Source organism: Pimephales promelas, chromosome 6 (assembly GCF_988280905.1).
Source record: "Pimephales promelas chromosome 6, fPimPro1.hap1.1, whole genome shotgun sequence".
Lineage (NCBI taxonomy): Eukaryota > Metazoa > Chordata > Actinopteri > Cypriniformes > Leuciscidae > Pimephales > Pimephales promelas.
Window position 1 is genome coordinate 31,413,778 of NC_142774.1, and position 288,358 is coordinate 31,702,135.

At 37.8% G+C, this 288,358-nt stretch overlaps 2 protein-coding genes and 1 long non-coding RNA gene across 3 annotated transcripts; all 3 read right to left on the reverse strand.

The window, feature by feature from the left end:
• Positions 1 to 161,923: 161,923 nt before the first annotated feature.
• Positions 161,924 to 164,515, reverse strand: LOC148978751 (uncharacterized). Its single transcript, XM_089132827.1, has 4 exons — positions 164,034 to 164,515; positions 163,184 to 164,000; positions 162,561 to 162,760; positions 161,924 to 162,023 (listed from the first exon to the last, which is right to left on the reverse strand). Exons 1-4 carry the CDS (start codon positions 164,513 to 164,515, stop codon positions 161,924 to 161,926), a joined length of 1,599 nt encoding a protein of 532 aa, XP_088988953.1.
• Positions 164,516 to 164,573: 58 nt separating this feature from the next.
• LOC120488778 (uncharacterized) lies at positions 164,574 to 167,894 on the reverse strand. Its single transcript, XM_089132828.1, has one exon. The coding sequence runs from the start codon at positions 167,892 to 167,894 to the stop codon at positions 164,574 to 164,576; it is 3,321 nt and encodes a 1,106-aa protein (XP_088988954.1).
• Positions 167,895 to 256,221: 88,327 nt separating this feature from the next.
• LOC120488204 (uncharacterized) lies at positions 256,222 to 258,483 on the reverse strand. Its single transcript, XR_005624570.2, has 3 exons — positions 258,309 to 258,483; positions 257,453 to 257,502; positions 256,222 to 256,374 (listed from the first exon to the last, which is right to left on the reverse strand). It is a non-coding gene; the product is annotated as an uncharacterized LOC120488204 (long non-coding RNA).
• Between the last annotated feature and the right edge of the window lie 29,875 nt (positions 258,484 to 288,358).

Sequence of the window (288,358 nt, forward strand, 5' to 3'; positions counted from 1 at the left end):
CAGTTTGAGACCCACATTGCAGATAAAATTTGAAATATCATCTGTTAATTATCACATACGCAGGTGTGACAGAAACATTTGTCAGAGGGAGGTGTCCTTCAATCTGCTCTGAAGTGAACAGCAGCTGTGTGAATATAAAATCCTCTTTGTTGCTTAAGTTCTTTCTTTGTCACTTTCATCTTATTCCTTTTCCTCTCTGTCACTCTCTCTGAATAAATAATTTATTTTATTTAAGTTCTTTTCTTTTAGTTTTAGTTTTAAGTTTCTGGAGTCTTTGCGAATAGGGAAGATTTTATATACAGTATGTGGGCTATTTGGCTATTTATTAAACAGTATGAGTGACAGTAAATAATAGGGGTGAAATGTTACTTTCTTACTAAAGTAAACAGACAAAATTAAATATACTTATATTTTTGATATATGAAGGTTTATGTACATAAGTCAGACATTTTATTCTAAAAAAAGTTTAAAATATCAAACACATCACATAACTGAGATGTGCGGGTTAGTTCTAAAATGACAGTATACTATACATATCAACTGTTATAACTAATGGAGTGTGAAAAAGGTTTTTGGGAAAGGTTTTATGTTCTATCACTGGACAAATCAATTGGATAAAATTTTAGTTTTTACACTGTATTTGCATTGAAAAGATTAAAAAAGTTAAGTTTTGAGAAACAAGTTTGACTCAGAAAAACCCATGGAAAATAAATAGATAATTAAATGACTAAATAACAAAAGATTTTACTGCATTTTTTTTTCTGTTGAACTGGCCCTAAGGTGAAAAGTATATAGAATTTAGACTATGCAAATTGTATATCATATCCCCGACCCATCACAAAACTTTCTGCATTTTTCCATTTTCAAAAAAAAAAAAAAAAAAAAAAAAACCTTTCAGCTACCTAACGTAACCTCAGTTCTCTCTAGAAGAGGAAACGACTATTGCTTAAGTTAGCTTAAGCTACGGGATAGATTCATCTTTTTGAGAAATATTGAAGAAAAAAAATTTTTGTATTCAAGCAGCATACCACTGAGCCCGTTGTGACACCACGTCCAATGAAGGGCGCTCGTGCCTTCACAGTTTCGAAGCCCGCCAGAATGGGTGTGGCTTAGCATATATCGAGACGTTCGAGACGTTTTGGCTTCACTTTTGAGGGCTTGTGTGGCACGCTTGGGCAAGCGCGTCGCGGTGTCCACAGGCTCCAGCGGCCTTTGAGAATGCTGCTTCTTTTGCGCGGTCCTGCAAAGGGCGGAGTTGAGGGTTGAACACTTCAAGCCGAGCCCGCAGGTTCGACATCGGAACTGTGTCACAGCGCTCACAACCCCTTGAAAGGGCAAGAGCTGCATGTTCCTGGCTCAGGCAGAGAGTGCAGATCACATGGCGGTCTCCTTCGCTGAGCAGGGCTCTGAACGAGCTGCAGGAAGTGCAAGGCATCTTGAAAAAGACTGCTCTTTTAGACAGTAAGTTTTGCAAGATAGGATACGTCGTTAGATTGTATAGCTCGCACGGATGGCTGAAGGTGGCGAAGGCGGCCGGCTTCTTCAGGTGCTGTCCTAAGCTGGCTTGTCGCTTTCTCGACTTCTCTCTAGATCCAGTGATGCATCCAGATTCGCTGAAGAGATGAAAATCAGAGAAACAGCCTCCGAACCCTCCTTATATATGCTAAGCCACGCCCATATTGGCGGGCTATGACGCTGTGAAGGAGCGAGCACCCTTCATTGGACGTGATGTCACGTCGGGCTCAGTGGTAGGCTGTTGCAGTTCCCTGCTCTAGGTCTGCTAGCTGCTGCACTGCGTTGACAATGAATACAAAATTAAGGATCATTTTTTGGCTTCAATATCTCGAAAATAGGAGTCTTTCCCGTAGCGTAAGCACACTTACACTATACGAGAGACCCTCTCGTAAGAGAACATCACTTAGTATTATTTATAAGCTGTTTTCCTCATGGAGACCAAGAAAATGTCCCCACAAGGACTTCTGATATTGTCATTTTTGTGTATTTGTAAACAGTATTAGGAACATTTAATACTCCATCAATCAATAAAAAAGCACACGCACTTAATGACATTTGAGACCAAAAGGTAGAACTATTTATGGTTAATAGGTTGTTATCTAACACTTTTCATGAGCTATACAACAATAATTTTGTTAATTGCAGTAAAAATTAAGAACTCTCTACAGTATTTGTAAAATGCATATTAACATATTAACAATAAAGACTAAACTATGAATTAACTATTGTTACAGTACTAAGACTAAGAGAGAACAAACAGAAGTATTGTTAACAGTGTTTTATTAACAGCAATAGTGAAGAGTGGCAATGGATCAGGAATAACTGAGTCTTTGTTGTTTGCAGGAGATGAGAGAAGATCGTGATAAGGTTCCATGAATAATGGACAGTGTTGGGGAGTAAATAGTGACATGTAACGGCATTGTACAAAAATAATAATTATTAAAAATAATAACTATATGCATTGAGAAAAAGTTCAATTAAATTACAGTGAAAATGTGAACTATTACAAAGGGGGTACATCTATTTTTTTTGTAAAGAGGATGCTGAATAAATAATAATGTGTTGCTTCACCTGTTTTTTATGTACTCGATGCCTCCTGCCATTTAAACGCCATTACTAAAGCGATGCCATTTGGATGCTTTTGACTCTCTTGTCTGAAACAGAAGCACACCACGGCTGCCAATCACATCCATCCACATTGCCGCTGAAAGCTTTAGGCAACAACCTGTCTGAGAGTTGCCATCATGGTGAGTGATAAAAATCTGTGCTAGTGTTGGAAATTTTTACATGTAAAAACCATTTCATCCAGCAATCAGAAAAGGGCAAAGTATGTTTGTCAACTAAAATGCTGTCGACATTGAAGGTTTCAATCCCATGTCTAACTTCAGAATGATCTCAAAGTAAAAAGGGGTGCTAACATCTGATTTTGTGATTGCTGTGCTTTAAAATTAAATTGTTATTATAATCTTTATTGAAGTGATGAAGGATTTTGAAAGACATCAGTGTTGAGTACAACTGTAAGATTGACCCTAAAAATTCTTAATTACTTAATATTGCTAAATCAGCCTAAAATTAATTTATAAAATACATTTGTATGGGTTAAGGAGTAAAAAAAAAGTAACAGTTGGAGGTTACTACTTTTTACAGTATTAATTATTAAAAGTATTAATTAATAAGTTTGAGCGCACACTAATCTTTTTTTGTTCGGTTTTGTCACGTTTTTCTCTTTCGAGGAAAAAATCTTGTTTTCACTGTCTGCATTGAATGTCTTTGATCAGCCAGACTGGTCTCATTGTTAATATTAATATGGTATTTTCAAAGATAGAAAACTTAACTTTTTATACATTTGGATAGAGGCTAACGTATAATGGGCATATCTGCAACATTTATACATAACATTTTACGATTTTACAGCTACAAAACATTAACTACTTACGTATAGCCTATTCCCTATTCCATAAAGACATCTGTATAATTTCCCTTTTACCATTTTACAGATAAATAGATCCCTTAACTCTATTCAGAATACCATACCCAGTTTAAACAGAATATAAAAAGGATAAACTATAATGGACCGAGATGTGTAGGGTAGGGAAATGGCAGTTTTATTAACAATATAGCATTAAATATATATTTTGAGCCCTCCAACTTTAAACCTACCCATAACCATTCCATAACTACGTAGACTACAATTATGAAGAAAAACATAACAGTCAGACAAGTATAATCTCAATAATTTGTTTATTGCGAAAAATGTCAAAAAGTCAAAACCGGTACCTAAAGTCGTTCACGTGATGATGTGTTGCAGGCTTCGGTTCACTTTGTGAGTGTGCGCGCTTCTCCGTTTCAAATGTGCACACCGTCACCGAAACACGGCATGTCACAATCTGCGACGAAGCAGGGAAGAGCCAATGAGCGTTTGATATCACTGCCGTAAAACATGACGTAATACTTCTTGAAATGAAGTGAATGAATCCACAGCGCAACGGAATTGATCCACAACACATCGTAAAATGTACAACACAACGAAATAAAGCCGCAACACAACGGAAAATGTACAACACAACGAAATATAGCCGCAACCAAACGGAAATGCTACCGACCACTAGAGGGCTCTCGGAGCGCTTTAAAGTTAGTTTTCCTTGCCGTCTAAAAAAAATAGGCTATCAACAACACGATTAGTTTTTGTACATCAACATTAATAATTCAAAATCACTTACGTGCATTATAGCTTTGACGCGCTTCCACATCGCATGATCCCTAAAGGGAATGTCTGCCAAATCCTTCTAGTTGTTAAAACGTGTAATATGTTTTAATTAAAATCACTTTTAACGTTAAAAAACAGACATGTTCAAAATCCAAAGCTTGATTGTATTGGTAGTAGACTGACTTACTACAGCTGATTTTTTTCTTTTTTCTTTATCAAATTATATTATAATAAGTTATACGTTTTAACCACTTGGTGGAATTGACAGACGTTCCCTTAGGCATCGCCCTGTGGTAGCGCATCAAATCATTCTCGAGTATAAATAGGCAGCCATAATAATGTAGGTTACCACGCTCCGAGAGCCCTCCAGGGACTATTTCCGTTGTGTTGCGGCTTTATTTCGTTGTGTTGTAGATTTTCCGTTGTGTTGTGGCTCATTTCCATTGTGCTGCGGCTTTATTTCGTTGTGTTGTAGATTTTCCGTTGTTTTGTACATTTCCCTTTGTGTTGTTGTGGCTCATTTCCGTTGTGTTATGAATTTGTGTTTGCTTTTTAAATTTCGGTGTGGCACTACTGGGCCACCGTAAAAAAAATGCCTTTTGTGTCTCACTGTAAATAAACTATTAATGGTTAACAAACACTCAGGAGATCATGGATAAAAACAACGCACGTAACACAAACGAGAATGGACAAAGAACTAAGGAGAACAGTAAGACCAATCAAGGAGACTGAGAACTCAGGCAGGCAGGGAACTGAATGTTTTGCCTTCCCGCTCTTCTTTTTTTTTCTCCTTCTGTCTTTAAAAGGAAAGAACAGTCTTTCAGAAATTATGGTCCATGAAGCCAACATCCTTCTTCGGTAAAACAAAAGTCTTAATTCAGCCTAATAGAGTATACTTTGACTTCTCCGAATAAACAGAAAATTAGTCAGTCAATCTATGTGCACCTCCTTATTTGAGATTTGCTTCAGATCATCCTTAATCCAATGAAGCAGAATTCATTTTAGACTTCTCAGCTCACCAATTCACCATCCAACAGTATCAAGAGTTGTAAACAACAGCTTTCATTCTCACTAGCCTCCTCGGGTTTAGCCTCCTTCTCCTACATTCAACCCTTAATCGTTTTAAGCGTATCAGCAAAGTGGAACAACTTAACCCTGCTGAGCACCAGGGTGGCCTGTTCAGGTCAGGGTCAAACAGCAAGGCTTTGGGATGTAATCAGGGCTGATCTGGGATAGACGGCTGATCCATCTGTTTATTGTCTTTAGCACCTACTTCCCCTGGTGATCTCGATACAGGCACAGATGCATATGTTTTTTTTAGTAGTAGAAAAAGGTGAAAAGGTTACCTAATCTACATCCTAATCATTACAATGTATGTCAATATTATGTAAATGCTACAGCCAGTTTATATAAATAGGTTACTCAAATTATCTTTTTTTCATTACATAAATGAGAATGATGGCACAATTTTGAGAAGAGCACTGCTAAAAAAGAAGAAAAGAAAAACTTTACTGACTGGAATGATATTGCTTGCTGTCAGTTATTGAACTACAGTATGTGAGGATAGACCGTTCTATTGGCGTTTAACTACATCAAGACTTTGCAACTTGACCCAGTCTTTGAATATTTTGAATAATCACACTGAATGTACATTTATCATTTAGGCTCACAGAATATTGATAGTAGGGGTGTTAAATCGATTATTTGAGATTAATTGCATCTAACATAAAAGTCTGTGTTTACACAATGTGTGTGTGTTATAACTTTGACTGATATAACTCGTTACAACCAAGGTTTGCAAAGCATTTCTGAAGCCACAACACAAATAGGAAAAAGATACTTCAATTTGTAAGAGATCACCAAAACTGGACAGTTGAAGAATGGGAAAATGTTACCTGGTCTGATGAGTCTCGATTTCTGTTGAGACTTTCAGAAGTAGATTCAGAATTTGGCATAAACAGAATGAGAACATGGATCCATCATGCCTTGTTACCACTGTGCAAGGTGGTGGTGGTGGTGGTGGTGGTGTAATGGTGTGGGGGATGTTTTCTTGGCACACTTCAAGCCCCTTGAATGGCACAGCCTACCTGAGCATTGTTTCTGAACATGTCCATCCCTTTAATACCACCATGTGCCCATCCTCTGATGGCCACATCCAGTGCACCATGTCACAAAGCTCGAATCATTTCAAATTGGCTTCTTGAACATGACAATGAGTTCACTGTACTAAAATGGCCCCCACAGTCACCGGATCTCAACCCAATAGAGCATCTTTGGGATGTGGTGGGACGGGAGCTTTGTGCCCTGGATGTGCACCCCACAAATCTCCATTTCTAAAGAATGGCCAAGATTTCTAAAGAATGCTTTCAGCACCCTGTTGAATCAATGCCACGTACAATTAAGGCAGTTCTGAAGACGGGGGTCAAACACAGTATTAGTATGGTGTTCCTAATAATCCTTTAGGTGAGCGTAAATATATATATATATATTTTTTTTTTCACTCAATTTCTACACACACACATTTACTTAATTTGACGTTATAATTGTTTTCTGAGATTGTAATACATGTTCTAGCTGAAGTTATTATAGTACGTTTATCTGCTTTTTTGATATCTTTGAGAATTTGTGTTTTGAGGTTTAGGAAAGAGCTGTATTTAACTAGATAATAGTACAATGGAAATATCTGAATTCCAAGCATGTTTTTTTATATTTCAAGGGAGGCTCATCTGCAACTAAATTGCTTCATTTATCCTCCCCCACTTTCAATGCTCAATGTCAGATCTGATCTGATTACAGCATTTTGATAGTCATAAACTTTAATAAAACAACAAATATGATTAGCAATGTAGAATTATTGCACAGTAGTATGCATCGGCAGAGTGTGCTTGATACCATCATGTACAATTAACAACCGAGAGTTAATCCTAAAGGCTAATCCGGTGGTTTCCACTAATCCAACATCAGATCAAAGAGCAACAAGGAGGCTTTAATGAGATGGTTTCAAACTTCTTTTAGTGGGTACTTCCTTTTTTACTGACCTTTAGCAGGGCTCACATAGCCTGATCCTTCATCCATGTAAGATAATCATCAGAACTGATCAGATGAAGCGCTAATGTTTAACTGTTCATTCCCTGCTCAAGTGATTGCTTGAATAATAAAAGATCCTTTCTGGGGATCAGAATTACTTTAGACATCGAGCATGTCTGCCCTCTATATAATCATCTATTAAAATGTGTTTGGATGGATGAGAGAGTGGATGTTTGTGCATAAAGAGCCATTTTATTTGGTATACCTTGCTATTACTCCAGATTGGGTCCTTTTTTTGCTTTTAGAGCTGTCTTAACTCTGTGTCGCATACATTCAACAATATACTGGAAACACTCCTCAGAGATTTTGGTCCATATAGAATTAGTCAAAGTGTTATATATTTTATTCATAAAGCACTTTTTAAAAACACAAGTATTAATCAAAGACACATCACATAACAATTATAAACAATCAACAGAACAGAAGAAAACAATATGATACTATAAAAAACAACAACTCTAACATAGTGTCAAATGCCAGAGTATATATAAAATTTTTTTTTAGGCTAGATAAAAAAGCAAGTGTTTGAGCCTGTCTAATCTAGAGGGGCAAACTATTCCAGACCTTTCGGGGCTGCCACAGCAAATACTCGGTCACCCCTGCTCTTCAACTTTATCCATGGGACAACTAAAAGCAAATGGTCAGCAGACCTTAGTACTCTCAGTGGAGCATACAGCTTGATCAGGTCAGAAAAATATTTAGGTACTAAACCATTAAGAGATGTAAAAGCAAACACCAAAATCTTAAAATAAATCCTGAAATGGACAGGTTACCAGTAAAGAGAGGCGAGAATATGGCTAATGTGTTCCCGCTTTTGTGTTCCCTTCAAAAGGCAAGCTGCCACATTCTGGTCCATCTGCAGTCTGGAGAGAGAGGCCTGACTGATAACTATTGTATATAGAAGCCACTGCAATAATCCAGACGAACTGAAAAAAAAAATATGAACAAGTCTTTGAAAGTCTTTAAAGGACAGGAAAGATCACACAGTTACTCATTACACAGTTGCTGCAGATTTGTCAGCTGCACATCGATGATGTGAATTTTCTGTTCCACCACATCCCAAAGGTGCTCTATTGGATTGAGATCTGGTGACTGTGGGGGCTATTTGAGTTTAGTGAACTCATCGTCATGTTCAAGAAACGTCTCAGGTTACAACTGTAACCTATGTTCCCTGAGAACAAGGAACGAGACAATACGTCATTGACGCAATGGGGAACACCTCAGGCATGACGGGTGTCTGAAATAAAGAATGATCATCAGTGCATCATCAGCTCGAATGATGAGCATGCGACCTGGATGTATGGAAAGGGCGCCTTGAAACCATGACAACATCATATCGTCTGAAGGGACAGCTGCAGGCTGGCCCCGAGGTATGACAGGGAGACGTATTGTCTCATTCCCTGTTCTCAGGGAACATAGGTTACAGTTGTAACCTGAGACAGGCCTGGTGATCTATACTAAGAAGCACAGTCTGGCCATTGCCTGTCTGTCCTAGACAGAGCCTCCAGAAATTTCCTTGAAAAAGGCATCCAAAACCGAAGGCCTGCAAAGCTGGCAGAAACCATTCAGTTCTGGATCACAGAGACGGGATCCCCTGGAGAGAGTGTCTCAACCTCAAGAAATGATGGAAGTCGTCCACTCAATCCACAGGGCTCAATCCTACTCAGTGCTCATTCTGAACATTGAGGAAGTAAGAGAGAGATCAAAACCAGGAAGGTCTGCTTAGGCTTAAAACCTGATGACCCCCTACGTGGGGAGCTCTAGTACATGACGGCTCATATCAGGAAGGCCTTAAACCTGATGACCACAACATATGGGAAGTCATATCAGGAAGGCCGGTGAGGCCTGTAACCTGGTGACCACAGTAGGTATGAGCTCATATCAGGAAGGCCGGACAAGGCCTGTAACCTGATAGCCACAGTATGTGCGAGCTTCTTAACCAGAAAGGCCGGTAAGGCCTGTAACCCGGCGACCACAGCATGTGGAAGGAATAAGCAGGAAGGCCAGATGGGGCCTGTCCAAGGGGGTAATCCATCAGCCGGAAGTTGAAGCTGCCTCCGGGGGCCGCCATTGTAGCGGCTATCACCTGCTGTTAGCATCCCGTTGACTCCCATTCATTTTGGCGTCACTTTGACAGCAAATAACTTTACATCTGAGGTGTCCAAAGACTCCATTTATCCATTATTTATTTCTTAAGAAAAACGACAATGTATAAAAGGCTCCATTATTTTGGATGTTACATTATGGCCACGTAGAAGCCGTTCTTGTAAAAATAGGCTAAAAATTCCATCATAACCACTCGACTGTCCGTCGCACAGTAGAGAAGTTACCGTATTGACAGGAGGAGAAGCTCGCACAGCCTCGGAGGCAATCTTTTACTGTCTGAAGTCAGCCCATGGCATAGACCAGGGGTTCCCAAACTTTTCCATGACAAGGCCCCCCAAATACCACTAGGTTCTGGCCAAGGCCCCCCTTTTCCATGATGTGTTATTGAACCCATCGACAATACTATGGCAAATGTAGAAATAAATAAATAAAACATCTAGGACTAGGTGAACATCCATTAACCTTTATTGGTGTTGAAATAATAACATTTGTATGTCAAATATTCACATATCTTCATATCTTGTACAGTAATTTCAACATTCAATGTTGTATCTGTGTGTCAGTGAATGGAAAAAGATCTTAACAAGATGGTGTGTTTGTGTGTGAGAGAGAGAGAGAGTGTGTGTGTGTGTGAGAGAGAGAGAGTGTGTGTGTGTGTGTGTGTGAGAGAGAGAGAGAGAGAGAGAGAAGAAGAAGAAGAAGAAGAAAAGAGAACATATGGGAAGGCTGGGCCTGGTGGCAACATTCAACAACATTGTGTGTGTGTGTGTGTGTGTGTGAGAGAGAGAGCATATTAATGGGATGGGTGGGCCTGGTGGCTCCTACACAGTTTGTAAAGCCTGGGCTTTATGTCCGTCAGTGCAACACGCATGTCACTCTCCACATTATTTAGACGTGCTCTGTGTTTTGTTTTAAGTACTTTTAAAGTTGAAAATCCCGACTCACACAAATAAGTGGTTGCAAAAGGAAGAAGGCATTTCAGAGCACTCTCAGCTAGGATGGGAAAGTCATTTCTTACATAAATCCAGTAGTTAGAGAGGGAAAGAGACTCAAATTTAGTTTTTAAATCCCATGAGGTAGTCAATGTGCGCGCGCAATGTGAAGTACTCGCGCAATGTGAAAGGAACTCGCGCAATGTGAAAGGAAGCCAAAAACGATGCCCTCAATGCTCTCTCAGGGACAGTAGCTTGCTGCACGAATGTTGCTGCCTGCCTGGTCAAAATGTTCTTCCTTTCTTTTAAAAAAGTCGATTGGTTTTTCGGCCTCTGCTGGGTGCTTCAGGTTCAGGTGACGTTAAAGTTTCGATGGTTTTAAGCATTCGTTGGAGAGGATCTCGAGGCAGAGAACGCATTTGGGGCACTCGTGTCCATTTTTCTGCGTGAAGCAGGTAAATCCATACTTCATGCGTCATACCTACGAGTCTTACTCGGCCAGGAGTTCGTTTTCTGATTTTTTTTATCTGAGGTTTCGATAGCTGGCTCGTCAGGTTTTTTTCCTTTTGAAAAATCTATCCATTTTGATAGAGCTAGCCAGCTAAATAGCTGAACAGCTGAGCACTGGCGGTTGTTACCAAGGCTACACTGACAGATAACGTGATGGCGTACCAGCCAATCAAAAAGATTAGCATTAAAAGTTTAATGGACAGATATGCGACAAATTATTATAATGCTATTTCATTATAATATTATAATATATAATATATATTTTGTATTTTTTTTTAAATGTTTATAAAATATATAATTTTTTTTGCTTACATTTTTTTCTTCCAACTGGCTGCGGCCCCCCTAGCGCCCCCTGGCGGCCCCCCAGGGGGCCGCGGCCCCCACTTTGAAAACCACTGGCATAGACAGAAGCAAAATGACAAAATAATTAATCAGAATACTTACCAAAAGTTGCTCCAGGTCGCGCTTCGCAGTCTCTCTGCACGATTAAACTTTGTCTTGGCACAGCTACTCAAAGATTTACAACTGTCAGTCAGTTTGCTCACGTGACATCTACGTCGTCAAGCTTAGTTTGAGCCTGTGCAGAACGCTTGGCTATCAGGAAGTGAGTGCCCATGTTGAGCTTCAACTCTCTGCGTTGAAATCAACGAGTCGCTGTGTCCATTTCTTTTACTGTCCATGGACCTGTCACCTGGCGACCACAGAGTGTGGAAGCTCATAGCCCGGAAGGCCTGGTGAGGCCTGTAACCTGGCTACCACAATATGGGGGAGCTCAGCTCACATTACAATACATCACCTAACATGTCCCCGGTTATGTACAGGAAAACGCTCCTATCAACCAAGCTCAAACCGGCCATCAAATAATTGTTGAAATAATCATGGGCCCCGGCCCAGGCCTGATGTAGGAGGAGCCTGGGAGAGATGGTGGTTAGGAGACAAGATCCAGGGATGTGATGCTTAAGGTTCAGTCTGAGAATGTTTCCTCTGGATCACCTTCCTGAGATCCTGCCTTCCGCAGTAGTTACGCCTCCTGCACGTCCTGCTAGAAGGAGGGGGTGCACGGGAAGCAACACTGGCCTTCTGAGTCTGTCTGTGACCCTCAGACCATGACGGACCAGGCCCTCCTGTCTGCCTGGGCTGGGCAGAGGATCTCCGTGGTATGCAGCTTTTAAACGCCACAGAGCACGCCCTCGCCTTCCTGAACTTATCGACCACCGTCTCAACGGAAGGTCTGAAATGCTCAGAAGGCGAAACCGGTCAGAATTGAGGAGAAAGGTTTTTTCTTTCTGTCTGATGTCAGACTGGTTTAGCCACAGATGCCTCTCCGTGTCCACCATAGCCGCCATCGTACAACTGAATGAAACAGTGGACTGTTTGGTGGCCCGGAGAGCCAAATCAATGGTGCGGCCCCCTGATCGAGGTCCCGCAGCAGGTCGGACTGGTTGGCCTGAAGGACCTCGAGGGTGTGCACAACCGCACCTGCCTGACCTGCTGCCGACTACGCTCTGCCATTCAAGCTTGATGTATTCTTATGCGGCTTGGATGGCAGGTTCGGAGCTCCCAGTGACGAAGACTGACCAGAAGCGAGATAGTTGGCCAACGTCTAGTCCATTTGCGGCATCAACACATACCTATGCTCCACGGCCCCATCCACAGCAGCAAAACTAGCCCGCTGATGTAGATGAAGATGCGAGGAGAACAGGTTCTTCCATGCCTTCTCGATCTCAGAGTAGAGATTCGGAAGGAATGGAAGGCTAGTCTGAGCTAGTCGCCGGATATGGCGGCCACGGAGAGGCATCTGTGGCTAAACCTTTCTAGTGGCTTACAGGTAGGGAGGAACCGATCACACATGAACATGGTCTGCAACAATACTCAGGTAGGCTGTGGTGTTTGAACAATGCTCAATTCATACAAAGGGGCCCAAAGCGTGCCAAGAAAATATCATCCACAGAATTACACCGTGTCCTAAGCAGATGTGCCACAATACACAATAAAAGGTATTCTTTCCATGTTAAATAGAGTTTTTGTCCTAAACAACTGCGACAGCAACACTTGTTGTTTCTATTTTAGAAATGGTTTAATTTTTCTGAAACATTGCTGCTAGAACAACAACACAACATATGGCAATTATAATCTCAGGTAATGTTTATGTGCTTTATTTAATGTTAAAAGCGTGTAATGTAACTTTGAAAATCATTTGATCTAATCAAAATCGTTTTGTAGATGTACTAAAAGCAACAATAGATAATTCACCTCAGATCTTGAAATGAAACAAATGGAAACAAGAACGTTCAACCTGTGAACAAACAAATGTATTCTATGACAAAAAAAGTAGTAACTCTGTATGCATTTTTTAATAATGTTTAAATTCTGTAATTATTATGTAAACTTGATTATCCTTTTCCTATCGTGATTTCATCACGACCAGATGAAAACACTAACTCATCTAAAATGACAGAGTGTCTCAAATATATAAAATGCTGGATGACGCGTAATTTCCTGCTATTAAATTCAGATAAAACGGAGGTATTACTTATTGGTCCAAAAAACTACTCACAAAACCTCTCACAATACAACTTTAATATAGACGGATGTCCTGTTACTTTATCCACTACAGTAAAAGACCTGGGTGTTATGCTAGACCGCAACTTGTCGTTCGAAAATCATATTTCATATGTTACAAGAACAGCCTTTTTCCACCTTAGAAACATTGCTAAGCTACGTAACATGCTATCTATTTCTGATGCAGAAAAATTAGTTCACGCATTCATGACCTCGAGACTAGATTACTGTAATGCTTTATTAGCCGGTTGTCCTGCATCCTCAATAAACAAGCTACAGTTAGTACAAAATGCAGCTGCTAGAGTTCTTACTAGGTCAAGAAAATATGATCATATAACACCGATTTTATCATCTCTACACTGGTTACCTATTAAGTTCCGCATCAACTACAAAATACTACTACTGACCTATAAAGCCCTAAATGGTTTAGCACCTATGTACTTAACGGACCTTCTTTCGCCCTACAATCCACCGCGTTCCTTAAGATCACTAAATTCAAGGCTTCTGGTCATTCCTAGGATATCGAAGTCCAGTAAAGGAGGGAGGGCGTTCTCGCATTTAGCTCCAAAACTCTGGAATGGCCTTCCCGATACGGTCCGAGCCTCTGACTCGCTGACACAGTTCAAAACTAGATTAAAGACGCATCTCTTTAGTCAAGCATTCACATAATGCTTACCTTCTAGTCCTCTGTTATGCCATACGGAACCGTTTGCCACTGAAACTGCTTAACGCACCAGTGGGGCTCGACAGCCTTTTAGACAAACGGGTCGGCGCGTATGGTTGGGTTGCGGAGAGTTCGGGTTACGGAGAGTTTGTGAGTTATAATGGAAATTATTATGAACATCAGCTATGCTAATTATTTCCCATCTGCCTTTCTGCTGTTATCTCGGGACGCTTGTCCCGAGAAAAATGGCGTTCGTCAGGTCCAGTTTTGTGTCCAGCCTCTCACGGGGATTTCGGATGCCCCAACGCCTGTGATGAGACGACTCAACGCCTGTGATGAGACGACTCAACGCCTGCGATATGTTATGGCGCCGTTTGATTCATAAACAATATTTATATTTAATATTTATATTTAAACAATATGAATGTAAGCCAGAGGAGAACTGGCCCCCGACTGAGCCTGGGTTCTCCCAAGGTTTTTTCTCCATCCAATCTGATGGAGTTTGGTTCCTTGCCACTGTCGCCTTGCTTTTGGCTTGCTTTGAGCTTGCTCAGTTGGGGTTATTTATTTAGTGTTTAGCAATGTTGTTGATCTGTGTTGTGCTACTTACATGTTATCACTGTGAAGCTGCTTTGATACAATCTGTATTGTGAAAAGCGCTATATAAATAAATGTGACTTGACTTGACTTGACTTCCTTGCGAGTACCATTAAGATTAATCTTTGGTGCCATGCACTTGCTGCGAGAGCCCACCCAGATGCTGTTCGGGGGTGCGTTTCCCGAAAGCATCGTTAGCCAACTATGGTCGCAAGTTCCATCGTTATCAGCATAGTTCAATGGTCGGTGTTTCCCGAAACAGTCGTTCCAACGAACATTTGCAAACAACATCGCAAAGTTGGGTGGTTTGAACGACAGCTCTCGACCTGTGGTTAGAGACATCGTTTCTATATTGCATGACATTTGGAGGTAATAAATCCTTATCTTGAGCAAAATAAACAAGCTGACATTCAGTACAACCGATGCCTTTTATTCAGAATACATACAAATGGAATTTACGCCTTTTAGTTTTTTAAAAGATTTGAAGTAACGTGTTTGAAGAGTGTGCATGTGCGAACGTGCTCTACCATGGAAGAACGAGCCAAATATTGAGTCTGGTAATAAAGCAGAACAACTGAGAACAATTAGAAATAGTCCTCAGATGACATGTCTGTAATTTATATAAAACAAATCTAGCATTCTTTGGTTTCATTAAAAGTAGTTAAAACTCCACCACGTGCGAAACCAACGTGGTTGAACGATACTTTGCGACAGTTGGTTTCAGGAAACAGTCATGACTAGCTAGTTGATTTCTCCAACGATGCATCGCACTATGGTAGTGAACTATGTCGTTGCACAGGAAACGCACCCCCGATAGGCTGTAATTTTAGATTGATTTTGTTGCTGGTGAGGGCCGAATGGATCTATCCTTTCACGTTGTGATTGTTGCAGCCAGTGTACGTTCAACAATGTTAATATATATACTTTATATATATATATATATATATATATATATAACATATATAATATATGTATAAACACAAAACAAAAGAAAAAGCGGCAGCTCCTCATGGATGACTGCCGCACACAAATAACCAAAACATAAAATAAATAGTCCAGGCTTGGTCCACTCTCCTCCTTCACTGTCATCGCTTCTGTTATGCTTTTGAAGCTCTTCCGTTAGAGATGTGAGACCGGTGCATCCCTCATCATCAATCACACCACCGGCCTCTCGCCATTGTCTCACTGCTCTTTGCCCCTGGCCTGCTTGCCACATAAAGTAACTTGGTGTATAATTACCTTCCCCTTTGTTTTCATAGGGCCAATCCCAATTCTACCCCTTACCCCTTGCCTTTCCCCTAGCCCTAGCCCTTCGCCTTGCCCTTGACCCTTGAAACAGAGTGGCAATGCGTAGGGGTGAAAATATTCCCCTAAGAAATGGGACACCACTACGCCTCCGTTAAACGTCATTATAAGTCGTCGCTAGCGCCTACGTCACAGGAGATGCGCCGATGTTTATCACAACTTCCAAGATGCCGTCGACAGCTGCAGTTATCTCAGTCGCGTGGGTTACAGCTATTTTCTTGCATCTTGTGAAGTTTGCAGGAAACAACGGAGACGACGAAAATATGTTGCGGGACTATCGTTAGCAAACTACAGTAATTTTAGCGATTTTTTTTTTACAAACGTTTCTGTGAAGAAACTGACCGTAAATATGAACACAATATTGAATGTAACATAAAGCAAATCATTATTTGTCGTTATAATACTTATTAAAGCTACAAATACTTAAATTTATGGGTCTCCTTTGTCGCTTGGGCAGCCAGCCTGGGTTAGCAGTGACACTTCTCATACCCCTTCGTTTGAAGTGTGCTCCCAAAAAATCTTCCTTTGAAGGGCTATCTGGCCCTTCCCCCTAGCCCTCCCCCTCCAACCAAAAGAGAATTGGGACAGCCCTACCCCTTCACGTGGACGCGCAAAACGGAGGGGAAGGGGAAAGTGAAGGGGTAAGGGGTAGAATTGGGATTGGCCCTTAATGTTTAAACCATGTGGGTAAACAGGAAGACAGGAAAAGTTAGGGTTGTTCCATACAATGTTAACGGCTTTAAACAATCCATGACTAGTTGGAAAATGTTTAAAGGGGTCATATAATGGTACATTCACTTTTTCATGTTTGAAATGTGTGTTGGCAGTGCATGTATACAACCGTATGAATCCATATATACCATATAATGATAAAAATCCATCCACTGTTTTTGTTTTACATTCCTTATATGTTTTCCCCAGCCTCAAATTGAGCCGTTCGATTTTGGGACGTCACTAAAACGGACGCTCCTCCCACGACTGTTGATTGACAGCAGTGTTTCAGGTCATCCCCGTCCTGAGTGAGCTGTCATCATAGTCCGCCATTGTTGACATGCTGGAGCAGAATGCTGGCCGTAGCTTCTTTGTTATCTTTGCAATTTGGTCAGGAATATTGCATTGTTGAAAAATAACATCTGATCATTCCACTTTATATAACTTTGCACTTGTGGGAAGCAAGCCATTCTGAAATATTCTCCTGTACTTAAAAGCATGAAATTACTTTTCACAGTGAATAGCTCACCAATACCAGCAGCTAAAAATGCTTCCACAATGACACCTCTTCCCCCATGCTTCACAGTGGTGGAGATAGTATTATATTTCTCAGCAGATTTTCGAAGACACCACTCTGGAGTATATCACCATGCAACTCACGTTTCAGTGAAATTCATCAGTCCACACACATACTCCACACACTTCCCATATTCTGTCAAAATCTTTTGTCTTTGATGTTTTTTTTTTTCTAAAACTGCAATGGCTTTTAAGTAGTCCATTTGCTTAATTTTAAGTAATTAAATAATTAACTTAATTTCTTAACCAATAATTTGTGTTTAAAGGGATAGTTCCCCCCAAAATGAAAATTCTATCATAGTTTACTTACCCTCAATCTGTTCCAAACCTCTATGTGTTTAATTGTTCTGCTGTACACAAAGGAAGATATTTGGAAGAAAGTTTTAATCAAACAGGTCTCAGGTCCCTAGTATGGAAGTAAATGGGGATTGAGATCTGTTTGATGAAAACATTCTTCCAAATATTTTCCTTTGTGTTCATCTGAACAAATAAACACATAGAGGTTTGGAACAACTTGAGGGTGACTAAATGATGAAAGAATTTTCATTTTTGGATGAACTATCCCTTTAAGACAATTGAAAGTTGAGTGTTTAGCGATTTTGGGATTGCCCATTTATTAGCCCAGGAGGAGTGTAACTAATAGATCTAAATTATATCTAAATTAAACAATCAGTTCGTTGCTGTTTTGATTTTTGATAATATAGTGTATACTTGGTAACCAAGGAAACAACATTGTGAGTGAAGAGCACATTTGATTGAGTGAACAAAAAACAAACTTGTGAATAGAACATTTTTATTATGTAATTTCCCACACAGTAAAATTAAAACTTGTGTAAATGTCACTAGAAACCGAGGATGAAAGGCAAGTTGTGCTATAAGAGGAGGTAGTTGTGCTTCATTTCAAAGATAAAAATTTGTCTTAATCAATATAATCTTACTGATTGTGATAAAATGACCAGAAGATGACCTTAGTAAAAGGGAATGCGAATCCTGTTCACATTCACTGTAAAAATGGAGTGCCAATGATTATTTACGTGATGGAGTACAAGCAGACATGTTTCCTTTCCTTTGGTTAATCAAACCGAAAAACCTAAAAGTGTGTTGTGTGGCTTATTGATTAAAGTGATCCAGACTGGTAACCAGGAGGGTAATCCTGTCATTCTTAAGAAACATAGCAAGATCCTAAACAGTCATGCTTCCCTTTGTTGGATCCAGCATGCGATTAAAAAAAAAAAAAAAAAGTTTTGTTCCCCTTTAATCTTGGTATCTGTAAAAAAAAAATCAAACCAAAAGACCTAAAGATGCTCAATAGTGTTTGTAGAGGTCCAGGTCAATCATCAACTATAACAAGCTGACACAACATCAATCTTGGGTGGTTCTTTTTTGCTGACCATATACAGTAAAAAGCTTTCAGTGCTGTGGAGGAGGACAGGAGAGAAAAAGATGAGGGAAAAAAGCATTTTGAACTTTTCCATCGATCTGTGTAGGCCTGTAAGAGAACAGAGGTGCCACTGAAGCCCACACATCTGGAATGAAGGACTGTGCTTAGATTCTGACGGAGCATCACAGCCGTATGTGTGTGTACGTGTATGCATTCATGCGTGACTCACAATGGTTTGTTCATGGCTCAAGTGGTGGGATTACACAAATGACACCTATTCAGAGATTTTTCAGAGACAGGAACATGAAAGATGAACAGAGGGGGCTTTTTAGCTCTGTATAGACAATGTCTTACCATTTACAGAGCCCAACATTTTTTTTTTCTTTTTTTTTTTTTTTTTGCAGGGATCCATTATTTCAAGTTCATCCATAAAATTTCTCTTTGGTGCATTTTTAAAATATCAATGAAGTTTTTCAAATGCATTGATATTAACAAGGAGACAATATACGAGTGTATTCGTTTATACCCAGCTTTGCATGTCCATTTAAAAGATCTAAGGGAATTTGCATACATTTGCACAGCTTTATTTCTGGTAGCCCTATATCAGCTAACTGTCATCAGCTAAATGAACAAGCCCTGATCTGAAACCCCTGTCCTTGCCCTCTGTGTATAACAGGATTATGCCATTTGTTTCTCCAATGGTATTCTTAAGCCTGAAGGGAATGTTTCTCCTGCCATCTGCCATCCAATCAAAAAGAGAGCAGCTGGATCATAGAGGAACTGCCCATCAGCTTAAAAGACCCCTTAATGCCCCTCAAAATGTTCCATGTGTGGCGTTCTAAACCAGGACAGACTAAACACCGACTACGCCACCCTGGGAATTTCACCTAGAGAATGATTTTACTACCCAAGCTAAGGACAAACACAGGTACGTATACAATAGAGCCAAAGACAATTTTCAATTTTGAAGGGACACCATTTTTTTTTTTAAATAATTTAACAATTTAAATCAGTCATCTCGTGGGGAAGAGAACACAAAACAAAAGAAAACGTATAATTGCCGAGGCTTACCGATGGAGGAAAAGGACACCCAGAAACATCAGATTTATAGGTTTAATTTAGAACATGGATGTGAAAATGAAATAATTTTAGAATTATTAGAATTAATTAATAACACAGTATACTGTGGAGTGCAATAAATGAGGAGAGAAGAGACGGATATGCGTCGAGTCAGCTTTACTCTCCACTTGAATGTATCAGAACTGAACAGCACTGAGATAGACACAACACAACGTTAACCGGAACTGGTATATTATCTTCCCTTAAATGTATAGTTCCTTAGGGAATTTCTTTTATTTGTGGGTCACCACAATACTATTATTAATTATTTTAATGTAGATAACACCATAGTTCGTGGGAAAATTTGCTCAATGGATTTATATACATATAATGTTTTACAGATCTGCGAGTAGTTAGTTCTGAACGTAGATTAACCCAAAATATTTAATGAGCACAAAATACCTGACAATATGTATACAACATAACAGGAAACACATGTTTAATCCACTGTAGCTACAATACGCATCACTGAACAGGACCTATTATATACTGGTCTATTATTATTTACATGTCAAGGACTGTACCCTCTAGCAGACAGATGATGTTGTTGTAACCATACTTAGGGTTGTATTATTTTGTGAAAATGGTCTTGCCTGAAGGGTTTTATGTGAAATAATAGCCTTTAGCTGTGGCTATATCCACAGTAGCAACTATTAACATATTTGCCTCGCATCTTCATCCGTAATTCAATTGAGAGAGAGAGAGAGACTGAGAGAGAGAGAGAGAGAGAGAGAGAGAGAGAGAGAGAGAGAGAGAGAGAGAGAGGGTTCAATCACATTTTGAAATGTTAATAACCCATATTTGGCTATCATGAAGCATGGATTACCAGCACAACACCAGCGCTCCAAACACTGGGATGGATTAACAGTGTCTGAAACTGAAGCTATTTGTAAAATCAGTCTGTCATTCATTGACTATGAAAACAAACATTAGGGCTGAAAATAATTTACAGTGTCAGTAAATTTCCCTCTCCCACATTTGAAAGCAGATTTTGTTTTTTTGTTTTTTTTTTGTGTTTGTGTGTGTGTGAAATAAACCTGGAGACTTATGCCTCGCAGGCATTCACTGAAATGGCTTGGATCATAGCTCACTAGCTTACAAGAGTATAGGACAAAATGTAAATTACATCATCAAATGCAAGTTTTAAGAATGTGGCCAACCCTTCAGTGGAACGTTTATATTGGACAGCAGTAATGATGGCTTGGCCTGAGGTTTGACTCCATTGACTATTGATTAGTGCTGGCTCTGTGGCAGTTTTACTTGGCAGTCACACAATAAAAGGGATCTTTAACTTGTAATTTTAACCTTGAAGGCCTTCATGCCAATACTAACTAGCCTATCACTAATTACATTTACTGACGGTGATGTAACTACCCAATTTCTGCAAAATGGTAAATGGTAAATGGACTGCATTTATATAGCGCTTTCATAGACCCAATGGCCACCAAAGCGCTTTACATATTGCCTCACATTCACCCATTCACTCACACACCGACGGCGGTGTCAGCCATGCAAGGCTGCAATTATTATGCAATTTCTGGAAAATAACAGTCTGTGCTGCATCTTTTTCAGAGCCTAGTCCAGGTTTTTTTTTTCTTTTTCTTTTTTTTCTCAGAATTGATATTAAGATCTGTTTCGGGTGATTTAACAAAATGCAACCCAGGCTCATTGAATAAACACACCTGTAGCGACATTTCTGCTAAATAGTATTACATTGCACCCGCCACTTGGAAATGTCCAGTGGCAGACGTAAAAAGAAAGTTTTATCAGAAACAATTGAACATGAATCTGGCATGGTTCAATTATGTTGGTTGTTTTGTATCTGCAAACTTCGGAAATGAAATGCCCGGTGACCGGTGCTAAAAATATTACCTTCACATTTTGAAAACAACATACCTACCATAAACCCTACCCTAAACTTGACAGATAGTGTTAACAAAAGCAAACTTGAAATAACATTGCATTTTCTGAAGCATTCATACCTCTTTTATATTGACTATCATTTCACAACATCAGTGCTATTTACTATGTCAGAAAAGCCATACATATGAAGATGATTATGTGATGCAAACATCAAATTGTATTAGCTTACAAACCATTCACTATGATAAATAGTGGGTAACAGAGGGTAACACTTTATTTTACGACCCGCAAACAACTGTTTCTGTAATTATAGTGTACTTCCGTGTAGGTATAAGGGAACAATATGTTAAGTTTGGGGTAATAAAGGGGTAACATATATTCATATATATATATATATATATATATATATATATATATATATATATATATATATATGAATATATGATATATATATGAATATATGATTGTGATCACACACACACACACACACAGAGAGAGAGAGAGAGAGAGAGAGAGAGAGAGAGAGAGAGAGAGAGAGAGAGAGAGAGAGAGAGAGAGAGAGAGAGAGAGAGAGAGAGAGAGAGAGAGAGATTGGATACAGAGTGTAATGGATACAATCTACTTTCAAATAGTATTTGCATAATGCTAAACTTTTTTTTACATTGAGATTGTATTTAGGTCACATTCCACAGAGATCCACAGAGACATCTAGTCATCAGAAAGTAGGATTAGTGGCTGAAAGAATCAGTGAGCCAAAAGAGACATATCATGCACACACTTACCACAGAAAAATCCCAGATTTCATTTAATAATATTAATTGCATTTGTCACAAAGGAAAGAAAAACTAATATAAAAATAGTAATAATAATAATAATAATATTTCATTTCACTTTTACACAAGCTCTTTCTGTAAAGGGTTGCAGAAATAAGTTACAAAGACAGTGTTGAATAATACTTTTTTCCCCCCATGAATAACACAAGTGAGTAAAATTGGTATTTAATACTCTGTCTATGTAAGATATTAATCTGAAATGCAGGGAATAACGAACTAAACCTATACATTGTTTGTATACTGTATTTTTTCAAGCATAAAGTGGTGATGTGTTACTGTTGTGGATGTTTATGTGGATATGAAGAGCTCTTTTCCAAAACGCTATAAATCCATTTCAATAGTTTTCAGGAAAACTACATTTTTTACCTAGACCCACACATTTTGTGAATATTCAAATTATCCTGTTTAAATGTTTTATTGGTTCAGTCTGAACATTTTGAACAATAATTATTAAATCAAACAACAATATTGTTAATGATAATTTAAAAGTTAATTTTATTTTTTTCCAAAACGCTATAAATCGAAATAAACCTCAAACAAATAGTACCAATTTCAACATATGCATGAAAAAAAACAAATTATTAATACCAATTTCAACATATGCATGAAAAAACTAATTACTAAAAATGATCAATATATGATAACGATATTCAAAAAAGGGATGGGCACCCCTCCAGCACATGCACACACACACACAGGCTACATAACATGTGAGCAAAGCGGAGCAGCATGACGCTTAAATATAAGTTAAAAAAAAAAAAACAACAAAAAAAAATAAACATTTCACATTTGTTTTTAATAATATTACATTACTTATTTTTATTATTTCATCTATGTTGAGTAGGCTATGAATAGGGAACCGCATGAGATGAGTAAGATAGGATCAAAATTCAAAAGCTGCCCAATATCGGAAAATATTTGGAGTGCGTCAGACATGATTTTGACCACTTATTAAGTTTTGTTTTGTAGAAAGCTTGTAAATTTCGTTTCATATAAATTGTATCTTTCATATTGTATTGTATTCATCGACAAATTGACTGGATTAATACATTAGAAGTAAATATCAGACAATATAATCAGGACACAGAGGCGCGCAGGTGAACCGGAGCGCGTCTCATAATATGAACCGAAACACCGCGATGCTTGCCTCACACAGGCCTGAGAACTAAGCTACAGAAAGCTTTAAATATCTACTTTTAAACAAAACAATTAAAAACTAAAATAAATTGGCAACTCTCTGCGTATGTATAGGCTAATTCGAAGTATGCGTTTCTCTATGCGCGTTCACTGCGAAGATGGCGAGTAAGCATCATCAACTTTATCTTTGTTGCTGACAGAAAACACTAGTTTATTAATAAACAATTCAAATGTTTCATGCATAATCATTACTTTTGCCGGTTCTTTGTGGCAAGCTTTATGCATACGTTGAGATGCGGAATATGCAATTAAAAACGCTCATATGGTTTCTCTCCCATTTAATTAAATCAATATATGTGATTACTGATAATACAAATGGCTTAAATGATCTACTACTAGTCGACTAGAAAACTAGGACTCATTTTGAGGAATGAATGAACATAATAAACCTCTGTTCAGAGTGCCGCCGTGCTGGATTGTGTAGAGCGCTCATTGAATTTGAGGATTTATCGTGTTTAGGCTAAAAACAGGGCTGGTGCTTATCGCGGCTTGGGAAGAAACTGTATCTTGCAGTACATTTTAAACAAGGAAATATAGCGATTCGGCATGAAACGTTGATAGAGCAGTGAAAGGGTTCTGTCCGCAGCAGAATGACACGACAAACTCATTTTTTTTAAAAATGTCGTTTAACGCGTTTTGGAAAAGAGCTCTTCATATATTTATTTAATAATTTTGAAGTGCTGTTCAGTCAGATTATAATAAAAATGATATGCCACTTGTTATTGTTGTTGAGTGTGATGAAAAAACTTTCAGTTATAATAGACCGTTTTTCCTCTCATGGTGATTGCACTTTGAGGAGCATGATTGTACAGGATGACTGTAAACACTTTAATTTATGCATTTGCCGTTTTATTTAGGTTACAAGTAGCATATTTACATGCTGAATGTGAAAGAATATTTGCACTGATTGCAGCCACACTGTCAATAAATACAATTGCAAAAATGTTGCCTCCAACTTGTTAATGGAGAAGTACCCTCAAAGGTACATCTTGGTTCCTTATCTGCCTCTGAAAGTTGCATACTAGTATTAGAAACAAGCTGTTTCTGCCTATTTGCCCATTTTATTCCTCTAAAACTTTGTCCAAAAAGTGTTATGCATTAGGTTAGTGTAGCGCACCAAGTAACTGATATGCTACACCTAGCAACAATATTCTACTGTATATAGGCCAATGTGATCAGAAGTATGCAGCTAGAGGGAGAAAATGACGAATGCAGGTGAGTGAATAGTTGAAGATTTTGCTCTCTTCGTATTTTTTTCAATTAGGATCAATCACATACGCATATCAATCAATGACATTAAGTAAATAAAGAAAAACACTGACATTACTCTTGTATTATTTCCTTCTAGATTGAAAGATTCAACATTCAAAAGCTTCAATTCCATAGAGCATTCACTTTTCATTCAATGTGTAAATACTGTAAAATAAATTCAAAACCCTTTAGTAGTAGTAAAAATCTTTATTTGTCCCTTTACAGGGCAATTTAAGTAGCTTCAACCTCAAAAAAACAGCAAAACATCAGACATTACACACACCAGAAAAAAAAAAAAAAAAACACAAAACCCCGGGCATTTATTAAAATTATTATTATAACTATTATTATAATAATTATAAGTATTTACAGTCATCACTGCGTTTGAAACAAAAGACCTAGAGGCTTTAGTGGTCCTCCACTTGGGCACTCTATATCGCTTTCCTGAGTGAAGCAACTCAAATTCTAAAAACAAAATGTGGGATGTATCCTCTAGGATAGTTAAAGACTTCCTAAGAACACTTCTCTCACACAAAGCAGACAAACTCAACTGCACAGATCCTGTAATCTTTGACCCTAAATTAATAATGTGCTGCACCTGGGATCTACTTTTAACATTTAATCCATAAAACCAGCAGATCATAGCAAATGTTAAAACACTTTCAATAAAAGATCTATAAAACATTATCAATATGGATTTATCTACTTCAAAGGACTTAAGCTTCCTCAGTAAATATAACCTTTTTTGTGCTTTCGATACAATAAAATTTGTATGTTCCACCCACCTAAGTTTATCATCGATAAATGTACCCAAATACTTATATGAACTGACCTTCTCAACCTCTTTACCAGCAATAACTACTTTCGATTGAGTTCCGACAGAATTATAGAATTCTATAGTCATATCCTTAGTTTTGGATACATTAATTTGTAAATGAGAACTCTCACACCAATCTAAAAAATATTTCAAAATGGGCCCATGCTCTGTGTCACCTTGATTTAACAGACTCAACACCACTGTATCGTCAGCATATTTAATAATATGTCTGTCTGGATATTGGCTTCTACACCTATCTGTGAACAAAATAAATAATAAAGGTGAAAGAATACAACCCTGAGGGCAGCCCACTGAAGAATGCAGCTCCCTGGAATATTCTCCATTTACCCGTACTATCTGAGATCTTCTGGTCAGAAAATCTAAAATCCAGGCCACCAGACATTTAGGAACATTAAATTCAGAAAGCAAACGTTCAGCTAGAAGATTTGGTCGAATAGTATTAAACGCTGAAGAAAAATCTATAAATAATAAACGAGCATGACGCTTACCGATGTCCACATGTTTATATATGTAATTTAAGAGTGTGAGAGTGGCATCCTCCACACTCCTATTTCTCCTATAGGCAAATTGGAGCGGATCAATCAGTTGACTAGTATGCTCAACGAGCCAAGATTTAACAATTCTCTCAAAACACTTCATTAATAATGATGTTAAGGAAATTGGTCTAAAATCATCAATTTGTTTGGCATTGGTCTTTTTAGGAATTGGTACAATAATTGATTTTTTCCACACTGAGGGTACTCTGTGTAATTTCAGTGAGGTCTGAAAAATAAAATGACTAATATCACAGAGCTGAAAAGCACAACTCTTCAAGACTCTCCCACTAACTTTATCTGGCCCAGGGCTTTTATTTTGTTGGGTGGTCTGTAAAACCCTCAACACAGAAGCTTTATCAATTTGTAAATATTCCTCCGTTTTCAAACCAGAATAAAAATCCTCACTAATTTCACTAAAATCATGTATATCGAATCGTCTAAAAAAATCATTAAATTCATCTGCTATCTCTCCATTTCCTATCTTAGACTCAGTCAAAATAGTTCCAGTTGATTCTTTATTTTTTACCCCAGCCATTACTTTTATTTCTTTCCATGCTGACTGAATATTTCCCTTAATAAATTTCTCCTCCATTGATTCCCTATATTTCAATTTTGCCCTCCTAATTTCTCGCTTTACTTCCTTATTAACCTGCCTCTTTTCCAAAACTGTTCCTTGGTAAAAAACCCGTTTCTTCTCATTTAACACATATTTCAGTGATTTTGTCACCCAAGGCTTATTATTTGAGTAAATTTTTACATTTTGCCTAGGTATCACAGACTCTTCACAAAAGTGGATATACGCACTCACAACATCAGCTAGGTTATCATTGTCTTCACAGGAAGTTTTAAAAATATCCCATTCAGTCCTATCAAAACAGTCTTGTAACTGCAAGGTATTATCATCAGTCCATCTTTGAAAAGACGCAGTGACTGGCCTTGTTCTCTTCAACACTGGTTTATAACATGGTTGCAAAAACACTGCATTATGGTCTGCACAACCAATTGGGGGTCTGGCAAAAGATCTATAAGCGTTCGGGATTGACCCATAACATAAATCAAGTCTTTTTCACTCTTTGACCAAAACAAATTACAATAACAAAACAAAATGTAACATTCAGACACCCAAATGTATAGAAATTAAATGCAAATATATTCAATTCGATTCAACACAGATTACGATTCAGAATCTCTTTCAACAATTCACCAAAAACAAACAGTATATTCAACTATATGAATAGGAATCACTGAATCCAACAGATTTGACTCAGTTGAAAAGAGTTCAGGAATCAAATGTTTCAGTTCAAAGAGTCTTATGACACATATCCATCAGTTCGAGTTTCAGAACAAGGTATCTCCTTTCCAAAGGCAAAAACCGAATAACTCTAAAAAGTATTCCCTTTCAAGGGAAACGCTCTGCGTAATTACGTTGTGAAACACATGTAAAATCAGTCCAATGGAAGCCCGAAACGTCATAGGTGACGTCATAGACCAGGAAACTATAAAGCACCCCTGAATTCAGACCGCGACAGCTTCTGCACCTTTAGAAAGCACTCTCTGTCGATCTGTCCTTGTCTATTTATTGTTGTCTGTCAAGCCCAATATACAGTATATATATATATATATATATATATATATATCATCTATCTCTCATTATGGCGAGCAGGCAAGATTATAGACGTTGTGTTGTTCCCTGCCCTTGGTATATCACGGGTGGGGACACACATCAGCTTTGTGTTGCTTGTTTGGGAGTGGAGCATGCCCAGTCAGTTCTTGAGGGGGCTGACTGTTATGTTATTTATTTCAGAAACTACCAAGTACTGTATGGTCATTTTTGTGCATTAAAACTCTCTCTGATGACTCCGACTCCTTGACCAGAGTTCTGCAGCGGTCAATAACATAGTCCACCTGTTTTCATGGGGGCAATCCCCAATACATAGATTCAAGCAAAAGCACAGCCAAGGCCGTCAGACTTCTGATGGTGGTCCCCTCCTGGGAGGAACCGTCCCTCCTTGGTGTCCTCTGGGGGGCGATTCTCAGAGGACAGTCGCACTGCGGTTGTTCGTTTCAGGGCACCGAGGTGTCAGTGTCCCTGTGCAATCCTCTGAGGAGGGTTGTAGAACGGTCAGTTCGGTTGTTCCCTGCCGGTTTGTTCAATCAAATCCAGAGGCCAGTCTCGAGAGACTGGTTCACTTATCGGAATTTCTGGCAGCGTGGAAACTTCTGCCAAATATTTCTATATGGGTCCTGCACATAATAGAAAAGTTACAGAATTATAGAATTTGACAGAATTCAGTTCGGTTAACGTCCGCCCAGATTTCAGGGGCTCCTTCCAACAGTAGTGGACTCACAGCAAGCTCTGGTTATGGAGCAGGAAGTATCGACACTTCTTCAAAAAGAAGGTATAGAGAGGGTTTCTCCTCCCAGCACAGAGTCAGGGTTTTACAGCCGTTACTTCATTGTTCCAAAGAAGGATGGAGGTTTGCGTCCTATTCTAGATCTGCACCATTTCAACAGCAGAGTTCAGAAACTCAAGTTCAGAATGCTTACACTCAAAAAGATTGTATCACAGATTCAGTCCGAGGACTGGTTTGTCACCATAGACTTGAAGGACATGTACCATATATCTATCCATACTCATCACAGGAAGTTCCTGAGGTTCGCTTTTGGGGGCAAAGCAAACCAGTATCGGGTTCTTCCATTTGGCTTAGGTTTATCACCCCGCACCTTTACAAAATGCGTGGATGCAGCTCTGGTCCTTTGAGACTCCAGGGAATTCGCGTATTAAATTACATCGACGATTGGTTTATTTTAGCTCAGCCAGAGCAGTTGGCAGTTCAGCATTGAGATGTCGTTCTGTCCCACATAAAGAGTTTGGTGTTGCGGCTCAACAGACGGGTGGTGTCTTTTTCGGCCTTTCGACCGCTGAACGAAGTCCTAGGGCCACCAAACTTTTCTACCCGCACCAGGGGGCCGTGGCGAGACGGAAAACGGTGCCCCCTAGTCAATCGGCCATTGCGAAGCGTTGTCCACGAAACCACTATGGCAAATAAATTCATTTAATAGGCGAGTGGGATTTTGACAGAAAGGTCCCAGGGGCCCCAAATTCAGCATGCTGACCCTTGGCCCCTACCCAAGCGATATACTGACAGCACTGAGCTCTAGAGCAAAGGCAACACCTTTTCACCCATTAACCCTTATCTCGGGCCTACAGGCTCTTTGTACCCTAAGAGCCTTTTGAGTGAAAGTTGGTTAAAAGTGGCACACTTGCTAAAGAAAGGTTCTAGGTTTTCACCCTTCAGGACCATTTTTCAAATTCACACCTTCACACCATGCCAAAAAAAAAAAAAAGGATTTTGTGTTGTTAGACAAAACCGCTTTCATATACCACTTGAACAAAGTTGAGTCATGATGCCAAAATGACTCTGAGGCTGTATCTTTGCAATACTTTGGCCAATTGTCACTGCTCTTTGACCACACCATACAAATTTCATGACAGTGCCTCTAATTGGTTGAAAGTGATAAATCATTATATCCTTCTATTGGAGACTAAATTTATGATTTTTCCTAAAATCATCTGAATATGCTTTAAATTGCTCATTGTTGCAGTTGGTCTGATGCTCCCAGCCATGCTGTCATGGCTTATCATGCCTTCTTTGTGCTTGGCCCATTTAATTTCTGCTTGCAGAGCTATTTTTATTAGTGTAAATATATTTACTAAATTATGTTAACTTAACTGACTGCTTAATCCCTCTTTACTTGTATGTACTGTATGTACTGTATGTATTTATTTATTTATTTATCATACTAATTTAATGTATCAAATTGACCTAGGTTTAAACAGTAAATGTAATACAAAATCACAAAAAGACAGGTGTAGTTCTCTTCCATTCATATTTTTATCACTATATATGTATTTAGCTAACAAAATGCTGTGATTTAAAATGAAAAATATGCTCATTTTCCCAGCTTTAATTCCCATCGTCCATTTCAAAGCATCTGTTTGGCTCAAAGCGTATTGCCAAACTGGATTTTCTCCAACACACACAGACACAGAAACCATTGGATTTGGTTTGAGTCTGGCTAAAACTCTGATGGAATAGTCTGTGTCTCTCTGTGTGTGTGTGTGTGTGTGTGTGTGTGTGTCACTCTAAAGATAACTGAGATATAACTGTAACACCATCACAGCGGCCTGAATCTAATGGGTTGTCAGGGAGACACCAAAAGAGCCATTCTGTGGAACTAATGGCAGTTGGTGAAGTTTCATAATATCTGATATTGTGTTTTTGGACTCTGTTCATGTCTCTATGAAATATAATAGCTCTACAGGGCATCTTAAAATAAGACAAAATTGAAACCGCTAGGCTGTGTGTCTCTTATGCAGTTTGTGTCATCACTCAATTCAAATCCAAGTGTGCCTTGAACAAAAAAGCAGAATCAAAGGACAGCTTAAAAAATGGCAGAGTTTTCAAATGCCTGGATTCCCATTAATGAGTGACAAATCGGATGAGACAGCATGCATACGTTATGACGATATATTCTGTATGTTCCAATGGTTCACCCACTCTTATCCCCTCTGGGTGTTTTCTTGGGCCCTGGAAGTGTTCTGACATTTGTGCTTATATCTGTTACTTAACTTTTTCAGAGATAAAGTCTCACTGTCACTGTATTCAGCACACATTTTGCTACAATAATATGTCAGCAGCATGTACAGTATGTAGAAGTTTGTAGTTTTAAAGGGATTAGTTCACTTTGAAATTAATTTTTGATATGTTTTAGCTTACCTCAAGGGCATCCAAGATGTAGGTGTCTTTGTTTCCACAGTATTTTCAATTTCCATATTTTTCGGTCCGTTGTTGTCTATCAGTCATATAATGCAAGTATAGGGGGTTCACCTCGAAGAGCATGCACAGAGAAGTCAAAATTAAACATGATTTAATGACTCGTAAATGTAAGTACACGTTGATGGCCTAAGACACGAAACGAGTGGTTTGTGTGAGAAAACGAACAGTATTTATATCGTTTTTACCTTGTGTAACCATAACCATGTCCAACTTATCTGAAGGCACGGGCTCTACAAGACAGCAACTCTGCACGGCACCTCAATAACGCTCTGCACAGGAGATTCTACTCACAAATTTACCTTTAGCCTGTTGCTAAGCCAACAGTATGAAACTCTAATCCTCTCGTATATTTTCAACACAGTCTCATGAAAGTGCGTATCTATACCACAAATTTCTCGTGGCATTTTTACGCCAAAAATGGTTTTTGCGTGCATATACTAAACACTGAAAACCCCTTGGGTAGGTTTAGGAGGGGAGTGGGGATTTTGTGTGTATTATACGCCATAAAGTGCGTATCATCAACGCGAAAAACATGTACCACACGCAAAAAAAAAAAAAATTGGTGTATAAATGGCACGAGAAATGACATTTGTGCTATAGATACAAACTTTCATGAGATCGGGCTCATATTTTCATATAAAAATAGCAGTTTCCACATTTTGTTGAATTGGAATGTGTTTATTTATATTATAAGCAATTCTCTTGCTTGGGTTCAGGGGATGTGTGTTCCCTTCTGAAACCATACAGTAATTGTGTGTGATCAATTTAAGCTGGTTTTGTGATCTAGATCATTCAATTTATTGGGTAACACTACCATACGGGTGCACTAATTTGCATTTACAGTGTAGACAGCTGAAATGGTCTCGTCCAGTTTAAACACGGTGTGACAGCGTCAGTATTTCAGATTCTGGTGTGCTGATATTTGTGTGCGGCCCAACTTCATCCTTCAAACACTCTCTGACATTACACTCACTGCTTGTGCAACTGCCCCACAGACTTTCAGTGGGGATGACAAAACCCATAACCATAATGACATATTACTTAACAATCAGTTAATAGTCATGTGCCTCAACAAGTAAAGTCAGAACATAATGATACCTTTGCAAATCATTTGCTAGTGATTAATTAAAGCAGACAACGGGAAGTTGAAGTGCATAGCATTGACTAATTGTGGAAATTAAGACATTCATTTATACTATTTGTTAATAAAATATGTTTTTAAGGAATTAATACATGGTGACACATTTAATTAATAGCAATTCATTTATAGATAATTTATAATTATAATTTATAATTTTTTCTTTTGTCAAATCAACTTAATTTGTGGTTCAGGGAACATAATATTTTGAGTTTCTGTATGATTGTCTCCTTCATTGTATTAACTATATTCTTTAATTTCAATGAACTTAAAATTGTAAGGCAACCAGGTTACTTACTTTTTAAAGTTAAACCAACAATATATATTTTACAGTGTAGAAAACTTCCATTTCATGTTGACTTGAAGATTTTTAGTGAATAATGAATTGCATATCTGTTACTTCCAGAAAGCGACCCCAGGCTTCAGAAGTCTTTGAAAACAGCCTGTGAGTCATGTGGATGACTTTTATGATACTTTTTATCGTGTTTTTTTTTTTTTTTTTTTTTTTTTTTCATGTTGGAGCTTGACAGCTTCTGTCCTCCTCCACTTTTGTTATATTAAAAAGAGTGGGCAGAATATTCTTCAAAAAAACTTTTTGTGTTCAACAGAGGAAGAAAAAAAGTCATATGGATTTGGAAAGATGTGAAATATAATGACAAAAAATTATTTTGGAGTGGAATATACCTTTAATGTTGTGCTCGTAGGCAGCTCAGTAGGTTTTGGAACAGACAAGTTGTGTAAGCCTTAGTCTGTTTTTCATGTGTTACATTTGGACCGAGTAGAGCAAGTCTAAATGATAAAATGAAAGCTACTTTTGTTAGGGCACGCTTTATCCAAACTAATTTTCAGTCACATGCCAGAAACATTTATAAAATTCAGATGGGATCTAGACCAGGAGCCTTCTCTGATGCAAGATCTTTTACAGCTTTTGTCACTTCTTGAAAAGTAATTGGCAAATCAATAACCTCATGCTGCCCAGGCATCAACTTCTTAAGATATGAAAATAATAATTCTTTACATTCAGGATCTGTGACATTGGCTGAGTATAATTCAGAATAAAAATCAACAGCAATTCTTCTCATTTAAAAAGAGTCATAGGTAACAACACGTTCATCATTTTATTTAAACCCACCATCACATTTCTTAGTCTTTCGTTCTAAATTAAAAAAAGAATTTTGTGGGTCCATCAATGCCTTTAGTTTGGATAAAGCGTGCCCTAACAAAAGTAGCTTTCATTTTATCATACAATAAAGAATTTAACTGAAGCTTTCTCTCTGAAAGAGCAGTTTCCAAATGCAGTCCACTCCTTGCCATCATTTTCTCTTCAATATCAGAGATCTCATTTTCCAAGTCATGTATCCTGGTATTTAAAGGGATAGTTCACATTAAAATTAATTTTTGATATGTTTTAGCTTACCTCAAGGGCATCCAAGATGTAGGTGTCTTTGTTTCCACAGTTTTTTTTCAATTTTGATATTTTTCGGTCAAACTATTGTCTGTCAGTCATATAATGCAGGTTTAGGGGGTCCTCCCTCGGTTCACCTCAAAGAGCATGCACAGAGAAGTCAAAATTAAACATGATTTAATGACTCATAAATGTAAGTACACATTGATGGCCTAAGACACAAAATGAGCAGTTTGTGTGAGAAAACGAACAGCAGTATTTATATCGTTTTTACCTCGTGTAACCACAGCCATGTCCAACTGATCTGATGGCATGGGCGCTTCGGTCTACGCATGCGCCAGAAGTGATCGCTTGCGCGTCTACCTCACTCATTGTTTGGCAGCCACAGCCATTGAAATCGCGATGGAAGACGATTTCGATATATCTAAATATGTTTTGTGAAAGGTAACACTTCCGAATTCTCTGTGTTACGCACGTGATAGTTCTCCATTACGGACATGACCGCTCTGAAAGCTACTTTAAATCTTTCACAGATGCTACAATGCTTTTCTCTGAAGGAAATTTCATTTTTTTATTAATTATATCTTAATTTCAATCAATGTTTCATTAAGCAATTGCCTGGTTTTAATTAATAAAAATAAAATATAGTAGAAAATAGATCTGAAACTGGACAAACTGGACTCTGGTCTCATAAATGAACCGAAACTCGATAATGTATAATGTTGCCTACTTGCCTCACAGGCCTGAGAAATATATAGACTATGCATCTTTGAAAGCAGAGGTAGGCAGGAGTAAAAAGGGCTAACCAGCCTAAACTGTGCTCTAGGTCTGGCACCTGCTGCACTGCGTTGACAATGGATACAAAATTAAGGATAATTTTTTGGCTTCAATATCTCAGAAAAGATTAATCTTTCCCATAGCGTAAGCTAGCTTATGCAATACTCGTTCCCTCTTCTAGAGAGAACCGAGGTTACGTTAGGTTACCGATACCTTTTACTGTTGGCGAACATCCTGTCTCTGTCCACACTACTGAGAGAAGTGTTTAAATGAATATGTTAACGTGCTGCACACATTACTTTCTGTAACTAAATATACACAACAAAAATTACAGCGATGAGAAAACGGTAGTTAAGATGTGGATGTGGATGTTTGGATGTGGATGTTTGCATGAGCTCTGTAATTTGCCACTCCAGGTGAGCCACATCACGTTCATTTATATACCACATTATCCCATATATATTTTATTTCACAGTATTACACATGAAAAACAATGTCAGTGTCTATTTCAATTAAAATTACAACTTTGTGTTCTATAAAATGGATCTCCACTGTGTCTTAATTTGCAGGGATCTGACCTCAAGGGATTGAACAGAACACGAGAACCAGAGAAGATTTCCACGTCAAAGAGGGCAGAGCCTCAAAGCTTGGGACTTCTTTTACCCCAAAGTATAAAACAAAAAATATCTTTGCTGTGAATAAATTGGGATCGATTCAAATAGCTGGCCACATCATGTTTGTCTCTCTCACCCCAAATTAGGAGGAAGGTCCAAGTAAATGAGCAATTTATTACAAAATCCTTTGGATTTTTTTGGCAAATGCTTGAATGCTCACGGCAGGAGATAACAGCCGCTCTGTTCCAAAACATAGTGAGCTGCCCATAATTAGGCAGTGCAATTATGCTTCTTTTAAAATACCTCGCTTTGCCAAAAATCAAAGGAAGTTTTGCATGTATTTTTCAAAGCAATCCCAGAATGTGTTGTGATGAGCTCCATGAAAAAAATCTGTGCAAGATACAGAGCCGAGAGAAAATTCAATCTCATTCTTCAAAGGAAATCAATACATATAACTTGTGTATTAATGTGTACTTACTGCACAGTATTTGAGATGTTAGTTTAGCCACATGCTAACTGTAGTATAAACTGCAAGTGTTATTCTAGTGTCTTGGATGGAGCTTGTTATTGGAGTTTCTGCTCATCAGGAAGCTGCCGAGATATTGTGGCGACCTGTTGAGTTTGTAATGGAGTTATTATGATGCAGTTCTTAGAGTATATATGCCATAGGGCTGGGTATTGAGACAAATTTCACAATTCGATTCGATTTCAATTCACAAGCTTTCAATTCGATTCGATTTTGATTACGATTCGATTCGATTCAATATCGATTATTTTGGATATTCAGTATCGATTATTCAGTTACAATATCGATTATTCAGTTACAATAAATGCCAATTTTTCTTAAGGGAATTAAATCTCTTAACCAATGCTGTAAACTATGGGAGACTAGTTGTAGCCTACTAGGCTTCATTAGCCAAATAGGAAGGTAATAATGAATGAATCGTTTAAATTACACTTTTATTTATTTTTATAATAAGAAGATTAAATGAAATATAAACATTTAAATGTCATAAAAACTTGCCAGATTTATTAAATATTGAAGAACTTTAAGATTATAATGCATATGTAATATAGTGTATATATTTAGCAAAATGCTCCTCTCTGGAGTTATTTTTTTTCTATCTGACTAACGAGTTGATGTGGGTCTTCTGAGGTAAATATGACAATACATGACAAGACATTGATTACAAGCTGTTTAACTGACGTCTTTCCACGGTTGAAACGCTGATTGAGCGAATGAATGTGACATGATACGGATTTCAATAAGTTGTACTCTATCTTTTAACACACTTTCAGATGCTCATTCATGTTTATTTCGCGCTGTAACTGGTATTATTAACCCGGAAGAGAGATCAGCGCTGCTGCTTCTCTAGAGCTGCGCCAGAGCGATCTCACGCCACAGCGCCAAAACTCTATTTATGTTTTTGAATTTCTAAAGGAAATGGACGTAATTTGGAAATTGAGACTTTGTTTCATATCAATAGTAACAAAGGACAAAGATTATTGCGATTTTTTGAATGCACGCAGCTGCGATACAATGTCCCATTGATTCAAATGAAACAGGATGACTAATCGATTCTTGAGACTTAAGAATCGATATCGGTTCGAAAAAATGAGAATCGATTAATATCGAGAAATCGATATTTATTACCCAGCCCTAATATGCCATATTATATTTTGCTTCATGTTGGTATACTTATATGTTAAGCTTTCATGAATCCATTAAATATTTGATTCCTTATTATAGTGAAGTTGACAAGTTCAATGACTAAAGTCAAAACCAGTGTTTTTCAATAGTCTAGAAATTCCATACTTTTTCTTTCTAAAATATTAAAATTTAGTGCGAGTTTCTATGCCCAATCTCTGGACATTTTTTAGATATGTACACATGCAAATACCAAGGTGTATTAATCTTGTAATCATTCAAGTTTTACCATGAATTCAAAGTACTATAGTATAGCCCTCTAATACGACTCGACGCCTGTGAAGAGACGACTCAACACAGTAATAATTAATTTATAATTAATTTATACATGGTTAACTAATAATAAATATAATTAATATAATTTATGCTACTTAATACCATCATTCTAGTACCACTTCTTTTGTTTACATATTTGTCTCCTAAAGTTTTAGAAGAAAAAAGTGAAAAACTTTAATTAACAAATAAAATATAAGGATGCAAAAATATTGGACTCCTTTCTCATGTCTCAGTTGTCTACTTTTTTTTTCCCCTAAGGCATTTAAGAAGAAACATCTGAGACAGTTGAGATTGACAAATATTTCTTAAGTATTAAAACCGTCTTCAGAGCTTAAAAACAGCAACCTTTTAAGCAATACATTATTGAGCAATACATTCCGAGCCTCAAAAGAGTCAGTTCCTTTTGTCCTCGTCTGCTGCATCCTGCACGTCTGACAACCTGCTTTTACTCCTTAAAGCTGAAAAGATAAACAGAAATGACCCAGCAGTAGGTGATCTGATACTTCTCAGGTTGTATTTGTCTTTTTATTTGAAATTTATAAGGAATTTCAGCAGAAACTTTTGAAACACAGTTTGATTTTTCTCATATATCTCCCATTTTACTATCAAAAAAGTGTTTCATACTAAAACCACTGCAGATTTTTTATTTTTTATTTTTTCCCCTCTGGGAGCCCATTCTTTTTTCAATGTTTTTCATCTCGGCTTCATGGGGTTTAAATCAAATGCCACTTTTCATGCTGGGATGATTTTCTTTTTTGAGCAGAACTTGGACAACCTAAAAGACTTATCATCCAACATAGGCCAAGACCTAGACTTATCTTCTCCATTTGACCCTAAACCCAATCGCATCGTGGCAGTTTAACGTCTCATTTGATGTGGGAAGCCCATGCTTCAGAAATTGTACAAAAGCGATCGATAACTCACTGACAGTCCTTCTCTGTAGGCCCAATTTAGATCTGAGACCCCCAACCCCCTCGACAGCTTCCCTGCTATGGCATACTGTATGACAAACGGTGACAAGCTAACAGCAGGAAACTGAGTGACAGTTTGCACTGTCTGCTCTCCAGCCCAAACTGAAGGCCATGAAATGAAGATTATTGTAGAATAAGAGTGGATGGATCTACATCAGAAATTTCACTAGCTAGCTTTTTATTACACAGCAAATAACTATTGCTAAAAGTATTAGAAAGCTTTAGTGCAGTGCTTACTTAATTACTTTCAAATCAAAGATATTGTGTCTCATTTTTGGTTCTCCATTCTGAAAATTGACTAATACCATTTATCGATTTGGCTTTCTTACAAGCACACAACCTCATTGCATGTAAAAAGTTATAGTTGGATTAGTGTTCATGCTCAGAAATGGAATGCAATGAAGGTTGCACCTTATTTTAAGGTGACGTTGTTTCAGTGTAATTACAAAAATGAGTACTTAATATTAATTAAAGGAATAGTTAACTTTACTCGCCATCAAGTTGTTTCAAACCTGTTTAAATTTCTGTCTTCTGCTGAACACAAAGGAATATATTTTGAAGAATGTCGGTAGCATGGTTGAAGTACTGTACCCCATTGTCAATATTCTATAACCATTGCAAAAGTATGTGGGTCAATCACTTACTATTTTAATAACAAATATAAATAAATCATTATTGTATTTTAATTATATCATTTCATCATTGTCACGGTCTGGTGCTGGCTGTGGAACCAGAGGACTCCAGAGTAACCATAAAGCTTTTAATATAATAAACAGGCAGGAAGACAGGAACACGGGTGCAACAAAGCTCACATTAGACAACGGCCGACAAAGACTGAATGAAACTGAGGGAACTAAATACACAGATGAATCAAACATAATTGAGTGAAAACAGGTGAAACAAAAACGAGGAACAGGTGGCTGATGAGGGAGTGAGTTCAGGAGAGGAGACAAAAGGATCCTGGGAAGTGTAGTGCAGATAACAAAGACAGACTGGTGCAGACGAAGGACTGTGACAATCATAGATTTACACAACTAATAATTATTTGGTTTGTTTTAAATCTATTTGAGCTCTGAAAATTATATATATATATATATATATATATATATATATATTTTGCATAATAATTTGCACATGTACTTGTCATAAACCCTGAACAAGAACTACATCATTTTAGTCAGTTTTACACTTGATGCCATTTTGTGTAGTTCAAAATGACTTGTTCTTTTTATCTTAAAAAGGAACAGCCTGAGAGCAACACGTTCATAACCCAATTACTGATCGCAGCAAGATACCAGGTGCCTTCCTTGACCTGAAATAAACTGTTAATGGTGTTGTTATTGTCTAAGATGTATGTTGATTTAGAGCACATGAGATACTAACTCAATTTACTCACACTGAGTGGATCTGCTTTTACATATTGAGCAAGGTTCTATCTCCCTAAAGGAAACTATCAACGGGATTTCTGAGAAGGCAGGTTTAGAAAAAACCCTTGAGTGACAGCAAAAGACTGCAGTAAGACTTGGTGACAACAGGCACTGAGGTTTCAGCTTGCATAGTAAAGTGTGTTCTAAACGCATGCTGAAACTCCAAGATGTACTCCACTTCTGACCCAAATGTACAAGAAAAGTTGGCTCCAATTTGCTCAAATTCATATAAACAAGCCACAGAAGTTTTGGGATTCTGTTTTGTGGAGTGATGAAACAAATCTGGAAGCTTTCGGCCCATGGTTCTGTGGTATGTCTGGAGGAAGAAGAATTAAGAATATTTGCTAAAAAGAACACTCTGGGCTCTATCTTGCACCCGGCGCAAATGCCTTTATACACAAACGAATGTCTCATTCCTATTTTACACCTGCTCAAAGCGGGCTTTTTCCCTCCACAGACGCACGTCGGTAAACTAGGAAATGAACTTGCGCTCCCTGGGCGGATTGGCTCAAAAAGGAGGCGTGTTTCGGTGAAAACATTCCCTAGTGCTATTTTACACTTCCAGAAAACAATTGCGCCACTGACCAGAAAAAAAATGGTCTAAAGTCGGTGGCGCGTTGCGCGTTTTTCATAACGCTATTTTAAGCGTGCATGCTTGGCTATAATGTTGCAGGTGCACAGTGCGCATACACTTTGATTCTCTCATCAACACAGATGCAGCAGTTTTCTGGCACTGGAAAACTGCAGTGTGTGGAAGGGAAGATGGATTCGTTGAAGTATCAGGAAATTCTAAGACAACACGTCTGTGAGTAAGCTGAAACATAAAGCGTCATTTTGCTCCTAAGGAATGGGTTAGGATTCCTCAGAAACGCTGGCAGAAGCTGGTGTCTGGTTATCCAAATAAGCAACACACTGAACATGTGTATCCCCACCATTAACAAAATCGAGGGCAGGAATGTACACACTTCCTGAACTGTTGTTTGTTTGCCATTATAATGTTTTTTTAAGGGTTAAAAAAAGCTTTTCTTCAGCTTTTCTGCATGAACAAATTTAATTGTGCCGTTTCTTTGTAATTGTTTGTGCAATTTGCGAGCAATTTTTGAATGAAAAGCATTTCTACACCAATGTTTTTCAGTGTACATTATAGACATGGTTGAGCTAGACACAAGAATTCTCTCTCAGGCAAACACACCCACAGAAAGTCCTTCACACCTAATCAAACCAAACCACCATGACTCTGAGGGTTTCTAAGGCCCCGTCCACACTACTGCGTTTTCGTTTAAAAACGGAGACCTTTTGCTACGTTTGCACCTCCCGTCCACACTAAAACGGGAAAAACGAAGACCTAAAACGGAGAAGTTTAGAAACGCTGCAGCTCCGTTTTGCGTTTTGAATCTCCGGAGGGCGTTTTAGTGTGGACGAGACAAAACGGAGGAGTTTACAAACGATGACGCAGAGGCTCACGCTCGGCTCTATGATTGGGTGTCATCAGTCATGACGTATCTTTCCCTGATTCGCCAACCACTGTTTACACCGGCGCGCGCATGCCCAGTGTTGGTGAATGGTCACGTGATCCACGTTTTTTTAGTCGTTTTAGTGTGGACGGAGATAAATTCTAATACGCAGGTAAAACGCTAGTGTGGACGGAGATCGTTTTCGTTTTAATTCTCCGTTTTTAAACGAAAACGCAGTAGTGTGGACGGGGCCTAAGGGTTACTCTGATTCCAGGTCAGGGATTAGAGGGATTTTCACTATGTGTGTGTGTGTGCATGCAAACTTCCAGGCCTTCCCTTCTGTCCAGAATCTATGCACTGGCTCCAGCAGTCTGTCTGCCTGCTCTCTAAATAAAGTTGACCTCAAAACACACACACAAGCGCACACAAACGCACACTCACACACAGAAGAATAGTTTAAGTGTGTGTGTGTTACATACAGAGAGTAGAACATATTCCCATTCTTTTTCTTGGTTCTGTTTTCTTATCCTCATCCAGGCCGTTCTCATCCTTTAGCGTCACATAGAACGCTATATGACAAAACAGCGCTATACTACGCACATGGCACCCTTTATTATTAATATTCACGCGAACCCAAGGCGTCATAAATCGCTTAGCGTAATTTGAGACTACCCTACCCTACCCCACACCTAAACCTACCCATCACAGCGCGTTATATTAACGATAACGGGTGCCATGTGCGTAGTATAGCGCCGTTTTGTCATATAGCGTTCTAGGATGAGAATGCGTTGCCTCATCCCATAAATTCCTGCAGACTGAGTTCATAGTGGGCCACACACATTACTGCATTCAACTTCCATAAGTTTCTGACAGATTTCTTTCCACATATATCTTCACATGCTTCACGGCATGTTAGTTCCACATTAAAGGGGTGATGAACTGAGAAATCAAATTTTCCTTGAGCTTTTGACGTCTAAGAGGTCATCATATTATAAGAATATCCTGTAAGTTCCAGAACTGAAAACGTCCTTGTTAGTCCAATAAAAGCTTTTATTGACACAAGCCTCAGCAAACGACTCGTTTTTCAAAGAGGGGAACTATGACGTCAAAGAGGATAAAACACCATCCCCGCAGAACAAGATCAACGCCTACTTCAACACAAGACTGGATTTGCAGACCGATTAAGACTAAAGAACGGTGCTGTGCCGTCTATACTGGATCTGATGGGAATTGTGCAACACGCGTACTCTGAGTCAAATCATTCCGGTTGCCATTTTACAACATTGGACGTTTTCAAAACAATTTCCCCCAAGTGCATTGACGAGGTGAGTTGAAACTCATTATAATATGCAAAACTGTTATCCACTCACAGCAGTGGGCGTTTACTTCCAAGTCTTCAGTGTGACACGCCCATAAAAACCGAGCGTTTTTCAGTTAGGCTCACAACTTGGGTACAAAATAGCCTATTACTTATTCATTTTGATGTTTTTGAATGCAAAAACCAAGCGAACGTCATAAGTTGACCTCAGACAACAATGTAATAAAATGTAAAAAGCCAGTTAATGACTCCTTTAACACTAGCATCGTACACTCATCCACTGATCTATAACAGTGCTGTCATCACACGTCATTTCATTTCTCATGATCTCTCCTCCCCGATAAAAAAAGTTTGGGTTTGTTTTGATTGCAATTATCTAGAGCAGGGATGTCATCCTGCTCCTGCTGATCGACTGTCCTGCAATTTATTTTTAATTTTTTTTTGCCATCATAGTGGTTTAATTATCTCTCTTGTAACTCTAGAATAAAAAAAAAATATGTGACAAAACAAATTTACAAAAGAGAAAGAGTAAAAATCAAAAGCTAATATATGCCTTGTCTTATTTTATAATCTTCTCTGTGTGCATTTTTAATGAAAGTATATATCTTGAGCCAAATCTGCAGTGCATCTCAGTATGACAGTAACATACTGCTATATATATATGTGTGTGTGTGTGTGTGTGTGTGTGTGTGTGTGTTTAGAAAGGTCAGGGCAAACATTTACAAATTCATGGCTTGGATAGATGAATAATCATGACGCGTCTCGATGGGCATGACCTGAGGACACTTTTTTACATCTAAATATTGCTTATACAATCAGAAAATTCCCCAACAGTAAGAACAAGCAGCCAAATCAAAGACCAAACTGTGATTGACCTTCGTGCGTCCAGACACAGCAGAGATGCTCGATATGAATTATGCAGATAACCACCTGTTTTAAGACAACAACCCACACACACACACACACACACACACACACACACACACAGAGTACACTTATAATATTGATGACCTCATACGCAAATACCTTCAATCTATAGCTCTGGAATGCAGTAGGGAAAGTTGAATTAGCTACCTTATTTTACTCATGACACGATTCCCAAAATATGCTAATACCCAGTTCTCTCTGTTTTAATGTCTCTCATTAAATCATTCTCTTCCCCACTCTCTTTTTCCATCTTTCTGTTTGTCATTCAGGATGGATGCTCTAACAGAGTGTGGTAATGCCGTTTCAGCACAAGCTCAGGACAAAGAGAGAGGAAGACAGAGGTGATAGCCGGGGGGCTAAAGGCTATGGGGTTGTTAAACAAAGGGCACAGGTTTGATCCCAGATGGGGACAGTTTTTGAATTGGAAATATACTGAAAGATCTCAGTCACCAGTGTGCCCTTGAGCAAGGTCAATACCTGGGGTAATATCTTGCGATATGGTGTGCTTTGAATATAAACTAAAATAATCAAATAAACAAGCAAAAACAACATGCAATACTAAAGAAATTAGCTACAATAGGCATTGCAATTATAATAAAGAATGTTTAACTGTAGACAAAGACAGTTATAGGACCGAAAGAAAGTGTCTATGCCCCCTTGCCCATTACCTTTGTTCGTTAGCTTTAATTCATTAACCATAACTCATATCACTGTAATGGTTCTTAAGTACTTTTTGTTTTATTACTACCCATAATCAGAATGAATAATTATTCAATAATACCTTCCATATAGCCTAGTCACACAATAAATAGACTAAATCAGGGATGTGCAAATAATATGTTTAGAAAGGAAATGGTGCATTTCACAGAGACCCTAAAGGCATATGGTGATAAGAAAAAATATTAGATGAGGGGGAAAAAAATAAAAAATAAATAAATGATAGTTAAATAGTTGGGCAATTATTTTAAATATAATTTGTGGGTATCAGGGAGCTTCTATCAAAATGTGGAATATTGCAATCACTTGTAAATGCGCACTCGCTTTTTACTCTTACTTTCATATTCGCGATCACACTTACTCTGCAGGGAGTGGCTTTTCTAATCATATATTTTACAAGATAAGATTTTTGTCTGAAGCTCAGGATCTGTTGCTCACCAAACTATCTGATATTGTCCTGTCAGTCATCTCTCCTTACCGTCTACCCGTGAGAAGTGAAATCTGATGTACTGTAATGTAACTGACTACCGCAGCAAGCCTAACGATGGCCCTTTAGGGGTTCTGTAGAATACGTTACTCATTTTCAATGTCTTTCTAATTTGGATTTAGGCTTTGGGCACATATAACCTATGTTTACAGGACCCAAGAAACTCAGCAGATTAATACACAGTTTTACGTCTGTGAATACAGCTCATCCAATCAGAATTCAATTTCAGTTACTGACACATCTTATGTATACATGAGAATGTAGACACCTAAAGTCATTAAACACTGATCATTTTCTGTAAGCATTTGTATGGTGAATGAATGTTAGTAAGTACTATAACTACAGAACATTAGCCCTGACAAATTATTACTCCAGCTAAAAAATTGGCAGCTGCCCAATCAAAACTTCTGAACACTTTTCTCACTCACTTGTTGGTGCATACGAGAACATAATTAAGCAGACAGGACCAATCAAAGACCATCAACCAGTTACTGAACACTCCAAAGCCTGCCTGTAATTTAGTGAGCCACCAAACTAAGCAGAGCCTTCCAAATTACACAGCCACTGAGTTTCTCTGCTAATTTCGGGTTTATAATGTGTCCATTCCTTCCTTTCAGTGCAGTACAGAGTCAGTGACGGCAGCTAATGGGAAGAGAAGCAGATTCAATTTGCAGCCACACATAGCGCAGATTAATTACACTCATCAGGTTTGGTAATGAAGTCATGAATAATGTGCTTATAGTGCATTACTGTAAACTGCAGGAAAAACTACTGCCCTGAGACAGAGCTTGATTTGTGAGAGGGAAAACACTGAACTCTTATTAGGGCTATAAGCTGGAAGAAATATAGAATAAATGCATGTGAGTAGTGTGTGTGACAAGAATGATCTTTAATACAAAACTGCACTCAATACATCATCACTATGATGTTGGGTGACAGAAAACAAAAATTTTCCAAACATAAGCATTATTATTATTATTTTAATACGTATTATTTATATAATCAGAAATATATTATTATCAGTAATAAGCAATTTTGTTTCATTCTGAAAGTAATTTTTATTCATAAAATTTGTGTTCTTTTGTTCATAAATGCGTACACCATGTCAAAATCAGATGTGGCATGATGAAGAGAAATCGTCTCAGGTTACGACTGTAACCTATGTTCCCTGAGAACAGGGAACGAGACAATATGTCAAATGAAGCTATGGGGAACGCCTCAGGCGTGACAGGTGTCTGAAATCAAATATCAACTCACAGCAATCATGTTGACCAGCGACAGCCCGTGCATCATCATCTCGAATGATGAGCACGCAACCTGGATGTATAAAAAGGGTACCTTGAAACCGTGACATCCTATCGTCTGAAGGGACTGTTGCAGGCAGGCCCCGAGGCATGGCAAAGAGACGTATTGTCTCGTTCCCTGTTCTCAGGGAACATAGGTTACAGTCGTAACCTAAGACGTTCCTTTTCGAGGGAACTCAACAATACGTCAACGATTGACACGCCTCCACTGCAACTGCAACCTGTCGGTGGCGCACCCCATGATATCCACCAGCTTAGCGTACACTGGGCAGGAGGGCTGAGATGGTTCGGTCTCAATCAAACTGACATCATCAGCAGCTGTCATGGACTATGTTCCATTCAGCTTAAACACTCCCAAGAAACTCCAGGACACAGATGATTAATTTCCAAGAAGTTTACTGGGAATCTTGTGAAACTGCAATACAGTATAATGAGATGACAATATTAATAATCAAACCAAAAATGCACAGTAACAATGTAAATAGCAGAGCTTAGCTAACATAGCAGTTTAGCCTATCTGATAAACACAACCAAGCTAGTAAAAACGATCAGCAGCAATAAACAAAGCTAACTTAGTCTTCTCAATAATTTTACAAAATTAAAATAAGCAGTAACTTACTATATAACAATGACAAATACTCATAGATGTTGCTTTAGCAAAGAGGGAAAAGAAAAAAGCGATGGATTCAGAAAACTGACGACTGATAGAGCTCACACATTTGTAGCTGATCACCGCATGGGAATTTTTTACTTCCTGTTTCCGCACATGCACGAGAACTGAGTTACTATGGTTACAAATATAAACAAACCACACGGAACTTCTGAGACAAAGTAGAAATGCAGATCGAGCGGCATGACAGCAGCCAACTCCTGCCTCAGCCCGAGCGGGACCGGAACTGCGGGGGTTCAGATGCCGCGCCCACTTCCCTCGAGAAGTGGGACAGACGAGAGCGGAGAGTTCTCACAAACTGAAGTGGGAAGTGGGACAGACGAGAGCGGAAAACTCTCACAGTTCACGCAGAAAGCTCCCTCGAGAGCTTCCCACGCGTTGATATTTGATTTCAGACACCTGTCACACCTGAGGCGTTCCCCATAGCGTCAATTGACGTTTTGTTGAGTTCCCTTTGAAATGGAACTTCCAGGAGCCATTTTGGTGGTTCAAAATCATGGTTCATGCGGATGTGTTGACTACGTGTTGATTGGTTCTGATTTTGTAGCATAATGTTGTCTATTTCAATGTTGAAAATAAATGACATGTTGGAAATTTGTTGTCATATTTGGTTATTGTTTTAATCAAAACTGAACAATCAATCAATCAAGCAAGCAAGCAAGCACACGATTCCTCAAATACAGCAAATACATAATAGTTTTGATGATGAATGTGAGTTCAAGACTATAAGTGAGTAGGTGGGTGTTTGGATGCAGGAACGTATGCTCTCAGCATTACCTCACAGATAATAAAACACAGACGAGAGGACTGTCAAGCAGCTAATTGCTTCCCAAAATGTAGTTGATTTTGTAAGGTTTTACGATAATGAATCAGAGGAGAAAGAATGTAAATAAAGAAAAGACACTTAAGCATAACATTTCAGTTTAATTGCATTAATATGTCTAATTGTAAGAACTAAGGTGTCATACTGGTCAAACTTTTTGCCCAAAAGTACGTTATAATAGGAGTGTCAAGGAGACATTTACCAACAAAATTATTTAACTAATTAGAAAACCAAAAGTAGACTATAAATATTTCTGCTTCAAACTGTATTTAATAATTGTGTAAATATTTATTTTTAATTTATTTAATTGCAACTTAATTGTAAGACAAGACTGTAAAAAAAAAAAAAAAAACTTTTATGTATAACTTATAAACAAAGCCTAAAGTACCATGGGACTCTAAAATATGAACAAGATAACATATAACAATATAAACTCAATAAAGTTAACATTGTTATAATTCAACAATATACCATTAGAAATCGTTCGGCAGTACATTCACATACTAATTAATTGCAAACAGCTCAGAAACTGCAAGAAACTACAGTGCCGTGTTTTGACTTTGACTTGATGTACTCGTTTTTATTTAAAGACATCATATAATTTTGAAATGTAATAATTACATTAAACTGTATCTGTTTTTCAATCCACAAATTTAATACATCTTAAAATGATCACCAACATGTTTGTTATACCATCTAGAACATGAGATTTTTATTACCTTAAATTTAATAAAACACGTTGTTTATAAGACTTATCAAGGACTGGTGGGACATTTCTTTGTTTACACATGGTCCTAAACACATTTTACGATTCACATTTAGTCACAAAAGTGAGTAAAACACTCCTTCGCAGTCACAAGCCCTGAATTTCTGCAATTTCTTTCCTGGGATCAAATCTGTGTCCTTTATATTATCGGCGAAGCCCCTTAACTATAAGGCTACCATCATCCACCAGGTCATTTACCACAAATCGCTGCCATTTGTCCTGAGTCTAGCAACACTGGAATGAACCACATAAAGTATTGCACCATCCCAGCAAACTGCCTTATCATTATCACATCATATCCCCAGCCAAAACCACAACATAGAAAAACACATATGGTTCAGTTTAGTACAACACCACAATCTCTCTTCATTCACACAACAAAAGCACGAATGACAGAAACATTTACTAAATGTATTATGAATATGAATTGCTACATAATATTATATACTCACAATGATGCAGAATATAATATTAATTGTTCCTGGTCTTTTGGAACACTGCATCGACTGCATTGATTCAGATATCGGCTTTACTTGAAAGGATAAAGATAAATTGTATTTATAGTCTGGAATTAGCATTTCAGTATAAAAAGATAGAATTCCCGACGAGGCCTACATAGCTGCTTTTTTAATTATGCGTGCATACAATAATGTGGCCAGTCATATGTTAATGTTATAAAAAATTCTCTTTTTTAAACAGAAAAGAAGCTTTGAGTTCTACAAGTTACAGCATGTTTTCATTTGTGCATTGCACTTTTTCTCTCAAAAGATCAAGGTTAAAGGGGAAGATTAAATGTGACTTTGGCCTTTTGTGTCTGTGCCTATCTTTTTTTAATAGATACTGCATAACTGCAGCAAAATAATTCACATTTTGTGTATTCACTATTTTCTCAGGATATACTTAAATTAAATCTTATAGCAATCTTTGTTGGATAATATTAGACTTTTATTCATTTTATTTTTTTACCATATGCCACATTATCTGAAAATAGCCTACATCCCTGTTAAGTATGAAGCAGACACAAAGAGTAAATGGTAAATGGACTGCATTTATATAGCGCTTTCATAGACCCAATGGCCACCAAAGCGCTTTACAATTTGCCTCACATTCACTCATTCATACACTCATTCACACACCAATAGCGGTGTCAGCCATACAAGGCGCCATCCAGCTCGTCGGGAGCAGCTGGGGTTAGGTGTCTTGCTCATGGACACCTTGACACTTGGTATGTCGAGAGTATGTGAGTATGTCGAAGCAATCAACCCGGTCTCATCCCAAATCGTCATATAACTGACGTTTTGGGACGTCTTTTGACCATACGTCAATATTCGCCTTTTTAGGGCCCCCTTAAACGTCGGTAGATGAGGTTATGGGATCCTAACTCTACCCCATACCTAAACCTAACCCTAAACCTAACCCGTCACCTAACTGACGTTAAAGGTAAAGCGTCAGTTGTATGACGGCCCGGGATCGCCATCTACCGACGTTTAAGGGGGCCCTAAAAAGGCGGATATTGACGTATGGTCAAAATACGTCCCAAAACGTCAGTTATATGACGATTTGGGATGAGACTGTGTTAAAGCAATAATTAAGCCTTGGCCGTATTCTTTACATAATTATAGCACCACTAAATAAATTATCCTTTCATCTTCCTAACAAGCTGACCATTATACCCGCATTCCTCTAAAACGCTCTGGAAAAGTGCTCAGAAGACTGAAAGGATATAAACATTCCCTGCTAAGATTTGCATAGAGAATGCATGCATAACTTTGTGTGTCTGGCGAGGGTGTTTACATCCCCTGGCTGTGCAGATCTTACAGAGACAATTTTGTTAAGGTAATTGTTCAGATTAATGTGAAATTATTTTTGAAATACTGCAAATGAGTTTCCAACAGCCTACACTCCAAAATTCAGAGGAGTTCTATAAAACTGATTTGTTTTGTTTACCCACAGTGCTCGCACAATTAATTCAATTCAATTCAATTCACATTTATTTGTATAGCGCTTTTCACAATACATTAATTCGTAATTAGTTAGCAGAGGTGACTGTCAAAGTAATTTTGCATATGTCCAAAATGTACATCATGCACAAATCATGCAGTTAGCTAACATCATTAATTTATTCCAAAAGCGACTTACAATTGCTATATATGTCAGAGGTTGCAGGCCTCTAGAGCAACTGGGTGTTAAGTGTCTTGCTCAGGGACACAATGGTGTTTCACAGTGGATTCGAACCCGGGTCTCTCACACCAAAGGCATGTGTCTTATCCACTGCGCAATCAACACAACCAAATAATGATATCATTAAAACAATTAGTACAAGGGTGATCAAAATGGTTATAATATAAATTTGATAGTGGTTTAGAGGAAAATGACAGGTTATCCAATATCTTATATCTTTAACACTCTCATCTTATGTAACACAGTCTCAGTTATATGACGTCTTGGGATGTCTTATACATTTATCACGACCAGACAACATCTATAAATTATCTAAGTGATCAGCACAACAGTGGGAACTAATTCTATGTTTTCATTCTATTTGAATCTCATTGGTTGTCACATGTCAAGCGAACAGGCTTGAGCCTCCGATTTCCACAACTTATGTGTCAGTTGATGAATGTTTATATGTGAATAAAAGCCTAAATTCAAGCTGTTTGTAATATAAAGCGATTGAGTCTCTAAACCGCTCAATTCATGTGGATTAGTTTTATGATTCCTTTATGAACTTTTTGAATCGTCAAAGTTGGTAGTTACATAGCTGTCTAATTTCATCAAAAAGATATTCATTTATGTTTTGAACTAAAGTCTTAAAGGTTTGGAATGACATAAGGGTGAGTAATTAATGACAGGATTTTCATTTTTGGGTGAATTAACAGTTTAATGGTTATTTATATTAAAAAATATATCATTAATGAAGTAAAATCGTGTGGAAATCATTTGACTTGTCATTGCAAAGACGGATTTTTTCACACATTTAATTTATGTATGAACTATCCTTTTAATGTTCTTTAACACAAGATGATGTAACCAGAAGTGAATTATGACTGACAGCTGTCAGATATCATTTATTTCCCGCCTATTGGCTTAACCAGTCAAAACAAGGAAACTGGTGTTATGGTTTGGCATCCTTTAGCAGAAGTCATTCTTGTGGAGAGGTAATGGCTCTGAATAGTCCCTTGGTTTTATGGGCAATCAGCTGTATAAATATGCTGAACGCATTCGACCATGACTGTCTCTACCTAATTTTCAGCATCTGAAAATATATCGATCATCCAGAGCACCGGTCAACAGAGGGTGAAGCTACCTTTTTGTCAACTGCATGTCAATACGCCATAACTGCAGAAGCTGCTCTCCATCAACTGAATGTATATGAGCTGTTGCAGATGGTCATTTCATTTTCTTAGTTGCTGCCTGAATTATTTGATAATTATATTGTTAATAGCTGCAATTCCATTTTAAGATGTCAGTAACAATTTCCAATAAGGTTTTATTTTTTAACATTAACTAAAATTAACAAATGCGAAAGAAAAGGAGATAACATGAACATTTTTATTAGGTAACATTAACAAAGGTAATAAATGCAATATTTCTCAATACTAGTTTATGTCAGTTAATGCATTATCTAATGTTAACAAATGAGACATTTATTGTAAAGTTTTATATATTTATACGTGTGTGTGTTTTGGAGATATCACATATATATTTGAATGATACTCTCAATCAATATGTTTTTTTTTTTTTCCTTTTTGTGTGTGTGTCGACAAGTAAAATAAACCATATAAGAGTAAAATCAGCTGCTGAGAGCAGTTAATGTTATAGGAAATTGGTGAGTTTCACACTGTGCGAAGTGTTGGTGTCAAGTCCTTCTCTAGCCACACTTAATTGTTTATGTTGGGTTGACAGACATGCTTTTGACAAATGTCACAGCAGCCAAAAGTGTTGATTGATCACTAACAAATTCTACATGGTGTGAATTTCCTTAAACCGCACCTGCATATTTGTCAGTGTCTATTGAAAGGTGTAGTGGAGTAGCAGATAGTATTGCAGGCTATAATAGTAAAGGTGTTTTTGTCAAATTTGACTTTGTACCTGAGAAGTGTGAAAAAATCTTGGCACCCTATTTCATCAGCCACAAATAAACATGGCTGATTGGAAACCATGCATACTTGAGGCCAAACCTGGGTTGTCTTTCGATTTGATAAGCATGATTTTATTTTTTGGTGCTATAAAAAAAATAATAATTTGCTGGCTTATTCTGGAAGGAAATACTTTTCAAGCTTTCAGGAGAATACATCCTGTAGATATCTCAATCTCAACAGAATAATTCTGATTTTGAGGGGTTTTAGGAGATGACAGTAGTTCCTCACAGTTATTATTTACTCACAGGAAATGTGAGAAAATCTCATAAAATGATGTAGAAATAGAATGTGCGATATTTTACTTAATTGCAACCCTCAAGAAAGGTGGAATCTATTTTTAACTTAATGGAGTTCTAATGGTTGGAATTCAGGGCTTCAGTATGTGATTCTGGAATTTGTAGAATTAAACAGACACATTTCATGTGACTAATGAGGTTCAGATTCACACATTTCTGCAAAATGCAGAAGTTACTGCTAAACTGCTAGTCTTTGCTTGTTGTTCTTGATTCTGTGACTGGCATATTTATGGTATGTTTACATATACGTTCATATAATCCCTGGGACAAATTCTCTAAATTCAGCTCCACTGAAGCCCCAGCAAGTGGTCTGCTCAAATGGTCGAAAAGCAAGTCTGTGCGTTTAACTCATACATTACTCCAATAATGATCCAATAGTAGGCAGTAATGAAGTAAATAGCTTGGAGCTGCAACACCAGCGACCCTGCTGGGTTTTAAATGCAGTCCCTGGTCAGTGGTTCTGGTGACTGATTCCGGAGAGAATCAATAAGCCTCCTCTGAATGAATAAACATATTGACTGATCGTCTCTTTCTTAGCCTGCATTTACTCATTCATTAATGCATACCTACTGTTGAAATCATATTTCATTTCTGTGTTTTTTTTTTTTTTTTTCAGGCTAGCAGAGCCAGAGGTTGTCCTCAACCTTGAGAAAAAAGACTCCCTGTCTGTCTGTTATCTATAAAAGCTAAAGTTAAATTAGTCTTAAGAGGAATTTAGTATTGATTGCAGTTCAGCACACCCCTTGAGTTGCCTTGCTTATCTATTCCCATTTTTTTTTTTTGATTGGCATTTAATTACTTTTTGCTTTCTTGTTGCATTCTCTCATTATCTCCCCTTCTTTCTCACTCTTTGTTTGTCTTTCTCAATAATTTCATCTAAATGCCCTTCAGTTGTTTATTTATTTTATATCTATTTATTTATTTATTGCATGTGAAGAAACATGCCCTGCATATACTTGATGGCAATGAAGTGAGAAATAAGCTAATTGAAATGAGAGAAAAGACAGAAACACAAATGCAAACAGGGAATTAATTGTGAATTATTTGATAAGTTGAATTATTAACAGTAAATTTTGAAAGTATAAGCATTTTTTTTTTACTCAGTACAGCAATTCATTGACTAATAACAAAGACAATTTATATAGAGACATGCCACTTCCTAAATCCTCAATACAACACCAAAGATGGCGGTTGTATGCACATGCCCCTCCCATCCTGCTGGAAAGCCAATCGTCTGCTTTTAACAGTCAAACAGGGAAACATTTTAGCCTATCGTCTGGTTCCACTGATGCATGCACACAGTTAATGTCTGCGATAGAGGAGCCGAGAACCCTTGCACATACGTAAGTATAACCTGTGGGGAAAAGGGTTTTAAACCTTATTTTGGGGCAAAGTCATCAAACTTTTTCAGCAATTTTTTTTTACATATTTTACTGCTGTTTCTATACATGCAGTTTTTATGTTCCGGTGACCAGTGAAAGTGCGGTACTGACTCTTTGCTCATTCATTTAGATAAGCCTGGTCTTGTTAGTCTGAAATAGCTGCCCGGAGGCGTTGCCAATTAAGATGGCGGCCGAGTGGCACGTCTTTCCTAAAAGGACTTTGCTAATAATAATGATTGTACATTATTTTGTTTCTGAAGCAGGATCCAAGTGCAGTGTAGTTTAATAAGCAAACTCAAAACTTCACAAATACAGGGAACAGAAACAAGGCTCAGGACAGAACAACCAAACACGCAATGATAACTGACCCAGAACAAGACTGAACACAGGATTCAAATACAGCTAAACAGATGAAGAAACAAGACACTGCTGACAAGACTAACGAGACACACCTGAACTGAACTAACAATGAAGTAACCATAGAAACAAACAGGCAGGGGGTGGAGGCAGACTAAACCGGGACAAATTAACAAATTACTGTAACTAAACAAAGACAAGAAGAGAACTCAAAACAAACTGCACTTTACAATAATAGTACATAAATAATAATGTACTAATACCTGAATTAATAATTACTTTACTATGAACTAATGATGATTTACTGTAAGACATGTACTAATGAGGAACTTACCTTAACTACGACATGAGTCATATGAATTCCTGCATCAATATATAGTACATGCTTGTTAATTAATGCATTAATTAACATTTTGTGGGAAACTCAAACTTTCTCTAGAAAATGGACACATTTTCATTGATTTTAATTTTGAAAATTGCATCTGTTAATGAATATCTTAGTGTAGGTATTTCACTCTAGATAGATAGATAGATAGATAGATAGATAGATAGATAGCACCAATCTTAATTTAAGACAGGAGGTGAGAAAAAAAGGAGAAATCAATCAAATTGTGTTCTCTGTTTTCCTCCCTTCTTTTTCTCCTAAGCGCTAGAGGTGGAAAATGTAGTAGTTAAATATGATAGATTTATGTTTTAGACAAAATGTAGCCTTTGGTGCATCTGAATTATCTATGATGTGCATTAATATAAAAGTGCCTTGAGCGGTTACTATATTTCTCTTTCTGTTTAATGTTCTGGCTAGTCATTTTTCTAGAACTCAAGATGTCATGCTTCCCTGCCAAAAAAAAAGAAAAAAAAAAAAAGAAAAAAAAAGAAAGAAAAAAAAAGTAAAAAAAAAAGTAATGAAAAATAATTATACCATGGTCTGTCTAAATATTAGATTCTGACTGGTTGCAAGGTGTGTAATAAAGCCATTTAATGCACAAGTAGTTCCAAGTCAGTTTAATTTCTGTTATACTATTAACATGCTGTTTTCATTGAAGCACCCAGATGCATATGTCACTCATGCTGTTTTTATTGAAGCACTCATAGATTGCACAGCGGTTTTCAATCTTTTACAATCTTGCCACAGGTTGTTTTCACGTTCACGGGTTGAAGCAGGATTACCCCCCACCCTGGAACACAATTGGGCTAGTTTTGGCTATAATTTGGAGGGTTTTTAATTGCAATTGGGCTGGTTTTGTTATGCAAACCTGGCAGCTCTGTGCTGAGAACACACACAGAAGAAGCACAGAAACTTGGGCTGTGTTCAAAATCTTAAAAATGCTGCCTTCGGAGGATAAATTCCAGTAAGGCATGTTCGAATCCCTAGCTTCACTTCATTTCTCCTGCCTTCATCTCACAGGTTTTTGAAGGATGCATGGATATATCCTTCACTGCCTTTGATATCCCACAGTCCTGTGCATTCCATTTTGAGACAGTTAAGCTAAAAAATAAAGATAGCATCTGAAAGTTGCGATTGGTGGTCAGTTTGTGTGTGAATGTATCTTTTTGACTAACGTTTATCTTTTTTTGATGTTGTTTATTCTGAGAAATTATTGTAGTAATAAATATGAAGAGTTCAGATGCAAAAGCCTCTAAATGCCATTTGAAATTTTCTTCTAAAATGACCATTTTTATCAAGCTTGTATATTTAAGTTCAGTAATTTCACTTAAATGACAATAAATAAGTAATCTTCATTGCCATTTAAGTGAAATTACTGAACTTAAATATACAAGCTTGATAAAAATGATCATTTTAGAAGAAAATTTCAAATGGCATTTAGAGGCTTTTGCATCTGAACTCTTCATATGCTCTTAGCTATCATCAAAGTTTTTTGGATGCGGCCTTCTTATCAACACTGCCCCAGGACTTTTATTAACACAATCGATTTTCTACTGAATTGCTACATCATATTTGTATTATATCTAACCGGCTATAGGTGTGCATTAAATGATTTGAATGCATTCTGCTTTGCGTCGGGTGGTTATTTGCCTCCACACCGTACATTAAAATAATTGAATTCACAGCTAGTCGTAGGTTATTCCTTACATAAATAACACTAATTGTGTTTATTGTTGTTTTAATAACTCAAAATCAAGCACGACCCACATCCATGTTTCTTTGCTTCTCTATCTTGTTTAAGCGGTTCTTGATGAAAACATTCTAGGATTTTTCTCCATATAATGGACTTCAATGGGAACCAAACGGTTCAAGGTCCAAAAGACAGTTTCAGTGCAAACTGTTCAAAGAGCTTTAAACGATTTCAGACGATGAATAAGGGTCTTATTAAGTGAAACATGATAATGCTCATTTAAAAAAAAAAAAAAAAAAAGTTTTATAAGCTCAAATGGTCGCCTTGCTTTGTCCTGTGATGCACGTTCATGACTCTCCTATTTGAACTCGTTCATCAATTCGTTCATTTTGATACACGAGTTCGAACAGGAGAGTCACGAACGCGCATCGCAGAACAGAGCAAGGCGACCATTAGAGCTTATAAAACTTAAACTTATTTTTTTAAATGAGCGATCGTTTCGCTTAATAAGACCCTTATTCAACATCTGAAATCATTTAAAGCCCTTTGAACAGTTTGCAGTTTGCACTGAAACTGTCTTTTGGACCTTGAACTGTTTGGTTCCCATTGAAGTCCATTATTTGGAGAAAAATCCTGGAATTTTTTTATCAAAAACCTTAATTTCTTTTCGACTGAAGAAAGAATGATTTGAATTTTTTTGATGACATGGGGGTAAGTAAATTGTGAGCAGAAGTTTTTTTTTTTTTTTTTTTAAAGCGAACTACTTCTTTAAAGGAGAACTCCGGCGAACAATGAACCTTTGGTCTAATAAAACATCGGTACCTAGTCAATCGTTCTCTGAGATTTGTTTTCATGATAATCGAATGTAAAGAGTTTAATCTCTAAAAAACTGTTTTGCGTATAATGCTAGTAATGAGGGCATTGACTAAGTAAAAAAAAAATGCTAGTTAATACCACTAACAAGGCTCAAAATAGCCCCATACTAACACAGTAACATAATGAGGCTCCATACATGCAAAACGAAGCATTGAGAACGATGTAAGTGTACAGACCGTTTCCCCCGGGAAAAAAAAAATATATATATTTTTCTGCAGAGGAGTCAATGAACATTTCTTGACATTGAGTCTCATTCCCAAGCACCTTAGATGGTGCAGAACAACATCTCGATGTTGAACTGCCATCAACTCCGACTCGAATCAGCCAGTAATAGATGTAGTTGACAATGCGAATGCCTTGAAGTCTGAGAGAAGCAAGAGCAGCATCCATACATTTGGTGAAGGTGCGAGGTGACACTGCTAGGCTGAATGGAAGAACTTTGTATTGGCCAGCCTTTCCCCCGAAAGCAAACCTTAGAAACTTCCTGTGCTGAGGATGGATCGAAATATGGAAGTAAGCATCCTTTAGATCTATGGTGACAAACCAGTCCTCAGACGATTTGACTCACGATAATAGGTATGGTCAAAGTTTTGAACCTGTATCTCCTCAGAGACCGGTTCAACAACTTGAGGACGCCCTCAGAGGCCTGAGCAACACATCAGGACCTCTTCGTCGAAGTCTTCCGTGCCTGGATGACAGTCCTCAGATCCATCTGGAAAGGCTTGAAAGGCTTCGGTGGAGAGTGTTGCCTCTGGGGAGCACGAGAAGCAACACTCTCTCTTTGCTATTGCATGTGTGAGGAGCTGGCGACAGCCTCATGGGACTGCCCCCTGGCATCAGACCCACAAGACTTGGGACAACGACAGGGGATTAGTTGTTTTAATGCGGCTGACTGTCATTTCGTCTCCTGAAACCTCTCGAACACAGAGGTGACTGTGTCGCAGAAGAGGCCGGAATACGAAATCGGGACGTCGAGGAGGAAGGCTCTGTACCTATCCCCAACACCTGACCAAGTCAGTCACAAATGTCTTTGCTACCAAGGCTGCCATAGAAGGGCCTATTGCATGGGCCGTCTCCTTGGTAGCACAGAGAGATAAGTCAACCGCTCGTCACATCTCCTGAATATCGTCGAGGGCGACCTCCCCACTGTCATCCACCTGTTTTAACAGGTCGGCCTGGTATGCCTGCAGGAGCCTCATTGTGTGCAGACATGCACCAGCCCGACTTGCCGCCATATACACTTTCCCAACCAAGGCCGATGGCTTGGAGGGAAGCACCGGATCCCTCAGGGTCGATGCGGCTTCAGGCAAGAGATGAGATATGAATGCCCGTGGCATGACAATCCCATAGTCCCATAGCCCATCTCTCTCAACCCAATTATAGATGAATAAACTTGTACATTGGGGCTGGAAAGTCGAGAGGAGAAGGGCTTATCCCACGATCTCGACACCTCAGTGTGGAGATCATGGAAAAATGGGAGGCTCCAGCGTGAAGGCTGTGACCGGGCTTGCAGCAAGCGCTCATCGAGTTTACTTTTTACTGTCGCTTCCTGCTTCTCTGGTGGCCAACTGATATTTAATTTGGCCACAGCCCTAGTCACAACCTCCAGCAGCTCCTCAGATGCAGGAGAATGGAGTGGCACATCCCCATATTCCCCTGCATCGATGCTCAAATTATCCACCTCCTCAGAGGCAGATAATTCGAGCATCTGGTCCTCATCACGGACTGGAGAAGCCGCAGGGCGGAATCCCGAACTGTGAGCGGGACCATGGGAACTGGTTGATGAATGTTGGGAAGGGGCCGAAGCCGTCTCAACATCCCCAACCAGATCCCTTTGCGATCCCCAAGAATACAGGCGCTGCGCTGCCTCGACAGACGGGGGACCTGATCCCTGGGGAGCGCGTGCCTGTCCTGATTTATTTACTGATTTATATATACAAACAACACTCACAACGTACAAACAACACCAAATAAGACACACAGTCGCATAGAATGCTTGCTGAACAAGAGAAGGCTGGTGCTGTTATGCTGCCGGTGTCCTTTTATAGCTTCCGGTTCACCGTCACATGTGACGTCATCACGCAACACCAATCAAGATTGGACTAGTTCCATGCAGGCTTCAGATGCGTCACGCCGAAAGTGTCGATTCTTGACGCAGCACGATTTCCCTCGAATGGGAATTGGAAACATCAATATGTCTTTTAAAATATTATGCAGTTTCCCTGACCTAAAGGCCAGTTAATGCATATTCATACAAAAAGTAATGTTATATACTGAATTAATTAATAATTTGTGATATTTGTAAAATATGTATTTTACATAATGTGTACAGTACATTACTTTTTCCTTTGAGACCCCAATGCATCAATTAATTGAAACTTTCTTCTCAAAACCATGTAAAACCAACACAAATAAAAAGAAGAACTTGGCACGTGTTTTAATCTGCATTTTAATCTTCTTTTTAAAAGAATTTTCCCTTTCTTTATTGTGGGCACTCTTCTAGTATACATACCATTGACCCAGATGCTTGTTTGTGAATTTATAAACTGAAAGACCTCTAATTTTTCAACATACTGTAATGTTAGATCTTGTTCTTTTTGTTTAGGGGACATGTGTTTGTAGTTAAGAGTACATCATTCAAATTCTCTCTCTGTATATGTATCTAAGGTAAAGTTCTACAGAATACACTTCTCGATCAATGTGTGTGCACGTCCTATCAACATCATAACGTCTCACCTCATTAACCAGGCTCAGGGGAGGACTACATCCCTGTTAATTAAACTCAATGAAATTGAAGTGTGATGAAGGGCAGAAAGACATGACAGCTGAAATTCCTCTAGTGTGTCCAGTGCCGAAGACAGAGGATGAGGCACACTAGTGCATGTCCCCACTGGACACCCTGTTCTGTTCGCAGTAGAGCTATGAACCCGCATCTGACTGACAGTTTAAACAGAACTGACAGCTGACGCCTTTACCGACAAGGTGACACGAGTCAGAATATATTAAAAACTGGACATTTAGCACTCTTTCCTCTCTCTATCCCTGGAAGTTTCAGATAGAAAATGAGATGAGATCTGTTAAAGCAAGTTTGTATTTTTAAAATACTTTTTCCTTCTCCTATGTTAGTATTTAAGTTCAAGCCATATGAGCAGTATCAGTGGTGTGTGGGCCCCTGCTTGAGGGTAAATTACATTTATCCTACCATGCTACTCTAAAGGTTGAGGCAGCATCCGAGTTATTCTTAAATATAATAAAAGTATAACTCAATTTCAGACGCATTCTGAGTGAAAATGGCATTGTTTTGTTGTTTTTTTTATCCAAGGAATAAAAGTGCAAGGGGAACTACATCTAGTTAAATGAAATATTAAGTCCATGCCAAATCTAAATTGTAAGGAACTTATATCTTTAATTTCATACTAACCCTTTACAATAAGTTTAATTTATTCATTAATCATGTATCAACTAATGTAAGGCAGTATATTGAGTTGTCCATAAGATGTCCCCTAAAGCTATTGTATTAAACAGATTCAAGTAGCGCTGTTTGGGCCTCTTGATGTACCGTAGCGTTGATACGCGAGAAGTGCATCATCTTTTCCTCAGTTCATGTTTTCAACGTTATAGGTATTGTTAATGATAGTGGAGAAAAGCCACGTAAAAATATATTTGTCGTTATTGCACTAAAGTTCAGTGAATTGGGATATTTTGTGTTTTAAACTGCTAAAGACCTAAATTCAGAGTAATGTAGAGAGTATTTTTGGTTTGGTTTTTCCTTTAAAATGTGATTATTGCATGGTGGCTAATGCAAAACTATTTGTGATAATATAAGCAACACAAGCTTACTGTTGGATTGCATGTGCACTGAAATGTATTTGCATTTGTTAGTTTAAAACTTAAGCTGAGTTCGCGACATGCAATATCTCTAGGAGCCAATAGAGCTCCTAATGCACCTTCGCTTCTCCATTGTTGTGCGACACCTGGGAGGCGAAGCCCGAAATCTCATCCTTAACCTAACTTCACATGATCTGACCCCTGAGAAAGCATTGGAGGAATTGAGGGCCGAATTCAGAGACGCACAAGGCTCCCTAGACCCTTTGACTGTCTTCTATGAGCGTAACCAGTATTCAGGGGAGTCTGCCTGTTCTTATGCTATAGCGCTGGAGGCAAAGTTGAGAACAATAGAGGAGAAGCAAAGAGGAGGTAAACCGTTCCTGGATCGAGATAGCAAACTAACACGACAGTTCATGAGAGGCCTTTCTGATGAGGAGGTATACACCAGAATCGCACCCAGGCTCTTGAGTTTCCCAAGAGCTGTAGGCAGAGCTCCAAACTCAAACCATAGAAACTAAGAAGTTTCAGACACGGATTACAGCAAAGAAAATGTATTCTCAGGTGCATGTAACATCGGGAGGTGGTGGAAACACCAAAATAGATAGGTCAAAACACACATTTGAATTATCAGAGCTGACAGAAATGGTTAAGAAGTTAGCCCTCATTCAGGAAGAATAAATGGCTAAGCTGTAACAACTAGAGTTGAGACTGACCTCTCCTCCCCTTTCCTCCCCATTAGCTGTCCAGCCAGCAAAGGGAAAATCAAGCCAGGGTTTAAGCTTTATCTGTTACCGGTGTGGAGAGCCAGGCCACACAGCCAGAGTGTGCCTAAGGTTCCTTCTGACGTGCATTTGCACTCTGCTCAACATTTAAACACTTAGTACCCATGGCAGCTGGGGAAAGAGCTCAGGGCTGTATCTACCTTTGTTGTTCCTGATTCAGACTATCACTCTTCAGTCCTTCTGTTGGTGGGAAGCAATGTCATTCGAGCCTCCCGAACCCATCTTCAAGCAACTTATGGCCCGCAGTTTCTGTACCAGGTCAACAGCTTTACTGCAGGTGGGGAGCACTAAGCAGAGTGAAACGCATGACGTTGTAGGTCCTGCTGTTTACACTGGTGATGACACCGCTTTCCCAGCGAGTCATTACAATCAAACAACACACAAATCTGGCCTGCTCAGTCCTGGTGGAAAAGGTGGTGGAGTTCCCAGATAAAAAAGCATGGTGAAGCTGGGAAACAGAGGGGCATGTCCCAGCCTGGACCAGGTGGTGGCTAACAGCAGGGTTGACCTAAGTGAAGCAGCGGTGGAAAGTGAGGACCAACATACTCTACTCAAGGATCTTCACCGCTGGTTCCGTCCAGCTCAAAGCCCTCTTCACCGAGACTGTTCAGTCACGTCTGCCCAGCCAGAAACTGTTCATGTCACATCTGCCCAGCCTGTCCCAGTACCAGAGCCTGTCCCTAATCAGAGGGGGCATGTGTATTCGCCGTGGCCGTCCAAAGGACCATGGCAGCGCAAAGGATCTTCACCGCCGTGGCCATCCGGAAGGGTCCTCACCACTGTGGACGCCTGAGGGTCCGCCTGCTCAGCCGTGGCCACGCCCACAGCCTGCTCCGCCCTGGACGCCTGAGGGTCCAACAGCTCTACCCTGGACGCCCGAGGGTCCGCCTGCTCCGCCGTGGCCATGGCCACATCCTGCTCCGCCCTGGCCGCCTGCACGTCCTGCTCTGCCCTGGCTGCATGCACGTCCTGCTACGCCATGGTCACCTGGACCATCCTGGAGTCCATTCAGCTGCACCCTGTCCGCCTTCCCTCCACGGACTTTAGGATGTCTGTTTTCCCGTCACGGACTCTAGGATTCCCACCCCCCCTCCCTTGTTCTGTCTTGTATGGTGCGGGTCGCACCCAGCTGGAGGGGGAAGTTATGTCACAGTCATTGCACCAGTCTGTCTTTGTCTCTGCACTACACTTCCCAGCATCACCTGCCCGTCATCATGTCTTGCTTATCATCATATGTTTCACCTGTGTTCACCTCGTTATTGTTCATCGGTCTCTGTATTTAGTTTGTTTAAGTTTGGTTTGTCTTAGTCGGTCGTAGCCTATGTATACAGTACTTGTGTGATTTGAAGCCCTGGAGTGTTTTCCCTTTTTATTTCCACAAAGTTTAAGTTTGCTAATAAAATATCTACTTTGAGTTCCTTTTGTCCTCGTCTTCTACTTCCTGCACAATGCCTGACAGTTACGTACTATGCCTACAGGTCACATAGAAACAAAAAATGAAATATATTAGCAGGACAGAAATCAAAAACATTTTGTTTTGATGTAAGTATTGTAACGCTTACAATGATTACTTCAGTCAGAGAGAGTAATTGGGCAGTGAATCATAACAAGAGCGTCCGTCATCTGAAGTGGGCAATTAGTTTATTCCTATTAAACATCAACGGATATAATGGATTAAACTAGTTTTGTTGCATTGTGACATGCCACTTGCTTAAACTCTTGTCCAGTTTTTTTTTTTTTCTTTGCTCTATTGAAATCCAAAACTGGAGTGATGTCCTTATTCTTCATCTTAAAACACTACATATTTTCAGACTATGATAGCAAGCCATACAATTGGGCATGAAGGGTGACCACCTGGTTATTGCTCTGTTGCAGAAAGGTAGATGTGATTTTTAGGCACAATGAGAGATATGTCAAGAGAGATAAATTTACTACTGTTGTGTGTAAATATTAACATTAGTTGGAAAGCTTTTTTGTCATTACGACGGATAGTAACACTTTAAATCGTCAATAAGCCTTGTTAATTGAGACCGGCTCTGTGACTGGCACTCAATTTGCCCACGTTTGAGTGGTAATTTTCTCTACAGGACCTATTCAGTTTACTAAATATAATGTATGGGACAGTTAACTAAATAACAGAGAAGTAGGTAAAAAGTAGGTAAAAATCACATTTTATATCAAAATAAATTTCTTTAAGAAGTGGCTAGTTTACTGTCCTTTATTAAACTATGCAAACAATGTTTTTGACTAGATTCACTGCATCTCAAGCTTTTATTTTCTGGAAGGTTTAATCAGGATGTCATCCAGTACGTGTCTAGAAGAAGTCCTGGCTGGTGTAGCCTACCTTTATCTAATAGGCCTATGTTTTAATGATTTCCATACTTTGCTTTGATCAGGCAGGCATTTGTCATCAGCGGAAAAATACCTAAAAGTATACACACTTGATTGAAATATGTGACACTGCTACATCTTGCGGGTTGCCAGACAAAGCTCCCAGTTTCGGGATGGGTGGTCACTGTGCACATCATGTCAAAATTGTCTCTTGCATCGATCACTGTGTAGTTCAGCATTCTCTGGTCGTAAACTTGTGTGAGGAGAAGAAAAATGAATTTGTTATCTCCACTTCTCATAATCACTCTGGGCAGATTAATACTGTGGAGAATATGTTCTGATTAACTCATTTTAATACCCATGCAACAGCATGATAATGTGTTATCTGCATGGCGTTAGGCTAATGTGTGCTAATGGCCTTCACTGCCTCTGATTTGAGGAGGCTCATTTGTCTGTCTGTTTTGTAATCGGTCAGTCAGAGTCGTTTATCATATTAAGACTGAATCCTCTAATTGAGGTCGACCTAATTATGTTGAAACGTATACAGTGGATTTCCATCCACCTTTCAGTCATGTTTGATAATATATATATATATATATATTTTTTTTTTTTTTTTAAGGATTGGGTCTTGTTAACTGGGTCATATGAACAATGTTAGGCCCAACCCAAACATCTTTTCAAACATCAAACATCTAACAAGTCTTAAATGTCAACATTTAAAACCTGAAATCTTGTTTACTTTGATTGTATGTTCCAGACCGTATTGTAAATGATTCATGCATTGGCTTTACACTAATAAACACTTTTTTTTTTTCTTTTTTGCATAGGCTTTTTTGAGTTTTAGCTACCAAAAGTTAAGCACCTTTTTGTATTATTATTATTATTATTATTATTATATTTTTTTGGCAAATGAAATACATTGGACAAATTAATTGGATGAACACAGTAAATTCATTTTCAGTTAACTACAATTAAAAATGTTTTAACTTAATAAGACTTAACAAGTCTTAACTTAATAAGAAATAAAATAGGTTTCATGTTGACTTCAAGGTGGACACATGGACACTTACAGTGCAATCAGCAGTGTTGTGTGATCCTTTATTTCAACATGTTTCTTAACATTTAAGGCAACTATTGCATGATTAAAGGGTTGTTACTCACATCTAAAGTTTCTCAGATTGGGTTTAGGTGAGTTTGACTCAACCATGGGATATATGTGCTGCCAACTTCCTCCCTATTCTCTTTTTAACTTGTATTTGCCTTAAGAGCTCTGTTTGGGAGTAAAGATCCAGGCTGAATAGAATATAAATGTAAGATATTTCTATTTCGAGACGTTGTAATTATCCTTCTCCCCAACATGTGATTTTGGGCTACACTCCACTATTTTGACTGCAGGGATTCATGCTAGCAGACTGCTGGCAAACACTTTCTTTACGTTGGCAGAGTGCAAACCCGTGCCATTCAGGTTGAATTTGATAGCAGAGCTTAACACAGATTTCATTTGCGGTGTAGAAGCTAATTAGTTTGGGAGCATGAACTGAAACTCATGTGAGGCAAGTTCATAATTGAATATTAATGAGTGCAGTTGGATTTGACATTAATCAAAGCTCCCAGCCTTCTTATCTGTTTTAGGTAGAGGAGATTAATTAGTACATGTGCCATTTCCTCTACTCATGTGCAAAGGTAGCCTGTGTGTTGATAGCTGCTGCAGTATGTGGGACAAACTGTTCCAGTCAAGCAACCAGGGGGAGATGTTAGAGAACTTGAATAGAGACCACAAATATAGTCGTATTGGTGCAGTTAGATTGTTTTATCTGACCACAGTTAGATATATTGGACCATTGTTTTTACCCAGCCATAGTGGTACACTCTTAGGAATATCTAATATCTAAGAAGTAATCATGAGGATATCTAAATAATATCAAAGAAGTAATCACGAGGACCTTTTTTCACTATAAAAAACCTTTAGTGGTTCCATGCAGACCCGACGCCTGACACAAATTCATGGAGGGGCATACAATTTTTTCATATAGGCCACAAATGAGATCAACCACATTGTAGCCACCGAATGACAAATACGAAAAAAAACGAATACGAAAGTTTTGGACTCAGTGTGCAAGAACCTTAATAAAGTTGCGCTGTTGAGGATCGTACAGCCTTTCGAGGAGAAATTGAAACAAATGAGCGCAGCACACACAAAGAAACACACAGGTTTTACAACTTCCCCCTGGTTCACAGGTGCTCTTGTCTCAGTTGTGCTCTCATTATTCACACAGACAGGCTCTTGTTTGTATGGCATGTTGGGCGTATGGCATGCACATACTGTAAGTGCTTCAGACGCAATCACACAGGAGCGCTCCCGAAGCGTCATTGGCGCATCGTCTCGTTCCCTTCTCAGGTAACTAGGGTTACAGTCGTAAATGGAGACGTTTTTTTTATATATGATACAGTTATATATGAAGAGCTCTTTTCCAAAACGTTATAAATCCATTTCAATAGTTTTCAGGAAAACTACATTTTTTACCTAGACCCACACATTTTGTGAATATTCAAATTATCCTGTTTAAATGTTTTATTGGTTCAGTCTGAACATTTTGAACAATAATTATTAAATCAAACAACAATATTGTTAATGATAATTTAAAAGTTAATTTTATTTTTTCCCAAAACGCTATAAATCCATCCATTTTTTGTATCATTTTTAGTAAAGTCATTTTTAGTAAAGAGTCAAACCTCAAACAAATAGTACCAATTTCAACATATGCATGAAAAAAATGAATTATTAAAAATGATCAATATATGATAACGATATTCAAAAAAGGGATGGGCACCCCTCCAGCACATGCACACACACACAGGCTACATAACATGTGAGCAAAGCGGAGCAGCATGATGCTTAAATATAAGTAAAAAAAAAAACAAAAAACAAAATAAACATAAAATATACGTTTCACATTTGTTTTTAATAATATTACATTACTTATTTTTATTATTTCATCTATGTTGAGTAGGCTATGAAAAGGGAACCGCATGAGATGAGTAAGATAGGATCAAAATTCAAAAGCTGCCCAATATCGGAAAATATTTGGAGTGCGTCAGACATGATTTTGACCACTTATTAAGTTTTGTTTTGTAGAAAGCTTGTAAATTTCGTTTCATATAAATTGCATCTTCATTTTAATAAATGTTTCATCGACAAATTGACTGGATTAATACATTAGAAGTAAATATCAGACAATATAATCAGGACACAGAGGCGCGCAGGTGAACCGGAGCGCGTCTCATAATATGAACCGAAACACCGCGATGCTTGCCTCACACAGGCCTGAGAACTAAGCTACAGAAAGCTTTAAATATCTACTTTTAAACAAAACAATTAAAAACTAAAATAAATTGGCAACTCTCTGCTTATGTAGGCTAATTCGAAGTATGCGTTTCTATAGGCCTATGCGCGTTGTTCACTGCGAAGATGGCGAGTAAGCATCATCAACTTTATCTTTGTTGCTGACACTGACAGAAAACACTAGTTTATTAATAAACAATTCAAATGTTTCATGCATAATCATCACTTTTTGCCGGTTCTTTGTGGCAAGCTTTATGCATACGTTGAAATGCGGAATAGGCAATTAAAAACGCTCATATGGTTTCTCTCCCATTTAATTAAATCAATATATGTGATGACTGATAATACAAATGGCTTAAATGATCTACTACTAGTCGACTAGAAAACTAGGACTCATTTTGAGGAATAAATGAACATAATAAACCTCTGTTCAGAGTGCCGCCGTGCTGGATTGTGTAGAGCGCTCATTGAATTTGAGGATTTATCGTGTTTAGGCTAAAAACAGGGCTGGCGCTTATCGCGGCTTGGAAAGAAACTGTATCTTGCAGTACATTTTAAACAAGGAAATATAGCGATTTGGCATGAAACGTTGATGGAGCAGTGAAAGGGTTCTGTCCACAGCAGAATGACACGACAAACTCATTTTTTTTTTAAATGGCGTTTATCGCTTTTTGGAAAAGAGCTCTTCATATGTTTTATAAGCATGCAAGTTGTGTGCATGTGAATGTGACACTTACTCAGGTAATAAAAGGAAGTACACTCTAAAAAATGCTGGGTTGTTTTAACCCAATTTTGGGTCAAATATGGACAAACCCGAAATGTTGGGTTAAAAATGTAATGTTAAAATTTAACCCAACGGCTGGGTTAGTCCATATTTGACCCAAAGTTGGGTCAAAACAACCCAGCATTTTTTAGAGTGTACTGTCACAGAGGCAGCCAACATCATACACAGACAGATTTCAAACCCCAGTGTTCCTGTAGCATGGCCTCCTGTCAGCTTTGGAGCTGGGATGAGATGAGAGAGAGACAGCATAGATGGAGAAGGAGTGGGAGTGAGGGGGGGAGAAGGGAAATCAGAGGTAAGAAGTATTAAATAATATAAACCTTTAACAAAATGCACAGTATGTGTGAGAGAAAGAAGAGGATCCAAAGAGAGCAAGAATTCAGGTATATTGCATGAAAGATTTGGGGAGAAGCATATTTCAAAAGGCACATTTGCCAAAAAGAAAAAGCAGAGTAAGAAAATCCTTAAGGAAAATAACTATATCAAGTGTGGACGTGTGAAGAGGAAAGAAATGGGAACAAAATGATTAAGTCATTAAAGGGGACCTATGCAAAATGCTCCTTTTTTAAATCCCCATAAATCATAAGCAATGTCTCCCAACGACCTGTTTTCAGAATGCGGCTTTAGTGACTTCACTAAAGGTGGTCGGTGTTGTGTTGCTGGATGTATAAATCCACATGGCTCAATATATTTACTAAAATGTTGCCCCTGAAGGATGTAGAAGTGCCAACTGATCGTGATCTAGCTACACATCTAGATGTAAGTATTACGCTTTTGTTTTTCAAATTGCCTTTGAATTTGTCAAGCTCATAATGTTCGACTTATAAATTGAATTTGAATTTGTCAAGCTCAATCATGTTAGACTTATAAAGTTTGTGATAGCACCATGTCCAGCTATGTTGTTATTGTTTTATCACTATATAAAAAAATATATATATATAGTATTTTGAGCTAAGACTTCACATACACACTCTAGGGACATCAAATATTTTTTTTTTACATCTTGTGAAATAGGGGATGATAATAGGTCCCCTTTAAGTCGTTGAGAAAATGCAGGTAGACAGAGAAGAGGAACATTTAAAAAAGAAGAGGCAGTGAAACATGACAGGAAATATGAACTATTAAATTGGCACTGTTTATTTAATTAAATTTCTAAGTTCACCTACAATGTTTGCTAAGGGATCCTTAAGCCAAAAACATTGTCCCTTTTTTGTGATTTGATTTTTTCATATAATCAGAATGTAAAACAAGATTATTTGATACATAGTATACACAATTTATTTGTGCTGTTTGATATTTCTAATCATTTTTTTTTTAAATAATAATAAAAACAGGGTCTCAAATGTTGTCACTCAGTTGGCCTAGAGACCAGTTATTGGTTAACATATACACTCACCGACCACTTTATGGTAAACCTGGTCAACTGCTCACTAATAAAAATATCTCAGCCAATCTCATGGCAGCAACTCAAATGCATGTAGACATAGTCAAGACGATCTGCTGCAGTTCAAAATATCAAAATATGTAAACAAAAGTAACTCAAGTAATCACAGACCAAGGTCTGAAGAAGAGCATCTCTGAAAGCACAACATGTCAAACCTTAAAGCTGGTTTCTTAAACATGATGGTGAGTTCACTAAACTAAAATGCCCATCACAGTCACCAGATCTCAAACTAATAGAGCACCTTTGGGATGTAGAACAGATGTGCAGCTGACAAATCTGCAGAAACTGATCCTATCATATCAATGTGGGCCAAAGTCTCTGAAGAATATTTCCAGCATCTTGTTGAATCTATGTCATAAAGAATTAAGGGAGCTCTGAGGGCAAAATGGGTCCAACCCGATACTAGCAATGTGTACCTACCTAATAAAGTTGGCAGTGAGTATATTTCCAATAAATTACAGTATGTCCTTAATTTTATTTTACAAATTCAAATTTAAGAGGTTTAAATGCTTGAGCTTGAAGAATTTTGATATTTTAGTAAGATGGTCAAATTGTTTTCTGCTGCTCCCCCCCCCCCCCCCCCATTAATAGTCTGAGTGGAAAATGTGTATAGGACTGTAGATTAATGGAATGAATAAACAGTTTATTAATGCTTTATAAATGATGAATTAACTGTTTACTTATGCTTAACAAATGATTAATAGCGTGCAGTTATTATAAATTACCGGTTCATCCTTATTAGAGTATTACACCATGTGTTTAGTATCAGGCTAACATTGCAAATCAAACACTTAAAACAGAAAATAAAATTAAGCTTTAATGATATGCGTTTAAAAGTCAGTTATATTACTTTAAAACAATACTAAAGCATCTAATGAAATATTTGTAGGAGGTAGTTGTCCTGAGAAGTGACACAGAAGAGAACCAGAAAGTGCTAGGAGAGCAGATGAATTATATATTAACACTCAGTGCTCTCTCTTCCTGTGCAGTGATTCCTGCTCTGAATGTGTGTGCATGTGTCAAGAGCATTTATACACACCATGTCCCCCATTCCTGTTCTATCATTAATTAATAAATGTTACTGTTTTCTTGTAACTCAGAAGGGATATAACCTTACACATCGACAATATTCTCAAGCGGATCTCCTAATCTGTTCTCCCTAAATCAACATCCTTGCCTAAATCACTTCATTATCATCTCCCGATTTTAATTAGGGCCTTTAACTCTGTACACAGCACTCACTTATGTGAGTCAATTGGACAATTAATTAGTCAACTAAGTCTCACAGCCTTGTGAATCATTTTAATCGTTGGTTGTTTGATAGTTCCTTACTCCCCATTTTGATCTTCTCGTGAAGTGATTCAGGTAATCAAATCATTAAAATTGACTATACATCACATCTGCTAAAACATAAATTTTGATATCAGATGTTGTTAAATGTGGTTTGAGACCAAAGTCTATGTAAAGAATTTAGGTCATACTTCCCGGAAGTAACAAACACTGCTTTACTTTTAAAAATGTTGCTACAATGCATTGTAAACAATCCATTTTCTCATAAGTAAAACATTTCAGCCCGTTCTCATCCTTTAACGTCATATAGAACGCTATATGACAAAACGGCGCTATACTACGCACATGGCACCATTTATCGTTAATATAACACGCGAACCCAAGACGTTATAAATCATTTAGCGTGAATATGACACGCACACCCTACCCCACACCTAAACTTAGCCCTCACAGCGCGTGTTATATTAACGATAACGGGTGCCATGTGCGTAGTATAGCGCCGTTTTCTATAACCAGTATGACTGACTTTGAGCTGAAACACGAACTGTTGGTACTGATCCATCCTTGAGTAGCAACTTTTTTAGCAAAGCCTACTTTGCATTGCCCCTCGTTCACAAAGCAGTCTGTTGTCGAGACCAGCTCACTCGAGTCCGAGTCAAGACCGAGACCATAGCGGGTCGAGTCCGAGTCAAGACCCGAGACCATAGAGAGTCGAGTCCGAGTCGAGACCGAGACCAAAGAGAGTCGAATCCGAGTCAAGACAGCGACCAGAGAGGTTGGATAATCTAAGGTTGGGTCTGAAACCAGACTTAAAGTTATCTTCAAGAATATGTAAAATATTTGGTGGTAACAATAAAATTGGCACCATACTCAAAGAGTAAACCAAATATACCATGGAATCATGCACAATGTAATGGTAAAAAGACCGAGACCATTAAAATATGGTCTCGAGACCGAATCCAAGACCGAGTCCGAGTCTCGAGTCCACAACACTGCACTGACATAAACAAATTTAGGTATATTCAGTATATTTCAAAAAGCCTCAGATGTTGGGAGACAATGAAAACTATTATGTTCACTCCAACATAGTTCACAACAGAACACCGTGATTGCTTACGAGATACATTGTTGTCCCTACAGGTGCTCGAAGCGAGAAGAATATGACGGTAAGGGGACAAGTCGCTGAGTATGGCAATGCAGGACTGTCAGTCAGCGGCTGTGGTCAGCGAGGCCTGAGCAGTATGATGACGCATTGCTCAGAGAATCAAACTGGCATCTAATGAGATTTCTTTGATTTAATAGGGATTAAAAAAAAAGAGTGGGTGGATTTGCATCATTGTATGGTGATTGTGGTCACACTGCCAACACATATTTTAAGTGTAAAAGTGGATTTTGCATAATAGGTTCCCTTTAAAGTATGATACATTTCAATTCAAATGTTATTAAGATGCACTTTAGTGTCTGTAATAATTAGCACTTACAGTAAGTATTCATTATCTATCAAAGTGTATTATATCTCTAATAATTACACATTTTGTAATGGTCAGTCAGATTTACAGAAAAGATTCTGCTGTTTTTTTTGAGTGTTTTTTTTTTTTCTTTAATCCTGAAAGACATATTATAATTAGTGTTTAGTCTGATGTGGTTTCATAAAGGCCTATATTGTAAAATATTGTTGAAAGAAAGTTTACAGCATATTCTTCCTATTTTCTGCTGAGTTCAGTGCTGTGTGCATGGCAAACAAATGCTGCCATACAGTGCAAATAGTGTAACATGCTAAAATGGGTGTAAAAATAAGTATGCAATGTGTTTACGTTCCCCCACACTACTGTACCTCAGTGTAAACCTTATTTATTCCCTTTTGGAAGAACATATGATGTAGTATTCAGCATGACAGTGAAGAATTAACACTGAAAACCAATGCCAACTAATTAAGTAAAGAGCCATTATTGAACAGTAATCAATAAGTAAGAAAATCTAAGAACCTGAACCTGCACACAAGAATCAAACAGGTGATTTTATATGTCGTCTTGGCTTATTGACAAACCAGTGGAACCCGCAATGTTGTACAGCTGCACTGACAGCAGTCCTTAGATTGCCATGGATCAAAACAGCTGTCGTCTTTAATGCCTGGCCTGATGATATTTGTGGTTTTAAATGAACTAAAAGAATGAAGAATGATTGCGCGAGAAATTCATATTGACATTTTTGCTGCTTGTGCTTTTGCGTCAGCTCGTATTTCTTGAAACTGAGACAGTAAACACAGATCATGGTGTGTGTGTGTGTGTGTGTGTGTGTGTGTGTGTGTGTGTGTGTGTGTGTGTGTGTGTGTGTGTGTCCGTGTCCTGCTGTGAGCTCTGAGGTTCAGCAGTGATTTGGCTTCATGTTTCACAACAGAGAACAAAGACAGGTGGAGAACAGCAGGGCTCCAATAATACACCCCATGAACACCACTACAACACACCCACTCACACACAGAGACACACATACACATGATCACACACACAGAGACCATCTTGCACATTGAAAGCAATCACTGCTAATTTGGGAAAAGCATTTGGGGTTTGCATTACTTGAGTTGTTTCCATTTAAACATATAGCAGGTAGTGGAGATTAAAATCAGTCCATTCAATTAATTATATATTTATTTATATATATATATATATATATATATATATATATATATATATATGATCATTTTTATCAAGCTCGTATATTTAAGTTCAGTAATTTCACTTAAATGGCAATTAAGATTACCAATGAATTGTCATTTAAGTGAAATCACTGAACTTAAATATACGAGCTTGATAAAAATGATCATTCTAGAAGAAAATTTCAAATGGCACTTAGAGGCTTTTGCATCTGAACTCTGAAATATATATATATATATATATATATATATATATATATATATATATATATATATATATATTTGACCTGATGTGTGAGGAAAATAAAGCGCTTGTGAGGATAATATTAATTTTATTGTGCATCATTTCCAGTAAAGCTTGACTTATATAATTGTGCAAAAATAGTTTAAAATATGATGTAATTAAAAAATATATATATATATATATATATATATATATATAATTATTTTACATTATTTAATTAAATATAATTTAGGATACATAAAATGCTGAAATTTGCCTTAGCAAGAAAAATTAGTATGACATTTTATTCCACTGTTATTTTTATTCAGAATCATGACAAGCTTCCACGGCACAAACAGAATGACAGCGACAGGCAGAAAATAAAAATATATAAAAAAAAAAAGTACAAAATAGATTTTGAATAGCACATGTTTATTACCAGTGTGGGCATTTAAATGTTCATGAGGTAGATGGCCTGAGGAAAGAAACTTTTCTTGTGTCAGGCTGTTCTGTTCCTCAGTGCTGTAGCAACAGCCAGACGGCAACAATTCAGAGAGAAAGTGGCCTGGATGCAAGGAGCCCAGAGTGATTTTGCCAATCCTTTTACTCACTCTGTATGAGTACAGTTCCTGGAGAGTGGGGAGGGGTGTACTGATGATTCTCTCAACAGTCCGAACTATCTTTTGAGGTCTGATTTGGTAGCTGAGCTATACCAGACAGTTATAGAAATAGACTCAATGACTGCAGAGTAGAACTGCAGAAGCAGCTCCTGTGGAAGGTTGAACTTCTTTAGCTGGAGAAGGAAGTACAACCTCCGCCTTTTTTACAATTGTGTCAATAGGCCCTATTTTTACGATCTAAGTGCATGATCTAAGGCGGACGGCGCAAGCGCACTTAGGGTGAGTCCAGACGCACTATTGCTAGTTTAACGACGGGAAAAATGTGTTTTGGGCGTAACCTCCCATTCCCTTTAAAAGCCAGTTGTGCTCGCCACATGGCGGATTCGCTATTTACATGGAATTTGAAAGTGGAAAAACTGAATACTTGTCTAGCGAGGAAGCAGATCTGCTCATGCACAAGGTTAAAGCTCGCGAGCAGACCATCTTCGGGACAAAGTGTAGGCGTGTTGTGGACCACTATAGTCACATATTACTAACACGTGCTTTAAAGATGAACTGAACTGAAATTTGAGAAAAGGTGATATAACAGATGTATTTTATTTATTCTCATTGGTACAATTATTAAAATGGCAGAATTTGTTAAAAGGGATAAAATGGTACATTGAAAGTGTTGTTTTTGTTACACGGGCGCCGCCATGTTGGATTTCAATGTTCGACTACGTCACTGGCATGGTAAGCCACTCCGTTGCCTACCCGCACCAGCAGAACAGCCGTAGCTTGTAAACAGTCTGAGGCTAGCTGACATGGCTAAGGAAACAGATTTTTTAGCGACACACTATTTAGAGATATGTACTTTCGTCAATGAGTACATGAAACGTCTGACAATGCACGAAATGTTTTATTTACACAAGTTACAAGTTCAATGCATCACGTTAACGTTACTCGAATCCTTGATATTCGGGTGAGGGGGAAAAGATCCCTGATGTATAGTTCACTGTAAAGGATGGGATTTTCTCCTTCCTAAATGCACCCTCGCCCATAGAGTGAACTGCCAGTACGCTGTTAATCTAAACAATCTGAGAAAAGTGTAACAAGTTAGCCCAGCCGTCACCTATTCGTAAAATACCCTGCTACTTATGGGGCGGTCCAGCGTCTCAGCTCGGACATCTATTAGAGACAGCATAGCCTCCTTCAACACGTTTCTCTCACCGAACAGCATCCGAAATGAACGGTGCATGGTGATGCATTTTTCGCCGATCAATAAATGTCCATGTTGACCTCTCTGCAACAGATCGTCTCCGTTCAGTGTCTATGCTCCACAGCGCTTGCGCCCACAGTCACTTTCCCCCAAACGATCCTGTACTGCAAGTGAAGCCTGAAACTGATCGTCCTCCATGTGGTGGTAGTTAGACAATACCGGCCTGTCCCTCACGGGCTCAAATGCGTAATCCATGCCGTTAAAAGCGCTCATTTTCGTCTGTGTATACAGGACCTACAGCTGTTGTCTATGGCGCACCGCGGGTCCTACCATGCCAGTAACGTCATCGGAACTGCCAGCGCTAACAAGCGCAATTTTGCGTTGCTTAAAAAAGCTATATTAATATATATTTTTTAAAAATGTTTAGTGTAATTTACTTTTAATTGTCATAAACAACACGTTTTCAACGTCGATATTTTTCAGTTCAGTTCATCTTTAAATAACTGTCAATGCGCCATTGACTTTAGACCAGTCTATTTCAGTTGCCTCAAAATAGCAACGTGCCAGCTATACGCCTGAACACACCTCGTTTTCAAGCCCATGGTCCAACAAATGGGTGCAAATGCATTTGCCAATTAAACAATGTGGCCCAGGACATGAAAATATTGACTGCGTCAGGCTGAAACTTGCAAAAAACACTTGCGTCGCACCTGGTGCCAGGTCTATGATGGGGCCCAATATGATTGTCCCACTTCCCGTCCTGAGGGATGGTGGTGCCCAGGAACCTGAATGAATTCACTATTGCCACATGATGGTGAGTGGGGTGTTTCTCCATAATGCCCACAATCATCCTCATTGTTTGTTGGACGAAAATTGTCTCTGCTACGTGTCTGTCAGAACGTTTGTGATTCCCTGACAGATGAGCTGGGTTAATTTGGACAGGTGGAGGTTTGGAACGATGGTGTTGAAGGCTGAACTTAAGTCCACAAACAGGATCCTCATATAAATCCATATTTTTTCCAGATTTGGCAGGATGTAACACAGTTCCATTTTGACCGCATCATCCACAGACCTGTTTCCTCAAGCAAACAAGCAAGGGTCCCGTCCTTCTGGTAGGCCAGCACCAGTCTTTCAAATGACCACAGACGTTGAGGCAACAGGTCTGTTGTCATTCAGTCTTGTGATTTTTGGTGTATTTGGGATGGGGATAATGGTGAAGCATTTGAAGCAGGAAGGAACTTTGCATAGCTCCAGTAATCCGTTGATCAGCTGGTCAACACAGGTTTTTTTTAGACAGGCCGGTGAAACATAATTAATTGCCCATAATTTCACTCATTTAAACAACATGACTAATTCTTTATTGAGTAAAGTCCGTTAGCCTACAATGTAGTTTGTTCAATGTAGTTTGTAGTCTGTCACAATTTGGTTTGTTCATGTCATGTTTCATGTCTGTCATGTGATTCTGTTTGTCATGTGATCCTGCCATGTGTCTTGTCATTGGTTAAGTCCTTATATTTGACATGTGTCCTTGTCAAGTTTTTTTTTTTTTTTTTTTTCGCTGGGTCAAATTAATCAGCTTATGTATAGTGGTTGAACATGGATATAATTTTTTCTCAGGCATTAGATTATGTTTTAAAAGTTTAGAAATGTTTTTATGTTTCCCTGCAGTTTAAAAATATGTGCATGTGCATTTGTCTGAAAAGATTTGTAAAATATTTAGCCTTATATTTCATGTGATGGCCATGAATGTGTGCGAATATACAGCCCATTCTCACCAAACTGCATTTGGGTTCTCTAAGTTGCTTTCAGTTGATCTTTACAGTACCATGTGGAGAATGTGTTTATTTATTACGTTAAAATAAATGTTAAAGTCATAAAGAGACACTTTCTGCTTTATAGAGGGGAGCTGTGTTTCATAGCCTACTCAGGGCATTTGTGATTTAATCTAAATATAGCCATAGAGAAGAGAGCCACAGATGTTAAACATATATATTTTTTTCTGTAATGTGGTATTTTCTCTACTATTTTTTTTCTTGGTGCAGAATTCGTTTGTTTGTGCGTGAGCATTTAACAACTCTTGCTGTGTACGCTGACTTAATATTACATTTCTCATTTTAGTAATTGGTGTAGGAATGGTGTAAAGAGGAATTCCATGATGATTTTACTTTCATGTACACAAGCAGTTTCTCCAAAGTGTTATGAACATATCCCTCATAAATATTACAGTGTTATCAAGAGCATCCTGAAACTGGATTTGTATGTTTCAAAACCAAAATAGCTTATACTTCAGACTGCTACACAAATTTGTTTTAATATAAATGCAAACAAAAACTGAAAAGGGCCACATGCAAGTATGTATTTAGTAAGTTTTAAAGTCCATTGCTTCCTAAAGTTTGTCTCAGGAAGTCTCCTCAAAGGTTAGTTTTACTCATTTGTACTTCACTTTTGATAACATGGCTAGAGCCACTATCGCTATAATTTTGTAGCGTTGCACTTGTCTAATCAAGCACTGACTGTAATTAACTTGGATGGCCCTTAACTTTCTGAGTGTTCCTATGCAGCACTGAGTGTCTGCATATTACATTTATAGTGTAGAGATATTCATTAGCAGACACTAGTGCTAGAATTACTTCTAGTCCATCGGTAAATATGTGCACAAAAAGTTCTGAGGTCTGAGTTTCAATGTAGTATCTCTATCTCTATCTCTCTACGGTTTTCTATTTTAAAATGTAATTATTCCAGGGATGGTAAAGCTGAATTACTTCAGTCTTGCGTGTCACATGATCCTTCAGAAATCATTATAGTATGCTTATTGTTACAATCGTGTTCTGTTTTTAGTTGGTGACCATTTGCTCTTTTAAGATGCAAATGTGAGAGGAGGTATTCCAACACCTGGCACTAGACAAAAGTTTTATTTTCTTTGTGTTACATGGAGCTTGCGTTGGAGTTTGGAATGAAATACAAGCTGATCTCTTTGAATCCATCTTCTGCTTTAATTTGTCAAAAGTTGATTAAAGTTGTGTCGCTCGAGATGTCTTCTCTTATACGGAGAATGGCGACGAATACACAAACGAACCTGCCAGACATAGCCAGGCGAGAGTGAACACGCATGATGTCACGCCCAGTCTCAAATTCCAGCCCGAATCCCTCTTATTTATTTTAATGAACAGGATTATAGAGGCAATCGCAGTGATCAGAAGGGCTCATTCATCCCATCAGGCAATTGTTTAAGCATGTATGCGTTAGAAAAACGGCTATTTTTAACATGAAATGTTGCATAATGCACCTTTAATCAATTTTGAACCGTAAATGCAGTCAAAAGAGCTAAAATGTAAATAAACTAACTACACCATAGTCCCACGAAGTCAACGTCACCGTCACTAAGCTTCCAAAAATTTCATCTAAAAAAAACATATTCATAGAAAGTCTGATGAAACGACCATTCACTGCCATTATAAAGCTTGGAAGGGCCAGGACACACACACACACACACACACACATATATGACTTGAGGGGAGTGAACCATGGGTTAATGTTTTTTTTAACGGTCTACTAATACACTAATGAGAGTTAGTTGAGATGTAGTTGCAAAATTACTTAGTAGAAGTTCTAAAGTGTATTTTAACATAAAGTATAATCTTTTTTTTTTTTTTTGTAACAAACAATGTTAAGACTTTACTGTCACGTTTGATTAATTGTATGCGTCCTTCCTGAATAAAAGTATTCATTAAAGAAGACCACGACTAATGTTTCGTTTGACTGAACATCTTTATGTTTTTGGGAAACATAAAGATGTTCAGTCTTCGCAGTTTGATACTTTCTTAGAGTATTCAAACTCTCAGTGCAAACACAGTTATGGAGATTCTTTTTCAAACTAATTCTGACTCTTTTTGTAGAGACACATAAGCGAGGTCTTTTGTCCGTATGAGGTGGAAAATGATCTCAATTGCCTGGTAATCTCAGGTTCACCTGGATGTGACATTGTTCAGGAGTGGTTGGACCATGCCTAATGAAAAATACAATTCCATTAATCTCTCCAGTCTAAATCAATCTAACACAAAGGCAAGTTCAACCAAGCGTTTTAAAGAGGTCTGGCTTCCTCAGAGTCATCATCTAGCCTATTCCCTTTGAGCTGCTCTCGGATGATCCCCATTTTAGAAACATGATAGAATTTTCACTACTACTGCTGCCTACTTAAAGTCTGTGCTGGTTTCAGATGAAGCCATTTACTATACGTCTCTGAGTACTCATCACAGATTGGACATGAAGCAGCTGCATAGATTCTGCTATTATCTATGCACTTCAATGTTTTGGTTAATTGCTTGAAAAGCCTCATCTAAGCGCTCCCAATGATTTGTCCATCTGGTCGTATTTGGGACACCTGTGATAAATTAATGAATAGAAAAGACAAGTCCTAATGATGCTCATTATGGAAAAAAAGATGCAAATTAAAAAAAAAATACAGTGAAAGGAAAGAGGGAGCTGACATGGATTGGATTTCTAATCTATGCCTATGAAGTCAGGTACTCCTAAGGGGTAAATACTAAACACAATTCTGCTTTAAATGCCTTTAAAGCTGAAGTGTGTAATCTAATAACTTAACTTAATATGCAGAGACAAGCGAGTAAGCCATTTCTAGGCTGATTTTCCTAAAAACACTTTTAAAATATTACTTTATTCAGATTTCCGAGGAGCCCAAATCAGGAACACTGGCTCAGCCATTGGTATGAGATTGGGGAGGGATTAACTGTTTTTCCAACCAATTGCAGTTTGGGGGATTGTTTGGAAAACCTGTTTGAAGACTTAAAGGAATATGACACACACACACACACACACACACACACACTATGTTGTATTTGGACTTTTGCACTCTACGTTACAACTCATGTTGTAACCCTTCTCTTGTGGTACATAAAAGGAAAGCCCCTTTCAAGTTGTTTGAATGCAATACCAATGAACTGTGGCTTTAAAAGCTTCAGAAGAGTGGCAAAATCACAGTAAAACTACCAACTTTTTTTTTCTTCGTTTGATACATTTTTGAGAGGAACATTTTTAAAAGGTAAAATGTGAAAGTATTCCACCCTATAGTTGTCCTTGAAGAGAAATGCTAGATTTAGATAAAGGAAACTGTAGTTTGAGTCTGAGAACTTTTAAATTAATCAGTTGATTCGGTTTACTAATCCAGCATGACTGAGGCTATCGGCAAAAAGTGTATGTTAACTTCAGCTGTGATTCTGTAGTGGGCATTCAAAGACACTTTACTATCACATGAGGCCACTGCATGGAGAGGATTTTGAATGGCAGTGAAAGCAATGTTACTGACACTGTAGGTCACAATGACAACATGATGGATGTAATATGTCTAGATTATTATTCTTACACACACATTCATACACATACAATTTAATAGTTATGAAGAATTTAGTAAAATAATGCAATTCAGTATGCAATTTCAAATGCTGCCTAACAAATCAGACTGGTCCGGTTATGAAGTTCAAATCACTGATCCATTAACTTCTAACTGGAGGTGAAGAAGCACTTTGTAATATATTGCTTGGCTACATAATGAATGGACCACGTTCACGTTTATGATGCTTTTAAATCCATCTTTTTTAAGTTCATATTTACTGTAATGGCATTCATTGTCCTTTCTTTTGTGTTTCACACAAAATGAGGCTGAGTAAAAGATGACAGGATATTCTGAACTATCCCATAAACAGTGCCAAATTGTTTAAAAAACAGCATTTCAAAATGATATGTTTTAGAAGGGATGCACCAAAATTCTGGCTCAATATCTTGGCCGAAAACATTACAATAATGCATTGTTTGTTCTGTTGAAAGCTTTTCCCGCAGGCAGTCATGGCAGCACCATTCATTTCAAATTATTTGATTCTGAATGATTTTGTGCTTTTGGTGGGCACCATTCCAGTCAGATTGTGGAATGTGTCATTTGCAGTTTGCAAAGTCGTAAGATGTAAAAGTTGGGCCCATGTGCAAAATATTATTTTTCTATCAGAGTTGGAGCTACTTCTTTTTTTTTAAGTTGGAGTAATATCCATATCCTGCAGCCCTCCTTCCACAATGAGGAACCTTCAGACCCCTGGAAGAAAAAGTGTTTCAATCTTTCAGAATTTTTTTTTTTTCTTGCAACCACATCTCTCTTTTGCCCCTTTATCTTATAGGTATTTTCCTTTCAAACTCTCTCCTCATTTTTTGCCTCCTCCTTTCTCTTTTTCCACTCTTCTCCACCTCCTCTCCTATCCTACTTCTCTTTCTCTCTCTCTCTCTCTCTCTCTCTCTCTCTCTCTCTCTCTCTCTCTCTCTCTCTCTCTCTCTCTCTCTCTCTCTCTCTCAACATCATCTATTTTTAGCTGGTACATGAAAAGCCATCCTCTTTCCCCCTTTGCATCGCAATGTACTTTGGCGAATTTCTCTGCCTGTATTTCAATAATTCATGAATATTAATTGACGCATATCAGATGTGTCTGAAAATTTCATGCATGTTTTAATGAAGAAAAAAAGCTCACCCACAGTTCCTGTGCTGCGCCATGTTTGTTAAATGAATCATAGCGAGCAAACAAATAGCTATTTTCAAGTTTAACCCCCTGAGCCCGACGGCGTCGTCGACGATGCCACACGTCACCTCCGATAAATGTTTACATAACTCGATGACAGATTTATCGATTTTCTTACCGTTTTTTCCAGCAGAAAGCTAACGAGCTAGCCATCACGGGGGTGTCTTTCGGGTCTTTCTAGCCTTTACAGAAGGTTTTCTATCCAGCCTGGAACTTGTGCTTCCTTTCAGAGGTTTTCAGCAATAAATCCAAACGCTTTATGTCAAACTTTGATAATCTTGAAGCCCATAATTCATAAATATTCGGTCATTTTTGCCGCTAGCTTGATGCTAGCGGACATCCTGGATATCACGTGATGTTTTCACGTGATGGTTTTTGACCAATTACAGGCTGATCCGTTGTAAACATTGGTGTGCGTCATTATGCATGAACCAAGCGCTGATATAGTGTAGAGAGATAGAGAGACTCACGGAGACGCGCGATTCACAGAGAAACACAGCGAAATGGACGTAAATAAAGCGCTGGTCTATTTTGGTGCATTGCAGGATGAAGGATTTTCAGGAGAACAGAGCTTTTTGACAGATGAGGAACTAGATTACCAGGATAGACCCAGCTGAAGTGCCATTTATTTATTTACTGTAAAAAAAGTATTATAGTAGTATAAATGTATTATAAAAGAATAAAAAGAACATAATAAATAAAAGAATAAATAAAATAGAAATGCAAAACCTGTGATGTGGCCCTCTGTGTGATTACTGTTTTGAGGCTTGGCACCAGTGAATTTCATGAGGCCCCAAACGCCTGGACTTCTTTTGGAAAAATGTCAATATTTTTTGTTCTGTACAAGTTATAATGTTTATTCCTGTGCTCCAGGACTCCAAAGACATGAACAAACTATTTTCCAGAGGAAAATTGCTTAGCTTTTATTTATTTGTGTGTGATTTCAATAAATAATTGAGTGATTCCATTTCCGATTTATTTTTTCATTTGTCTTTATGGTCCCATAACTTATTTTACATTCAGGTGACATCAATGTAACACAAATATGCTGAAAGTTCAATTTGTCCTGAAAAAAAAGAGGTGTGTCAATTGTCTGTGCACCAAAGGGTTGATATTTTACAAGCTTTTTTAGTAAATGACACCAGACGGAAAATTTATTGTAAAAATACCCTTAGGTCTCAGAGGGTTAACAGTTAACATGTCACCATCAGAAACATGCAATATCACCCAATGCATCATTGTTTCATCAGTTTGTAGAAGAGCGGTCGCTCAGAAAGAGCGAATGAGCGAGTTGCCTCTTGCATTTTGCTAGAAGCAGCTGGAAATGGCAGCTTTCATGGGAGGCATGACTTCATCATCAAAGTGCTTCTTTTAATGTCACACTCTATCACTATTATCAGGATAAGAGAGAGCAGGAAGTCTAGCTGCCTCAAGTCTGATGTAAAACACCGCAATAGCTTCCTGTAATTTTAGTATGGGAAATGCGTGGATATATACCAAACCTAAGATTAGATATCACATACTAACTGTTATAGGCTACACTCTCACAACCGATGGAAATTGACAATTTAAACTGATCATCATGTTTTATGGCTGAATGTCTTTTGAGGCTGAAATTGTGGTGCATCCTAAATAAGGCAAATAACTTAAAATTGTACCACAATGTTTCAAAACATTGTTTGTGACTTTGGCAGATAGGAATATAGTTAATAGTTAATTACCTTAAAAAATGAAAATTCTGAACATTGCCTTCAGAATTTCTACTTAATTTATTCCACAAAAATTATCCTTTATTGGTGTAATCTAATCTGATTGATTCAGACAAATTAAGTTATATTTTTAGGTTACCTGACAAAGCATTTATCTTATCTTATCTTATCTTATCTACAAATCTAATATTTTAGGTAGGACTTTTTGTTGTTCATTTTGGAGCTTCACAGTTTAATGTATGGTAATTTGACAGCCTGAAGACACTTATTTGTCTTCCACTGAAAGAAAAAAAAAAACTTAAAGGTTTGGAACAACATGAGAATATATAAACAATGACAGAATTTTCATTTTGGGCTGAACTTAAATGTTTAATGTTTGATAATGCTGGCTCACAAAGGTTGCATGTATATTTTAAGACTCTACCTCATTGTAGCAGTATGGGGTTCTTGCTCTGTTCCTCTGAGAATTGTTAATTCTTTTGATACATTTCAAAGTGGAAGCCCCCAGGACAACCAGTTTCCTCATTCACAGTGCATGAAAAGGCAATTCAACGCTGGGTCAAATTAATCAGCTTATGTATAGTGGTTGAACATGGATATAATTTCTTCTCAGGCATTAGATTATGTTTTAAAAGTTTAGAAATGTTTTTATGTTTCCCTGCAGTTTAAAAATATGTGCATATGCATTTGTCTGAAAAGATTTGTAACATATTTAGCCTTATATTTCATGTGATGGCCATGAATGTGTGCGAATATAAGGATCCTTCATAGATTTGGATGCAAATAAATTAACTTTATAATCAAGTCAGTAAGATGAACTTGCTTCGATAAAAATAAATAGAACAGAAAACTTAAAAAAAAAAAAAAAAAAAAAAAAAAACAAAGTCCAAATCACAAGCAATTAAAACATTAACTCTTTTATTATTTTCACCAGTGTCTAACCTCTGACTCCCCATGTTTGTAAATTTAACAATAAGATACATAAAGCACATCATTATTTTAAACTGCCTTAAACTAATTAAATTATTCAACTAAGAAACTGGGAGCTTTTACTATGTCTTATGTGTGCGTGAACGTAAATAATTCCTTGTATCTGTCAGGTGTTAGATCAATTATCAAACACTTTCTGAAAGTATTAATATAATTTGCAAAATCCATCATAGATCGTTCTATTTGGTAACCAAAGTATTTCATGTAAAGGTTGTTCCTGTTATAGAGAACAAGGAAAAAAAAAAAGAGAAGGTACAAAAATAACAGATATAACACTAATAATCCACCATAGTAAATTTGAAGAATACCTGTTTATCTATAGGAAAATCACAGGTGGATGATTGATCTCGTTTGACCTCAAGACATGGACAGCTTGGCAAACAAACTGCTATTCAACATTTTCCCTCACTGTCATTCCTACACAAGCTCTGCTTTTCAGCCTGCTTAACTCATATTGCACTTGAGCATTTGTTTGATATGCAGTCACAATGTATTATCATGTACATCTACAGTAAATCTAAAAAGCATTTGAATTTAGTTAAATGACTTGAGTTCATTTCCTGGAAGGAGATCAAGAAAATGTCAACTCATTCAATATATGTATTTTGGTGCTTAGCAATGTTATTTGTCAGGTTTGCATTTATCGTGAGATCAGATCCAATTTATAAATGCATGAATGACTTGTGTGCATGTGAAATAGAGATCATGAGAGACAGAAAGGCATGACACATTTCACTTAGGAAACTCAAACATGAACACAAATGTAAAATGCAATGCTATCTGGCCCTAAAAAGACAGGACACTGTCATGTTCATCAATAGAGGACAGGGAATGACGGATTAATGTGAGAATGAAACACAGGCTTAATTTTGGAAACATGAAAAACAGGGTGAACCCTCCTATATGTCGGAGGTAAATTGAGGCGGACTGCCACCAGACTAATGATCTTGGTGACAGTGAACGGGTCAATGAATTTGGGAGCAAGTTTAGAAACGAAGCAGAGAGGAATGTTTCTTGTAGAAAGCCACACTTTTTGAATAACAACGTATACTGAAAGGCAATCGACCAGGCTTTGACTTAGGCGTGGGCGGAGGGGCGTAAATAAGTGATTCGGTGAACAACCGGGCGGAGGAGTTACCCCTTCTAAGGCCGTCTTGACCTTCGATTCAACCTCCCATGTGACTTGTGGACACAAATAGGGTTTCGGGTAAAATGCACTCGGCAGTAAACAGGTGTTCGAAACAATCAAAAATACGAGATAAATAGTCGAGTTTGATGTTCTTGGCGGTACGAGACAGAAAAATCAAAACGACCGAAAAAAAAGTGCCAACCGAGCCTGCCTGGAGTTAAATCTCTAGAAGCAGCACAAGACTTTCTGAACAATTCCTTCTGGTCGAGGTACTCCGCGAAAACTTGAGACAAATCCCCTGGTTCCTGCTGAAACACAGAAAATGGCACAAACGGACAAGCAGACACAAGACAAGACTTATGATACTTCCTTTCCCCACTCCTGCACAGCTTTTAGATGCCAGTCCACTCGGGGGTTGTGACGGATGAGCCAGGGGTATCCAAGGACAGTGGGTGCCAGGGGTGAATCCAGTACGTGAAAAAAAAAAAGAAAAAAAAATGTCTTGTCGTTGTTGCCTGAAGTGATGAGGGTGATGCCTTCAGTGGTGAATGAAATAGTGGGAAGTTCTTGACCGTTTAGTGCGTGATCTTCAGTGTGAGGGTTTAAGGGGGATCTGAAAACTTTGGGCCAAACTATGGTCCATAAAATTACCTTTAGCCCACAGAGTCTAGAAGTGATCTACAGTTGTGCTGGTGAACTGCCCATCTTAGTCTTACTGGGAGGAGTGGAGATGCGGATGAGGTCTTCTCGGCAGAGGTCCCACCTGATAGTAGCCTCATATTTACTATCAGGCTTGGCCTTTTGCTGGGCAGTTGTACGCATAAGTTCCCATTGTTCCACAGTAGAGACGAAGGCCCAGGGATCTCCACCTCACCCTCTTCTCCCAGGAAACCCGAGCTTGTCCCACCTGCATGGGTTTGTGATCGAAGACGGGGCTGACCATGTCCCTGCCACTGGAGAGTGTGGGTCAAGCAGGTCCAAGTCAATGAGTCAATTTAGTGAAATAGGGAGATCCAGGCCGTAGATATCCATTTGGACGCAGTCAGTCAACCCATGCAGGAACATGTCCCACTGTGCCTCCTCACTTCAATGACATTCTGCTGCCAGGGTCCGGAACTCGATGGAAAAATCCGAGACTGACCTCTCTCCCTAATGCAGGTTTGGCCAACACCCTAGTGGCCTCTCTCCCCGTGACGGCTCAGTCGAATACCTGTCTCATTTCGGTGGAGAGGGTCTGGAATGTGGCACAGCATGGGTCTTGGTTCTCCCACACCGTTTCCCATAGCACCACTTCCCAGTCAACAAGGTAATCACAAATGCCAATTTGGTCTGTCCATTGTTAAAAGTTCTGGGTTGAAGAGCAAAGTGCATTGAGCATTGTGTCAAAAATGCTCTGCAGAAAGCAGACTCACCAGAATAGGCTCATCAGTGGGGCTCTGACTGAGGAGGATTCTGTGGTGGTGTGGGGGAAACGGCTGGTGGGTAGCGCAGCGGGAGTTCGAAGAAGTTAGATCTGTTGGGTGAGCTTGGACACATGTGCCCCCAAAGACTGCACCGCGCACGACCCATGTCATTTAAATTTCTCTCCGGAGAATCCATTCTTCAAACACTGTGGTGAATAAAATCCTCTGATCCTTTGTCAATGGCACGATCCTTTGTGCCATTGACAAAACACTTGCTGCTTCCATTGCTTGGTCAGATCGTTCTGTCATGTTCATCAATAGAGGACAGGAAGCAATTGCAAGTATAGTCAGGTTTATTGAAAGATCGAGACGCTGACGTTAGAGTAACTAGATGTACAAACACGATGTGTTTACTGATGTATATGTACTCAGTTTGTAATAACACTATAGCCATAACGCGTTGCTCATTATAAACGTGGTATTATGAAATATATTGAGAATGTCGTACATAGAAAACATGCCGTAATATACCCTTCATCGTGAAGCGTGTAAGCAATTTTCAAATATTAACGTTAATATAAAGGTTACTACAACTCAACACTCACTTCTTCTGGAGGTGCAGCAGGAACATGAATAGTTGGTACCAATTCTTTTTTTTCATTCTTTTCCATACAAGGTGTATAGTATGGCTGTCAAGATTAAATATATATATATATATATATATATATATATATATATACAAAACATGCAATAAACACAATCCATGTCATCTTTTAAATTAACTGCTGTTTGTGTGGGGTGCTTCATATGCTACTTGTCTGCCAGAATTCAGCCAAGTGCCATTTCTAGATGCAGAGAAGGATGTGAATGGCGTGACATATATTCAACATGTCACCTATCTTTTCCTCTTGGTGTGAACAAAACCACAATGTCACACATTTAGTTAAATTTAAAATGAAATAATATGATTGCTATAGATTCTCGACTTTTTAAATATATTGCACAAACAGTGAAAACACATAAATAGTTGAACTGTAAAAACTTTAGGCTACACCTCTTCAAAAAAAAAAAAAAAAAAAAAAAAAAAAAAAAAAACGAAACTACGGAAAGAACATAACTAGATCCCAGAACTACATGACTGTGTATTGTAATATGTGTACATTATGTGCTGGTTCAAAGGAATAATTCACACAAAAGACATGTAAATAAAGCAAACTTTGTAAATTCGTCAGAAACATACAAACTTGTTGTATGTTAAAAAAAGTTTTGAAGACACCACCAAGTCTTTAAATAAAAAAAAAGACAGAATCAGGTAAAGGGAAAAAGGTTACACATAGAGCGAGAGGAATAAGAGCAACATCAAAAGTAGAGAATAACTCAAATGCAGAAACTTGAATGAGGGTAACATTATTGTTGACTATACAGATTGAATTATTATTATTATTATTTATTAGAATAAAACATGGCATATCAAAGCTGACATAGCTGTATAAGCTCTACCAGTAGTCTTAAAAGACATGTAGGAATTTATATCTAATTATAGATGGGGTAAGTACAATGTTTTAATATGAAGAAATCTCAGTCCCACTTTTTCCCATTATTCCTCTGTAGACGTCCTCAACCACATCGATTCAATCTTCCATTGTAAGAAAAGGTGAATCTTGTGAGGCCAGTGTTCAAAATGCTCCTTATTGGTGCGCTTAGATAATAATCTTTTCACCATCTCTTGCTTGCCCTTTGAGAAAGCCATCTAAGATGGTTGTTTAATGCACAGATTCAGTCAAAGGTGACTCGATATCTTCCAGTTATAGACAGGCACTTTACTTTTTTTCCCCTCCAGAACACAGTGAGCCCAGACTGATTAAATTGCCATCCTGAACAGTTGAACTTACACAGAGTTCCCGCACAGCTATCTACATGACAGTGATTATTTAAAATTGAAAGGGAAAAAGATGTGGTAAGATAGAGTTGAGGAGTGGGGGCAGAGAAAATGAGAACCCAAGAGCGATAGAACACAATATGAACATTTGTGATAGAACTCTTGTGATAGAACACAAAAAAGCCTCTCACGGAGACTTACTGTAGGATGCCCCAAAACCTGTGATGAGATGATTAAACACCTGTGAAGAGGCAACTAAATGCCTGTATTATATTTTCTGCCCTAAATCCAATCAACCAATCACATGGCAGTTGCTTCAATGCATTTAGGGGTGTGGTCTTGGTCAAGACAATCTCCTGAACTCCACACTGTCAGATGTCAGAATGGGAAAGAAATTGGTTGGTCAGAATTTGGTGCAAAAAGAATGAGAACATGTATCCATCATGCCTTGTTACCACTGTGCAGGCTGGTGGTGGTGCAACAGTGTGGGTGATGTTTTCTTGGCACACTTTAGTGCCAATTGGGCATTGTTTAAATGTCACGGCCTACCTGAGTATTGTTGCTGACCATGTCCATCCATTTATGGTCACCATCGTGTACCCATCCTCTGATGGCTACTTCCAGCAGGATGATGCACCATGTCACCATGGATTTTTTCTCTGGCTTCTGTGATTTCTTTGATAGATTTAATTTTCTTGGCTGAAGCTTGGGTGTATCGTCTGTCCTTAATCCCCTTGCTGATTGCCTCAGCGAATTGATTTGAGGACCTGGTTGTACCTCCATCTATACCGACCCCTTACCCAGCGCCTTGGAGCAGCTGCTCAGGATGTGTTCTAATGTTACTATTTTGGAACACAGAGGGCATGCAGGTGTTTCTATTTTGCCCCATGTGCACAGATTGGATGGACTTGGGAGGACGCCATAGACCTCCTGAATCAAAAACTTGATTCTCTGGGGGTTCCACTTCAAGATATCCTTCCAGGTGACGCTCCGCTCCATCGCCTGCTCTCACTTCATCCAGGCGCCTTGCTGCCGCATGACCACTACTCTGCTGGTTCGCTCTTCCTCGACTGAAACTCGCACATCCTCCTGTACCAGTCTCTGCCTCTCCTTTCCACTAGCAGAGTCATATCGGGTTGCTGTTAGACTCCTGAGTCCGGCTCTGCCTTGCGCTACTGTTCCCAGGATGACCTTGTGCTTCAGCCGCGTATCCGCCTGCTGGACTACCTTGGCTGCCCCCCACTTCCTCCCTGTCCTCACAACGATCCCTGCACCGGACACTTTGGTATCTCTGGATCCAGAGTCCTGCAGGTATTCTCGTGTCCGTGCGATGATGAATTCATTCCTAACTGAGCTAAAAGGGAGCCTGAGCTTGTCCAGCCATCTGCGTAGATAGCTGCTCACCTTCTGCTCAAAACCTTCCACCATTTTCATGGGGGCCTCATAGATAAGCAGAGGCCAGAGGATTTTTGGGAGGATTCCATGCCAGGCCTTGAATTTCCCTTGATTTTTTTTTTTTTTTTTACATTATATTGTCCAGTTAAATTACATGCATTACTGTTCAAAAGTTCACTACTTTACTATTCTTTAAAGAATCAGTGCTTTTATTCAGACAGAATGTAAATTAAATACATTGACAATAAAGGCATTTATAATCTTACAAAAGATTTCTACTTCAAATAAAAACTGTTCTGAACTTTCTGTACATCAAAGAATTAAAAATGTATCAGTAAAAACAATTAAACAGCACAACTTTGTTAAACATTGATAATAATAAGAAATATTTCTTGAGCACAAAATCAGCATATCAGAATGATTTCTGAAGGATCGTGTGACACTGAAACGTAGAGTAATGGCTGCTGAAAATTCAGCTCTGTCATTGGAGGAATAAATTACATTTCCAAATATATACAAAAGAAAATCAGTTGTTTTAAGTTATAATAATATTTCACAATATTACTTTTTTAATGCATGCAGCCTTGAGAGTAAGAGATTCCAAGACTTTTACAGAGCCCAAACAGTTTTTATTTAAAAAAAAAGACCACTGTGTTTTTGGTCCTTTTTACACCCTCAAACTGTATCCTATTGCATTCATGTCGGTGTGTAACTTATGTAATATATGTATATATATATATATATATATATATATATATATATATATATATATATATCCATAAATAAATGCCTTTGTCCATCTCAAATCTTTGCAGTATGGACAGTTTCTTCATGGGGACAGGGTAAAATACAACATCATATGACTAAAAATAGTAAGAATTTACGATAAATAGGTAACAAAACAAAAAAATGACTTTCATTTTTTTAGCACCTTCCCAAAATGTTGCATTATTCAGTAGAGGTATATGGCTTTATCCAATGCATATGTGGCGATTTATAGAAAAATAAAATTCTATTCCCTGTACTAGTTTATTATTGAAGGAAGTTACTGCCTGACAGAGCAGTTTTTTTATGATTGGATTCTCATATTTCAAATATGATACAAAATAACAGTGTAATGTGTTTTTGATGATGAAGTACATTACAGTACCTCAGGCATCATTTCCCTTGGCCAAGCCCTTACGTTTAGAGCCACAAACCTTACAGTCTTTTCAGAGGCCCAATTATGCAAAATAGATCAAGCATTCAGGCGTGGCAAAGCCGTTTAAAGCGTTCCACATATCACCATAGGTTTCCTTCGGTTCCGTGGCAAGATTAACTGGGTGAAACAGTGCCTTTAATAAAAATAGAGGCTGTGAGAAAGACAAGAAAAAAATATAGCTGCGAGCAGCGATGGCGGGCCCAAGCCGGAGGCACCGCAACCCCGGTTCCTTTAGTTACCTAAAGGCACCCGGGTGGCGGTGCCGAAGGCTTTGGCCCTTTCATGATTAAATGTTAAAACGGCTTGCCATACTCTGTCATTTCGACTAGTCACAATTATGTTACAGATATCTTAAATGATAATACAAACTATCCAAAGTGTAACGACTAGACAGAAAGACTTTGTTGATATCTACAATGTTAATTCCGGACAGGCAAACTTAGCTTTTAAATGTTAAAAGGGCTTGCCATACAGGGACGTAGGCTCAGAGAGAGGCTCACCATATTCAGACCAAAATATCTGACTTCCTCTTGGTCCGAGCTAATGACTATGTATTAGAAAGTTGTACGGCTTGAGGAGTACAATGTATATAGCGATTTTTGTAACTGTAGATAAAACTAACAACCCCACTTTTAAGTATATATATGGTGCCTTTAGTGTTATTCTGCACGACGTGCAAAAACTTAACCCCCGCTTTTTTAAGTATATATATATATATATATATATATATATATATATATATATATATATATATAAAGAGGGTTATTCTGCACGACGTGCAAAAACTTAACCTCCGCATTGACTGTCGAAGAGAAGTGTGCAGAAGAGCTTGCATCAGTGAGGGCTTTGCAAAATATATATACATACAAACACACACACACACACACATATAAATGAGGTTAGTGTTTTACAATATTAAGGAAAGCAAATGTATTGAAATATAGCACATTAATTTTAAATTCATTCAGCTTCAATTACCAATTTGTAGTTTACCAATTTATCTTACTTTTATTTAAAGCAAACTATACATTTAAAAGGGGGGGGGGGGGGGGCAAGTCAAGTCAAGTCACAGGCTATGTCAAGTCAAGTCAAGTCTTGTAGTAGGTTAAGTCAAGTGCAAGTCAAGTCACCTTATTATTTTAATTTTACATGCAGAATCTGATCTTAATAAAATGAAAAGACAAGATAAGTATTTGCCAGTAAATTACAATAATTTGCATTGTAAATACTCATGTTCAGTAAAATACACCATGGAATCAAACAAAATTGTAACTTCATAAAATTATTTATTTTTCACTTCTGCCAACAGTGTGTTTGAAATGTTTTAAATTTTCAACATTGAGTCCATAAAACAAATAACAGCTTAACATCCTACAGACTCTCTGAACACCTTCCTCTCTCTCAAACACAGTTTACAAACAATATTAAACTTTGTTACATTTCTCCTCTCTCTCTCTCTCTCTCTCTCTCTCTCTCTCTCTCTCTCTCTCTCTCTCTCTCTCTCTCTCTCTCTCTCTCTCTCTCTCTCTCTCTCTCTCACACACACACACACACAGTGGCGGTTCTAGACCATTTCAACTGGGGGGGCCAAGCTGGGGCCAGTTGTACTGTTAGAGGGGCCAGTTACATTTAGACCTTATCATTTTCTGCACTGCACTGAATGCATAAATAAGCAAAATACCATGTTTATAATTATCCAACAATTTGCATTTGCATTATATTTTTACATTTGCATTACATATATCAGTCTGTATTTGAATTTCCATTTTATTTTTTTACATTGAATATACAGTATGTATATATATATATATATATATATATATATATATAATTTTTACAAATTAATCTACGATTTTTGTGGGTTTTTTTTTTTTTTTTTGCAAAAAGATCAGCAAATTATCCTCTAAACTGGCCTTTTTAGGGGGCTTTCCTCTCAGGGTGAATGAGCTTTTTTATAATTGTTTTTTTCCTGACATCTTTGAAAGACAGAAGCAATAATTAATGCATCCTTGGCCAGGATATAATTATAAAATATGACATGATTTTAAAAGTGACCTATAATATCGACTATGCAATACACTTTAATTTATCTAGTGCTAATAAAATTATTAAGCCTATTTGGAGAGAGAGATGTTTATAATGTGACAATATGTCAGTCATCGTGATTCGTGTAATAAGATGACTAGGCCTAGACTACTTGTTCTGAGCAGGTGTTGTCAGTGAACAGGCTGTAAAACTGTTGTCTAAGTTACAGACTGATACTAATTAAATGGGAAACGAATCGATTACCTAACGTAACCTCGGTTCTCTCTAGATGAGGGAACGAGCATTGCGTAAGCTAGCTTACGCTACGGGAAAGATTCATCTTACATCAGTCAAGTTGTCATAGTTTTTGTCAAACAAGTTGTGAATTTGTTGTAACATTAAAACAGGAGATCATGACTTACTCCGTGCTCCAAGTGATGTTCGGAGCTCCAGTGATTAGTTTCATCTGTGGGACGGGTGAAGAAACTTTCGGAAGATGTTGTAACAGAATCATATGAACAATTCCAGGATATGCTTTTTTTCATTGGTTGTTGCGTTAAATTTTACCCAGATACAATAGTGCCCTTTTCTGATTGGCTATTAAGTAGCACTTCTCTTTTTTTGATTGGCTGATGCGTAGCAGGGTCGACTGCTGAACTCCAGGCGAGACGCGCTTGATTCTCACGTGAGAGCGGCGCGGCCAGAGAAATTGCGTATATTAAATATATTATTAATAGTTTTTCCGCATGAGAAATACAATGTGTGACGGGAGTGTGAGACAAAAGACTGAAACGAGTGACTGTCATGCTCAATGCGTGACACACTATAAAAAAAATATTTCACACTGACTCCACATTTAGGGGGGCCACAAGGGGGTCCAAGCTTGTTGTCGCAGGGGCACTGGCCCCCCCAGGCCCCCGCCTAGAACCGCCACTGCTCACACACACGCACACACACACTTTCTCTCTCTCTCAAGAAGCAAAAACATGACTGCTAAAGGTTGTATCAGCGATGGCGGGGTAACATCACTTAACATCACGAGTGATATTCCCTTAGGCCACGCCCCCTTGTCTCCCCAAAGTATTATAAGCAATCATGCGCATCCCGTGTGCAGAATGATGCACTTGAAGCAACACCAAGTCACAGCACGCAACGCTTCACATTGAAAAGAACATAGCGAAGGGATGGTATCTATAATCTATGCTTAGTAGGGCTGCACGATTTGGGAAAATGTTATATTGCCATTATTGAGCCAATATTGCAATTGCGATTTGCGACTCCGATATAATAAAATGGTTTCATGAGTCCAACTTGCTTGGTTCTAAAGTAAAATGCACACACAGATTAATGTTTATTTCTCAACTCAAACTAAAAACAACAACAACAACAATAAATGATTGATAACACCTATAATGATCAATAAACCATCAACCAAACCAACATTACAGTGATTCCATCAATTGAAAGCCATCAACTTTTTAAAAAATTATTAGGCTTAAAAAAAATATATAACAGCTTTTAAATTAAGTGAACTTCAAACAATCCCCACATAAACCCATAATAAAAAACATATTTACCTGTGCCCTTCCTGTCTTAACAGGTACAGAAATTGAATAAAGTTATCAAACAGTCTGCGCTGCCTGAATCATAAATTATATATATAATAATCCTTATTAAAGCTACAAAAGTTCTTTACTCAAGATCAGTGAGTAATTTTCTAATTTCCCTTTGTTCTTTTAACTTTACTGAAAGAACGCTTTATTCGCTGCTGGCCCTTTAAGAGCACCCGTTGCCGAGACGCGGATCTCACACGCGCCTCATAGCACAACTCACAACTCTCACATTTTGGCATAATTGTGTGTGCTATTGTTCGTTCAAGCTCGAAAGAGAACTGTTTATTCTGGGCTGGCACACGGTCAGTGCATGCGCATTATGCGAGTCTCATCTATTCTAATCTAGGGCACTCACAGGCAGCTTTTCACTTCTTGTCGTGCAAAATGCGAAAAGGCATTTGAACCAATAAGAGGGGGATCTTGTAACACTAGTCAAAGGATGACAAAAAAGAAGAGATGCTGCGCTAATAGCCCTACTTTGTTTATTTCATTTAAAATCGCGGCATTTTGCGTTATATAATTGCATAGGTTTGAGATCGCTATTACGACTGCGATATAATTAATCGTGCAGCACTAATGCTTAGTGTATTCTAAAGGGCAATAAACTCCACTCCAGCAAGATAGTCATTTTATGCAAATCATAGACCTTTATGCCTTATCTACAAATAAAGTATAATATTGGGAACATTGATCTTGAAGAGAGTGTCGTCGTGTTACTGTCGCAACCGAACGCGACGCGCTAATGCTGATGCATGGAGAATGACTGAGGCGAGATGACTTTCCGTTAACTTTAACTTAGAGACTAAAATATTAATTTTACCACACATTAAGCTATTGAATGACTTTAGAAGTCTTGGAATATAGTGTGAAAACTTGATTGTGCTTTACAGTTTTTTATGCCTTTAGTGGGGCTTAACAAAATAACACAATATGCAGAATGTCGGACGTCACTTATAGGCTAAACTGTTTTTATAGATAAAACTAGGCTATTTACATTCGGCAGTCATGAAAACAAATCTCAGATAACGGTTGACTAGGTAACAATGTGTAATTTTGCGCCGGAGTTCTCCTTTAACTTACATTAGCTAGCTAACTACGAACGAGCTAACCAGATAACATTAACAAATTGACAAGCACTTACTGGGCAGAATATGGCTCTTCAAATGACGAACGAAATTGGAGGTTGTCATCTGACTGTCCGCGATCTTAACGTTGCATGTCTTGCAAAGCGCTGTTCTTTTGCCATCTTGTTGTAAGAAATTCTTGAATCCAAAAGCGACGACGACCCTCGTTATCCCTCCGGCTGACATGTTGATGTGATCTGATGTAAGTGGGCGTGGTGTGCGCGTAAGGTATGAGAAGGCATGACTGATGATCTCTGATCCAGTCATGACAGCGCTATTCTCAGCCTGCGCTCCAGCTGGATCAACTTTATTTTTTTTTACATAATTTATATATTTTATATTCAAACTGAAAACATGATGTGATTAACACTCAAGTCATATTATTACATGCAAGTGTGTTTGATTTATGGACCAAATTTTTAGATCAAGTTTATGGACCAAGTTAATTTAATTAATAAACTAATTATATAAAACTATTAATGCACTACAATTAAACTGGTTATATGCCTTTACTTATAAAAAAATAAAAAACTTATTTAAAAAAATACCAGGCTTAAGGCATTTATTTTTTATGCAGGCCATACACACAGGAGTGAAATGGTTAATACCCCTCCCCCTACAAACACACACACATTCACAGACAGGCAAAGACAGCAGGCTCAGATTGAGCAAGACCACATTCAAACAAACATATCTGACTTTCTGTGGGTCCTAGCTAATGAGTGTCAATTAGAAAGTTGTCCGGCTCGAGGAGTACAATATACATACCGATTTTTGTAACTGTAGATAAAACTAACAACCCCACTTTTGTCAAAAGGTGGCGCTACTGAGCCCTCACCACGCCCGTTTCTGAAACTTTGCACGTGTCTACTGGCTAATAAATGTGATGTGTCTGTCGAGTTTCATGCAATTTCAAGCATGCTAAGGGTCTCAAAAGCATCCTAAAAGAATGGTAACGTTTGATGCGTCGCCACGGCAACAGTTTCAAAGATATCAAGAATCCATTCACAGGTCTACATCTGCCGTATGTTTACATTATACAGATGACGTTTGAAGCAAATCGGGTAAAAATAAAAGGGTGATATCAAAGCATTTTGAAAGTGACACACTTCCTGCTGCCAGTTGGTGGCGCTATAACTTTGACTCACAATAGTCACATCCATGTGATCGTCCTCTTACAGCGAACACACTGCTGAAGTTTCATCAAGATCAGTTAATGTATGCTGAAGTTATAACACACTTCCTGGTTCACGTTTCTCGCCATGATTTCGTTTCCTCGCCACGGCCAAACCGTTCGAGATATCAAAAATCCCCTCGCAAACTTTCATCCTCAATGTCTTGACTTCATGCTGACCGAGTTTTGTCGAATTTGGATCAAAGCTCTAGGAGGAGTATTTAACATTCCATTGCGAGCGTTTTACAAACAAACCTCAATAGCCGACTTCCTGTTGGGCTGGGGTAAAAAGTAAAAGCGCGAGGTATAGATGAAACTATGAGATCAACATGTGCACAGAGTTTCATATTATTACATACAAACGTGTTTGAGTTATGGACCAAGTGTTCGTACCCCGTTCCAGGGGGCGCTGACGAGCCGCCCTGCCACGCCCGGGTACAAGCTTCAGGCCGGCTCTGATGGCCGCGGGTTCTGACCCATGTGCAAAGTTTCAAGAGTTTTCGAGCACGTTAAGGGCCCCAAAAATGCCCAAAAGGTTACAAAATAATAATAATAAATAATCCTTAGGAAAACAATAGGGCCTTCGCCCTTTCAGGGCTTGGGCCCTAACTAGGATGCTGGCCAATTAATTTGTATAAAACAATTTATAGTCCTACAGTAACTTCCCTATCCCTTCACTTTTAACACAAAATAGCACACAGAATGGTTTACATGATGCAGCAAAAAAAAAAAAAAAAAAATATATATATATATATATATATATATATATATATATATATATATATTGGATTTAGTTTGATGCCAAGATCATTTTGGATTCTAGCAGGACTTTGCTGTCTGTGGGTCACCTTTGATTAATCAATTTAAATCAAAGGTTATTTAATATTCCTATCAGCTGCTAACAGTTTTCTTTCAGCATACCATGGAAACTAGCACATGGACACACACACATATAGAAATCAGCTCTCTCACTACACCTACTCATCTATTAGAGTCTATTAGGGCTGTAATTTACTGACAAGCTGAGTACATGACGGTGTCATTTTATGTCAGAAGGTCAAAACACTATAAGGAAGGCAGCAATCAAGAGAGAATTTGGGTTTTTACAAGTGAGCTTTCTATCTAGACATCATTTTAAGCAGTTACATGTGCGCTCCCAACTAAAAGGCTGCTCCTAAATGTATAGGCAGCTAAAATATAAGGCGATCTAGGAGACATCAAATTTGGCAAGATTTTATGTAGAATTGCATGTACCATATTCCTTCACAGACCAGACAATCCCATAATGCATCACAGTGAGCTCAATGAAAAAGGTGCCTTGCCTTAATATGCACCAGTCCAACAGTACGTAAAAAGGGTATGTCTGAATATTCATCTGGATTTCATTCATACTTTACACATTCATGCTATTTAAAACACACCTTTTTTAATGACCGCAAAGTTTGTTTCTCATCAAATGTAGTGCATACTCAGTATGTGATTATGGATGCTGTGCTGTAAATATATTCACATTTTATTCAGTGTTAAAATGTATTGACTATTAAAATATTACTGCTTCACCCAACTGTTGTGTGCATTTAGGCTAAATGGAACATATTAGCTAGCAACACAGTAACATTAATCTCTGTTGAAATCAATTGGATCTCATTAATAATAGAAAAAATATATATTGGTAACACTTTATTTTACGACCCGCAAACAACTGTGTAAGTACACTGAAATTACGTTGTAAGTTTCTGTAATTATAATGTACTTCTGTAGGTATAAGGGAACAATATGTTAAGTTTGGGGTGATAAAGGGGTAACAAACAGATATACAACCTGCAAATAACTTTGTAAGTACGCTGAAATTACGTTGTACGTTTCTGTAATTATAATGTACTTCTGTAGGTATAAGGGAACAATATGTTAAGTTTGGGGTAATAAAGGGGTAACAAACAGATATACAAGCAAATTATTTAATTAGTTAAAAAATAACAGGTACCTATTCTGTTAATATAGTCCAGGAAAAAATTGTACATCTGTTGTTTATAAAACATATCACATTTCTGGCAAAATATGTTCTTGTGCAATGTTACAGGGTAATTTTGACATCTGTGGGTTAAAAATTAAACACACACACACACACACACATATATATATATATATATATATATATATATATATATATGCTATGATAAAAATTTAATTTATTGGCATTTCTTACTAGATTACTTAATGTTAAGTCAAAATAATTTGTTTTTGCTATGATTTTAATTTAGCCCTTACCATGTGGTAATTAGTACTTACCTTATCCCATTGAATTGCAATGACACTTAAATGTCAGGGCAAATATACTGTGTAATTAAAACGTTTTTTTGTTTGTTTGTTTTTGATAACAGTACCTTTCTCTGTAATTATTACAGTGCAAATAGTGTTGTTTCGTATTGCTACATAGTAAGTAGCGTTTGTTACCCCCTTGTTCTTAAGTGTAACTCCTGCGGGCTGTAAATTAAAGTGGTGCGTGTTACCCATTTATTACCCAAAACATAACATATTGTTCCCTTATACCTACACGGAAGTACACTATAATTACAGAAACATACACCGTAATTTCAGTGTACTTACACAGTTGTGTGCGGGTCGTAAAATAAAGTGTTACCAAAATATTTAACCAAACTGTATGCAATATATTATTTACTCTCCATCCAATAATTCCCACTTACTTATTATAGTAGGCAAAAAACAGAGCATGAAATTAGTCAGAAATCAAAGTATTCAGTAGTAGGCTAAAAATGACTTGGATGACCTATTTCTGCTGAGATTCTGAAGAGTGCCTCCAATGGACACTTTCTATTCCATGAGGCCTAAGAAAGGAGTTGTGAATGGCAGTGAACCAATGTTGTGCTTCTGATGCCATAATTCACTGTCATACTACTGAGTAGTTTGTTTGTCAACAAAGTTATGTTTGCTATACATTACACTCTAAAAAAGGTTGGGTTGTTTTAACCCAAATTTGGGTCAAATATGGACAAACCCAAATAATGGGTTAAAAATGTAATTAAAAAATTCACAGTTGAAAGTGAATGTTGAAGTTGGGTTAAAATTTTAAATGACAGTTTTTAACTCAACATTTGGGTTTGTCCATCTTTGACCCAAATTTGGGTTGAAACAACCCAGCATTTTTTTAGAGTGTACTTAGATATATTAGTGTATAGTGTTTTTTTTGTTGTTGTTGTTGTTGTTGTTGATTAGCAACATATAATCTTAAACACATTGTAATCACTTGTAAAGTTTTTTGTCTTTGTAGGCCATTTCAGATCAGTAACTCGAGGTTCAGTTATTTTTGCATACTACACTTTTTAAAAAATGTTGGGTTGTTTGAACCCAATTTTGGGTAAAATATGGACAAACCCAGCCATTGGGTTAAAAATGTAATTTAAAAATGTAACCCAATGGCTGGGTTTGTCCATATTTTACCCAAAATTGGGTTCAAACAACCCAGCATTTTTTAGAGTGTAGAATGGTGACTTGGAGTCTTGGAGTCTCAGGACATTTTTAAAAGTTCAACCACACAAACATATGGCTTTCTGTGTTTTCATTGTTATATGGTATGGGGCACTATTATGCACCTATTGAAAAACCTCTGAATCTCCTGATCCAAAGACCAGTGAAGAAGAACCTGAAACACGCGATAGCATATGTAAGAAGATGTTTATGAAAATAACATAATCATCAATTGAGCAGGATATAAATCAAAACTGCCTAACGTTACTGAATGAAATTTTGACCCAGGATTGTGAAGCTTTGGGAGTGTTGATGGACTCGATCTACTCCATCAATGTTTTGATCATCATTCTAAATCCAATCCAGAAAAAAAAAACACACACACAGATATTTTAAAGCAGAAAGCTCATGTTTTTGAATAAAGCAATAGACTTCTTATCCTTATAATACATCACTAGATGAGAAGCCCATGATAAAAGAAGAGGGACGGGGTTATACAGTATAGCGATCATCTGTCTTTTTGCTCTCTGTGGAGACCGTGTGGGAGATGGAGGAGATCTCATAGCTTCAAGCACAGCTGGCAGGCGTATGTAATCCTCAGCTGAGAGGTTTCTGTCAGCTCTTTGGCTTATGAGAGTTTGAGAGAGGTGGTCTAGTAGAGCTCTTCTTGCTTTGAATATTGATGTAGTGCCAATTAATTTAAATGCTAATCAGCCCACAAACCTTAATTTAGTTGCGCCAAACAGGTCAGCATGCATCAGTTCATCAAATTACTTTAGTGGACATTGAATGTGCCCAGAGACCTGGGTAAACATTTAAAACTACTAAAAGAAAAGTTCTTAGTGGCCATTTCCATTAAAGGAAGGGCAGATAAAATCCTATAACGCCTATTGCGATGTGACAATAAGCAGACCCGTGACCCATTATTGCTGAAAGTGACATAAATCACTCAAATAATTTAATGTAAGCATATCTGGCTGAATTCAGCACACAGTTTTATGACTGATACTCTTTTGTAATACATCACAAAGTCTTTTCCAATTATCATCAGCTTCAAGAGCTTTGCAGTCCTCCTGTGAGAGAGAGATATAATCAACACTTTGGAGTCAGACTCACACATGCAATCATATAGAAACCTTATTGAAGTACCACTGGTAACCCATACCAGCATTACCTAACAGCACTGACTAACAAAGGATTCTAACAAAGGCTTAGAACATCTGAAGTCTTTGTGTGCGCATGATAAAACATTGCCGTAGAACAATCCTGTCGTGTTCCAATTAGCTTTGGTTGCTGTTTTAGGTCTTTCAGAGTTATATCAGCACCTAAGAAAGCTTTAAATTCTGCAGAGATTTTAAAAATAGATCTATCATGAGGCCAAATATTGGGATGGAATACTAAAAAGCGAGACATATCAACAAAGTCAGCAACACAGAATTAATTAAATTAATGTCACTTCCATGGAGGGTGATGTCGACCTGGGCCCAGTTGTTCAAAAGTTATCTGACCGGATTTCGTGTCTTCATTCGGATCAAATCTTTAAAATGGGTTGTTCAGAAAGAAATAGATCACAGCAGGGTTTGAATTGACTTAGGACTCTTGGGGGGTCCCTTAAAATGTATGTAGGCCTAATTATTAAATGATTTTAAAAAAATCTGAAGAATACTTTGCTACACTATGGACCAATGTCAGGGTTTTCCGTGGCTCAAAATGAGGCAGAGGTGGAAAAATGGTAACACAATAGGGGGATCCAGGAAAATGTTGAACATTTGAAAGATAAATTCATTAGTCACTCAAATCTGTTGTTAAAAAGAAAGGAAAATCCACTTGCCAACCACCCATATTATTTTATTTAGATATCTGCATCTGATCATCACATTACAATTATTCAATTCAGCATGATAAGGTGGACCCAGCACCCAGCAAACCCAGAGCGTTCCCCTAACGTTCCCGAATGGTCCCATGAGGTTATTTTTTGGGAACCAAACAAGAACGTTATAGGAACGTTCCATGTAGGTTATTTTTAGGTTCCATTTTTATAAAGTAAGGAGAATATTCCAGGAACGTTCCCTTAACCTTAAGGGAAAGTTCTAGGAACTTTCTGGGAACCAAAAACTAACGCTCCCAGAACGTCCCCAGAACCTACATTTGTTTGCTGGGAACATATCACACTGAAGTAGGCTGATTTAAAATTAACATTTATTTAAATGAAAAGTTCTGCTTTTGGCAAAATTGCATTTCCTTTATAGAGGTTTTAGTCCCTATAAACTTAAATTGTCAATGTTTCATTTTTGAAAACACTCTTATCGGAATAATTTTTCCCCTAATTATTTTTTAAGTTGTATATATGTGTGTGTGTGTGTGTGTGTGTGTGTGTTTATTTTTATTTTGATCTTCATTAGTTTAAACGTTAGATTAGTAGACAGGCTGCACCTATTATTTTCCTAGTATGCCTTTCAGTAAATAAAAAAAATAAAGTAGTTCTCTCAATAAAATTTGTATTAACTCTCAAAAATTCTTAATGAATTAACGTAAAGTTTCTTGTGGTAACTCTACATTTTGTGAGAGAATGCAAAAGCATATCCATTTTAATTTATTTTATTATATAATGTATTCATTTGGTGGCAAAATCATTTCTATCCCCAATATTGTGTGTATGTGTTTGTAAATAATCCAGAAATATGATGTATGTGTAAATGGTCTTTTGATACATTACTATTTTAGTACAAAGACTATTTCCTGTCACATCATATGGATTTATAAAAAGACCTAAATCTTATTCATAGGCTTGGGTGTACCGTGTACCATATAAAGTGAGAACAAGAACAAAACACATTTATTTTGGAGAAAATTCTATTGTTTAGTTTAAACAACAAATAACTGAACTCCACTTTTTTGTCTAAACGGTAGTTATGCTGTAATTGAAATACCAAATTGTGTTTTTCTCTCAGTCTCTTTCTCTATGTCGGTCTCGCTGCTGGCATTATGGAAAAAGAAACATTGTCAGCAAGAAAATAAACGCTCTCAGCCAGACAATGTAAACAATGAAATTCATGAGCAAGGTAGTCAGGATAGAAAAAGTACATCCTCATTATTGTTAACACAGTCAGATGCAAACCAAATGTAGCAATAGCAAATAGCATGCATATATTTTACAACCATCTTATTCAGGAAATGTATTGGTGATTTTTATCAGTATAAAGAAGGATAGAGCAGTTCCAGAAAAATAAATGATATATTTAAAAATAAATAAGCAGCAGAACATATGGCAATGTGCATGAGACCACATAGCTCAATATCAGTTATCTCCTCATCAGGGAGTACATTTTTTTTAAACACAGACTACGTTTACATGTTGCCAATTTTCGGGTTATGGTCAGGTTAAGGTCACTATTCAGGTTTCTGAAACATTAGGAATAACCCGTTTACATGCGTGAGCAGAGAGAGTTTCTCCTGTACACATGGAATTGCAATATCCCGATGTAAACGGTGACTCGCGTTTAGCGTCTAGACGTACGGACAACCTTAAGACGCAATATGCGTCATTTCCGATTCTTCTTCCTGTATCCAAAGACAACAACAACAGCAGCATGCGGATAATGAATAGTTCGGGGCAGATAGCGATCGCCTTTGTTTGTGCTTTGATTCTCTTAACGTTACTGACCTCGCTCCAAAAGCATGCTGTGCTGTGTCTCGCCTGGTCTCCCCATGTTTACTTCCGGTACACTGCATGTGGATTTTTGTATGTGCCGAGAAGTTTCTCTACTCAAAAGACCAAGATCCCTTGCGAATAGAACATGCGCAGAACACAAATCACCGTACTACGGTGATATGCCCATATGCGTAGAAAAGGGGTGCCCCAGGTATAATATCCCGGTTTTTAAAATCCGTGATATATTCTGGTTTTTGCCGGTGTTTACATGGCCGTTCGCGACCAGGTTATTGCTAATATTCTGGTTTTGAACAAGTTATTGGATGCATGTAAACATAGTCACAGTTTTTACACACACAAAATGTCAACGCATTCTCATCCTAGGGCGTCATCTAACTGACACTTTTGACCATGTGTGTAAATCTGACGCACATGGCAACCTTTAGCGTTAGTTAGATGACGCGGGTAGGTTTAGGTCTGGGGTAGGGTTAGGGTTAGACCACTGAGGCGTGTCTCATATTGACGCCAAAGGGTGCCATGTGCGTCGGATGTTGACGCACGGTCAAAGGCGTCAGTTAGATGACGCCTTGGGATGAGAATGTGCTGAAAATGTATATGATAAACATGTTGAATTTAGGCTTTGAATATAAACATTGATCAACGAACATAAACAGAAGCTCAAAGTACAAACCTCATTGATTCTTGTGGAAGCTCAAACATGATATGTAACACAAGAATGAACCTCATTTGTACTGCATGTCAAGCAAACGTGGTTGAGCTTCCATTTACCATATCTGATGTGTGTGTTGATGAATGTTTGTATGTGAATGAAATCCTGTTGAGCGTATAAAGCAATTATGTCAATTAACTAGGGCTGGGGTAAACGATTATTAACTAAACGATTAGTTGGGCGATTATTTTATCGATTAGTCGACTAATCTAATGACTAATTGAATTACTAATATAAAGAATATTTTTTCTGCTGCTCAATTAATAAAAAAACAATATCTCAAATAAATACTAGCATACTGAATCAAGATACTATTTGCTGGCTAACGTTAGTCTAATATTATGTATTTGAACACCATCATAACTCTACAACCGCCAAAACCGTGTTATTAAAATATTTTTTACAAACATTTTTTATCATAGAGAATGTTTAAATATTAATATCAGCTGAGGAGGGAAACGGAGTCGGAGGCGGAGTTCACCTACTGATCAGAGCGCGTGCTGACACGGAGTTAAAGCCTGGTTTATACTCGACACGTCCGCACGAGCGCGAATGTGCGCACGGCAAAAATGACCCGTTGGGTGCGCAAGACCAGGAAGACTGTGGCTGGCTGTGTGTATGCCTTTTTTTGTAACAACGCGCCCGGCGCCGCGTCCGGGAACGACTTCAAGCCGAATCTGCCCGAGCTTGTACGTCTCACCACACCGGCACCCAGTTTGCGCGTCTAAATTGCAATTTTTTTTCTTAAGGGTTTGTTTACTGTGTGTGATTCATTTAATGGATAGCACATTCACTTCTCGTTGTCTTCGTCCTCTATTATGCAATGTTTCGGTCTCCCACGTGTGTGTGGCAAGCTGTACCGCCGGGAACATGCAAAAAATAAATAAATAAAGAAGCGTCGACGCAAAAATATGACGTCGACGCAATTTTGACGTCGAATCATCGACGTCATCGACGCGCCGCTACATCACTACAATTAACCAGTTGTATGAACTGAATCAAAATAATCACTGAAAATAGTGTTTTTAGTACTGAATAGTGGGAATGTCAGTTAAATTTATTTTCATGTATTTTTTTTATTTAAAAGTGATGCACCATGCATAAAATGCTGGTGGTATTTTTGGCAGTTTCATTTAGGAAATTAATAAATAATATTTGAAGAGCCAAGATGTTCTGTGTGGGGACCATTTTCCCTTTTGGGACACATTGTCAACACTTTTGTAACTGACCATATGCACGGGACGTTCTTAAGCCACTGACTGACAGCTTCAGTGATTATAAAGGGAGAGCGCGGTGCTCGCTTTCAGTGTAACTGCAAGAAAAGTTGTTGACTTTGAGTATTTCATATTTCACATTGACAGAATTTATTTTTAAACCTAGTGATTTTATTTTATACATCTTTGTTTTGCCCGATCACCACCCTCCTAGTGATTTTACAATGTTTAATATTTATTAAAAAGCAAAATGTGATAAAAATATTACATGAAATGGCTAAAATGAGCCAATAACTGCTCTTCTGCTGCCCTTATCCACAAGTTTCCTACGCCCCATGAGGCCTTGCGTCAAAAGTGGGCGCGACTTCCAGTTGGAAGTAAACAAAGCGCGACCTGACATGCTTGACACTCGTTCATTCAACAGTTGACAGTCATTCAAGTTATAGCGATCCAAACTAACGATGTGGGAACACAACCTCAACGAAATTCAAAAGGGTGAAATAGCAGTACCTTTACCCTCCGCAGTAGTTGATTGGGAGTATTATAATAACATTATTAATAATCAATACTCATCAAGGCATGGTGACAGACAGTTGTGTGAGCTGACAAACAATTAAAATAAAAAATACACACTTAGTCATTGTGCTCTGGAGCTTATTCAAAATTATAAATGAATGTGCTACTTGAATACATTAACTGGCGCATTTGGTATTCTGTCAACACAGGCTTTGATCCTGAGTTTAGGTGTAACATCAGTAGCGAACAGCCAAACTAACACAGTCTCATCCCAAAAAGTCATATAACTGACGTTTTGGGACGTATTTTGACCATACGTCAATATCCGCCTTTTTAGGGCCCCCTTAAACGTCGCTAGATGGCGATCCCGGGCCGTCATACAACTGACGCTTTACCTTTAACGTCAGTTAGGTGACGGGTTAGGTTTAGGGTTAAGTTTAGGTATGGGGTAGAGTTAGGATCCCATAACCTCATCTAGCGACGTTTAAGGGGGCCCTAAAAAGGCGAATATTGACGTATGGTCAAAAGACGTCCCAAAACGTCAGTTATATGACGATTTGGGATGAGACCGGGTTGGCCAAACACATGCTGATAGAGTTTATAGAATATTAAGAATTTAAAGAAATGTACACAGGAAGATTCGTTGTCTTTTGGGAGGTGATGGAAACTACAGTCGTTGGCAGGATCAGAGACGGGCTCTGGCAGGATCACTGTGATTTCGTTTTCAGCTTATGTTCAAAACAATCACGTTTAAGCCACTGAACTAGTTTAGTCCGGCTATACATACAACCGTGAACAGCACATGTTGCCCCTGAGCTCCGTAACGACATCTCTCATAAAGGTTTGCGTCTTTAAATAGTAAAATAATTCTCCGAAAAACAGCTAGCCTCTTCGCTAACGAACACACAAAATACCATTGGAATGCTACTTCCGCCGCGTCACCGGAAGTTTCACCCACTTTATTTTTTACAGGAGCGCCCCTCGGAAACTTGTGGATACAAGTTATAGTTGTAACTAATGTATGTTTACTATTTTTAAATAAAAGTGTTCTATTACGTGTTGGATTTCCTACATCTTGAAACATTCGGTTTTAATGTTTATTTATTTATTTTTTTTTTTTTGTAAAGTGAAACGTGTGAAAAGAAATACAACATCTGCATCATGTAATATATATATACATGTTTATATTTTTATTCATAAAGAAAAGAAAATCTTACTACAGCACACTCCACTTGGATGCATACATGAATGAGCTTTATGTAAGAATATTACCAGTTCCATATCTTTATTAAAAAAAAAATATATATATATTTTATTTATTAAATTCTACTGCATTCTTGTCAATTTCTTAATGTTTACTTTTTGATTTATGAATTATAGACTGATGGGGGGGGGGGGGGGGGGAACATTATTTTACTGTTACTTTTTTCTAAATTGGTTTTATTATTACTTAACAATTTCTTGCTTTTTGCTTAGTTTTTATGAGTTGTAATCTTATTTAACTTTTAAAATAAAAGTTTTACAGCAACTTCATCAGCATCTTCTGTTATATGTGGGCCTCCATGCTCATCTATTGTACAATATATGATATTGGTGGAGGATGGGCTAATCTCATCAATATTTTTTCAGGCGGCCCGAATCATCTAGCTACGGCCCTGCATGTATAGAGTCTCTCAAGTGCATAAACCTCTTGACGTGAGACTTCCAGGAGATGTTAACCCGACAGCAGTGTTACAGACCTGTCTACAACCAAACAACCAAAATCCCATAAGCACTCAGGCAGAAACACATACACACGCACATGCAGCAAAAGAAACAGCACAGGTGGCTTGTTATGATATATTAGACTCAAATTGACATGTGTGTGAGGGACCTCTGTAACCCAGTCAGGAGTTATTTACACACACACACACACAAAGTGAATCGGGACAAGAGTGTATTGCACAGAAAAAAAGCATAATTAAGCCTCTGCAGGGTTGTTTTCTCATGTGACGATGTTTAACAGGGTGTGCAGTCTGTCTGCTGTCATAATCTGAGTTTACAGCAGGCAACATTTAGTTTATCATCCTCTGAAGACACTTTAAATCATTTAAAAGTTTTGGGGGACAATTGACTGCTTGCGCATTTCTGGTGAACTGATGTCATTCTGTACGTGCTGTGCATCAACACAAAACCAACAATAGTTGACTTTTTAATGTTATATTTCTATTTTAATGCAGTTATCACACTTTCTTAATTTTCCGGTAAACCAGTTTTATTGATTTCAATAAAGTCTTGATGCTTATGAGAACATTAAAATAATAAACACAGTGTCTGTAATTGAACACGCACACTCAACAATTTTCCAGCACTTAAGAATGTCTTGACTGGGATACAACCAACACTATCTCACGACCAATTCGTACGAATTCGACGCATGATTAAAAAGTGTCTAATTCGTACTAATTCGTACGACCTCACTCGTACTAATTCGTACGATTTGTCTAAACCCACGTGATGGTTAAGTTTAGGGGCGGGGTAAGGGGTAGGTCATTCGTACGAATTCATACGAATTGGCCAATTCGTAAAATATGTACGATTTAGCAAAATCGTATCAATTCGTACGAGTGAGGTCGTATGAATTGTTACGAATTAGCCACTTTTTAATCATTCGTCGAATTCGTACGACTTGGTCGTGAGATTGGGTTGGATACAACAACTCTCTTGGCCTCCCTCTCCTTCTTTTCATGGCATTTCTGCTACCCTGATTTTTGTTTTATTTCCTTCAACATTTTTCAGTCAGTCAGTGATTCTCCGGCTCTTTCACCAAGTTCATTGTTAACTTCAGGTAGCTGTTAGGCAATTCAAAACAATGCAAAACAATGATGATTGTAAGATGTACAAATAACTTTCTTCAAAATATTGTATACTCACATTTTAACATGATTTTTCATTTTTAAAAAAGATGAATCAATAATAAAGTTGTTTTATTTTATATATAAAGTTTTATATAAAGGTTTTTTTTTTTTTTTTTTTTAAATATAGTAAAAGTAAAATATAAACTCTCAATCAATCAATAAGATGACAGAAGGCAATTGTGAACAGCAGGTCTTTCAGCAAAGTTTTGATTGTTTTATAGAGACCCCAAAATCCCAAAATTGCGATTTTAACAAAGGAAACGGGGCACTGGGCAAGCAGACTTTGAGACAAAAAGGGGACTAACATGATGAAATGTTAGAATATGATCTGTATGTTATTCTAATGTTGATCTAGCTTACTGCTAGTCTCATACAGCCAACAAACAGCCTAACTAACAACATTCAACACACTCAAATGCCGTTTATTGTGATAGTGTAACAGTTAGAGCAAGTGAAACAGCACTGTGTTACCTCAAGGTTAATTTGTCTAATAAACTGACCTGTGTGAGTAATTCAACACTAGCATGTAGTTCGGTAGAATGAAATGTTCTTATTCCTTTATATCCGTGGAACTCGCGTCACGTGTGGCACTGATATCTGTTTCTCATTAGCAATCTTGCCCTGACCTGAAAAGATCCATCAGCTTGACGACCAGATCCATAATTCCACTTAATGCTTTGCGTCATCAATATGCTTTTTTTATTGTAAGAGGTTAGCGCTCCCTTTTGGCAAAAAAAAAATCGTACGTATTGTACCTTTAAGTGTCCATTCATAGAGCAGTTTGATCGCCTGATTCTGTATTTCTCTCGAATGCAAGAAATTTCGATGTGACGAGATTGTACAGGCTTCAGTGACAGAGACTGAGCATGAGTAATTGTTCTGTGTGATCATTGAGTGTCGTTTTAATCTTAGCATCGTAGTTAATGTGGTGTTGTTAAGGAGAAAGTAAACAATGTTTCTTTCTATTTTGATAAAATAATATCAGGGGAGAGTACGGACACGTGAGTTGACAGTTGCATGAGTTTTCTGCGGTGCGCACCTCACAGAGGGAGTGTCATTTATTTCATTCTTGGTTGTAAATGTTTATATTCATTCAAATAAAATAGATTAAGAGCTATGCACTGTTTTTGATGTTTGTGTTCATTCAATTTTATTAATAATCTGTCTTGGAAATGAATATAGTCTCACTGGTAATGTGAAGAGTGTAAAATGTGTTTGCTTCTGATCTTATTAGTGTGTGTGGCTTTATGAGAAGTATCGTTAATAATGTTTCTGTGTTTTGTTCTTTATTCAGAAAGGATAAAAAGCCAATGCTATTGTTTATTCTTGATTTAAGTTTTCTTAGGGATAGTTTGTATAAATTGGTTTATTTTGGGGAAAGTTTCTGTACATTTATTGGATCGAGTCTCCTTTTTGTGTTTTTTGCTGTCTAAATTTTATTCATAGACCTAATCACAAAACAGAAACCTCAGATGTTAACGCCACGTCTTTCTTATACGCGGTCGGAAGTAAAGAATCCCTTTATTAGATGTCTGGCTGTGTTTGAGTTTTTTTTTTTTTTTTTTTTTGTGAACACGTTTACACTGCCACATATACTTTTAATAAGCTGTTAGCAACTCCGGATAAAATGGTTCATTTAGCTTTATTTCCAATCAAAAAAAATTGCTTGTGTGAATCACGGTCAAGCTTGAAAACATCCATGCAATTCTGTACGCAATTTGCTGATGGCTTTGCTATCCCAAAAATTAGGCATAGCAAGGTAGGTTGAATCATGCACCTTTATTGTAAAGTGTCCAGCCATTTCCAGATGATTTTCTGAATCCTGATGGTGAAGAAGATTAAAATACATTTCAGGTGATTGAGCCTGTACCATAAATTGGCCGCAATCAACTGCAAAAAAAAAAAAAAAAGCAATCAAAATAAGATTGCCTCTGTTTCTCCATGTTTCTCTTTAGGTCGTTAGAAATATCTGTGCTATCAGAACACCATGGATACTTAGGTTTTCCGAGATTATCCATCCCATTGAGCATAGCTAAATTTTCTGCCTGCTCTTATAAAGGGCATGGTTGCACTGTTGAATGATCATTTCGGCAGATTCATCATGTTGATTCTCATTTTTTCTCCTCAGAAAGTAAAATATGATTTGCTGTGATATTCCCGCTCACACTCCTGCAATATGCAGGGCCGTGTCTCTCTGTTATTAAACAATTCACCGCTTACACGTTGAGTTATGGCGTTTCAGCGCTAGCAAACACAGCCAATATAAATATGTAAATGCAAAAGGAGCTTGATAAATGTTATTGGAGCATTTATTTCTGAATGGAACCATATAGAGGTCATTTTCTATTTGTTGCAGGCAAGAAACGGCTGTCTCTTTGGCACATGGATGGATTGTTAATTAGTACTGAGGAAGAAATGGAATAATTTCTGCCTTGCACACTGAAGGAGAAAAGAAAAAAAATCCTCTCTGCTTTATACTTTTATACATCCACATAGATTGGTATTCGTGAATCGATTTTTGACAATCAAATGCATCATTATGCTTTGTTATTGGATGCATTGTGATTGTATTACCACTTATATGGTGGTAAGATTGCCTAAGAAAAAAATGTCAGCACACTGCTGCCCCTTCAAAAAAAACTGTAATGGATTTTTCACCATCCATCTAAAGTTTGGAGCTAAAACATAAGATCAAAATAAGGATGTTATGCTTGTAACTTATAATAGGTGACTTGTTTCCCATAATCTTCCATTTTCTGATAAGTTGACAAAATACGTATGTCATTTAGAGTGAACATTTGTAGTTTATTGGCCAGTAGTTTAAAGTTAATCTGCCAATATGTAATTGAAATTTCTATAAATAATAAAAAAAGCTGTCAGATCAGGTTATGTGTATTTTGACTATTCTGACTACAAGACTGTATGTGACAATTATTTACTTAATCATGATACTATATATCCCATATAATTCAGATTCAAGAGGCTTGACACAGATAAACCTTGAAATCACATTTTGCAAACAAAATACAATTACGAAAAATACCAGAACAAAATGTCAACCCACGATGAACAGACAATGATTGAGGGTTTAAATACACTAGGTGACAAGGGACTAATGAGGTACAGGTCATTGGTTGACAAGGTAACAAACAAGGATAACTATGGAATCTAACAAGACAACAATTGAGACAGGGAAACAGGAATTAAAAGCACAGGAACTGAACATAGGCACAACAAGACAAAATAATATATATTTAAAAAAGGTCCACGAAAGTCCATGAAAACAGAGACAGGATAATCATGACAATGATAGTCCCTTTTACAAATTTAAATTATATTTATCCATAAACATGTGTGAACTGTAAAGAATGGTCAGCTGAAAATGACACCAGAGAAACATCCAAATGAATGAATGAGTTGAGAATTTGTATGTAATTGAACTAAATGAAATTTATAACTTGCTTCATCAAATAGTTAGTGCATCTATTGATCTAATGCAATAAACTGAAGAGAATTGTATGTATTGTATTCAGTGTCTACACTACCATTCAAAAGTTCAGATGTTTTGTTTTTTTTTGTTTTGTTTTTTTTAATTGTTCAAAAGTGACAGTAAAGACTTGTATTGTTATATAAAGCAGTTCAAATCAATCCTGGATAAGAGCTGAAAAAATGTAACATTACACACAAAGAAAAGCTACACATCTGTTTTCAACATTGATAATAATAATAAAAAAATAAAAAAATCTTGAGCCCCAAATTAGCATATTAGAATGACATCTGAAGGATCATGTGATGCTAAAGACTGGGGTAAGGACTGCTGAAAATCCAGCTTTGACATGCAGGGAAAAAAAATGACATTTTAAATTTATTAAAATTTAAAAAAAAATAAATTGTAATACTATTTTACTACTGTTTTTACTCTATTTTTTATCAAATAAATGCAGCCTTGATGAACATAAGAAAATTATTTAAAAAATAATAAACCATCTTACCAACTCATTTGAACGGTGTGTTGTGTTTGTATAGTAAAAATTGACATATATACTATATGTACACATAGGCACACATTCATTTCTCAACATTTTTTATAGGGGGCACCAAAACTGCCACTTACTCACCCTGTTGTCTGGTTGGTCACTGAGACAAGCCACAGTGATTACTCAGTGACTGTTGCAGTTCACCTCACACAGATCGCTGAGTGTGACTGCTTACTGGAGCTTTACTCCATCTGTGCAGACCTGGAGCACAATCAAAGGTGTCACAGTGTGTTACCTCGGAGACCCCCTTCCTGCTAACAAACACCACCTACACGGAAATGCATCTGTTCCTTTCCTCTCCACTCACACAAATAAATGACACGCATCTATCTAGTCTTCTGCAGTGTGTTTCAGCCTGTGAAAATTCTGCTATTTGTCTTCATCCTTCGCCCTGATCATGATGCTTTGGAGAATATCTGACATACTGTGTGAATGTGTCAATTGTAACTTTGCTGTGAGGATCAAAGAGGAGTGTGATCTCATTCAATCCCTCAACAGGCCTTGGCTGCTGACACGTGAGAGTCCTACTAGAGAACCCAAAGATAATTGCAAATATCCCCATCTACACTGAAAGAGAAACCTGGGACATGATTGGAAACTGACAGTTAGCATATTGCATCAGATGGTAATTAAACTAAAACCATAAAGTCTATCGTCTCTCAGTCGGGAATCAACTTTACCAGTACTGTTATGATAAACATGAATCTCTGTTAGATGCTGTGGTGTTTTTTTTTTTTTTTCAAACCTGGTCAAAATAACCAGAAGCACTTTGTAGTCTTTTATCTGTACTCTTTCCTTGCGATTTTTGCACTGTTCATTTACACGTGAGCAGGTCATGTTCAGTTCTTTTAAATGTCTCAGAGCATCTCGGTTCGCAGTAGATGCTTCTCCACACAAACTCCATCTCTGCAGGACTGTGAGTTTTAGATTTCTTGTAACATGCATTTGGAAATGCAATGGCAACCATATTCCCAAACATATAAAGTGCTTAAAGGGTTAGTTCACCCAAAAAATTAAAATTCTGTTAGTATTTACTCACCCTCATGTTCTTTCAAACCTCTATGTGTTTATTTTTTCCCGCTGAACACAAAGGAAGATATTTTGAAGAATGTTTTAATCAAACAGATCTCATTCCCCATTGACTAACATAGTATGTATTTTTTCCTACTATGGTAGTCAATGGGGAATGAGATTTGTTTGATTAAAACATTCTTCCAAATATCTTTCTTTGTGTATAGCAGAACAAATAAACACATAGAGGTTTGGAACAACATGAGGGTGAGTAAATACTGACAGAATTTTCATTGTTGGGTGAAATAACCCTTTAAAACTGGATTTTGTCAACAAAATAGAAGCTTTTAAGATATCCCTGCTTGGTAGTCTTAACCAGCCCGTTCTCATCCCAAGACGTCATAAAACTGACGCTTTTAACCATATGTCAACATCCGATGTTTTAGGGTACCCTTTAACGTCAGTTAGATGACGCTATCTAATCCTAACCCTACCCCAGACCTAAACCTATACCCGTGTCATCTAACTGACGCTTAAAGGTAAAGCGTCAGTTGGATGACACCATAGGATCGTCCTAGGACTGACGTTAAAAGGTACCCTAAAACGTTGGATGTTGACATATTATGGTCAAAAGCGTCAGTTAGATGACGTCTTGGGATGAGAATGTGTTGTCTTAACCTATTAAGAAGACACATGTTTTGGATTGAATTTTCCTTTTGAATGGTGATACTCACTGACACTCTTGTGTCAGTTGTGACGTGAAGTGTTTAACTGTCCAGTCAGAAAATAACTGAATCCTTGTGGTGCAGATTTGGAGCAGCTGAGGTGATGTCATGTGACTAACAGCACGAGAATGACTTAAGCGTTTCTGGAATTTTGGGGAACATACTGTCCAAACATGGCCTCAGTATTACCAAAACTACGTCCGAGCTGCTGCATGCGGTTAGGCCATCTGTTCTAGCATGTAGTGCAGTGCTTTTGTTTGAATCTGGGTTGCAGAATATCCTGTTCCCACCTCTTCTCCCCATCATTTCCAGCCATCTTATCACTGTTATACTAATAAAAATGCATTAGAAATACTAAGTAACATATGCTTCATTCAATAACTTAAAAATAACACACCTGAACCAGCCTATGAAGTTATTCAGGAACGTATATATTTATATGTAACATACAAAAATGTTGCATTTGTTTACACCACAGGTGTCAATGACAATGACTAAGCCATCTGCTTTTGTAGGGTATTATTTCATCATGTAATAAATTAAATACATCTGTGCTGATTAGTATTTCTTTATGATACTTACTTCTGTAGTCTTCTCCAACAGTTACAGACAGTTGTAAAACTTTGGAAAAGTTTCATATGGTTGAACTTGTAAATAATCAGACGTATTATTAACACCACAATGCAATTATTTAATATATCTATAAAGCTACATTTATGGTAAAATACAATTAAATCACAACTGTGCATGTATATGAAATACTTTTTTCAGTGAATTATCTCAATCTGTTAACACAAGTTTATTTTATAAAAAATATTTATTCAAAGAAATGACCATGCAAATAGTTGATGTTTAATATGATTTTATAACAAATATGTCATTTGAATAAATTAATAAATTAAATTTTTTCGATTGCAATAAATTCCCTTGCATGTAATGACAGTCCCACGTCTGTAATTATAATCAGGCTGCTCTGATTGTAAATGCCATTTGTAAGATCATTTTATGATTACATTCATTTTTTAATTTTGCAATATGCAAAATTTTATGACTTAAATGCTTAACTAAATCTTGTGAATATTGTTTAAAGAGACTTTTCTGCCTGTTCAAGACTGCATTTGTCAATTTATTGTGTTTACAGGTGGATTGTGACTTTTCGATAATCAATTTAACAATAATCAGCAGCAGTTGCTAATGCAGTTGTAATTTTAAAGATTACAAAGAAGGTTTACTCAAGGGTTTGACAGCTCTGCTTCATGTCCCATAAAAAGGTCATCCTCTATGTGCGTTTCATTACGGCTGTATGGAGGCTTTTAGAACAGTATAGAGAATCTTAGGGTAAGACACATCCAGTGACCCCCATCTCCTTTGAAACTCATTTAGAGAGGGGGGAGCAGAATAAACAAAATCATGCATTATCTTTCTCCTTCAGGGCATAGAGTGTAAAAATGCTATTACATTTAATTCAAATTCAACCTTTTGCTTCTCTCTTGCTGGAACTGCCCTCTAAGTGAAAGCAAGGCTGCCTTCTTCTTTTATTAATTTCTTTCTCTCGTGTTTTTACCAGGAACACTTTGGCCAGCTTTTATAGCGAGAAAAGAAAATCCAGATGGAGGAATTCTTTTGAGTAAAAGCATCACTTGCCACTTAAATCAGACACAACAAAGTCAAGTATATAGGAATAGAAGATAAAAACCTGGGGGATGGAGATGAGTCTCATCATAATGATGAAAATATCTTACTTTTCTCATTTCCTCTATCATGTGCTTTTACTTAAAAAAATGTAAACATTTAAATGACTCAACATTTAAAAGATTGTATTGATGCACTTTTGGCTTTAGATAAGTGTGAACTTAATGCATTTGTATTATATGATTTAAAGTGCTTAATATCCAAAATTGTTCAGTTTTTAATTCCTGGTAGAAACATGAAAAGTACACAGAAAGCTGACATTAAGAAAAAAACTGAATGATTTAATAATAATTATTTTATTTTATATTATAATAATAATAATAATATAATCCTGCTTGTTCACATTCTCATTGTTAACTACTACGACTTTTGTCTCTATACACTCATATTTTTGCTTATTTACAGTTAGTACAGTATTTGTTAAATTTTGGCTTAGGATTAGGGGATGTATTGTTATAAAGCATAAATATGTGTTTTATTAGAATTAATAAACAGACAATATCCTAGTAATATGCATGCTAATAAGCAACTTAATGGTGATCGGACCCTACACTAACAGTTATAAATATGCAAGTTAATATTAAACAACTTACTTCATCTGTTTTTACTCTGCCATTGAGAATAGTTCAAACAAAGTCTAACAGTTGTGCATCTCCAAGCAACACACAGTAGTGGTGTATCGTGGCTGAATGAATCAGTGTGAACGATTCAATTAATCACTTATAAAGACTTCTGCTGCGTCCCAATTCGCATACTATCCGCCCTAAATAGTTTTTGAAAATAGAATTAGTACATCCCAAATCGTAGTATGTTGAAATGAGTTTTCCAAAGAGACCCGGATGGTCTACTATATCCGGTCAGAATAGCCTCTATGCACGATCGCTTCCGAGTTTGTCTCAGCACGCCCAGTTACATCCGGTGCTGCGTCAGAAGCCGGTTTTGCGTTATGTGGAGATAGTGTCAAATTACACTTGCTGTTTGAAACGTCCTGCGGTTAACGTGAATGATGTTAACAACATTGTGAGGCAGTTAGCTGTCACAGAAGAGTAAAACAGAGAAGTTATTTAAATTATATATTTCGAGCTACATCAACAACTTTGAGGGTTAGTGTTCTCTCATATGGTACGAAATTCGACTAGCGAATCAGCGTTTCTAAAATCGTTGTCTCAGTTTCTGAGAAAACTGATTTTATTAAAGTTTTGCCGTTATATACTTTGTCTGCAGAAAGCGCTTCAGCAGGGTTCGTGCATAGAGCCTATTCGAAGTGCAGATCGATGCACACTCTAATGGCTGATATTGCCCACAACCGATTGCAAGTTGGATGAGGATTCGGTTAGAACTACAAACACGAATGAAAAGTGTTGAAAAAAAAACAAAAACTACAGACATGGAGGATACGCGAGTCGGGTGGTTTTGTAGAGAGGTTTAGATAAAGGGGTTTAAAGGAGAACTCAGGTAAGTTTTTACATTGAGCTCATTTTTTGTATATTTGGAGTGCTGTCAGTACAGACAAAAATGACAAAAATCGGTGCTGCCTACACCGTGTTATCCTCTTTTTAAAATTCGCACCCTGTTGACTTCAATGGGACAAGTTATAAACCTGCTTTTTGGCTTCTTAAAGTCCCTGTAAAGGCAATTCTACAAAAAAAGTTCTAAACACATTATAAATGTTACATATGAAGAGTTTGGTTCCAAAACGCTATAAACGCCATTTAAAAAAAAAATGAGTTACTGCAAAAATCTGACTTTTCAATACCGACCAGATACAAAACAATGTTTAATTGTACGTAAAATGGGATATCCGCCGTGTTATTATGAAATGTTTTCTCCCTTTCTTTCCAAACCACGACAAACGCCAGTCTCCCTTTTCTGCAAAATGCCACATATCCGCTAAACCAATCACAACGCACCATTCCACGCAATGTAAACAGTAACGGCAGTGCTTTAACTAACCCGGCTTCCTAGGTTTTCTCTATTTTGTCCTTTCGATCAACAAACAAACAAAAAAATGAATAATTTTGACAGCATTGGTGAACCTGCGGAGGGTAAGGCATCCTGCATGGGTAAACGTGACATCGAAATCGAATCATTTACGTGAGGAAGAAGATGGACTCGGGAGGAGGAAATGCCGGCTGTTGCTTGTTCTCACACGACAGCATCAAACTTCTGTCACGCTGACACACTGACCCCCAGAGGATCTTTTGGAAAACTTTCAGTTGTTTTATTCAAAGTCAACGAAAACCGAGCAGGACCAAGCCAGTTTACATCTGATCGCCGTCAAAAAAGTTCAGTGGCGACGTCCCAAGGTTGACAACAGCGATATCGTTAGATCATGCTTAATAAATCATAATTCATGATGATGTGCTCGTCTTAGTTAATGTTTTAATTAAGGTTTTGTTCATCCATGAAGTCATGAATGAACTGTTAAAAAAACGTTGTTAGTTCCTGATGATATTAATATGAATTAATGCATAATTCATTTATCCATGAATTCATGATAATTCATGACATGAACCCTTAAAGTGTTACCGAATATTGTTATATTAAAGCAATGGATTTATAGACGAGTCCGGCGAAACTACCGGAAGTAAGCGGGCGCCATTACTGAGCTGTTGCTGGGTAGCGTTGCGCCATTGCCTCCTATTGTTTTAGTTGCAACTTGCGTCCACTGGAATAAACAGCCCGCGATTTACGACTGTCACTAACGTTACAACGTTACCCCTTGTATAATATCGAGTGGGTAAACAGTTTCCGTTATAAATTGTTTCAATGGTGGCAGTAAAATTTCAATTTTGAAGAGAAAACACTGAATACCCCGGGTCGACTGCCCCGTCTGGTGCCGTACGGTTTACAGATTTCCTGGGCGAGTACAAGACGTGGACATTCGCGTATAATAACAATTATTTCATGACATAAGTAAAAAAAATATAATAAATATGTGATATATTGATCAGCAAAATCTCCTATCTTGCTATTGTTTCTATTTAATTAACATATGGTCATTAAATGGCTTTCCTGAGCTAAATGTAACGTTATGTGACATAATTGTTTTCCTGCTGTTATATTGACCTCTTTCCATGGTTTAAAAACACTAATTGGTCGATATTATCTATACTTTCTAGCTGTAACGTTACCTTACCCTTGCCTGTTGCAATGTGAAAATGAGATAAATAATGGACACAAATGAAAAACATTTGTTTATTTGATTTCATTTCATTCATTTATTTATTTATTGTTGCCAAATGGACAGATCTTTTTATAGTTTCCTCGTTAGCAAACGTTAGCCTAGCTAGCTTGCCAAGCTATTTTCATATAACGTTAATCTGTAAGATCGTTTGTACCTTCATCTGTGACTGGAGGCCACTGCAGTCACAGATCAAACCAAAAAGTCATTCTGCCTGGCTGTAGCTGTCATCGAGGGTGAGTTCGCGTTATCACCGACGTTTGTTTACATACCGGTGCATATGTCTATATGCCTGTGTAACAGCTCAGTAATGGCGTCGCCACAAGATGGCAGCCTACACAGAGCGCTCGTCGGATTCGTCTATAGTATGCACAAGAAATTCAATGTGTATAAAATTGTATTTTGATTAATTGCATTTAAAAAAAAATTTTTTTGGATTTATTGCATTTTGGGGAAAAAAAGATCTGTTTTTATAATAAATCTTTGGAAATCAAAACCTGGATTTCATTTTTTATTGTTATTATAACAAAAATACTATTATTATATTATTATATTATAATATTATAACCGAAAATAGTGGTTTTCATCTTCCCATTTTCTTGTTAAAGAAAACACAGTTTTACTCAAATTCATCAAAATGGATTTATAGCGTTTTGGAACCAAACTCTTCATATGTATTGCTAAAACCCCGAGGAAATTCGCATTCACCGCTCAATCGCGAGTGACTGTCAGTACAATTCAAGATACTACAGCTGACCCTAAAGTTTAGCTATGCCTTCAACACAGAAATTCATAGGCTACTACCTGGATGCGATCATGTACAAAACAGATCGGTATCTTTATTTAAATTCCCTAAAAACGATCACATCAAGAAGAGGTTTTTAGAGAGCCAACCTCGAAGAGCTGAGGATCAACGCCAACACCCGCCTCTGTAGTGATCATTTTACACGGGATCATTTTATAAACTTTCCTCAGAGACACCTGGGATTCACTGATAATCCGCTGTTACTGGTGAACGGGGCCGAACCGACTATCTCCCGCCTCAGCGTTCATTCTCCCGTTCCGAAAGCAGTATCAGTTAATATCACCGTCGACAGCTTTCCCGCGAGTGGCCGTGGTTTCCACGCAGCCAGCGGACACGCCCCCAGCGTTTGAGAACAGAGATAACTGCTCATTTTTTCATTTTTTCCGGCTTTTTTATCATTCAAATTTGGCTGGGTGGCTAATAACACATTTTTCTGTGGTGTGACAAACTCAAAACACATACTTAATTTTGACTTTACAGGGACTTTAACATCCTTGATTTGTCATTAAAAGTGCACTGCCATGTGAGTGGTGTTATTAAGAGTGACCATAGTCATTCGGACTGCATAGATGTGAACATTCGAAATTCACTTTCTTTTGATGTTTCTCAATGCCGGCCGCTATGCAAGCCAAAGTGTTGTCGAGTGCTTTATTACAGCATGGCTGAATGGGCTAATTAAGACACCCTGGGTAGCTTGAGTTTCATCAGCAGCCTCATCAAAAGATCAGATAGCAAAAACAGATGACAAGTACACAAATTTAGATATGTAAGGGGAAACATTTTAACACATCTCCCTAACTCATTCAAAGAGTTCACAATTTACTCCATAATATCAACTATGCGATTTTGCTGCTGGAAATTCTCTTGAGATCTCACCATGTCAGAAAACAGCTGTTATGTGGAGAAATAGTTCAACTTGACATGATTTTGGCATCATGTATTCACCCTCATACTGTTCCAAAGCATGCTCTTTTTTCAAACACAAAAAGGTGATGTTGGGCTGTTCAGCTTGTTCTTTTCTGTAATAATATGTTAACAAGAGTATTCCAGAAATATTCCAAGTCATACAGTCGATTGTGTACATATTTAAATGTGATGCGCTGAGATTGATTATGAGATAAGAAACATATTTGATGAAATCAGTGAAAAATCAAAACAATTTTGTATGAGACATTTGGACAGACAATATTAAAATGTATGTGAACGAGCTTGCTTTTAGAGCTACCATATGGAAATATTATAATGTATTACATAATATATTATGCACTGCTGTTTGAGATTGGGGTCAGTAAGTTTTAAAGAATTATAACTTCAGCAAGGATGCAATTATTTCAAGTAAAACTATATAAAAACTGAATAAAATAAAACGGAAAAAAAAACATTTTACAGTTTCATCATTTTTATTTATTTACTTTTACACATTGATGACACTAATAATAAGAAGAAATGTTTCTTAGACTGCATATTAGACTGATTTCTGAGGGATCATGTGATGCTGATGACTGAGGTAGGCTGCTGAAAATTATTATTATTAATTTTATTTTTATTTTTTTTTGCCATCACAGGAATAAATTACATTTTCAAATGTATTAAAATAAAATATTAGAACAACATTTCACAATAATATGTATTTTTATCAATAGTATTAATATTTTATATATTATAGTACAAATAGTGCATAATATTGTTTTGTGTTTCCCTGTTTTGTGCCTTAGAACTTTTACTTTGAGATGTGTATGTGTATATATATGTATATATATATATATATATATATATATATATATATATATATATATATACTGTTCTTTTGTTCCTGTGTTTTACTTCTAGAATATGCCTTGTTTCCTTATTTGATGGTTTGTTTCCATGCTGGGCTCCATCCAGGATAGCATACTTTCTTGAGTAGGTACTTATTTTGAATAAGTTGGCTTATTCACGGCTGAAAAGAAGTGCTCAATATAGTATGAATGTGTGTAGTATGAATATAATCTTGGCGTATTTGCCATGTGCTCAGAATTCTGACATGCTTTTTTTGTCACATGCTGTTTTCCGCCAACTATATTATAGGGAAGTGGGTGATATTGAATGCTGCCTGTAATTACAAACATTAATCTCCATAGCGACTAATCTCCTTCACCTGCTCCTTATTCTTACCCATGTCATCTTGTGTATTATCTTATTGTCCTTTATAGATGTTTCTGTACATGTATGTTTATTACCGTTATGTTTACCTACCTTGCCCGAGTCTGGATTACTCTGCTCTCTGCCTGGATTTACTTTTGTTGTATTTTTTTTAAATAAATTATCAGGATCCTATCATATCTGAAGTAACCGTGTCACAAATATTTATATGTATTACATTTATAACACCTTAGGGGGATGTTCCCTGCCTCTCTACCCTAAATGACGACATGGAGGAACTATTCTTTTAAATGTTGTAGTCCAGACAGTGAAGTGGAACAATGATTACATTCCATTCTGAGCCTGAGATCTAAGGTCAACAGCTGGAGTTTCTCTCAACCAGCTTCCTCAATTATTACGTACAGCTGAATGGGCTCTTTTGTCCCATGTGTTCACTGGCAGTTCATAGCGGAATCTATAAGCAGATCTGTGTGTCTAATCTGAGTGTTCATGAACACCCATTCTACCTCTCTGCTCTTTCCTCTAGTGTCGACACTGATTTTGGCTGCGCGTTTAACATGGCTTGACTTCCCCACCTCTCGCTCTGTCAATCAAAGCTTTTGATTGCTCAACTGATTGCCTTCACTGCTGGGCTAATACACTCGGGAACTACAATAGAGGAACTGCAGATTACAATTCTGTTTCCAAGGGAGGGCTTTATTATGCACCGACATTTACCTCAATGGTTACTTGGAAATCAGATGTGCTTGGACGCTGAATAACGGCCGGTGAATATGATCTGACATTTAGAAAGGAAATTGGGCTCCTATTCAAAACTAGATTAATGTGTGATCAAGTAGAGCACAAAGGCTGAAAATGTGTGTGTGAGAGTGTGTGAAGCAGGAATGACCACAGCTATTCACTAAGGAGGATATACCACTCACCAGGAGGAATCAGTCAGAACACATGGAGGAGGAACAAAGTGGATTCATGGGTTTTTCTAATGATGATAGCACAAACATACAATACACTAGCGGTTCTCAACAGGTGGGTCTCAAGTCTGCTCTGACTGGGTTGCAGACAGCAGAGGAAAAAAAAAAGTAGATGCAACTTACATAGCCTATAAGAGGTCACTCTACAAAAACATAAAGCAAGTTTCAACCCTAACCTCCAAACTGTTTCCTAACTCCTCAATTTAAAATATGAATTATTCTTTTCTACCCTTCTCAGATGGCAGGATGTGAAATCGGGAGAACCGTGAAGTCATCATTACCCTTGACTGAAACACTTATAGACTTGCTTTTCATATTTAACATTAGCCTATTAAGGTCATAACCATCATTATACAAAGGTTCATACAATTCTGTTTACAGCTAAACTGGCTGTATTGGGAAAAAATGAAGATATGAAACTGTTGATTACTTTAACCCAACGAAAACACACATTTGTTTACAGAGATATTTTTCTAAAGAAAATGTAAGATTGTGTGTATTGCTGTGATTAATGATAAACGAATAAATGTAAATGTATGTAAAAAATGTAAATCAATGAGTGATATTGTTACATGAGGGTTTTTGTTGATTCCCTTTTTGTCACGTGTTCCCCTGTCTTTTCATGTCAGCTGTTCCCCTTTTTGTTGATTAGTCTCCCCAGGTGTTTTTGATTAGCCACACCCCCTTGTTACCTTATTTAGCTTGTTTGTCTGTGTATTTCTACCTCTGTTCTCCAGTTGTTGTTTGTCGGTCGTTGTTTGAATGTAGCTTTGTTCTGAGTTCCTGTTTCTAAGTTTTTATGTTTCAGAGTATCCCTTGGATTACCCTTTTGTTTGATTTTTATTATTAAAATTAATGACTGCATTTGGAATCGTCCTTGCCTCATCGTTATAAAGATATTGACATCTATTCATAATCATATCACTGAAATCGGTAGAAGATTTACAGTACATCAACTATTGGTTCACACCCGGATATATATTTATTTTAGTCACTTGAGACACTCCAACTGGTGTCATATATTTGGAGTTTACTTTTCCTCAAGCTGATCTCAGTTTTTAAGCCAGGCCACAGCATGTGTGATAAAGTGCTAAGATTTTCAAGCCTTTAAAGAACCTTTTAAGATCATACAACAGGATGTCATAAATGGCCTGCTTCTAGATGTTCAAAGAGGCTGTGGTAAAAGGGAATTTTTTGGGGAAGCCAATGAGTCTGAAATGTTCAAACTTTGTGCTTGACATTGAGACAAAACCCCAAATGTTGCTCTGCCTATAATGAAGATATATAAAACAAAATAAAATAGAATGCTCTTAGTTTTTATTGAATAAATATTCAGGCTTTTCAAGTTTTTTTTTTTTTTTTTAAGACAGCATGGCATGTTTTTCTCTCTTCTTCCTTTTCCCCTGATGATCTTGGCAGTTAATCCATACCCCAGCCAAATTAAACAGAACCTTGCTAAGAAGAATAACATCGTCTAGAAAAAAAGTCATCACAAAAGTTTGAAATGACTAAAATCTTCACAAGGTAAAGTGTTAATGATTGCATATTTTAATAACAGTGTATGTGAATGAACAGCCTACAAATACATATGTATTCTCATGAGATCACGTTGGAATGAGGGTCAACAAGGAATCAATGAGATGGCATTGGCTGAGCATTTATTATTCATGTGTAGCTGAAGAAAACTGATACTCAAAAGAGATAGAACAAATACAGACACTGCTACTCAGTCTGTCTCTTTCCCATCATTCTTTCTTTCCTCTCCCCGTGTCAATATATCAGAAATAAATGACACTTCACGAGGCGCTGTGGTTTGCGGAATGTTTTTTTTTTTTTTTTTTTTTAGTGCTTCATGATATATTAAAAATGCTGATTCATTCAGGAATGAAGCAAGTAACTGACGTTATTAATGAGTCATTGAATAATTCACTTTACTTTTTTTCTTTCTGTTTTTAAAAAACACTGAATCATTCAGGAATGAACACCATTACAGTTGTTTGCTTTGGCTTTGTTTGGAAATATTGTTGTTGTGCAAAAACTAATGAATCTTGATCGTATTGTGTCAAAATGCAATTTACTCAAGATTAACTTCTTGTTAATTGAACTTTTGTATAAAAGCAACATAACACCTCCTTAACTTCTCAGAAACAGCCCAAGCTATCATTGCATGTTCTAATTATAATACTGTGTGCTTGATCATATCTTTTTGAACTAGCAAATCACACTCACAAAAGTGTGTTGTGGCAGTGTCATATGGCCTATTTGTATCGGCTGTATTTGATGTATATTGTATGTTTTGTTATTCTTGTTTATAGTGATGAGATAATTATAGTTTTATAAAATTAAACTAGATGCTTTTGGTCGACTATATGAGTATAAATGATAATTGCTTATATTTTTTTTCTTATTTATATGTCATATATGTCAGATGAGGAACTACAAGGAGTACTTTTTTCAGCTTATTTTACTTAGAAATTGTAATTTCTAATAAATAAGCAAATCATTGCTTTGTTCAATAACCAAGACTAAGCAGCAAAGTAGCAAACCTGATTCTAGATCAGTGATAAAAGAGATATTTTTCTCAACTTACTTTGTCCTCCTGAATTTCCAACAGACATTACAGTGGTGTATTATTTTAGATTTTAAAATGAATTTGATATTGGTCTATTACTCTGTAGCCGAAATACGGGACATTGCAAATTTCCTCTGTTCTTCTTTCTTTTCTGACTCTGGGAGCTTCAATTTAGCTCAGGAGAATGGATCAGTGGAGCTCTATAACTTCAGGCTGTGATTACCAACAATGGAGCAACATCTTTGGTGTGTTTGAGTCATAACATATACATTTTTGCGTGTCCTTTCATGATTTGCCAGAAACAAAGTACAGATTCTGAGCTGGTTTTTGATGTTAATGCTGCAACATCTGAATGTGAAATGCCAGTAATGACAAATAAACAGAGCACAAAAGAGGGAGAGAGTGAGTGAGATGGTGGTGTTTACCTTTTTGGTGTTTCCATTTTCTTTATGTTGCTCTTTCATCTGGTCTGACTAAATTACAAACTCTCTCGTCTTCCATCACCATGGGTCTTACCACCCACCATCAGCGTAATGAGCCCAGAGAGGATGTTGGTGGCTGAGTTTCCTCCCTCTGTTACGCTGTGATGTTCCTGCGTAGTTTCCTCCGTGTTTTTTCATCCATCCAAAGCTTCTTCTAACTTATCCGTCTAGTGGAACCTAATGATATTGATGCAGAATGTAAAACAATATCTGTCTAAAAGCCTGTTCTGCTTTACACCAGCAGAACTTGCTTTTCAATACCTGTGAGCAAAAATAGCCTGGGTTAAGTGCGAGCAAAATAAATTGGATACATCCTATATAAAAGATGAAATTATTTGACAACGGCACCAAATTGCAGAATGCAATTTTTTGCACTCTGCAATCTTGCAGGCTGGGTTAGGAAGATGTATTTAAATTGTCTCTTTTAAAATTGTGTTTACCGGTACATTCTTCTTTCCATGGTTGGTAATAGCCCAATGATGTATTTATGCAATAATTTACACTGTAAGCATAGCAAAACAAAATATACAAAAAAATATGTTTGTATGTTACACATTATACCTTGGCATTAAATTACAAAACATCCCGCAGTAAATCCCGCAGCAGAAAATCTGAAAATTTACTGTAAATTTGTACATCTTTGTCTTTATATGGTTTTGCTCCATATATAATACTTAAAATATTACTTACTAATATTTTAATATATTTGGCGTGATTTTGTCTCCAAAATCTTCTCCCATGTAACTCTATAGAAGTTTACTCTGCTATAGTTTATTTAAATGTTCCAAATCCAGCACTGTGAAAAGATTGTCTGAAATTAATTATGGCAGGCTAGTGAGTTCCCTTTTGAGGGAACTCACGATGTGTCGATGATGCTTTGGGAACGGCCCCATGTGATTGCGTCTGAAGCACATATGTCAACTAGGCTAATGGCATCACAACGTCACGACCAGGAAAGGATAAAAGCACATCTGGTCGGATTGACATTAGCTTCTGTGCCTCAGCAAGTGCTCTATGTTGAAATTGTCTGTTATGACTGTGTATTGTCTGTTCACTCAGTATTTTATGGCGAAACAAATGCAATCATTCAAACTGTGCATCTCCCTGCCAGTGTTATTTAACAGTTGGGGACATACATGTTGTGTGTGTTATGTGTTTAGAGAGGAGCATGCTATGTCAGCCTTCAATGGGGCTGACATTCAGCATTGTGAGAGGCTTCCACCTGCAACTGAGGCACCACGGAGAAGGCATTCTTGGGGATCACAAATGGATCTCTCAGAGGGGTTAGTGATGTGCTCTGTCTTATCTCTTCCCTTACCCGAGGGATCCAGCGCTCTCTCACCGGTGTCAGATCTTCCACCTGGGGTTAGAGCCCAATGCCTCAGTGCTGTAGTTCCAAGGAATTAGATGTGGATTAAAAGTGAAAATAAGGGGGAAGAGAAGTTGCCATCTTTTTCCCAAGCATATGAGGACCTGGTGGAGGTGAGGACTCGTGCCGTGGCTAAACTTAATATTGACTGGCCAGCCAAGAAACAAGGCGCTCATCCCAAAAGAAAATTAGACAAGCATTTTTTGTCACAAACTAATGTGTCACCTCCATCATAGGGCCTTCCATTTTTTCCTGATCTGCACAGTAAACTGTCCAGATCATGGAATAAGTTGTATTCAACCCAACGTTTTCAGCCCCCAAGTACATATTAATTTTGATATAAGGGGTTTGAAAGATACGGAAGCCCTGAACCGCAACATAAATTTGGCATCCTGGCCAAATTTGCCCAGTGGCCTCTGTCCATCATGGCCTCCTAATCATCCCCATATACACCAATTGGCTTCATCACTGTCTCCTCTCCACCAGTAAGCTGGTGTGTGGTGAGCGTTCTGGCGCACTATGGCTGCCGTCGCATCATCCAGGTGGATGCTGCACATTGGTGGTGGTTGAGGAGATCCCCCCCTTCTATGTGAAGCGCTTTGAGTGTCCAGAAAAGCGCTATATAAATGTAACGAACGAATTATTATTATAAACTGCAACAACAAAAAAAAAAAACGCAACAAAATAACCGCAAAAAATAAATAAATAAATAAAAAATCTGGGAAAAAAAAAATCTAGCATTTTGAGATTAAAGTCAAATTTTTTCAAGATTAAAGTTGAAATTTTTCGAGATTAAAGTCAAATTGTTTCGCCTTTAATCTCGAAATATTTCAACTTTAATCTTGAAATGTTTCGACTTTAATCTTGAAATTTTTCAATTTTAATCTCGAAATATTTCGACTTTAATCTCGAAATATTTCGACTTTAATCTCGAAATATTTTGACTTTAATTTCGAAACGCAAGATTTTTTTTTTTTTTTTTTTTTTTAACGTTGCAGTTCAGGGCTTCCGTGTCTTTCAGACCCCTTATATCATTATCATAGATTTTTTTTTTTATTATTATTTTACGTTGTGGTTCAGGGTTTCCCTATCAAAGAACACGCCTATCTGGCCCCCACTTCAGCATCGTCCCTGAAGGCCTCAGTGCTAACCACTAAGCCACTAAAAACAATAATAGCTTAGTGGGGAAAACGACTGGACAGTCAATAGCAGCCTTGGTGGCCACTGAGAGGCATTTATGGCTCAAATCTGGCTGAAATTAAAGATAAAGATAGAGCCCTTTTGCTGAATTCCCCATGCCTGAGACAAGAGACAAGCAGAGGCATTCAAAAAACACCTCGCTTGCTGTGTCCCCTGCTCCTCCACAAAAATCAAGGGGGCAGGGCAAACACTTTGAGCCAAAGCCTTCAAAGCAGAAGCTGGATCTGAGGACCGTTCTCCAAGCTAAGAAGGCTACGGCTCAAAAAAATGTCCTGACGCCAGCGATGTCAGGCATCCCCAACCAAGTTGGAGCGGTATACACCTCAGTATACGGTGCCCACTCCACCTCGGGGTCTTCAGGAGGCTGTTCTGCCAACCCTGCCAACCTTGGTACCTTGGGCATAGTGGTCTCCAGCAAGCACACAGCACAGTGTTAACTTGACGCTGCGTCAAACTCGCATCCTCTGAGGGGGGGGGGGGGGGGGGGGGGCGGTATCCTGCCAGTATGCTTCAGGTCAGAGAAGTGGCTGTTCCAGTTACACCAGAGGCTACAGTATCCAGTTCGGTTTCTACTTCTATTATTATTATTATTATTATTATTTTATAAATATTACAAAGTGTTTTCTGCTTTGCACCCTACTACTATACTGTAGCTTGTGTACCGCTTTGTCACGTCTGCTAAAAGTAAAAAAAAAAGATATTCTCACATGCCAGCACTTGTGCAAACGTTCAATAGAAACTGACTGAACTGTTATTTGGAATGTAGTTGAAATGCAAATGCAAAACATTATGATTAAGATGTGCGAATGCTTGTCTAGGAGCTCATATTTCTCTGTCATGGCAATTTGTTTTGATTGACTTAACATAGCTGAAGGGAGCTCTTATTATTGAGTTAGAACATACTATCTCAGTCATCTGATAATTGCGTGGGCTGCACAAAGACTTATTGTAATTATGTTATTATCATCGTTTAATCTTGATAGCATTAAAATTCATGGCTTTTGCCAAGACATGCTTCAAGACATCTTGTGAATTTAGTTACTAGCTGTTTTTTTTTTTTTGTTGAGGATCCATACATGCAGTTTAGTAATTATCAGTTCAATTGGACACCACAAGTTACAAAAAAAGCAGATTAACAAATAAAAGAAAGCTAGACGAGTACATTTTTTAAAAAAATATCCTAACCATTATTTCTGGACATAATAAAGCAACTGTTGTCATTTTCTCTGCATTCTGTCTGAATATTGATTCAGTGCACAATGTGACCATATATTGAATACTATAGCGACAAAAGATGTTCTATTGCCTCACAAAAGCAGAACTAGGTGGTCATTTGTAATGCTGAAAGTACTGAATTATACTGTCAGGCTGAATGCCCCAGAAGAACAGTGTATGTATGTGTGTGTGATATCAGCACGTAGCAGCTGCAACATCAATGAAATTGTGAACCTGCTCAAGGCATCTCTGCACACACTCAGTGTGTGTGTGTGTGTGTTTGGCAGAGTCGAGATCTACTATGGTTTCAAATGTTGAAATGTTAGAGATTCACGTTCAGTCATTTTTAGCTAGTAGAATGGAACTATATTGTATTGGGATGTAGACAAATATAAGGGTCCTCCATTTGCAAAAGATGGGTAAATATTCTGTATAGTTCTGCATAAAGCATTTGGGTCCATATCTGAACCTCAGCTTATTTGGACACAAATAAATAAATAAATAAAGAAAGAAAAAAAAACACTCAATGATGGGTAAACAGTGGGACAGTTAACAGAGTTAAAGTGATGATACACGGGCAACTTTTTGGGGAATGTTGCCGTCAAATGGCAACCAGATGAGACACAGGGCCCACGACCGATCTAAATTATCCGGATAGAAATGTATTGCCCATTTTCAATGGGATAGTGCCCAAGCAACAATCACTCTGCAAGATTGCCCAGCTACATTGCTCAAAACGTTGCTCTGTGCATCATACTGAATATTTGTTTGTTTTGCCTGCCTGATCTGAAGGGGACAGTTGCACTTCTGGGGGTTTTTGGTCTTCTTCCAAGTTTCTGCAGATGGACCAGAACACCAGGGAGACATCAGAATAACAAACCAATCACATGGAGACACAATAACCCAGGCCAATCAGAGGCCTTTGTCCTGAATGTCAGGCTTCTGTCACTTCTGTCTGGTTTTATCGTAGTGGGTGACAGAGCTCCGACATTCCCGGATTGTCATGTGCTTGTGTTCTAGTTTTGTTTATTGTGAGCACATGGCTTGTCATGTGTTTCCCTTGAGCCATGTGCTCTCCTGTCTATTGTCTAGCCCCTCCCATCTTGTTATCTGATTATTGGTTAATTTGTCCCACCTGTCCTGCTCTTTACCCTCCTTTGTTTGTTCTCCTATTTGGCCTCCCTGTGTTTGTAGTCCTGTGCTGGTTCGTTATCAATGTTTCCTGTTTCCTCTTGTTTCCTGGTTTTGCTACTAGGTAGTGACAATCCACGTTTTTGGAAATGGCCCCATATGCTGTGGTCAGACAGCATATTTATGGCTCATACCTAGGATGAGATGTATTACTCCAACTACAGATACTGCCATTATATCCAACTATATCACAATGTTTTTAGGATATAAATAACAATTGGTGTAATATCTGTTTAAGACACACAAATATATACGTAAAAAAATGTTCTTTTATGCTCACCAAGTCTACACATTTATTTACGTTTACTTTATTAATTCATTACTGTATTTATCAAAAATACAGTAAAAGTTAAAATGTTCTGTTTTAACATATTCTAAAATGTAATAAATTATTTATTCCTGTCATGGAAAATGTCTCAGTTACATATGGTAAGCCTCGTTCCCTGAGGAGGAGTTTCCAATGAATTGGGATCACGCTAGGGAGACCAATTGCCTTTGAGAGAATTAAAACTAGCCAATGAACATTGACATGCAGGACTTGCATTCCACAGCCCGCCTGCCAGTACGGGTATAAAGCAGAAGCAAGCGCACACACATATACTTTATGCTGAAGAGCCGGACAGTATCCAAGGTATACCTCCGCGAAGGTACAGCCAGCATGGCGACAGGACGAGATGTCTCCGCTCCCTCCTCAGGGACCGAGGGTTACCATACACAACAAGACACGAGTTCCCTTTCGTTCAGGAACTCGTACGTCTCGTTAGAGAAATTTCCAATGAATTGGGATCCCTAATAAAACGCCATGGTGCTAGCCCCTTCCAGTGCCCAGCTTAGCTTCTCACCAAATCAGTTTTGTAGTTTCTTTATAATGGGAGCTAGCTGGTATTGAAGAAAAAAAAAACAATTATGTGATTGATTGTGTAGGCCCACCCTGGCTCCTAGATGGAGATGGGAATGTTTAATATTTAAGTGACTAATGCAAGGACTATCATTCCTTTAAACTTTCTAAATACTTTTCTGGCCATTATATGAGCATGCTACACACATAGTGGGGGGAAAAAATAACGTTGGAATGAAATTGAACTGAACTCTGTAAACAATCATGATAGTAGTAGTGTAGTACACTTATTGTTCTATCTTGGCTTTGGATCAAGGATGCCATATTGATATCTGTCATAAACTCTGAATCTTCTAACCTGAGATAACACCTTGGCACATTATTACTCCTTCACAAACAGTTCTTGCACAAACAAATGCTTTCTTTCATTAAACCCCAAAGATTAAGGGAATTGTTGAAAACTATTCCCTTCGAAAACCCTTGTTGTATAATCATTCTCACTCTCATAAATGTTTTATTGAATAGAGACTCAGAGTTTAGAGAGATTTAGTGTATGTTTATGCACATGGGGCCTCTATTCAGTATGTATATCCTCACTTCGTATAGTCCATATTTGTACTTTTTTGCGATAAATATTCAGTTATTGAGTTGATGAATGAAAAAAAAGCTGTCAATAAGTAGTTCTAAGTTTGGGTTTAAAATATGTGACCTAATAGGGTGCTAAAAATTTGGGACAATACACACCACATACCATGAGTGAATTACTCAATGGGTAGGCTAAATTCATTTTAGTTTATTGATACAAGTAAGATGATTTTTACCAGTTCAAGTCTCACTTATGTAATTTCCTGATCCTGTGAATTATAATAATATTTTATTTTATTTATTTTTTTTTTTAACAAACTCATGTTGTCGAAATATAAGCAGAATAAAAATGGGAGCTGGGTGTATTTGGCTTTTATCAGAAGACTATGAGTGATTGCTAAATGCTTTTTTTGTGTTTGTGAGTGCACATACAGCTGTTAGCTCTGCGTGGAAAGAGGCAATCAGCAGCTCCATCCAGGTGGTAAAAAAACATTTTCTTAAAAGCCTCTTTCTGCAAAGACCACTCTGAAATGCCTGTAATGGAGTTTCAGAATAAAACTTTCCATTGTTAAACATTCAAGGTCATTTTAATGTTTGTGTTTAACAGTTGTGAACTTATTTCTTTCTAAAGTGTAGGAAACTCAGAAGCGAAAACCAGGAGACACGGGTTGTATCTTAAGTAAATTCTTTTATTGAAAACACGAGCTGTTGGGTTGCTGTAGTCATTCCATCCAAGTCTGACTAAAATAAAATACAGTCTGTAGATCATACATTTTAGAGGGGGAGGAGTTATATCGAGGGGGAGACACTCTGAAACAAAGCATGTAAATGAAGTATACAGGTCTTATACAACTATACTCTTAGACTGAGAGCGTTACCAATCCTAATCCAATCAGCATAACAGTGTCATGTATATTTGGTAATTCAATCAGCCTGATTGTATCACCCATACCTTCACATTATCATAGATCTTAATGGGGAGGAGTTACATCAAGGGGGAGACACTCTGAAACAAAGCATGTAAATGAAGTATACCGCTTTAGGAACCTGCTCTTTGATTGAGAGTGCCTAATCCAATCAGCATAACTATTCAAACTGAGCCAGGGGCTCCAAGAGCCATTAAAGACTAAGAGTCTCAGTACTCAGTACTCAGATTCATTTAACTTACAATAGAAAGACCAGGGCTGCCAGAATCTCTTACTCATTTATACCTCAAATGCTAAATTCAGTCTATTAGACTTTCTCTGTTTATATACCATTGTACTGGAACCTAAATTAAACATTTTAATACATCTGTAACACTACACACAAAATGTTTTCTTTGATAGTAACTGTTGAAAATTCTGATTTTTTTGGAAGACTTGTCAAATGATTTTTAAAGTTGTAAAAGATGTTGTTGTAAAGTTGTAATAGATATAATATTGTAATAATAAAACATATTGATATGACCAGCATCAATTGGATAATGACTTTCACCTATAGACCATTTCACAAGATGTAAACAACACTGGTCCAGAAGCATTTCCTGTTTCAATTTGTAACTGTGTTCTTTATTTCGCATGTAAATAAAACATCGTAAAGATGTTGGTTTAACTTTTTGATTCAGTTTTAAATGTTTTGTTGGTTGTATTTTATCCCAGCTTTTATGTAGCGTTAAAAAAACTGAAACAGGAAGTGCTTCTGGACCAGTGTTGTTTACATCTTGTGAAATGGTTTATATCAAATGGGTCAAGAAAGCAATATGGAAAATTGCAATTGGATCTTCATCATCATGCTTCATTATCACACCAAGGTAATCTTTCAAATATTCTCATGAGGCAGGGAGACGGAAACTTTTCTGCAGGTTTGTCCAGAAATCACTTGAGGGATGATCCATATAGTAGTACAGTAACTTTACAGTGCAGATCATTGTTATTGTTGCAACTAAAACTATTAAATCATTCATTCATCCATACATTCTCCAAACTAGTTCCTCCAAACAAGTCTACCTATAACAAATAATTTGTTAATTGAAGTAAAGTTGAAACTAACATGATAAAACTTGAAATTTTTATTGATGAAAATGTTTCTCATGTAACGTATGTAACCCTGTTTCCTGATGAGGGAACGGAGACGTTTCGTCTGTGACTGACGAAATGGAAATGGGTGTTTCGCTTAGAAGCCTATTACCTTCGAGTTCTACAAAACGAGCCAATGGTAAAACAATGCCATGGGTCTGTGGAATATGCATAGCACAATTCTGCCTCACCGTGTGGGTATAAAAGGATCTGCACAGCAATCTGGCATTATGTTTTGCTGAGGAGCTGAGCTTTTGTTCAGTCAGTGTTACGTCAGTGACTGATGAAGTGGGGGTCGCAATTCAATCACGCCACAGCTGTCTTCCAGTGCCCTGCACAAGTCTGAGCTCCCTGTTGTGAGACTAGCACGGACGAAAGGCTAGGCGTAATGCAAGAATACCAAGGTACAACGGGTAGCATATCTCAGGTTCAATATGTAACACAGCGCCTACCCATAGGGAGGACTTAGAATACACTTATGACCCAAGCATAAGGAAAACTCAGAGGTATCCAGCCAGCAAGGTGGAATGTTTCAACCTTGAGATGGCAAGAGGTCTTTCAGAGGGAGACGTGCTTGGTGGAGACTTACCTTGGAAATAAACGTGCACATGGAAGCACCTAGCCAATCACAAGGGCTGACCAACCAGACATGCACTCTGGTGACGGCATCGACAGTGCAGGAGGAACTCAGGGTCTAAGTGTGGAGTGTGGAGGTGGAGTGTGCCTTCACCCCTAGGGGGCATGGTCGACTCTGCGTCTGGAAAGCAGTGCCAAGGCTGGGTGTGCCTCCTCTGAGGACAGCGCTTGCAGGTTCACCACCTGATCCCTGAAAGGAGTAGGCATGCTTTGTCAACCGAAAATGCCTGTAGGTCCCTTACCCTCTTGATGGAAGCCAAAGCAACCAGGAGCACTGTCTCAGGAAGTTCAGCTTGAATGATTGCAATGGCTCAAAGGGAGCTCTCTACAGGGCAGATAAAACCACTGTGAGGTCCAAAGATGGCATAAGAGGAGAGCAAGGAGGATTTTAAAAATCTAGTTGAAAATTCAGATTAATACAGTAGTATATAAATAATACTAAAAGAACACAAGTGCAGATATGTGTACCACCCCTGGGAATAGAAGTATGTCCTGCATCACTTTATTTTGGTAGTCCACTTTAAACATTCTATTAAGTAAATTTCAAGTAACTGTAAGTAACTTGGTTGACATGCTGCAAATTAATACGAGATAGTTCACATGTAGTTGCAAAGTTTTTTTTATAGTAGAATGTCTAAAATGGATCAAAATAAAGAGCAATGTCAATTTCTAATATTATAGTTACACTTATTATAGTCAAAATGTGATTTTGAAAATTAAATTGAACAAGATATACTAATTTGCACTGCATGGCCATCTAATAAATGCTCCATATTTTGGGTAATAGCATGCATATGTGAAGTATCACATCCGTGCTGCAAAATAACATGCAGCTTATCATCCTGCCTCTCTTTTTTCTTCTGTTTGTGACTGTAACCCCTAGATCCTCATTAAAATGTGGCTTGGCTTTTGATTTTTTATTTTTTTTCCCTGAAGCACCTTTTTAACCACAAGCTAAAGTTTAAAGTGTTCTGCTCATTGGTTCTTAATCTTGACTTATTTTGAGAAGACCTACACTGCACCTAAACCACTGTCAGTGATTTATGGCTTTGTACCAACAGGCCTATGCCTGGAAAGAAAAGAAAGAACAATATGTAGAAAACAAAACAAAAAAAAGGATGGGGGGGGGGGGGGGTATGGGTTATGTATGACCTTGTACCTTTGCACACATCTCGTCACTACCAATACCAGTGTTTCTAGGTTTACATTTCTCACTGGCAGATATTTCTATTCTGATTAATAGTAAGAGTAAGACTCCTTGCATCAATGTAGTATTTAGGCCTACACATGGTAGTATAGAGAAGAGCAAAGAGTGTATATTCTATGTGAATATACATGTATTTTAAAATGTAATTTATTCCTTTGATAGCAAAGCTGAATTTTCAACAGCAATTACCCCATGTCTATATATATATATATATATATATATATATATATATATATAGGAGTCAAACCATTTAATAAGAAGATATTTTATAAAGACAGTTCACTTCGTGTATACAGACAGGAGCCATCTTAGAAAATAGTCTTGATAAGTCGATCCCCAAACACCGTTCATACAGTTCAGAAGTTCGCTGAACCTCATACAGTTCAGATCACTCAGAACGTCGTTCGTGGTTTGACTTGTCGTGACTGTTTTTAAAAAATGCCGCTGCCTGTATACACGAGTGATCTGAACTCTCTGTATAAAGTATCTTCTTATTAAACGGTACACTTACAAAGTTCTCAATGCTTTGTTTTGCATGTATTGACCCTCATTATGTTACTGTGTTAGTGTGGGGCTATTTTGAGCCTTGTTAGTGGTATAAACTAGTGATTTCTTTTAACTTAGTCAATGCCCCCAGTATAGAATTATGCACTAAACAGTTTTTAGAGATAAAACTCTTTACATTCGATTATCATGAAAACAAATCTCAGAGAACGGTTGACTAGATACCGATGTTTTATTATACCAAAGGTTCATTTTGCACCGGAGTTCTCCTTTAACAGCTAGCAAGCTTCCTCAAGTTTATTTTTTTTTTCAACTGGTTGCATGTGCACTTAGTACTGTTGTCTGGCTTATGTAGTTTTATTTTTGTTTATTCAAATTGTTGTCCTTAATTTCACCTAGAACAATTATCCTCATGTCATGCACGCATTAAATAATTAGGACCTCATTGACATTCACTGTTAAAAGCACTGACAAAATTAATGGACTTTTACAAAAGCAAGCGCCAACAAATGTTAATGTTGTTTATTTCTATTATGCGTTAATATCCTGAGGTCATAATTTGGCAGCTAACAGGTATTTTCTTTGTTTTAAAAAGAAAATGGAACATAATATTGCTTAATATAAAATATGTATAAAAAAGATTATTTGTCAGTGTTCATTTTGTCATACTAAAACAGGAAGACAAAGTGAGTCGCCACAAAGTGACAGCAAAAATGAATGAGTTAATATTTATTGTAATATTAATATATAGTTTAGCTCTATGAATACAAGACATTGTTCCTAGGCAATGGAAACTTTAAATGGAGCAGCATCTAAAAATTAATAATCTGTAATATTGCTATAACTGAATTGCCCAGTGACTCTAACGTAACAAGTGTAGTATATAAACTTCAAGATATATATTCTGTTGCTATGCCCTTGGACTGAAACCCAAACAGATTTTCAGTCATGCAGTCATAGATGCAGTCATAATCTTTAGAGCTGACGTTTTCAGCTTTGGTGGACACATGGCCTAAGAGTTCCCCATTCCCCGCTCTCAAGCAGCACTTAAAGCTTTTAAACTTTCACAGACCAAAGCACAAAGCCTTTCTTTAAAGTGAATTTCGTTTTGTATTCATTTTATCTTGATTTTATTCAATGTTTCATCAACAAATTGCCTGGATTTAATAAATAAGAAGTAAAAGCAGACAAGTACAGATAATCACAACACGGAGGTGAACTGCAGTATCAGTTTGAGGCAGAATCAGACTGAGAAAGTGGCGATGAAGAGAGTCAAGCAGAAACTCACCACACACGGCTCTTACTAAACGTTTCTGAATGGTAATTTACTACAGTTTTTAACTTTATACACATTTGTTTTACACAATAGCATCTGACTGGCAACAATACTGACTGGCTATAATGTTAAACACAAACAGCATTGGCATTAGTTTGATCAAATCTAAAATAACGTCATAAAGCATACATACATGAAAAATACATTTACAACATTGGTACTTATGCAAAATTCAGGTCCATAATGTTTGTACGCATTTTAGTAGACACAAAATAGCATAACTAGTAGCCTAGTGGCTATAAAGCCAGCGCTGGCATTTAAAAAAAAATAAAACACAAGGCTACGTCTGGAATTATATGCAAATACATTTAAAATACATTTAAAAGTCTTAGCCTACTTGCAGGTTGTGGCCCAACACTGCTGCCTCTGGTTTTAAAGTCGGAACTGCTTCATGTTTTAGTAACAGTTTAGTTAGCAACAGAAATATGTGCATGCCCTTTTTTGCATATTCCGGAGGGAGGGTGTAAATGTATGGGTTAGTGACGTCTAAAACCCAGCTGTAGTCCCAATTGGGTCGTTTTTGTAGGCAATATACTTCCTGGTTTTTAAAAGATGATATCTCTGCTTACACTAAACTTTCAGCGCTGCAACTTTGCAGATACTGTTCATGCCCCAACAGCAACATTACACACTATTTAAATGAAAAAAGTGAAATCGCAATCAATTAATCAAACATTTTTTGAACAAAATATTTCTAGCTGGGAGAAAAAAACTATTAAACAGGAATGTCTGGGCGAAGAGGAACTGCATATTCACACAACACAGTATAAATAATGTGTAAGAGCACAGTCTCTCTCTCAAACACACACACACACACACACACAGTAAGCTAAACATCTGCTCTTTACCTGCACAGTATGCACTGAACCAATGCTGGGCTCAACATTTTGTTCCTCTCAGACACACATGCACATGCACAAACACACATCCATTCACAGTCCAAACCATCTGTCTGCACATCTGGGACTGAGACCACCTATCAAATTGGCCACCACAAAACTGTCAGAAATCCAACAGTGTAATGTTTGATTTGCACCATGTCAGTAGGACAACTAATCTGTGAAAACTTCATCTTGGCCTCTCTTTTCTGTTTATTACCAAGGGATTTGAATTGACTTAGTCACCATATAATCAAACTGGTAACACTTGACAATAAGGTTCATTTATTATACATTAGTTAATGTATTAACTAACATGATCTAACCATGAGCAATACTGTACATTTGTAACTGTTTTTGTTCATCTGTGTTAACGTTAGTTAATACAAATCCAGCTGTTCATTGTTTGTTCATGTTAGTTCACAGTGTATTAACTAATGTTAACAAGATTTTAATAAAGTATTAGTAAATGTTGAAATTAACATTAACAAATATTAAGAAATGCTGTAGAAGTATGGTTCATTCTTATTTAATGTTAACTAATGTAGTTAACTATATGAACCTTTAAAGAATATTCCATTATTTATATTAATTTTACATGATTTATTTATTTTACATGATTGTTATTTATTTTACATGATTGTTCATATGCTCTTGTAATCTTTAACCAAAATTACTTACCCTTCACACACATATATATATATATATATATATATATATATATAACCGGAGCAGCCAGAGCGTGTTGAGTGATGTGATCAAGTACGTTCTGTTCCATTTGCAGAAGAACCGGACTTGCGTCCTCTCGTCCTCGGAAATTCATTCTCCGGAGTCGAACTTGGCAAGTCCGAACTACCAAGGACACAAGTCCGAAGTTTGCGTACTTGGTATTGGAAAACAAACAGCTATGCACTCACCTAAAGGATTATTAGGAACACCTGTTCAATTTCTCATTAATGCAATTATCCAATCAACAAATCATATGGCAGTTGCTTCAATGCATTTAGGGGTGTGGTCCTTGTCAAGACAATCTCCTGAACTCCAAACTGTCAGATGTCAAAATGGGAAAGAAAGGGGATTTAAGAGATTTTGAGCGTGGCATGGTTGTTGGTGACAGACTGGTATTTCACAATCTACTCAGTTACTGGGATTTCCACAAACAACCATTTTTAGGGTTTACAAAGAACGGCATGAAAGGGGAAAAACATCCAGTATGCGGCAGTCCTGTGGGCGAAAATGCCTTGTTGATGCTAGAGGTCAGAGAAGAATGGGCTGACTCATTCAAGCTGATAGAAGAGCAACTTTGACTGAAATAACCACCCGTTACAACCGAGGTATGCAGCAAAGCATTTGTGAAGCCACGACACGCACAGCCTTGAGGCGGATGGGCTACAACAGCAGAAGACCCTACCGGGCACCACTCATCTCCACTGCAAACAGGAAAAAGAGGCTACAATTTGCAAGAGCTCACCAAAATTTGACAGTCTGATGTGATTTGAAAAATGTTGCCTGGTCTGATGCGTCTCGATTTCTGTTGAGACATTCAGATGGTAGTCAGACTTTGGCGTAAACAGAATGAGAACATGGATCCATCATGCCTTGTTACCAATGTGCACCACTGAGCATTGTTTCTGAGCATACCACTGAGCATTGTTTCTGACCATGTCCATCCCTTTATGGCCATATACCCATCCTCTGATGGCTACTTCCAGAAGGATAATGCACCATGTCACAAAACTCGAATCATTTCAAATTGGCTTCTTGAACATGTCAATGAGTTAACAGTACTAAAATGGCCCCCACAATCACCAGATCTCAACCCAATAGAGCATCTTTGGGATGTGGTGGAACGGGAGCTATGTGCCCTGGATGTGCATCCCACAAATCTCCATCAACTGCAAGATGCTATCCTATCCAATCAATGCAATCCTACCAACATTTCTAAAGAATGCTTTCAGCACCTTTTTGAATCAATGCCACATAGAATTAACTCAGTTCTAAAGGAGAAAGGGGGTCAAACACAATATTAGTATGGTGTTCCTAATAATCCTTTCGGTGAGTGTAAGTAACTTTGCAACTACATGTCAAGAACTAGTCATTAAAGTATTAGACTTTCTGCTGACACTATATTTGATGGTCCCCCAACATACATTTGACTGATAATAAATAACTTTTACATTATATGTCAACTTATTCTATACAACTTAACCCTAACATAACATTATACTAATACTCTAATGAAAATTAGTTGACAGGCAGTTGTATTGTTACAGAATCTACAGTACATGTATACCACACCAGGGAAGAAAATACTATTGCCACTTCTGTTTCATGCTTACTTTAACACATTAAGCCATACAAGGTCTTTGAACACAGACACATCATAAATTTACAATACTGTCATACTCATAACAAATAGCAGGATGATGTAAGGCAACCAGCAAAAGCTCTCAACACCACTTAAAAAATAATACAGATGCACTACAGCAAAAATAAAAAAATAAAAAAATGGACTGACTGTCATTATCACGGATTATTATAAGAACAGGGATGGAGAATGTTTCTGCATACTGGGCAGATTAAGGATGACCTGCTTTACTTAATAATAGCAATAACATTTTATTTCCTGCCAGATTATTGGATTAAACGCATGGATCCCACTTAGGCCATGCACAATGCTTTGAGAACCCCTGACCTGAAAAAGGTTTCAGCTCTCCTGAACACCAATATGAAACTTAACCTCAGGTGACATCGCAGTCCGATCACTGGCTTTCTGATGCATATTGTGCGTAACGTTGGAACGAAAGAGCTGGTCAGGCAGATATTGTTCAATATTGTTTTCTATAAAGTAGATAAGATATTTACATTGCATTTAAATGAATACAAATGCGACAAACTGTCTGTATTTGTATAAATGTTAAGGAACTATTATGACTCTTTCAGCATGTTAAATAGTTACACCAATTGGGGGCAAATTACTTTACTTTAGTCTTTTTGACTCTTTTGAAGTCTTTCTGAATGCTGAATCATTCATGTGCAAAAAAATAACTGTCTATGGAGGACCAGTTCCACTTAAAAAAATAAAATTAAGATTCAATATATCAATTTAATAATTCAGACAAAAAATGTATACAAATAAATCACTTTTAAATGGACAAATTAATAGACATTTTTAAAGTTGTTTATTTAATTCATATTTTTAAATGTGTTGCAATAAAACAATAAATAAATACAAACATTTTAAATGTATAAATAAATAGACACATTTAAAATTGTTTATTTAATTCATGTTTTAAAATGTAGATTAATGAAACAAAAAGTACTTTAATAAATCATTTTAAATGCACATGTTAAATCGCTTTTTTTAAAGCATTTGGCAAACCATTTCTCTATCTATTTGCCAAATGCATTTCTTTATCCATTTTGTCAATCGAGTTAAAAAAATGCACAGTTAGAGAGACCATACATAACGTCATTAGCGGGAGTTCGAAGACAGGTTCGAGGCAAGCGATGGAAAAATGGCAATTGAATCTAAATGTGTTTTCAGAGGGATTTCGGATGATTGGTTGTATTTAGTATTAAACATGCAAGACATTAAAATGGCAGAAACAGTGACGTATCGCAGCAACATTCCAAAGAGGCCAATAGGGTGTCTATGTATTTATACATGCATATTTTAAAAGCTTTTTTTGTAAAGTAAAAATAAACATTTATTTGCAACCATTATGTTAACAGCATTATATTTCTGTCGTAAGAACAGCTATTCTGCCCTACAAAGGCAAAGCGCAGTAACTACTCATGGTTAAAAATGAATTTTTGGCTTCTGTAGACAACAACTCCCAGAATGCACTTGCTTCGCTGCCCTAGACGGCCATGCCTACCGATAACAGAGCGCAGTATTAAACAACAAGTCTAGGCTACTAGTGAGTCTCCGTGATGAGTCTGCCCGAAAATGTGTTTCAAAAACACCCAAAATTTCCGGGATTCGACTTACGCGTTCTACAGTCGCCATTAATTATGTTTACTGTGGACAGCAGGACGAGACTCAGGGCCATGTGGAGAACGGCGCGAAACCGGTAACGTGATTACCGATGAGACAACTGTGAGAGGCAGACCCTGAGAACATGGAGTTGGACCCTGGTGGAGGGGTTACACTGACACTATGTGTACATTCTGTGAGTGAGATCATACCCTCTATGGGCGGGTTGAAAACATGCGAACAGCCCTAACTGCTGGCTGTAGTCTTTAGCCTCTGGCCAAAAAATCCCCAGATGATGCAAAATGGCGATTTTTCCCAGACAAAATATGCGTAAATCTCTCATCTCAGGGGGATATGAGGGTGGAAAACACGGCAATTTGAAAATACTATAGGTTTTCTACTAATACAAAGCTTAATGCTAAATCCTGAAGTATCCCTTTAAGGGCTCTGCCGTCTGCCATTCGAAAGGAGTAAATGGGCTATATGCACGCATAAGTTCCGCATTTGACGCAAGGATGCTCGTCCATTTCCGGTTGTGGAGATTTAAACGGAGGAGAACAGAGGAAAAAGGGATTATGGCAGAGTCTTCAAAATTTACTGTCCTCCCGTCTTTGAAACGAAACGTACATACGTTTAGATGTAATTTTATATATAGTTGTGTTTATTTAATATAATTTTAAAAAGAAACATAAACACAACTAGGGGTGTCTGTTTTATCTGTTTTTGTGACTGACGTTTCTTTATTATAACGATGGAGTGTAAAATTCAATATAAATTCTCGGTATTGCATTGGACTCTACGATCGGCGGAAGTTATCGAGCATCCTTAATCCTTCACCGGAAATACCGCCGCGCATAGAGTCCATAAGGAAGCTCACGAGCAATAAGAACGTCGCAGCTGGGTTCGTCATTTATTTGGTTCCCCTGGAAACATTTCATCATAACATAAATTACCTCATATTTACTTCTTATTTATTTAACTCACAGTCTTCATGTGTTATTTTATTTCCTCTATTCTTGCATGGACATCACGTTTAATTTAATTTGTACTATATAGTTCCATATAAAGACGGAAAGCTGAGGTAAGGCATACCTCTGTGATTGTGTCCGGTGTATGCTAAAAGGCTTTAAAAGCATTGGCTGTAATGTTGGGCTTTTAAGAGAAGTCACCGAGTTCTAGAGTAAGTGGTTGTCCTCCTTATCCTCTCAAACACTAGTCCAGTCTGAAAGTAATTTCTGCTAAAGGCGTAAAATGTTTTTCTTTCTTTTAAATCTTAAATTGACTTTAAATGGAGCACTAAAAGACATCTCGTGGAGGACATTGCAGTGTCCATGAGCATTACTCTCTGTGCGTTCGGCTGTGTACACATTTACCATTTAACATTGCATGTAAACATTTACCAATGTCTGTGTGTGTGTCCATCTATGACTCTGTCCTTCAGTGTGTTTAAGTAAAAACAAATAATAGTTTGCCCTAAACTGCCTCACAGAATCAAAGCTTTCTGATGCAAAAAAAAAAAAACACCTCCAGTTGATTCGTTGTTTCTGGTTGTAAAATTAAGAGTTACTGAAAGTTATAGTATCTGCTGCTTGCAAAGCTTGACTTTTGGTTTTACTAATTACTGCATAACGTGATGATATCATTAATAACATGATGCAACTTATTGTTGACATAAAAGACAAATGGTAAATTTCCTCTCAAGAGGTTGCTCTATTGTTCCTGCGACATACTGAGAGTTCATTAGTGTCAATAAATTAAACTTCTGCTGTAAAGGGAAATAAAAATAGGTCCACATGAGAGAGTTGTTGATAGCACGATTATAGAGCTAAAACTAAATGTGGCATGTAACTCAAGTGTTTGAATGTGATTTTCGATTGTAGAATTCATTCTTGGCTAATTGTGTCCATTTGATGTCAAACAGAGGGTGATGTTCTCTTCCTACGAGAGATCAGTAACTTTACTTTTGAGTTGGAAATTAAACACAAACAGTAGTCTGGCATGACAGCATGTTCACATCCGCTAGAATTGCAGAGCTTCTTGGTAGGTCGACCACACCTACAGTGGAAACAAGCATTTGCTGCCTGACCACAAGGTCTAGACGTTGGCTCTGACGACATTTGGAAGCAACAGCATTTGGCTGGCAGATTGACAGTGCCATGCTTTGATCCAAAGTGGTCGTCTGCTTTGGCAGGGTGGAGACTGTCTGCAGGATGTGCTGAACATGACACCTGGCCAAACAAAATTTTAAAAACTGAGAATTTACTCTTTGTTTTTATATATTTATATGTATTTGTATTTGTATTATTATAATTATGTTAATAAAATATATTTTAATAATATAAATCTACTATCAATTTTTATCGTTCGAACACAATCCTTGCTGATAAAAATTAATTCTTAAAACTCAACACACAAAACCACAAAATACTCACACAACATGTAAAAGACATCGGACATCTCTTGCAAAAGCAAACACTTCATTTAAAACTGTTTTAACTATTTGAATAACTCTACACACAAACATCAAAAGATTAGCCACATACACAGATGTGAAAAATGTAAAAGACTATAAATACTATATTGTGTATTTTGCTTGTTCAGTGTGAGTTTGCGACACATACACGTATGAGCAAAAATACACTGTATACACAGTATGTATGCACAACTGATGAATTTTACACAGTTATGGAACTAAATAACTAAATAAACACTGAACTGACTTGAGCTGAATATGACACTACTGGCTTGTTAAAGCTGCTTTGCACAGTGTGTGTGCGTGCGTCCGTGGGTATGTGTGAACATACTCACGTAAAGGATTATTAAGAACTCCTGTTCAATATCTCATTAATGCATTTATCTAGTCAACCAACCACATAGAAGTTGTTTCAATGCGTTTAGGGAAGTGGTCCAGGTCAGACAATCTCCTGAACTCCAAACTGAATGTCAGAATGGGAAAGAAATGTGATTTAAGTCATTTTGAGCGTGGCATGGTTGTTGGTGCCAGATGGGCCTGTCTGAGTATTTCACAGTCTGCTCAGTTACTGGGATTTTCACACACAACCATTTAAAAAGAATGGTGTGAAAAGGCAAAAACATCCAGTATGTTGCAGTCCAGTGGGCGAAAATGCCAATGGGCCGACTGATTCAAGCTGATAGAAGAGCAACTTTGACTGAAATAACCACTCGTTACAACCGAGGTATGCAGCAAAGCATTTGTGAAGCCACAACACAAACAACTTTGAGGCGGATGGGCTACAACAGCAGAAGACCCTACCGGGCACCACTCATCTCCACTACAAATAGGAAAAAGAGGCTACAATTTGCAAGAGCGTAAACAGAATTAGAACATGGATCCATCATGCCTTGTTACCACTGTGCAGGCTGCTGATGGTGGTGTAATGATGTGGGGGGATGTTTTCTTGGCACACTTTAGGGCCCTTAGTGCCAATAGGACATTGTTTAAATGCCACAGCCTACCTGAACATTGTTTGTGACCATGTCCATCCATTTATGGCCACCATGTTCCCATCCTCTGATGGCTACTTCAAGCAAAATATTGCACCGTGTCACAAAGCTTGAATCATTTTCAAATTGGTTTCTTGAACATGACAATGAGTTCACTGTACTGAAATGGCCCCCACAGTCACCAGATCTCAACCCAATAGAGCATCTTTGGGATGTAGTGGAACTGGAGCTTCGTGCCCTGGATGTGCATCCCACAAATCTCCATCAACTGCAAGATGCTTGCTATCCTATCAATATGGGATTTTTCTAAATAATGCTTTCAGCACCTTGTTGAGTCAATGCCACGTAGAACAGTTTAGTATGGTGTTCCCAATAATCATTTAGGTGAGATATACATATAAATATATACACAGTATATAGTCTACATATATATTTACACCACACAACCAGAAATTCATTTATTTATTTCTCAAAACTGAGTTTTGATTTCTAAGTGATCAATTTATGTGATCACTTAGAAATCTTAGAGATATGTCTTAGCAAAAACACGTAGAATGAACAAAAATACACTGAGAAACCTTATTTGACATATTTCTAAGGCTCAACTTAGAAACCTTAGAAAATAAAAAAAAAATAAGAAAATATGTCGGAAAATAATTGGTACTGATCTGAACAACATTGAGCATATGTATAAGGCCAGAGCTACAGAGAGGGCAATGGCCATTTTGGCTAACACCACGCACCCACTATACTCTGAGTTCTGCCCCCTACCATCAGGAAAGGAGGTATACCTACCGAAAACGTGCCAGATCAAACAGATATTTGAAGTCATTTGTACCATTAAAACTGTTGGGTTTCTCAACAAATTATAGGTACATGTTATTTATGTTTTTATCCATTTATTATCTCATGTTTTTATCTGTTTTTTGTGTGAATGTGTGTGTGTTGGCTACCAGTTGTGAAATAAATTGACCCTTGGGGATATTAAAGATATTTCAGTTCAATTCAATATGTATCAGGGTTTTCGTAGATGGTAATTGGGTGTATGTCATCAGTGAATGTGGCATTTAAGTTGCAGTGTTTCCCAAATGACACAAACGTTTTTTTTTTTGTTTTTTAATCATGTGTGTAATATGTAGTGTACAAAACGTTTGTTTTACAATAGCAAACTTTAGAAAGTAATGTGCTTGTAGTTTTGCAGACTTGGTCTGAAGATTTGGTACATGAGTGAATTGAGAGTGAGCCTCTCTCAGTGTAAAAACTTTTAGTATAAAAAACTTTAAGATAGGTCTGTTTATCTGGGCTGATAACACTTGCTTGCTTGATAACAACAGTCATTTTAGCAGAATAACAAACAACACATTGGGACTGATGTCAGTTGCTTAGAGCTAAACACTGAGCCAATTGTGTGCAGTAATTATAAGTAACGTGACATTTCTGTATTTATTTTGAGACAGCTAATAAGTAAGTGTGTGTGTGTGTGTGTGTGTGTGTGTGTGTGTGTTTATGTGAATGAGAGAGAGAGAGAGAGAGAGAGACTGTGCTCATACACATTATTTATACTGTTGTGTGAATGTGTAGTTCCTCTTTGCCCAGACGTTCCTGCCCAAGAATTTCATTATTCACACTGTCCGACTCTAGACGCCTACTGACGTTTATTTTCCAATGAAAGGAAAGACAGAGGGTGAAAGGATGAGAAAGAACAAATATATTTTCCCTTTGTTACTACAACAGGAAAATATTTGACAGTCCATTGGATATAACAGTGCATTTCATTTCCAAAGACATTTAGCAGCTCACTCTTTAAGCAGTCAGTGAGCAGTCAATATAAAGGCAAATATATTGTAAGATAAGAAAAAGTGGGACTGACCGGATATATGATGAAAATATTAGGAGCAATTTATCAAAGTATCATGTCTTTGCAGTGCGAAATGTCTAGATCGATATTTTAATGCCTATTGCTCAGCCATGTTGAACCTCAATTGATACAAATTAGAGCATCCATTAAAATATCATTATATCCTAGACCATTGAGAGAACTGTGCAGGAAATCCATAATAAAGCATTCCCTTCAGTATTTTAGTGGAATTATCAGCAAAATAGCATGTTTACGTAATTATAAGGCTTAGCTCTCAGTGTCATCTGTTCAGTGGAAGGAAATTAGCATTGGTATTTATTTTATCTCACGCTGCTACCTAATCACCCTATGAAGATTTTTTTTCCTTAACACATTCGCCTTTGACTTGCTCACGGTGCGCTTTAAGGGATTTCTTTCGTTTTTTTTTTTCTTTAAAACTGTAAATGACAAGGTCATGGAAAGAGTTGTTTTGTCAAATGCCCTGCAGGCCATTTTTTTCCAAACAAACAAGAACCAATGATATACAGTATAATGTACTGTTTTGCATATTATTCACTGCATATACACTTGATTTTAGTTGTCTGTGAGTTCCGTGAGGAATGGACTGTGGTGTTTCCGACAACTATTTCCGACTGTAATATTTGAGAGTAATTTGCAAGTAATACACCACCTCTGTGTAGTGGTCGACCGACTGGATAGGCCATGGATACATTGGATAGGCCTACAATACATTGGATAGGCCAATCTGAATAAGACAATATATTAAAGTGCATTTGACGTATCACACTATTAACTAAATAACCTTTAAATAACAATTTGAAAGAAAAATGTAATATATTATGTATTATAAATATTTTTTGTATATGATTATAATAAAAAAACTTTAACTTGATAAAAAAATAAATGTAAAAATCTGTAAAAGTTTTTTCTTCGATTTAGACTTTATTTCTTAATTCTGTAATCAGTTTTATGTACACATGTAGTAGTACACAGTCAATATGACATGAATATGACAGCGGTCAACTAGATATCACAACATATAGTTTTGAAATAGAGGATTTAAAGTTATAGTGGTCTGTCAACGCAACGCTAATTTCACGACCAATTCGTATGAATTCGTACGAGTTATTAAAAAGTGGCTAATTCGTACTAATTCATATAACCTCACTCATACTAATTCGTACAATTTGTCTAAACGCACGTGATGGGTAGGTTTAGGGGCAGGGTCAGGGGTATGTCATTCATACGAATTCATATGAATATGTACGATTTAGCGAAAATCTTACTAATTCGTATGAGTGACGAGTGAGGTTGTACGAATTATTACGAATTAGCCCCTTGTAAAATTCACAAACTTTTGCAACAGTATAAGTAAACCAGGGCATATTTGGGGCGTTAATGAATAGTTTCCTAAAAGTGTCATTGTTTAAAGTCTTCCATTGAGTTGATACTTTCAGGAGACTCTTTGCAGAATCTTTTAGATACAGGAGTTGGTTAGTTGGTGAGATACAGACACACACATTCTGCCTTTCAAAATTCCTTTTTGGTTTTTGATATATACATGCAGGCTTATTAGTGAAGCTGGGGTTAGCAATCAATCAGAGTTTCCCTTTATATATTTTCTAAATATTTCTATCTGCATCATCAGATGAGTATTTGATTTTTCATGTCTGTGTATAATAGTGTCTGTCTTAGATGCAGACCTGAAGAACAGGTGGAAAAACAGTCATTATTATTAACCTCAAAGCTGTGGGGGTTGTATATGTGAGATCCCTCCCTGATATGAAAACAAATGTGTGTGTGAATGTGTGTCAGGCCGTGGCTGGTGTTTGAGAGGTTGTTGGAATGTCACCCAACTGATTTTCCACTGGCAATGCTTAGCATGTTGTTTTCCACTGATGGTTTATTTAATCTCAAATAGCATAAGGGATATTAAGAAATAAAGAGTAACCATTATTTTCCTAAAAAAAATCAACTGAAACAACCAAATCAAAGGCTGCAACGAGCTAAACCCATTTCACACTCCATAAATATTGGGCAATTGTAAAGCATCTATGTAATAATGAAGCTGTCAATAGAGTTGGAATAGTGTAGTTATGGTATCTACCAGCAGGTGTTCAGGTGTCACCTTTTTTTATCTTAATTTATGTTAAAGGAATAAATAGATCACCCAAAAATGGTCATTATTTGGTCATAATTTATTTGTACTCATGTTTTTTTTTTTTTCAAAGAAGATTAATCTTCAAAGTGTGCTCAATAGAAGAAAGAAGATCATGTATGGTTGGAATGACATGCTATGTAAATAATCACAAAACGGGGTGATCCACTATGTTTATTTATTTATTTTTTATTTTGGGTACAAATGTCTTTACTCATGATTATCCAAATCAAACCAAGAGTTTAAAAAAAAAGAAATATAAGGTCATTTTGAATTATTGTTCTATTATTGTGCTGTTGTTCACTACTCATTGGCAAATGCAGTATTCCATTTTGGATAGTACAGAAACTTTGCATACTATGAGTGTCCACACTACTGCAGAATAGGATCGGTAACATAGTAGTATGGGCTTTTAAACACCCTAAAACACATGCTAGTTAAAATCTTGTGGTATGCAGTCTATTTAGATAACAGGTCTACCTTTAACATAATTTGGGTTTTGATTGAAAAAAAAATTCTGAAAGAGGATTTTATCGGAAAAAGGAGTTAAAGGAGAATTTCACAAATTGTAACATTAATCTTTTTTGAAAGTGGATCAAATATGTTGTTGAAATGTAAAATAATTTTTGAATTTGGTGCCCTCTTGACCGAGAAAAGACCGAAAATAACTGAAATGCGCATTTTTAAGTAAGACAACAACTCCCACAATGCACCACATTGCACAGCTCCGCAAGCCACACCCACTAATCCAGAACAGCGCAAAAACATCAGAGAAATAACTATTTAGTCTACAAGGCTAACGTTAGCTGGCACGAGAGTTTAAAATTCATTTCACACAAAATTTCTGGTTAGCTGGCTGTGGCGAGTAGGGCGAGGGATGTGAGAGGACGGCGCAAGGCCGGTGGCATGAGTGATAATGAAAGACACCTGTGAGATGCACTGGTCTCGCATCTCTCATGGAGGAGCGGAACCTTAAAACCTTCTTCCATATCATGATTAGTTTCTTCCGTCATTGTCATAACTTCCGATCTCCACAGCGCTTGTTAGCTTAGCTTCCAAAGCAAGATGTCTGATATTGATTTCAGTATCTGCAAGATGAGTCCCACCCACTGATCTGTAATAGGCCTGTAGGGTGAGTGGGTCCACCCTCTGGAATAATAAGGAGCTAATTTTTTGTAGTCTCTACATTTTCAATGAAATGTGACTTCCTGCTTATTATGACACAAAATGACAATTTTACGTCATAATAATCAGGAAGTAAAGCACGTAAATTTCTCCCATCTCAGGGGAAAATAAAGGAATAAACCATGACCATTCAAAAATGGGTCAGTTGGGGACTGGGTAAGTTGGTCAGTTGACCCGCCCCCTTTATCTTGGCATCCGTACACTTTAAGGCCCTATCGGCTCCAGGTGTGACGTAAGTGTTCTTTGCTTGTTTCACAGTTATCATTTTCACGTCCTGCGCCACATTGTTTAAATAGCAAATGCATTTGTGTGCCCATGGCTTTAACCTTGCACATGAGCAGATTATTTTGCTCTCTGGAAATGCAATCAGTCTTTCTGCTTGCAAATTACACCCGTAAATAGCAAATTCACCATGAGTGCAACTGGCTTTTAAAGGGAATGGGAGATAAGACTCTGATTGATTTACTTCACATTACGCCCAAAACATACCAATTACTCATTAATTACTGGTAATTACTAATTACCAATTACTGGGCACATCGACCATTTTTCCTGTCGTTAAACTAGCAAAAGTGGATTCGGACAAAACCTAAGTGGACTTGTGCCGTACGCATTAGGCCAATCGATTAGATCGTTAAGTAAGGAATAATTAACTTCGGGCCATTGAATTATTAGAAAAGTAATGCACACCCAAAGTGGTAATGCACCTGGTTACACCTCAGGAGTGCATTATTTTTCTAATAAATCAACGACCCGGTTAATTATTCCGCTTATACTGCAGTCACCACGCCACAAACAATTAAAGATGTCAGATCAACTTACCCCTAACCCATGGTAAATTGAGCCACAGGAACACTTTTTTATGAGAATCTATATTTTTAGAAATTTAAAAAGATAGGAATCATACTGAAATTTCTTTAGATACAAAATGCAACATACTTGATTGGTAATTCCAGTTTGATTTAGGATAGTCTTACAAGGTTAGTTCTCCTATATATATATATATATATATAGTCATATATAAGTCAGTAATTACTCACTCTCATGTTGTTTCATCCCCGTAAGACTTCCGTTCATCTTCGGAACACAAATTAAGATATTTTTGATGAAATCTGAGAGCTGTCTCACTCCTCCATATGTTTCTATGAAAATTGTCAGCCTAGAAAAGTTAGTAAAAACATTGTTAAAATAGTCCCGATGATGACAGTGGCTCAACCATAAGTTAGAACAACATGAGGTTGAGTATTAACTGGCATAATTTTCTTTTTTGGGTGAACTAACCCTTTAATTAGATCCAAGCTCGTTTGTGTGATAATGAGCACTACTATATGAACGCTGATTTCAGCCACTAAGAGCGACCATGATCATTTAAATTCAAACAGGGTTTTATGTCTGTTGCAATTAGTTATAAAAGGAATTCAATGCCCTTTGGTTGCAAAATAGCTTGCTGTCCCCCCTTAAATGTTTTGTAACACAAGGTTCATATCAGGAGTCTTGATGTCAGCAAACCCACCAAATGACTGACAGACAGAAATCTCAAAATGACTGACAGAACCTCAGATGAACACTGGATTGTTAAACAATAGATGCTTCTGTGCTGTTTACAGAGCCTAAGGCTACCACAGTGACAGGTCTGATATCTCATGACACGTTTTTCGGTGATATCTGTCAGGTTTTAGGGATATTTTTGTGTATGCTTTTCCATTAAAAAAAAAATCCCTTTCATCAGATTTAAATCAAAACACAGCAGAGCTTCATTGCACTACACTTTTGAAAAATGGTGCATATTCCCAATTATAGCCTACTCTCTTAAAGAGGTAATGACATGAGAAGTCACATTTTCATTGATATTTTCTACTTACTGTATAAGAGGTCTTTATTCCATTAAAACATCCTCCAAGTTTGATGGCGTATTATAATTCTTCTCATTATAACTGTTTACCGTTTTGGGGCTTGGTTAAATAACCATCATATGGTGATAATTTATTTTTATTGGAATACCTGATCGTGTCAGGTATATTATATGTTTGTTCGGAACATATAAGTGGAGGTCATTACGTAAATGAGGCTCGTTGTAATTTGCAAAGAAACGTTTGTCAAAAGATGAAGCGGCTAACTGTAATGGATCTGAGAGCATCTTCATAGAAAACCTTAAGTGAACATTATACAGATAATGTTTTCAAAATACTTGCTTGCAATAAAAACGATGAGGTGTTGATAATTTTTCCTAAGCAATGTTAGCCAATGACAAAAGTGGCGGTTTAACTATCATTACTGGTCATTTCAGAAAGAGTGGCAGAATTAGAGTTGTAATTTCAGCATCATTTTTGGGGATTTTTCTGTGCAAAAACCTTTATAAGTGAACCTCAAATAAAATATTAAAATAAAAACAGATCCATGTCATGACCCTGTTAAAAATAAAGATTCTAAAGGAAGGTTTATATATGATGCAATATAAGATTCATTTTGGGAACCTTTAAATGAACCATTACTTTATTCTTAGGGTAAAGAACATTTTAATAATCTGATATTTTTCATTTTGTGCAATGGAAAGGTTTGATGTATGTTGAAGGTTCTTTATGGATCAACGCATTCTCACCCCAAGGCGTCACCTTTGACCATGCTTCAATATTTGACGTTTTAGGCGCCCTTTAGCGTCACTTACATGACGCGATCCTACGGCGTCATCTAACTGACGCTAAAGGAAAGCGTCTGTTAGAGGACGCGGTTAGGTTTAGGTGTGGGGTGGGGGTAGGGTACACGCGATCCTAGGGCGTCATCTAACTGACGCTAAAGGGCGCCTAAAGCGTCAGATATTGAAGCATGTCCAAATTCTTCCCAAGGCGTCAGTTAGGTGACGCCTTGGGAGTGAGAATGGGCTGTATGGAACCATATGCCAATAGAGAGCCTTTAATTATTTCAAGCAGAGGAAACCTTACATATTTGTTGTGTTGTTGATATTCACGTATCAAGAACGTGCGTTCTAACCAGCTTAACCGTAGTGGCAGAAGTGAGATTTCCAGTTGTATCTGCATGAAACCTGGCAGAATGTTTCTTTCACTGCCAAAACCCCACATCACAGTGCACGCAGGACACCGAAGGGAGCAAGAAAGGTGACACACATCCTCTGACTGGCCTGAACTAATCCGATCCAGAAAGAGCTGAAAGCATTCACTCACTTTTTCTACCCGCCAGCTGCTAAGAGTGAAAATGAGAGAGTGAAGGAAACACAGAGAGCAACCAAGTGCTAATCCAATTCCACAAAGAGAATTTCTCAACCGAGTCCAGTTCATGCCCTGTGGTGACACACTTACGACCAATAATTACTTTCATCCTGCAAAGTCATTTTTCAAAATGCACAGTTGATATGTTCCAACGGGCAGAATCGCATTAGATGATACCAGTACCACTGAATAACAACGTGTTATATTATCTTTGACAGGCTCTCGTACATGTAGCTTGAAGGCCTGGAATATCAATATCTGTGGTGATATTTCATTAGTTTGGAGCAGATCAGCACTTTACAGTTCCATTATGTTGAATATATAACATGGTTTTAATGAGAAGTAGATGTTTTTCCACAGAATTTTGAGCCCACAGAATTGATGTATGGTTAATTTGCAGTTAAAGACTAGTCAGGATTTCATTACTGCAAGAATGAGCAATAATAATAGTGCTGCTTGCCAACACATAAAAATAATAATAATAATAATAATAATAATAAAATAAAAAAATAAAGGACACATTCAAGTCAAATAGAAACAAACAGACATATGACAGGCATTCTTTTGTATCGCTATTTGTCATCATAACCTATGGAATGGTAAAAAAAAAAAACTTTGACTCTTGACATTTATAGTCATCTAATATGCAACAATCTCTTATAATCATAGCACAGATTATGTCTAAGTAGAGCAAAATTAAACATAATGGGATTGAAATGGGGCTTTTGTCTCTACTGGGTCTTGTCATAAAGAACTTGAGTGTTTTAAGCCCAGGGGAGCATACGGCTCTAAGAAAAGTAGTGAGCGTGTAGAGCTCTTATAATGTATTCAGTTGTTAACACTCTTCTTCAAAGAGCTACCCTTGTGACAATTATAATGAGTACCCGGCGACTTTATAATGTATGTTAATAAAAGATGCAAAGGTGTGCAGCTCTCAATAATCTCTTAATCTTATTAATGCAATTTTGCTTGTATGGTTGACTCATTTTTATGCTATCTCTCTCTCTCTCTCTCTCTCTCTCTCTCTCTCTCTCTCTCCCTCTCTGAAGTTAGCGAGCCAGAACGATATGCAGCAAACTTTAACAGGTTTAATAAGACTAAATGCTTTGATCTCGTTAGCATAATTGAGGTTTCTGAAAGGAATTCAAGGATTGAAGCTTCCAGCTCAGAGGCTGTAGGACAAAATTAATGAAGCATAAACATGGTAATTTGACAAGCCTCTAGAAATACATATTTTCATGTAAAATGTCCTTCAACAATGTTTATCACAATCATGTGCTACAATAAAGAAAGGAAGCGAGAATAAGGAATTGCTTTTGCTGTTTGCAAGCTGCTTGTTGCTTGTGTCATTAGAGTGAAGGAAAAACACAAAAGTGGTTTGTAGGAAAAGCTTAAAGTGACTGGATAAACTACATTAATGAACAATATGCTTGCTGGCACACAAAGGGGCCAATTCAATAAGCAGTTGCACCACTCTTGCGTGGAGTATGTCGGTAAAAAAAAAAAAAAATCCATACTTGATTTGCAGAATTTAGATGCTAAAAAAGCACAGACGGCATGTGCAAATAAACAATGCTATCAGCAGACACAATTCCCCCTCGTGTGCACAATAGCTAGTTCTTTTCAATCTCATGTGCACCATACAGGCAGCAACAAATCACAATTTCTACCATCTTGTTTCCACCTTGCCTGTTTAAAGTTTTAACAGCCTTTTATTTTACTTTTATTAAGTAGCACAGCACTATAAATCTAAATTTGTACACTCAAACAAAATGTTTTATTGTCCTGATGGGTCTCAAGATGCAGTAAAAACCATTCTTGAAAACATTTCAAACTGTTCCAATGTTATCAGAGTGTCACAGGACACGGGATTCAGTCTTTTCATTGCTGTGTGTATGTGTGCGTGTCTCCTCTATCTCTTTGTAAAAGCGACTGGTCTGTGTGTATGTGTTCACCGATAAGGCAGCTTCTTTAGTTCCGCATCCAAATGTTCCATTCTGGCTCCGGTCTGACACCCCATTCATGTCTATTTCCACCACATGCAGTCAATTAGGCAACAAAGGCACTGTGCCTTCACCCTGCAGCTGCTGGATTCACTATGGATCTCTGTGCATAAAGATGTTTCATTTTAATCTGCATCAAGGGATATGGCGTCTAGTTTATTCGGAAATGGTAGGAAAAAAATATCAACAGCAGCGTAAATTTACAAATGGTGTATAGTGTGTGATGTATACTATTTTATGCTGAAAAAAAATCAGCAGGTGGTTGCTTTCTTCCTATCTTTTGCTCTCCTATAAAAAACGGTTACATTTACATTTATTCATTTAGCTGACGCTTTTATCCAAAGCGACTTACAATTGCTATATACAGTATATGTCAGAGGTCGCACGCCTCTGGAGCAACTAGGGGTTAAGTGTCTTGCTCAGGGACACATTGGTGTCTCACAATGGATTTGAACCTAGGTCTCTCACATCAAAGGCATGTGTCTTATCCACTGCACCATCACCACCCCAGGTTACAAAACAAGGTTACACAGCATTCAGTCCCTGCATTCGAAATTGAACTAGCAGACATGACACAGAACTGTAATTAAAATTTGAATACAATTGAATCACAGATCCCACATGGAATTTTGCACAGAACGCATGATTTACAATGAGAGCTGCAGGAAATACAACCTCTCAAAGAACGACAGTGTCTAATTTGTCCGAACTCATCCAGGAGAATGAAAAAAAACATTTGTGTTATAAATCTTAGACCCGAATAAAGCCTAACAGTTATTTTAGAGTTTTACTTAGAGTTACGTTATGAGCCATGACAGAAAAATCAGCCTGTTCTCACGTAAATGCATCTGTATAACACGCAATACACGATGCGTGTCATATTATAGTTTTCTTTTATTTTCCGTTGAGAGTCTTGGTTCTAAGTTAATGTTGCTGCAAAGTTTCGGTGACATGTTTCGACTGCAAAGCACTTCAAAAGACTTTTTATCCATCCGCCAACACACCTCGTGATTGGCCGCCCCAAGATCTATTCAGGCAGGAGAAGACCACCAGCCAAGCAAAGAACCCGGGAAATCCTACTTTAATGCAATCCCCAAAGCAGCAAGGACAAGCAAGTAGCACTCTAGACTCGTAACTGAACTGGTGCATTGATATAAAATTGAATAACTCGCCTAAGAAAGGCTGAAAGGGTTAAAATAATTATTGATGGTTCTTTCAGGTCACGTCTTATAAGTGCATATAGAAACGATTTCAGCATCTCTTATCTTGCTAATAAATAGTGTTTCACTATAGTTTGGATATTTGTATCCGCTGCAGAGGTTATAGTGACGGCCCGTTCGAATGAACGCTGGACGAGTAATTTGCTCGGTTGTATAAGTGATTCTGTTAAGATTCCCTATAATTTAATTGATCATTCCTTTTGAGCTAAATTGGTTTGTCTGGCCCCTTAAATACATGTTATTATACGCAAGTTGTCTTACAGCCTGCAGTTCAGTCTATGTCCTGTTGTAAAATCTGTTTTATTCAAGGTTGACAATGGGGTGATGAAGGATGCTGCACGGGGACATCAAACTCTGCCCAACAGCATTCATGGCACAGAGAAATGCTCAGATGGTCTGCTCTCAAATCTCTAGAGATGTAGCACAAGGATGAGCTGTTTCAAAAAGACCGAATTGATCTTCAGGCTATTCAGTCCTTTCGCACTCACACACGTCTTGTCTTCAGTGACTGATGATTGCAAAATGAACACTCAATTATACTGTTATATCTCACCTACAGTAAGCTTTTCATGTCCTCTTGAGTTACTTGGTTGTCACTCTCAAGCAAAGTGAAGGATCAGTCAAAGTATCTTAATAATGTATAATACTTGCAGGATGTTGAATTCAATTTTTAGCAGTTCTTGACTTAAGCATTATTGGATGTCCTTGTATAGGCCTAGTTGGCACTATGTGAAGGTAACCAAATTCCATATCACGATAAATGCTGTAACATTTATGATAGGCTTGTCACAGTCATGAATTGTGTGCTAATAATAATAATAAAATACAGATTGTATCAAAGCAGCTTCACAGTGATAACATGAAAATAATACAACACAGATCAATAATATTGTTGAATATTAAATGTCCCCAACTAAGCAATCCAAAATAGTGGCAAGTAATCAAAACTCCATCAGGTGACAGAATGGAGAAAAAAACAGGGCGAGTCGGGAGCCAGTTCTCCTCTGGCCAATGAAGGCACAGCGTGTGATTCGGGCAGCATTACAGGTCAAATCAATAAGAGTATTTGTCCATTTCCATCTGTTTGGAAGTCAAAGTAATCACGCCGGTATGGAGACGAGTTGTTGAGGATCAGTACCGATGGCTGTCGTGTCGATAAGGCCGGCACTTAAAGATGAGTTGGGATGGGTCCAGGTACAGGTCCACCATAGAGGGTTCCTTGGGATAAACAGAGATACTAATATTAGGGTAGACGCCATCCTTCTTGTGATATACCAAGTACATCAGGATTTACAGGACGTGTTCCTGGTTCCCGGCTGATTTAAACTATACAGCCTAATTTTGAATTGAGGAAGTCTATAGTGTGTTATGTGTATGCTGGGACAAAGAGATGTATTTTTATTCTAGTTTTGAACTGACAGAGTGTGCCTGCTTCCCGGACAATGTTAGGAAGATTGTTCCAGAGTTTTGGTTGTAGATTTAAAATCTTCGTTTCCCCTTGTTATTTAATTTAATGAAAAGACACCAGTCATTCTGCCAATATATGTTATTTATTTTACCAATTTATATAAGACATAAGGGAGAGAGAGTATAATGGACCAGCAAAGATCGTCCTTGTTGCCTCTCTGTATTTTTCCTCTCTCTGTCTCAAACAAAGAACTTACACAGTACATATAGCTGCTAACATCTGCTCTTCATCAATCACCGAAATGTATATTCTGCTCCACGGAAAGAAACATAATACACTCAACTTCCCCCCAAGTCCCCAAACTCTAAAAGTCTTCCACATACAGAATTCAGAAAAGTTTGATTCATAAAAATGTAGATTATAAATGATTATGAATATATATGAAAAGTATAAAAAATTTATATGAAAAGTGTAAATCACATGCATAATACTAATGATTATAATTATTAATAAAAACAATAAAAAAAACTAAAAACAACATTAAATGATGAGATTGTGAATCTTCAGTCCCTCCTCTGGAACTACGGCCGTCAGTTCCACACCATCATCTCCAGGTGGCCAACCTATTGAAGTGATAGTGCTGAGGAGAAATAGTAGACCAAGACATAGACATAGAAGACAAAAGAATTGAAACAGAAAAGAAAAGAAATAACAAACAAAAACCCAACCCATGTTATGTCCCTGTATGCTATGTGTCATTTAACATCTATGTGTAAGCATTTAAAATGAACCCCAATCATCTAAGAAAAGAAAAACTAAAAAAGTATTCTGCCCGTGCCTGGACTCATTAATTAATTAACTCGTTAATTAATTAACTCCTCCAGTTCCGAGCCAAAATAAGAAATTAAAATAAACGTTGATGTTAAAGGGTCCTATCCCTTGGGTTTGTAAATCAGTAAGCGGGTGTTCATTGTTTGTGAGGTTGTGTTTTGTAAGTAGTGTAGTGTATAAAATCTCCTATCTCACTCCGAATTTTCCATTCTCGGTTCTATCCATTTTGTCAGTAATAACCAATCTAAAAGGTTTGGTACTTCTCTTTCTTATCACATATATGATAAGTTTTATTACTAACAGAAACACAAAAACTCCTACCATAGTCAAAACTATCCATTCCAACCATGTTAAATTCCCTGGAATTCGAGCTAATTTCCTCTCGGACATCAATTTAGCTACTCCATTCGCTACGATAACATGACCCATTGCTTGAATTCCCTCCTCTTGAGCTGCCTTAACGCTTGCTTTAACTCTCTTGACCATTTCAAAGAGTTCATAATTCCTCTCTTCCACCAAATCATTATTCCACCACTGTGGATCTAACTGCAACAATTGTACATGTGGAACATGAATTCCACCCAATTGAAGAGGATAGAGAATCTCAACGCAAAATGGATCAGAAGGAATTGGACATAGCTTTCCTCCGTATATCATATTTTCATTTATTCCGTCATGTAATATACACCACTGTGCTTCTGACACCTGCCATGCACCTGTGGCTTGATCTAAAGGAACTACTTCCCAAACTGCAGATCCATTAAGAGACAGACTAAACATCGTAGAACATGAGCAAATTACCCACTCATGTTCCTCAATACAACAGTCTGTAGTAGAAATCATTGGTGTTTCACCTTCAGCCCAATATCCATTCCTTCCCAATCTAATTACTGAATTTCCTTGTCTAACCCCCATTGATTGGAATCGTCTAACTGTCATAATATTGCGTTTCCCATATTGAGGCCAGACCATAATCAAAGGTAATGTTCCAGAACCTGATAACGAATCTTCATTGATTGCAATTTTAACTAATGGAGCATGTTTAGCAGAAGTCAAATTAAGTTGTTTTCCAAAAACCCATAACAAAGATTCCGCTATTCGCTCAGGAACTTGCCCCATTCGAATAACCTGAATATCCTCTACCATTTGATCCTTCAAATTCTGAGCCAAAAATAAACACGCTGCACGATGTGTCTCAAAATTAGACGATTTCACTAATGCATCTGCCAATTCCCTCGCTGCGTCATTAAGATGCTGACCCGCTGCTATAATATGTAGAGAACCTTGAAGAGTCTCAGTAAGTCCTTTGCCGGTCATTGTTCCCACCCACTGAGAGTACTCACTTAATTGGTTCAGCTGAGCAGTATTACTAATTGAATTGACAGAGCCAAATACCCCCGCTATGTCTCCCCATATACTTCGAGGTTTGCGATTTCGACTTCCAAGAGGATCCTTAGAGGTATAATATTTAATTTCTTTTTCCAACCAGCTCCTAATTTTTGTGAAATTTCCACAATAGGACTGATCATAAACAGTAAGAAGAGACATCAAGTTATAATTAATGCGTTGTCGCACCATATGAGCTTCGTTTATCAAGGTTTTGGTTTCCTTTGCTAACAATATACCATGAGCTGGTGCAATAGTTGTACTTGGGCATGTTTTAGCTTTGTTTGTCTTTCCCGCAGAAAGATAAAAACACCGTCCAATTTCCCCAGTTTCTAATTCAGTCTCACAATATTCATTCGCATCTTCCGAATGCCAAACTCGTATGTAATTTCCCTTGAATCTAGTTGTCCTGGAGGTAGCATCCCACAGAAACCCCTCGCATGGTAACACTATGGGATAGATACAGCCTAGGGCTAATGAATCCCATATTGTAAGCATGTGGGTACGATTCAAAATGAAATTAATTTCCACATCAGTAGATGTTATGAGGTTTAACCCCACAATTTCACATTGTTCTTTTGAACAAATTTCTCGTCTTTGAGCACTACCGGTATACCCCCCATCTTTCACCGGCCAAATTACTCTGCTTTTGTAACATTGGTGGTGAAAGTTACATCCACCGTAGATGCCCACTCGATATTTAGCAAGGTCTTTATCATTACGTGGCACCCAATCCCATAATCCCCATCTGGAAATAAAGGGTAGAGTAAAACGTTGGCCAGATTTCAGGGTTGCATTCCAAGTAATTTCTTGAACTCGAGGAGTCCATAAAGCTTGGCTTCCTTGGTAAATGCCAAGTAAAATTAAAAACAAGCATACCATTGTCGTTGTGTATCGAGAATAACTTGCGACCATCTCTAATCAATGTCAATGGAATTGATTCCTGAAATGGAAGCAGAAAAATAATTAATCATCACTCCTTTTTCCCAAAGTTAATGAGTGAACAGTGCTCAATCTCAGGTCCTAAGCCTTCATCATTTTGTTCATTCACTAAGCAAGGTTTAACTTGTGACCAATGATACCATCTATCTGTTCCTACACCCTTCCCTTTTAGGCAGACACTTGTATCTGTTGTTAAGAGTACCTCATATGGCCCCTCCCACCTAGGTTCTAAACCTTTCCTGGGAATACGTTTGACCATAACAAAACTGCCTAACTCAGGAATGTGTGGAATGTCAGTAGTGGTATGTTTTTCATCCCATTGCTGTTGAGCTTCTCGCACTTTCTTATTATTGTCTTTGATTGCTTTGTCCAGCATTGTGAGATAGCGTCGTAGCTTCTCTTGGAACAAAGTAGAGTCTCCTCCTGTTCCCGCAGGCGGCGGAGCATCAGGAGGCAGAACCATTGCTCTTCCAGTCATCAGTTCAAAAGGAGTCAGTCCCGTCACTCTGTTCGGGGTTGCTCTCAGATTCCACAAAATTGCGGGTAACAACTTATGCCATCCTTGGCCAGTTTGCAGAATGGCCTTGGTAAGAGCGGTTTTCAACGATCTGTTCATGCGTTCCACTAGGCCTGAACTTTGAGGTCTGTACGGGACGTGAAACTTCTGTTTAATCCCCATCAATTTCATTGCTTCCTTCATCAGTTTTCCAGTGAAGTGAGTTCCATTGTCAGAATCAAGTTCATATGGAAGACCCCAGCGAGGAAAGACTTGTTCAACCATCACTCGTGCGGCTGCTTCAGCAGTGCAGGTTTTTGTTGGGAATGCTTCCACCCATCTAGTAAATCTGTCCATGATTACTAGAATGTATTGGTACCCTCCACTGGGTGACAAAGGTCCTGTGAAATCGATTTGGAGATGTGTCCATGGACCTGTTGGTCTGGGTGCATGTGACATCCGCACCTTTACAGATTTTCCAACATTTGCTTTCAGACAGATCAAGCATCTTCTACAGTAATCATCAATGTCTCTCATCATTCGTGGCCACCACCACGTCTCGCTGATTTGAGCTTTCATTGCTTTTGCTCCAGCATGTACTTTTCCATGATACAGCTGCATTAGTTCCCTTCTTGTTCCGATAGGCATCACCACTTGTCCTGTTGGAATTCTCCAGATACCTTGATCATCCTCTTTCGCTCCCGCTTTTATCCATTGTTCTTTCTCTTCATCTGTCTCAGTTTGATATGACAGAAGGCGGAGCTCAGGATTATCTTCGGTGTTTTCCTGTACCAAGGTAACAGGAGTAAGAGGAAGTAGTGCTGCTTCTCTGGCCGCTGCATCTGCTGCCGTGTTTCCTTGACTTTCTTTGGACTTGTCAGATTGATGTGATTTTACTTTGATCACGGCTGCTTCTCTGGGTAGGTGACATGCTGCAATCAAACGACGAATTATGGAAGCATGTTGTATTTCGCTCCCATTGCTGGTGATAAGTCCACGTTTTTTCCACAGGGCAAGGTAGTCATGGACCACTCCAAAAGCATAACGACTATCTGTGTAGATGTTGACTCGTTGTCCTTCCGATAATTCGAAAGCTTCTGCAAGTGCTATGAGCTCAGCTACTTGTGCTGAAAAATGCCCAGAAAGAGCTCCTTTCTTCACGACATTTCCATCAGCTTCCACTACAGCCCATCCAGTATGTCGTTTTCCATCAACATAGTAACTGGATCCATCGACCCATAACTCCTTGTCTGGATTTTCAAGAGGTGTTGGATTAACAGGACCAAGACTTTCTTCTTCTACTTGTTTTTCACACTCATGTGGTGTTCCCTCGTGTGGTTCGATCATCATTGTTGCAGGGTTAAGGGATGTGTCTCTGATGATTTCCACTCTCAAATCCTTGTTCAACAAAGTTGCTTCCCATTTTGCTCTCCTTGCATCAGTAATGGTCTTGATGTTTGTGTTGTTCAGCAACGTCACTATACTGTGTGGAGTATGCAATATGATTGTTTGTGCTCCTATCAAATTTTCCACAGCATCCACTGCCCATGTGGCACCATCGAGAGCTTGTATACATCGTGGTTGACCAATCATTGTAACAGGAATCTTTGTGGAAAAGTATCCAACTGGTTTGTATCGATCACCTGGTTTTTGACACAGTACTGCTGAGTACGTCTCATCTCCCACCCTGGTCCACAAATGAAATGGCAATCGTCCATCAGGAAGTCCCAAGGCTGGGGCTGAAGTCAGTTTTTCTTTCATTGAAGTAAATGCTTCCTCAGCTTCCAGTGTCCAGTTTATCTGTTCCATTCCAGGCTTTCCTCCCTTGTACAAGTCAATGAGGGGGCTGGTGATGCTGGCAAAATCAGGAATATACTGACGACAATAGTTGAAAAGTCCCATCACTTTCCTCATTCCTGTAACTGTTAGAGGTTTTGGAAGTTGCCGTAATGCCTCCACACGCTCTGTTGTCAGTCTCCTTCCCTCTACAGATATTTCTTGGCCCAAGTAGATAACCTTGGTTTTGGCCAGCTGTGCTTTGTCGGGGTTGACTTTGAATCCTCCTTTCTTAAGGGCTTGTAGGACAATATTCAGAGCAAATATGTGGCTGTTTTCATCTGGGCTTGCAATTAACAAGTCATCCACGTATTGGAGGCAAACACTTCCTGAACTCTCGATTTCAGCTTTTTGCTCCGTTAAGAACTGATCCAAAGTTCTGTGAAATACCACAGGAGAAATATTAAGTCCTTGTGGGAGTCTGTTCCAGACATACTGTTTTGCACCCACTGTGAAGGCAAGTTTCTCTTGAGATTTTTCGTCAATAGGTATAGACCAGAAAGCAGACAGTACATCTAGTACTGTGAAAATTCTTGCATTTCCTGGAATATCATTCAGAATGGTGGCAGGATTGGCCACAATAGGATGCGGTTTTGGTGTTACACTGTTGAGTCTTGTGTAATCAATGGTTAATCTCCATGAGTTATCCGATTTCTTGACAGGCCAGACAGGACTATTAGTGGTTGATGAAGTTTGTCTGATGATCCCTTCAGCTTCCAAGTCTGCCACTATCTCTTCCACGGCTCGTCTTGCTTCAGGTCGGATAGGGTATTGTTTATGAGGGGCATGTGTCGGCCCTTCAATAACAACAGGGTCCATGTTGGCTTTGCCACAATCAAATTTGTGTTTAGCCCAAACTTCTGGATGTAAACTGCACAGAAGACCCCACACACCGTCTTTGGTCCAGTCTCTGATAATTGGTTTTGCTGCACCAACTGAACTCAAATTACATGTGCGATCTTCGTGTGGTATTATCCCAGCTGTTGTAGCGATTTGACGACTGTCAGTGAAGATGATCATGTTCAACAATGGAAGTATGTCCATGCCAATGAGGCTTCCTTGTGAATTCGGTCCCACCCAGAAAGATGTCCATACGACTTCATCTTCATGTATTTGTAGTGGAACTTGGATACTTTTATGAAATGTTGTGATACCTCCTCCAACTCCTTCAACTTCCATAGTTTCATCTGTTGTAGGTAGGTTCAGATCTGTTATTGAAATTGAGGCTCCTGTGTCAACCAGGATATCACATGGGTGGCCCCCTATTAATGCATTGATGAAAAGGCGATTGTCTCTTTTCTTACTAATACAGGGGGCCGCTGATTCCTATAGCGGACGCATAATCCCCTCTATGAGTTGACGGACTTGTGCTTCCGTCCATGTCTTCCCTTGAGAGGTTTCATCACGATTTTTCGCAGTGACTTGTTTAAATGATGGACCTTGACCTTCTGCTCCACCACCTTTAGCCCAGCAGTCTTTTCTTGAGTGGCCACGCTTTCCACAATTGCCGCAAACAACAATCTTATTCTTTGTATCCATGTTGTATTGAGCTGTCGCCACTCCCTTTCGATTTGTCTTGTTTCCTTCTTCCTTGTTTGATCTCATCGCCATCTCTAGACGGCCAGCCCATTGCATAATTTGGTCATATGTTTCGCCTGGATTGACTCCAAGTGATAACGCTTGTTGGTATTTAGAGCTAAACCCATCCACAAGTGTGTCAGTGAATTGTACATCATCTCTGTCAGGTTGTTTCTTAGCGCAGAGAGCCCATCTCTCATAAGTGTTCCACTTACGCAGAGCATATTCGTCTGGAGATTCATCATCCTTTTGCTTAATCAATGTCACTGAAGTGAATGGAATTTTACCGCTTCCCAAGATTTCTTGGATTTCCTTTCGGAATACATCTAATGTTTGCCAAAGACCCAGGGGTCGTCCTTGGCCATCAACCCACAAGTCTACCCATTGGGCTGTTGTTATCGACGCTGGCAGGCGTTCCCATCGGTCTCTTGGGATTTTAGCTTTCACAATGGTGTGAATGTCTTTTAGTGTCATTTGATGTGCTTCAACCAGAGAGTCTAATTCTCGCCAAAACTCTGTGTTTGGATCTTGTCTCTTCAGAGGAGGCAAGGCTGAGAGAATGGCTTGTCGTTCTCCTGGAGTAAATGGTCTTTCTTCGGTCATCATCTCAGGTTGCGACTCTTCCCTTTTAATCACAGGTGAAGAAAATTCAGGACCGATTTTGTCAATTGTAATCACGTCATCATCTCTTGTCTCATCACCCCAGTCAGATCCATAATTATGAGCTGGTGTACATCTCATCATGTCTCTGCTTGGCTGGGCTGATTTAGATCTTGTTATTATTGGAGCTGCTTGTGCAGATGCAATATACATTTTGTCAACTGGACCTCCGTTTGATCTTGAAGCTTGAGGCTGCGTCAGAGGTTTAGATGAACTTGTATATTGTTCAGGCAAAGGTGGATAAATTGGTTTGTAAGGTGGAGGCGTTACTGTTGTCGCGGATTTCACTGGTGCTTGTGAATATTTCCTTTCAGCTTCAGTTATTATATTTGTCCAATCTGGATCAAATAAATCATCACTGGTTGTTTTTTCCTTCTCTGGACATGTGATGGACATGATTTTGTTTAATTTGTGGTATGCTTCAAGCTGAGGCTGCATAACTTCAACAAGCGGTACCGGACCTCCATTCAAATCACAACAAATTCCACCTTGTTTCACAATCCAATTAGCTGCTAAAATTGGAAATGCTTTTGATTTTATCTTGTCTTTTTGGGACTCGAACCAGCTTAACTGCTCATTCATAGATGCATTAATGTCCAGTCCTTTTTTCAAAAGTTTAGTTAGTTTCTTGTTCTTCTTCTTTTCAAGATACCATTCAGCTATTGTGCTGCTGGTACAGACACTTGCTGCCATCTTCAAGTGTTAAAAGTCTGTGCAACTCAGAACAGTCTGTTAACTCAGAACAGCAGGGATGTATGTGTGCCTATGTGTGTGTGTGTGAATTATACGGGATCTATGTTCAGAAACTGCAGCCTATGTGATGCGTCTGTGTGTGTGCTCAGAGCTGCAGGCTGTCTGTGTGTGTGTAAGTATGTGTGTGTGGGGCTCCCTGCCTCTCCCCCTCTCCAACTGGATGTGTGTGTGTATGTGTATGAAGGTACAGGGCAATTCTGAAGGGAGGGGCTGCTTCGCTCTCTTTCTCTGACCCTCACTCACAGAACAAAAGAAAAATTTAAAGAAAAGTTAACTCTAATGCTTTTCAGTATTTTAGTTTTCTTTTTAAAACTCAAAACAGTTCCTTTTTTTTTTTCTTCTCAAATACTTTAGATTTGATCTCAGATTAATTTCTTTGGTATTTATTTTTCCCTTAAAGTTAACTCGGATCAGTCTCCTCAAATATTTGAACAGCTTTACGGTCAGGTTCAGAATGCCCACGATCCTAGCTAGTTACAAGGGCGCCTTTTATACTTGTATAACTCTAGCGTGTTACAATGTTTTAGGGATTACTCTGCCATCATTTTTAAAACAGTCCCGCCACATTTAACCGCTTTGGTCAATCAAGTACCGCTTGTGTTAACTTCCCTCGTCTCCTACTGAGAACGAATCTTCGGTGTGCTGGATGTTTTAGGGATTACTCTGCCTTCTTTAAACAGTCCCGCCACTATCCAACCACGTCGCAGTTATAACCAAGCAAATTTTACTAGCTTAACCGTTTTACAGCTAATTCCAAATTTCTGACTAGATGGTCTTTTTTCTAAAAAAGATCCATCTCTATCCCAGCATTTCAAATATTGTCTGAGGTTTACTTTTCAGAGAACCTTAAATAAGCCTAATTCAGTTTGATTATTTAATTTGATTAATTTTATACAAATTTTTCCTTATGTCCCATATTCATTGGCAAAACAACTGGTACTTAAAATAACACAGTTCTTTTCAGCATTTCAGTCACTGTCTCTAATCATCAGGCAGACTTAAAACTTTTAGAAAGGAAAAAAAAGTCTTACCTGAAATGATTGAGACGAATGCCTGGGTATGCTATCCTGTTCGTGACGCCAAAAATGTAGATTTAAAATCTTCGTTTCCCCTTGTTATTTAATTTAATGAAAAGACACCAGTCATTCTGCCAATATATGTTATTTATTTTACCAATTTATATAAGACATAAGGGAGAGAGAGTATAATGGACCAGCAAAGATCGTCCTTGTTGCCTCTCTGTATTTTTCCTCTCTCTGTCTCAAACAAAGAACTTACACAGTACATATAGCTGCTAACATCTGCTCTTCATCAATCACCGAAATGTATATTCTGCTCCACGGAAAGAAACATAATACACTCAACTTCCCCCCAAGTCCCCAAACTCTAAAAGTCTTCCACATACAGAATTCAGAAAAGTTTGATTCATAAAAATGTAGATTATAAATGATTATGAATATATATGAAAAGTATAAAAAATTTATATGAAAAGTGTAAATCACATGCATAATACTAATGATTATAATTATTAATAAAAACAATAAAAAAAACTAAAAACAACATTAAATGATGAGATTGTGAATCTTCATGGTGCTAAATAGGAAAAGGATCTACCGCCTGCAGTCGATTTTCATATTCTAGGTATTATCAACTGGCTGGAATTTCGAGATTGCAATAGACGTGAAGGACTATAATGCATTTGTAAGTAATCAGCAATATTTTCAAATTTATACAATGTTTAATTGGCAGCCAATGCAGGGTTAACAGAATATGGTAATACTTCCTGGTTCTGGTAAGAACTCGAGCTGCTGCGTTTTGATCTAGCTGAAATTTGTCTATCAAGCGTGCAGGGCAACCACCCAGTAGAGCATTACAATAATCTAGTTTTGATAACATGAACGCATTAACTAATTGTTCCGCACCTGTCAATGAGAGCATACCACCTTGAGGAGCTAACGGAGGACATCAATAGACCAGCCAAGCAGAAAACCGGTATAAAACTCTTTATCAAATTTAAAGCATTTCTTAAAATGGGATGTCGCACAATCGGCTTCTTCCTCAGGCAGAAGGAGATAAATGACTCGGGTCCCTAACGGATCAGCTCCAGGCCGGACAATGGTAAGTGCACAAGTAATAGCTCCTCCTCCAGGCAGATCAAGACAGCGAGAAATGAGTAGCTTACTTCCCTTGCGGCTCAGCCCCAGACTGGACAATGGTCGCTACACAGGGAATGGCTCCTCTTCAAGACAGGTCAGGACAGCAAGTATCGGTTCCATTTAAACAATGGTGAGTATACAGATATTGGCTCCAGCAAGCATTGGCAATTGGCACGGTTCGCATGAAAAATCGCTAATGTGAACGCTGTCATTGGACCCGGCTGCGCACTGGGGTACCGAACCCGAGACTACCTGGAGGGGGTGGTCTGAGTTCGGTTGCTTCTGAACTGCGCCGTGGTTCGCGTGAATGTGAAAGCAACACGGATTTGGCCGCACACTTGTTCAGGAAGTAAAGTGATAGATTTTGTATTTTCAGTAATAAGGTTAATTTACATTGAAACTGTGTGCCAGATGTAATCCACTCTGTCTGTGTCTGCTAAGGTGTGTTCCGAATGGACCATTCAGATGTATGGCCCATAGAATCTGATGGTGTGAATGAATAAAAAGAATCAGCATTGCTCAGAGTTGATTAGCAAGTTAGATCGATCTCCTGTGGGAGATCCTAACAGGTGTCTATTGTTTGTAGCTCAGAACCTTTGTCTTCATGTATGAAGTTCAGTCTCACAGACAGAACTTTGGGTTAAGATTGTTGAAGGGCGACATGATAACGTCGCTGCTGAAGGACTGCTACACTACAAACCTTCAATAAATTCTTCTCCCCGCAAGAACTCTGGTCAAGCTTACTTATTTTATGTATTGGAGAAATCGAATACATGGCGAGCCTCCAAAACCACTGCTCGGCATCACCAAAATCTAACAAAAGTATCCTGCGCATGCATTTAAACTTATTGTGATGTATTCCGTTAAATAAAACACTTGTAAGGCAGACTGATCTCATAAATGGCATATGTATGACACGCCAAATCGTTTTTCCATTTTTGGCGTGCTATCAACACGCATGATCACTTTTCAGCGTGTTTATGAACGCCGTTGACTTAATGTTACATTACTGTATATATAAATAAATATATGACCTATCCCAACCCCGTCCCTAAACCTACCCGTCATTGGGGTTGATACCATTTATGAGTCTTCCCCTACAATCCTAGAAAAAAAATATCGCTCCCCAGATGTAGATCTATTTTGCTTTTTATCATTTTGCTTTGTTTCGCCCCGACATTTAACAGCGTGTACATACACATGGAATAACTCGGACATTTAACAGCGTAGATATACACGCATACACGTGGAGAGCTCAAAATGCGTATATATAACACGCCACTTGACTTGAAAGTGGCGTCTATGTTTACGCCAAAGTCATGATGCCATGTTGTGTAAGGGATGATAGTGTTTAGGGCTGGGTATCGATTCACATTTCAATTTCGATTCAATTTCGATTCGCAAGCTCTCAGTTCGATTCGATTTCGATTCTCGATTCCTGATTTGATTCTCGATTCAACTATAATGAAGATGTAATAAAAATCCTATATTTATAATTTATAAAAAAGAACAGTGGACATAAGTTTACTAGTGGTTAATTAATACAAGAAAATTAAGAGCCATAAACCTATATATAAAACACTTTTTATTTTAGGTACACTAAATGCATACAAAGATTTTGATGCAATATGCAAAAAAGAGTCGCACAGTCGCACAGAACAGTCGCACAGCTTGATCAAACAGTATCATGTTATTTTATGTTTAAGATAGATAAATATTTAGACATTTTTTACATTGATCTTACCTAAATGTTAATGTATTTTTTTTTTTTTTGTTAAGAGTTTATGTATGGATGCTTGATTTCAATCTTTGAATTAAATTGAAAAAGTAGCACAAATAAATACAATAGAATAAAGACAAAAATTAAAAGACATTTTGGGGTAGTTTTTTGGGTATGTCAGATATACTACAGAAACTGAATAAAGTAATCCAATGTAAAATAACACTGGATAGTCTTTTTAGTCCAGACTGAATTAAATAAAAAGGCTATTAATTCTGATTGCTTACAATTAATACTATATTCTGTTGTTATGACAACAGAATTAATGACTGACACAAATGGCTGCGTTCACTTTAAGAACTAGTGCGCGAATCCATTACTGTTTCATTAACTTTCTGTCACATGCTAATTTAAGACATTACCGACTGTCTTTACGAGGTTACTCACCAAGACCAGAGTTTTGACATTATGTTGCGTGTTTTAACTGTTAAAGCGATATAATCCAGGGATAAAACTTTTGTTTCTGGCGAGCTGTTTGTGAGGCGGATTTAGGCTGTGCACGCAGTGAAAGAAATCTCTGAGAGTGCGCGAGCACGGGATGGTTTAACATTGCTTGCCTTGAGCAAATAAATGATAAATGTTAGTTACGATCAAAGGTCACGATGCAATGCTGGCCCGATTGTGCAAGTGAATATTCCGTCGTGTCCCGACTCCTGAACGCGTGTGTGTATCGACAGCTGCAGCGCTTAGTGCTTGCCTAGTGCAGAGAGACGAGAAGATGCAGCACCGCGCCCTTTATATGGAAAAAAATCGATTCGTGGCCGTTGAGAATCGATTTTGAATCGACCACATTTTAAAAAAACGATTAATCGAAAAATCGATATGAGCCTCGGATATGAGCGAGAATGTGTATTCGTGCATTGCACGTGGAATCAGAGCAACACATTTGGAAATCCACCGTCTCCTCAAAAGAGTCCGTTTGCAAGCACCAGAAGTCCACCATATGTGACATACGCACAGTAAACCTGTATTGTTCACTCAACTGTGCATAATAGAAGCAAATTAATAATAATAAAAAAACACAATATTTACCCACATTCTGTTTTGCACGCAAATGCACCAGGGTTCAATAGAATCAAGTTGAGTGTGACCAACGCTGTGGAGGGCACCGGGAACAAACGCGCTCGGGCTCGGACCGCAGCAAACAAGCCCAGTCTAAAAGCCCCCTTAGAGTAATGCTCTGTAATGGATTTGTACATTTATATGCTCATTTGTGATGAACTCAAAGAATGTGTGGCATGATTAGAGCGTTGTTCTAAATCAATCTCATCCAGTCCCTCACTTTCTGTCTCATCCAATGGAATCACACAAGCCGTTTTCTAATTAACTCTGGGTTAATTGCCTCCAAGGACATGTCTTGTTGTTATGTAGTCTGCATTAAATGGTAAGCATATTTTGGCATGGATATGTTGGTCATTGGTTGTGACTTTGCATTGATGACAGCAGCCACTTGTTTGGAATTTAATTGCTAAAAAGGCTGCATGCAGAGCAGATTTGTCCAGATGCTTTGCAATACACAGAAATGTAAATGAGGATCATCACAGCACCATGATTTTGGGGAGGCTCTGATGTGTGTAACTGTGGACACCTCATCAGTCAGGAATAATTTATTGGAGCTTAAAATATGTTGAGTTATGTTGTTTTGAACAGAGAAGAAATGGTGTTGATAGAATGCTGTTATCATTCAGGCTCCTGGCATCGATATTGTGCAGTCTCACATTTAAAGTGGTATTTTACCCCTAAAATAAAAATTTACCATTTTTACTCACACTTTTGTCATTTCAAAGACTGTCATTCGTTACTAATACACAAATACATATACTTTTAATTAAATATGAGAGATTTCTTTCCCTGTGAAAGTCCATTCACCCAAAACACATCAACTACTTAAAAAAATAGATTGTTAAAGAAATCATCTGGCCAGAGTGGACACATCTGGCCTGCAGGTAGTCGAAGTTTGGATCCTGGTCAGGCATCATGGTTGTCACTCTCAAATGCGTCACCAACCAATGTTATACCATGGTCTGGGTGAATACTCGATTCTGATTGGCTGCAGGGTGTCCGTTAAAAAGTGATAGAGGACACCTAGTAAAGTAGTTCTGGTGAAACTGCCTGTTTACCATTCGAAATGAATAAATAAATGCGCTGCCTACAACGGCTGTGAGTAACCATAGCAACAGGCAGTCACATGCTCTATCATCTAACGTTAGATATTATAGCCTAATACAACAATGAGCGACTTCGTGCTATTTCTTTTAACATTTATGGAGACTATGGCAACTTTGACGACTGGTATGCTGCTGAAGAAAGAAAAAATGTAAATAAAACGGAGAAAATTACACCGCTGCTGCTCTGCTCCATTGAACTCTATTGGTAACGACGTAGCTAACTTGCGACCATAGTTGGATAACGATGCTTTCGGGAAACGCACCCCTGAATGAGACCCTGCGGGAGTTTTACGCAGCTATCCAGACAACCAAGGCAGGAGAAGGCTGAACGTTACAGCGTTTCAAGCCTAAGGAGCCTGAGGCAAATCCTCTCTTTGATCTGATTAATTTATTGCCCTCTATAACGTTAAGCGCAAATCGCTGGAGATCAGAGCTAATTGTTTTTTTATTGTTGTTTGATTAATTGTTTTATGTGTAATAAAAAAAAAACTATGCCTACCTTTGTGTTTCATGAAAAAAAAAAATGCATTTGTGAAACTGAAGGGATACGAGCTAAGCGGACTATATATCCGGTTGCTAAATAAACAGTCAGGCAGGCAAGGCAAGTTATTATTTGTAAAAACTAGATTTAGCCTAATTAAAATATAAACTAATGTTTTATTTGGCAAGTGACCATGGTATAAGCGGGTTAATGCCCTCCGAGGTGTCCATTGTCAGGTTTTAATGGACTTCGGCGGAGGCAACCGTCCTCCGCTGCGCGTCGGCCGGTTTACGCCTCGCCGTCGTCCATTAAAACCTGACAATGGACACCTCGTCGGGCATTAACCCTTACTAAATGTACAGTATGGCCATAAATTACAGAAGTTACTTTCAATGTTAAATTAGCAGAAGCTAACAATATAGCCTCATATCCTGAACGGTGTTGGGCAGTCATGTGTTAAGTAGAAATGTTATGCATAATGGGTCCTACCTGCGGAGAAGTGTGTACCATAAGTGGATGTGATAAAACAACCCTTTCAGCATCCTGTACCATGATTGCTGTAGCAGCCACTGCATCAAGGGTTTTAGAAAAATAAGCTACTGGACGAAATTGGCCTGTAGTGAGCAGAGCGCCTACACACCTGGTTCTCTTTTTTTCTTGCTTTTTACATTGCTGGACCTTTTCCTCTGGAGGAATCAAGCACCGGCAGAGAAAAGCTCATGTGAGCATCTGCCCAATTCATGAAAAGAAATGTTGCTAATATTTTTTGTAGTAATTCAAATCAATTGAGCAGTCTCATTGAGCATGTTATTTAGAAATGTGTTCACAAACAGCATAGATTTAGCATCATCAACAGGGATGGCGATTCGTTTGAATCTATGAAAAAAATGCAATTGGACTCTCACCCACTTTTGTTCAGTATTGGCTGCTTGAGAAATGAGCTTTAGTAAAAAATTAGTCAGTCAGTTATCTGACAAAAAACTTGAGTTTTCCTTGACTGGCCAAAACCCAGTCCTCATAGTAATCATCGTCGTCCGTCACCCTAAGTCCACGGAAAGGTTTAGACAGATCAACAGGTTCTGGATCCTTTAACACAATGCTACGGGCAGGAGGTGCATCTTTAGCTGGACGTAAAAGATCAACCTCTTCAATTAATTCATCCTAATTTTAGTTAAAATAAAGCGGTAATCATGACCTGTAGGTTGACTGTCGCCTGTAAACCGTTTCAGTGCCTACACATAATGATGTGGCAAACGGGCTGATAATTCTTTGCAAATTGCCATGACTTAGGAGATATTTAAAACGCAAACTTTTAATCCATCTGACGTTTTCAAGAAAGGGAATGCAGTCGCAGTCTTTAAATCGCGGTACAGTCTATTTCTTTACCGGCGCAGACACAGCAGAAGTCTGAATGCCTTTATATCTAGGAGAGAAGGGCAGCATTTGGCAGTAAGAGACACACAGGGATATTTTTCTCTTTCTCAGGCTATCCAGAAAAATCTCAATCTGGATCACCCCAATATACAAAAAAACGTCTTTTGCTTGACACTTATCTCCTCCATCCTTAAATGAATTTAATTTTTGATTTGGCAGCTGTCCAACCAGCAAAATTTGATAGATATGGTTCTGTGAAGAATGCTTGATTATGTCTTCTCATGAAATCTTTTGGAGATTCATCAATTAATGGCAGACTAATTTTGTTCTCCATTGTAAACACACAAAGATTTCTCTTTTGCAACATGAACAAATTTTAGAATGGCCAAATAGAAAACAAAAAGTCTACAGTCTCAAATGAATTGTTGTGGCGAATAGGACAGCTGAGGGACATTGCACGAGGCTGGTGGTGTGATTGCTAATGAGCAACACCTGTGAGCACACCAGTCTTGCATCTCTCATGGAGGAGTGGAAGCATAAAGGGGGAGCGACGGCGTGGATGATCGAGAGAGGAACAGGTCTGCTTTTTTTTCTGGTTTTGTTATATTTTATTTCGGTAGCCAGCAGTCGTCCGTGAGGGGCTGCTGGCAGGTATTTAAGTAAAATTTTATTTGATTGTTCTCTGGTACCTGCCTCCTTCCCTGAACTTTGCTACAATTGTGTTAGAACACTCACCAAAAAGAGATATAAAGAGAAAGAGGAAAAGAAACAGAAAAATAAAAAAAAATTAAAGTACACTCACCTAAAGGATTATTAGGAACACCTTGCAAATACTGTGTTTGACCCCCTTTCGCCTTTAGAACTGCCTTAATTCTATGTGGCATTGATTCAACAAGGTGCTGAAAGCATTCTTTAGAAATGTTGTCTCATATTGATAGGATAACATTGTTAAGTTGATGGAGATTTGTGGGATGCACATCCCGTGAACGAAGCTCCTGTTCCACCACATCCCAAAGATGCTCGATTGGGTTGAGATCTGGTGACTGTGGGGGCCATTTTAGTACAGTGAACTCATTGTCATGTTCAAGAAACCAATTTAAAAAGATTTGAGCTTTGTGACATGGTGCATTATTCTGCTGGAAGTAGCCATCAGAGGATGGGTACATGGTGCCCATAAAAAATGGATGGACATGGTCAGAAACAATGCTCAGGTAGGCCGTGGCATTTAAACGATGCCCGATTGGCACTAATGGTGTGTTCACACCAGACGCGAATAGACCCTTTTACAGTTGGTAAACATGGTGACGTTTTTTTGTGGGCGGAGCTCAGGGCCTGAAGTTAACTTTTTCGGCCACCGGCCACTGTGGCAGGTGGATTTAAAAATTCACCTGCCACAGAGACTTTTTACCAGCCTTTTTTTTTTTTTTTTTTTTTTGCCTCATAAACGTAAAAACCGGGAATTTCACTATTGTTCTTTAACTTGCTTAACTTCTTTAACTTCTTTAAAGTGCTGTCAAGTAATAATAACTCTAACAACATACATTTAAAAAAAAAAATCTTTTTATTCATTGATTTTGACAGACACAAACACAACAGGCTAGCTATAATATAGTATATACTCAACAGATAGACCTACCGCAGCTCGTAAACAAATCACACGCGGCTGTGTTGATGGCGGATTTATTCACGTAGACAGGTCTTACTCTTAACAGCTTTTAGTTATAGCGTTCAGGAACCGTTAAATATTAACTAAATTAATACTGATATTACTGGTAAAATTACCGGGTACCGGACATTTTCTCACCGGTTCCCAACTCCTAATATGCACAGTTGCACACGCACACACATCTGTGCAACTGTCATTGTACTGTAACATACGTCAGCGTTACATTATCTCATCCCATCTCACCAACAGTTTAATACTCGCACATCCAAACGTAGTCAGAAAAAGGGTCTCATCTTCTTTCTGATCGCATGAACGTTGCGAAACAACAGTCGCTGTCATAAATCAGCCGCTCACGAACCTTGCCATTGCCGCCGATTGTTCACTTTGTATTAAAATGTCTTCTTTACTTTTCTTTTCCTCATCCTCATGTTTTTATTGGCTGTTTGTTTCAGCTGGCCTCTTTACCCCAGTAATGTGCCGCCACATTTTAGCTAAAGTCCAACGCAATAGCGGACTTTGTTGAAATGTAAAAATCGTAATGAATCACTCACAATTCTCATTGGCTACCTGCCAATGTGGCAGGTAGATTGACAGTGTTACCCGCCAATAGCAAAATTCACCCGCATTTGGCAGGTGGTCGGGTGTTAATTTCAGGCCCTGGCGGAGCTTAGGTGGAGGCAGAAAGATCCATCTGGCCGCTTCACTAACGCTAGTTAGCAAGGATTGTTAGCTTGTTTTTTAACAATGACTGGAGAAAAAAAATCCAATATTATCTTAATGTGTAAGGTCACTAAGTGTCCAGGACCGTGATTGTTATTTCCAAAAGTTATTTTTAACGGACGGAACTAGATTGGCCGACCCGTAGCCTTCACACGCTCACTCAATGCATGGATGATCTGAAAGGATTAACGTACGTTACCTCGGTTGAGTGGCCTGACTTCTACACCTACCTTATAGAGAAACCGATCGTAAATAGAAACTGAGGGCATATAAATCTTTAGATGCCTATATGGTCCTGACCAAGACTTGTGTGCATGATCCGCAGTTCTGCCGAGTCAGCGCCGAGACCACGACAATGTAAAGAGTGACATTACAGTGCGATTTTAATGATGTGAATATTTTCTAGAAATAAAAGTTCTAGATACAGCATATTCATTTTTCATCAATTCTTGCACCAAACAACACAACAAGATGACATTTAATTATAGTAACAATTATTTAAGCTCCTTATTATGTAGCCGAATCTGTGCTGTTTTGCATTGACCGCCTCCAGTTTTCAGTTTGTTTTGCCTCCAGCTAGCGCCGTGACGTAACTGTGACGTCGGCGCAAAAGGGGGCGAATGATTTCAATGTTAAGTCAATGCAAAGACGTGTTACGTGCGTAAAAAATTCCTGCGGCGCGAATGAGGTGTAGAGCGCGGCGCGGCGCAGAAGACGCGAATACGCCTCATTCGTGCGTCAAGTTCAAGAATGATTTAGTTAGTGCTATTTGTGCATTCACGCATTTGACACGAATTTGCGTCTGCCGCCCGAGTTGAAAAATCTGAACTTTTGCATCAATTCGCGCCACAATAACCAATCAGGAGCCTATCTGCTTGCTCACGTGGTGAAGTATCCGGATGCTTCAATAAATTATTTTGTAATATGACTAAATGCATGGTGAGATTATGCACAACAAAGCAAATCTTTTATCACTTAAAACTTTATTTCTATATACGAGATATGTTCATTTTGTATTGAATGTTATTCATTCAATATCAAGATTATATGAAATATTATTATGATGTAAAGACAACCAACATACATGTGCATAAGTTCGTGTCTGGACGTGAGGCAGGCTCTATTTATCATCAAAACAAAAACAAATGACAGCTAGATTAGATGGATGAGGGCTAGGGTAATCCTCGCTCCGATGCGGGACAACAGGTCATCAAACTGGACAGGCAGAAGTACCGCTGACAGCGGCCGTCATCCAGAGCAGCTCCTAGAGCGAGCAAATGGTGAAATTCGCCAAACGGTTCACCTCCGAAGGGTCCGGTGGACACTAATATACGGTGACGATGATCCCCATGCCGCTGTTCTGCTCTCCAGAGTAAATAAAGAGTGGTAACTCTCTTAATGAATGCTCGATCAACATAAAAACAATGGCCGCCAATGGATTACGATTCTGACGGCCGTACATTTCGCTTCAAGCTTTTGTTTTTACGTGCGTCAGTTTCACTCTTGACACGCGAATTAACACAAAGTGGTCAAGCGTCAAACTAGACGCGTCAGGCACGAATTTGACGCGCTATTCACGTTCGGTGTGAATGCAGCATTGGGGGCCTAAAGTGTGCCAAGAAAACACCTTACATTTTGGTAAGCTCTTGAAAATTGTAGCCTCTTTTTTCATATGTGTAGTGGAGATGAGTTGTACTCGGTGGGGTCTTCTGCTGTTGTAGCCCATCCGCCTCAAAGTTGTGCGTATTGTGGCTTCACCAATGCTTTGCTGCATACCTCGGATGTAATGAGTGGTTATTTCAGTCAAAGTTGCTCTTCAGCTTGAATCGGTCAGCCCATTCTCCTCTTACCTGTAGCATCAACAAGGCATTTTTACCCACAGGACTGCATACTGGATGTCTTTCCTTTTTCACACCATTCTTTGTAAACCCTACAAATGGTTGTGCATGAAAATCCCAGTAACTGAGCAGATTGTAAAATACTCAGACAGGCCCATCTGGCACCAACTACCATGCCACACTCAAAATTGCTTAAATCACCTTTCTTTCTCATTCTGACATTTCTTTCTCATCTGGAGTTCAGGAGATCGTCTTGACCAAGACCACATCCCTAAATTCATTGAAGCAACTGCCATATGATTGGTTGATTAGATTATTGTATTAATGAGAAATTGAACAGGTGTTCCTAATAATCCTTTAGGTGAGTGTATTTATCATTCATGTATGTAATCTTGGGAGGATATTTCCTAAAAAACTGAGGAAAGTGATCAAATTCCTCTAGTTCGTCTCGCATTTATCAAAAACGTGAGGTAAAACCCAAACATCATAAGAGGGAGCTCAATTCTCTTTTGTGCTCTCCCCATATTTTTTTTATTAAAAACACGAGGAACACCTGCAATGATATGAGGAGAAATCAAATATAACAAAAAAGAGAGAGAGATCAGTTCTCCTTTTCCTGCTCTTCCAACTGTAATTAAAACCTGAGGATAATCATAAAACTATATTTTTTTTATAAAAAAAAACTATACGTTTTCTCAGCAAACATTAAGAATTAACTCTCTCCTCTTTAAAAAATAAAATAAAAAATAAATTAAAATCTTACCATTTGGAGAATTCCCGGACGAGCCCCCAACTGTTAGAAAAAAAGTCTTCCAACATGAAGTACCTTTTCTCTCACTGCTTTTTATTGAGCATCATGAATGAACAAAACAAAGAAAAGAAAGACCAGAGCTGGAAAGCCAGAAAAATAGCTTAGCTTCCAATATCCAGCCTACACAGGGGTTAAAGTGGGCCGGAACGGTCCGGAACTGCGTTCCGGCACCTCAGATAAATTAATAAATATCAAATCTCCACACAGACCTGTAGGTCCATAAAGACTCTCAACGTATAACATAGAGAGAAGAAGATAAAAGAGAAGGGAGAAGACTCCATCCTCCATTAGTGAATACCAGATGTTTGACTTTACGTACATAGAAAAGAATTGGCCAATGTGGCTGTTGAGCTGGACAATGGCTGAGAGAGAGAATACAATTCTAACAAAATCAAAATTAATTAGGTGGTTTAATCCATTAATCCAAACCTAAGATTACTTCAGGGTGAGTGGGCTAATTTTCATTTTTGGGTTAACTATCCTTTAATAATGACACAATTTTGACTTTAGGTGAATTAACCCTTGTTATTTTGGTATAGATTTTTTTTTTTTTTTTTTTTTTTTTTACTAGAAACGTTTGGCTATTGTTAGATTTATAAATGGATTTTTAAAGGTCATGTTGGAGAAGATCTGGGAATTAATTAGATGTTAAGAATTAAAAAGGTGACTTGGGTTTAATAGACATTGCTTTGCATGATATGTGCACTCCAAGCTTGTGAATGTGCAAAGAGAGCAGTAATAATGGATTAAATATTGGTCTGTTCCTCACACAAAGCTGTTATATGGAGCATTCCTAATATGCAGAACAGTTTTACATATACAAGATAAAATATTAAACCCGCAATTGTTTAGATGCAAATCTTGGATTAATTTAGCCTGTAATTTGGTCATAATATCATAAATGTAAAATATTTTCCATATTATTTCCCTGTTTTGTCTTGAGTGGATATTGCTGTTTTGCATGTTTTTATTTTATTTTAGGCTTATTTTGCTATAAGCAAATATTTAATATTGCAGGTTCTCTGTTGTGTATTTAAAAGATCTAAGTTGCTAAAATGTTGATTTCTGTACTGCTGCTTTCTAATTTCTCAAACTTGTAAAATTAAAATTTCATGGTCATTTTTAAAATGTATATTAACTCCTAACACAAATCATTTTGCTGTATATCTATTAAAATCCAAAATTACCATTAAAAAGAAAAAAAAAGTCTCTGACAAGAAAAAAATACAATCCCTGACTGTATACCTTTCTGAGGAGTCTGTACATTTCACTTTGGAAACTGATTAATGATGTATGGGTTTTGTGCGTTGGGTGCTGATAAACCAAGAGCAGAGCATGAGAATTGGAGTGCTGTGCCTTAACCTCTCATTACCCTCTCCTGACATCCTCAAAGAACGTCATCCTGATAACCAAACACAACTAATGAGCCTGCAAAGCATCAAAGCTAATGTCTCCTCCTTGATCAGCTTGCTCTTGTCTTTGTATTTCTTTGTCTCGATCCCCCATCACCCCCTTTTTTTCTCTGTGTCTATCAGCAAATGCTGGAGGATAAACAGGGGTTCAATTCCTGCAACTGCCATACTTAGTGTTGTGATGCTTCTATCAAAAATGTGACTGGCTTTTTGTTGTGGAACTATAGCAACTATAAATCAAGCCTTATGATTTTACCTGTTCCTATATGTACTTTGTAAAATATGAAGTAAAAAAAAAAAAAAATCTATATTATAAACAGCATTGCCTTCTTGGCTACAAGTGTGTTTTCTTGATAAAGGAGAAAGTTGCCTGAAGACAAGGCACTAAGTGAGAATTTGCATCTCAAAAGATCTCATTCTCAGGTATAAAAAGCTCATAAGAATGAACTAAATTAAATTTCCTGGTCTCAGTTGTTTGGTTACGTCTGGTTTTAATATGGGGCAGATTAAAGTATTGAATTTAAAATGGCTTTTACATTCCTGTTTAAATTCATTCGCTTCTTGAATTTGAATTCCAAAAGAGTTCTTATGGCTTTTTGTTCATTTACACTTTTTTTTTCAGTTGGCCAATACAGGTATATTCCCAGAAACAATAGATACAATTTATAATCAATTTTTAAAATGTCATCCATAAAGATTAGTATTAAATATATAATTCACTATTTGTAAGAAATAAGGTACTCGAGGCTGTATTGTGAATAAGTCACGGCTGAAGGGCGTTGTTACGACTCCAGAGTAACCCCTTGAGCCGTGACTTCAGCCATTCCTGACCGTAAAGTCCTGACCCAGAAGTTAAATACATTATTTCGCCATTAGAATGCGGCAAAAAAAAAAAGTCAGAAGAGAAGACTTTTATATTTAAAAATATATGTTAAAATACTCCCCCACGTTAAAATGCCCAACATGCCCAACTTTATAGAAGAAAAAAAAAATTACAGCCTGGTGCAAAAAGTGGTTTTGGTCTATATAGCTAATTTTGCTCTTCATGACCACTGTGAGGGGGGTGAGGTTTTTTATAGGCAAGGCAAGGCAAGTTTATTTATATAGCAAATTTCATAAACAATGGTAATTCAAAGTCCTTTACATAGAAGTAATAAAATAATAAAAATAAATAAGAATAATTAAAACAGTTTAGAATAAAAAATAAAATAAAGTAATAACCCTATCTGAGATAGAAGTGATTGAGCCGGTTTATGCTGCCACTGGACCACTAGCCCAGGGACGTACTCTGCTGGGGTGGTGCTACACCAGTTATGCCCTGCGGGGGCCCCACAGAGCACGTTTCACATGCTGTCGTTACCCTTAACGACTCTCTCAGCGACTTCTTAAACTATCAGCAGTATAATTAATGAGTGAAGACTCTCCCACTCTCCTTCAAAAACTCTTCCAGTCAGAGCAGTATTAAAGCAATTAAAGCAGTAGAGTAAAAACAGTCGGACGAACAGAGTCACAGTGCTCATTCAGTAAATTCGTAGCTATAACAGATTTGTTTTGAGTCTGGATTTGAATGTGACTACTGTATCAGCACATCTGATCTCCTCTGGAAGTTGGTTCCAGCTGTGACTGGCATAATAGCTAAAAGCAGACACTCCATGTTTAGAGTGAATCCTTGGTATTTCTAGCTGATGTGATCCTAATGATCTGAGTGATCTGATTGGTTTATATTCAGTGGGCATATCTGCAATATATTGAGGTCCTAAATCATCATTAATGATTTATATACCAGTATTAATACTTTAAAATCAATCCAAAATGTAACTAGGGGAGCTAGTGTAAAGACCTGAGGAATGGTGTGACATGTTCATATGTTCTGGTCCTACTCAGAATCTTGGCAGCTTTGTTCTGTATGAGCAGCAACTGTCTAATGGTCTTTTTAGGAAGGCCAGTGAGGAATCCATAACAATAAACCACCCTGCTGGTGATAAAAGCATGAACAAGTTTCTCTAAGTCTTGTGTGGACTTTAGTTTAGTGGGGTACTTTAGTGGGGCGGCAGTGGCTCAGTGGTTCATGTGGGTTGTCTACCAACCGGAAGGTTGGTGGTTCAATCCTCGGTTCCACCTGACCAAGTGTCAAGGTGTCCATGAGCAAGACACCTAACCCCAGCTGCTCCCAACGAGCTGGCTGGCGCCTTGTATGGCTGACACCGCCGTCGGGGTATGAGTGGGTGAATGTGAGGCAAATGTAAAGCGCTTTGGTGGCCATTAGGTCTATGAAAGCGCAATATAAATGCAGTCCATTTACCATTTTATTTCCTGTTCTGTGCCATGTTTTGCAGTCTTTTGTAGTTTTTCTTGCAGATAAGTCTCTCCAGGTGTTGTTTTCTTGTTTTCTTGGAGATCTCCCTCCTGTTTTCATGAGGAGCATCTGGAATCCGCCCCTTAAGTGGGGGGCTATGTCACGATTCCTGTCTTGTGTTTTCCTTGTCTTAATTGGACTTTAGTTATTTCCTGTTCTGTGCCATGTTTTGTAGTCCTTTGTAGTTTTTCTTGTTGATGAGTCTCTCCAGGATCTAACTTTACAGAACAACCAACCAAAGATGAATCCAGCAAAATTAGGAGGGAATCTCCAGCCAAGTAGGCGGCTAAGCCTGGGCCATATTCCCAGAAGGGCTGCCACCATGAACGTCATGCCAGAGCTTCACGCCATGCCAGAGCTTCTTCATGTCCAGCCAGGTCTTCATGTCACACCAGATCTTCTCGACGTGCCTGAGCTTCTTGACATGATGGCAGAGCTTCACGTCATGGCAGAGCTTCACGTCACGTCTGTTGAGCCAGAGACTGTTCACGTCACGTCTGCCGAGCCAGAGACTGTTCACATCACGTTAGCCTAGCCAGTGTCTCTGGACAAGATGGCCATTCCGGTGTCTGTTCCTGTTCCCGAGCCGGTGTCTGTTCCTCCTCCCGAGCCGGTGTCTGCTCCACCCTGCTCGAGCCCTGCCCCCTTGTTATCTTGTTTAGCTTGTTTGTCAAGTCAAGTCAAGTATATGCATATAGCGCTTTCCACAATGTAGATTGCATCAAACCAGCTTCACAGTATCAATCAAAACAAAACTGTTTGTCTGTATATTTAAACCTCTGTGCTTCAGTTGTAGATTGTTGGTCATTGTTGCTTGCAGCAGTCTCCATGTTCCTGTCTTGAGTTCTGTGTTCCTTTGTTTGCTCTGGATGACCTGTTTTACTTTATTAAAATAGTGCTTGCATTTGGATTCTCTCTCCGCTTCGTCCTTGCCTCAATGTTACACTAAGTCTTGATTGGAAACAAAGCAAAAGATGATAGTATGATGATTTTGTTATTGCTTTGACATGACTACTGGAACTAAGTAGTCATGTCAAGTCATCCATTTAAATTATATTTAGGGCCAGGCACCGATGGTGAGAGGGGGGTGGGGGGTTGGGGGGGGGGTGTGGGGGGGGGTGTATACAATTAATACACATTCATTGTATTAATTTTATACAATTTAATAGATGCATTATACCTTCGCCCACGCCGCTGGATTCCATTTTTGCAGAGTATCGAGAGAACAACCAGCGCTGTTTTCCCAGGTGCTTTCCTCTGCGAAAGCATGCACTAATGAATGTCTGACAATTTCATTGCTTTTTGGAGTCTATAGATATAGAGGCTACACTCGTTCTGTGGTACTGTTGCTCTCAAGGAACAGATACATGCTTATTTAACTTTTTAGTGTTAAAAAAGTACTGTCAGATGAAATCCTGCAGGTGTCAGTGCTTCCTCCGTCCTTGCAATAAATGCACATCCTTGAATGACCGTGGATTTCTTGCGCATTTACTTGTACTTCTTAGGTAATATCTATGGTCTGACCCATTTGAGAGACGGCCAAAATCAGAATTTAAAATGGACTGAATAAAGCTCTCTACGAACTTGATGTGTATGCACATGAATCAGTGGCACACACACACGCTCAGATCAATATTGTAAGTTACTGCATAATATATATTTAATAGGCAGAATAATACAGCATCAAAATACACATTGTGCCCTATCTTGCACCCAGCGCAAATGACTTTGTAAACTGACGCATTTATCATTCCTATTTCGCACCCGCACAAAGTGGGCTTTTCCCTCCACAGATGCACGTTGGTAAACTAGGAAATGATCTTGTGCTCCCTGGGCGGGTCTGGACAAAAAGGAGGAGTGTTTCTGCGCAAACATTCCGTAGAGCTATTTTGCAGTTCACCACTGATTTTCCCAAATCGCATCACATAATATCTGACTGGGAGACAGCAAACTTTTTGCTGAATTTACTTTGAGACGTAGGTTCTCGAGATGTTTGCCATAGAATGCCATAGAAATATACAGAGCGACCGCGAAACCGGAAGTTCAAAGACAGTATTCTAAAGATGACGGCGCCCACGTTTCTCTGGTGCATAAGGTCTATACTAATAGTGTACTTAGTTTGTTTCTTGTGACTAAGGTCTACAGTGTTTAATTTGTAGAAGTATTTTGTGCTTTGATTCTGCCATCTGTCCTGTGTGTCTTGTGTGCTGTGGGTTAGGGTTACAGAGGCTGTTGGCCTTTAAACCCAGATTCTCACCAGTTTAGGCAGATGGCATGTTGATGTGTGAGAGTTTGTTTGTTTTTCTACCTGAATGGACACAGTCTCATGGGGACTTGTGTCACCATGTGGTCCCCATGAGGAAACAAGCTTATAAATAATACTGAATACATTTTATTTATTTAGAGAACATTTAAAATGCTGCAATTTTTCTGTGATGGGAAGGTTTTGGGGTAGGGTTTATGTAAGGGAATACAATATATAGTTTGTACAGTAAAAACCACTATATCTATGGAGAGTCCCCATAAAGATAGTAAACTAGAAGAGTATTTGCTCGTTTGTGTGTGTAATGTTACTTGTGTATGCATTTTCATATGTCTGTTTGTGTTTTTATTTTATTTTATTTTATTTTTTTATTATTGTTTACAACTCCTTATAACACAATCCATCTTCATCCTCCCAGGGCCTCTTCCAAAACCTGGTGGAGAGCTAGGCTTAAGTTGACCAATCCCTGCTCAGCTCCTCTGATCAATTTTCCAAAACAGCTGAAACAGCAGCACCTCGTCCGAATTCACATGAGGAGAGATTAATCTGTGCCACCTGCTGATATAGAAACCGGGGTTGCAGGAACTTGTATTTAGTGCTTTATTGAATCTCAAAGTGTGTTTCATGATAACATGTGGCTATGAGATGTGAGAGAGACTGTAAAAATTTGTTCTGAGGAACTAGCAAATTGTTGGCAAGCGCAAGGGATAGTGTTAAAAATGGGGTTGGTATTTTTAGAACATAATAAACTGGTTTAACATCACCATAAATGTATTTGAATGAAAGCATAATAACTGATCCCGCAGTAGGTTGTATATATATATATTTTTTTTAAGTGCTGCAGAAATCTGCTGTTGTGCCCTTGAGCAAAGCCACTTAACCTCAGGTTTGCTCCAAGGGTTTGCCCCAATGCATGGCGTTCTTTTATGGTGACATTGTGTGAAAGTCGTGGAAGGATTTGTACCTGTCCTACTACTCAGTAGTCTTCCTATCTGTAGTATATACAACCCAGACTCATTGAAAATTGCATATTGGCAAAACTGTAAAAAAAAAAAAAAAAAGTATATACATGGAATTCACTGCAGTGTCCAGGCAGTAAAACTCCTTTTAAAAACTCCAAAATCCTTTACTCCTCATCACTCAAATTAGTTACTAGGGAAAATTATCAAGAAAGACTTGTTTTTGTGTGGTTCCTTGCACAATAATGACATCCTCGTGCATAATTTGTACTAATACATTTTTACGTTTACATCACATAACCTCCTTCATACATATATGGCTTTTCTAATGCCGTAAACTTGCTCGGTTGCTCATCTGATGCAATGTTGCACTTGCAATGTGGAGGGCTCTGGTACGAGTCCCGTCAAACACATGCCATGATATTCCAAATAGAGCTCAAAGCAACTTAAAATGAAGCATGGTTACTTCACCAAATTAATTTTATCTCATCTCACTTATCTTTGCTTGTTTTAAAGTCGGCATGAAACGGAAGTTGAGATTGGCATTTTTTCCTTGTTGTGGCGTATATCCGAGTGAAACGGCTTCTGAAATTAGAAAAAAATGTAGGGCAGGGCTTGATTTTCGTCCTTCGGGAATTGATTGGATCGTTGGAGGTTGGGCGTTGCATACAAAATGGAGGTCGATTTGAATGCGATTCTCTGAGAAGCGGTTCACCGATAGCCGCACCCTCATCGGATCTGGCCGCACCCTTTCGCCCTTTCCACGTGACCGAAAGAGAAAAAGAGGTAATTTCGATGGGGGAGGGAAGGGTAATGTCTTAAAAAAATGTAGGCCAGGGCTTGATTTCATCCTTCGGGAATTGATTGGATCGTTGGAGGTTGGGCGTTGCATACAAAATGGAGGCCGATTTGAATGCGATTCGATGGGGCAGGGAAGGGCAATGTCTTTGATTAAAGATTATAAGGGTACATGCATTTTTAAAAAATAATGAAGTGCAGAGATAAATCATTTATAATAAACACAACAGTATTACATATAAAAAGAAGATTTGTCAAATTTGATTTCATGCCAACTTTAAAGGTTGAGTATGATTTCACTTTCTAACTTTTAGTTAGTGTGTAATGTTGCTGTTTGAGCTTAAAAGGTTAGTTCACCCAAAAATGAAAATTAAGTCATTAATTACTCACCCCCATGCTGTACCAACCCTGTAAGACATTTGTTCGTCTTCGGAACACAAATGAAGATATTTTTGATTAAATTTGAGAGGTGGATCACTGCTACATAGGTTCCTAAGGGATTGAAACTTGACGACCCAGAAAGTCGATGAAGAAAATGTTTAAATATTCCATGTGACAGCAGTGGCTCAAGTATAAGATTATCAAACGACGAGAATACTTTTTGTGCGAAAAAAACAAACAAAAATAACAACTTTATTCGACTATTCCTTTTCTTCCTTGTAGGAAGGTAGAAAGGGGGCGGGGACAAAATTGACAGTAAAGTTCCCGGATGTGGCGGTTGTGCGCATAGAGCACAATAATGGATTAGTTGAAGCCTGAAAGCTCCCTAGTCACTGCATTGTCATTAGAGCGACTGATACTGTAACGATCACCAGTAAGAGTGCCCGGGATAACCATCAGAGGGCACTCTAACCAGAGCAATCACGACACATCCACAAACTACACTTCCCAATATCCTTCGCTCAGACTAATCAGCCATGATCACATTCACCTGTATGGCTTTGCCTTGTTTAGCTCACCCCATATAAGCCTGGTTTTCACATTAATTCCATGCAAAGTCTTGTTAATTGTTTACACTGCATCTCTGAGCTTTTCATGTTTCTGGTTTTTGATATCTACCTGTGTCCTGGTTTACCTGTTCCTGTCTCACCCTCTGGATTTGTTTGTTTGTTTGATTGGACTAATTTATTGTGCTCTGACCTCTTGCCTGTTTTTGACTACGATTGTGGATACCCTTTCAATAAAACTGCATTTGGATCCTCAACCTTCTTTTCTAAGAGCAGTATGTGACCGATACTATTCTTTACATTTTTCTGATTTTGTTCCACAGAAGAACATCCGCAATGTTATAAGGCTTTGGAACAACATGAGGACGCTTAAATGCCAGAATTAACATTTGCAAGTGAAAGGTCCTTAAAAAAAATAGGTTGGAGCTCATATTTCACTGCAGTCAGTCCTGTAAATGCTTAAGTAATTTATTTCTGTTGCAACTTTTGCCTGGAAGTTTCTTTCTCTGACAGCTCTCCAAGAAGCTTCCAACAGGTTAAATAGACTACAACACTGCTACCAGTGAGATCACCATGGTGACCATCACAGAGACAAGGCCTTTTGTAGGTGGGCTGTCAGAGTACAGTCAGTTCCCTCCAAATACAGACCTGAAAATTTAAAGTGACACCATGTTGATGGAACAAGTGGACTTGAAAATGTGAAAGTTTCATTTTGGTGTGCCAGGCTGACAAGCAGCCAGAGAGTTATATAAATATTTCATTGCATATTAAGGCAATTTGCATTTATTGTGACTATCTGGTCTGGTATTTTGCGTTTTCTTCCAACACTTTTGCATTCCCCCGAGAAACTTTGTATTTCCTTCCAAAAAATATTTGCATTCCCATGCAATAAAATGAAATGAAACTCACAGAGTGGTCTGGGGTGTATACTGATATGCTCACACAAAAATAAATGCAAAAGATGCTTTCCAACAGGTTTTATCAAAACAACGATAATTGATTTTATCAATCGCTTCGATGTCGATTTTTTTTTTCTTTTGAGGCGATAAAACCTCTCACTGCTCTTCATCCTCATAATCAATTAGCCAAATCAGAAATGATCTGTGTCAGACTCTTGAGACATTGCCTATATATTATTACTCTGTCAAACAAAGGGAGTTAAATAAATTATGTGTAGGCGATGTTGGTGTATTGGCACTAAAGGCCTCCATTTTCTGATGACACAACTACAAACTGCAAGGACTGTTCAATGATGGGTAACTCTACAGGGATTTATTATTTATCTGGGGAGTCAAGAAGCCAATTGTGCTGCTGACTATAGCCTATTAATCACAGTCTTTCACTGCTGAGTCTTTTTTTTTATTGACTGGTTTCGCAATTATGTTACATTTATTTAGTATTTTAGATAATTTGAGGCAGGGTTTTTAGACAATGACAGGACTTTCCTGAAGAGAGAAAAAAGAATGAGATCAGGTGCCAGAAACTGACTTGCTCGTTTAGGGTAACTGTTAAAAATAATGAATAATGGGTATGTTAGTCCTAATTTGAGGGATCTTACATTTCTGTTCTTAGAGTGTTCCACAGAGCATTTTAGCGCTAGACCAGCTCCTAAATCTGTGAAAAGTTAGGGGCAGTCAAGACAACTCCTAATGCCTAGTTCAGACTGCACGATTTTCAAAGTAGTTGGGTCGCTGTTCTTTTCACACTGCCGGACTATCTGGGCCAGCATTAAGTTGCGCAAGATATTACGAAGTAAGAGAACTCCCGGTTTGTCATGTGTTTGTTTAATCTGGTTTGTTGTGAGCACATGGCTGTCATGTTTGTGCTCTCTTGTCAAACCCTGCCCATCATGTTATCTCGTTTTATTTTCCCCATCTGCCTGCCTCGTTACCCTCTTAAGCGTGGATAGCTGTGAGAAGAAGGAAGGGGAGTGGGTGTGGTATGGCCATCACTGACATCGTCAATGTCCCATGCATATCGACTGTCACTAAACAGCCCATTCTCACTCCCAAGGCGTCACCTAACTGACGCCTTGGGAAGCATTTGGACATGCTTCAATATCTGACGCTTTAGGCGCCCTTTAGCGTCAGTTAGATGACGCCCTAGGATCGCATGTACCCTACCCCCACCCCACACCTAAACCTAACCGCGTCCTCTAACAGACGCTTTCCTTTAGCGTCAGTTAGATGACGCAGTAGGATCGCGTCATGTAAGTGACGCTAAAGGGCGCCTAAAACGTCAAATATTGAAGCATGGTCAAAGGTGACGCCTTGGGGTGAGAATGCGTTGCACTAAAGTAACTGAATGCCCTGCTACATATATTAGCCTACAGTAATCGTAATTATGTTTAAAACATATTAATGTAGGATACATGTATAATTATAATGTAATTATAAAATATATAGTGGTTTATATACTATACACTATAAATGCATTTGAAAATTATTAATTTTCCGCTTAAAAAAATCGTTCCATGCAATGCATAGATCTACGCGCCCCCTAAACCCCCATAATAAAGATGACACTGCGGAGGTGGATGACTTCTCATTTTAGAAACACACACACACACCTCTGCAGGTATAGAAAAGTCCTGGGGACTTGGTACCGCATCACTCGCAAGATGCAACTTGGATTAGTTGTCAATGTCAACCAGGCAAAGTCCACCTTTCTCCACTTCTGTGATGAAAAATGTTTGTGGCACACACTATAGTTTAGATCACAGACTGTTTAGATGTGTCCGTGGTTGATGGCAAACCAACCATCCAGAGACAGAGTCTAGCCCTGGCAGCATCACGGGGAAACATTCAACCCACTTGCACCACGAAAACACACACTTGCGTCCCATTATTGCCTCTCTCATCCTACTACACAAAATCAGTTTGACATGTCTGTTGTTGGAAAGATCCACGTGGTGTCATGAATAATTAAGAGACAGTGTCTTCTCATAGGATATGAAAACTCAGTTTCATTAATAATTATGAGACACCGATGAGTCATCAACACACTCACAGTGCACGGCTACGTCACAGCTTGTGACGTGGACACGATGAAGATTTTAAACTCGGAAGATGATCAAATTTAACCATTTTAACCCTACTATTCAATCTAACAGATGCTAACATTGTTAATTCAATGGTGTTCAACACACATACCTCTGTTAAAATCTCAGAAAATTTGGTTTGGGATTTCATGACCCTTTAATCTCGTCGTGTTTGCAGTCCTGTGCTGGTTTGTTGTCTATGTTCCTAGTGTTTCCTGTTAGATGTCTGTCTCGTTCCCCACGTTGTGTTCCTCGTTGTGTTTATAGTCTGTCAGGCTCTTGCTGTTCACCACAATATAACTTTTCACAACCAGGTTTGACATTAAAAGCATATTTATTTCAAACAGCCTTCAGCAAAAAAATCCATTAGCAGCAAGAGACGTGGAGAGAGGAAGGTAAACAGCACAGTTCGTTTGCGACCTTTGTTGATGAAACACACAAATATCTTGTATGTCATAAAATCTGAAGTCCCTCCATCAAGTAAAATGTCTATGCCAACCATAGGCTATAATTTGACTATTCTGTCCTATTTTGTGATAATTTACCTGAACAACATAACTGCCCTACATTTATCACTTCCTAAGCAACAGCATCTAGCCATTTAGAAGTAGTTTTATATTTCTTTGCAAGCAACATTCCAATCAACCTAATTCCAATTCCAATCAGGTTTGAGCGACAAGTCTTTCTGTTTATAGGCTTACAGACAGCGTTAGATACTAAATCAGTGTTATTCACCTATCCTTTCCCTATGATTTTAGGGGTAGGGATATGATTAGGATCACATTTTCGGACAGAAATATTGTTCCAGGATTAACAAAATATGTTGACCCAAGAATGCGTCTAACATGGCAAAATCAGGACGTGCCCATGTGTCAGTCAATCAACTGTTATTGAAATGAATGGGAATGCTAACATATTGCTCTCTCTAGGTATTTTAGAATCAATTACTTTATCAAAACATAAAACAAATGCAAGACACACAATATGTATCACACCCTGCCCAACTATTTATGTTTCTTGAAATAAGGTTTTGGTTTCTATCAAATCATGTTTCTTAATCAATTATTTAAAGGGACTATGTGTAACTTTGTATGTATTTTATTATTTAAAACCAATATTTTTATTCATAAATATGTCCTCAATGGTGTACAAATACCTCTGCCAATTACCTGACTTATCTCGTAAATGAAGAATTTATTGTCTTTATATACATGGGACGGGTAAGTTGAGGCTTCCATGTAGTTCCGCCATCTTGAAAAACTATAATAGAAGATAGGGACATAAAGCACTAAGCCAACGCGTTTCCGCAGCGCGTTTTTGTTAAGAGCCAGCGTGACGTGACTGAACGCAGCAGAAGCGGAGAAGCAGAGCAGTGAGAGGTGCTTCACAGCCCCGCGAAGTTTAAAGAGATACTTCAGAATTTAGCATTAAGTTTTGTATCAGTAGAAAAACCAGTCGTATTTTTAAATTACCGTTCTCCCCCACATGTTTTCACCACGCCCATATGGGGCGTGATTTCACTCACAGAATGTAAAGATGGTGTCAGCCATTTTTTCTGTAGAAGCTAAGCTAACAGGCTCTTGCCTCTTGGTCTGTGTAGAAAGTTTTTATAGTAGGCTAATCATGATGGTGGAAGGTAGTTTTGAAGTTGAAATGGGGGTTTCGAAGTTGAAAGGGGCTTTCGAAGATCTGCTGCAATAATTTGATGCCCGCGGCTACCTGTACGAGTCAGTTGTGGGAGATGGAGGAACAAGAGGTGGCCGGAGCGAGACCTGAGCCGAGCCAGACTTGAGCTGGGGCAGGCAAGAATCTGATGCTCGCGGCTACCTGTACAAGCCGCAATACAGCGATAAACAGTTGCGGGAGATAAAGGAACAAGAGGCGGCCAGAGCGAGACCTGAGCCCGGCCAGACTCAAGCAGGGGCGGATTAGCGGTGTGAGTGCTCTCGCAGTGCCCCTATGGAAACAGATATAGAGTCCTATTCCTGTCGCGAATCTCAGCAATGCCATTTTGTTCTGGACGAGATCGCTGAATCCACAGAGCTTTGAGTGTAAAAGATTTAAAGGAGTAGTTTTAAAAAAAAATTTGCTGATAATTTACTCACCCCCATGTTAAAAACATTAAACATTAAAACATTCCAGGATTTTAATGTTAAACTCTCATTTGGACCTTGAACCGTATGGTACCCAGTAAAGTGCATTATATGGAGAAAAATCCTGGAATGTTTTCATCAAAAACCTAAATTTCTTTTTGACTGAAGAAAGAAAGGCATGGACATCTTGGATGACATGGGGGTGAGTAAATTATCAGCAAAAGTTTTTTTTTTTTTTTTTTTTTTTTTGCCTACTATACAAGTCTTCAGTGCGAAACGCCCATAAAAACGGTGTGTTTTTGAGCTGGTCTCAAAGCTAGGGTAGAAAATAGCCTATTACATTTATTTTGATGTTTTTGAATGCAAAAACCAAGCGAACGTCATAAGTTCACCTCAGAAAACAATATAATAAAATTTAAAAAGCCAGTTCATGACCCCTTTAATGTCGGCATAGCTTTTTCCAGGTGGAGAGAGCTAATGCAGGAGAAAGAGTTCAAAAGAGATGCTAAAGTCCTGCTTTCTTCTCGACAGGTAAGGCAATGTTACAGTCTTAATTACAAGCTTTTTTCCTTGTTTGGTTGTGTACTTTATTATATAGACAGATGAGCATTTATAGTTAAAAGTTGATGATGATGATATCAAATGCACATAGGCTACTTTAGAAAATATAACAAATAAAGAAGGCTTAACTACTTATTACAATAGTTCATGTTTTTCACAGTCATACTAACAATCGTTTATGTTGCTGTTTGTTTTAAATAACAAATCTGTTCACCCAAAGGAACACTCGGCGAAGTGCTAATCCTGTCATAGCTTTTTGGTACATAATGGTTTCCGTAGATGCAACGCGCATTTGAAAAAGCAAAGCGCCGTAGAGAACAATTTGTTTGAATGCAAAATACATTTTCACTTCTGGATGGCAGCAATTCCTAACACAATGTCCCTTTAAGTAGCCTAATAATTTTAAGCTGACATAAAATATAAACAGAAGGGTGAATTAATTCACACACATATTTTGAAGCCATTTCATTATCCCCTTGTATTTAATCATCCCTTTTGGAAGCAGTATTTGAAAATTATTATATTTATACTTGAAAAATATTTTAAGTGCGTTCTTCATTAAAGCAGTCAGGTAAGCTTTGTAATACTGATAAGGAATTTGTGAAGTCTTCATGTTTTTCAAGTATTTTGTCCATTTACAAAGGCACACTTTTTATCTCAAATAAAACAGAGTGCTAGTCATGAAAAATAAAATTGTTGTTGCTCAACTGCCTTAAACAAGAAGAACAGATGGGGAAGAACACTCATTAAACACGTATGTGAATATGTGAAAGACTAGTGTGTTTCTCTTCTCTGTATATACATGCATGTATATATGAACAAAATATACAACGCATTCTCACCCCAAGGCGTCACCTTTGACCATGCTTCAATATTTGACGTTTTAGGCGCCCTTTAGCGTCACTTACATGACGCGATCCTAGGGCGTCATCTAACTGACGCTAAAGGAAAGCGTCAGTTAGAGGACGCGGTTAGGTTTAGGTGTGGGGTGGGGGTAGGGTACACGCGATCCTAGGGCGTCATCTAACTGACGCTAAAGGGCACCTAAAGCGTCAGATATTGAAGCATGTCCAAATGCTTCCCAAGGCGTCAGTTAAGTGACGCCTTGGGGGTGAGAATGGGCTGAAATATAGCATGTACTGTATATAGTAGCACCATACTTACCAGGGGATTCATATATAAAACAGAATTTTCCTGTATTTAAAGGAACTCTATTCTGTACCAGATGCAGTATAACATTTTATAATCTGATATAAATAAATTAAACATTCAAATGAATGGTTAAACATAGAGACTATCAGTTTCACTGGATTTGTTGTTATGCTAATTAAAATGTCTAAAATACAAATCATTTGAACTGAGTCTGTTTATCTTGAAATATGTATGTACAGACACAGTTATCTTGTGTTATAATTTGCCTTGGCTGAAGTTGAAATGATACTGTATGTGTGTAATGGTGTGTGATATTTAGTATGATAAATTCATTAATTTTCATATATTAACAAATGCAATGAAGTTGCATGTCATAAAGACAAAATCAAAGCAATTTCATTTTAGCACTTAATTCAGTGAAGCATATTTTACACGTATGTTGCTGGAGGCATAAACTGTGACTGTTTAACATCTGTTATTTGCTTACAGTATGGTCAACTGTCACTGTTGCGTTTGATAATGACCACACTAACACAGAGAGTAGTATCAACTTATCGTCAGCTTTACTTCCACAACACTGTCTGTCTAGACCCAAGTAGATGAACACATCCATTCCTCAGACAGAACCAAATGATTCAGCCCAATCAAACTCTATGCATCACTGAACAATAACTCAATGCATTTATAAACCCCACCTCAGAGAACACAACAGTCACCTGACACCAGTAGTTTACATATGCCTACATTATAGTTGAGATGCAAGTAAAGAAATGGGGAGTATACCACAGACTGCGCAATTGCATGAACTAATGGTAAAAAAATGTGTTTATATATATTGTGAAATTTATACGCAAAAAGGAGTTTTCATGTGCATATGATGCAATTTCCACATCCATATACACATTTTATTGCGTTTAATGCCGTTATTTTAGTCGATGTTAGGCCCGATTTTCGCTCACCGACAGGTTTTTTGAGGTTTTGTGAGATTGTCGTCAAATGCCCGAAATCATAGGTAAATCAGTGCTCGTTCATATGAGTGACAATCACGCAGTGTGAATTATCTAAAAACTACAGTACATAAGTGATGACCTACAGCCAATAAGAGAGCAAGAAACAGGATAGCGGGATGTTAGGGGAGGAGTTATACACCAGAACGTCAGTATTTTAATAGATATATTTATAATTAGATCAAACAGAAACAAAGCACAAGTACTTTAGTACTTAAGTACTAAAAGGCTGTATCTACTCTACTAGAGTTTTGTTCTTTTCTCATACTTCTTCTTTTACTTCAGTAGATATTTTCGATGAGTTTAATACTTCTACTCCGATATTTTTTTTAATGTTCTGCTAGTTACTCGTTACAATTATAAAAATTTTACGAATCATTCCAAACCCGCATTATCGAGCGGTAAATGGCTCTGTTATCAGGTTTGATGAAGTTGGCTTTAATGCTGCTTAAATCACACGCCCCTTTTATAGGGTAATGGTATTGATTGACACAGGCATTGAAAAGGGGTTTTCCTGCAATGACATTTTTTTTTGTGGCCGCCAAAGCAAATTTTTATCCCGCCAAAGCGCCTTATTTGATTGCTAGTTCGAACTTTTGACCACTTTCTTTAATAATTACATGACACAATACTTCTACTTTTAGTACTTAAGTAGTGAATTTTAAAATAAACTACTTGCAATACTTAAGTACAAAAAATGTTGAATACTTTAGTACTTCTACTTAAGTGTCGTGCTTAAAGAGCAATTCAACTTCTACTCAAGTCACTTTTTTGATTGTACTTTTACTCAAGTACGGGTTTCTAGTACGTTATACATCACAATAAATACAATGCCTTCTATAGAGACGCATTTCATGAGACCGGGTTTGTAATAGTACACCTGATTCAGCTCATCAGCTTGTTAATATACTGCTCAAGAACTGGTTTATGCAGAACCTGATTTCACTAAGTGCAACATGTTCCTGGATCAATATCTTTGTTCATTCTGGGACAACATATCAATCAACCAATCAGATTTGTGCGACAAATTTACAGTTTATGTTTAGATTAGGCTAGGGGTTAGATACTTTTACATCAGTTATTCACCTATAAAGTCCCTCTGATTTTATTAATAACTAGTGGGCAGGGTTAGTATTAGGGGTAGGGATGTGGTTAGGATTTTCTGACAGGGATATTGTTAAGTATCAACAAAAAACATTGTTGACCCAGGAACGCATCTAACTTGGCAAAATCATGATGTGGGGTGTATCAAATGCATACAACATTTGAAGTGTTTTGCATTTGTCCAGGAGTGGTATTGGGAAGCATTAGACTCATTGCTAGTCTTAAGCATTCACATGTACAGACACACAGGCCACTGAACTGGCTCTACAATTGGGATTCAATCGTCCCTCGGGACCTCAGGGAAATTCAGGTGACTGCAACAGTTGGTGTCAAAATATAAGATAGTACAAGTATGTGTCAGTCTGCTCACTAAATTACTTTTGATGGGTTCAGGGGACCCTCATTATATCTGATATGCTCCAGTGACACTGGATGCACTCCATGCTCAGGGGACACAGAACCGGCCCTGAGGTAAAGGATGATGATAGAGGCATGTGATAACATCGGCAAGATTCACTCCACTGTCCTTATGGAAACTTCAAGCATTGCACAGTGTGACAAGTTTCCTTGAGGAAGAGAGTGACTAGCATTAAGGTGTGTGTGTGTGTGTGTGTGTGTATGCGTGTGGTCTAGTAAACCTTACATTATGGGGACACAATTCATATTTCTGACATACATTCACTTTATCGCGTCCAGTGTAGACATGGCGAGACAATGATTGGCACTACCATATTTTTCAAATAAAATGTATGTTGGGCATAATAATAAAAAAAACAGTCTATTGTAAGTTGTAAAGAACTAAAAAAAAACTTTATATTTTAGGCATATCTTTAAAATAAACTTCAGAATAATTGAATTCTTGATATACAAATACAACAACACATGTCCATTTCACAGTATGGAATTGCATTTTCAATGCATGTTTGATACATGTATAGACCCAGAAAAAAAAAAGTCTGTTGTGTCATTGATCTATCAGGTTTTCACGTTCACAAAAGCTCCTGAGAAGTATGCAGTGGACCGTTAAACATTTGTCTACATTGCAATTGATATATATGAACCCATTTTGATAGAGTTGCCTTCATGAGTTCACATCTACATGTTATTACAGTAAAGGTTATGCATACTCGGTGTGCTGTCTGGGTGGAGGGCTCCGAGCTCGGAGAGTACTCTCCTCGTTGGTAAGAGTAGATGGAACTAGAAGTAAGTTGACTGAACTAGATGTGAGGAGATGGGATGGGATGCTGATAAACTGTCAAGGAACAAAGGTGGGTTCTGGTGTTATTTATCTTGTCCTGGGTTGATTACATACTGATTGATAAGAATGTGTGGTAGAGTTGTACCTGTTCAGCAACAGTTCTCAAATGCATTGTTTGGAATCATTTACGTCACAGTAGAAAAACATCTGTTATATATTGTGTTTTGATAAGTGAAGGATGTTGAGTATTAATTCAAGTGGTCAAAAAAAGTGATACATGGAGCGAATTTTCTTTTGCAAAGCAGATTGAGTTTGTTTGCGAGAAGATTTTTCCTTTGCAAAGCAGATCAAGTTTGTTTGCAAAATGCTGGATTTGTTTATTTAATTTTGGCACATAATTCGCTCCATAGTGAGATGCTGTATTAACGTTTGAGGGGTGATCAAATAAACCATTTATATCCTGTTGCTCTGTGCCTATCTCAGCCGGCCAATTAACATGCCATGAAAAGATGTATCTCCTGTTTTCCAGAAAACAGAAATTTTCTCTTGCTTTTCATCGTCATGATTGATGATGCTTGGGACCCTGTAATGTATCATGCCATATGGATTTAATTTTCTGCGCTCATACCTTGGTTGAGATTTGAGTGTGAGTTTTGGCTGAGTAGTTGCATAATGAACGAGTGAGCAATGGTGGATGACTTGTATGACACCTGAGGTCTGCTTTTATTTTGCCATCAGCTTTACCATATAGTGGGTTAATTTAACAGCGGTGTGTTTTATCATGTAGGCATTACTGAACAGGGCTGCGCTGATTAAAAGGATTGTGAGCTAAATTGATCGTAGAGACCATTGGTGGCAATGGCTCTATGATCTACTTAGGCTTACAGTGCTTTTGGGGAAACACAGCCCTGATCGAAAGTCCCAAATGGCTGGCTCAAGCCTGGGTTAAAGAGATTTTGTGCGCAAATTGACCTTTAATAAAATATATTTCAGATACAAAACTGAGCTAAATACATTATTCCGTCTGGATTACTGCATTATTCCCTGCTGAATAACAATCACAGACAATTCCATGATCTTTAGAGTCTAGACATCTCATAACAGGCAATTCACAGATGTGAGAGGAAACGTCCTGTAATTTTACTGCCCGTCACAATCCTATGATCTCAGTCCCTCTGGAAACTGGACCTGGCATTGATATGGTGTCCAGTCACCTCATGACCGGATGGGCATATCTGATCACCAACACATTGAACTCCACTTAAGCATGTGGTAGACTGTATGTCTGGCACCTTCGTCCTTAGAGACTCATTCATTGGTCTTAAATTGATAGTAGTAAAAAAATAAAAATAAAGAAGAGGTGAGAGCACTGGTGGAAGTCTTTAATTCTTGTCTCCCTCTCCATTGATTTGAAATGTGGAGCCATCATCTGGCCTACTGTATGTGAGAGGATGAAGGTGGTTAAAGTTGGAGTTAGATGAAGATGTATTATGGCCATTTCTGACATGACAACTCTTAGAGTTATTGGCATGGTAATGGGTATGACAGGGTTTCTGTTGTCCGGTAATTATACATAGATATTTTCTATATTATCAAATATAGATAAAACAGTGTAAAAAGTGGCCTAAAATGACATAAGACAATTTTATAGGCCTAGTCAATTGTTTGTTCCAGTTCATTTGACAAGGAGTCATTTCACAGTGGCCAATTTAAATGTTATCAGCTAGATGAGACAAACTGATAGTGTATAATTAAGTTTGCTTGAGTAAAAACAACTACTATTAGTACAAGCTCAGATATTTTATGTGAGGAAGGGGGATTGGTTTGTTAAGCTATGAATGTGAAACCATAGTAAAAACAATTGGTGTTGATTGACCCTAATCTGACTTTTATGATTTTTTTCGGCTAATAAACATGTTGCATTCTATATGGTCTGTTTATGTCATTTTTTTAAAAGTTATTTAGCCTGCCTCCAGTGTTCCTTAACTTGACTAATTAAGAGGCGATTTTTGGCCATGGTGTCTTTGATCAAAATGTCCGTAAAACGAAAACTCTGCTGGTCACTTTGACCGGCACCATTTTTTTTCTAGCGGAAACTCTGGGTTATGACAATGTAGTATGTTTGGTTTTGGCGGAATAGATTAGCTACACTGCTGCTGCAGAGGAAGTATTGGATTTATTATGGCCAATACATACAAGACACGCTGATGTGAGAAAGTAATACATTATGCTGCTGTACAATATTGTGTATACATGAATTAAACGCAGCAGATTATGTATAAAACTATGCTAGACATATTAATTCAATATCCCACAGCCATCACGGATTCAGGATCTAAAACGTTTAGACAATTTTGTCCATAAGGCAACTGACATCATATTTCTAAAATTAATTAATAAGCTTTGTTATGGTCTCCACAGAATTAACGACAATCACCTTCATTGTCTCAGCTCTTGAAAACTCATTCCCATCAACTCTTTTGTAAATAATCTCCTTTACTCTGGGTGTTCCCTTGGCACAGTTATATCAAGTTATGACACTTGTCACAATGAAAAACAAGCCATCCAAGGTATGTGGTTTCTGTTAATCAGGCATGGAGAGCTCACATTTTTGGGCAGACTGCTGTAACTCTCATTGATGGCTATCCCATGATGCCATATGTGTACTTTCAGACCCAGGTAGCCAGACAGATGTGGCCCAGATCCGGCAAGCCTCGAGAGTCTTTTGGTGTACTTTTAATCGTGTTTCAGCCTTTTCTCTGTAATCTCACATGAACTTATCTGTTATACCGCCACTGAAGCTTCAAGGGGAGGGAAGACAAAAAGAGCAAAGTTGTCCCAGTCATGTGAACAACTACTCCCACAAGAGACCTAGTTTTCTCGGGAAGTGACTAGCCTTGGCAGATCAGTGTTCCATGACCACCCTGTTTGCCTGACACTTCTACAACATACCTGCATGTCAACACACACCAGCAAGCACCTGAGACACTTATCCCAGGCTTTTGGGATTAACCAAGTCAGCAAGAGTACCTTTGCACGTTCACCATATTTTTCCACAATTGTGCACTATAAACACTCCCTCAGGGGAAATCTGGATCTTTTGTTTGTGCATCATTCATTTGTCAGAATGCATGTAAAGATGCTGTTGGGAGGTTTCTGTCTGTATAATATAATTCCAGTCTGTCTGTCACACTCTAGAGCAATTACTAGAACAGCAAATGACATGGCTATAAATCACCCTCAAGCCAAAGTTCAGGCACTAACAGAGAACAAGTACAGTGTTGTGTCTGTAAAGGCAATAATGACATGACAGACTGGTCAGAGAGAAAATGTTCAATATACACAATATACAGTACACACATAGCATATGTTTAAAATGCACACAAAAATCGTTATTGCTGAATACAAACAGCCTTACCAGTACTTTATTTCCAATATTTTGAATAGAACATACAGTCTTATTCCAGAAGACTGCTCCCATTACATTAGTTGATTGCATTTATTCATCATTTTTTATTGAATCTAATTTATTTTATTTTATTTTTTTCACATTTGATGAGTGCTACAAAATTCCATGCCTGATGAAAAAATCTAGAAATTTTATCTAGAAATCTAGAAAATCTAGAAAATCCAGAATATCATATACTCTGTATATATATATATATATATATATATATATATATATATATATATATATATATATATATATATATATATATATATACACACACACACATTTTGTAAATAAAATCATTTTATTTTGTAGATAAAATCATTTTTGTGATTTTATATATATATATATATATATATATATATATATATATATATATATATATATATATATATATATATACATATATAAACATAGTAAGTTCTCATTTGTAGTTGTGTTATTTGTTCATGAGTTTCATTCCTCCATGCATCACTTCCTCTACTGGCTGTAGGAAATGGATTTTACTCCCTAAACAATTAGTCATGTCATTTTCCCATTTATACAATCTGTAGAGAGCCGCAAGCTTGAATATTTCTCTGCGTTATTGATCTGAAAACATTATGAGTTCCATTTCATATCACATGTCTCTAATAACCATGCAAATGATGGAAAACAATGGTGACTGTAGTGAAACTTCACAAAAGCAGAAAGTAAGTGATGCTGCCGCATAATTCACAGGCTTGCATTTTCCTTCTAAACTGACAGCCATTTTTTGCTGTGTAAAGACAGCTGTACTCCAATATGAGTAACTGTTGACAATATGTACAGGGAGAGAAAAAAATGTATTTCAGTGGTTTTGTAAGGACCATCCAATTGGCCCAATGTTGTAATCTAACAGCATGTGTGAAGGCTTAATGCCTGTAGGTCATGTATGTGCACTTCTTTAAAGTTCACTTAATTTATTAGAATTCAGTTCCTATTTGATTCTAGCTCTGTGCTTAATCTGACTCCAATTTCAAATGGTTATTCAATTTAGACAATGTTTCTAATTAACAACTGATAATAAGATTAGTTGTGGTTTAATTTAGATATTTGATTATTCTGGGTATCCCATACTTTCAATGATTAGTTCATTTGGGACACAATGTCCCAAAGTCTCACGCCAGCTAGGTACATAGGTACACTGATCTCACGGTCACAGACTTGCCAGTCTTATGTTAAACAAAGAGTGCAGGGTTAACTATCACCTTCAAGTCGGCCGCCTACTGCTGACTTGTACAATAAGTGTAGTTTGTTTAGTCACTTCTATACAACTTGCTAAGTCATTGATAGACACAATTAAAAAGGTTTCAGATGACATGCATTCTGCTTCGTGAGCCTTCCATTTGACACAGATTTGCAGAAACAGCAGACTCTACTGAGGGTACTTTTATTTTTTGTTTATAATTTTCTGTGTACCGACAACACAATTTTCAAAAAGATCCCCATTCACACGGAATTGCAAAAAAGACTAAAAACCACGTGTTCTGCTGCCAGCTGCATGGATGGGGACCATTTTCAAAAACTTGTTTCCAAACTTTTGTGTTTCGAGGCCACCAACACGCTGTTGTCGTGCAACGAAACGTCAAAGCGCATAAAAAGTTTTAGTATAAAGCAGTGTATTTCACAGCCAACGACCCAATTGCCTGTACCCAAAGGCTGTTTTCATGGCTACCTAGATAAATCTCAAGGAGAGCATTATACCTGATGCGCATACTGAACTATTTGGATGACTGGCTTATTCTAGTCCAGTCAGAAACAGAACTGATAGCACTCATGGCTTTACTGCTCAACCATTTGTGAGATTTAAATCTCCATGTCAAATGGACCAAGAGCTCACTGTCTCCCAGCTGGGGATAGGTTTAGACTCTTGTGTCCATAGACAAAAATTGCTGCAACAGATGCTTTCCAACAGATTTTATCGTAGTTTTTGTCCAGGTCAAAACATCTAACATATTGTACCTATAACTTAAAATCATAATACAATTGTATTGTTTTCTTTAGTTTTATCAGTATGTGGATCTTAATTAAATTGTTAATATTGAAAAACGGTGAATTCTGCAGCAACCAATGATTTAAAATGATTCACAAGGCTGTGAGACCTATTTAACTAATTATTTGTCCAATTGACTCCCACAAGTAAGCTCTGTGTGCAGAGTTAAAGGCCCTAATTAAAATCTGGAGTTGATAATGAAGTGATTTCAGGAAGGAGGTTGATTTAAGGGATGCAGATTAAGTGAATCACTTGAGAATGAGGTTGGCATTTAAAGTTTCATCCCCGCTGACTCAAAAACAAAAACAAAAGGCCCATTAATTCCAGGTTAAGTATACAACAATATTGGGTGTACATTAATAGGTCCTCTTTCACACAAAAAAATTAATTAATTAATTAAAAAAAAATAGAAAAGTGTAAATCATTTGTAAAGCCATTTTAGATAAATTGGTGGAATTCATTCAATGCTATAATTTGCATAATTAGCTTATAAACAGTTTAGGCACATATTCAATATAGCTGTTTCATTAGATTGCACAACAACAAATTAGTTTTCCATTACACAAAAGATCAGAGCCCGTTTCCCCAAAACGTTCTTATCGCGAAGTTCTTAACCTATTCCTTAACCTCTCTCTTAACTTTATGGCACGATTCCCAACACGTCACTAAGTATATCTTCTGTAAGTCACACTTTCGTAAGGTTGGTCTGGACCATTTGTAAGCTCTCTCTTAGCATTGTTTGAGCTCAAGACGCTAGTCGCCGCCACTTTAGAAATTAGCGCAGTGCAGTACAAGTCAAACTATGGTATGTTGACAATTTTGTGATTCAACAATGATTTTATGGACATTTTGAGACTAATAATAATATATGTTCACAATGGATACAGGTCTATTAATGAAGTTGACTTTATTTGGTATCAGAACTAATATTGTGGTAATTAGCCTAGGCTATTTCGTAATGTCATTAAAGTGTTTAAAATGTAAATAACTTTTGATAATTCAAATATGGCAAACAATTTGGCTCTAAATGGCTAAGATCTATAAATAGGTAAGCATGGTGGTGTCCAGTAAGCAACCAACTATGGCAGTGATCCAACATGCCCTTGTATTGAATCGAAGATGGCGCCGGCCGCAGAGTCTTTCGAGTCTTCTTAGCGTGCTAAGAGTGAACGTTGTCGGGGAAATGGGCCCAGATGAGTGCAGATATTGCAGATTCTTTTCGGGCTCTTCATCTTCAAGTTATGCTATATTTATTTGACAAATACAGATGATGAAGACAAATGTATGCATATCCATATTGTACTGGTAAGAAAAGCAGTTATATGAAAAAAGTTATTAAAAATATTTTTTTTAAAAATAAGTTAAAAAGATTATTTACCTGCATATTGATTTGGCGACTATTTTAACTGCCAAGCTTTTCTATTATTTCTTAACTATTCAAGCTTTTTTTCTCATTCTTCTCCTGTCAGTCTCTTTTTCTCTTTTTGATGTTCTATCCTTCAAATCCAAAGCTTAAGCAACTACTTCACAGAAACACTGGATTTTTTTAACCTCACTTTCAATCAGAGGTTGTACCTTCTCTTAATCCTCCAAATAGTTTTTTTTTTTTTAAATCATTGTTATTAATAATTAGGGGGAGGGGGGTTTAAAGCAATTCTAATGCATGACTTTTGTTATAATATTATAATAAATACTGTGATATTGTGACTTTACAGTTCTGATAGTATGTTTTCAAATTACAATTAACGCTTTTATTTTAAAGAATCAAGGCCTTCCTCACGAAGACCAGTGATATAGGACTAAATTGATATATAAATTACTTAGTATTAAAGCAATAAAACTTAAATTAATTTTAAATGTAACAAATAAAAAATATAAAATGGGTCAGGGCTAATGTACGGCCAGCATCCCGACAGCACTGGCCGGCACACTGCCAGTCAAAATCCCTTAAGGCCGACCGATGGAGTGGAGCCCTGCATCAGATGTTGAGGAGAAAGATAATTACAACCTCTCAAAATAGAAAACCATTCATTTTCATTTTTGACTTGGGGAAACCACACACCGATGGAGAGCGAAAAGGAGAAAAAAAATAGTTTCAGACAGCACATGTCCTCACAAGGCAATTTTCTTGTCAGATGCGAACTGTTCAGAGAAACATTTAGATGACATCCTGGCTGTATCCTGTCATTCATTATGCAGTTGGTGTTTAAATTAAAATTTCTTTTTAAAGTAAAAGAAAACAACTACAAATTGAAGCACAGACTGCTTTCCTGTCTTCCCTGATATAAATCATGGTTACTTTTTGAACATAGTGTTTAAGCTTCTCCTTTATTTGCCTGTTCTTATGATCTTGGCCTGTTTTTATAAAAGAGACGATTAACTTTACATAATCATACTTAAAGATGAAGTATATAATTTGTGGGATGTTAAACCACTTTCTCCAGTCCTAGTTTAATGTGCACAGACAACTACAACTAAACCATTTGTAGCAGAACAATCAAAACATGGCGCTGAGTTTGATCGTCCATTTTTCTGGAAATGTTCGGGGAAACCAGCAATTTAATGTTCTACATTTCACCTTTTCACCTGTTTTCTGTTATTTCAGCTAAAATAAAATATGAACATCATAGTAAGTATGTTTCAAAATGTAATTTCTTACACTCTCCGTCCTTTTGTGTGTATAGTCTAAGTTACTAATGTAATAGTCTCACTTAGCCAGACTCTACCAGAGCTTTCATTGGTCAAGGACCGCCCAAGAGGAAATTTGACTGACATGTAACATAACCAATCACAGTTCATTTTAGGGTAGCCCTAGACGGATGGGTGTTGGCAGCAGCATTCCCTTCAGGCCAGGATGCATTTGATCGTCTCCGTCTGCTTTTGTACTACTGAGAACTGCTGGGCAAAATTCTCAACAGCATTGCTGAAGAGTCTGGCCTGGGAGATGGGGGAGTAGAGAAAGCGAACCTTGTCGATTTCCTTCATCTCGGCCAGGTTCAGCAAGATATGGCACTCCTGGACCACTAGCGTTGATATTATCTGCCTAAGGGTCAGTGCAATGACTGTCATTGTACGCATTTTCTGCATCAACCCTGGGAAAAATCCTCCACGGGAGCCCCAATTGAGGGGGTGGGACTCACCATCTCATGTGGATGTGGGGGTGGGGGGATCCACCCAAATAACCCTTTCTGTAATCCTCAGATCACCCTGTGTTAACCCAATCGGCCCTGTGCACATTAAGGCCAGATTGAGGAATACCAGAGGGGACTAATTTAGTCTTCTCAGAATTGTGATGGTAATCAGTGGGTGCATGACTTATCAAAGAATGCCACCTCAGTGTGATTACAGCCCAGACACGTGAGGCAGAGATCATGGCTGTCAGGCGGGGCCAGGAAATCACCACATCCAGAAAACCAGGTCCGATTAAGTCAAAGCTTAATATGAGTACTGTATAGACCAATTCACAAGATGTGGATTCACAACACTGGTCCAGAAGCACTTCCTGTTTCAGTTTTTTTAACACTACATATAAGCTGGGATAAAACACAACCAACAGGACATTTAAAATTGAATCAAAAAGTTAAACAAACATCTTTAACACTAGAAGTGCCAGAATTCCAAAACTACTAGAACGGCCACGAACGGTCATTTTGACCGTTAGATTCGAAACAGTGTTTATTTCATTGACGAATAATTTTCATAATTTTATTTTCGTCAACCACATTTTTTCAAAGACGAAAACGAGACGATAACTAAATAAAAACTAGGTTTGAATGACAAAAACTATGACGAAAATGTTAGTGACGATATGCAAAGCGGTCAATAGGCTAATAATAATAATAGGACTAGCAGAACTAGTGAACCGCCCATGCAGCAACAGCGCAGGACAGGGCAGCAGTGCTCACCAGGATCATCCGACATGATTGGATCATCTGGATCCGCCGTGTCTGATGATTGCAGCCGTCTCTTTTTCCTTGATGTGGACTCTGACTCTGAATCACTCTCTAATGATATATAGCCTATAGATAACGTAAGTATTATAGATAACTGTAGTCTGGTTTTATTTGCTTATTTCTGATCAACAACTAATGTAGAAATTATTATATAGCAAACACCGCTACAGAGGTGACCGGACGGACCTTTCTGTTGACAGTTGAGAGAGAACACGATAATCCGCGGAATATTTAACAAAAAAATATCGCGAAATTCAGTGCGGTCAATATGACCGTCTATGGACGAAATAGGTAAATATGTTCATTTTTTTTGTTTTGCCTTACGTTTATGTAACTTAATTTATATGAAAAGCATTTTAAATGAAAATACAGACAATTTTAGGAAAAGTCAGGTACCAACAGGATTTTATTATTTTTTTCAACAAAGTTATTGTAGATATAAAATTCAAAACGGTCAAAATGACCGTTGTGGCCGTTCTAGTGTTAAGATGTTTTCTTTTCATGTGAAATAAAGAAAACAGTTACAAACTGAAACAGGAAGTGTTTCTGGACCAGTGTTGTTTACATCTTGTGAAATGGTCTATATGCAAGCTGCTTTGCAAACCTGGCGTGCATTGGATTGTTCTGTTACCATTTTAAGGTGATTGGGCTGTCTTCAGTCACAGATGTTTACATCGAACATGACTGAGTGATAGGGAAGTATTTTTACCCTCATTCATTTGAATTCATTGTAATATATGAAGACAGACGACAGAAAAGCCCAACATTTATCTAGATGGGGATGGGAGATGTCTTAGTGTATGAAATAGGGGTGTCACATTACTGGTGTTGACGATAATCGGGATATTCAAAGCATGAAATATTGATAATAACCACAATGTTTAAAATGAATAGAACTGTTATGAGAACATGACACGTACATAAATACTTCAGCACGAGAACCCGGTTGACCTCTCAGTGGCTGTATTGCACCCGCTGACACCTATGAAACAAGAAGACGCTGCCTGGGCCGCGCAGCTACTCTGAAAAGAATGTCGTCTAAGCAAGAGATGGAAAAACACTCTGTCCACACAGAAAACAGCACTTTAAAGGGGTCGCACACAGGACGAGAATGTAAGCACCCCTAGATATAGTGAGATTACGGTGGCTGAGAGAGCTCACCGCACTGCAACCTGATGAAGACACATGCGAATAGAAAAAAAAAACTCATGCATATACAAAAAAATGCACACAAACGGAAAAAAACTCCCGCAAATTAAGAAAATCTTCTTCAGTCTCGCAACATATGTGCTCCAAATACTCACAACACCACCAAATACAGAAACGCACTGCAAAAGCTCACAACACAACCAAATACAGAAACGCGCTGCAAGTGACATGGTCCACAACGGAAATGTTTCCGGGGAACCAAATAAGTGACGGACCCGACTGGGATGTGCTGATAGCATACACAGGACGTGCTTACAGCAAAAAACCTTTATTGACAAGAAAGTCAAAGCCTATATTTTTTTTATAAATAAACTATAGTATTAAAATAATATTGTATAAATAAATAATATTACATATTTTTATAGTTCATCTATACTCCTTGCTTACTCAAAATTCTACTTTATTTTATTTAATTTCTTTTGACTTTTCCCCTGCAAAACACAGATTCAATTTATTATGACATACAACTTGTGTGCTATATACAACATGTGTTAACTATATGTTCAATGTCATCACAATACAAATGAGAAAAGAACAATGATCTGAAAACTAAACTAAATAAATAAAAAAGATAGAGAAGAAGAACATGAAGGCAAGATATTAATCTATACATCAGTTACACTATACAAATAGTTTCATTTTTTGTTTAAATTTTCATAAGAAAAGTTTCCTAAAAAAAATGTTAAGTAATGTATGGCACATACAGATATAAAACGGATATTTTAACAGATTTTTGTATATTGTATTTCTGTCATTATATTATATATTATATATCTCTCTCATCAGAACAGCTATACAGCTGATGGACAAAGTGCTGTGTTGTCATTGGAACATCCTAGGTAAAAATAATTACATTACGTTGTTGCTCCCTTCATCAAGTTCCAAACGGCTACATAAATGACACACTATAGTGCCATGCTCACGCCAAAGTCCCACTTGAAGAGCTCTGCCTCTGCCCTTTGAAGGGAGTAGGGAAACTCACGAGCATTAAGCAAGTCCCAGTCAGGTACGTCACTAATTTGGTTCCCCAGAAACATTTCCGTTGTGGTCTGTGTTACTTGCTGCGTTTCTGTATTTGGTTGTGTTGTGAGCTTTTGCAGCACGTTGCTTGTGTTGTGAGTACTTGGAACACACGTGTGTTGTGGAACTGATGAAGATGTTTTTCTTAATTTGCGGATGTTTATTTATTTTTTTATTTTTTTGTATTTGCATACGTTTTTATATTTGCATGAGTTTTTTTTTTAGGTTGCAACACGTTGAACTCTCTCGGCCACCGTACGATATAGTGATATTGTGAATTATTTTAGCCATAATAACCGTGGTGTGAAAAATCTAACATTGTGACTGCCCTAGTATGAAACTATGAATATGAAAGCACTCAGTGTGTAATCATTATTTCTCAGACTTTTCATATCATCTTAATGTGTCACCATCCATGAGACTAATCTTTTAACTAAACCCAGCCCTGTCACCCCACTACTTCAATCTGTATCAGTGGACATGAGAAACTCTTCTCTAACCATTCAGAGTGCTAATGTGGCTTTTAGAATGTCATAATCCTGAAATATGCCTCTCTGCCAAACACATAAACACAGATAGACTGAAAAGAGTATTTCTGTTAAACATTGCCTAAAGAAACACATCAATAACACAATTATTATTGACAGTTGACGCAGCATGGGAGTGGGGGTGTTTGAGGGGGTGTTTGTGTACAATTTTGATCTTGTTGATAACAGTATTTTGTCTTCTTTGAATTTTTGTGGCATTTAAAATAGCTGGCATCAGCATGTAATTGTCAAGTGACTGTTCTCTAGATCTAATAATGACTAAGTCCTAATTCATTACTTGCTTAATTAGTGAATGCTTTTGAGAATTTAACATATTTGTAGTCCTAATTAATATTTTTATATGATTTAAAAAAAAAAAAAAACTCCTGAAAAGTCAGCTCCAAAGTCAAAAGTTCTTTAACAAGTATAACTATAGAAACCAAGCAACACTGTTTGAAGTTAATTGCTGACATTTATTTGTCCATAGACAATTCTCTTAAGAGGCATAGACAAGCAATCATGCCTTCATTGTTTAACTTTTGTTTTCTTTTAATTACACTGGAATACAATTATGATTTGTGCGTCTCTAAGTCTTTACTTTGTAGTAATTTTGACCAATTATGCATATGTATTCCCTGATCTGAAAAATAAATGTTTTCTAATTTTAATTCAGTCTAAAACAGCTCATTAAAACATTAATTTAACCATACGGCAATATCCACCATATTGTTTTGAGGTAACATTACACAAAGGAATATTGGCACTATTTGAATCAAGTTATTATTAAATTAATTGAACCACCCAACACTCAAGTATGAAAATCATAAAAAATGATCAGTTCAGTTCATAATAATAATTTTAAAAAAAATTAAAAAAAAAACATAAATCCAGGCCTGGCCTCTCTTGTCCTCCACTGTCGTCATTCCTCCTTTTATGCTTCCACTCCTCCGTGAGATACGTGACCAGTGCGCAGGTGTCGCTCATCAGCAGTAACACAACCGGCCTCACGCCGTTCTCCCTTGTCCTTGTTGCCACAATTATAAGTATAATATAATAATACTTTTATATTATTTATATAATATTTATATCTCACTTTTTTAGATGACAGTAAAAAAATAAAATAACAATTAGAAATGTCAATTATTTCCAAATTTATTTTCCCGCTCTTATGTGATATTAAGATACATGTTCAACAATGTAAACCTCATTTTGGAATTGAAGACTAGGATTTGGAAAGTCATCTTTTTCATTTTCAGGCACAAGATCAGCAATATCCACTTGATGGTAGGATGCCCTTTTAACAACTGTTCAATGGTCGTATAATATGCAAGAAATGTCATGCTTTTCTTATGAAAACCTTTGACACCAAAAGGGCACCTAAGTCAATGCAGCACATTCAAAACTAATCTACTCTTCATTCACAGTGAGCTGCAAATATAGAGGTCTCTTGCATTACCTATTTCACAGGTCAATAAAGAGTAGCTACTCATAACACATCCACACGTGTGATGCGTTTAATGTCAAGCAAATGAAAGTGTAAATGTGATGAATCTATTTAAAGAATTTACTGTATCCCACACACACTCACACACAAGCTACTCAGTTAACAGCCGAATCTCATTTCTGCTATTTTCCGCTCCTGAAGCGTAGCAGGAAAGTTAAACAGCCACTGGCCATTTGTGCTTCAGGGACACAGAGAGACAACCTCCAACCCAAAACGGTGAGGTAGCAGGGCCTTGAGAGACAGGACTGCTTGTCTTTTCCAGGCACATCCACCCTCCAGTGCTTCCAAGAATCACTGTGGAGAATCAACGGACCAGCTGCCAGCAGAAATTTCTGGGAGACAGAGAATTTGCAATGAAACATTAGATGTTTTTAAATGGGTTTTCAACCTGGATTTTCTTGGTCTTCTTCTGTACAATCTAAAACATATTTAATAGGAATCCTTTCGCTCGAGATCAATATCATAGCAAAATCTGATTATGCACAGAACAAAAAGTTGAGAAAGCTCAAAATGTGGCAAGAAGACGTTAAAAATTTCTTTTGACATCTCAACTTTGAACTTGAACTTTTTGACAACTAGACTTGTCAAAGTTGTAAAGTTCCCTGAACTTTTGAAGTCCCTTCAACAAATAAGAAATGATTTTAAGCTTTGCTCTAAAATAGAAAAAAACGTAAACATCATGCACAAAGTTTTTGAATGTTCTCAACAAGTCTAGCTGTCCTCGGTAATTGTTCTCAATTGGGATTGATTGTATACTGAATGTCTGCTTCATCCGACAAACTCTTGAACTCTCCATGAACTATTGAAGTCCCCTCAACAAATAAGAAATGATTTTAAGCTTTTCCCTAAAATGGAAAAAAAAAAACGTGAACATCATGCACAAAGTCTTTTGAATGCTCTCAACAAGTCTAGTTGTCCTCGGTAATTGTTCTCAATTGGGTTTGTTTGTATACTGAATGTTTGCTTCATCCGACAAACTCTTGCCATGCTATACAGGGTTCTTGTTCAGTAAAACTTCATTTAGCATCACAGGAAACTTTGATTTGTTTTTTAATTTGTACAGGTTTTATTAACTCTTTCCCCGCCATATTTTTTTTTTTCTAATTTGTCAGGAAGCACCAGCATTTTTGATCATTTTTACAACAATTTCATGGCCCCCAGAATATTTTGTTGCATGGATGTCTGAACACACAATATCTCCGTGCTTTAAAAAATGACATCTGCTTTAAAACACAAAATCTAGTTCTAAAAGAAAAAAGAAAATTGCATTTTTGTCAAATGCTATGTCCGGATTGGATTCTGAATAGCCGTGTTTCCACTGCCGGGCCAGGGCCAAGCCGTGCTAGTGTGTGCCAGGGCCAGTCACGTTTCCACTGTCACTTCCGGGGCTTGATCGAGGCTTACTCGGGGCCAACGGCCAGGATTTCTGGCCTGTCAAATACCTTGGGATAAAGCGGGCCATTTCGGGCTAGAAGCATGCTCAAGGTAAAAGGCAGAGTTTATCGGTGTTATGGAACGTTATGATCTGAAGCAAGATGCACATTTCACTTTTTTATATTGAGCAAAATAATCGCTGCTCAAAATAGAGAATTGCCTGTACTGAGAACCCAGACAGCAAACTGACATTGAATCAATGTGGAAACGACGTCTCTCATGACATTGAAACAACCTTGATTTTGCTCATCGAATTAACGTTGAACCAACGTCAGACGCGGCATTCTTCAAAGCTAAATGAAAATCGAAAACTGGTTTGCTTTCATAACGTTGAAACAACGCGTTGATTTCAAGTTGATTTTCCGTTAGTTTTGAAAGAATGACGCGTCTGACGTTGGTTCAACGTTAATTCGATGAGCAAAACAATGTCAGATCAACGTTGTTTCGATGTCATATTTCCACGTTGATTCAATGTCAGTCTGCTATCTGGGAATAGCCTGGTCTGTCGAAGATACCAAAGATACATCAAGTTACACCCTGCTATTTTGCAAGTTCTCCCACTTAGAAATCTTGGAGGGGTCAGAAATTGTCATGCATGTCCACTGAGAGAGACATAATCTAAAAAATAAAAAAAAATCCTGAAATCACAATATATGATTTTTTTTAACTATTTATTTGTATGATACAGCTGCAAATAAGTATTTGAACACCTGTCTATCAGTTAGAATTCTGACCCTCAATGACCTGTTAGTCTGCCTTTAAAATGTCCACCTCCACTCCATTTATTATTCTAAATTAGATGCACCTGTTTTAGGTTGTTAGCTGTATAAAGACACCTGTCAACCCCATACAATCAGTAAAAATCCAACTACTAACATGGCCAAGACCAAAGAGCTGTCCAAAGACACTAGAGACAAAATTGTACACCTCCACAAGGCTAGAAAGGGCTACGGGGAAATTGCCAAGCAGCTTGGTGAAAAAAGGTCCACTGTTGGAGCAATCATTAGAAAATGGAAGAAGCTAAAAATGACTGTCAATCTCCCTCAGACTGGGGCTCCATGCAAGGTCTCACCTCATGGGGTCTCAATGATCCCTAAGAAAGGTGAGAAATCAGCCCAGAACTACATGGGAGGAGCTGGTCAATGACCTGAAAAGAGCTGGGCCACCGTTTCCAAGGTTATGTTGGAAATACACTAAGACGTCATGGTTTGAAATCATGCATGGCACGGAAGGTTCCCGTGCTTAAACCAGCACATGTCAAGACCCGTCTTAAGTTTGCCAATGACCAATTGGATGATCCAGAGGAGTCGTGGGAGAATATGTGGTCAGATGAGACCAAAATAGTACTTTTTGGTCATAATTTCACTAACCGTGTTTGGAGGAAGAAGAATGAGTACCATCCCAAGAACACCATCCCTACTGTGAAGCATGGGGGTGGTAGCATCATGCTTCGGGGGTGTATTTCTGCACATGGGACAGGAGAGGGCCAACCAACCCTAACACTTAGTTATGTCAGGTCACAAGCAGAGGGGGAGCTTGGTTTGGAGGTGCCTGTTGTGGTCCCCTGGCATACTTTTTTGAGGAAAACTCAATGGAGCATCGAAGCTTAACCACAGGGGTTGGGTGTCACTGGCGGAGATGGAGGGGAATCAGGTTATTGAATCAAGGGTAGATGTCTGCATCTGGGGGGTTTGTTGGTTGTGCTCACTGGCAGTTGTGGATCGGCCCCCTGACCTAGAGTTTAGAACAAATGTACGGGGAAATTATTAACTGAGCTGAATTTATTGTTATTAGTGCTATTGTCACTATTGTTGTAGATTGCTAAAGTCAATGCTACTATTGTTGTCATGAATATTGTCATTGATACTACCACCACTAATACTAATATTAATATATTTTTGTTGTTTTTGTGATTGTTGGGGTGATTATTAGCTTCACTAGAACTATACTGATACTACCGGATTGCCCCTATCTATACTTCCGTCACAGAAAAGATCTCGTGTCCCTACACACACCACTTTGAATGTGTTTAAGGGTACCCTAAAAAAGGCGAATATTGACGTATGGTCAAAAGACATCCCAAAACGTCAGTTATATGACTTTTTGGGATGAGAATGTTTATTTAACTTTGTCGATGACTGTGTTGGGCTATTTTGTATTTTGTTGTTTTTGTTTTGTTTTTATGCTTTTTTCCTTCCTTTTTCTGTATTGTATATGTGTGTCACTGATTTCTTACATTGTATGTGTTACTGATTTGTTAATTTGCAATAAAAAAAGTTATGAATAATTATATTTCCATTTTGATCTTATTTGATACAATTATTTCATGGATTTAACAGGGGGCATTTACTGTAGGTGGAGTGGGAGTGAGAATGAGCAGCCTTAAAATGGCTAAACTGACATCTTCGTAGTGAATATTGCCATGGCTCTTTCTCTGGCAAACAGAATAAGCCAAATATTGCGCTATTGTTGAAGAGGAAGGAAATGAATAATCATTATACTACCGAATATGCCCTTTCATTTCTCATCCATTTCCATTCATATTTCTTTTCCACCTAATGTTGTACAAGAACTCTTGAGGACATTTATTTTTCTGCAATTATAATTTAGAAGCAAATCTCTGGCTCTAGGGTGAGACATAAAGCCTCGCATTAAGGTTTGAAGAGCTTTTAAAAGCAATCTCATTACTTAGGTAAAGGTTAGTTGTCCGTGGGTTGACTGCCCTTCTTATTCAATCTGTTCGGGTCAGCTTGGATCTGTGTTAGAACCTGTGCTTTTGTACCTGACGCTTCCGTTCCTCCCAAGCGATGTGAGTGATGACTGTGTTGTTATCTTGTCACTCCACAGGCAAAACATGAACAGAATAAATTACTTGTCTCCTTGGGAAGACAGGAAAAGTGGACACATTTTTGCAATTATTATCGTATGTTTATGGCATAGAAACTTTTTTTTTTTTGGGGTGGGAGAAACCCCTGAGCAAGAACCTTCAAGAGTCTCATTAGCAGCATGATCATTGAAGCCTTTATTGGTTTTCCATTCCATTCCATTTCAGCAGATCCCAAAACCATTTCCCATAGCAGTATAGCAGGAAGTGCTTGTTTCCTCTCCACCTCACTGTCAGTAACAGACCTCCACATCATTATGCAGTGGTGTAGTTTGGTGATAGATTAACTGACTGGTGGAGATGCGCATTATAATGAAGCACAACACTGTGGGAGCCTATCAACACAGATTAGAATGGATTTAAAAGCTGAGGTCCAATTACTAAGAATATTTTTGTTTTAGCCCCTTTGGGCTAGTTCTAAAATGAACCGCTTTATGTCAAAATACTTCTGATATGGTGATGCCCCTCAACTGCAAGGACCCTGAGCACACTGTACTGTATGAGTTTGATATAATACTTGAATTAGCCAGTTATTATTTATTTATTTTATCTCTATAGTGGTTAAGAATAGAACATGAAGCTTGTCAGTTCAAAAACAAATACAAATTTTCTAAAATGAAACCCAATGAATGGATTCTATTTTATAGTAGATTTTTTATATGAATTAGCAAGAGACGTTTCACAGGTCACATATTACTCAAATCCATGAGTGATGAATTTCATGTTTGAAAAGCCCAATCTTTTCTAGTTGTTATGGCAACACTAAAGCTATACAGCAGCATTGCCAAAGCAGATACAATTCCTATTGTGAGACTGTTACACAGATATGGAACACTACAAAAAATTCAACATTCGGCCAGCTTTCTATAACCTGTTTCCAATGATTCTTAAGATGGTTAACTGAGATGTTCTTGAAATGTTCTATAATAGTATAATATTGCATACTGCGCAATAGTTGATATTATACAGTGTAATGAGATCATATAATATCTTATTGTTAATATTGTGACCTTAGCACTATCAATCATGTCAATCCTTGTTTTAAAGATAATGAGAAAAATATCCTCATTTATCTTATTTAAATTCAGATTCTGTTCATTTACTAATGATTACATCATGCCCAGTATTACATTTTTGTTTTTACCTATCCAATGTCCAATCATAATTAATATGATTTAATTAATCTTCACATCTATGTATACATAAATGTAAATGTATTGTTTATTTTACTAGCATTGAAAAAGGCTGAAAAAGCTTGAAAAAGATTCTAGATAAAAAAAAAAAAACATTCACACCTTATTGTTAGCCAATAAGGTAATTTAATTGAGTGTTTGCTTTCATGTGTGTTAAATGATAGTTTCCCTGTGTGCTTTGACATTAGAGAGAATTGTGCTGAATTGTTATGTTAATGAATAAGAAATCAATGTGAATATTTAATTAACTAATAAATAAAGTGCCAATTGCCAATGCACACCTTTTGGTTGTCAAAATGCTACATTGTTATTGTAGATCCACAACGATCATACTGACATATTGCTTTTGTAGGAAATGAACCTTGAAATGTTACAGTCTTAAGAAATAGTGGAAAAAGGAATAATAATAGGCTCCATTAATTTTGAAATGAGGCATTCATTATTTTACATGATTTACTGCCTAAAATGCTTAAGAATGTGAAAATTGCACAAGAATTGATAAAAGCCTTGGCTAAACTCATGATCCTCCACCCTTCCTGATCCTTCTGCCCTTTTCCACATTTTAACACTGTTGCGTATAACTGTTACTTCCTGTCACACATTGCATTCTGCTTGGTCATATCTCTAAATGCCAGCTCAAATTGAACATAATTAGAAAGTCTGTTCATAATAGCAAGGCTGAAAGGATTCCGTAAACCAATACATCACTGCAACAACCTTGAAATTGGTAAATGCTCCTACAATAGGCAGCTGAAATAAATGACCTGGTCCGAGGTTAACCGAAGCTTAGGAACACCATTAAAAGAAATAACAATGATAATAATATATATTTATATATTATCATCACCAGGTTGTATCAACTTGGCATTGCTGGAATCTTAATTCACTTGTTGTGGAAGGAAATGACATGTAGTAAATGTGTTGAATCAGGTTAATAGATGTCACAAGCAGCCAATTTCCTGTTAAAAAAAAAAACTAATATAAACTTACTGACAAGTTTGAAGGATTAACTTATATTTAGCAGCATGAAAAACAGTGGGCATTAAACTCTATTGGAAGATCCTTTCCCACAGCACAGTCTCAGCAAATTTATGAAGACTGAAGTGCAAATTAAAACACCCAAATTAAAGTGAAAATTACCCCTTGAAATTATGTCACGGATATATATATATATATTTTTCTGTGTGTATTTGAAAGCCTGGAGGTATAACATGTACAGTTGAAGGGGTTTCTGTGTCAGCATCAGTCTGGATAGGTCCTGACTGTTGGTAATGTTCTGCCTAGAACTTGAGATACTGTGAAATATGTAGAGAAGCACAAAGAATCATGATTCTTCTGTGTAGTCAGCCAAAGTCAGCCAAACAGATTCACAATTTTGCTTTCAAGAAAGTGTTTCCAGTTTTGTGTGCCATATGCATCAGACATTCATGAACAGAGTGTGGCCATTACTTAGGTATGATGTCTATGACTAACATTTAATGAGTAATTTGAATGAATAATTAAATTGTCTTTCATTTCTATATGTTCCACAAAGCTATCTTTGGATTCAGAAGAATGTATAGCATGGCTATAGATTGTATAGACTCTTTTTGATATTTAGCAACCCTCAATGAAAAAAAAAACTTCCCTATACCTATATTTTGGCAAACCTTCAAAAACAGTTTCAAAACTCGACTAATATAAACTACTCTGTTTGGCCATTCCACTCATAAGCAGTTATAATGCACAATGATGCAAAATGAGTGAAAAAAAAAAAAAATCTGATTCAACATTCAAATCTAAATGAACTGCCGCAATCAACACTTTTCATTCATTTTCAAATTTGACTTGGAGAGCTGTAAAGAAAAAAAATCATCATCGGGCATTTTTGCCTGCTAATCTTGAATTTGGGGGTGCATCATTTTTTATCCTGATTTGGAGTGACGTGAGGGTGAGAAAAAAAAAATATGATCATACAGTTTATTTGACTTTTTACGTTGTGTTTCGATTCAAAACCTTTTAATGATTGTCATAATATATTGGCTAAACTGAATGTCTTATTTTCCATGATTTAAATCTATTGTGGAGTGCTGGAATTTAAACAAAAGACTGTCAACAGGCTGCCAACAGCATAACACAGGGCACCAAACACAAAGCCCAAAGCATAAAACAGCCATATAATTATTTGTTGTTTAATAAACACTCAACATTTTGATATTGTGATGTTGTTTTCTTTCATTTGTGCTAAAGTGGCAACACCGTTTCTCTAAGAGCCCTCCTACAGTTAGTCCTCAAATCAAAGAGGTAATCTCATGCACTATATCCGCAATTGAAGGGCTACTTATGTATGTTTGTCAACAAGAACACTAGGGTTTTGTTTGTGAATTTGGGTTTGGGCATTCGATAAGTTCTGAAGACTGTGTGTTTCTTTACAATCTGCTTTTCAACATACTTTAAGCTCATCAATATTCCCCATTGTGCCACACAGGAACACAGACAGAAGTCCAGAGAGTTTCCCAATGCCTTTAATCAAGACCGGTAAACAGCTCTCCAACTCTCTTTTATACACATCTCTCTCTCTCTCTTTCTTAGACTAGAAGTTCTTACCAAAGTTTACATTAACGCCTGAAAAACACATTATAACATTATTACCAAAGCTGATGAGTGCAATTAATCTGCTGCATGTGCAGCTGCATTTTTAATCCGTTTCTTTCCTCATTAACTGCAGTGACTAATTCTTTAGGTCACAGTAAAAGAGAAATCGACACAGAAAAAAAAGGCAAACTAGAGAAGAACTTCTATGTGTGTAATTTAGAGAACTTTAAGCCAGGGATCTTCTATAATTTTAAGGCCAAGAGCTTATTTGTGGATAAACATATAGAGCAGCAGAAATGATGTTAATGTACATTTTCTATAAAACTGAGTGTTACCTTGGCTCAAAAACATGCAAATAATACCAAGATTAAAGGGTTAGTTCATGCAAAAATTAAAATGATGTCATCAATGACTGGTTCCGGTTCTGTTGTCAATCCGCATTCACGAGTCCGCAGTGACGCTGATGGCGTAAGACGCTGCTGATGTGTTATCTGTGTGTCCTTGTATTCGGGTTCAAATAAATATGGCTGGGCAAAAAAAATGCAAGTCTTTCTCTGTGTCGAAATCCTTAGAAATGTTTGCAAATCGTCGCTGCCCGATGAAACTCGGTTACTCGGTTTACTTTTCAGGAAGTGAAAAAAACACGTCATTTCAAAAGCAGCTGAACGTAGCGTTGTCATGCTTGCTACAACATCTTTAAATGTAACCATATTCTTGCCAGTGTCATGATATGATCCACATTTGACCCAAAATCGCGTTTAAATGGACATACGTGCATATTGTACATTAACGGGAGTCGATACGCGTTCTTCCGATCATTAATTAGAATGACCAAATTGCGTTTCATATTGACAGATGAATAGGCTACGCTCAGTTTATTAAATAGCCTACGTCTCAGTTTATCAAATACGCTCAGTTTATTAAATGTTTCTTGCAAACTTACTTTCACTTGTCAATGTTGTAACATGTGTAAATCTGACAGCTGATTAATTTATTTTACTCTTTTTTGTTACACATCCTATCAATATTTATACAGAACAAACATGACTGGACCAAAGAGAACCTGGCAACAAGTCAAGATCAAATATAAGAACATTTTGCAGACTGGTAAATGTCTGATAAAATTTTGGGACCCAACAGTCTGCACAGGTAGCGGATGCCATCAGTGGTGGAGGAAGTACTGAATCTCAGTACTTAAGTAAAAGTACAAATACCCAGATAAATATTTACTTTAGTAAAAGTAGAAGTAACACAATGACAACCATACTTAAGTAAAAAGTAAAAAGTACTTTATTTTAAATGTACTTTAAGTATTAAAAGTAAAAGTACTTGCATAACAATTTATTATTTTAATGTCTATTTTCTAATGATTAATAAAACATTTAATTCTAACTCATTCAACCTAATAGCCTACTCCTATAATGATGTTCAATAATGATGGAAAAAAAATGTCACCATTTCTGAAACAAGCTTGCAATTAGGCAATATCATGCTTATCCTTAGTACTATATGTTAATAACTATGTTTGGCAGTAAACGCGATTCATTTATGGTGTAATTCTGAACCTCTTGGCTTGCCATAATCCTAACCAAACCAAACATATATCACACACGGTGTGTTTCCTATGCACGTAAAAAAAAATTTCGCGTATGAGTTGCATGATAAACACACTGCGTATGAGACGCATTTAGTGTGACCGGGTTGATATACTGTATCTATGGCAACCGAACGTCACTGGTGAGACAAACGTGCAACGAACGGATGGTCAGATTACGTTTTGGCAGGGGAAAAACTGATCAGAAAATGTAACGAAAATGTAACAGAAGTTGTAGAAATGTAGTGGAGTAGAAAGTAAAATAATTGCTGCGAAATGTAACGAAGTAAAAGTAAAAAGTAGGCACTATTTATTGTACTTAAGTAAAGTAAAGATACGTGAAAAATGTACTTAAGTAAAGTAACGAAGTATTTGTACTTCGTTACATTCCACCACTGGATGCCATCCCCAGAAAAGCAGCTATCGCTCTTGCAGGTAATTGTCGGGAAAAGCCAATGGGTCGGACCTGTCCCAAAACACTCTTTCACGTCTGAAAGGCCTTCTCAGTATAAGTGCTTCATCATCTACGATGTCATCCAAAAATGGGCATGCCATTGTAAAGGACGAAACATGTGTTTAGAGCTTCTTATATTGCCTGACTAGATTGACAAAACTTCTTTATCAGCCATTTCTCTAATTCCCTCATCACATACAATAGCCTATTAAAGACCTATCTGTCAAACTTAAAACAACAGCAGTCTTCAAAATCATAATTGAACAGTAACAATGCCCATATGGATAATTATTATTACAGTTAATAATGGTAGGCTACCATCATAATGTTACAATAATAATAGTAGGCTACTTGACTGAATGCCAATATCTGAGGTATTTTAATTCAGGCTGATAAAAATTGCGCTGAACACATGACAAAACAGAATAACTGACAAAACACATTGGTTTCTGATCGGCGTGACCGCTGACTGAACAGATAAGGCACCAGGATTGACTAAGCTGCACAGAATAAATCGCCATGGTAACTTATGTGCTACTGCTTTCGTGAAACCGAGTCCCGGCTTAATTCAGCCAGGATATCTGGAAAATCCCGGCTTAATCCGCTATCTTGGTTTTGTGAAACAGCCCTCCATGTTTTGTGTACAAGTACATGGCCTGTTGTTTGGGCCATGTTTCTTGTGTTGTCTCGTTATGTAACCCCGCCCCCTCGTTATCCTCGTCTTGTCATTATTACCTAGTCTGTGTCACCTGTTCCCCTCATTAGTTTCTCCCTACTTAATCCCCTTGTGTTTGCTGTACGGGGTTAGTTCATTGTGTATCATAGGCTACTTTGTGTGAACCTGTTGGAAGTCTTGTCTAGAAACTAGTGTTTGAGCCTGTCTTGGCTAGTTTACTGTCTGAGTATTAGTTTAGTGTTGTCTGTTTGTTACCTGTTTTGCCCCATCGTGGATTTTGTTTTCTGTTTTTGTCATTAATAAACCCTGTTTGAGTTATTTGCGAAAATCTATTTAAGATCTAGCATTTAAAATAAGTATTTGGATGTGCGCAGACATTCTCTTTCGCATGTAAAAAAAAAGCTTCACTTTCTCGCTCCTCATACCAGCCCTGAGTGCTCTCTAAGTGCAGACGGCTCGCATGCTCAACACAACCCAGCTTTACAATATGCCATAATTCCAAACAACCAGATATGAGGCTGCCAAATTCTGATTGGCTGGCTTGATAACCAATCACAAGACTCCCTGCATCACTGACAGCAGAAGAGGAAAAATACATGGTGGATTTTTTTTTCATGGCTTGAATACTTTAATTTAAGTTAAAATATCTACTACTCGGCAACCACACGTTACTGGTTTATTTTTAATCAAAATCATATTTTTACATTCATTGATTTCATAATGAGGTGTCCTGATAAACTGTGTCCACTGTGTGGAAGGATTGTTCTTTGATCGCTTTCTGTATAATTTGTTCACAATTTAAATAAGATTATTTTCATCCCACTAAAAGAAACAATGTGAAGTTTTTATTTTTAGTCACTGGCTTGACTTACTGATGCATAAACAGTGTTGAACGATTTTGAGAGAAAGATTACCTGTCTGAACTTGAACAATTAGGCTACACGTCAGAAATTGTTGCTTGGTAGATCGATTTATTTTCAGACATTCATTGAGGCCAGCTCTGTATTGGCCCAAGTTGAGGAAACAGTCGTCAGTGAAATGTTTGGACCATACAAAACTGGTTTTGTTGTTGCATTTCCAGAGAAAATAAAATTAACCCATTGTTTCTTGGATGAAAGAGGCTCGGATGAAGGAACTCAAAAGGAACAACTCAAGGAAAAACTCAAATCACGGTCGCGTGTTTGTACTTCTTAGCTCATTTTCTCATGGGCGAGCCAAATTCTCTGGGCAGAGAAAGGAGAGGTTAACTTTCCTCCGTATGACGTAATATGGAGGATATTCAAGATCAGCCTGTCTGAGCTTTCATTTTCTCAAACGCAGAGAAAGATAGCCAAAACTCGGTTTACAAATTTCTAGCCACTGGAGGACCATATACAGGGTTAGGGAACTCATATTAATGTTAAAATTTCATGTCATTCGTCCTTTAACATTCTGCTCTGACTTTGTCTCCACCTCCTCTATTTCTCCTCTCATCTCTTGTCTTTTTGTTTGTCATTCAGGACAGATGCTTCATTGCATTCTATACTGCGTTAATGCTACCACTGCACAAATTCTGAAAGAGTGATGGGAAGAGGTCACCTCTACACACCAATGGCCAGGCTATATAAGGGTCAGGGTGACACTGGCCCACTCATAAGTGAGACACCCAATCAAATGAGACACTAAATATTTTTTTTTTTTGTGGGAAATGACAAAAAAAAAAAAGACAATATTAATTGCTCAAATTCATGATTTTAGTGGATATTACTCCCGAAACTGCAATGTGTAGTTGTGTAAGTGGCCTGCTGGTCAAGAGTAAAACGGCAAAAGTTCAAATAAGAATATAAATGGTAGTGGTGAGAAGAAATAAGGTACACAATAAGGTGACTATTGTTGCATCCCAGTTCACCTTCTTATACTAAGCCCTATAAGTATGTACTCTTTTTGTGAAGAAAGTATGTACCAAAAGAGTAGACGAGCTTTGGGACGTTGGCTAATATCAAGTCATAAAATTGTGTCTTTAACAGACACTCTGTCGCATAGTTACGCACACCCTGTCATTGTAAACTGGGCTGTCAATCATTTTGTCATTGTTATCCTCGATATTTCATTTCATTGCATTTCCTTCTGTACTGTAGAGAAAAGAAGTAGCACGCCAGACATGGGTCTTTCTCTTTCATGCAGAGAACTCTCCTCATATTAGCCCATGAAAATCTATAGAGGGGGCTTTTGGCATTCTCTTTTCAACATACTATGCTTTGGTACACACTTATTCTAATTTGACATACAATTTAGGATGGATATATGCGCATTGAGACGCAGGGGGTGTTTGTTTTCAATATGCTTCACCAAACCCATGCTACAAAAATCATGAAAAACCCTATAAACCTTGAGATTATTACTTGTGATGAACAGAAATATTTGGATATGAGAACATGTTTAAATATACATTTAAAAAAAAAAGAATTTCTTAAATGTTTTCTAATTTCATTTAATTTCATGAACATTTCTACACTGTAAAAAATATTTTCAAGATTTTTTATCACAACATTTTTTCTTTTGTCATATCAACTTAAATAATTTACTTAGTTGAGATAACTTATTATTTTGAGTTATTGATGATTAAAATAATCTCCTTCATTGTATTAACTGGTTGCCTTAAAATTTTAAGGCAACCAGGTTACTTACTTTTTTAAGTTAAACCAACAATATTTTTTACAGTGTATTAAAAAAGGCTTGCTGTTTTGTAAATGTAAGCAATACATTTAGAGAACTGCAAACATACCTGCTCAGCCTTAATCACCTCTAAATCGTTAATATATAACTTATTTGATTTATATATACTGTACAGTATATAAATTCACCTACTTATAGCACCTTGTATACTAGTGTAAAATGGCGTGTGAAACCGGTATAAATTATCTCTTTGAGCCACAGAAAAAAATAATAATAATCATACGGCTCTGAATCAAAATAAGAGTGAGTATAAGATGAGTTTGTGCTAAATTTGTACGTGCTTCCAGCAGATTTTGCTAACTTTAGCACACTGTTGGCTAACGTGTGCACATTTTATAAACTTGGACTTCTTAAACTACTGTTTAAAGTACTTTGTTTATTCTGGTATAAAACAACTATTTTAAACCAAAAATATTTTGCCATTACTTCCATGGCAAGGAATGTTTTCCTCTTACACACCACATAAACACAAATCCACATGCACACACCCTTAACTTCCTGTCTGTAAGACTCTTCCTTTGCCACACAGCGAGAAACAGCAGAAGAAGAACGATGAGTAAGCAGCTCTCCAACTGGATGCTGCTGGGTAACTCCCCATCATTCCTTTTTAATGACTCTGGCCACTGACCAGACAGGAGGAGGGTTACACACACACACTCACAAATAATTCCAAAATCAGCATTCACAACCACCAGGATTCTTCCTATATGACCACCTACATCTCAGCAGGCTGTCCCACCCAATCCACTCCAAATGCTCTCTGAGCTCAAGGCATACTGTTTACAACAAATCAATGTTAAATGCCAGGAACCTTCAGCAGCAATGCATTCTGTGATGTTACTCTAATCTAATCACATGTCCAGAGTGAGCCATAAAGCAGATATTTCATAAGCCTTGTTGGTGTTGAAGGGGTACAAAAAGCCATCGAAATGCGACTCGGCTCTCTCAAAGATCAGAGTGATAGAGTCCCAGCTACTTTAATAGACACATAAACGCCACTAGTGCTCCAAGGTCTAAGTGAGCTTTTGTTTGCTTATGCTTTATTGATTTGTGCTCATTATGTGAATGAAAGCCCATAACTACACTAGCATAGAGGTATAGAAGAAATGCTATAGAGGCAATTTACCCATGCACTACAGTTGTGCACCCAGTTTATTTGACAATGTTAAGGTGCACTCTCTCCAAATATTTAATCTCTCTCTCTCTCTCTCTCTCTCTCTCTCTCTCTCTCTCTCTCTCTCTCTCTCTCTCTCTCTCTCTCTCTCTCTCTCTCTTAATTAGAGAGTTGTACACTCCAAAAAGTACAGCCTGATGCTCTAAAATTATGTTTTTTATGGTTGGTTGGTTGTTCTGAAAACTCATAGACCAGTGTAATTTGACAATTTGAACTAGTTTTGCATCCAGAAAAAAAAAAATGGTAATTTTGTGAATTATTTCATCACTTATCTGGGCTATCACAAGTCTGTAGTGTTAGACATTGTATACAGAGATACCTCTGGCTATGTTTGCTTTTGATTATAGATTCCGCCTATTGTCTGGTGTTTTAGCCTTCGGGCTTTCAAAGTGGGATCTGGGGGTCTGTGAAGAACTGGTGAGAAAAAAAAAAAAATATATATATATATATATATATGAACATATCAAGCATTCATATATATCAAGAAGAGCATTTGTCTTTCTTGGGAGTATGGCAGTGTTTTCTGTAAATCTGCTTTCAAACTAAATCTAGTGTGACAAGCATGATCAGAAGAAGGGGCATAATTGATCATGTTAATTAGCTTGCAATATAATACTTGACACAGACTCTCATTCTTAGTTTCACTATCATGGACTTTTAGTCTGTTTTCACCAGTTTCGTTTTTTCAGTTTTCCCACCACTCTTTAGTTGCCATGGTAACATACATGATTAGTTTTCAGTTCAGCTGTGTACCATTAATTACTCTTGTTTGCCTTGCTGTTTTAGGCTATGTTTTCACGAAACGATTCTGAAGAGAAAACGCAAAATTGCATCATCACTTTTTATTCTGCGTGTAGACGAGCGTTTTGTGTGGGAAATCCGCGTGCAAATGATGACGCAAAAGTGTGTGAAATTCAATGCACTTCAGGTGGCTAGGACTGCATACTACAACAACACCAAGTCCACGCGCCTGCAACCTTCACTGTCAAGCAGACTTTTGCATTTTTCCCGTTTACACGGGATTGCGGTAGTGGAGCGTTTTTAAGATTTCCACTCTGGAGGGTGGTTTCACTTTTTTGCGTTTTTAAGCCTCAAAAACGCTGTCGCCGTGTAAACGAAAGGCACATCCGATAAAATATTTTTAAGGTTTCACCCGCGTTCTCGTGTAAACAGGGCCTTAGTTTTTGTGTTTGTATCAGTCATGGCTCACGTTTCTGCATAGCTGTTGGGTTATTTTGCGCATCTTGCGCATCTTATGATTTGAAATGTGTGTTAATGTTGTATGTAACATGTGTTATGTGTTGATGCGGCAGCAGTTCCCTAATCTAAAACAAATTTCTCCTAATGCTTGGAACACTTATAAGATTTAAAAAATGTGATTTTTGACCACAAACAGAATACAGAATGTATATCCTGAATTCTAAACATATAAATATAGGCTATTATAAATATTTAAAATAAGAACTCAGTAACATTTTTACACTATATCTTGAATTTTGGGAGCATTTAAATTAATTTCGTTGGCATTTTTTTTTCTCCAAGCCTCCGTTAATTTTCTGACCCTGTTGAGTTTGCAGTGTGATTGAGGGGTGCGGGGCTCTTTTTCAAACTGAAGCAGAGGCCCATTTCAAGCGAAAAAGGTGAAACTTGAAAGGCTGTTGCTAATGAAATTTAAAACATGCTTAAGATGGATTGCGGATGGTTAAAGTACCGCATATAAAAGTGACATAATAGTGAATTCACCCTTCAAACTCTGAAGCTCTTTCCTTGTTGATTTAGAAATGACAGATTCTGAAATTGGAGAACAAGATGTGTTTTTAGCTAGTTTTGCATGTGAGAGTTTGAGTCTCCTTGCTTAAACTCTTAAACCCTTGAAAGTGAGAAAAATTAGGAATGCAGACTTTGCAGAGTCAGATGCTTCTCTGGAGATTTTATAGAGAGACAAACAAGCCCTTGATTGTACAGAGAGAGAGAGAGAGAGAGAGAGAGAGAGAGAGAGAGAGAGAGAGAGATGCCTTGCTGATGGTAGTGCTGTACTGAAGGATAAGCTCTGGGTAATTGTGGTGTCATGATGAAGGATGGGCATAGCCCCTAAGTTGACATGCAGTGCTCATTCATTCATTCACTCTTCCTCTCAGAGATATAGCTTTATTCGGCACGTATTTAAAACCTCCTCGATTCGCTTCATAAAAAAAAAACAGTCATATCCCCCAGCTTCTGTCTGACTTCCCTGATTTCCGATTCACGAGCGTAGCCGTTTACTTTCTATCGGTGCTGACAAGGTTCATGACCCGTAGCACTTGCTGTAACATCACAGGAGTTTCTTTAAATTTCTTATTATTTCTTCAGTTGACATAAGATATTGATTTTCGAAGCGGGGTGTCCTTCTGAGGTAAATTAGCTTGCCGCGATCATGAGCAACCCTGCAGACTGTTATTATTTCACTTCCCACAGAAGTCGATACCATTTTCATTTAAGGAGCTGGACAGCAGAAACAGCAGACAGAGATGCTATATTATATGGAGTTGGTATAAAGGTCATTCAATTTATTTCATACAAATTTCTTTTTATCATTTTCATTTGCCCTTCATGCTGATAGGCTGACTATTCAGAGCTCCCAAAGTCAATGTTGCTTTGTTCGACTTTCTCTTTTGTCTTTTATCTCTTTCTCTCTTTCACTCTTTTACTGCATATCACTAAGCTAAGACAACTTTCTCATTCAACCAATTAATCATAAACGAAGAGTAATGTAAGTGTCAGTGTTATGCCAGTACTTGACGGGAAGCATCTACCAGCTAATGTAAGCAATTTATGATGAATAGTGACAGTATGAACATTAAAGATAAGGAACTGGAAATAAAATTGTAATTTTGTTCCAGGCATTGGTAACACTTTTAGTTTGTTGAAGGCTAATGTCAGTGAAAAGAAAACATTAGCATTTTGACAAGATAAAAATGTCTGTGTCATTATAGTAGTGCGCTTCTTTCCAGGCCCTAAGCTATTCATCATTAAAAGTAGTTAAAAAAATGAATAACACCGAAGCTATTTAAGGAGACAGTATGGGTAGGTGTTTCATTTATATGAAGTATGCAATTACTGTATATGTAATAATTATGAAGGCATGATAAAAGTTAAGTTTTGATGTGACTTTCACATAAAAAAATAAAAAAATAACAAACTCCTGTGACAAAATGCCTAATGTGGAAGAGAAACAATGATATGCTACATTTTTTAATTAGAACATTTATCTGACACAAAAATATAAAGCTGGTTACATTACAATAATCCACCCTGATGGTGATAAAAGCATAAACCTGTTTCTCTAAGTCTTGATTGGAAACAAAGCATCTAATTCTTGAAATATTTTTTCAGATGATAGTATGCTGATTTAGTTACTGCTTTGACATGACTACTGAAACTAAGGTCTGACTCTAGAGACACACCAAGATTCCTGGCTTGATTTTTAGTTGTTAGACCCCTAGCGTCAAGGCATGCATTCACCTTGAGAACTTCATCTTTGTTTCCAAACGCAATAATGTTAGTTTTGTCTTAGTTTACCTGAAGAAAGTTTTGGCACAGCCAACTGTTTACTTCATCAATGCATTGGCACAGGGAGTCAATGGGGCTGTAGTCTTTGGGCGATAGGGCTAAGTAAAGCTGTGTGTTGTCTGCATAACTGTGGTAAGCAATTTTGTTCTTTTCTTCATTATTTAGCTCATTGGGAGCATATACAGGTTGAATAGGAGTGGTCCTAGAATTGAGCCTTGACGGACTCCGCAAGTCATGGATGTCCACTCAGACTTAGACATATTGCCTGTATCAGTTTTTAAGCGAATATTGTTTATTATTTTTATGAGCACTGTCTCTGTGCTGTGATGGGATTGAAAATTGAAAATTATCAAAGTATCCATTCAAGCTTAAGAATTTGTTCAGCTGATTGAAGACAACTTTTTCAATGATCTTACCTATTAAAGGAAGATTTGAGATTGGTCTATAGTTGCTTAAGATGGTCTTATCTTATCTAGTCAAAATACTCGTCTCTCTGTTTGAATCTAGTTCCAGGAAACACTTAAAGTGTGAAAGCCTGTTGATGTGATTGAAAATAGTGAATGAAGAACTGGCTATAGCCGTGAAGTGTACTTGCCTCCCTTCTCCCTGCTTAAGTTGAGTGAAGAGCCGGCTAAAGCCGTGAAGTGTACTCGCCTCCCTTCTCTCTGATGGATTTTGCCTATGCCAAAGCCTGGCACTGTCCATAAAGGCATTTCTATGACTTGGACACTATGAGCAGAGGTTGGGCTTGGTTATGTTGAAACACTTTTGGTGCTACGGGGCTTCGATTCGTTGCTTACTTGTGTAGGTAAAAAGGAACACGAGCACTCCTCTCAGTCTCTCTGTTGTTAAGAAAAATAAACATGGAGAGAGAACAGATTAGAGACATTTTAAAGCTGTTTATAGACTGACCTACAGTAATAATTCAGGAGATGCCAGCTAACAAGACATCCCTGTGAGATATGAGAGAGAGAGAGTGTGTGTGTGTGTGTGTAAATGAATGGCAAAAGAGAAAAAAATATGAAAAAGGGACATTGATAATAAAGCAAGAGATCAGGAAAGAAACCTTGAGTACAGGTTTATGTGTTTTTACTACATTTATTGTGGTTTTGTATACATACAAAGTCATGAAACGCTACATGGTGCAGGATCATAAATCTTTAACCCAATCTGCAATCATTCTCTATGGGGCACAGCTCATTGTATTGGTAGCCAATGAGCTTGCTGCTCAAAATTCAAATTATTCCTGCCTATTATTTGCTGTAGCAGTTTGCGGCATGCTTTCAGAAACCCTCTATCATCATCAGCTCCACCTGTGTAGAGGTGCTACTCCATCCTCTGCTAGGGGGTTATTCATGTGTACAGCTCAGCAGCAGCATGTCTTGCTTGCTCATAGCAGTATTCCGTGTGTATTGGCAGTGGCAAGATCAGTACTTTCTCGGCAGCAGCAGAAAATATAATCCACAGCAGCAGCAATAAAAGCAGCAGCAGAATCTATTCCAAAGACCAAAATATATTAACATCGTCACGCTCATTACCATGCCAAACTCTCAGAGAGATGTCATGACAGCAACGTCCATTATTCACAGACCTCTCTAAGTGGTACCAGGGGTTGGCTAAAGTGGGATCATTACCTTATTTTATGCTGTAGCTGCCAGGCCATTTCACTGTAAAGACTTTACTGGTCAAGTGTAAAAAGCTCTTTGTGAGTCTCTTTTCTATACAGTATTACTATATTTTAAGTTAAGCAATACATCCAAAGAATCCAGGGAGATTTCAAAAGGACATAATGCAATTTATGTAACATCACAAAAACACTATAGAGTTTACATTACAGGTTATTTTTCCCAACTGCTTACACACGTTTTCAAAACTGTCTCCTTTTTTCAAAACTGGGCGGCGCAGGCAGAGCAAGGCACCTGGGTAGTGTGGGCAAAACAGGGCTACTGGGTGGTGTGTCAGGGATGGCAGTCATCTCCAGGATGGTCTCTGGGATAAGAGCCACCAGACAAGTCGTTGAGGAGGCCTTTCTGCTTCTCATCCTTCTCTGGACCACCGGAATAGTCATTAGATAGTCGCATACCTGTTCTTATCCTTCTATTTCTGAAGGTTCGAATTATGGATGCCACTGTAAATCGACTCAAGTTGGGCTGGACTCTCAATCCAGCTTCTCTCATGGTCAAACCGTGGCTGATCACATGATGAACAAGTGTTGCCCTAATCTCATTAGAGATGGTTCTCCTTCCTTCCCTTCTTTGCCTTTGCCCTCGTCCTCTTCTTCTTCCTCCTCCTATCCCTCTTTCCCCTACTCCTCTTCCTCCTACTCCTCTTGCTCTCTGTCCATTGTTGGCATCCATTGTTTAAAACAAGTAATCTGACCTTTGACCTATTTATAGGCCTATACAGTAAAGCAATGATTGGTAAGTGATCAGTTAAGCAATTACTGTTTGCACCTGGTCAATAAGTGTAGCATTTTGATTGGTTGTGATTGGAAAAGAAAAGCAAGTCACTTCCAATTGAAAACTGAGTCAAAGGCTGAGAAATAGCTTATGGTTTGGGAGATTTGGTGTGTAGTTTTGCTCTTTGAGTGAAAGGTTTCAAAAATTGTGTGACATCAAACGATTTAGTGTGTACGCAGTTGGAAAAACTGTAAATGGCCAAAATAGAGCGCATGGAACAGTAAAACTAAACTTTTTAAAAATTTTCTGAGGAAAATATGAGTGATGCTTAGCCATGCAAAACTTGCTGGAGCATTGTTATGTGGTTGCTAATGTGTGCTGAGTGCCTGTATTGCATTGCTATGCAGTTGTTAAGTGTTTGCTTACTCCAAAAGAGCCCACTGTCAAGTCTGTATGATATTCTGGTCTCTAGGTTTGGCTCAGGTTCCTCCTTCTATGTATTTTTTTAGCTCGTCATCTGCCAGACCAAAGTTAAATAGCTCACCTCTCCTACTAGCCACACTTTTGAGGTCCACATCATAAAAGGTGCACGTTATGAACCCCCAGTATTGGTGATCCTTGCCTTAGATAATCATCATCCCCATTATGTTCTTGGAAGAGAATTAAATGATTGCAGACTAGCCTTACTGGTCATATACTCTGAGCAAAGATCAAGTGTCATTCAGGCGGGATGTGTGCAGAAATTGTATAGATGAGATTGTAAAGAGCCACAGAGGACAGATACTTGCACATTAACGATATACGTAGATGTGCTGTCTTAAATGCTTTCATTTTCACTCAGATATACAAATCTTGCTTTCATTATCACTGTCCACATACACTCAAATTGTAAGATCTGGCAGAAGTGCTGTGTTTAGTGTGTGTGTGTGTGTGTGTGTCTATTTACAGAGCAGCCAAGTAGACTAGTGGAGCCGAGTGAGGAGACTTTAGACAGTCAGAAACCAGACTCAAACACACACTGACCCACTTACACACCCACAGAACATACAGTAGGCCTATTTTATCTCCAAGTCCCACTGACTCCTAAAAAAGGCCCAAATAAATTTAGTATGTTATAGGGTGTAATGACCCGTTGTTGTTGTTTTTTTTGTTTTTTGTTTTTTCCATTACATGTACCAAATTTCACAAATTGCAAACATGTCCAAACTATATTAATTTTTACTATAAAATGTGCAGGAATATTTGCCTCCTAAAAAGCCTAATGTTTGCAGATTAATTTAATTTTTGAACTGGAAAGCTTGCAGTACAGTAGTTGTGTTTCAGGTGTACAACAAATGTGCTAAGATTTGAAAATAACTCTGAAAAATGATAGCCCCAATCAATATTTTCAGTTGAATAATGTGGTCTTTAAAAGAAAGAAGTCGAAGAGCGCTGGAATATGTCACAATTTGAAATGGAAAGCATGCTGTTCAGTGCTGGTCTTAGTGCATGTACTATAAAAGTGTTGAAAGATGGAATTTGCAGTGCAACATATTATGAGAAAATGGACCATTTCCCCCTCACACTTCCACTGCAGGCTATATCATGTTCTATAATATTCAGGGAATATTATGCAAGGAAATGGATCTCCTCACCTGTTATTTGCATAAATCAGCATTATGTTCTTGAGGCCCATTATTCATAGCTGTAGCGCCCTTGCAGGCAGCAATGGCAGCGCTGGAATGAACTCCCACACAAAGAGAGTTTGGGTGAGGGCGTGTGGTATCAGGAAAGGGGCAGTTGATTAATAATACCCAAGAGTGGTGGTTTGTTTCGGGGGGATTTGTGCATGTGAAGAGGGTGGAAGATGCTCCTTCATTGGGGTGAGGAACAGCCTGGCCCGTCTGCTATTATTGAGGGCTTCTCGAGAGCTCTTGACAGAAAGAGAGAAAAAAATAGAGGCGATGTTCTGACAGCAGGATTACCATTTCGCTGGCTACACAAGTCATGGCATTGAAAGCAACACATGCCAGCAGGCATGAAACACAACCATGCTTTAGCGAGGATTAGAACAAGATTAAAATTGAAAAAAAAAAAATGTCAACACTGCAAATCCTCAAACTCTTAATACGTCTAATGATGCGACTTCTATATTATAATATTAGTTGAAATTCGTTCTGCTCTATTTTTCTCAAAACTGCATAAAAACTTGTGCTTTTCAGTCTTTCCACAGACATCAGACCCCACGAGACTCATTATGCACTGCAGCATAGCTCATAACCATCTATCCAAAAATGTCTATTTTGATTTTGTTGACACCATTTTTTGACATCGCCACAATGTAAAGATGTGCAAAAGTACTTTTTTTTTTTTTTTTTTTTTTTTTTTTTTTTTGATTGACTAGTCTGGGTGATTGTCTTGACTAAAACAGTGTTCTAGTAAGGCTACTTTTATGTTCACCTGACCCCAATCAGGGTTCAGGTGTAGCGCCTAAATTTGCTAAGACATGTTCTTGCTTTTAATAGGGAATGTACAGAGCGTAAGAGTCTAGCTAACTAAAAATCTAACAGTTTTTACCTGCACATGTGTGGCAGTAATGGTGGTGCTGTTATGGAGTTTCATTTAGAGTTTTGGATATTTTTATCTCACTATATAGCTTGAAACTCCAAAATTCTACTCTCTTTCTTTGTTAGTACATTCCCAAGAAAATACTCATGGTTTAAAATCTGCAATTCCAAGTTCTTTGAAAATCTGAATTATGAATCCAGGAAACAATCTAAGTGTTTTAATGATGGATTACTTTGGGCTTTTGATGTCCTCAACAACCTGAGAACTAACTTTAAGTCCCTTCAAATAAAGCCAAAGTGCCTGTTTGGTTGAACTTAAGCTGTAGAAGATAGTGTAAACACACATGAAAGAGTCTAGCTATCTCAGGACCACCCATGAGCATGCCATATTTATCTAACATGGTTACCCATGGGATTTTGGTCTCTCTAATCCACCTAAAGAGTTATACGGTTTGATAAAGGTTGACAGAATAGTCCCTTTCATCTCTTTTTCTTTCCTCTGTGTCATGATTTCCTCATCTGTTTTACAGCAGGTGTGAATCAGTCTATGCTCATTGTAGCACATTCAATGATTTATTAATGTAATACCTGTGAATCCTGAGTTTTGTTGTTGGGTAGATTTGCTCAAAATCTATAACGCTACAAATTAAAAAAGGAATATGATTAATTAAGGAATTAAATTTGATTGTAAAATGGACTGGAGGCCAGTGATCGGCTTCTGTTCATTGATACGAAAATTAAACTATATTTGACACTAGCACTATTTGTAATGTCTATTAAATGATCTAAAAGTCTATTGTATAAATAATATACATCAATTTTTTATCCAAAATTACGTGAGTGTTACGGAATGAGACTCAGGCGACAAAGATGAAACGCAAACAGGAAGTTTATTGACTGTGAATTTGAAGCAGGTGAGTGGGAAGTGCAATACTGGATTGGAAAGGGGTGTGCTGGCCGTGAAATGAATGTGACTTCGTACAGGGATGGTGGTGGATTGAGAGACGTAGATCTATCAAATAATGTTTATAGTGTACAAAGATCCAGTCAACACTTGCAATTAAAGAAAATAACTTGCTGCAAGGGAAGGTGAGAGGAAGGGGGCGAGTATGAGCAATGAGGAGAGAGACGTGCAATCACATTTGTTAGAAGCCTATATCTCAGCAACCAGAAGAGAAGTGAAAGAAAAAAGTACTGTTCATGGCCTGTCAGCTTGAATTGAGTCCACATCCAAAACTAATAGCCTCCTTTAATCAGGAAAAAGAAATGGTAGTGAACAGAAAAGTAGCTCCTCTGTGCCGAGATCAGCAGAGTACGGGTGACTGAAAGAGTCAATGGCATGAGTATTTCTCCTTAATACCCCTTGAGTGAGTGTGTGTGTCAGTGTTTGTGTGTGTCAGTGTGTCAGTGTGTTTCAGACCCAGATGGTTCATCAGTGTGACCTCAGTGGGTCAGTAAGCTCAGGAGAATGAAGGCGGCACAGCAGGACAGAAAATATTGCATTAAAGGATCATAGCAGCAGGAAAAGTCACCTTTCCAACTGGAAAACATGAGGAGACGTTGAACAACATGTTCACTTTTTTTTACACAAGCAAGAATGCTGTTGTACTGAAGTTATTAAAATTGTAACAAGGGATTCATTTCATTGTTATTAGGTTTTTGTACATAATATTTTCAGGTACTAAGGCATACATTTGTACCAGTGGCGTAGCAGTCTAAGATGAAAATTGGTCGTAAAGCTTCTTGAGGTGGCAATTTTGAATTTGTAACAAATGCTGGATTTGAATATTGTGGTTGCTACTGAGAATGGAGATGAAGATCGGTGAATAATGACTTGAATTTTGGTCTTTTCCTCCAAAAAAAAAAGCAAAATTTTGGATTACAGGACACTTTTTGAGCCATAATTTATTGAGAAAACTTGTTTTATGTCCCATGGCAAATCAAATAAATATATATAATTATAAGTAATATTTAAATAATTACAGAAATATTTTTTACTTTTATTTTAAGGTGTAGTCTTGTTTAACATTTTGTAATTCTTTAAAACTATTTGCTACCAGAAATCATATAACAGAATGAAATGTTAGAATTTCAAATAAATAAATGCCATTGAAAACATACATTTAATTAATTGATCATTTCCATTAATTAAATATTCCTATATTAATTCATGATTGAATGATTTAGTTCTTCATGAATCAAAAATTTACTCAAGATGATCTGTGCATTACTTAAACATGAATCAATGCATTTTTAGCCCACCCGTATAAAGTGTAGCAGGATTTGTAGTAGATCTAAAACATTGTTCATAATAATAATAATAATTTGTTACATTTACATAGCACTTTTCTGGGTACTCAATCTGATTTACATGGAATGGGGAATCTCCTCAACAACCTAATGTGCAGCATCCACTTGGATAATGCGACAGCAACCATATTGCGCCAGAACATCCACCACACACTAGCTTACTGGTGGAGAGGAGACGTGATAAAGCCAATCAATCATATGGAGATGATTAAGAGGCCATGATTGACATAAGCCATGGCATAAATTTGGCCAGGATGCCGGGGTTACACCCCTACTCTTTTTCGAGTTTTTTTTAATGACCACAGAGAGTCGATAATAAAATAATATATACAATATTTTATGATTGTATTTATTATTATTCATTGCAAAACTGTGCAGCCCTTTTTTATGTCTCTATGATATTGATCCATAATAGAAGGATGATTAGATGAGGGATGGATGTAGGGATATCTAACTATACAGATACACAAACAATATAAAACTATACAAATAAAATAGTACTGAATTATGTGTGTTACACACGAGTGTTATAACTAACCCCTCTGTTGATTTATCCCTCTGAGACTTAGCAACTTAACCCTGCATATGGGGTTGTAACATTTGCACTTCTGTCACTTTCAGTGCAACTGTACAGAAATGGTAGGTCCTAGAAAAAAAACTTGGTGTTCATTTGTAGCAGAGATGTGTATGTTGCTTGTGTAAAAAAATGTATTAATCTAACCTAATTATTTTTTAATTAATTGAGCCAAAACCAAATTGCGTTAGGTGGTGCCACATTCTCCCCTAAAATTTATTTACAACTGTACATCACATGGATATCACACTTTGACACACACAAATACACTCACACTTTCGCAGGAATGCAAAAATCCATTTCACAAGTACAAAGCTGATGCTTCACTGTGATGCTTCACATCCTCTAAGGTGCTGATAAAGCTGCAGCTGACAATCACTGAAAAAGTTTTCATACTGATGAGCTACCCAACCCAAATCCCAAACCAACCATATCATGTAAAACGGTAGAAGTTAGGAAGTTTCTTCCAGAGTGACAGAAGATCGCGTCTGAAACATTCTTAGATAAGCCCGCGGGTACCGATATCATCGATCAGTTTGTTATCACCTCCACTCCTGAAGATCTAATTAAAATCTCTTGTCCCTCTTAAAGGACTGTATACTGTGATTGACGAGGGCAACCATTCACACAGCTGCAAATATGAGTTAAACCTGCATTAAAATGGCAAGCCTGTGAAGCTAAACATTCATCCACTGTCTGAATAATCATGCTGTTACTTTTTCCATCAACCTGCGGGTGAACCATCATTAGCCTTACTGTTCATTATAATCACCAATACCATACATAGCAGTTTCTGCCAAAAACTCTGACTGAACGCAAACAGCTTCCGTGATGGCAGAGTCGTTTTTCTCCAGTCGGGTCTGCAAATGTAAACGCGACAGATAAGTCCAGGCATGCTTAATGTTGTTAGTACACCGCTCTGTAACTACTGGATTTCATTTCCTCCTGTTTCGCACCTCTCCTTACTGGCTTTCTGTTTACCAAATAGGGCCAGACTAATTTGCATAGTAATAACAAGAGTGTATGTGTGCAAAGCAGCAACTTTAAAATGTGTTAATGGGCTCATATTTATTCATGACATTCCAGGGAGAGTCCAAACACATAAAAAGTTGGTATAAAATACCACAAAATAGTGTATAGGTTTACATATTAAAATGGACATAGAAAAAAAATATAGAAGGGTTCAATATGTATTATGAAATACATTTAATATGACTTGCACCTTACAAATATGGCAGTACCTTGATTGATATACAGTATGTGATCAATTTATTAATCAAGATATCATGTAATTAATTTGATTTAAAAAAATTATCTATTGTTTCTGAAAAAAACAGTTCCATTAGTTAAGGTATAAAAAATTAAATGTGCCTTTTAGCATCCCTGTTGCTAAAGATCTGACAAATGGCATGTTTATATTCTAAGCAGTGCAAAACTATCAGCATGTTTATACATTTTCTGAAGGCTCAGAAATCATACTTGGTGGAAGAGGCCTCTTCAATAACATTTTTAATAGCTGCATTTCAAATGAAATGTATGTGTTGCTTGCTTAAAGTGAGTTAATCTATCAGGAAGTCGTAGAAATCTGGTGGCTTCTTCTTGGGGAGTTACAAACACTTGATGTTTTCTAAGTTCCAATTTGAGATGAAAGATATTTGCTAAAATTTATCAAGGATGTGTTGTACACAGGGACTATACTGTAGATCTCTCAGTGTTATTTTCGCATCAGAGGATCAGTCATAGCTCTTAAATCATTATCTTTCAGTAAGAACTAGGTCCTACCATGATACAAATTGGTGATTATTTCAGAATTTACATTTGTCTCATAACCTGATCTCACTCACTGTCTCCTGTCTAAATAAGCTGTACAGCATTTTTATATGATTTTGAATCCTAGTGAGCGCAAAAATACACAGCACATCAAATATTGGGTGAAAAAAATACATTTTAATAAGGTCAAACAGTGTTAAAGGAACACTCCGACTTTTTGGGACTTTAGCCTATTCACCTTACCCCCCAGAGTTAGATAAGTCCATACATACCTTTTTCATCTCCGTGCGTGCTATAAGTCTGTTTGACGCACCCACCGCTAGCCTAGCTTAGCACAAAGACTCGATGTGACTGGTTGCAGCTTTCATACTGATCCAAATGAGTGGCAAAATAACGCAAACGTTTTCCTATTTACATGTTGTGATTTGTATAGTCACATAATGTACAAATAACAAAGTCAAATGAGACACAGACATCTTTTAACCGTATAAAACCTGGGAACTATTCTCTGAAGGCGAAGCACTGCTACTTTGACGGCGTAATAACCGCATCACCGGAGACACGCCGTGGTGAGGAGCGGAGAGTTCGCTCGGTGTTTGGGTAATAGAGTCAGCAATTTATAAATAGTAAAAGCGTAGTTTAGAGTCATGGGTTTTCGCTCTATTGTAAATAGTTGCGACTGTAAACAGGGGAGGTAACCATGTTTCACAGAATTCCAACTAAAAACGCTGACTGGATGAAGAAATGGCTAACTTACTCTGGATATTTATCCAAACACACCTAAGATTATCAAGGGACATTATGTTTGCTCGGTACATTTCAATGAGGACGACTATTTTGAAAAAATGGAATTTGCCACATGGACCATAATGTGCTGAAGGATACGGCCATCCCATCGATAGCACAGGACAAGTGGATCACCTGCGGCTGAGGTAAGTGTTCCGTTATGTTTTTAGATGACCTACTGTAACAGTGCCTTTAGCCAGATCTAATGTAACGTTTGATTGGGGTATGAATATGTTTTTATCTTGATGCGGTGCGGACGCGCTTGGGAAAAAAAAAAGAGCGCGTTCACCGCGTTGAACTTGCACCCTGCGCGCCTAGCCTAAATTTGAAATAACCATGGAAATAACGAACTTGAGCGTGCAAAAGGGTACGATAGGCTGTGAGTTCATTGTGCAAAAACAATTTGTGCTATTACTTTCCCCTTATTCTATCCTATAGTAATGCAATACTGTATATTATATAGGCTACTGTTGAATACATTTGGTTCAGCTAATAAATTGCATTTAAAATATATTGATTCCTGTAATAATAATTATTTATTCATGTGATATTTATAAATCTGGGTGCGTTTTTGGTTGGAAATCAATAAAACATGGTACTGTATTACCTGGTCTCCCCTGTTTATTGTCACAGCTCATACAATAAAGCAAACACCCATGATAAACTATGCTTTTCTATCTAACGTTAGTAATTGCTGACTCTTTATTCCAACGCTGAGCGAAGCGAACTCTCTGCTCCTCGTCACGGTGCGTCTCAGGTGATTGTTATCACTCTGCCCAAGTAGCAGTGCTTCCCCTTCAGAAGTATAGTAAATATAGTATTTATACGGTCAAAAGATGTCTGTGTCTCATATGGCCTTGATATTTGCACACTCTGTGACTATACAAACCAGAACATGTAAATAGGAAAACGTTTGCGTTATTTTGCCACTCATTTGGATCAGTATGAAAGCTGCAACCATTCACATCCAGTCTTTGTGCTAAGCTAGGCTAGCGGTGGGTGCGTCAAACAGACTTATAGCACGCACGGAGATGAAAAAGGTATGTATGGACTTATCTAACTCTGGGGGGTAAGGTGAATAGGCTAAAGTCCCAAAAAGTCGGAGTGTTCCTTTAAGCAATCTAATTACTGAATTGTAATATCTGATATAATTGCCAATACAGACAATACAAGACAATACTGATGTAATTGACAAAATAGACAGTACAAGAGCTATATATCATAAAAAATAATGTAATTAACATTAAATTTAATGTTAAAATGTATGTTTATAATGTAACTTTTTCCCTAACAGTTCCATCCGACTGGGAATCGAACCCAGGTCTCCTGCATAGCAGGGCAAAGCACTACCTTGGTGCCACAATGTGGTGTTTTCGACTCAAAATGCAGATGCAGAGACAATAACTCAGTTCAAGGGCTTTACTTAAGAGGCAGGGCAGAAGTATCCAACAAGAAATGGCAAAAACAAAAAGTATAATCCAGGCAAAGGTCAGAGTCCACTATATCAGTTAGAATCAGTGAATAATGCAAAAGCAGGAGTCAAACTCATAATCCAAAAAAACAGGCATGTACAGGTCAATAACAAACAAAAACACTCTGAATAATAACTCATGGACAGGTATAGTCAACCAAGACTTCACTGGTGTCAACTTAAGACTTAGCAAAGAACTCAAGAAAACAGGGGTTTTAAATAGGCAGGTGAAACTAATAAATTAATAATGAGAACATTTGGCAGGCATAAAACAACAACAACAACAACAAATTGTTTGGATTGGATCTGAAGTAAACTTCACCTTATGTGCTTGAAAAGCCTGCTCAGCCTCTGGAGTCCAGACAAAAGGACCCGGTCGCTTCTTGGTTAGGTTGGTCAGTGGAGCTACTACTGAATTGAACCCTCTAATGAATTTCCTGTAGAAATTAGCACACCCAAGCATGCGCTGGACCTCCTTGACAGAGCTGGGTTGAGGCCAGTCACATACAGTTAAAGTCTTCTTGGGATACATGCAAAGACTCACCTTGGACAGGAAGAATCCCAAAAAGGACACCTCGGAAACGTGAAATTCACACTTCTCTGGTTTAACAAACAGGTGGTTGTCAAGAAAACGCTGGAGAATGAGTCTGACATGATGTACATGTTCATGAAGGGTTTGTCATAAAAAAAAGACAAACCTGTTCAACATATTCCTCAGGACATTGTTAATGAGTGCCTGGAAGACAGCTGGAGCATTGGTTAAACCAAAGGGCATAACCATGTACTCGTAATGTCCTGTTGAGGTGTTGAAGGCTGTATTCCACTAATCCCCCTCTCAGATACGAAGGTATGGCAAGTGAAGGTCTAACTTGGTGAATATTGTTGCCCCTTGAAGCAACTCAAAAGCCGAGGACATTAGGGGTAAAGAATAGTGGTTTCTCAGTCACTAAATTCAGCCCGCAGTAATCGATGCAGTGCTGGAGACTGCCATCTTTTTTACAAAAATACAAACAAAACAAAAAAAAAAGCTCCAGCTGGAGAAGACGATGGACGAATGATTCCAGCTTCTAAGGAGGCTGTGATATACACTTCCATGGCTTTGGTCTCAGCAAATGTGAGGGAGAAGATTCTACCACGTCGGGGAAAGCACCCGGAAGGAGGTCAATCGCACAATCGTAGGATTTGTGAGGAGACAAATATGTGCCTCTCTTCTTATTGAAAACCTCTCTTAGGTAATGTTACTCGAAAGGGACTCGGGACAGCTCGAAAGGACTAAGAGACTTATGACCACCAGGCAAGACTCTGTAGAGAACCACCGTCCCTGAAGACCAATTAATGTGGGGACAATGGTGAGACAACCAGGGAAAACCAAGCACGACTGGGAACTCTGGAGATTGAATGAGGTTGAAAAGAGCTCATTTGAAAATATCTGTATTGTATAAAGCGCTATATAAATAAAGGTGACTTGACGTGCCAGAAACGTCAGTTCAAATAATGCTTGAAGCTGTGTAAGTACAACAACAGGGATTACATTGGTGCTGTGACCCGGATGGAAGTGAGGTTTTGGGGGGTAAGTGTAACGGAGGCCAGATAATAAGGAGCAAGAGGTGCACTAGCAACAGAAGTGAAAAGCTGATCTAGTTACAGTCCTTGTTAACTTGCCATCTCTCATGCTGGAAACTAGGTCCGAATCCCACTCGGAGCGGTGCTTGTAGAATCAGAGGGGTTACATTTGCTCAAAACATGGGTCCACCTTAAACCAATCAATGGAGTAGGTCGTGTCCCAGACAGCAAACTGACATTGAATCAACGTGGAAACGACGTCTCTCATGACATTGAAACAACGTTGATTTTGCTCATCGAATTAATGTTGAACCAACGTCAGACGCGGCATTCTTCAAAGCTAAATGAAAATCGAAAATTGGTTTGTTTTCATAACGTTGAAACAACGCGTTGATTTCAAGTTGATTTTCCGTTAGTTTTGAAAGAATGACGCGTCTGACGTTGGTTCAACGTTAATTCGATGAGCAAAACAATGTCAGATCAACGTTGTTTCGATGTCATATTTCCACGTTGATTCAATGTCAGTTTGCTATCTGGGGTGTTTAGAGGCTCCTGCAGATTTTCGACTAAACCATTATTTAGCAGCACTTTTTTGGGGGGTAATTCTTTTAAAACAGATACCCAAGTGAATTCCGTGCTTGTTAGCATTCAGTTTGAAAGAGTTAAAATCTCTGGAAGGAACACTAAACTTTGTGTTGCAACAATCGGCTACAGGTAGTTGATCTCCGCCTTGCGGCTTGACCTCGACCTGCTAACGTGTTTGAAACAAGACATTGTGGAGATTTTTAAAACTGAACTAAGAGCGGCACTGGAAGACGACCTATCTACAATCAGAGCAGACTTGCAAGCCGTAAAAACCCAGCTTGCAAATGATAAAGTGGTTTCACTTTATTTCGATCATCAGAACAGTGACAGATGAACAGTGACAGCAACTGCAGACTGAAAATACTTTTAATTATACTATTGTGCTAATCCAACCAAAAAAAAAAAATTTACTCAACCAGAACTTATCTGCGTGTGCTGGGATCCATCCCCAAACATCTGGTGGGTCAAAACTGATATCTCCTAGACTTTTCATACAATTCAAATCCCTTTAATGTCCATATCTCAGAACCAGTCCTTTGAGGACAATCCCGACAAAATTAACTGTCATTAAACTCATCAAACGCTTCATAATTGGATTGCTTCATGAAGCAGACATACTACAAATTAAAAAGAAGGAGAGATGTGAAGAGAGGTGTTCTCTTCAAAAAGGCTGCAGCGCCTTTCAAAGTTTTGAAAGTCTTTTTGAGCCTGAAGAGTGACAATAATGAATGCCTTAGAAGGAATCTTCCTCTGGTTTTATAAGTTAACTTGAAAAGGCTGAGAATGTAAGCAGGGCAATAAGCAATCGCACCACCTTTGATGAAAAGTCTATTTTAGAACTTCATACATACATTTGCTTATTTGGTGCTGGCTGAAAAATGACACAAAAATGATTTTAGTTCAAAAATTAAAAACATCCTTGCATGCATTGCATTTTTGAAGAAAAAATTCAGTTTTGGTGCTAAAAAAGCAGACAGCAAGTGCTAATGAACAACATGGTTCATTCTTACTGAAATGTTCCAACGAGTTCTCATCCTAGGGCGTCATATACTGACGCTTTTGACATTTCGTCTACATCCAATGCACATGGCACCCTTTAGCGTCAATATGAGACACAGATAAATATGGGCCAAAAGGCACCTCCTAGTGGTCCTACCCCAGAACTAAACCTACCATAACCGAACAAAGTTCTGTGTGTGTTATATTGACGCTAAAGGGTGCCATCTGCGTTGGATTTAGATGAAATTTCAAAAGTGTCACTATATGCTGCTGGTTAGAAAAGGAAATCCGGATTGTAGATCAGACTCATGAACTATGTGTTTAGCGGCTATGAGCATCCCTGTCATTGTTCCTTAAGAGGCCATTTTTCTTGTGTTTTTGCCGCTTCCCCTCTTTGACACAGGGTTGTGAGAACCAGCTAGCTTCAAACAGTGTGACCTTATTAGCCAGATTTTCTCTGCTCTCCAACCTCGCTAGCATAACGACCCAATCTCCAGAATTCTTTAGCGTCACATATCAGTGCCCAAGCACAACGAATCAAATGTGAACTTTCATTTGAGTACAACTGCATGCGTATCTCTTTCGGTGGGACATTCTTTGCGCTTGTTCACCGGAGTCTGTCTCGTGACATTTGGCTGAAATATCACAAAATGTCAGTGCCATGTTGGGGAGAAGGAGGGAACAGGTGGAGCTCTCCATAAACCTGACACAAGGATTGCTCAAGGCATCTGGCTCACTACGGTGAACATGTTGCATATGAGCTGTCATTGTAACATGATGTTGCTCAGATTTGTTTTTCAGATAAATACAACTTTCTTCTTAGATTACACCACCTTACTTTCTTTAGTTTTTTGCTCTCACACAAACACATGCACATTGGAACAAACACGCCTGCTTGGCATTAATCGGCCTCTAAGCTCTATGTAGATTTGTGCTTAGGTCCATTGACATTTTGCAGCCATGACTCTCATAGGTAGGGGATGAGTGATACCACTAATTTTGTCAATTAAACACCAATTTAATCAAAAAAAAAAAAAAAAAAAACGTATTGCTGACAACTTTTTATTAAACAGAATTTTTGGGGGGTTATTATGGGCATTTAATTATTGCAATTTAAGTAGACTTAAAGGGATAGTCCATCCAAAAAAAACTAAAATCCTGTAATCATTTACTCACCCTCATGCTGCTCCAAACTGTATGCATTTCTTTCTTTTGCTGAAAAAGATTAACCAAGAAAACAAAACAGTTTCGGCTCTCAGTGACTACGATTGTATGTGGAAAAAATACAATGTAGGTCAATGGGTACTGCAACTGTTTGGTTAACATCATTCTTCAAAACATTATGTTCCACAGAAGATAGAAGGTCATGCAGGTTTGGAACATGTAATGTCTGTCAGAGGTTTTGCAGTCTGCACAGGTGAAATAAAGGATGGGAGGCGAGAAGGAAAACCTGAATCACAGAACTGGTAGTCCCATGAGTCTTTATGGATAGTTTGCATACACTCTTCACATACATGTAAAAAAAAACGAGTATAAAACAGGAAAAGAACCGACCAACCGACGATGTGACAGGTTCAGTGATGGGTCCTTCCTGCCTGCATTTCGTTGGTGAGTTGTCTCATTTATTGCCCTATCACAGGTTTGTGGGGAGTATATAAAGGTTGGCCATACGCAATGGCATCTTGAGCACTGCCCATTTTCTTTTCCTGCATCACATTTGGTCACTAGCTAGAGCGATATGTTGGATAAATTTCCGTGGCTGGTACTTGGGTGAGGCTTGCCATCTGCAGTCCTAGGTTCGGGTCTGATGATTTGGTGCACGACTGGCATAGGTGAGATTGGATATGTCTCTGTCTCTCTGGTATACGCAACATTCCCCAGATTGAAGCAGATTGAATGAGTCCTCAGCCTCCTAGCATGTGTGGTTGTCCTCCTTTTACCCTAACAACAAACTAGTCACGTTACATGTGAGATGTGGCCTGCTTGCCGTTGGGGCTGCATAATAATTATTGTGACACCATTGCTTTGTTTGATCAACTGTCGTTCTTTTTGTGCGTTGTTTATGGAGGTTGGAGGTGAATGAAAGCGTCATATAATATATAATAATATTAAAGGCATATGGGTCCTCACAAATATAGTCAACCCTATATGTGACATGATGTACAGAGGATGACTGTGTGTGCATGAAATGGGTAGAAATTAAAATGCCATACAATATAAATCATTTAGGGGAGGATATTGAACTTTTTTATGGTTTAAATATTGATTTTGTTATTTATATATCGCAAACAAGCCTATTGCACTTGTGTCACTGATTTAGTTAACTGAAACTAGAAAACTCATTTTAATTATATTGTCTTATTTTTTTTATTTTTTTATTCATCTCACTGCAACTTCAGCATTTAAAATAGCCTAAAACATTTCAAACTTTTCACTGTCAAATCAATTCTTCTTTTCTTAAGTTTTTGATCACTTGAAACCTACACATCTTTTTCAACTTTCCTTTAAAGCTTCTTTCTATAATTCCGTAATTTCCTCTTAAGCACTTTTAAAGCCTTTCCATCTCTGACTGTAAGAGAGACAGACTGCATTTTGAGAGCTCAAGAATCAAGAAAGAGAAACAGATTTAAACGCTCTTTCTGATTGGGTCTCTGTGTTCGGTTACCAACTTGGTGGATTTCCAGAAAGTAGAATAAAAATGTAAAATATACAGTTTCTGTTCCTCTAGCACAAACTCAAATATAAATACAGACACCAGGCTGGTTAAAAAAAAAGCTTACAAGTTTTTGAGTGAATGGTTCACCTATTGACACCAAGATTCCTGTCTTTTGTTATTTTCCTTTTCTCTGCCATGTTTTGTAGTCCTTTGTAGTTTTTCTTGTTGATTTGTTTCTGATTGTTCGCCGGTGTGTCTTGTTTGCCAATCAATCTTGCCTTGAGTGTATGTATGTATATATATATATATATATATATATATTCAACATCATTGCACATGCACAGTCCTTTTAGTTTCGGTTTTCAATCTGATCGAAGTGTTTACATGTTATCTCGATCGGATTACAAAAAAAAAAAAAGATTTATTAACCACTGATTCTTCACATGCTCGTCCTTGGACAGTGAAAAAAAAATGGCTTTACCTTCACATTATAGAACACAGCACAATCTTCTCGACATGTTGCTATCCAGTATCCACAGGAATCAGCTGCCGGTTTGAGATTCAAGTTTTCCCTTGTGTATGTACACTGTAAAAAGTGAACAGTTGGATCAACTTAAAAAAATTACTTCAATTGGTAACACCTAAAAAAATTAAGTTCTCTCAACTTAAATTATCACATTTTCTCAACTTAATTTTACTAGGTCAATCACACTTAAATTATTTGAGTTCACTCAATCCTATTATTTACATTAGTCTGACTTAATTTCACTGCATTCCAACTTAAATTTATTAATTTTTCCTACAGTTGGATCAACTTAAAAAAATTACTTCAATTGGTAACACCTAAAAAAAATAAGTTCTCTCAACTTAAATTATTTTATTTTCTCAACTTAATTTCAGGTCAATCACAGAAGACTCAAATTGCTGGAGAAATATTTATTAACATTAATTCATTTTATACACCATCGGTATTTTTCATATTACAAACTTTGAGAATTTTTTTTACAAACATTTGTTGTGCCAATGAAATTCCATTTACTGACACACTTGTTCCATTAACAGTTTTTTTGCAAAGTTGCCTTTGCACTGAATTATGCTCAAAACTGCATAAGCCAACATATGTATAAAAATAAATATAAAAACATAGTGGTTATGCCCTTAAAGGGTTAGTTCACCCAAAAATGAAGTCATTAATTACTCACCCCCATGCTGTACCAACCCCGTAAGACCTTTGTTCATCTTCGGAGCACAAATGAAGATATTTTTGATTAAATTTGAGAGCTGTATCACTACCACATAGACTGCCGGGACTGGCTCTTGACGGCCCAGAAAGTCAATGAAGAAAATGTTTAAATATTCCATGTGACTACAGTGGCTCAACTATAAGTTTATCAAGCGACGAGAATACTTTTTGTGTGAAAAAACAAACAAAAATAACGACTTTATTCTACTATTCCTTTTCTTCCTTGTTGGCCAGAAATGACACTTCAATGCGATTTCCACGACGCATGCGCGTGAACTGAACTGAAGTAGTTGAAGGAGATCGCAATTCTCGCGCATGCGTCGTGGAAATCGTATTGATTGGTAGTTATACAGCTCTCAAATTTAATCAAAAATATCTTCATTTGTGTTCCGAAGACGAACGAAGGTCTTACAGGGTTGGTACAGCATGGGGGTGAGTAATTAATGACTTAATTTTCATTTTTGGGTGAACTAACCCTTTAAATGAGCTACCTAAAAACAATTAAATGGATAGTTCACCCAAAAATGGTTCAAGTTGCTCCAAACCTGCATGAGTTAGTTTCTTCTGCTGGACACAAAAGAAGATGTTTTGAAGAATGTTGGTAACCAGACAGTTGACTTCTGAATTGTTTGACTGTTGACTTCCAAAGATACAGGAAGTCAATGGGTGCCTTCAATTGCCAGGTCACCAACATTCTTCAACAAATCTTCTTTTGTGTCCAGCAGAAGAAACTAACTCATGCAGGTTTGGAACAACTTGAACCATTTTTGGGTGAACTTTCCCTTTAATCTTTCAAATAGAACCATACTGTATGAGAAGAGCTTTACAGGTAATGCCCTAAATTTAAAGTGAATCAATCAGATTCAAACAAACAACTACACATTCATACTAGACGTATGAATGAACAAATGGATAGTCTACAAACATAAGAAAACAAATTAAACATCCAACATTCTTTCAAACACAGACTAGACATATGCACATTCAAACATTACTGCAAGTTCACTGTTGTCTACTGAAAAGACTTTGAACTTTTAGTGACATCTTTTGCTGTTCAAGCTGCAAGAGAACTTTCTGGAATACCTCGAAAGTAAAACGAAGCGGTTTTGGGTAAGCCAGATTGATGATGTATATCATCCCGAGAAGCAAGGCACAAGCTGATGTGAACGAAGGCAGTTCATTCAAAACTTTAACACCCTCGATGACGACACCTATGTCAGCCGGTGGTTCGTGATGTTCTCCCCCCTCCTTCCGAATAACATACACCGCCATGGTGAACTGCTCCAGCTCACCCTCCCAATCATCTCGCTGCTTATCCTAAAGAAATGTACATAAAAAAAAATAAATAAATAAACATTTTGCAGTCATAACTACAAAACACAAATTTAAACTTTCTGAAAAATCTAAATAGAACATGCAGAATTTCAACTCACAAGGTACTCCTTGATAAGGTCTTGAGGATTTTCGTTAACACTTTAAAATAATGGTCCGTAGTTAACAAGTAGCTATGCAGGAAGTAATAAGTAGTACTGCATTAAAGGGTTAGTTCACCCAAAAATGAAAATTCTGTCAGTATTTACTCAACCTCATGTTGTTCCAACCCCGCAAGACCTTCGTTCATCTTCGGAACACAAATTAAGATATTTAAGATATTAAAATCGCTCCTGCATACAGTCCATAGGCTTCTTGAGGGACTGGCTCTTGCTGTCCCCGAAAAGTCATTAAAGACATCGTAAAAATAGTCCAAGTGACTACAGGGGCTCAATCTTAAGTTTATCAAACGACGAGAACACTTTTGTGCGCAAAAAAACAACAAAAATAACGACTTTATTTCAACTATTCACTTCCTTCTCCATGAGCCTGTAAGTCAGTTAGCGTAGTGTGATTGCGTAGAGCTACGTCACACGTAGGCTCACTATTGGCCGACGCTGGTCATGTGTGTGTGATGCGTGTGACGTACAATGACAGAAACTTACGCTATTAAACTAGTAACCTGACTCGCGCAGAGGGAGAAATAAACGAATAGTTGAAATAAAGTCGTTATTTTTGTTGTTTTTTTGCGCACAAAAGTGTTCTCGTCGTTTGATAAACTTAAGATTGAGCCCCTGTAGTCACTTGGACTATTTTAACGATGTCTTTAATGACTTCGAGGACAGCAAGAGCCAGTCCCTCAAGAAGCCTACGGACTGTATGCAGGAGCGATCTTAATATCTTAAATATCTTAATTTGTGTTCCGATGATGAACGAAGGTCTTACGGGGTTGGAACAACATAAGGGAGAGTAAATACTGACAGAATTTTCATTTTTGGGTGAACTAACCCTTTAACACCGAAGTTAATACTATTAACTAATATGGAAGCAATATTAACTAAGCAGTAAGTAATAGGTAATTTAGTACAAAGGTAGTTCCTTGGTAGGTATTTGATCGTTACTAAAGAAATATATCCTCATTGAGAACTACTTGCGAACTAAGAATTAATAATCAATTAATTACTAAATCACAAAAGTAACATATCTAAAAAGTGAACAATTGTGGGGGTTTTATACTCTTAACATGATCATAACATTTCAGAAGCATGTGCCTCAAATGGGTTCTTTGTGGAAACCAGTTTATGAAGTTTATATATCCCCCCAAATACATTAGCTAGGTTGAGATTGTGACTACTACTCTTGCCAGGATGGACGCATGTTCTCTGTTTATTTAAAACTTAAACATAAAATAATACTAATAAAGACAGTTTTAAAAAAAATAAACCTTAAATAACTAGGAAGTGATGCTGACACTCTCATGATTGGATCAGTCCACTATTATAACTATGTTACAGTAGCTGCCTAAGGAGGACTTCTTTTTAGGACATGAATATAAACATTGATGTTCACTTGTCAAAAACAATTTGTATCTTTAATGAAGAAATTGGCTGCATTTATGTTACAATAAGCGCAAAACCACATCTTCCAGATTACAGTGTTTGTTTGATTATTAGTGCCTCACAGAACCTGTACAGTATGTGTCAAATATAAAATTAAATAACTTGTGTAAACATTGTGGGATGACAAGGTAACGCTTGTAGTTAGTTAGGAGTTAACATGTTTTTCACAAATGATACAAGTTATTTAATTTTATATTTGACACATACTGTACAGGTTCTGTGAGGCACTAATATTCTAACAAACACTGTAATCTGGAAGATGTGGTTTCGCGCTTATCGTAACATAAATGCAGCCAATTTCTTCATTAAAGATGCAAATTGTTTTTGACAAGTGAACATCATGTTTATATTCATGTCCTAAAGAGAAGTCCTCCTCAGGCAGCTACTGTAACATAAAGTTATAGGTCTTTGGAGTCTGAGATATATGTGACTGACATTCAATAGAGCTCATAATAGTGAACTAATCCAATCATGAGAGTGTCAGCATCACTTCCTAATTATTTAAGGTTTATTTTTAAAAACTGTCTTTATTAGTATTATTTTATGTTTAAGTTTTAAATAAACAGAGAACATGCGTCCATCCTGGCAAGAGTAGTAGTTCTCAATGAGGATATATTTCTTTAGTAATAATCAAATACCTACCAAGGAACTACCTTTGTACTAAATTACCTATTACTTAATGCTTAGTTAATATTGCTTCCAAATTAGTTAATAGTATTAAGTTCGGTGTTAATGCAGTGCTACCTATTACTTCCTGCATAGCTACTTGTTAACTACGGACCATTATTTTAAAGTGTTACCGGATTTTCCCCCAGGAAAACGATGAGGGCCTTCAGGACACTCTTCTTTCCGTGTGAATGTTTTCAGTCTGTGAAAAAGCATTTGTGATTATTTTTCTTATTTTTAAAATTCGGAGTAATCTGTAATGGAGAATCAGATTTCCCCAAGGATAGCAAAGGACAAGAAAATATAAACAAAACTTAATTTACAAAACTATAAAAGGTTGTATTAATGACTGGACAAAGTATATACATCACAGAAGTATAAAAAAAAATCATTATTCAGATATAAACACTGATGTCTACGTTACCGTTCAAAACAGAATTTTTTTTTAGGTTCACCTCAAAGAACATACACAGAGAAGTCAAAAATTAAAGATGATTGAATGACTCATAAATGTAAGTACACATTGATGGCCTAAGAAACGAAACAAGCGGTTTGTGTGAGAAAACGAACAGTATTTATATCGTTTTTACCTCGTGTAACACAGCCATGACAAAATGAACTGACGGCATGGGCGCTTCGGTCTGCGCACGCGCCGGAAGTGATCGCTTGCAAGTCAACGTCACTCATTGTTTACACAGAGATTTCAGAAGTTTTACCTTTCACTAAACATATTTAGATATATCGAAATAATCTTCCATTGCATTGCATGCTCTTTGAGGTGGTGACCATAGACCTGCATTATATGACTGATAGACAACGGTTTGACCGAAAAATATCAAAATTGAAAATACTGTGGAAACAAAGACATCTTGGATGCCCTGCCTTGAGGTAAGCTAAAACACACCAAAAATTAATTTCAAAGTGAACTATTCCCTTTAAATCAGCCAGTACTTGTGCACCTTTTACATGCACAATACATGTCACATCATAATCATTTTGAGCTTCAAAATTGGTTTACACTGTATAAACTAAAAAAAGATATTTCTGAGAATCAAAAAAGGGACATGCATTCGGGATGTCATAAGGGTGAGTTGATGCCGATTTTAGTTCTTAATTCTTTTAGTTTTAGTTCAAAATTCTTATTTAGGATAAATTGCAAGTCAATAGCATTAGACAACATTAGATGGAATTTACTCAAACATGTCCAACATTAGTAATTCATATTATCTATTATCAATAGAAGAAATTAGAAATTACTTAAATTAATAGAAAATACTTACCATGTAATGTTATAGCAAAGTGTCGTCCTCAATCGTCAAACTTGAAAAAGCTTTCGGTCATAAGGAGAGAAAAATGTTGTATCATTAGTATTTAACTTAAGTGGTAAAAAATAGTTTGCTACAGGTCAAGTAATTAATTAGTTGTGAAATACTACTATTTTCTACAAAAAAAATCATAATTTTAAAGAAAACCCCGATTTGTTTTCCTGCATGAAACACCTCGAGCTAGGCAAATTAAGCTAGCGTTAAGCACAGGCCACAGATCAGGGAATCAGGTAACGTTAACGTTAATAATGGGCTGACTCCCTGATCAGTGCCCTGGTTAACTTAATGAACTGATTGAGATGCACCCAATGGCGTTTATCACAGACTTTCAGCATCATTTTGGGCGAAAAAAGTCGATGAATAAGTCAGAGCTAACGTTTCAAAGACAAATAAAAGAACAGACAAAAAATAAAACTCAAATATTGTACTGCAGGAATTCAAATTCGAGCATTTTGTCCCGCTCCCCGACCACTTCCCGCCCAAAGCATTTCCAATTTCTCACGCGGCACAGACGGTTATCCTTTTTTAAACTATTTAATAACTGTTACACAAGTCCCAAGATCCAAACTGAACACATTTTTATAAAACAAACGAGTTAAGTTAAAGATAACATCATGTTTAACGTTAACTTGCATAGAACTATAATTCAGTAATGCTAGTTTGCAAACGTACGTTTAAAAATGTGGTTAATTGCGATTTTGTTAGTATTCATGTTCACAAACAACATTCATTAACTCATAAACAACTAAAACAAACGTCCAAAAGTTGCATATTTGAGTATATTAATTAAAAAACAAAACTTCCAACCTACCTTATTCATCCGAGTGCGAAAAAGAAAATGGCGGTCGAGCAGAAAGTTCCAGACAGGCTCGTGCGTCATGACGTCAGCAAAAAAACGTCTGACGCGAGGGTCCTTAAAGGGAAATTACACTTTGGGTGAAAGCGAGATATCTGAGTGTCTGTGAATTTCTATGCGTTCAAGTTGAATGAGTGTACAATAATCAATTACGATTAGGAAAGCAGAAATACGAAGTAAATAGACTCAAATAGTTCTAGTAATCCAACTTACACCCATATTCACTTTTTACAGTGTAAATGCAATACTTGGGCAGGCAATATACTAATGTTTCGTCTTGAAGTCACTACAAAACAAAAAAAAAAACTTGTTTGAAAAACGATTAATTTAATTGACTCTTTCTTTTGAAAGACAATAACTTAATATACAGTACACTTTCAGATTTAAAACTTTGCAGGATGTTTTCATTCACTTAGTGCTAGTTACACACATGAAAGATTATTTTCAAAAAAAATCCATAATAGGGGCCCTTTAAACTCAACGGTGTTCTGCACAGAAACCGTTCTCATGGGTGCTCCGCATGTTGTTACATACGGTTACAGTCATATTTTTCAACTTGTTCAACTTGAAGAGGAGCTCCTCTTGCGCTTTGTAATTGCAGGAGCAATATTCGAGGTGGCAAACTCGACATCCATCCATTCTTGCCCTTGGATCTAAATCCTAAAAATGAGTGACAGACAGAGAGAGCTTACACACACACATAAACACACAGTGCGGCTTTCCCAGAAGACAACGAAAACTTAAGATGCACATGTGGCACATTCAATTATAGCCTCTGATGAGCATTCATTCCAATGACTTCACAGTCAGAAGCTCCCAAGGCTAAGTTCCTTGGTGTGTTCGTACACATACTTAGGCGTTCAAACAGAAAGGTGTTCCCAAAGCGCAAACTTTGTGAGCAGCTTTTAAAAGGGATCAGGGATTTCACAGCACAGATGTTTAAAAGAAATTCAAATTTAGTCTGTCATTAGTGGATCAGTAGTTTCATTGTTTATAGGCTACTGCATTTTCCCCAGCTTTTTTCCCCAACATAGTGGGGGTCATTTCACTGAGGTAACACAATATTGACGTGAACAGAACTCAGCTGCTTGGTGCGGCAACACTGATAACTGTGATTTCAATAATTCACAATGCATAATTGATAATTCTCTCTCTCTCTCTCTCTCTCTCTCTCTCTCTCTCTCTCTCTCTCTCTCTCTCTCTCTCTCTCTCTACTCTACTCTTACAAAAGTTAATAATTCAAACAATTCTGTGGAATAAATTATACAAAAATGTTTTGAAACCCACAAGGATCCTGCCTGGTTGGAACTACTGAACTCTAAATTGTGTTTTATTATCATTTCATGAACCCCATAAGCTTTAAGTTGGTAAGAATTTCTTTGCAGGTTCCTGCAATAAATCAGCTGGACAGATAAGCATAGGCCTTTCTAAACCAGTGCAGTAGCAAAAAGATCACCCTTATGAGGAAATAAAATAAAAAAGCAATACAATATCTGAGAAGTTAACTTCAATCTTTATGATTAATGATTCAGTCTTTATGAAAAAGTTAATTGGGGATTTTAGATTACTAAGAGATTTTTGTGATGATTTATGGTATTAGTTTAGTTGGTTGTGTCACGGTTTATGAATTCATTGTCTTCTTCTAGTCTCGTGTTTCTGTTGTTAGATGTGTGGGTGTGTGTGAGTGGGCAGCACCACTCATATCAGATCAGGTGGATTAGCGATCCAGCTGATCGCAATCACCTCTACCGCTGCTGCCTATCATTTCACCTTTAAATACTCACTGAACTTTCATCTCTTTGTCAGGTCGTTGTTTGAAGTCCCTCGTGTGTGATCCTGTTCCCGTCAGTTTCTCTGCGATTCTGGATTATTCTTCATCAACTCATCATCACGGCACTTCACTTTGAATACTGTCCATCTTGTCCCTGCGTCACCAGCTTGTTGTGTGATCTGACTGAGCATGATATACAAATTTGCAAGTTTGGCTTGCATTTCTGCTTCCGTATCTTTCATCGTGATCGAACGATCTGACCAATGATGGAAGCAGCAAGTGAATCGACGACATTGGAGGATTTTGTCCAATCCAGCCTTCAGTGTATGGAGAGTCAAGAGAAAAATTTGAATGATATGGCACGCACAACACAGTGTTATGAAGACGCGTATCTATACCACGAGTGTCATTTCTCGTGGCATTTATATGCCAAAAGTGTTTTTTTTTTTCGTGTATAAGGTACACACTAAAAAACCCTGGATTAGGTTTAGGGGGGAGGGGGGTGGGGAGTTCGTGCGTATTATATGCAAAAATGTGCGTATCATATGTACGCGAAAATCGCGTGCCATTTACACGCAAAAATTGTTTTTGGTGTATAAATGCCACGACAAATGACATTCGTGCCATAGATACGAACTTTCATGAGATCGGGCTGGGCACGCACCGTTCAGGCGCTAGTGACGCAGGTGTCCTTGCTCACCCAGCAAGTACAACAGCTACAAGCTCCCAATGAGCCTCCCTAACACAGTCTCATCCCAAAAAGTCATATAACTGACGTCTTGGGGCGTATTTTGACCATACGTCAATATCCGCCTTTTTAGGGCCCCCTTAAACGTTGGTAGATGGCGATCCCGGGCCGTCATACAACTGACGCTTTACCTTTAACGTCAGTTAGGTGACGGGTTAGGTTTAGGGTTAGGTTTAGGTATGGGGTAGAGTTAGGATCCCATAACCTCATCTACCGACGTTTAAGGGGGCCCTAAAAAGGCGAATATTGACGTATGGTCAAAAGACGTCCCAAAACGTCAGTTATATGACGTCTTGGGATGAGACCGGGTTGGCCTCCCACACCAGTCGTTCCCCCCAGACCATCAGAGAGTGCTTTCCAGACAGAGCCTCGACTACCAGTCCCGCAACCATATGACGGTGTGCCCAGTTATTGTAGAGCATTTTTGAACCATTGTTCTATGCACTTCTCGTTGTAGCATTGTACTTTTGCACACGAACCTGCCAAGGTGGCATTCGTTTTGGCCCTGCTGACTGGGAAAGCTGCACTTTGGGGAACAGCTGTGTGGGAGAACCAGTATCCATGCTGTACCTTGTTCCTTAACCCTAAGGGGTCTGAGGTGTTCTCTGGGTCCTGGAGGTGTTCTGACATGCTCTGACATTTGTGCTTTTTTTTCTGTTTCTTGTGACATTTTCATGGCTAAAGTATTATTACACTGTATTCAACACAAACTCTGCTACAATAATATGTCAGCAGCATGTATTTAAAATTGTGTAGTTTTGAGATAATGACATTTGTGAAAAAAAAGTCACTGAAATAAGGTCATAAAACCCATACTGATTATTTTTTCATAAGACTTTTGAAAATTGTATCACATAGCCTAGAGTATTTGCTCCAAAACTATGTGAAAATCTTCCTGACCACTCATTCAGATAAGACAATAAAGTGTTTTAAAAATAGTTTGACGTGTTTCGGGGAAGATACCGTTATGCGGGGAGGTATAAACCACCCATTAATACTACTGCTTTTCACATCTGAGAAACACAAAGACCCTTCCCTTAATGACCCTATTAGGTGCGATGGGACCCTATATCATTATACGGAGCCTTGCACAAAGAATGAGATTTAAAAACAAATGGCTTTTAGATTGTTTAGATTTATTTACAACACATAAGACCCTTATTCATCGTCTGGTGTCGTTAAAAAGCCCTGGAATGTTTTCATCCAAAACCTTAATTTCTTTTCGACTGAAGAAAGAAAGACATGGACATCTTGGATGACATGGGGGTGAGTAAATTATCAGCAAAAGTTTTTTTTTTTTAAAGTGAATGTGGGGGAATGTGGGGGAAAACATGGTTTAGTGGTTCAAGCTGGTAAATGGATAGATTTAAGAGTTTGACTACTTCAAGTGTATATATATATATATATATATATATATATATATATATTTCAGTTGGCATTGTATCCTTTGAGCACAGCCATGGCCTTGAGCGAGGCACTTAACCTATAGTTGTTCCACAGCGATTGTGTGAGAAATAAGTGCATTGCAAGTCCCTATGTGTTGCTATATGACAGCTCACTAAGACATGACAAGGAAGACAAGTAAAACAGAAAAAAATACACAAAAATCTATTCAATGATGATGTGAATTACATGATAAAAGAGTTTTTTTTGTAATATACTTTCATTGAAAGAAAAAAGAAAGGAAAGAAGAGTGTGCTTGTGAACTGACGAACATCTTTAATCATCAACCACCCACTGGGTGACACTGAGATACAAATTAAACCACCAATTAAACTGAGTATAGTTTACTAATTTTTTACCATTTTTCAAGTCCAACCACAAACAGACACAACTCTCACTACACAAAGTCACATGCTTAAAGCTACATTATGTTTTTTTTTAACCACTAGGGGTCACTAACCTCTTATAATAACAAAAGTGTAGGTTGATGATGCAGTGATAAGCGGAATGAGACTTGCTGTCATGCTGATGGATCTAATGATGGTTCTGGATGAGTGAAAAAAAAATCATGACTGTAGTATGAAGCAGGTTGTGATTGCTAATAAGAGACCGATATCAGCGCCACACGTGATATAAAAGGAATAAGGACATTTAATTCAACCAAACTGCCCGCAAGTGCTGAATTACTACTCACACAGGTCAGTTTATTAAATGAATTAAACTTGTGAGATAACGCAGTGCTGTTTCATTTGGTCTTACGTTACACTATCATACTAAACAGCATTTGTGTGTGTTGAAAGTTATAATGTTATTATATAAGTTATGTTGCTATATGAGACTAACAGTAAGCTACTATAGATCAACAATAGAATAACATACTGATCATATTCTAACATTTCAACATGTTAAGCTATATAACATTGATTTGTTTTATGTAAAATTTCCGCACCTGTCTAAAAAAGTACATGCAAGAATGGCACCTCTGTCAAGTCGTGACTCGTGAAGCTCTGTCAAGTCGAAGTTAGTTGCGGACGTGGAGCTCTCTGCATCTCTAAAACGCCACGCTGATATTGATCCTCATTTTAGTTCTCCTTTTGTCCCAAAGTCTGCTTGCCATGGCCCATAATGTTAGAACGAAACAACAACAACAGTGTGCTGCTAGAAGTTACACACTATGCAGTTGTCCACGTCTGTCGCCATGGTTATGGCAGTACAAGCAGCAACCGTGGAAAACGTGGATAATTACATAATTGACAGGCGACAAGTTACAAGGGACGTACACTAATTAAAATTGTGAATTTTTCTGAATTTACAAACACTTGTAAACATTCAGGAAAATGGAAGTACACAATTAAAATAAATATATAATGCTGTGCAACTGATTTTAAATATTTTGATACAAACTTCTTACATATTGTACCTTTAAGTCAATAATATACTGAGAAATGTCAACATGTATAAAATTAAAATCCTTGTAAAAATGTTTAGGATCAAATGATTAAAGGACTCGGAACAGTCCATAATTCATGTAAATCATGTTTGACAGTTGCATTTAAAGGAGAAATTGGTAAATTAATGTTTGTCTTTGTTAAAAGTGATTGTGGTCAGTGGCATTTGTAATTAGCTAGCACTGATCTCCTCCTATTCAGTCATATACCTATAATTTCTGTCAACAGGCCTCTGTACGTCTATATCTCTGCCTTTGCTTTGCCGGTAAAAAAAACAGTGGGTACTCTGGAGAGTCTGTATGCTATAGTGTCTATGTGTGTGTGAAGTCTGGTCGATGGTGAAGAGGAGAAATTAATATCTTTCAGCACTGTCGACATGAGACACCACATTTAGAGCCCTTTGAGGGAACCCAGGTGCATAGACCATGTCCCCCTTGCACACACACACACACGCACACACACATTAATCTAGTCTCGTGTATAGGAACAGAGTGGAGTTTACATGGAATAATTCAGCTCAAAAATTAAAAATCTGTCATTTACTCACCCTTGATCCAAATCCACACACCTTTCTCTAGAACTCAAAGGTTATTTTGGAAGAATATAATATAATATATTTAAATATAAATGAATGTAAATGTCATTGGCTTACATTTTAGACTTGACACAACTCTTGTGTTGGAACCAGATGGCTTCAGAAAACTTGACATTTTGCACACCATTTTAAAGTGCTTTTTTTATATTTGACCTCGTAATTGTACATGCCACATGGGAAAAAAATAAGGAAATAAAGAAAACTGGGTTTGGAACATCATGTGGATATAAGGTTGTTTTGTTGTTGGTTGAGCTGTTCAGTAACACATAGCCATATTATGTTTCCATTTGAGTCTGTGTTGGAAGTGAAGTATTATTTATGGTCAAAATAAACCAAATAACAGTTTAATTTTTTAAGTTTTTGAATGCCCATTAAATGTGGATGGAGTTAGTGGATCCAACTGATTATTATTTGGTCTTGACAATACCCATTTCCCCATAATACCCATAAACTATTTCAGATATAAGCTGATTTTATCAACTGTCACATTTTTTAATGGTATTACGTTTAAAAACAGTTCAGTTCTGATCTCAAAATTAGATTAGCTGTGTTCTTAATCTCAGCCATCATGAAACATTGACGACTGAGTTCCTTGCAGAGAGAGTCCATATATATTCATTAATAGACACAAGCAGAGATGTGCATGAGCTAATGCCATTGTTAGTGATCAGAATGAGACTTCCACACATTAAAATGTACATGTAATTAATCTAACCACACATTCATTAATAATTTTCTGAGATCTGTTTGATCAGATTCATAGATCCTTTGTCCACAAAATGAAAGGCAACAGGATCCAATGGTGTTTTACTTGAGAATGGTCATTTCTCACCAGGCCAAAAGTCAAAAGAGAAAAAAGTCTCAAAATAAATTGATTAATAATAAATAGTCTAAATGAGACTAATATTAAAATAAAAATATTCAGGAGCATAATATAATAATTAAATATTCAACAATTCTCTCTGTTTATGTGAATAAGTAAAGATAGGCCTCATTTGCTGTGCACTAAATGTAAAAAGCCAATAAAACCAATACGACTTCTAAGAGAAATCATCTAAACTTATAATTTATCATTATAATACAGTCATAAATAAAATACAATCATAAATAATTCACAGGAACAATGATATATGCAACAAACACTACTAAAAATTTAGGCTATGTGCGCAGCAAGAATCTGGTTTTCTAGAGCAAGCATTTATCCAACAAGAACTCTATCAAAATAAGGTCAGGCTATTTCATTTTAATAATGGTTTAGATATCAAATAATGCTTCTCAGGTCATATGAGTTCACAAGCTTCTATAAACAGATTTTAGATCGATTTTTCATAGATAGATCGCATGCATTAAATTTAATAATATTTTATGAGAATTTGGATGAAAAGTTTTTCATCTCAAAACAACACACAATGCTTACACTTTAAAACTATTTTTGTTGTTGCAGTTAAATAATAGATGATATGTATACCTGAAGGCAAAGGTGGAGAGTATTCTATGTTCCCTGGTGCCTGAGTATTGATCCTGCAATAGTTCAGTATTCAACGCTTTAGTAAACAGTCCCAACGGAGATTTAGTCATCTCATGAATTTATATGATTGAATTCCCTGTGTGTTAACATTGATCTGTTATATTAGATGGACTGCAGCCAAAGTAATCTAATGTAGAGCCGGGACCTGACAGGTGGAAATGCAAGATAATTCTAATCTTTTCTTCTGTTAACTATATGGCTGCAAGCTATTTTAGCTGTGATGTGTAACAAAGGTAATATTTGTGAGAATGAACGAGGGAGGAATACACAAAGTATCTGGGTTTTTTTTTTTCTTAATCTTAAGTGTAAAGACTTTCTGCTAAGCAAGTTATGCATGTGGTGAGAGACACAATGAGCCTTATTTTAACGGTCTAAAAGCATGGTCTAAAGCGCATGGCGCAATTGCACTTAGTGTGTGTCCAAATCCACTTTTGCTAGTTTAATGATGGGAACAATGCTTGGCAAACCCAGCGCATGGTCTAAAAGGGTTGTCCATATTTTCTTAATGATTGATTTGGGCGTAGGCTAAGCAAACCAATCAGAGTCACACACCCAATTCCTTTTAAAAGCCAGTTACGCCATGGTGGATTCGCTATTTACATGGTATAACTTACAAACAGACAGCTGACCATCTACGGAACAAGCCGGATTACACCATATCTAGAGTGTACACATATTCACACACACACAAAACAACACAAAAACATTGCACCATTGAAAACCCTATTTCCCCGATTCACAGACCAGACTTAAGTCTGCATGTATAAGCTGTTGAAACTGAAAGCAACTTGCACTGACAGACTTTATCTTACTTACTATCCATTGTTTTGATTCAAGATGCACATCACGGATGTTTTTTGTTCTAATCCTAATCCTGGTTTAATCTAACCCCTGTCTGTGAAACCAGGCCATTATGTTTAGTTTAAGAGGTCCTACAAGAACAGAAAAATGACTTATATACAAAGAATCAAATAGGATATGGGAATGCAAATGGGATAGAAAATGAGATTAAACTATATGAGATTAAACTATATAGTACTCATTTCAGGGTTAAAACACTGCATATGAATACAGATACAGATCATTTTGTCATGTCACCTGAATAACAGCTTGACTGTACACCCCTAGAAATTACAAACACAAGAAGTCATGGAGTTGTGATTTTACAATGATTGATTTCTGTATTGCTGAGGTTTGGTTCTGTTCCTTACAACTGCATAGAACAATTCTATCATGAAAAACTATGGTGTATTTTCCCCACTTTTTGCAGCATCTTGTAACCGTTAGATTCTCACTTATGCAAACACATCAATTCTGTTTATGGCTTGATGATATTCTAATTGAACAGAACTTTCATACAGTAATCGAGCTACATTTGCTGCCATTAATCAAAACCATCTTGTGACATTTAGCTAATTGGACGGAAATGTGTGTTCGCTATACACACAGAGACTAAGCTGTGACAGAGAACAAATTACTGGTGAAGTTCATGGTTTAACATTTGAGAGCCTTAGCATTTGACTGGATGATGGATGAAGTTCGATTCCAGAGCTCACTGAAGTGTCTGTTTAAATAAGTGTGGGGATATAAGTGGTTTTTAATAATGCCAAGTGATGTGGGATTAAGTGCATCTACAGAGCGGCGAGACTCAAATTGAACATGTATGTTAAGGCTACTTGTATTGTATGACTAATCACTAATCAGTAATGTTTCATTAACACTGTTTTCTTAAAATCTTATAAAATCTAAATCTGCAAATCTTGTTCTTCATGTAATATTGCAATTTGTTTCCTCTTTGAGAAGCTTTCACTCAGATATACACCATGAGAGGGAAGAAAAGATTATCGTAACTTCGGCCTCAAGACTTGCACAACACCAACACTTAGGGAAAGCTGAATTTCACCTTCGATTGCTTTTAATTTAGCAACAGTTTCTTAACCAGATCTATAGTGAACCTTTTCTGCAGGGAAATCCCTGTTGAATTAGCTGGGGTTCAGTGATTTGTTCAAAGGTACAATGGTGGCAGCTCATGAATCCCCCTTTTGGGATTTTAACCTACACTTTGTGGATTACTAGCACAGATCATTAACCACTTAGCCATTTCACCCCTAAGTTGTACTACCAAACGTTGTACTAATTTATTCCCACATTTTAGTTCAATTCCGTCTAAATTAAAATCGGATCAGCGGATTAGTAGCAACAACTTGGCCACGATTTACCTAAAATGAGAGAACAAATGAATAAAACACGAACCCAAATGAATAATTCATGGGAAGTTTTTATACAATATTAGCATTTCTTTTTTTAGCCTGTCATTTCTTTCTTTCCTTCTTTACATTTTTTTTTTTTTTTGCTTTATTTTACTTTACTCTTTCCCCAGTAGCGGTTTTAGGCACAGGCGAACCAGGCAGTCAGCAGGGGCGGCATTACTTCATGTCACATGGGGGGCGGCACGAGCAGTTAAAAAAATCCTCTGTGCCACGAAGGTTTTCTATTTTTTAGCATTAGGATTCAATTATTGGCAATGGCGCCCCTGCTTGCTGAGAAGGAGCCGTTCACCGTTCACAGAAGCGATGTCAAGAGGGTCTCCTGATTAGTTCGCGTATCGCGTCTTTTGCGCGCTCAAGGTCGTTATTTCAAATAGGCGCACGCATGGGAAGCGCGCTCATTATGCGCTCATGGGAAGCGTGCTCATTAACTTTTCCGATGCCTGCGTGTCATGATTAGCTTATCTATAATTGTTTGCTTTTACTTCTTATATTAAATCCAGGCAATTGGTTGATGAAACATTGATTAAAATCAAGATAAAATCGAAAGGAAAACGAAATTCACTTTAAATAAAGACTTTTTTGTGTGCTTTTAAAGTGCTTTTCTGTTTGAGGTCTGGAAGTTTTAACCATTTTATTTTGCATATGGGCCTGGGACTAACTTGCTACGCCACTGGAGCTGCCTGTGACAAGATGGCCGCCAGGTGCAGACGTCGACCTCCATTGGCCAGCAGCATGAACGAGATACAGTACAGCCTTTATGGGCTATGTGCACACATAAATTCCACATTTGACGCAAGGATGCTCTTCAGTTTCCGATTGGGGAGATTAAAGCGGAGGAAAACCGAGGAAAACAGGATTAGGGCAGAGTCTTCCAAATTTAATGTCCTCCCGTCTTTGAAATGAAACTTTCATACGTTTAGATGTAATTTTATATATAGTTATGTTTATTTAATATAATTGTAAAAAGTCGTTTTGTCTGTTTTTGTGACTAACGTTTCTTTAGTATAACCATAGAGTATAAAATTCAATATAAATTCTCGGTATTGCATTGGACTCTACGATCGGCGGAAGTTATCCTTAGACTTCACCGGAAATACCGCCGTGCATAGAGCCCGCAGCACCACCAGTTTCAGAACCCCAGTGTCAGAGCAGGAATTAAGGGGCGGAGCTTGCATTTTAACATCAGTGCCAGGACCGGAAGTGAGGGGCAAAGCTTACGTTTTAAACTGAGTAACGCCATCTAACATTTTGGAGCGTAATTTACTTAGACACGAAACAGCATGATTTTATTACACATGAAACGTCATATTTTATTTGTATGTTATAATGATACATCAAGGTACAGTAGCTACAATAAGCATTTTAAAACATTGCATTGATTTTTTGTAATATAATTATCCGTTTCATTATATTCTGAGTCCCAGAAAATTCGTTATATAAATGTAACAAATTCTTATTTTATAAAATATACTTTATTTCACAAGAACATATGCATACATTTTTCCTTATGTAAAATAATGTCATAAATCGAAAAAAAATTCAGCATTGTTTTAAAAGAAACAATAAAAATGTATACAACAAATGACTAATTCACCCTAAGCCCATTTTATCATGACAATCCTGTTTACATTTAACTTGGAATGTATCAAAAGAGGAACTCACTCTCAGGCCCAATTTGTCCTTACATCCTTGCAAAAATAACTCCATGTCATCCCTGAACACAAAATGAAATCAAGGGCTCTCCGGAAGCTTCTGATTGTTACTGATATTTGTAACACCAGACAAAACAGTATTAGAAATTAAACACACCAGAGGCACCCCATATTTTTTCAAAGGTTTTATCAATAATGGACCGGTTTGTAAGTATTTTACCCTTCTTTGTGATTATGATGTGATCACTGAGGGGGACAACACCTGGGACAACTGTGACAGATACTTCCCTCTGGACAAAGGTTTATTTGGTAGTCTTTGTCTGGTAGATCAACAGGTAACTTCTTGTGCTGAAGAATGTAAGAGACCATTTTAGCCCCAGATATTTTGGAGGATAACAGGACTGTCTTCTCTGAAATCCTCCTCCTCAGACTGTGCATGCAGCCCTTTGAATGGTGATCCTTCTCTGCTGAAGACTGTTCGAAACAACTCGCGTTGGGTCTTAAAAAGGTGCCATTTTGCAATATATTTGTGCACACTTGAACGCCTCAATTTGGCACAGGGACAATGCCATGTGTTTAATTTTGAGTCATACACAACCATTACACATCCCAACCGACTGTAATAGGAGACACTGTGTTCAAATACTGAAATTAATTTCTTTGTTTCAGAGGTGCCAATCGAAGTTTGAACAGTGAGTGGTAGGCAATTGCTGTTGGCAAGTTTGCTAAAGAGTAAGGCATATCTTCTTTTCACTACTAAACCACTTTGCTTTTACCATCTCGGTTAAAATCTCCTCTTTCAAGGAGACTGGTTCTGCAGAAGATGAGCAGTAAGTTACAGAGCGGATTTGTTTGCACTGATATGATGACAGGCCACTCCTCAATTTCAATGTTGACGAGACATTTATGGGATTCACAGATGACCTTATGGTGTTCTCCCCATGTATTGAGCTGAATATGAAGAGGAACACTGTGACCCTTGGTAACTTTAAGGACTGTAAATATCCCATTTCTTTTATGTCAATGCACTGGCTTACTGGCTTACATTTTTTTTCTATTAATGATATTGCAAACTAGGCTTTTTTATCACAGGCTGCACATGAACCCTGTGGAAAAGTTGTGGTCAGCACTGCAGTGGCTGGAGAAGGTGTGGTCAGTGCTGCAGTAGCTGGAGAAGGTGTGGTCAGTGCTGCAGTGGCTGGAGAAGGTGTGGTCAGCACTGCAGTGACTGGAGAAGTTGTGGCCAGCCCTGCGGTGGCTGGAGAAGGTGTGGTCAACATTGCAGTGGCTGGAGAAGGTGTGGTCAGCACTGCAGTGGCTGGAGAAGGTGTGGTCAGCACTGCAGTGGCTGGAGAAGGTGTGGTCAGTGCTGCAGTGGCTGGAGAAGGCGTGGTCAGCTCTGCAGTAGCTGGAGAAGGTGTGGTCAGCTCTGCAGTGGCTGGAGAAGGCGTGGTCAGCTCTGCAGTAGCTGGAGAAGGTGTGGTCAGTGCTGCAGTGGCTGGAGAAGGTATAGTCAGCACTGCAGTGACTGGAGAAGTTGTGGCCAGCACTGCAGTGGCTGGAGAAGGTGTGGTCAGCACTGCAGTGGCTGGAGAAGGTGTGGTTAGTAATAGCCACTGGTAAAACTGGTAATAGCTGCAGCACTTGTTGCACTGCTGCAGCTAAGGTAATGAGTCGCCTCTCAAGGGTACATGGTGGCCATAAAGGGATGGACATGGTCAGAAACAATGCTCAGGTAGGCCGTCGGATTTAAACGATGCCCAATTGGCACTAATGGGCCTAAAGTGTGCCAAGAAAACATCCCCCTCACCATTACACCACCATCTGACTCTACCATCTAAATGTCTCAACAGAAGGCTCATCAGACCAGGTAGCATTTTTCCAGTCTTCAACTGTCCAATTTTGGTGAGCTCTTGCAAATTGTAGCCTCTTTTTCCTATTTGTAGTGGACATGAGTGGTGCCCAGTAGGGTCTTCTGCTGTTGTAGCCCATCCGCCTCAAGGTTGTGCGTGTTGTGGCTTCACAAATGCTTTGCTGCATACCTCGATTGTAACGGGTGGTTATTTCAGTTGAAGTTGCTCTACTATAAGGTTGAATCAGTCAGCCCATTCTCCTCTGACCTCTAGCATCAACAAAGCATTTTCGCCCCCAGGACTGCCGCAAACTGGATGTTTTTCCCTTTCCACACCATTCTTTGTTAACCCTAGAAATAGTTGTGCGTGAAAATCCCAGTCACTGAGCAGATTGTGAAATACTCAGACCGGCCGGTCTGGCACCAACAACCATGCCATGCTTTTTCATTCTGACATTCAGTTTGGAGTTCAGGAGACTGTCTTAATCAGCACCACACCCCTAAATGCATTGAAACAACTGCCATGTAATTGGTTAATTAGATAATTGCATTAATGAGAAATTGAACATGTGTTCCTAATTTAGGTGAGTGTATATAAATATATATACAATAATATTTTGGGTTCATGAAAGTTTTGTGAAAATAATAAAAAATTGTCTGACAGGGAAAGAGTTAGAGGCTGTAATAGTATATTTTTAACTTATTAAAGTTGAAATAATTATAAATGTATAAAGATACAATAGAGCTACATGCACTTTACTTCTTATTTAGTTTTAATTTAAGCCCCACCCACATATTTCATCAATTCGGTCTATATACAGATAATTGCTGCATACCTCAGCCATTAGGGGAGACAGTCAGGATGAAACCAGAAGGTGAGTTCAGTCCATCTGATTTTTCCCTATAGACCTTATTCACAACAGTGCCATCTTTGATTTTTAATCGGAATCAAAGTGAGGCTGTGATAGGACAGTCAGACATCCATCTCTTCAATTGGCTACTGTCATTTAATGTGTTTTTGGATTGTTATGGCCATGAAACACTGGAAAAAATAGCTTTCCAAGAAATTTTAGTTGACAAAAAAAACTCCTGACAATGTAAGCTGTGAAAAATTGTAATCTAGGAGATTTATATCGTTTTTTACAGTGGATGCCATTGGAAACACGGCAAGTCAATCCCTCACAGCCTCACTTTCATACCTTGTTCTCATACACAAACACCCAAACTGACATGCACACTGAAATGGTATGATGTCTGAAATAAGATTCATGCAAGATGTTCTCAGACACTACAAGCATGACCTCACAAAGGGTCAACACCCCAAACAGTAGTCAAGGTGTTTAGTAATTCATCACTGTCTCTGTGTGATAGACTCCAAACTCTTTCTCCTCAGCTGGTCTGAGCAAAACAAGCATTGGTCTTGCATGGGGTCTCAGTGTGGTCAGCCTGAATATAGTCTTGAATAATTGGTCTATCAGTTGAGCGGGGAAATTTCTGAATGCAATGGATAACTGTTCCTAGAATGTTGCAGATTTTTTGTCTTAGTTTGTTTTTGTAAGTTTTTGTTTACTTACTTACTTAGTTTGCAGTGACCTCCAGTTCTCCCTCAAAAAAAGCCCATCAATATAAGAACTAAAAAGTAAAAGAGTAGCTGATATCTGTTCTGGGATGAGTTCTGGGACCTGCACTGCTTTGAATTAGAATTAGAAGACAGGTTGAGTTAAGTCAGAGGATGTGTGTGTGTGTGGGGGGGGGGGGGCACAACAGGGAAGGTATAAGGGGTGATTAAGAGATTTTCTCCTCTCTCTCTCTCGCACTGCACTTATGATACTCTTTGCATCAAGACTAAAAGAATTTCCTAATTATCTTTCTCTGTGTAAATCCTCCAGTATCACTATTTCTGGTGGGATCTAAACCAGAATACTCTCTTTCATATTGGTGAAAATGTCAAATTTATTCTAGGTGGTGTGTCAAACGTAAATAAATGTAAAGTTGATATGCTGAGAATTAGTCTAAATGAAGAAAATATACACCAAACTAACTAGGTAAGGTTCTGTGTGAGCGCTAACAGCAACAATCCAAGCTATTTGTGAGAAATTTCAATTCACTCTGGTTGGGGATTTCAGCTTCCTGAGAGTGGTGAAAGACTTTGATCCACTGACTCAAAGTTTCAGTTTTCTAAGTCTGCAGAGTCTTATGTGCCCAGAAGAGCTTGTTTAACACAGCCAGATGAACAGCCCTCCTGTAAACGGACAGTTCACTCTAAAATGAAACAAAAAAAACTTACTTGCATTTTATTTATTTCACTACTTGCATTTTATTTTGATCCTGTATGACACAAAAGGCAAAAAAAAAAATTCAAAACATAACATTTTAAAGGGAACTTTTCAATCAATAGCTGGGTTTCTGTCACGTGATTATGATGACGCGCGGAATTCAGATGAAGGGCAGGGAGTGAAGAGCGCAATTAATGGACAAGGTGGAGGCAAGTCCACGCTATTACAAGAGAAAGAAATAAACAAATAATCAAACATATGTTGGATATGATCCTTACGTTATGAAGAGGAACGATTTTTCAACTGAATTGAAATATTTTCCTGCCATCTAGGCTGTAGATATCAGCAACTACCTCGTCTTACAGACATACTTTGACTTTACAAAGTTCGGAAACGTTACACGTTACACAAACAGTCACTTAAGTTGTATTAACTCACCTTTGACGAAGTGATCACCAACGTTACACACACACACACACACGCGCATTTTCCCATTCGGCTCCTCTCGACCGCAGACATAGGTTTGCAAGCCGTTTTTCGATCAATTTCTTGTATTTTCCCCCCTTATGAACAACAACTTTTGGTACATGATTAAAACTCCTTGTGGTTTGATCGATTCAAGTAGCCATAAATGACTCAAAACACAGGCATTTTGAGTTTGTTACAGTGCTTTCTAAATACAGCAAATCACTTCCTGCCCTCCATTTGTATTTCACGCCATGGCAACGCAGTGGTGTGACGTCATATGAAAACAAGCTATTGATTGTTGCAGGAAAATGAAGTAGAATGGATTAGTCATTTTTTGTTGTACTGAGTTGAATTTATTTATTTTTTAACAAAAATGCCACAGAATCTGATGCCACATCATGACCATTGGGTGGAGTCTCCATTTCCCGGGCCTCAGCCCCTGCCTCAACAGGATGTCTGCTCCCTGAATCTGGTGCCCAGGGATGTACACCCTGAGCAATCATCACCAGGAAATTAAATGCCAGGAGAGATGACCATCCATGATCGCTTCCCAGCCCCTGGCCTAAGGGAAACCCTTTGGTCTTGAGCCACCACTGCAAAGGTTTCATGCACAGCAGACCAAAAGGTTTCCCATTGGACACAGCTGCCATCAGACCTAACATTCTCAAAACTGTTTGACAATGATTGGCTGGCCTAGTTGTGAGGATCAAACCGATACGAGCAGGATGCAGATGTGCCTGCATTTCCGTTGAATCCCACACCATGTCTGAAAAAGTGGTCCTCTGTGACAAACCAGTCCTTGGATCTGATTGTGTCAGGATTTCGCCTCAGTGTGCAGATCTAGAATTGGACGCAACTCCCCATCCTTTTTAGAAAGGATAAAATACCGTCTTTAAACTCGGACTCTCTTTTGGGGGGTGGAACACACTGTATGGCTCCCTTTGCCAGCAAAGTTTTTACCTTCTTTTCTATAACCACAAGCCTTCTCTGGGCGCACCACTGTGGACAGGACCCATTGAGATGTCTCTCGAGACTGGTCTCTGGTGTTACTCGAGCTACCAATTCGGTCCTCTGAAGTGATGAACCGGCAGGGAAGAGCCGAACTGATTGCTAGACGATTGCTGATTGCTACATTTCTGGGCGGATACTGAGATATGGGCTCTCCAGAGACAACTGGGCTCCAAAGCACACGGGATGGTAGAACGGCCCCCTGAGGGCACCGAAGGGAAATGGGCAAAGTATAGACGAATCCGGGGAAACTACCGGAAGTAAGCGGGGCGCCATTACTGAGCTGTTGCTGGGTAGCGTTGCGCCATTGCCTCCTATTGTTTTAGGCAAGGCAAGGCAAGGCAAGTTTATTTATATAGCACATTTCATACACAATGGCAATTCAAAGTGCTTTACATAGAAGAAATTAAAATAATCAAAAGAAATCAGAATAATTAAAACAGTTTAGAATAAAAAATAAGAAATAATGAAAAATAAAAATTATGATAAAAATAAAATACAGTAAATTAAAACAATTTAGAATAAAATGAAGTGCAACTTTAGTTGCAACTTACGTCCACTGGAATAAACAGCCCGCGATTTACGACTGTCACTAACGTTACAACGTTACCCCTTGTATAATGTCGAGTGGGTAAACAGTTTCCGTTATAAATTGTTTCAATGGTGGCAGTAAAATTAAAATTTTGAAGAGAAAACATTGTGAATACCCCGGGTCGACTGCCCCTGTCTGGTGCCGTACGGTTTACAGATTTCCTGGGCGAGTACAAGACGTGGACATTCGCGTATAATAACAATTATTTAATGACATGAGTAAAAAAAAATATAATAAATATGTGATATAGTGATCAGCAAAATCTCCTCTCTTGCTGTTTTTTCTATTCAATTAACATGCTATGGTCATTAAATGGCTTTCCTGAGCTAAATGTAACGTTATGTGACATAATTGTTTTCCTGCTGTTATATTGACCTCTTTCCATGGTTAAAAACACTAATTGGTCGATATTATGTATACTTTCTAGCTGTAACGTTACCTTACCCTTGCCTGTTGCAATGTGAAAATGAGATAAATAATGGACACAAATGAAAAACATGAATTTGTTTATTTGATTTCATTCATTTATTTATTTATTGTTGCCAAATGGACAGATCTTTTTATAGTTTCCTCGTTAGCAAACGTTAGCCTAGCTAGCTTGCCAAGCTATTTTCATAAATAACGTTAATCTGTAAGATCGTTTGTACCTTCATCTGTGACTGGAGGCCACTGCGTTACTGTGACGTCGGCGCAAAAGGGGTCTATACAGACATCTAACTTCACAAAATCAGATGAGTATTTACCATTTAATTCCTCAAAATGAAATGCAGCCAAAAGCAAGAAATAGAGGGCAAAACTAAGAAAATGGATAGGCTATATAATCAAATTCACAAATATTACAGCATTTAAACATTATTAAAAATGCATTGGCTTCTGAGTTACTAAAACGATCTTTGTGAAAGAATACACTTGTTTGTTCACAGTTTGAACGGTCTTGTTTCCAGTTGTTTAATTTCGAGATCTGAGGTGAATTATCTATTGTTGATTTTACAGCTACAAAGCTGGGAGCACTAAATGTTAAAAGTCACATTCAACGCTATCTCACGACCAATTCGTACAAATTCATACAAGTGATTAAAAGGTGACTAATTCGTACGAATTCGTATTACCTCACTCTTACGAATTCGTATGATTTGTCTAAACCCATGTGATGGGTAGGTTTAGGGGTGGGGTCAGGGGTAGGTCATTCTAACAAATCTATACGAATTTGGTAACTCGTAAAATATGTATGAATTTGCAAAAATTGTACGAATTTGTACAAGTGAGGTCCTATGAATTTGTACGAATTAGCCACATCGTAAAATTTGTACGAATCAGGATGTCACATTGCTTGCTTTTAACATTAAATAAAGCACATAAACACCTGAGATTATCTAACACAGTCTCATCCCAAATCGTCATATAACTGACGTTTTGGGATGTATTTTGACCATACGTCAATACATACGCCTTTTTAGGGCCCCCTTAAACGTCGGTAGATGGCGATCCCGGGCCGTCATACAACTGACGCTTTACCTTTAACGTCAGTGAGGTGACGGGTTAGGTTTAGGGTTAAGTTTAGGTATGGGGTAGAGTTAGGATCCCATAACCTCATCTACCGACGTTTAAGGGGGCCCTAAAAAGGCGAATATTGACGTATGGTCAAAAGACGTCCCAAAACGTCAGTTATATGACGATTTGGGATGAGACCGGGTTGGATTATCATTGGTATACCCCTTTATGTTTGTTGTTTCAGCCGCGACATCGCATAAAAATAGAAACCGTTTCTAAAATAAAATCGTCATCACCGTCGTGGCTGGATAGGACAAAACTGAATAACATTGAAAAGATACCTTTTACCGCACGTCATTTCGTCGCGCCACATGTGGTTAGGACATGGTGTAAGAGGATATTAACAATTTAATTATTTAAATATTGTCCTTTGAATTACATTCAAACTACAAAGTTTTATTTAACAATACAGCTATCAAATTGTTTGTACCTTCAAATAATTACACAAATTTAATCAAATCACTTTAATCTTGTGGAATCAAAACAAATTTAAAGTAAGGTTAAATCACATGCTTACGGATTACATTCACATTGCGTTTACTACCCAGAACATCATGGAATGCACAGATATTGTGTGCTGATATGATATGACAGAGGTGAACTATATCACCTGGTGAACTATATGAACTCAAAATTAAAACATATGATTTGTAAGTGCTGCTTAACCTTTGTAAATCATATAGTGGAATGACAATGAAGCATTGAAATTAAAAACAAACCACAAACACAGTATGGTGGAAGCTCATACAAATACAAATCTTTAAGTAATCCCCTTGTTCCTCATGGGCAGTGAAGGACATTATTAAAAGGGAAGTTGGCATCATGGAGATAGGAGCCTGCAGCACACAGATGAGACACTCGAGATTAACTCAAAACATAAAAAACCTATTATTATTATCTGACATACATAAAGGCTAGGTCCTCAGGTCTGCAGTCAAGCAGGTCTTGCTTCGTGTGGTCCCTCTCTCTTAAGACTTCATGAAATGTAACTAGGTATCATCATAAACTAAACAAAAGACAGAAATGTGTGACATTTTATCACAATCGCATCATTGACCGCAGAAAGAAAATGTCTTTTACACATTTTACATTTATATTCTTAGAAAAAGTGTAATTTCTCACTGCTTGAGCTTTAATTGTGAGATAAGCTGTGTGTGAGTGCTGTATGTTTCCAGCAATAATTTTACTGTTTTTCTTTTTTACATTTTAATGGCATGCAGCCAATAGAGAAGCAGGCTGTAGTTCTACCAGAAGGCTTGGGAGAATAATACTGTAACAATTAACCATTTATTAACAGCCCAGCAAGCAATATTATGATATAAAGTTCATAATCCACCGTCCATAGCTCGCAATTCAAAAATCTGGACTCTGCGTTACCTGCCTGAAGACGAAGGCAAGGGCACAGCACATACGTACCCCTGTGAGGAAAGGGACCATTCTCTTGGTGGTGGGGGAGGATGCGTCAGCATCAGCGAATTTTATACCACAAGTATTAGAACATGATTGGATAGATGAGAAGGTTATAAGTGACGTAACAACAATTATTGAGTCTTCCCGGCAGCCCTTATGCTAAAGCTTTCATTTCTGTGTATATAGATTTAGGCAAATGCTGAATCTGAGGTGAATGGACTTTATACATCCACTTTATGACCTTGGGACAAGTTGGCTAAATAGCTAAAGAAGTCAAATTAGTTTTGAAATAAAGTCTATGAACAATTTAGCTACATTCTGGACTTAAAGCAACCAATGAGTCCCATAGTGTGCACTTGGCTTAATAGTGTTTTCTGTCACATTCATTTGTGTTTGTGCATTGAACAGTAAGTATGTATATGTTTTATAAAGGCAAAGAATTTATGACTTCGAGGCTGAATATATTTTTTTCTCCACAAGCTTAATGGACAGATTAGCCATTAAAAGATGAATTGTTTGTGTATAAATCAGTTTTTATGTTCATATTTCCACATGCAGGCTGTGCACAATGATTGTGTTTTTTTCTATTATTGAAACCCAAAATTTGGTTGCATGTCAGTGCTAATGGAAACAAAAACAATGATAAACAATTTACAATATTACACTTTAAGTAATCACATAATAATGTAATTAATGTATAAATAATTATTTTTTATTGTATTATTTATTGTATGGTGACCACAAATTTCTATTGAATGATTTTTTTTTTTTTCATGACTCTTCTTAAAAACTGTTTGTACTGCCCACCAAACTTTCCATGAAAATGTATATAAATTTTACTTTAAAAATAAATTCCAATGTATTCATTTCATTTTTTGTTTACTTTTCATTCTTTTTTTACAATGAACAATTTTGGTATGGTTTTGGGTCACCACACAATGTCCACTATAAAAGTCAGTGGGTCCTGAAGCTAAATCAGTTGAGGACCATTGAGGGATTATTGAAAGTGTCCGCGAGTGACAAGTGCACACACACAAGTAGTGGGCTGATCCTCTGCTGTGTTTGAGACCTCTCTTGATTTCATCTTTGGGGGAGAAAAAGCAAACAAGCCCATCTCTGTCTAATCAAAGTTTGGAGCTCTGCTTCACAGATGTTCATTACTGCAGACATTTATCCATTCTCATATAAATGTGTTTATTAATTACAATACTTCTGTGTGTGGAGTGTTTGGTTCTAAATGATTAAAAAGCGTGAGCATATGGTTCAGCAATTAAGATATGTGGTCTCTCTCTCTCTCTCTCTCTCTCTCTCTCTCTCTCTCTCTCTCTCTCTCTCTCTCTCTCTCTCTCTCTCTCTCTCTCTCTCTCTCTCTCTCTGTTTCTTGCTGCTGCCCAACTGTCAGGTGTAAATGAGTGTGATTTGAAAGCCAGGTGTCCACTGGTACGGTCTAAAACATTACATTTCAAAGTGAATGCTTGTTCTTGTGCTATTTTACGGTTTGTTGATGAGAGATAGGCTCTTGATTTTTCTTATTTAATTTTTAGAACGCCTGGACATTTTTACTTTGTAATGCACGTATACGAAATGCAAGATAAGAAACATTTTAGACACACGTGTAAGAATGAGAAGCTGCTCAAAGAGTGCTTATGTGTATTTGTATTCAAGGGCATAATGGCTTTTGGACTGCATGGTTGAATATGTTCCTATTAGCAGGGCAGTCTTTAACATAAACCAGGTGCAGTCAATTAGAATGAAATTGAGGATTTTCTATAAATTCCTAGATTTCAGAACTTTGTATTATATTTGTTTACAAGAGAATTTTACATGCACCCATTTGATTGGATAAGAAGTGATCAAATATGTCCATTTAAGGTTGTTAGTTTTACTTAATGTGAACCATGTACAGAATAAGTATGGTCATCTGGGTTTTGAATTTCATCAAACAGACTTATTCAAATAATTAATTTGATGAATTTGGCCGCTAGTTTCATAAGGGCTGATGTTTGCATTGAAAAGGAGTTTCAATGACAAGCCTGCATCAAATGTAAAGCCAAACTTTATATGCTTTGACAACAGGCTGATGAGTTTCTGTAAACTCGCTTTAATTTCATGTCACACTATGCAAATAGATGCCGGTGAATCAATAGACATTGGATTGAGATAGCTGGACAAAGGATAAGAGCCCTTTTAGCTACATAGATAAGGAGAATAATTATGTCTTTTGTGTTTATTCAAACCAGACATCATGGCTCCATTGTATCGCCCCAGCGGCAACTTCACTAGAAATTATTAATTTATTAGGTGATTATGGGCTGTTTGACATTTCTTTTTATCGAGATATCAGTTACATCTTTATACTATACAGATGAAATGGAGCCATAATGTGATAAGATGAAGCAGTGAAGGTAGTAAACATTTTAATTAAAGCATGTTTACTGATCGTAAGCAGCAAACGCAGAACTGTTTGCAGATCAGTTTTTGGTTACAACCAGTGTGAGTGGATTTGCCTTAATTTTTCCTGGATAAAGTAGTACTGAAGATCTTGTGTTATATTTGTAGAATGCAATAGACTGAATACAAATGAGCTTAGTTTGTTTAGCCTGGAGCTGGTTCTCCTTGTGATGTCTTTCACTTTTCCAAACACCAAGGTAGACTGTTAACTCTCATAATTTCTTTTGTTATCGACCAAAGTGACTCACAATACGCACATACTGTATTCAGTTGAATGTCCATGTTAATTAGGAGAATGGGAGTCCTCTCTTTTCCTCAACATGTTACAGGCTTTCTATTTCTCCCTCTCACCCCTTTTACATAAAAAAAAAATGGTGCTGGATCGAAATTCAGCATCTTTATGCAAACACAAGCAATGGTCAGAAGTTATCAAATTTATAACAATAAATGTATAGCATAAATATTTGATATCTTAATTGATTTTACTTTCTCACAGTGTCCATGTGTGACAGAGCTTGTGCACTCTCAGATAACAGGCTTACGTTTTTCACTCATGTTTCATTATTATCCTTTATTATTTTCCTGAATATGAAGCATTTGGAATAGAATGCTTTTCATTTTAGTATGTTTTTTTTTTCTTTAAGCATATTTTAATAAATGAAAATGAGGGATGTACAGGAGAGGTGACATGTGACACATTGATTTGCCTCATTATATGTCCTTTCATTAACACGCTCTCATGTGACCTGTGTTATGCGTGCTTTCTTTCAGAGGTTGACAGTTTTAATTTGGGCAAACCAAGTTTTCTTTACAATCTCAAAGGCATGAATGTATTATTCTAGTCAGAGTGTTTTTAAATGTAATTACTGACCCCATGGAACTGAATGAATTAGGCAGTGTTATGTTTAGCAGTGCCAGTGTTCACATTGAGTTCATTAAATCACAAAAAGATTTAATTAGACATAGAATTATTCTGCTTTGGACTGGTGTTTTCCTTGCTTTAGGATAGATAGTTGATGTCAAGGAGGTCAGTAATTCCTGGAGAATGCTATTTGTTATCATTCCAATTCAGTTTCAATATAAACCCTTGAATGATTTATGCCAAAAAGAGGATTTCCTGTTGGACAAATTGCTCAGAATTACACACACACATATACAATATATTATAAATGTATTTTAAAAAAGTATATACTGTTGTCTTCTTGAATAAAGGTATGTAATGTATCCCCCACATTAGAAGTTTCATTCCAACATGACTTTTCCCACCCAAATAGCTACATTTTTAATAAATGAATTATTCTAATCAGTGTTGAGAGAGTTAAGAATATCTAAATTTAGGCCATTTAATATAGCACTGATTATTTAAAACTTTTGCAGCTTATGAATGATAAAAATATTCCCACAGTCAAGCAGATAATAAAAAAGAAATTCTATTTCTCTGTCTATCTTACCTGAAAAGCAATATAGTAATAAAGTTGTTTGCCATAAGATTAGCAACTCTTTCCTTCTCGCTCACTGGTCTTTAATTTGTCCACTGTGTAGTTTATAAAGATGAACAGCAAACCTGAGCCAGGAGTCCAATTTCAGACTTTCAGAAGTTGTGTTCCTCAATACATTTATTATTTTTAATGTGCTTATGGCTGCCTATTTAAAATACGGCCACACTGACTGATGTTTGGAAAGTAATTGGAAATAGAAACCTGTCTGTCAGTGTTCACAGGAGAAAGCTCATAGCAGACAGCTGTGAGAGGGAGATAAGAGACCATATAGCATTTAAAAAAGAAGCACAGTACTCATGTACTCACTTAAACATCATTTTAAAATGTGATAAAAAAAAAGTAATATCTCTCTCAAAACACTGCTGATAATAAGCGTGTTTTGAGAGATATATTGCTTTTTTGTATTTTTTAGCCTCTATGTTTTTGATTGCAGAATAATTTAGGAGGCTAAACAAACCATGAAGTACACAACTATATTCTTTTGTCATATTGTCATATAACATAGTCTTGAGCAGTTATTTGAATAATTTCTGGTTATGCAATATTCAAAGGGACATGGTGCACAGAGACAAGATATGTAACACTTTCTTTACTCAGAAACACACTCACATATTTGTGACCTGTGATTACTGTATTACTGTTTCTTTTATTGTTCTTAAATACAAATTAAGGTGGCTGCTATACTTTTACTTTTACTTAATACTTTTAGGTTTATTATAATATTCTGGAGAAAAAAACCCATCCCAGTGCTCAATGCAAATGAAGTATGCGACGGTGCTAGTGTTTCTTTTATTTTAATAGCATGAACTAATTAAAGGGAAAAACAAAGGACATTTGGAAGGAGAAAAGCTAATTGCAAAGGCCTATTAAAATATGTTAATATACTATTTTAATAACAACTGAACTGAAGGTTATTAAAAACAAAAACATAAAAAAGTGTCAAATGGTGCTGTCCACCAATTTAAAGGGGTGGTTTACTGTTTTTTTTTTTTTTTTTTTGCATGATTGTGTTTATGGGGTGCAATATACCTTTACCTTTATACCCATTACCTTTACGGGCGAAGTTGCATGTGTTGTTCATGTCAAATGTAAATAATGGTGTTGATACTGCAGTATCAGTATGAGCCAGAATCAGACCCAGAAAGCGGCAATGAAGAGAGGCAAGCAGAACCTCTCCACACACGGCTCTTACAAAACGTTTCTGAATGGTAATTTACCTATATTTTTTTAAACTTTATACACGTTTGTCCAGCCCGATCTCATGAAAGTTCGTATCTATGCCACGAATGTCATTTCTCGTAGCATTTATACGCCAAAAACAGTTTTTGCGTGTATTTGGCACGCGATTTTTGCATACATATGATACGCACTTTTTTGTGTATAATACGCACGAACTCCCCACCCCCCTCCCCCTAAACCTAACCCAGGGTTTTTTAGTGCGTACCATATACACGAAAAAAACACTTTTGGCGTATAAATGCCACGAGAAATGACACTCGTGGTATAGATACGCATCTTCATGAGACTGTGTTGGTTTGTCTTACACAAAATAGCATCGAAATAGCACTGGTTTACGTTCTTGATCAGATCGGAAAATAACACCATAAAGTATATACATGAAAAATACATTTACAACATTAGTACATATACAAAATTCAGGTAAAAAATTTTAGTACGCGTTTGGAACGCCAGCGCCGGAATTTGATAAAACTAAAGCATTACGTCTGAAATTATACGTGCAAATACATTTAAAATTATTAAGTCTTAGCCTACTTACAGGTTGTGGCCAGACAACTGCTGCCTCTGGTTTTAAAGTTGGAACTGCTTCATGTTTTAGTAACAGTTTCTTGTTGAATCCGCCATTTAATTCGTGGAGATTCTGGAAGCTGTTTTTCTTAAAATGTGCAGCACAGAGAGCTATGTCATATTCAGGAACATAATCAAACATAAATTGTATCAATTGTTGACGAACTACAATGTCCGTGGGAAGCCTGAACACAGAAGACCTGACAGCTGGTCTGGATGAACGTAACACAATTTCGATGAGCCGCAGAAATATGGCCATGCCCTTTTTTGCATATTCCGGAGGGAGGGTTGATGCAAATGTATGGGTTAGTGACGTCTAAAACCCGTTGTAGTCCCATTCGAGTCGTTTTTGTAGGTATTAAACTTCGTAATTTTTAAAAGACAATATCTGCTTACATTTAACTTTCAGCGCTGCAACTTTACTGTTCATGCGATTGCATGAACAGATACTGTTCATGCAATCGCAATCAACGACCTCTTTAAAACATTGAGTGAACATTCAAATGATTTTGTCCTGCATTGGTTCCTACACATACAAAGATACAAATATGTCTCTAGTCAACAGAACAAGAGTAGTACATCTAAGACAATAAAACACTTAAATCAGAAACACATTAAACAACCTGAACACAGTTCTGCAACAGTGACTGCATATGGATATCCTTTGGATATCTTGGAAAAGGTGGAAGCAGTAATGTAATGTTCCAGCGCTCACTGGACTATCTCTTAAATTGAACTAAATTATGTACCTTCTGTAAATTACTTGAGAGCATCAGGACATGGTTTCAACAAGGACACATTTATAAGGACATCATCTTCCTTTAAAACTCAGAGCTCAAAATAGAGCTACACTCCTAAGAAACAGCAGTGACCCAATAGCCCTACTAACATCTGAGTGAGACTGCACCATCCAACATATTTCTTGTATTTTCTTCACAAGAAATCAAATCTATATCATGGTTGATGTACAGCTGATTGGTCTGTGTTGGAACATTCTGAGATGCTGCCCTGATCTTCTAGTGACAGTTGCTCTACATCTGTGTCAACGATTCCACAGAAGTGTCTGCTTTTGGTCTTTGATAATACCTGGGATTTGTTTTAGATTACCAGCTACACAGATCATATTTTTCCCAAACCCCATTCTCAATTATCTCTGCTCTGCCTGGGAAATTCTATATTTTTCAGAGTTTTCTTTAAAGGAAATGCTCTTTTTTTATATGATCTTTGCCTCTTGTCTCATCTCACCAATGTGGACGGACTCTGAGTCAGATTCTTACAAATATTTATGTATTCCAGTAAAAAAAATTTTAAGACAAAAACTGAATGTAGGAGTCTGCCTCACTAATAACTGTTTAAGGTAAAGTCTACATTAATGCTGATGGATTTGTTATTCTACAACCTAGTTTTTGCCTAAGATGGATTAAACCCCACTTCTTCTCCACTGAAGTGTCATCCAGCAACATCTCAGTATGTGAAACCTACTTAGAAAGGTAGTGCAATTACTCTTGTGCAATGGTCTTCCTGCAACCCTTTTCCCTGAACTGATAGGAAAATGTGACACAAATCAGATATGTTGAGTAATGCTTTTGTTTATAAAGTAAAATAAGCATGGATTCGAGGTCTGAGATTTTGTGAAGGTCAAATTTCTTTCAGAGTAGATTTTAACTTATTTAGGTTCATGCCTGCTATGCTGCTATAAAAAAATATATATTCTTCAGCCACAATTCTCAGTTTACATTGTTTTGTCCCACTTGAAAATCAATAAAACCAAACATTTATTCTGCAGACTCATTCTGTGTTTATATGTGTGTACCTCACCTTGACCTTTGCCAAATGTTGAGGGACAGGCTGTAGCTGAATAATCAGTACTTTGTCTCAGTGTGTTGATGAGGGATTATTGATCTAACTGAATTGATAAGGTCAGGCCCTGGGCAGGCATACACTTCTTATTAGCCAAGGGATGGTGAACAATCTCTCCTTCTCGAATATGTTGGTTACAACAGTAAGAGTTAGTGACAAACTTGTAACAGACAGATACTTAGATCATTTATTAATAAATTGTGGTGCATGAGAAGCCATACACAATCAACACAATATATGAAATCCACTACTGATTGTATAATATACTATATATTATTGAATGTCACTGAATCATTCATTCAATCGATTAATTAAAAAATGATTTATTCAGGAACGAAAAAAGTTATGACTTTCATTTTGGAACTACTAGCAAACTATTCTTAAAACGTTCACCATTCTTTTACATCTCAGAAATAATAAGAGTAGTGCTACAGTTTTTTACACTTCTCACTTTTTTTTTAAACTCTTCACACAGCGAGCACAACATACGTAGGTCAATGTGAGCTAAACTGTGGATCATTTATCATAGATTTGGCACAAAATACATTCAATGACAGCATCTACAAAATATTGTTTTGTTGTAATAAAAATGTCTTGGTTATGGATGTAACCCTCGTTGCCTGTGTAGGGAATGGAGATGTTACGTTGTGGCGACAAATGGGGTTTGCTTAGAAGACTATCATCTTCGAAAGAAATAAAACAAGCCAATGGCAAGGAAATGTCATGGGTCTGCAAAATTTGCATGGCGTAACTCCGCCCCACTGCATTGGTATAAAAGCGGAAGTGGCAGGGAGACGTAACGTCCCCAGTCAGGGAACGAGGGTTACATCTATTCTCATCTACTCGGGAGAATAAATACTGTAACAATAAATACATTTATTGATAGCCCAGCAAGCAATTAAGTTCTTTGGCGTAGGCCCCGTCCATAGCTCGCAATCCGAAGGTCCGGACTCTGCATTTCCTGCCTGAAGACGAAGACCCCCCCCCCGGGAGGTATAGGAAGGGACCATCCTGGTGGTGGTGGGGAGGATGGAAGGGAAGGAACCATCTTGGAGGTGGTAGGATGGGAGGGAAGGAACCATCTTGGAGGTGGTGGGGAGGATGGAGGTCAATGAAAGCGTCAGCATCTGCAAACTCAAACATGTGTAAGTACCGGTCTTTTATACCGCAAGCATTAGACACGATTGGATAGATGAGAAGGTAATTAGTGATGCAACGATTGAGTCTTCCTGGCAGAACTTAACACTAAAGCTTCCATTTCCCTTTCATTGTCACAGCGAGTTACGTTATGACGATGAATGGTGTTTCCAGTCCAATCATGCCACCTTGGCTGTCTTTCAGTGCCCTGCGTAAGTCTGAGCCCCGTGTCATGAGACTAGCACGGACGAAGGACCCCTACTTAGCACAGGAATACCAAGGTACACTGGGAAGCATATCTCAGTGGAAATATGCAATAAGTGCCTTCCCGAAGGGAGGACTTACAGAATACATATATGACCCGGAAGGGGGTACGTATGGGGAACACTGGGGTGTCCAGCACGAAGGGTGGAATATTTTAACCCCAGGGGTGGCAGAGGGGCTTGCCAAGGGAAAGACACATGCTCAGAGAGGCTTACAGTGCAAATACACATGTGGGGTCACCCAGAAGGGGGGCGAGTAAGCAAAGACACCTGAGCGGGTCCTAGTAAAGGCTGTTGAAGCGAGTACACGGGAGGACACTTGCTCCACTCGGAGATTGTAGAATCTGGCGAATGTGTTGGGTGTTGCCCAGCCTGCA

Coding starts and splice junctions, on each gene's coding strand:
- LOC120488778 (XM_089132828.1), bottom strand. CDS start 167,894: ATGATCATCTTCACTGACAGTCGTCAAATCGCTACAACAGCTGGGATA.
- LOC148978751 (XM_089132827.1), bottom strand. CDS start 164,515: ATGGTCGCAAGTTATTCTCGATACACAACGACAATGGTATGCTTGTTT. Junction 162,761..163,183: donor GAACATTACCTTTGATTATG/GTCTGGCCTCAA, acceptor CAATTGTTGCAG/TTAGATCCACAGTGGTGGAA. Junction 162,024..162,560: donor ATTCCAGGGAATTTAACATG/GTTGGAATGGAT, acceptor ATTTCTCCTCAG/CACTATCACTTCAATAGGTT.